The 288,358-nt window shown below is 44.0% G+C and overlaps 3 protein-coding genes, 2 long non-coding RNA genes and 1 pseudogene across 28 annotated transcripts; 3 read left to right on the top strand and 3 right to left on the bottom strand.

Annotated features, from left to right (window-relative positions):
• Positions 1–66,461: 66,461 nt before the first annotated feature.
• On the bottom strand, positions 66,462–81,469 carry Thap12 (THAP domain containing 12). Its single transcript, XM_034506744.2, has 5 exons — positions 81,230–81,469; positions 77,453–77,573; positions 74,358–74,465; positions 71,674–71,710; positions 66,462–69,410 (listed from the first exon to the last, which is right to left on the bottom strand). Exons 1-5 carry the CDS (start codon positions 81,316–81,318, stop codon positions 67,492–67,494), a joined length of 2,274 nt encoding a protein of 757 aa, XP_034362635.1. The 5' UTR covers positions 81,319–81,469; the 3' UTR covers positions 66,462–67,491.
• Positions 81,470–81,713: 244 nt separating this feature from the next.
• Positions 81,714–108,927, top strand: LOC143443110 (uncharacterized). Of its 7 annotated transcripts, XR_013111859.1 has the most exons (10): positions 81,714–81,825; positions 99,200–99,338; positions 99,407–99,488; positions 100,372–100,526; positions 100,753–100,823; positions 102,031–102,156; positions 102,642–102,790; positions 104,496–106,965; positions 107,571–107,787; positions 107,935–108,927. It is a non-coding gene; the product is annotated as an uncharacterized LOC143443110 (long non-coding RNA). The 7 variants fall into 7 exon arrangements; XR_013111856.1 differs by having other exon boundaries at positions 100,756–100,823; positions 104,496–107,787; XR_013111857.1 differs by lacking the exon at positions 102,031–102,156 and having other exon boundaries at positions 104,496–107,787.
• Gvqw3 (GVQW motif containing 3) lies at positions 81,819–89,111 on the top strand. The gene is given in 4 exon segments (XM_034506758.2): positions 81,819–82,498; positions 82,501–82,582; positions 82,745–82,779; positions 82,782–89,111. Coding segments are annotated over 4 exon segments (633 nt in total). The 5' UTR covers positions 81,819–82,260; the 3' UTR covers positions 83,060–89,111.
• Positions 108,928–126,619: 17,692 nt separating the features above from the next.
• Positions 126,620–127,495, bottom strand: LOC117717884 (uncharacterized). Its single transcript, XR_004607979.2, has 2 exons — positions 127,074–127,495; positions 126,620–126,754 (listed from the first exon to the last, which is right to left on the bottom strand). It is a non-coding gene; the product is annotated as an uncharacterized LOC117717884 (long non-coding RNA).
• Positions 127,496–127,772: 277 nt separating this feature from the next.
• Emsy (EMSY transcriptional repressor, BRCA2 interacting) lies at positions 127,773–203,049 on the top strand. 17 transcript variants are annotated; one of them, XM_076938434.1, is made up of 22 exons: positions 127,773–127,898; positions 129,528–129,636; positions 136,342–136,441; positions 137,753–137,827; positions 139,066–139,107; positions 142,530–142,705; positions 144,329–144,478; positions 146,684–146,943; positions 154,251–154,527; positions 158,098–158,376; positions 163,401–163,550; positions 165,443–165,613; positions 172,269–172,405; positions 180,536–180,709; positions 182,912–183,110; positions 190,508–190,672; positions 192,489–192,644; positions 193,570–193,611; positions 196,152–196,303; positions 198,023–198,586; positions 199,544–200,023; positions 202,593–203,049. In XM_076938434.1, the coding sequence occupies exons 2-22, from the start codon at positions 129,567–129,569 to the stop codon at positions 202,785–202,787; spliced, it is 4,014 nt and encodes a 1,337-aa protein (XP_076794549.1). In that variant the 5' UTR covers positions 127,773–127,898; positions 129,528–129,566; the 3' UTR covers positions 202,788–203,049. The 17 variants fall into 17 exon arrangements, with proteins under 17 accessions (XP_076794549.1, XP_034357860.1, XP_076794559.1 ...); XM_034501969.2 differs by having other exon boundaries at positions 144,326–144,478; XM_076938444.1 differs by lacking the exon at positions 139,066–139,107.
• Positions 203,050–250,697: 47,648 nt separating this feature from the next.
• Positions 250,698–269,481, bottom strand: LOC117712095 (tubulin alpha-1C chain-like; annotated as a pseudogene). Its single transcript, XR_013111823.1, has 4 exons — positions 269,334–269,481; positions 258,991–268,812; positions 258,291–258,551; positions 250,698–252,760 (listed from the first exon to the last, which is right to left on the bottom strand). The product of XR_013111823.1 is annotated as a tubulin alpha-1C chain-like (transcript).
• Between the last annotated feature and the right edge of the window lie 18,877 nt (positions 269,482–288,358).

Below are 288,358 nucleotides of genomic sequence, written 5' to 3'. Positions count from 1 at the left end.
CATCCATGTCTGTCCATTGTCCATCCATCTGTCCATCTATCATCTATCTACTCATCCATACAGCCACCATTCATACACTTTCCATTCATCAACTACCTACCTGCCCCTTCATCTACTATCCAAAATCCATCATTCATCTATAAGTCCATTGATCCATTCACCCATTCATCTATCATCTATCTGTCCATCCATTTCCTCTCCATCCACCTATCCATCCATCTATCCACCTGCCTACCTGTCCATCCATCTCCTCTATTCCAGGCCAACTACTGGCACCTCGGGACTCATGATGCTGTCAGTCTGATTCCAGTCCTCAGGAAGCTCTCAGATAAAGAGGACTCATATATCTGAGTATACGTCACAGAGCAGGCCAGTGTGGAGTGCCAAGCGTGACAATGAAGCAGGTGTCTTTGGCCAGTAAAAAAGATGAAGGGTCCCGGTGTTGGTCTTGAACACTTGAATTTGATTACTACCTGAATCAGCACTTGCTGTATAACCTCAGGAGTATGGTGTCAGTCTCTGAGCTTTACTTTTCTCAGTTATAACACAAGGAAGTATAACAGCCTGACCTCACAGAGCTGCTGTACTCAGACATTAAATTAAAACTGATGACCACACGCGCCCAGGCAGGGATCTGAGTCCAGGCAGCCGTCCCTAGCTCCTGGTGGTCTCTGTAGCCAGCTTCTGACCCTGAGGGTGGAGAGGCTTCTGTATTCATGGTAGAAATTTTTCCACAGATAGATTGATTCAGAGACGGCCCAGGGTTTCCTAGACCAAAACTTAAAGTTTTGAACTTTCCCTGACGACCCAGAGCTCTCACTGTGCTCTTGTTAACTGGAGTGACTTGACCTGGCCAGGCTTAGATGGCTTAGTAAAACGGGTCACTAAACATGCTCTGGGCTAGGCTTCCATGTCAGGTGAAGCTAGGCTATCTAAAGATGAGTACAGACCTGACTAGCGTAGCTGCAGTGTGGCAGCGAAGGCAAGCCTGCCCCTGTCCCTCGCCATCCTTGGTTAATCACATCACTCACCATTGGCGTCCACATGACTAGCTAATGGTCCCCTGCGCCCTCTGGTACCTCCCTTCTAGGCCCATGGCAGACCTATCACTCCCTCAGGGGACGCTCCTGAGGCAGGCTTCAGAGCTCTTGGCTGCATTGCGCCCCCTTGGGGAGGAGGAAATCACCCTACTTCCCTGTCTTCCCTCAGTTCCAATATGATCAGAGCCCCATGGCCTACAAAACAGCAAACAGCTGCTGTGACCACGGGCTGCCCAGACCCCAGGGGCCAGAGGGAAGCGAGCCAAGGGGAACTTGGAGAAAGAGCTCTTAATAACATACCTTCCCCGAGCTGCTTCCAAAGAAACTTCTCCTCACAAATCATTCCATAAACACTTAGCAGGCTCTCAGGAAAGCGCGCGCAGCTCTCACCCGGCTATTAGGGGGCTCCTCACAAGTAAATTGAGACCAGGCAGCAGAGGCCCGTGCCAAATCCCCCTTCCTGCCCTCTTCCCATGCGGCCTCTTCCTCCCCCACCCTGAACCCTTCAGCTCCAAGGGCCAGGGTCCAGAGTCTCCCACTGTACCTTGGGCCTCTCCTCAGCCTGTCGAGCAGAGGGCAACCTTCTGTTTCCTTGGAAACCAGTCCAAACCCCTGTATCCCAGCTGTTAGATTTTCAGAGGGTTCTCCTGCTTGTACATAGGCCTAAATTCTACAGACTTCTGAGGACCACAGCACCAAGCCAGTAATCAATAGACTGAGTGACCCACATCGCTGTCCTGTCCCCACTGCCCCTCCGCTAAGGCTGCTGGTGCCTCTCAGGCTGGGGCTGCTCAGTGGGGAAATAGCTCTAGGTTCATCCAAGTCACGCTGGAAAATCCCTCCCATCCAGCAGGCCCCCTCCAGGGAGATCGTTGAGCAACTCGTTGGGCTGGCTGATATCCAACCCTTGGCTAATATCCAGCCAGGACTGGGGAATGACCGGATTGTTCAGAAGTTGACTCGTTTGCTCAGAGGTTCACAGCTTGTTGTGGGGAATGGCCTTTATACAATGTCTGAGAACAATGGAGTGGGCTGGTACCCCCAGGAAGTTCATAATTAGCTTTGGGAGACACTTCAAGAATGACTTCTCCCTTTTCTTCTCTAGGCCAGTATCATTTTGAAAGTCAGAAATCTCTGGTGCAAACAGAGATCCTGGTTGAAGTAAATAAAGCATTTGGATGAAAAGAAACGTGTGGATTCATGGAGCTTGAAATTAGTAGATGGGCCTTGGCTGTGGATCTTGGGTCAAATCCCAGCTTAGCACTTACTGGAAGGTTGGTCCTGAGCAGACCTGAGCTCCTCAGCTGGGCCATGGGGACAGGCCTGCCTGTCTCACAGAGCTACAGAACAGCAGCTCTTTTTGCCCCACCAGCTTGACACACACCCAGGGGAGGCCTCCCAAAGGCCCCCACACATCACGCTATGAGCTGCCATCTGCTCCATGAGAAGTGAGCAGAGGAAGGGGACAGACAGACAAAGAATGACTTACTCTTTTGGTAAGAGTCCCAATGTCCCAGAAGTCAAAGGATGGACTACTTCCTTCAGAGAGACAGAGCTCAGGCTGTAGGCTTGAAGCTGCCAGGAAACAGAAATGTAGGTCCAAAAGGCCTCAGTGAGAACCAGCCTTCTGGTATGTTGGCTCCAGAGGAAGAAAGAATGGATGGGAGGAGGGAGGAGGGAGGAGGGAAGAGGGAGGAGGGAGGAGGCCTCAGTGAGAACCAGCCTTCTGGTATGTTGGCTCCAGAGGAAGAAAGAATGGATGGGAGGAGGGAGGAGGGAGGAGGGAGGAGGGAGGAGGGAGGAGGGAGGAGGCCTCAGTGAGAACCAGCCTTCTGGTATGTTGGCTCCAGAGGAAGAAAGAATGGATGGGAGGAGGGAGGAGGGAGGAGGGAGGAGGGAGGAGGGAGGAGGGAGGAGGGAGGAGGGAGGAGGGAGGAGGGAGGAGGGAGGAGGGAGGAGGGAGGAGGGAGGAGGGAGGAGAAAGCTTTGCTCCTGTCATTGCAACCCAACCTCAGCTCCAGCATCCTGACAGTACTCTAAGGCTCAGACAGGTACTGGACATTGCCCCATGACATACATCATGGGAACTGAAGAGTCCCATGTAAGCCCAGGACCCTAGCCCATCTGTGCATATGTCTGACTTCAAGATAAGATACTAACAGACCTCTTCTCTGGGTCTGAGACAGACAAAGCATCATTCCAGGATGCCAAGCACTGTGTGCACCACTCCTCAGAGTGGCAGGAGTACTCAGGACAGACCAACCTACAGCCTCATTCAAAGATTTTATCTTCTCAGAGTGCAAGGCCTGGAGTGCTCATGGCTACGTAAGGACTTAGCATAGTCCTCTCCAGATACCTCTATGTCATTCGTTCTTGTCAGCCAGGGGACTTTTTTTTTTTCAGTACAAACTATTCAACATGGCACATAATGCCTCTCCAACCATAAATATGTCCACACTTTGCATTGTTGAGTAGGCCAAACCTCCATTCCCACCTCTTGGCTTCTTTTCACACTGTTCCTTCTGCTAACAAGCTCTTCTGCCTTCTTCCACTAGAGCACCCTTCATGCCTGCATCCCATTTCTTCTCAGAGCTGTTTCTGAATACTTATCTTCCCAGAAGGCCACTCAAGAAGAAAGAGAAACCACACTGTTCTGGCCAGAGCACTAGTGAGCATGTGACCAAGAACCAATGGCATCTCCTCTCCCTGGCTCAGTGTGTCTTACCTGTAAACCAGTGCTAAGGTTCCTCATCTCCTGCACTTTGGCTGATGATTAAGTGCAGGGGACAGAGGGGGGCGGGGACTATAAAAGGTCTCTACAGATTTCAGACTCTTTCCAAACATTATTTGTGGCCAGTGATCCCATTGTGATAGATGGTTACATGATAGAAAGAGCCTTTCTCAATAGTCTTTATGGATACTCAAATATTTAATCTCACTGCTTCTGGTGTGTCACATGTTCTTTCCTGAACAAGTCCCCATGGCCAGGAATATATGGTGCTGATAGCCAGGCTCAGGTCTCACTGCTGGCTGGCTGTGGCCCTGAGGTTCAGAGACCACGCTACATGAAATAAGTGAACCAGTGTGTGGGGATGAGCAGAGCAAGATCAGAGTGTAGCCCTTCGCTGGGCTAACAGTCAAACACACAGACTTTCATGTACATGCAAAATAATGCCTTCCTGTCTCTTCTCCTCCCCCAAACAAACAAACAAAACTGGTGATTACCTAGATATGAATATCTGGATAATTTATATTCTCGTCCTTCAAAGTTAGTTGTAGTCTTTAGTTTCTGTCTACAGTGAACCATGATTCCACACTGACAGAAAGAGAATTGAGTCACTGTAACCACTGAAACTTGAAGGAACCAGGAAAGGAAGACAACACCCGCACTATACCAGCACATAATGTTAACCAGCTCCTCTGATGAGCAGGGATCAGACTCTCCCAGCCCTGGTCAAGGAAGGAATTATTTGGATGGCATGACAGGCTTTAAAGATGCCCACATGCAAATCCCTAGACTACATTAGAGTAAAAGACAAATTCAGATCACAGGTGGAGCAAGGCTTCAGTCTCTCTCCATTCTCAGTTACTATCATGAAATACCTGTGGCTGGGTAGCCACGCAAGAGAAGAGATCTCTTTAGCTCACAGTTTTGAAGGGCGATATCCAAACGTCCCTCTGGATGCATCATCTCCTTCTGGTGGATGATGCCATGCTGTGGGACACTTGTGGAAAGGCATGATCACTGGCCAGACAGGAAGCCAGAAAGAAGAAAGCCAGTAATAACTTTGTGATGGCCAGTCTTCACTGTGAGCTAGACTGAATACAAAGCCATTGTGAAAATACACCTTGGGTACATCTGTTATGTGTTTCCAGAAAGGTTTAACTGAGGATGGAAAACACACCTTGAATAGGGGTGGCTCCGTCCAATGGGCTGGAGAGTTGGACTGGGTGTTGGCATTTTGTCTAGGCTCCGCCCCACAGTTACCTGGCAACAGCCAGGTATGCCTGACTCACTATAAAAGAGCCTGCTTGCCCCCTCCTCTCCCTCTTGCTCTCTTGCTCTTGCTCTGTCCCCTTGCTCCTGCTCCCCTCTCTCTCCGTTCTTTTTTCCCCTCTCCCCATTCCCTCCCCAATCTCTCTCCACATGCTCATGGCCAGCCTCTACTTCTCTTCTCTTCTCTCTCTCTCTCTCTCTCTCTCTCTCTCTCTCTCTCTCTCTTCCTTTCTCTGTCTCTCTCTGTCTCTACCCCCTCAACTCCCCTCCCCATGCCCTGAATAAACTCTATTCTATACTATACTGTCCTGTGGCTGGCCCTTCAGGAGGAAGGGATGCCTCAGCATGGGCCCACAGAGGCACCCCCTTCTCCCACAACTGACTGCACCTCCACCAAACATATCCCTTCTCTCTATCTATCTATCTTTTTATAAAACACAACATTGGGTAAAAATGATAAAATGAGCTAAGCACAATCACTCATGGTTCTTTCTCGGCTCCTGAGTGCAGGCACAATGTGTCTCATACTTCTGCTGCTATGCCTTCTCCGTTAGGATGGACTGTACCTCCAAACCATGAGCCAAACAAACCACTTTAGTCAAGTATTTTGTCATAGTATCTAACAGAAACCTCTTATAGGCTCTATATCTTAGAGGTTTCTCTGGAGCAGTAACTACTTTGTGGGTTCTTATTTCTTCTGTACATCCCTACCCTTTCTCTACCCCTTCAATCCCCTAACACTGCATAGGAGAGAGGAAAGGGTAGTGGGAGTGGAGGGGAGGAAGAGGGTGACATTATTATTAGACTACTTCCTGCTGATTAGGGGCATCGAGTTCCTTGGGGCAAGTTTGATCTTTGCTGTCAGGATATCTGATTTCTTCTTTTTCTTTCTTCTTTGAGCATGACTACTTAACAAACTGCAGTCAAAAGCAATCAACCAACGACCCATCACCATCACCACCATCACCACCACCACCACCACCACCACCACCACCCCAATGACCCACCCTCGCAGGGACTTAGCATTTAAATACCCTCTCAAAAGTCCCCAGAATTCCAAACATCACACAATTGCAGAAACAATCTGCAGCTGGCAAAATCATGCACGTGCTAGAGCACAGGGCAAATCATAGTCAGCTGCTGTGGACAGTCTGAAGCAGCCTTACACATGGGATTAAAATGAAAACATAGTCCTGTAATACTTCTGTGTTTTTCAAAGAAACCAAAATTCTCACTACATTTACTTTTTTACTTTATATTTGTTAATTATTTGTAAGTGCACCTGCATATGTGTGCATACAGATGCACATGTCACAATGCATGTGTGGAAGTCGGATGATAGCCTATGGTAGTCTGTTCTCTCTCTCTACAATATGGGACCCACTGAGCCATCTAAACAGCCCTCAAACTCTTTTAACATGGTGAAATCTGGTACCAGGTTCCTATAGATAAACTTTCGGGGGTTCATGTCTAGAAGGTGCTGGAGAAATGGCTCAGATGGCAAAGGCCTCCCACACAAGCAGAGGAACCAAGCTTGAATCCCAGCACCCATATAAAAGCAAAGCATTCTGATTCAGATCTGTAACCTCAGGGCAGACAGAGACAGCTGAATTCTTGGAACTCACTGGCCAGCCCCCCTAGCCTAATCAGTGAGCTCCAATGGTCAATGTCTCAAAATTAAAATTAAAATTAAATAAAGATAAAGAAAGGCATTCTGTGTTATCCAGTAACCTCCACACCCACAAACTCACATACAAAGAATCCAGTAGCTGCCAATTTGCCCAAAGTCAACCAACTAGAGGAAGAGGAGGCCAAGACGCCAACCTTCACCTGCCTGTCTCCAGGCAGTGTTTTATTCTCAGGGCATATACTTGCCCAGCAGGGGGCACTCGTGCCCACACACCAACGAGGCTGCAGGCTTCCTGGTGGGACAGCTCAGAGGACAGCAGCTGGAATGTGGGGCCCTAGATGTGCTGGGCCTTCCCTGGACGAGGTCTTCCTCTTCCTCTCAAGACCTAGACTTCTCTCCTTCCATTTCTAGCTGGCTCAAGGCTGACGGCTCTCAGCTGCATCAGTCTGCACTGGTGGAGGGACCGAGGAACTTGGTCTCAGGATTTATTCTCCTCTCTGTTGTCACCTCTACTCTCATCTGATCTGAGGGTGTCCCCGGAGTGTTCCAGGGCCTCCAATTCCTTCCTGACAGATGTGAAATGGGTCAGGGGCCATCGGAGAGGTAAAGGGAACTTGTGCAGTTTGGGGCGGAGTACGTTCAGTAGACGTGGGGTTCTGAGTGTGCACCCCAGGGGCTATCCCAGCTAGCTGACAGGCAAAAACAGCTGCCTCCCTCTTTCCCAGTGTACGCAGCCCACTCAGAGGTCGAGGCCACACCGCTGGCTGAATGGGAACCCAAGGATCCCAGACCACAACATTTAAACACAGAGCCTAGGATGCCCCCAGGGAAACATCCTGTCTGATCTCTTCATTGGTCCAAAGAAGGGAGTTGGCTTTTCTTGGGCCACAGAGTCAAGCCAGGAATACTGCCTGATTACGCCTTAGTTTTCTGGGGGTAAAATACAGGCTTGTGGAGAAACAAGAATGAGTGGAACTTGCTAAGCAAACTTGAGTGGGAACTAACAGCCCTCGTGGATCAGGCACACTATGTGCAGGACACGGGACCCACTATGTGACAGGCCTCATGAAGAAACTGAATTCCCACAAGGGAACTTTTAGAGAGATGTACGTAGCTGTATATATATTAGTACTTGAGCTGCGCGTGTGAGATTGGCGGACTTTACTCTGCCGGTTTTATACCTTAATTTGTTTAAATACTGGGAAACAGAGGCCCAGAGAAGTTAATGGAGTCGCTCAATAGCACCCAGCTGAGGAATAGCTAAGCTCAGCCTTTAACTATCTGGCTGCAAAGTCCTCGGCCACACCTCTCCACACAAGGCTGTTGCACGGCAGCATCCCAGCGACTTTGCCACATACACCGTTAATTTCCTGCACCCAGGCCCACGGGTGTGAGTGGCTGAGAGGTCTAGGAGGTTCCAAAGGGAGGCTAAAAGGGTCTAGATGCAGGACATTCCGGGCCTTCCAGCCCATTCTTGTGTAGTATACAACCTGAAGACCTATAGGCATTCCCACACTCCAGGGCTGTAGGGCAAATAAAACCCAACCTCTGTTTCCAGAGCTGTGCCTTCTCTACCCTCCCTGCAGCCCCCAGCCTCTCTACCCTGCAGTTTTATAGGCTGGGCAGACAGGGCCTCAGGGGCCACCTGCCTGGGTCTGTCTGAGCTCCCTGTGTGGGATGTGTACAGAGCCAGCTTTCGAGTGGGGGCAATGGTCCTTGAAAAACCCGAAAGCATTCCTTGTCAATGTGACGTGACGGCAAGGATCAGTGGGAAAGGGTGGGAAGGAGGACTGGGTCATGGGAGAGAGCAGAGTCTAGCAGAAGCCCCTCCCATTGCCCAGCACCTAGTTGGGTAAAGCCTATCTGCACAGCACCTGCACAGTAGCCTGGACCTACTGAAGGTCAGGTGAAGCCGGGGAGTATCAGAAAGCCCTAGTAACTTGCCCAGGGCACACAGCCACATCGAAGGTCTGCTGAGCCAGCCTGTGACTCCATCTGAGGCCTCCTTCACCATCCTGCCCAGCCCTTTCTGGCTCATACTGGGGCATGGGAGGTTGGGGGGCGGGGCAGACTCAGAGAAGCAGGCAGCCCATCTGCCAAGTGCACGAGGCATTGGGATGTTGGGGCGGGGGGTGACTGAGATGTCTTCTGCTGGGAGGGGTCATGGTCTGCAGACACTATAGCCTACTGGCTCTGTGAACAGGATGAAGTGAGGAGACTCACCTGGGCCAGACAGGCCTGAGTTGAGGCCCATGCCCTGGATGCAAGGGGATCTCAGCAGAGCTAGAGAGACAGCAAAGGGCTGGATTCTCCTGCCTTCCACTGCTGATGAAATTGGAGTGTTGTAAAATGCAGTTCTCTGAGCAAAACAGCTGACGTCTTCATCTGATCAGCTGTGCCTGCTTGCAATCGGCCACGAGGGGCCAACTTGGTGACTGTTGACATTCCCTAAGAGGGGGGTAGAGAGTCACTGGGTCTTTGCCTGACAATCCAGCCTCTCCTCTCAGCCACTTATATGCCCTTCTGCCCTAATTGCACATAGCCTCAGGGTCTTGAGAGGGGCAAGAATACACAGGCTGGGGTATCTGATGGAGAGCGTGCCATCTGTGGAGCTTTAGAGGACCCATCATCCATGCTGGGTGTGGATGTTCCAGGGTGGCTGCTTTGGGGTCACCAATGCTTTACAAGTAAGCCCAATAAACATTTCGGGTTGGGCGAGCTTTAGTAACATCGTATGGTTGTTCATCTGGTTGTTGGGAACTTATAAGGAAGAAGCAGATATAGCTGCCATCTCCCCAAGGAAGAATTCTTGAGCCAGGGGCACATAGTCTGTCTAAACCTCCTTTGTGGCTGGAGAGGACTGAGAGACTCCCATGTCAAGGAGCACCTTCCCCAGGCCATTTGCAAATCAGAGAGCAATCAAGAGGGGAGATAAACATGGCAACTCTGGAGTCACCTTCCTGGGTTCGAATCTCAGCTACATAAGCACGGCCATGGACACAAGCCCACATTACAGACGTGGACCAAATGATCACTGCAGAGAGTGGGTATGATGCTCCAGTGTGAGCATGTCAGGGCCAGGCTCGGACAACGACTAATTATCTTCCCATAGAGCTTAGTGCTTAGAGAAGGACACCTGCCTGAAACTGCTCCAATAGCCCCGCCCAGCCCTGGCCTCAGTCTTCCATCAGAAGTGAGTGGGTCAGTGCTCGAATTCTCCGAGTCCCTTCGGAGTGCCACACCGTGCCCTATACAGGCCCCTCAGGCAGTCAGAGGACAATGATTCGGTGCCTAGCTTCTTAAAACCTCTTTGACAATCAGAACCAATGTCATTTTTTTCCTCTTTGGTGTGCATTGGTAAGCATTGAGGTGGGGTTTAGGATCAGATACACTTTCCTAACTCACTTTTGCCACTGAATGCCATCTCTATGGTTCCATTTTAGTATGTGTAAAGTGGGGCTCGCTGTCCTCCCTCACAGGGAGACATTCATGGGCAGGCTTCCTCACCAGAGTTGGAGCTCAGAAGTTGGAATGCCTCTGCTTCTTGGTGATTCAGTCAACTACCGTAATGCTAGCCCAGGTAGAATAGGTCCTGATGTGGCCAGGAACCTTCCGAGACCAGCTTCAGTCTTGCTCTCCATGAGCACCAGGGTACCAGAGAAACCAGTGCTGGGGTCAAAACTGTGGCCATAAGTGATGGCTTCATGCTGGCAATGGAAGTGGTGACCTTTTTCTCGGACAGTGCCACTGGGGTAGTACACATAGGGGAATCTCCATGCTGTTCTGTGCAAGTCTGTGTATGCGCTAAATGACCCACAGTTAAAGGTTTGCAGTGCTTTGATGAATCACAGTCATCTCAAATACAACCAGCAGCTTGCAGCCGGTAGCCGGACTTAAAGAACGCTTCAGCTCGTCCAACTCTGCCCACCACAATCTCCAGTTGTTCAAAGGTGCCCAGAGCTGGCCTCACTCCCTGGCACACCCCTCCATGCTCCTGGCCCCCATGCCTCTAGTGATGCAACATCAAGATGATAGGACCCTCCTCTGTGGCCTCCCCTTCTGGCTCCCAGCGCTCTCCTTTCTGTTCGTATCCTGAGTGGCCTGTGGGTGGGCTGAACCACAGGTGGCAAATATTTGCTGACTGAGGGAATGTATTGTCACCGAAGACACTTGGCAGGTGTTTGTGCATGCACCCTCAAGAGGTGAAACAGGGGGCAGGACCGAGGAAGGAATAGCCCGAAGCCCTGCACCTGTGGGGGAGCCTAGGCACTGGGCTCCCATCTCCAGCTCCAAGTGGGGTCATATTCAAAGGCTGAAGAAGTCCAGGGACAGATTAGACACTTGAATATCAGATGTGAGACATGAAGACATCATCAGAGACTAGATGACATCTCCATAGGTATTGGGGAGGCAGGTAGGAATGCGGGCCAGGTATGCCTAGCAGTGTGGGGGACCGTGCTTCTAGGAAAGACTTAGAGGCCAAAGGAAGGCTGAGCATGCCTGGTTGGAGACTGCATAGCAGCACACTAAAATCAAGTTGAGGAGAGGGTAGGTGTGCAGTGCTACCCCTAGAGCGCCCTCTAGAGTCACACTGACACACACCTCCCTTCTGGCTTCTCACCCACTCTATTGTCATTGACATAAATACCAATCACTGGGAGGTACTGGGGGACCTTGACTGCAGGTCTTCATAGGAGGGAGGCACTGTCTCTAAGAATCTAAGGCAAGCATGGAGCTCCCAAATGCTTCTGAGTGAGACTGTTCCCAAACACCACAGGAGCAAACATGTCCCCAATTAAGCTGGCCCATGCCTGTAACTCCGGCACTCAGAAGGCTGAAGTGAGGAAGATTTCCAGGTTAGCCTATGTACATAGACCCTGTCTTGGGGGAGGGGGGAGGAGAAAAAGAATGGTGACCTCATAACCTCAGAGCATCTTATTAAGTGCTTGCTGAAAGTCACACCAGGTACTGCTTTGTGAAGAAAGTCATTCCTTCACATGAAACCATGTTCCCATAGTGCTCCCACAGTGCTCCACAAGAGGTACAGATATAATGCTCCCCCAGAAATGGGGAAGTAGTGCTCTCATGATGCTGCCCCAGAGATGTGGTTACGGTGCTCCACAAGATACACTGATGAGATGTCCCTATGATACTCTGATGCAGACATGGATGTGGTGCTCTCACCGTGCTCCCACAGTGCTCCTCAGGAGACACAGATACTAAGACCTCCTGCTGCGAGGCCAGTGTGTACCACAGGATACCTTGGCCAGCCAGCCCAGCTTCAGGGCATTTTTCTTACTGCAGCTTGTCATCCAGACTGCTTGGTGGCCTCTTGCTCTGTGGCTCTTAGGGCCTGTAGCTGGAGGAATGCCTGTGGGTCCTGGGAACTGAGACTGTGTGTACACTGCCTCTGGATTCCCACTCAGGGCCGAGAGAAGTTGGGGAGAGACATGGGCCAGGATGAGGGTAATGCCAATGCTGGACAGTCATGGTCTCCAGCTTCTCGTCATGCATGCCTGCACAGCCAGAGATGGAAATGGGGAAAGTCCAGGGTGTGCTGGTGGGGGGATACACATTGGTTCACCGCCCTTCATACTGCTCTGGAACTCAGAAAATTTATTGAGAAAACCTGGCCATGGTTGGTCTCAGCTAATTGTGTCCCCAACCTCACCTTGGTTAAAACTCTTGGATGGCAATAGAGGCCCCTGTGAGTTAAAGGGGCTTTGTTGTGCTGGATTGAGAGGGTCTTACTGGCTCCCTTCTGACCTGGAAATCTCTGGGCATTAGGAGTCTCTGATTCTGGTGGCAACCTAGGAAAAGGTGGTCCTTGCTCAGATTGCTTAGCCCAGCCCTACCCCATGCCCACACTGGCCTGTCTCTCATCTGACCTAAGCCTCAACCTTCCAGGCTCCCCTCCTGCATGTCCCCAGCTCCTCAGTTCACCCTCATGAGCAGGAGGGCTCCTTCCCAGCAGCCCTTCAGGGAAGGCTCCATGCAGAGGAGGCATTAGGATATGTCTTGGATACTGAAGAACATGGCCCACTTCCATGCCAGGGTGTACGGATCAAGGGCAGATGGGGCAGGGCTGAGAATCAGAGCTGGGCTGGCACCTGAATGCCAAGTGAGGCTGTGAACTTGAAGGGTTTCCTGTTCTAGAACAGAAGACATAGGAAGTCAGAGACCAATACAAACACTGGGGGTGCCTGGGAGATGGAGTCAGGTATGGAGGGGAGAGTCCCAGAGCCTTAAGAGAAGTGTCAGGGTGATGGTCTGGGGAGTGGGTGCCCACTTTCTGCATGGAGACTTGTTATGTCCAGATTTTCCTACTATGAGATAAAGAGAGAGCAGTGTTGTCAGATGAGGCTTCTGGCATGGATGAGACTTTCCTAAGAGGATCTGGACCCACTGGCAAGCCCAGTCCACCTGGGTGACATCTCAGGTGCCAGCAGTCATGACCATCCAAGATGAGCTTAGCCAGACACCAGCAGGAAGCTCTCCCTCTCACTAACAGCCCTGTCCACCTGGCTAAGGCTAGCACACAGCACCTACCCAGTGTCTTCCTTGTAATATCTGACAAATACTGGCCCCTCTTCTCGGGATTCCCTTACCCGGAACCTTGTCCCTGGGACTCACAAGTATAAGAATCAGATGAAGGTATTTCTTCTGAGAAGCCTTCTCTGGGCCTCTCACACTGGGTTCCTATGGTTCAGGGCTTCTCACTCTGACCACAATGCACTGGTGATGCCTTGTCTGTGCCTTTGGCCTTGTGAGCTGTGGAAACTGAAGTCTGAGACCCCTAAATGTGGCTCTTCATAAATGTGGTAAAGGTGGATAGAAAGAAAGATGAAGGAAAGAAAGAAAGAAAGAAAGAAAGAAAGAAAGAAAGAAAGAAAGAAAGACACGATGGATGGGTGAGCAGATAGACAAATAGATGATAGGTAGGTGGGTGGGTGGGTAGATAGCTGTGTGGATAGATACATGATTGGTGAGTGGATAGATGGGTGTGGTGTATGAGCAGATGGATGGATAGGAGGAGGAGACATGGTGGGTGGGTGAGTAGACTGGATGGATGGATGGATGGATGGATGGATGGATGGATGGATGTGGGGCTGTTGCTTGCGCATGGGCGTGAGTTCTGTTGGGCTGAGTTGTGGGTCCTGCATGTCTGCCACAGCTCAGGGAGGCAGAAGCACGGGAATTTGACTGAGTTCACTTCACACAGCTCCAGGAGCAGAGCCTGGGAGCCACAGAAAAGTTGTGGTTGATCACTGGCTAGAGAGATGGATGGATGGATGGATGGATGGATGGGTGGATGGATGTGGTGAATAAGTAGATGGGTAAACAGATAGATGATGGAGAGGTACATGGATCAGAAGTGGGAAAATAAGGGCATGTGTGTGTGCCTGTGTTGGAGAGCACAGAACATTATAGTAACATAATGTGAGAAAACGAGAGATGAAGTGTGACAATGAGGGCATATGTGTGTTCAGCCGTAAGATCCTCATAAGGCAAGCTGCTTAAGTCTGCACTAAAATAGGCTCTGGGCTTTCCATAACACAGAGAATCTCCTAGGAACACCCATCGTGGCCCCCAGCAAACACCCCCAGAGCATCCATTGGGTCAGAGGCCAGAAGCTGTATTGGGAGTGTGTTTATCTGTCTCAGCTCAGGTCGGGTCTGAACCAGGGACCTGCTAGCCTGGAAATGTGCCCTTGGGTCCAGGACATGGAGAAAGAGCATGAAGATCCAGGAAAGAAGGATATTCCGTCTTTCTATCTGTTCAAATGGCAGGAGAGGTGACTTGGCCAAGGTCACACTGTAGAAACAGTGCTGTACTTGACCCCAAAGCCCAGACCCTTTCCTTCTGTGAGAGCAGATGCTCCCAAAAGAGGGAATAAAAAATGAACCCAGGGAGAGGGAAGGAACCAGGGCGAGCCAAGCAACTGCTGAGGGAATATGGAGAGGGGTCACAGTTAGCAGAGGCTGAGGGAGCTCCTGGGGTGCCCTGCACTTGGACAGGAAACAGGAAACAGGATCCTGGAACCAGGAACCCACTTTCAGGGTGGAAAAGTTCTTTGTCCTGAAGTGACTGGCCTTCCAGGCCCCTGGGGTTGAGGTGGGGATAAGGGAAGAGGGTCAAAGAGAAGGTCTGTGTGACAATGACAAAATGATACAGGGGAAATCAGTATGCCCTGTGAGCTTCTTAGTTTCCTTAATAATTTAAGAAAGGACTCAAAATGGAAGCTCAAGGGCAATTTTCTTAGAGTTTATAGCAAAATCCCCAAGGCGGGCAAGGTGTAACCCTCCATTATTATCCAGAGGACAAGAACGGAGCAGAGAAGAGAAAAGGCCACACAGCTTAAGGTGGCAGGGAGGTCAGACAGGCAGCCCCATGGTGGGAAGTGAGGCCTTAGACAAAGGAAGGAAGGCCTAAAAAGAAACAATGCTTAGGAAAGAGGTAGAAAGGAGAAAAGAAGTTACACTTTTCTGAATAATTCAGAAAACGGGCAGACTTAGATGCTACAAGGCTATTGCTTAGATGGGAAGGCGTCCTGGAACCATACAACTCTGAAAGGAAGCCTCCTCAGCGGGGGCAGTTAAGCTCCTGGGGCAGGGGGTTGGCGGGTGGAGGGGGTGGGTATCTTCAGCTGAGCTCAGGAGCCTCAGCGTGGCTCAGCTTCTTCTCTTCTTTGCTTCATTGCTTCTTATCTTCTTCTGACGTTCGAGTCACACCAGGCAGCAAATCTCAGAAAAGATTTATTGGAGGGTCTAGGGTGTGATTGCCTGTGCTCCTGGGAGAGCAGACAGCAGGGAATTGGACAAAGGCAGGGGTTCTCGGAAGATGGTTGCTTTCCAGGGTGAGGATTGGTGGGATTTCCTGTTCAGGGATTGGTGGGTTTCTGTGGGAAGTTTAGGGTTTGGTGGGTTTTATTATTCAGGGATTGGTGGCTTTTGTTCAGACATTTCACCTAAAGTTAGAATAATCTGGGGAGGGTCCTGTTGAGGTTCTGGAGATACTTTCATGACAGTTACAGAGGCTGGAACTGCCATTTTGACAGGGGGGTCTGGGGGAGGGGCCTGGCCACTTTCCTGCTTTGAGGGCTTGCAACCTTTACAAAGTATACAAAATTTACAAAGTATACTAACGTTTACAAAGGGAGTCCACAGCAGGGAAAGCCTATCCTGCCGCTTAAGTGGAGTGAGTATAGCCCTAGGCTACTACGCTAACGGCTGGGATTCTGGTAGTAAAAGTACAGTATCTCATTAAAGGGCTGGTTATTCTATCTATCTCTAGAGTAACTTAAGGTGAACCCCCCCCCCCCCCCCAGTGGTCCCTTGGCTAAATTGAATGATTTGGCCCAACTGAAATGTTATATGTCTACCTAAGCCAGACATTCTAGTCTTTTGAACAGAAGGATTTCTAAATTCTAAAACAGGGATGTGTGTCCCCAGCATGTGGATTGACTGTGGTACGTCCGTGCCTCTGGGTCTCAGTGTCTCTGTCTGTGAAATAGTGTCACAATTGCTCCTAAGCACATCCCACATGGCTGCTGGGCAAGTTCCAATTATGAGGGAAGAGCTCCAGACATCCTCAGATGTCCCAGCATCCTCCTGGGTTTGGTGCCTGGGTTCTGTGGAGAAAAGAGAGGGGAAAGGGGGGGCTTTCATTTATTCTGTGGTCTCAATGAGTCACCTGTACTCAGGCAGGGCCTTGCCCAGCCTTTCCCCCTCTGCCCTTCCCTGCTCTATCTGTCTGAGAAGCAGGTCCCCTGGGTCCCCATTGTTCTTAGCCCTTCCCCCAGATCACCCTCCTAGTCCAAGTTCTGGGGACAATGCACATTCCATTCCAGAAATTCTGTAGCCCCCACCTCTGGCCAGTCTCCTTCAGAGAGGCAGTGGAGCTGGGAAATGTCCCTGAAGAAGTGCCAAGCTGCATGCCTCTCCCACCTCTCCCAGCTTAGGGCCTCTGAAGCCCTTCCAGCTGGCTGTGAAGAGGGGCCTATGCTGGATGCTGTGGCCAGGCCAGGCCTCAGTAGGGGAATGGGGCTCCACTCACCTGGACTTGGGCCAGGCTCTTCCTCAGACAGCCTGGGCAGTTCCATATAGCCGCTGCCCTCTCAGGACTTCAGTTCCCACTCTGTGAAGGATGGCAGAGACAGCTGAGTGTGGTCATGAACAAACCATAAGCTTTGCAGTCTGAGCCCCTAGGTGCTACTCTTGACCTTGACCCATGTGGGCCACTGGGCTGATTCTATTTCCCTCTGCCATAGAGGATGGTGCCAGCACTTGCCTCTCAGGTGGTGTACAATTACGTGAACTGGATAGACACTCCTCTGTTACTGACTGCAGGACTGTATCTCTCTGAATTCACTTGTTGATCTATGTAATCACCAGTGTGATCAAAGGTGGAGCTTTTGGAAGTGATTATTAATATCATGAGTGGAGCCCTCATGATGGGATTAGTGCCTCTTTAGGAAGAGACTTTTGGGCCTATGAGGGGGCTCATCGGGTAAGGTTGTTTGCTGTCAAGCCTGACAACCTGAGTTCTTTCCATGGAACTCACAGGGTGATGGAAAGAAAGAAGTCCCGAGAGGTGTCCTCTGACCTCCACATGCCTGCCATGGCATGCTGACCCACCATCCCTACACACACACACACACACACACACACACACACACACACACTAATAAATGTAAAACATAAGAAGAAATGGAAATGCCTGTTTCTGTTTTCCATCATGTGGTGTCACTACAAGTAGACAGATGACCATCCATGAGCCAGCGGGTGGCCCTCAGGGTCCACGCATCTGCTTATGCCTTGACCTAGGACTTCTAGTCAGTATTCAGGGAAGTGTCCATTGGTACTAAGTACTGTGACATGCACTTGTACTCTCTACTCTGGAGGCAGAGGCAGGAGGGATATTGCAAAGTTGAGGCCAGCCTGGTCTATGTAGTAAGTTACAGGCCAGTCAGGGTGACATACTGAGACCCTCTCTCAAAACACCCAAACAAAACAAGCATAACTCCTAAACGAAACAACAAAACAAAAGCCACACAACAACAACAAAACCCAACCAAACAACAACAAATACATAGGGTCAACTACTCCTTCTGTGGAATCATGTTAGAGTGGTCCAAATTCAGACCCACAGAGATGTCAGGGCCTGCCACCATGTGTCACTAGCTGTCTGGTAATTACTCGCATACACCAGCTCTGGAGCCCCCCAGAGGCAGGATCTGAGCCTGCTCCAACTTCAGCTCCCTTCACTCAGGACAGACATCTAGCTTCACTGTAAAGCAGAGGGGGTGGGTGATGGAAGAGACAGTGGTAAATGGGAGATTGATGGGGCGCCCCAGCCTCCTCACTGCCTGAGGGCAGCTGTGTTGGGCCTGGGACCACCTGCTCCAGCCTCTCGGGGGGATGCAATGACCTTCCCTCCCCTACCAGCTCTGATCTGTGGGGTCCCTGAGGTGATGAAATCAGTCTGGGCCCCTTCTCCCCTCAGTTTATCCCACCTGGTCCTCTCAGAATCTCTCTGTCAGAAAGCCCTCCTAGGGCAGAGATTTTCAACATTCCAGACGGAGCGACCCTCATGTTGTGGTGACCCTTTCATTGCTACTTCATACTTGTAATTTTGGTACTGTTATGAATCGTAATGTAAACATCTGACATGCAGGATATCTGATATGCAACCCCACAGGGGTCATGACTCACAGGCTGAGAACCACTGTCCCACGGTGGTGGGGAGGGGGGACACCATCTCTCAACAATACCAGAGGAGGGACATAGACACCTCCTTTGTCAGCCCTGCTCAACACCTGCCTGCCTTGCTTCACAGGGAAAGGCTGGGTCTGATCTCCCTCCATGGTGTGTTTCTCTTGGAGTCCTTTCTTGGGGCTGTCTGCTCCCTGTGAACACGACCCATTCATTTCCTTCTGAAAACACCATGACTTCCTGAAGGCTTCTCAGAGAACCACCGGATGAAATAGGCCATGGTCCAAGAGAAGTCTGTGCACCCTAGACCCAGCTGCACCAAGATGGCTCCTCCCTAACACATACCATCCTCTAGCAAGCCACCATCAGGGTCCTAAGGAGGGGCAGGCAGTGTGACATTCAGTCAGCTTCACCTGCTCCTCTCCGTACTGGGGGCTGGGCTGCCAACATTGGCAACAAGGAGCACACCTTTTACTTCAAGGCCTGGAGAGGAGAAGCCAGGGGCTGTCACTCGGGATTGGGTACAAGTCCTGACTGGGCCAGCCCAAGGCTCTGTGGCCTGGTGAGGATCCCCAGACATTGGCATTGGGTGCAGACAGGACAGGGCTGTGAGGGGCTCAAGAGAGAGGTGCTTGTTGATATGAAGCAGACAACCAGGACAGAAACACTCAGGCTAAGCAAGAAGTTCCTGCCAGAGGCACAAGACATTTGCAAACAGGGGTGCACTGAGAAGAGCTACTGAGAACCCACAGTCTGGAGTTTGGAAGTTGGACCCTCACTGCCTCTATTAAGGCCTCAGACCCTTTTTATTTTTATTTTTATTTTATTTTATTTTTTTTGCTGTTGTATAGAAGGAGACATAGAGATCCCTAGAGGACCAGGACTCTGTCTCAAGACTGGGGACCAGGTTGTGGCAGTGGCTGGGATGGGAGTGGGGGGCTGGAAGCCAGGTTCAGTGTGAGCATCACATCACAGAAAGGGAGGTCTCAGAAGCCTCCCATGGACCCACAACCAGACTCTTTGTGTCTCAAACAATTGAACAAAACACAGATAAAGCAGTAGTGAAAGGTGTGGGTTTAATAAAAGCACCAAGTATACCTTCCACAGGGTGGGAGCAGACTCCAGCAAGCCTATGGCTCTAGAGCTCCCCTTTCTGGGTCTGGAGACTCTTAATCACAGAAGGGAAGAATGGCTCCCCAAGGGGGTGAAGCTTTCTTTGACCAACCGATGTCGGTGATTGACATTTCTAAGTTATAAAGTTATGCTTATTGTGCATGGTCTTCTGTTATAATCATAGGCATGAGAGGCAATCAGATGCATTAATCAGTAAGTGGTTTGTGGTATCCTGGGACAGTCTTGTCCTTAGAGTGCATGTGTGTCTCCAGAGGAACTGGTTTTATATTTTCATGTGGCCAGCTGTCTTCCGTTTGCTGTAGGAAGTCTATATAACTTGCAGTTGTGGGCATATGGTCCTTCCTTCTTCCCTCACCATAGACAAAGGGGCATGCAGAGGGTGTGGGGTGGGGAAGACAGATCTAAAGGAAGCAGAGGGCAGTGTGGGTTGTAGGTGAACGGGTGCACATGAATAGATTTGTTTATGTCCATCTACCCTCAGGCAACCTGTCTTAGTTAGGGTTTTACTGCTGTGAACAGACACCATGACCCAGGCATCTCTTATAAGGACAGCATTTAATTGGGGCTGGCTTACAGGTTCAGAGGCTCAGTTGCATTATCATCAAGGCAGGAGCATGGCAGCATCCAGGCAGGCGTGATACTAGAGAAGGTGAGAGTTCTACATCTTCATCCAAAGGAAGCCAGGAGCAAACTGTCCTCAGGCAGCAAGGAGGAGATTCTCAAAGCCCACCCCCACAGTGACACACACTTCCTCTAACAAGGCCACGCCTCCTAATAGTGCCACTCCCTGGGCCAAGCATATTCAAACCACCACACAGCCTGACCTTACTGGATTCCCAGCTATTCCCAAGCTTGAAGACTCAACCCATCCATCTTTCCCCAGACTTGTTCTTCCATTGTTAGAGTGGATGAAAAGGCCAGGATCCATACAGGGCAGTGCTGGCTTCTGGGACCTCTTGGTGGTTACCTGATGACACACTGAGGTAGGTACATTTGACTTCTTTGACTTCTTCTTTGTATGTTATACTTCAGAAAAGATTTTCTCTTCCAGTCTTTCCTTCCTTCCATCCTTCCTTCCACCTCCACCCCCCACCCTTTTCTCTTTTGGAATACTTCCCTGTAATGCAGACTGGCATCAAACTTGCTATATAGCCAAGGATAATCTTGAACTTCTGATCATCCTGCCTTCACTCCCCAAGTGTTGGGATTACAGGCCATTACGCCCGGTTTGCTGGGGCTTTGGGTTTGCTGGGCAAGCGTTCTACCAACTGACCTACATCCTCAGTCCCTCAAAAATAAGTTTCCATTTGAGAAAGCAGCAACTGTAATCTGTCCACTGTCCTTTCTCCCCTTCCCCTAGCCCCTGCCCATTCAGACCATCACAAAGTCCCCTGGACCACACAATTCTGGAGTTATCTTCATCCTTGCTCTTGGATGAGCTGTCAGAATGAGTAATAAAAGTACACACACACACACACACACACACACACACACACACACACACACTGCCCTGAAAACCACTCACTGTTTCCTGAATTACGGACTTAACTGGATGTTTGCATTTGACCCAACACCTCTAACCGGTTTCCTGAGAGCCCTGCCCGAGCCTGCTATACCCTGTCCAGGGGTCCCCAAGCCATAGGATCTGTTCAAGTTTTTGGGAATGGGTTTCTCAACTTTTAGTCCCTTCCTGGATCTTTCATACCTTCACCTCCCACACCCAAACTACAGCAAACTTCTTAATCTTTCTCCAGCTCTCCACTCATTTGAAAGTTATTTACTGAGAGCTTATTATGCATGTATCAGCCTTGTCCCAGCTGTGAGAGTCCCTCCAAAGTACTGTCATTTTGCAGGTGCTGCTCCTCTGCCTGGGAATCCCTGCAGAGTTTAGCTAGCTGATTAATTCATCTTTAACATTCAGGTCAAGTTCCCCCCACCCTCCCAGGGGATTCCCTGACCCTGTTGACCCCAGGCAATGTTGGGGGCTGTCCTCAGGTTTCTCTTTGTCTCAGATGAGCACACTGGTTTGTCATTGTCATTGCCTGTGTCCACACCTGTCTCTTCATCAGACTGTGATTTCATTCTGGATGGTGGCCAGGTCTGACTCATCTCGGGGTCCCCAGGCTTACCTCGGAGCCTGGAGTAAAGCTGGCACCAGGAAAGGTGTGTGGCTCATGGGGAGGGAGGAGGGATAAACAAGCCAGAGATCTCTGCTTCTTTCCAGTTGCTCCCCTAAGAAGTCAGCTATTGTCAGACCATGAGATTTAACTGCAGTTTGAGGACACATGTCCCCGTCCACAGGAAAGGCCCAAAGCCTGGGATATGGCAGTGCATGGTGGCCAGTGGCTCTGTCTCAGTGTGTCACTACCCCCTGCCCTCCCCAGCCACTGTCCTGTGAATGAGGCTGTGGAGACTGGAAGGTGTCTGAGTATCCTTGCCATACGGCCATTTCAGCCCTTGCTTGCCTTCTTCCAGCCACCATGGGGCTCACGCTCCATCGCTTCGGGCTGTGGGAGTTGACACCAATGGCAGCACAGGTGAAAGCCTGGTGCATTAATGGGGCCCCTGTTTACCCAGGCTGGGCCCATAAAATGCTTCAAGTGGAACTGAACTTGACTCGGAGCTGTGAGGCACTGTCCGTTCCGGCTGCTGAACCTTGGAATGGACCACCCGGAGGGCCTCTCCTTCCGTAGACACCCCAGAAAACTTCAGAGGGCAGCCTGGGAATGCCTGGGAGCTAGAGAATGAACATGGGTGGGTCTGGGAGGAGTGGGACATTGAAAGGTCAATTGTCCAGCATCCTTCCCTCTACCAGGGTCTTCTGAAGGTGTCTGACAACCCAAGGGAAGAGCGATAGAGACTTCTGCTTGCTGCCTCTAAGCAGAAGCCTCATCTGGGACCCAGTAGACGAGTCTTGGGAACATGTCGTGTTTGGCTGGTCTCTTTCCCAGCTCCAATCTGCATCCTGGTCCTTTTCTGCCTTTGTCTTCTGTGCCTTGCCTGCCCTGTGCTGAGCTCTCAGGACCAGAAATGTGTTAGATTCAGTATTGCTTTTGAAGAGTTTATCTCTAACCTAGAAAGTAGCTGGATACCCAACAAATTTGAGAATATAGCAAGAATCCAACCATCCAACCATCCATCCATCCATCCATCCATCCATCCCTTGAGAACAGTCCCATCAGCTTCTTGAGTACAAAAATTACTGTTAATGACTGTAGGGTTCCAGAAGCCTGACTTTAAATTTCCCTCTTGGCATACCATCTCTGTCTTCTCAGACCTTAGTTATGGGGTTCTATGGATTTCAGTGGGGGCTGGCAAGGTGGCTAGTGTACCAGGAAGCTGATGAAATATTTATCACAAGGCCCTTTCTTTGCAGTTCTTCTTCTAGAAGAGGAGACCCTGGCAATGTGTTGCCCTGACCACAGTGTTCTGTAAAATCTTATGAGCTATGCTAGCCACAGAAGTTTGGACCATGGCTTCTTTTCACTCCAAGTTCCTTCCACCTTCCTTTCTTGACAGGAGTGCTGAATGGCTGAGGCATTTGGGGGTTTATCCAAGGGGAGCTGAGGTGAGGATTAGTGATGTATATTTATATGGTTTGTGGTCTCTGATGGGCACAGTTGTTACTAAAGGTCCCTGTGTAGGAAGAGCTTCCGGAATGAACATTCTGCTGCCCACTGCACTCTCGTGGCAGCCCTGGAAGCCTGTGTAAAGAAACAAGGTTGGAAATGTTTTTTCAGGCGTCTAAAGTGTCACACTGTAGGCAAAGGAACTGGGACCTAGCAAAACAGATTCTCTTCTTTCAAGAATATTATTGGAGGGCTGAGAAGATGGCTTAGATGGTAGTGCTTGCCATCCAAGTGTGAGTGCCAGAGTTGGATCCTCAGGATCCGTGTAAAAAGCCAGACATGGTGGCGTGCACTTATGACCCTAGCACTGGGAAGACAAATACAGGAGGATTCTTGAGGCTTCCTGGTCAGCCAGTCCAGCCTGGTCCACAAGCCCAAGGTTATAGAGGGAGACCTTCCTTCCCTCAAACATATAACAGCAAAAGAAGTAAGATGAGTGAGTCCTGAGGAACCCCTAAGGTTGACTTCCAACCTCTATGTGCAAGAGTACATACATGCACATGTACATGCAAACACACATACACACACACCTGTACCTATAGACATGCAACAAAATATAACTAATAATGCAGCCTGTATGATTAGAGAGCATGACTGTATCTCTGTCTCTCCCTGATCGGGAGTGTGTAGACTTCCTAAGCTGCCGACCTGTCTGTCAAACACCAAGCCAGAGCAACGCTATGATCAGCACTTGCTGAAGTGCACTTGTGACTGACGCTGCATGCTTTATACTTTAACTGTCAGCAGTAGCAGAGTGCCAGTGAATCACGTGACAGAAAGGACTGGACTGCTTGTCTCTTCATTCTATAACAGACCTTCTAAAGCTATTATAGTGTAAAGTAGAAAACAGAGGATAAGGTCCAAACCTTTTTTTGTTCATTTGGTTTTCAAGACAGGGTTTCTCTATGTAGCCGGGGCTGTCCTGGAACTCACCCTGTAGATCAGACTAGCCTCAAACTCAGAGATCTGCCTGCCTCTTCCTCTCCAGTACTAGGTTTAAAGGCGTGGGCCAACACTGCCCAATTGAGGCCCAGACTTTTAAGAAAATAATATTAAAGAGAAATTTCTGGTGGTTAAAAAAATCTACTGTTTGTCTGGTTTTGGTGATATTTAATTGGGTTTTAAAAAATTCCGTGGGCTAGCTAGACGGCTTGGCGGGGAAAGGAGCTTGCTGCATAAGACAGACAACCGGAGTTCAAGCCCAGGAAGCCACAAAGGCAGAAGAAGAACTACAAAGTTGTCCTCTGACTTCTACATGTGCACACACACACACACACACCCCAATGCCCCCACAATGAGCAAGGACACACACTCACACAATAGTAAAGCTTTAAAGTGTTTTTAATTGTAATTGATTGTGATTTTTCTCACTCTAAATATTCACGTTTGTACTTGATTTTACTTTTCTTATTTCAGCCACTTTCCCTGAAACTGGAGCCAAGGCTGCCTAGCAGAGTAAGACCGTGAGCATTGAAGTTTCCGACTGACTCCTCTTATCCTAACCAGGATTCTAGTCAAGGTCTACCCACTCTGCCATCATGGAACCCAAAGCCTGCTTCCTACACTGCAGCTGCAGAGGCTTCTGGGCTCCCAGTAGAGCTCTGCACCTCTGATCCTAATTGAAAATGTCACCGGAACTCCTCCAGCTCACTGACCTTTGCAACAGGGTAGCGGGCAGTGTTACCGTACACCAAGCTCCATTGTTCAGCCATGAGATCTCGTGGCAGCCGTGCCTGCTCTCATTGCCCAGCTTCTCGAGGGATTGTGACGCTGCTTACCACCAGCCTGGGAGGAGATCCACTTCCAAATTTTGAGGATCTAGAGGCAGTGGCCCATTTTTCTTGTCCCACCTACTTTGGGGGTTGAAACAGGAAGATGACCCCAGGAGTTTAAGACAGACTGAACAACATAGAGAGACCTCCTGTGACCCCGTAAGAACAAACAAGCCTAAAAGGTGAGATACATTTTCTACTGGCTGGATCATTTTGTGCTACCAAAGTAAAATAATAATAATAATAATAATAATAATAATAATAATAATAATAACATCTCAAGTTGGAGACTCACAGGTTGGTATAAACAGATGCATAAGAACATGGGGCTAATACAAGGTCAGTTCTAACTGGCTTCTGAGCTCCACTTGGCCAAACTCTGCCTCTCCCTCCAGAGTGAGTGCCCAGGCTAGGCCTTGTATGACTCAGGTGGGTCCTGGAATGAGATCCTGGCCTGGAGGAGGTTCTGAGACTCAGAGGGGACTCAGGTTCAGCCTAACACCGCTCAGCTTACCCTGTTCTCTTCCCTTTGCATCTCATAGACAAAGGAGAGCAGAGGGTAGAGGGTAGACTGGAGAGACGACTCAGCTGTTAGAGGACAGGATCACAGCCAAAAGAAACAACATGAAAAGCACAGCCTGATGCTCTTAAATGGAGCCTCCATTATCCCCAGCGGGGCCTCCAGGAGCAGCCATGATGCTCAAAAAAACGACTAGGGTTTGAGACTCAGTTTTAGTTACCTTTCTCAGCCCTTTGATCAAGTTCCTGATGGGAGCTATCTAAGGGAAGAGAATTCATTTGGGCTCACTGTTTCAGAGAGTTTCCAGTCATCTCAGTGTGGACGACATGGCGACAGAGTGGCTATTCACACAGAGCAGTAAGAATACAATGTGAAATCCCTCACATGGTGGCTGGACCTGGATGGACACTGAGAGCAGGGTTGTAACCCCAAAGTCAGGCCCCCCGATGACCCATCTCTGCAGCTAGGACCCTCCTCCTCTTCCTCTTCTTTCTTCACTTCTTCTGTGATGTTGCTTTTCATTTTTATCTATTTTATGCATACTGATGTTTTGTCTGCCTGTATATCTGTACATACCTGGCCAGAAGACGGTGTCAGATCTCCTGGGACTGAAGTTATGGACGGTTGTGAATTACGATGTGGCTGCTGGGAATTGAACCCAGGTCCTCTGTGAGAGCAGTCAGTGCTCGTAACTGCTGAGCCATCTCTCCAGCCCGGATTCACTTCTTAAAGACTCTGTAACCTTGAAAACCAATTGGAGACCAGGTGTTCAAACATATGGGGAACATTATGGATTCAAACAGCAACAGCTCCAAGCCCCTTCCACCTTTCTTCCCTTGTAAATGGTCAAGATTGCCGTCATATCTTCACAAGACAGCAGCAACTCCTATTCAAAAAATGAGCACACTCTGTCAACATGGATGCATGATGCTGTCTGGGGCTTACCCTAACTCAGCACTGTTCTCTCTTGTCCTTGGTCTATAGATAACCCTGTTCCAGGGTCTCTACCCACCCTCAGCAGACTCTTGGTCTAGATTTATATCTGATCCATGTAGCCTTGTCATTTCCCCTCAGGTCTTGCAGCCCTGCTAAGCCTGCCTGGCTTCCGTCTTGAACACTGAAAGTAAGGACACAATGACCCAAGCTCATGGAAGGCTCACTCCCCGGATGCAAATATTTCACATCAACCAGGTTACAGGTACTAACTCAACAAGCCTACAGCCACAATTATCCCACTATACAGATAAGAACACTGAGGCACAGAGAGAACTAAGCTGTCCCAGAGTTCCAAGAGTAAGAAGAAGTTAACAGAGCCTGGATGAAGCTGATGAAATCTGGCTCCTGAGCCTCGAGTGACATTCCTGGCATTGGTCATATATTCCTCTGTAAAATAGTTGCAAGTAGGGATTGGAAGATACAGGGTGGTGGAGCCCAAGGCACCTGCACTTGGAACACTCACAAAACACAATGCAGGTGTAGCACTCAAACATCAACAGCACAATCATCCCGGCTCTGGGATGAGTTGGCTGAGCTCAGTGAGAGGAAGTGCAGTGAGTAGCCTGGTCTCACAGAAGGAAAGCAAAGGACCCCAGCAGCTCCATGTCTGAGTGTCCAGTGCCCCTCAGCCTCTGCCCCTGTCACCTACGATGCTATCCTTCCCAGGCGGGCATCACTTCGAGGCTGTGCTACCCAGACAAGGCCCTGGCCCTGGTGAAATGCTGATTCCTTGGCCCCTCCCCAGCTCCCGACTAGACTCTGGGGGTTAGGAGGGAACTTCAGGCCAACAGCTTCTGTCCGGGCAGAGGGTTCACGCGGTGCTGTGGGCAAGTCATGGAATTTCTCCGAGCATCTTATTCCTTCACCTGTAGTTTGATATTGAGGTAAAGGATGGGCTGGTCAGGGCTGGTCAGGAAGCCAAAGCACCATGGCCTGCAGAGCAGACTGGGCTCGGGAGCACGCAAATGCCAACTTTCCTTTTCATCAGCATCTCGCAGTCCTGCCCTCCAAGGCCTCCCTCACCTCACCTGAGAGGGACTCACCACAGACCTCAACCTCCGTCTGTCTGTGGGTTAGAGAGCAATCTCATTCAGGAGGAAGCAGGTGGATCAAGCTGATTCCCAGAGGCTCCATCTGACACTAGTTTGATGGCTCCCCTCCCCAGCCCCGGCCCCCTCCAGACTCTAGCTGGGCCTGGGAGAGGGATGTTGGCTGCCTCAGTTTCCTCTCCTCCTCCTCTCACTCCTCTGCGATGGGAGCAGAGAGCTCGCTGGGACCACTGAGTTCACTATAGGGCTCTTCACAGTGCCCAAGAGTAGACCATGGCTTTTCGCTGACCACCTCCCTGTCACAACCTCCAGCTTCAGTTCACTGACCTGGGTGGTGTTGCTTCCCACCATCCTCTGCGGTCTCCTTACCCCACCGTATTCTTAATCTTCTCTACCGGCACCTTGGCAGCAGCTAATGTCCTAGCTTGGTGCTGGCTAAATATAGCAGAGTGTCCGTGCTGACCCTGTGGCCCCTCTTCTCTCCTTCCAGCCCAAATCTCCAGATGACATAAGCCATAAAGAAGACACACATCCTGATGTGTGTCCCAAGTCCCACAGTCCTTCCCACCAAGGACTTCCAGCTCCAGCCTCCCCCACACTTGGCTGAGAGTGATTGCCTTATAGGACTGGTTTGGAGCCGATACTTTTTCTCTCTGTTCTGTAAAGATGTCTTAAAAATGTGAGTGTGGGACCCCATGGTGATGGTGCATACCTTTAACCTCAGCACTCGAGAGGTAGAGGCAGGCAGACCTCTGTGAGTTCAAGGCCAGCCTAGTCTCCAAATCCAGTTCCAGGACAGCTCAGTTTCACAGAGAAGCCCTGTCTCAAAAAAGGAAAGAAAAGAAAAAAGAAAGAGAGAAAAGAAAAAAAAAAGAGGAAAAAAGGAAAAGGAGTGTGGGACCTAAAGGAGAGAAGGTGTCTTCAAAGATTTCCAGAGCTTTTCTCTTCCAAAAACAGGGGAGGAAAGAATTTATAGGAGTGAAGTGGAGAGCAGAAAGCAGGGCCGCAGGAACCACCAGACAGCGGGACCCCTGCAGGCTCCTGGAGATGGACATAAAACCAGGGATTGGGAGGGATTCGTTTTTAATTAAAAAGCCATCAAGGCTCAGATATAAAGTATCATGACACTAATACTCCAGGAAATCTGGAACTTTAAATCACAACAATTCCTCCCCGGAGGGCAGGCCTGGGACCCTGGGATTGGAAGGGATCTTGCCGTGTGCCAGGGCAGGAAGTGCTGATGGTGAACTCTGACTCCTCCTGCTAAGGTTTCCAGATGAAAAGGGGCAAGCTCGTGGTGCCTCAGAGCCTCCCATGTAGCTGGCGCCATCATTTCGTAAGCGGGGAAACTGAGGAAGGCGTGCGTGCGGGACGCCTTTGATCTCCCAGGGAACAGGAGCAACACGGAAGCCGGAACTGAGCTGAAGGCTCCCATTTTGGGACAGGTTTGTGCTCACTCTCAAGCTGCCAGATGGAGGTGGGTGGGGCTCACATAGAGACTGCAGATAGGCCAAGCCAGATGTCCCCTGGAACAGAAGCTATCAGCATCCAACATGGCTCTCTTCTGCGTGGGCAGCAACTTTCCACAAAAGCTCCTTGAGTGGTTAATCTAGGGACCAGGGCACAGCTCCCTCTGTTCCAGCATCAGCCTAGTCTTCTCTTTGATGAGGAAGTCAGCTATGCTCTCAGTAGAGGCTCTTTCACTCTAACAACTTCTGATTCTATTAGTCAGCGTACCCCACTGTTCCACTCCTCAGAAAGATGGATCATGGAGGCAGAAGGCGACCAGCAGGGAGCGGTGATGAATGGGGAGACAGGAAATATTTTGAGCTCTCAAAGCAAAACTCTAACAACTACCTCCAACCTCGAGGGTCCCCCCTGTGCCACCTGATTCTCCAGAGTTTTCATCTCAGGGCCGGCCTGAGCCAAAAGCCAGACGCTTCATTCATCCTTCTTACAAGGATTTATTGCTTCCCTGGAATGTCCCCTGCTTCCCTAACTCTTCCGTTGTCTGAGAGCATCTAGCTAAAGTGGGAGTTTCCCTGCTGCATCTGAGAGGAGCACAAGTTGCCAAGTAACCGTTGATCTCTTTGGCCACATCCATAGAGAAACTGTACCCTGATTCAGGGAGATGATATCCCCAATCTCTTCTATATCAATTAGATTCCCAGAGATTGAAGCCCATAGATTTCCCATAATCAGCGTAGGAACAGAACTTTGAGTGTAGCCAGAAGTGAACAGGAAACTGGAACCTAGAACATTAAAGATTGCTAAGCCAGGGAAGCTCAAAGAGAGAACTCAGGGGGCCAAGGTCCTAGGCTCAAGTCTCTAGAAGAAGCTGTACAGCAGAAAACACATGTGTTTGGGGGAAATTACAGGCTTGAAATTCTCACTATACAGCTTCCATGGGTATAGTCCAATGTCCCCAGGCATGGCATGGGACATTTATCCCCTGGAAATTTCTTCCTGCTAAGATGGTCTGAAACTGCAAGGTGGCACATGCCTATAATCCCAGCAGAAGTAGGTAGGTCTGTGAGTTCAAGGGCAGCCTGGTCTACACATTGAGTTCTAGGGCTAGGTAGAGAGCCCCTGTTTCAAGACCCCTCCATGAGTAGGAGCTGGAAACCTCCTCTCAAAGGCTATGTCTTTCTCACCTCTGTGACACACATGCTCGACTCCACTCCCCGCTTCCTCCAATAGCTGCTTGGCATTCGAATGCTCAGGATATCCTGTCCTTAACTCAGCTCTTCCTGACCACAGGACTCCACAGTGGGCAAGCTCATCGGGGTTCCCCACTTCACGCCCAGCTCCAATGTCTCGTTTGACCCCAACATTGGCACAGAGACAAGACTGAGAAAGTGGTGGGGACACCAGGCAACACTGGATTACCAGTGAAACTTAATAGCAGCCTTACCTAATGCCCCCTCCCCCGGTTGCAGAAGGAGAGACTGAGGCCCCAGGGGAAAATGATTGGAGGTCAGGAATCTAAGCACAAAGTTTCTGTTCCACTAGATATCCTTACCAAGGAAACAAAGAAAATGAAGAAGAGGCCAGTGATGGCTTGGACTGGCCCCTCAAGCCAGCCACCCTTCAGTGGTCTCAGACCTGCCTCTGGGGCTTTGGAGAGGTGAGCCAGAGGTCAGCGGGAGTTGCTGAGGCTTCTGCCTCCCCACAGAGGCCTCTTGTGTTCCAAACCAAGGGCCTGCTCCTCAGCTGGCAGGCAGAAAGGCCCCTGGTGAGTACTGAGTATCAGCCTGAGATTCAAAGGCTGCCTGAAACAGGCACCAACCCTCAGCTTCCGCAACAAATTTACAACCCCCCAAAAAGTCCTGTACACTGGGAGAGGGAGGTGATTTTCCATGGCCCTGCTGCCCTGCCGAGTCCCCAACTTACTGGAAAGTCTGAGTGAAAGAAAGTGGTTTGTTCATGCTGGGGAAAGGCCGGGTCTGAGAAAACAGACCCTGCTTACATGGGCATCAGATAGGATGTCATGGGTACCCCAATCTGAGGTCATGTCCTGAAGCTCTCCAATTTCTTACAATAGAGCTCAAATCTTGGAATCTTGAGGAACAATCAGGGGTCACTAGGTGGGAAGGAGACTGATTCCTTACCCTCTTGATACACATGGGACTCCCTGGACCCACAGACGGACGAACCTGGTAGAAATTTCCAGCCCTGTAGACAGCAGCCAGGGTCCTAAAAGGAAGGTCTGCAGCCACAGTGTAGGCTGATGGGACACAGCATACAGGTGATTCGAGGCTGCAGGATGAGCCCCTTGAGGAAACATCAAGAAGCAGTCCCTGGGGTGGGGGAAATGCCTTCTGTGGCATGCAGCTGGGGCTGCCTGGGAACTCCCCCACTGTCCTCCACTTCCTAACTCTTGAAAGCCAGTGTTAATGCCACTATTCAAGTTGTATTGACTTCCATCAGAATTTGTGGGATCCCTGAGCACCAGATGCGAGAGAAGTCAAGTGGGTTCCTGACACCAAAGTCAACTTTATGCAGAGTGGGAAATTAGACCAGGAGGAAAGAGAACAATGATCCCAGGCTAGGCACTGAAATGAGTGGTGAATGTGATACCTGGTTCTCTTACAGAAGAACCAGGGCTTTGGAGTGCTCCCCTGGGAGCTACCTAAGAGAGCAGCAGGCAACAATTTTCCTGATCCAGGTTGCTTCAATATGTGGTCCCGAGGCCCCAGAGGTATTCAGATCTGCCACAGGCCTCCTGGTGAGACAGACACTAACGACAGACCCTGTGTTCAGAGGGATAAAGGCAGGGACAGGAACAGAATCATGTTATAAAACAAAGTGGGAGAGAAAGAATTTAGATAGTGGACCAACATGTTCAAAAGTCCACAGGGTATACCCAGCAAGACTCAACCCAGCTATGGGTGTAGGTGGGTTTGGAGCATCCCAGGATACAGGGTGGAGTCAAGATGGATAGGAAGAGAGGGAAGGAGTTGGGGCAGGAGACATGTGGTGTACTGAGACAGGAGAGAAAGGGTTTCATGATTATTGTGCAGCAGACAGGCTTTCCCTTGAATCCAGAAAGGGTTCAAGTACAGCCCTCAAAGTTTTCTGTGACAGAGGTACACCAATGCTCAGGTACCTTGCTTTCTCTTCACCCACTTACTCACCACAAAGGCCGCATGTCTTCTGGCTTGCAATAGGACACGGAGACTGGGCCATGCCCAGGCCAAGATGTCATCAAGGTCTTGCTCTCTGGCCTTGGGAATCCGATTTGTAGCCAGACCTACTAGTCCTGACCTTCTCTAACCAGAAGTTAGCTTCCTGCTAGCTCTAATTGGGGCCATTTTCTTCTGCTCATGACACAAAAACAAAAACAAAACAACAAACCTTGTTCCCTGTTGCCTGGGGACAGATTTTCCTACCCAAGAGCCAGTAGCTTCTACTTACTGGTCTGTGTCATTATCCTCAACTCCCAGTGTGGGCCTGACTAGGGGGCCAAGGTGTGGTGGGTCAGTCTGCCCGCCATGGCCTGCGGGAGGGGCCAAAGCATAGAGTCCATATAAATTAATTTCATTGGTCCTATTATCACTTTGCTCCGAGCCTGCAAGTCTAATCTAGCGTTGAAGTAATTCATTGGGTGTGAAGTGTCCCCAGCCAAGACTTCCCTCTGCTCACGGAACAAACCTCTCCACACTTGGCGGAGACCCTGGGCCACTGCAGCCTGGCTCCAGCAGAGGGGTTGAGCAGGGAGCAGGGCCAGCAGGGGAAGACTTAAAATAGCTCCAGCCTTGGCTGCCTCCCCTGACTTTCCCAGAATGAGGCCCCAGCCCACACCCCACCAACCCCTGAAAGTACACATATGCTGAGCCACACAAATACAAGATGGAGTGACATTTGGGACTTCCACACCCAGAAGATGACTACAGAGGTCCCAGGAAACCCAGGTCAAAGTATAGGATATTTTGGACAAGTGGTCTGTGTCTCTGCTCTGTGCCTCAGTTTACCTTCCTAAGAACATGTCCTGGCTTCTCACTTCAGATCAAGCTATGAGCTAGGCTTCTAAGACTTGACCTCCTCACCTAAGAAACAGACTCTTGTAAAGGCTAATAGAGTCACTGGGAGGATTAGATGAACTAGCAAAAAGTGAGGGCGCAATGTTATGCAGTAGGTGTTCCATAAATGCTCCCCTGTTGTGAGAGTCAGGTTGGACTGTGCAGGGAGTCATCTGCAGCTGTAATTGCTGAGGCCAAGGTACACACTTGTTATAATTTCAGAAGTGTAGAAGGGCGTGGGATGGTGTGGCTCCCACGGGAGCTTTATCCCAGAATTAGGGCACCTGAGAGCTGAGAGAACGCATGCTGCCCAGCTTGATGTGTTATGATTTGATTTGCATAATTTATGGTGCAATTATTCATACCCTGATGTCAAGCTCATTAAGGAATCAGGCACCCTGAACCTGCTAGCGCCAAATCTGAGGTGGGAGAGACACAACTTTGGGGAACCTGGGGACCCTAGCCTGAGGGTAGAAGCTAGACACTCATGCATGAAGTCAAGTATTCATAGCACACCCACACGGGAGCCTGTCCCTGCCCCCTCCCATCCCAGGCACTCCTCAGGAAGGGCTGCCAGCTGGAAAGGCCTAGGGCAGGTAAAGGATTTCCTGATCTGTCTGGTCCTCAACCCCAGATACTGAAATACCACCAAATTAGTACCACCACCATTGTCATCATCATCATTGTCATCATCGTCGTCATCATCATCATCATCATCATCATCACCACTAATGAGACAGGCTCTTACTATGTAGCAGTTACTGTCCTGAAACTCACTATAAGACCAGTCTGGCCTTGAATGTACAAGATCCATCTTCCTCTTCCTCCCCAGTATTGAGATTAAAGATGCATGCCAGGATGCCCAACATTGTCAGCTCTTGTCTGGCTCCTGCACCTAGGTCTGACCTTGGCCACAGTGTACCAATGGATGGGGAAAGTAAGGGATCATGGGTCCAGGCAGAATCTCTCTTAGCAAGCAGCAAGGTGCCCATCTCCTTAATTCAGAAAACTGTAGAGGACTCTGGCTCCAGTTCAGGGAAGGGCCTGGGGAAACTGAGAGGCCTGGGTTGGGACATAGGAGCACAGCCCATGTCCTGCTCAGAGTGGTGAGTGTGGGGCCTTTCTTTGGGCTCACTCAGGTCTCAGTCTCCTCCTCAGTAATGGGCTGCTATGCAAGCTGTATGGACTCCGTGACTCACAAATCCCCATAGAGACTTGGCGCTCGCTAGGTGTTCCCAAGACAAATGGCTTCAGGACTCAGTCTCAGAGACACCAAGCCAGGAAACATGCAAGCAGCTCCTTTCTTCTAAGTCCCTATCTCAGGAAGAGGCCCATAGTGATGGACCCTGACTCTGCTTAAAGCCTATGGGGAAATTCTCCTACAGGCTGGATCCCAGAACCCAGCCTCCCTAACCACAATGCAACCTTCCATGTTCTCTTAGCATGACCCACTGGGTAGTTGGGAACAGGGCAGTTGCTCTGTTTCCCCTGTCTTTTCTCTCCCAGCACCCAGGGCTCAGCAGAGTCCAGCCAAAAAACATTCAGACTACATTCACATTCACGTCTGCCAATGGTGCAAGGGATGGGGGGTGGGGGAGGATGGATAGGGACATAGCGTGACACACTTCCTCTATACTCTCACTCTAAGGGCTGCCAAGGCTCTGGGGAAAGTGGCAGGCCATACTTCAAATTCCTCTTGACTTCCACCTTGGATTCTCTCCCTCTCATCCGGGTTCCCATCCCTTCACTGAAGTGCTTAGAAACTCTGCCTTTGTCTTTCAAATGGGCTGAAGAGTGTCCATGAGTCTGGCCCTCAAAGTGCTGAGAACTCCAGCAACTGCACCAGGCTCTCAGTAAAGCACCTGGGAAACCGTGGGAGTTGGTGTTTTGTTTTGTTTTGTTTTACTGTTTGGCTTGTCTAATCTGTGTCTTGGGAATGGTGGAGCTCAGCTCAGCCCCACCTGTCTTGCCCCTTAAAACACAGTGATGACATCACCTGCTGGCTCTAAGCCAGGACCCAAGCCATGTCTCTGAAGGGCATGAGGCCAGGGATGTCACATGAGCCAAGTGAGGGCAGTTCTGAGGTTGTAGAGCCCAAGTAGGAGGTCCCAGAGCCCCCTCCCTGATGCTGTCTTCTGTGTCCCAGACTGGTCTCAAACTCCCTGGGTAGCTGATGATGCTCTTGTTGAGCCTCCTACATGGGATTATGGGTGTGGCCCACCAGACCCGTTTATGCAGTCCTGGGAATCAGATCCAGGGCTTCATGTATGCTAAGCGAGCACTTTAACAGCTAAACTGCATTTTAGTCTCTGGTTATGGTTTGAATGTGTCCTGCAAAGTTTGAATGCAAAGGACTTGGTATCTACTGCAAAGCATTGTGATGCAGGACCTCTGAGAAGTAACTCAGTCAGAAGGACCCTCCCTCCTGAGTGGATTCATAAGGAGAATGCTCCATATGAGAGAAGTTATCATGTTATAACTCAGCAAGAAGGCCCTCAAGAGGATGTGTTCCCAATCTTGGGCTGCCCTCTAGCTCTGAACCAAATCCCATCCCTGTTTATTACATATTACTCAGGCTGTACGTAGCATTCTGATACAGCAACACACAACACATTAAGAACTAAATGGGGAAGGCTCACCGTGTGTGAGGGGTGACCTATGCCATGCATGAATTCTGCTGGGCTTTCCCTGTCCCTCTTCAGGAGGGAAGCATGGCCACATTGGCTGTCAGCACTTCTGCAGACTGGATGTTGGGAGCACTCTCTGAATGTCTCCTATGACAAGGGAAAGGGAATCAATCCTGGGCCCAGGAAGACACTGAGCTATAGTGGCCAGTGAAGTCTGGGACGTGGGTGAGACACAGAGTTGTCCCAGTTTGAGATGAGGACTGCATCTTCCTTCTCTGGAAGTCAACCAGTCCCCAGATGGAGCCTATCTCACAAAAGGGAATGTCCCAGAGTTCACTGGCCACTATAGCTCAGTGTCTTCCCAGGCCCAGGACTGATTCCCTTTCCCTTATAGGAGAGATTAAGAGAGTGCTTCCAACATCCAGCCTGCATGTCAGCCTCCACCACAGAGGCTGTGCACAGGGGAGCAGCTGTCCCGGGTGGATGCTGACTCACGATCATCATCTAACTGAGGAGGAGATGGTCCTACTGCAATGGGAAACAGGGACGGTTTGGAGGGGTTAGGAGAGGCAGACATGGCAGAAGCTCACTGATCAGCCTCCACAGGCTTTGACTGCTGGTTTGTTTGCTGCAGAGTGGATAAGGGGAGATAGGGATCTGAGAAGACACTTGATTTTAGGCCTAGCTCTGAATGGGTAGTAAGGTCATTTCCTGACCTGAAGAAACATGGAAAAGAAGTAGTCAGATGAGGTAGGGAATGTAGACTAAACTTATGATTTAAGGAGGATGTGAACAGCCAAGGAACGAAGCCCAGGCATATGTGAAATAAATGTCTGAGCTAGGGGCTGGGGGCATCTTAGAGACTGTGAATCTTTGAAGAAGGACCTTGTGGGGATCTCTCTACAAACCTACCTAGCTTAAGCCTGGGACAGAGATCATGCCAGGTAAATATTGGCTAGATGGATAATGGACTGATGGGTGAACGGATGGATAAGTCAGTGGGTGGTAGATGAATATATAATATGGATAATGGATATGTGAATGGGTGTGCAGATATACATACGAGTGGATGGATGGATGGATAGATGGATGGATGGATGGATGGATGGATGGATGGGACAGTGAGTGGGTGTATGGATGGAGGAATGAGAGGATGGTGGACAGATGAATGAGTAGATGGATGAATAGACAGACATATTGACAGATGGATGAACGAACATGAGGGGAGTGGGGTATACAGATGTATCAGAAAGTGGGTGGCTATATGAACAGATTGATACATGGACAGGTGGACAAGTAGACATGTGGATAGGTGGTTAGGTAGACAGACATATGATGTATGGATGCATGGAGACATAAATGAGAAAGGTAAATAAATGGACAGATGGATAAATGATAGGTGGAAAGATGGACATATGGATAGATGAGTGGGTGTCTGGCTAGATAGATAAATGGATGGTTGGGCAGATGGACAGATGGGTAAGTAGACAGACTGACAAACAGACATGTTCCCTGCAGCACCTCAGACTGACTGACAGTGGGGAGTGGGCCCTTTTCTGAGTCCAGGCCTCAGTATCTTGGCTCCTTGCTGTAGCCACCAACCTCACTGACAGATTGGAAAAAGGAGTGGGGAGGACGGCAGTGTTGAGAACCCACCAATCCCAGCCAGCATGGATGGGGACACTGGACAGCGGCTGTATCCAGCATGGATGGGGACACTGGACAGCGGCTGTATCCTGATAAAAGAAAAAAAAAAAAAAACAAAAACCTGAGGCCCAAAGGAACTGGTCACTCACCCAAATGCATCCTTCAGTGGGGGCTCCAGATGGAAATGAACTGGGTTTTGAAGCTACAGCTTGATTTCAGTTCATCATGAAGGGCACTGGGTACTGAGTACTCAGAAGCAGTCAGGCTCCCTCTGTGGGTCCCCCCTCCCCAGCAACCAAATGAAACCAAAGAGACCTGCTCTCTTGGGTATAGGTAAGGTGTGTCACAGACTAAGAAACTATGAGCATGGTCAACTTTCCAACCCTGTGGGTAGCTGGCAGCGGGCACTGTCTCATCCCCCAGCACCCTGGAGGTCTTGCTGATGTCAGTGGGTTGCCAGCCAAGTGAGCTGGCCTGGAGCAAGGTATCAGAGCTGAGATAGAGGTTTCTAAGATGAGGCCATGTGAAGCAATGTGGGCTGAACACAACCCGACAGGCCTTTCCCTTACCCTTCCTGGGACGCTCTGGCTGAAAGGGACAGGACCATTGGTCTGCCTGTGTGCAGATCCCCACCTTCACACCCATTCCACATGATCTCAGAGGGATCCAGTCCCTAGAGTATAGGTGGTGCAGTTGAAACCAAGGTAGGACAGGGTTTTGCCCAGTGTGACTATGTAGCTGGTAACAGGTTCACACACATTCTCCCACCACTCCCACCCTCACCCCCACCCCCACCCGCACCCGCAACCTTTCGGAGAAGGACCTGGCAACTGTCAGGAGGAGCTCTTGGTCTGCTGGGGAAACAACTACATACCTAGTCAATGACAACATGGAACTGTACGACAATAGCCACACAGGGCTGGGGGAGTCCAGAGGCAACCCACTAAAGGCTCTGGGTCTGAGAGGCTCTCTAGAAGAGTCTGCAGAAAAGAGCACAGGCAAGCACAGGACCCACAGAGAGATCCCACCTCACTGTTCACTTAGCCTGTACCTTCAGAGCCTAGTCCCCTTCTTTTCTCAGACTTACACTGTATCTCAGGGGTGGGGGACAAGGGCAGAAATGACAGGCTAGCAAATTGTGAAAAGAAAGCATGAGAGCTGCCAGGTAGTGGTGGCGCACGCCTTTATTCCCAGCACTTGGGAGGCAGAGGCAGGTGGATTTCTGAGTTCGAGGAACTGGTCTACAGAGTGAGTTCCAGGACAGCCCGGCTACACAGAGAAACCCTGTCTCAAAAAAAAAAAAAAAAAAAAAAAAAAAAAAAAAAAAAAAAAAAAAAAACTGAAAGAAAAAACTTAAAAGAAAGAAAGAATGAAAGCAAGTGTGGGAGCCCTCAGGCCTGGCAGTGAGGACACTTCCTTTTCCATTGTAGCAGCTGTCTCTGCTGCACACTGTAATGTCAGGGAAGGCAAGTGCAGAACACAGGGAAGGATGGGCCAGCTCATGCTCTTGCCCCTCAGGACTAATTCACTCCATCATTAAACAACTGTCAATCATCCTGTTCTAAGGGAGTCACTTCCACCATCACAATCATTCTAGGAAGAAAGAATGGCTGAATATTCTTTCCTACAGGCATACAGGGACAATTTGGGGGAAGGGACTGAACACAACTCCAGGGTTCATTCAAAGACTGGTTCTCTGTAAATAACTGGGAGATTTGGGGTCTCTTCATCAATAGATGAAGATCCTCACCAGGTGGTGAGATGCTGGCTGGCAGTGGGTATGCACCATGTTGGGTAGCACCAAACTGACATCTCTTCCCCAGCAATCCTACAATGTCCTTCTCCATATATTTCTCAAAGATGCTCAGCTGGAGGGAGGAGAATACTCTTGAGGAAGGCTCCCAGCACTGGCTGCACACTCGCCTTGGGCAGAGGATAGACAAGATAGATAGATGATAGATAGATAGATAGATAGATAGATAGATAGATAGATAGATGATAGATAGATAGATAGATGATAGATAGATAGATGATAGATAGATAAATAGATAGATAATATATGATAGATAGATAGATAGATAGATAGATAGATAGATAGATAGATAAACAGACAGACCCAGGCTGTAACAAGTACACACTGACCTGACAGGCTTTCTCAATTGGCAGTCATGGAAGAATAGGAAGCAGCAGAGGGGCCTGGCTCACTGTGGACTTGGGCGGGGAAACCCTCTCTGTGCCTCTTTCTCCTTCGGATCACCCAGGGCATCCAGGTGTGTCCAACCTTTTAATGTTGCAACGTGATGCTGTCACCTATGAAGTTCACACACAAGGACTGCACAAAAAGTTACAGAAACAAATTTTTTAAAACTCGATGTTTTAAAGAACTTTATGATTTTGTGTTGGGTTTCATGCAGAGTTGACTTAGAGGTATGCACCCCACAATGAGCTACAGTTTGGACACACCTGTCAGCTTTAGACATTGTGAGCCACCCTACTTCTAGCTTCACGTAGCTCAGGACTACAGGGACACTGAACCTAGAGTCTCCAGGGGAACTCCAGACTAACAGTCTCCTAATTAGTAGCTAAAGGACCAGAGTCACATGGTGAGCTGAGGGTCTTTCTATCACTTATTCCATGACGCAGAAGCCCGAGTCCACTCTGGCAGCCTCTACTCAATTCCTGTGCCTGTTTTGAGATTCTCAGCAGTAAATGGCTCCAGCCTATTGCTGTGTCCTGCCTGCCTTGTGCAGGAGCAGCCACGCCATCAATCCCCTCCTTGCCTTGTGGCACCAGCCAGCTCACTGCAGGGCTTCGTGGAAAGATCTCAGACCAAGAGCATCTCACCCTCCGCACCTTGTCACCTCCCTGGCCTCTAGCTGACTGTGGGCACCACATCAGTGTCACGGATGCCCAGGTCTGCCCAGGTGCATGCCTGCCTCTGAACATTGGGGCTCACAGGAAGGGAGAAAACTTCACTTCTTTTAAATTATTTTTATTTCTAATTATGTGTATGTGCTTATAGGTATGTACATGTGAGTACAGGTGTCCATAGGGCCAGTCATTCCCAAGGTGAAAGCAGTCACAATCTACTTAACGTGGGTGCTGCGAGCAAACTTGGGTCCTCTATGAGAACAATGTAAGTTCTTAGCTGACAGGCCATCTCTTTAGCCCCAGACCTCACTTCTGGAAGGCACTCTGCTGCAAGAACCCCCGGCTAGCCACTTGAGAGCTCCACAGGATCCCTGTAACCCCCAGTACAACCCACTGAGTTCAGGATCCCTTTAGACATGTTCCTAGGCTGTGTGTGGACCCACTTCCATCACACAATGCTTTGTGGTACCAGTGAGATCACGCTATCCTTGGGGCTTTGGTCTCCACTTCAGGAAAACAAGACACTAATTCCATTCTGACCTCACCCGATTGCCAAAGGCTGCATGGCCTACTGAAGGTGGGCGGTGTCAAGCTGTTCCTAGGGTGTTGCTCATCCAAAATGGCTGTGCTGAGCCCTGTGACAGTGGATGGGGGTGGGTTAGGTGTCAGAGCCCCTTCCTGAAGGCTCTGAGTGATCTAGCAGAGGAGATAGGTAGGGCATTGAGGTACACAGTGTGTCACAGGCAGAGGACGACCCAGGACGGCCCCTACCAAGTCACAGACGCTGAGCAGCAGTTTGAACATAGGACAACGCATTGAGCACTTCAGTGACAGGAGGGAGGCCTGAGGACAAGCATGACTAGGCCAGGGGACCTAGGCAGACCTGCATGCTAAGAGGACATGGTGTCTGTCATGGACCCTTCTGCAGGGCTGAAAACCTGTGGGTGACCTGGACAAGAAAAGGTTTTAGCAAAAGAGGTTGATGGCTGAATCAATAGTGAAAAAGTTCCCTGGGGTTGGGGGAAGGACTTTGATGGACAGTTATGAAAAAGACCTATGGTTGGGGGTGGGCAAAATGTAGGAAGGCTGGGGCAGTTCCGTCCTAGCTGGGCAGATGGTGAGGAAAGGAATGGAGGGATGGTGGCAAACCGACTTAGGAGGAAGGGACTGGGTGACAGAAGAGCTCCTTGTCTGGTACACTAGAGTCTTCCTGTTCTACTAACCTATCCAGTGACTCAAGCCAGCCCCTTCCTCTCTGGGCCTTGGCTTCCCCACCTGGGAAGTAGGAACACAGAGGCACACATCCAAGTTCATACCGCTCTACCCGACAGGCTTTAAAGTACCGGCCTTTCATGCTTCGCGAGTCGGGGCATTCACCTCTCCCCTGCCCCCCACAATTCATCCTTTCTTGAAGTATGGGCTCTGGAGTTAGGGAGCCTCACCCACCCTCAGGTGAGGGCAGGTAACCTGGGCTGCATGTACAGAACTTCAGCGCCACCTACTGCCCATCTGGAAAAACCCACCAGGTTCAGGCTTTTGGACTCAAGTCCCTATGGACTGAAGCACTTCTGGCCCCTCCCCAGCCCAGGCCTCTCAGAGGATTCTGACCAGCTCTTTCCTGGAGGCTCTGATCAGCTCTTTCCTGGAGGACACGGGGTATGGTGAGAAGCACCACCTCCCCTTGCTTCCTCCAGGGATGGGCTTCCATTCCCTTCCGTTCATTCTCCCCGGCCCCACAGCCAGGCTACACCAAAAAGCCAGCTCCTTCTCTGCTTTCCTACCGCTGCTACCTTGGCCCAGGTGCCATGTCTTCCTCTTGTCAAGTGAACGCCTCCCACACCAGAGCGAAGACTGGAGGGCCCGGTTTCTCTAGTAGCTTTTCCAAGGCCACAAACTTGTCGGCTCTTTCCAGAGTTCTGCCCTTCAAACTTGGTATTTTGGTGATGCATAGTGACACACATCTGTCAGAAGGCCACCTCTTGGTCTTTTCATATACTACCCCTCGAATTCTTTGTCTTTCAGAACTTTCTTAAGTGTTCTCAAGAAAGCTTACCCACCCAGGGGCCTGCACACTCCACATTATGCAGTGTGGATACCAGGGCTTCTGGTGGTTGGGACAGAAGGTGCACTGAAAAGCCGGTCTCTCTCCCCATCCCCTCCGAATCCGGGAACATTTACAAGCTGCTCCAGGGGCTGGAGGAGAGGGTGTGGAGGCTGCAGACCTCAGGAAGCACCTTGTACCCAGTTACCCCGCTGTCTCCAGTGGGAGATGGAGGCGTCTCAGTTGATTGTGGAGATGACCCTGAGCCTCCATCCACACTGGTCCTCAACCTGGAAGTGAAGAGCCCCCATCCACATGTGGTGCAGTGCTGACCTGTGCTGACTGACCATGAAGGCACTCGGGGGCGGGGGTGGGGGGGGGTGGTGAGCCTTCCAGGCAGGTGAGGCATTCCTCCGTGTAGCTGGCTGGAGCAGAGGTGCTTCCGCTTGAGTCTAGTTACTGGGCTCACTTCCCAGTTGGGAGACTGAAGTATCTCAAGGCTGGAGAGAAGGGCCAGCTCTATTTGCTCTGCCTTTGGCAGCACTGTGGGCCGAGGGTAGCTCACACCTAGGTAAGTACAATGAATAACCAATACACACACGAACACATGTTCAGTATCTGTAGTTGTCAGGAAAATACAAATCAAAACTACAAGGAGAATCCATCTCACCTTAGGACGGCTATCATCAAGAAAGCAGGCACTAAGAGTGCAGGCACAGGGGTGAGAAGCGCTCTCACATCAGAGGGAGGTTCTCAACCTGTGGGTCGAGGAGTCACATGTTGGTATCCTGTATATCATGTACCCATCAGCAAAATTATAGTTATGAAGTAGCAATGAAATCATTTTATGGCTGGGGTCACCACAACATGAGGAACTGTATTAAAGGGTTGCAGCATTAGGAAAGTTGAGAACCACTGTATATACTGCTGATGGGAATATAAATTATTGTAGCCACTATGGAAATCAGTATGGAGGTTCCTGGAAAAACTAAAAAGAACTGTCATGTGATCCAGCTATACATCCTGGGTATACATCACCACTTCTGGGTATACACCCAAAGGAATCAAAGGCTAACACATAATTAAAATTCCTTCACCTCTGTGTTTATGACGGCATAAGTAACAACGGGCAAGTCCTGGGGTCGGCCTCTTACAGATGAATGGATGAAGACACTGTGAACAGATGGGCACAGGGGTGTCCTGTTCAGTCATAACTGAAAATGAAGTGTACCTGCAGGAAAAACGATGGACCAAATCCTTCATGACAAGCAGAATAGCCAGGCGCAAAGACAAGTACTGTGTCTTCTCTTGTATTAGGGATCAGAAAGTGCAGCATGAAAGTAGATGGGGACCATGAGAGGGGAGGAGCATGAGAAAGTAGTGGGAGAGTGAGGTACCTTATGTGCACACAATGAACCCATTGCTTTACAGGCCAAGGCCAGTTGTAGTGGGGGCCTGTGGAAGTAGTTCTCAGTGGATGGAGTGCTTGCTCAGCACGTATGAGGCCCCGGGTTCGATCTCCAGCCTCAGGTGAAACCAGGCATAATGACACATTCCTATGACCCTGGTAATCATGAGGTAGAGACAGGAAGAACTGGAGTTTAAGGTCATCTGCAAGTCAGAGGCCAGTCTGGGCTATATGAGACTCTATATCAAAGCTGAAAGACAAAATGTAATCACGGGGGAACAGCTGCTAACACAGGGATTCCAGGCCGTCTCCTAGAGACTAGGTAAACTTCAGGTAAGACAAGCAGGCAGCCCATGCTCCACATACTGTGACATGCTGAACATGTTAGAAAGTTTCCTGGTCTGATGATCCGATAAAACTAGACCAGACAGGGTGGGGATGCAGAGGGCTGGGCTTGGGAAGAGTTTGAATCCTGAAGCCAGAGCTCTGCAGCTGGGAAGTTAACCTCTGTGTTCTAGTTTCCTCTTGCCTCAAAGAGAGATGCTGTTTAGCTCCTGTAATATCAGAGATCTGGTGAAAGTGCCTTACAAATTTTTTCCCAACCCTCATTATTATTCCAGTCATTGCTGGTTCTCTATGAGAGAAGCCAGCCTGAGGGTGGGTGATAGGCTCGGCAGTCCCTCCTGCAATGCCCCCCCACCCCCCAGCCACAGGAAGTGAAGGTCCTCTTCCTCTGAGCCACAGCCCCCCCTACTCCTCCCCTTCTCCAAATCTACAGGTTTTCCCTGGGTCTAGGCTGACTTAGTACATGTGCCATTTTCTCACCAGAATGTGACTTCTTCCTTTGGGGTGCTTCAAAGTCAGTGATGACAGAGGACCTAGAGGGAGGAGACAGACCTGAGCTCAAATTTCTTTCAGAGCTATGGGATCTTGGTCTGTGAATCAACTTCCTGAGCCCTGTAGCTCAGAAATATGTAAATGAGATGACATTGGCAAGGGACTGTAACATCTGCCACTGGGTTGGCGGGCAATCACAGGCAACGCAGGAGCTTGAGCTTGGGAGACAAGAGGGCATTACAAGAAGTGGCTTTGGACTTGGGCATTCACAGGGGCTAGGTAGAGTGGACAGCTTCCTCTCCTCCCCGAAGGTCTGGCTACACTTTGTTGATGTTTGTAAGTGGGCAGCAAATAACCCTTGCACAGAATGTGTTGTTGCTTTTCTTTTAAAAACTGAAGTGAGGAAAAGATAGCAAGCTGAAACCAATTAAATCAGCACAGAGGGATTTATCAAAACATTGGCAAGCAGACCCACAGGACCAGGAATGCTCAGCCGCTGAGTCCCAGGCAGGCAAGAAAGGGGTGGAGAGCAGCTCAGGGTACACCTGAAACCCTTGGATGCTTCTGGAATTTGCTGTGTCAGGTACTTCTGGAACTGGGTGGGTGCAGAGGCTAACTCCAAGAAGACTGTATGGAAATCTATTTAAGAAGCAGATTCCTGGGCTGCAGGGATGGTTCAGCAGTTAAGAGCACTTTCTGTTCTTGCAGAGGACCAGGGTTCAGTTCTGGGCACCCACATAGTGTTTCATAACTGTCTATAACTTCAACTCCAGGAGATCTCCCAGTTTTTTTCATCCCACCCCTCTGCAGAATAGCAACCAATGGTCCAGGAAGAATCAACACAAGAGCTCAGGCAGGGGAAAGGGGGGGCTTTTCTCTTGATCAGTCTCTGAAGTGCCTCAACCAGATCCTTGTGCGCAGCTCTATTTTGTTCCCAGAGAACAAAGCCCGTGTTGTAAAGTTCCATTCTCAGACATAAGCAGAGAGATGAGCAAGTACTTGCAGACACCCCAGTGGGAGAGTCAGAGATTTTTAAAGGATAAAAGGCAGAATAACAACAAAACCCCAGGGGGTATCTAAAAAGGAATTTAGATAAGTGAGTCTACAGAAAGCAGGCTACAAACAGAAAAGAATAATTAGTACTCTAAAAAGTGAGGTATTATAGCCACGAACAAGAATTGGATGCTACAAAAAAGAACTCTTGGGGATTAAATATAAAATAGTAAAAGGGGGCAGATTAAGAAGAATGGTTGGAAGAAAGTTTGGGGAAAACAGAGCAGAATGATGAAGAGAAAACAGAAAAGAGAAGATAATGAGGACATTGGGGAATTCAGCATCTGGCTGAAGTGATGGAAGGCTAGTATGAAACACTGATGTCAACAAGACAGGGAAGTTATGATGGGGGTCACCACAGGGCAGCACAGATGGCTCGCCAGGTAGGGAGCTTGCTTGAGCCTGATGGATGTCCTGAATTCAGCCCTTTGGAAGGTGCTACCCTTTGACCCAGACTGTGTCCATCTTCGTTAATTAGCTGTGCTTGCTTGTGAGAGAGTCCAGCACAATCTGGCCTGTGGACTATAAAGATTCCCCCCAGAGAAAGAGTTGGTAGGGGCCAGTGGGTCATCCTAGAGTATCCAGTCATTCTTCCCAGCCTTCTAATTGCACGTGGCCTTTTGCTACAGAATATAGGATAAAAACTCTAGGGGAAGAAGACTCCATCTATGTTGCTATGGGGATGCCCTCATCAATCAGTGTGGCTGCCTTGGAGTCATCCACTCCCCTGTAAGCAACCCCTCCTCTGTGCATGCCCTGGAAATAAGCCCCATAAACTCATTGGTTCCCCAGGCTGAACTTCAGTGAAATAGAGCGTTTGTTCATCATTCAAATCTTAGAGGGAGGGAGACATAGCTTATGTCTTCCCCCAGGAAGAATTTTAGCAGCAGGGGCTCACATGGTGGAAGAAGAGAGCAGACTCCTGCAAGCTGTCTTCTTACTCCCACTGGAGTCATGCTTCAGAAGAGATGAGAGTGTGAACCAAGGTAGAGGAAGATGCAGCACCCAAGGAAGGATACGGCCAGGAGAGCAGGTAAAGGATGTGGAGGCCAGTGGACTTGGAATGAAAAGCAACTCCTCCTGATGGTACAGGCTGGGAGGCTGGGAGGCTGGGAGGCTGGGAGGCTGGGAGGCTGGGAGGCTGGGAGGCTGGGAGGCTGGGAGGCTGGGAGGCTGGGAGGCTGGGAGGCTGGGAAAGCCTCCCAATAAACACCGGTGCACACTGAAACATGCTGAGACTGATGCCACTATAACTGCTGTGCAGGGACAGAAAAGTAGTCATAGAACACTACACACCTGTGCTGTCAGCAGCGTTGCCTTGATCAGTTGCTGCAAAGAATTCTTGTAACCAAAGTTGTGATGCAACTATGCCAAGAGGTTGGGGGACACAGACTGTACACATGGCTATAAAAAAATAACAAGGGGAAGGGGTGACAGATCACGAAGCAGCTGGGAAGGCAGGGACAGAGCAGATCTCGGAGACACCCTGATTGGCCAGCCTAGCTTAATTGTTGAACTTCAGGCGCCAGTGAGAGATCCTATCTCAAGATGAACAGCTAGCTGCTGAAGAATAACATCCAGGGTTGATTTCTGGCCTCTAAACACACACACACACACACACACACACACACACACACGTGCACACACATCAGAGAGAGGGGGGAGGAGGAAGAGGGAGGCAGTTTTAACTTAAAGTTAAAAGCAGTTGTCTCCTTAGAAAAAGTGAGTGAAAAAGGATGTTACAAGGTTTCCAGACTTTCTAAAACTTATACTTCCACAACTAAACTTAAAAGGTTGCATGCCTACATGTCTCTAAGCCAAGGGGCCACTAATGGCCAGTCCTTTTCAACTGAAGTCTTACATAACATGGACCAATTCCTCAGTGGTAACAGGGGTTCTGTGGAAGATGCCAGGAGCTAAGCCAACTAAGTAGATGTCTTTCAAGATGCCTTCTGTGGTCCTTGCGACCTGTAATGATGCTTCCTTGTAGCGCACAGCCTCGCCGATAAGGAGAATGCCACACTCAGGATTCTTCTGACAGCATTTATTGAATAGCTCTTCAAGATGGAGAAAAGGGGAAGGACGCCGAGCTCAGAAAGCCCGCTGCTTAAATAGAGCTTTTGGGAGACGTGCAGATCCCTCATTGGCTCAAATCTCTCATCCAATTGTCATACTCGGTTTTCGTGCCATGCGCAGGCGCATTCTCAAGTAAAGCTTCCGTGAAGAACCAGGAAGCAGAAGCCTGCACCATCTTTTTATGGCAAATACGGCTCCTCACACTTCCTTCCCTCACCTACATCAGCTCTTTTTACCATGATGAGTACCCAGTTTCAACAGTCTAGTGGATGTTTATTGGGTCTCATCACTGCCAGCAGACTCCGAAGTCTTCTAAGGACAGTGACTTGGGCACAGACCAGCCACTCCTTTGCCCCATGTGTAAATGATCAGCAGCTACTGAGCAACAGGCTTCTGGAACAATATGACCCTTGCTGCTTAGTCATCAGAAGGATTATCCTTAGTCTTGCTCTGCCTAATGGTTTTGGAACAACGGAAATGCTTGACAAATTGCCTGTTGAGTGGCTGGAGCATCTACATTCCCGATGTGCTGTAGGATTTGAATAACTCTCAGAACCTTCTAGCAAAGTGCCAAGATGTGCCATGTATCAGCAGAGGTGATGCAGAAGAGAGCGGGCTCTGAGTCTCGGAGGTATAACTGGGAACTGAGTGTGCAGTGAGAAGATGTGGTGGTGAGGTCTCAGGGGGTTCATGGTGTCTCGGAGGCCTGCTGTAGGAGAATGGGAGCAGGGGAAATAGGGAAGCAGGGTATCTCAAAGCAGCTGCAGAACAGCCTGGATGGAGAAGTGACTCATCCTGGCCTGTCCCACCCAGAGCTGTCTAACTGCCCCTTGGTCTGGCTTCCAGTGTCCAGCTTGCAGAGTTCCTCATCTGGAAGGATGTTTGAGCCAGATCCCACACCCTGGTATAGGGTGGGTGGGGTCCCAGGCCCAGGCCTCCTCTCCTTTGGCTGGTGCATAGCTGAAGATGCTGGGTCAAGGACTCCAGAAGAATGGGACACTAGCTCACTTACCTCAGAAGTTTCCAGACTTTATGGATTGGCAAGTTTGAACTAAAGAGATAGCTACCAACATCAAATTATCATCTTGGGTTTTTTTTTTTTTTTTTCATTTTGTTAAGAACACTCCAAGTAACACTCCTTTTAAAATGTGTTTGTGCACCACAGGCATGTGGAGGCCAGAAGAGGGTGTCATACCCTCTGGAGATGAAGTTACAGGCAGCTGCTTTGAGCAGCTTGATGTGGTACTGGGAATCTCAGCAGCCTCAAGAACCACCTACTGTCTGGGGAGGTAGCTTAGTAGTCAGTCTTTCCCTAGCTTATATGAGGCCCTGAGTGCCATCCCCAGCATTGGAAATCACCGCGGTGTCCTGTTTCCTGTCCTGAGCGATGCTCACCATGGACTCACGCAGTGGAAGTGCATCAAACTGTCCAGCCTGAGTACACTAGACATGCAAGAACTTCATTCATGAAACCACCATGTACAGTATGGCCCTGGTATTTAAAGATAAATTTAATCTCAAAATGTAAGGGTGCCTGGACTTGACCTGACTTGGGCAACAAGGGAATAAAGAAAGAACAGACACAGCTACAGAAGATCTGGGGTCAAGTGGACTGTGTGTGCTCTGATGGAGTTCCACCTACTGCATGGCAACCCAGACCCTCAGCATTTAATACAGCAGCCGGGGGCTGGGGCTAGCTAGTCTGGGTAGAAGGCTTCTGCTTGCCAGACAGCCAGCCAAGGATGCGCACCTCCAGAAGCCGCAGTTGCTAGGTGTTTGCACACACAGGCCAATCATTTGTAAACAGTCGCACTTGTCAAAATTCACTCTCAGAGCAGAGAAGGCTTTGCTGTTCCTCTGAGCTTCACCCGGATGTGGCAGGGAAGCTGAGCTCCTTCCATGGGTCTGAGTGACCAGGTCCTTGACATGGCCCTGCCTACACCAAACTAACACATTCACTCAAGGCCTCTCTGCTCCCCACATGTAAGGAAGGCATGGGCTAAAGGTCAGTCACTCATCCTAAACGGGTACACTAGTAAAGCTTCCGTTGCTTATTTTATATGTATAATATCAAAACAACTTCCAGGGGAGAGATGACTAAAACCCTGCTTCACAACTCCACTCCACACTGGCTTTCGACTTTCACTGCAGGGGTTTTACATCCAGCCCCAGCTCCCCACTCTGACCCAGGTGAGGAGAATCCAGTTCCTCCTTGGTTATCTCTCGAGGGGGAGTGAAAGTCACACCCAGAATACCTCTGAGGAATGTGCACTGTTCATAGAACACATCGAGAGAGGCTGAGAACCAACTGCCAGCCCTGCTATCTAACCCTCCTGCTTTGAAGGCCAGGCCAGATGGAGAGGACTCAGCCATCAGGTATCTTAATCACACGGCAGAGTGATCAGAGCTTTGTCTGAAAGGGATGCTGTAGACCCAAGAGACCCTGGCCAGTCTTTTCATTGGCAAGCTTTCGGGGGATGCCAGTCTCCCTTGGACAAAAACTGAGACCCAGAGAAAGGTTGCCTCACCCAAAGTCACATAACAGTTCGGGGGAAACCTGGGCTCTGGGGCCATCCCCTTTACCAAAGGCTGAAAGGTCCGGTAGTGCTCATTCCTGGCCCTGAGAGCTGCTCACAGGTCCTGCCATGAGGTTATCATCCTTCAGGCAGACCTTCAGGGCTCATGCTGGGCTTCAGGGAATGGTTTGAGTTACTTGCATGGAGACTCCCCCTCAGAAGCCAGACAGCACTCTCTGGTTGGCAGGAATACAGCTCAGCAGGGCTGGGCTCCTGCAAGAAGCCAGAGCTGCTACAATGGAGGACTTCAGCCACCCAAGCCTGTTCAGGGCTGCTGTCACCAAGTTTAGGCTGACACCCTGGCTCTGGCAGAGAATGGGCGGGGCAGGAGAGGAGGTTAGGAAGGTTCTGCCAGGTGGGTTGGGGAGGGATATTTGGCATCTGCAAAACGGGTCTCTTTCCATCTGGAGAGCTTCGCTCAGCTGGCCTCCTCCTTGTTTCTGTCTCCTCAGCCATGCCCAGTCTCCGTCGACTGCATAAAGCCTCTTTGATTAATGAGGTCATGAAGAAGCTGCTTCAGGTTCTGGCCTTCACCACCCAGTCTGGAAAGTAGCTGATTATACTCGATAATCTTTTGAAAGGATTTATCTTTATTATTTGTTAAGTATGTGTGTGTGTGTGTGTGTGTGTGTGTGTGTGTGTGTATGTGTATGTGTGTGTTCTTGCATGTGTATGCAGTGCCCATGGAGGAAGGGAAGGGGTGTCACATCCCCTGGAGCTGGACTTACAGAGGGTTATGATTACCTGTAGTGGGTGCTCAGAATTGAACTTGGGTTCTCTGGAAAAGCAGCAGTAAATGCTCTTACATGCAGCACGCTCTCTCTAGTCCTATAAGCGAGAGTCTTTAAGGAGTCTATTGGCACCCTTAGTGCTGGGGAGCTTGTCAGCTGCTCCATTTCTACCCTGATTGGGGGGGGGGGGCGGGTAATGACGACATTTCACACACAACAGAGACTCAAGCCAGGAAGACGATCTGACAGCTACAGGCTCCGGGTGCTTGAAGGGGTAGAATTGGTTGAATTATATGAAAGAATAAATAAATTCAGCTTAAGATGACTTTACTTTTGTTTCATAGATGGGAACTATAGGCAAGGCAAGCATGTCTACTACCAGGCACCCTCGGCTGTTTAAGATTACTGTAAACAGGGGATGGAAAGACGCTTCAGCAGTTAAGAACACTTGCTTAGGACCAAGGCTTGGTTCCCAGCACCCATATGGTGACTCACAACCACCCATAACTCCTGTTCCATGGCATCTGACCCCTTCTTCTAGCCTCTGCGGGCACCAGTTATACATATGGTACACATACATACAAAAGGAAAGCTCATATACATAAAATAAAAACAAATCTTTAAAAATTATCTTAAGCAAAGATACCATTGCCTCCACAAATCAGGGTCCTACTCTAACAGCCTGCATCTGACATCTGACAGACAGGACACTCCTTGCTGAGGTCACAGGAACAGCACATGGGGATTGGGCTGGCATCCTGAACCTGGATGTCTAAGAGCTGCTTGTCCAATGGATGAGAATCTGCCCACCCACACATGGCCAGGGCTGGAAACTCTATGGCAAACATTTAGCTTCCCATGACCCTTGAAATTGCTTGAAAACTCCTGTTATTTAGCTGGTGAGACTACTCACCACTGAATCTATAGGTATTCATCACTATGCCTAGTTCACATGGTGCTGGGGCCTGAACCCAGGGCTTTTTATGAATGCTAGGTAAGGGACACTACCCACTGAGCCACAGCCCCCCATAAAATCCTTTTAAAAATGAAAAGCCTCAAAATTTGAGGGCTATACAAAAATGGATCCTGGACTAGACTTGGCCAAAACATACCCCAATGTTCTGTTTGAAATAGATTCAAACCATAAGTGTGCAATTTCCTTAAATTCTGATCTCTTAGTCCCTGTGATAGTTTATATCATCAACTTTACTGGGTCTAGAATTACCTAGAAGCCAAACCTCTAGGTATATCAGTGAGAGATTATCATGATTAGATAACTGAGGTAGGCGGGCCCACTCTAAAAGTGGGAGGTACTGTTCTCTGGGCTTGTGCCCCGGGCTGCATAAAAAGAAGAAAGCTGGCCAGGTGTGGTACAGTGCTTAGTCTCAGCCCTCAGTAGACAGAGGCAGAGGCAGGAGGATATCTGTGAGTTTGAAACTAGCCTGGTCTAGACAGTGAATTCCAAGGCAGCCAAGGTTATATATAGAAACCCTGTTTTTTATACAAACACAAGCACACCACACACACACACACACACACACACACACGAGAGAGAGAGAGAGAGAGAGAGAGAGAGAGAGAGAGAGAGAGAGAGAGAGAACATTAGTGTTTGCCGCCTTCTGCTTTCTTACTGTGGATGCAAAGTGACCAGCTCCCTCAAGCTCTGCCACCAGATTTTCTCACCATGACAGACTGTACCCTCAAACTGTGGGCCAAGGGGAACTCTTTCCCCTTTAAGCTGTCAGGGAATTCTGTCATAGCAACAGGAAAAGAAACTAAAATGTACATAACTTAAATAGTATTGGTAAATTTTCCTGTTTTTTAATCTCATTCTGAAGCCGATTCTGGAAGCAGAGTTGGCCCTTCCCAGTTTCAGGTGCAAGTGTGGCTGTCTCAAAGCACTCCCAAATGCTTAGGGATGTGCTGGCCTCACTAACTGTGATAGGAAATGGAGAGAAAGCCCAAGAGTACAAACATCATGCTCTCCAGGGCAGTGGAAGGTAAGAGGGCCACTGCTGCACGAAAGAGTCTGTTGTGGGAAGTTCAGCCGTGGTGATGTTTTATGTTCTCTTGTTTTTTATATTTTTAACTTAATTTTTATTTTCTACTTTTACTTTAGTAAGTAAAAATATATATATATAGCCAAAACAGAAAACAAAGCCACCTTCTCAAAATAAAAACATTCCTTGAAACGCAGGGATTTGTGGTAAAATAGTTTTGGCAGTGTCTTAGTTAGGTTTTCTATTGTTGTGATGAAACATTATTACCAAGAGTAATTTGGGGAGGAAAGGGTCTATTTGGCTTACACCTCCACATCACTGTTCATCACCAAAGGAAGTCAGGGCAGAAACTCAGAAAGGGCAGGAACCTGAAGGCAGGAGCTGCTGCAGAGGCTACGGAGGGGTACTGCTTACTGGCTTGCTCCCCATGGCTTATTCAACCTGTGTGGTGGTTTGAATATGCTTGGTCAGAGAGTGGCACTATTAGGAGGCATGGCCTTGTTGGAGGAAGTCGTCACTATCAGGGTAGGCTTTGAGATCTTTCTCCTAGCTGCCTAGAAGCTAGTCTTTTGTTGGCCTTTGGAACAAGATGTAGACTCTCTCAGCTCCTCCAGTGCCATGCCTGCCCTGGATGCTACCATGCTTCCTGCCATGATAATAATGGACTGAACCTCAGAACCTATAAGCCAGCCCCAATTAAATGCTGTCCTTTACAAATGAGCTGCCTTGGTCATGTGCCTCTTCACAGCAATGCAACCCTAAGTAAGACAGCCTACTTACAGAACCCAGGACCACAAGCCCAAGGATGGCACCAGCCGCCATGGCCCTGGCCCTACTACGTCATTCACTACTTAAGAAGTCCTACAGCGCTTCTCAACTGAGGCTCCCTCCTCTCTGGCGACTACCCGTGTCAGGTTTTCATAAAAACTAGGCACCACAGGTGTGTACTGGGTGCTTTGCTGTGTGACTGGGGGTGGGACAGCCTTTCCCATGGCATCTCCACCTTGCGAACCCACTGGAAGGTTGGTGCTTCTCAAGTGTATGACTGGGACCATGTTTCCAGGCAGCATCTCTGAGTGCTAGCATTCTGTTGAGTGGGGTGGGGCCACTGCCTCTGGGAAAGCACGACCACCTTCAAGCCTGCACACATACACTCTGTGCTCCATCACTTTCTGAAGCACACACCTCAGATGACTGCTCCCATGAGCTGCTCCCATGAGCTGCTCCATGGCAGGAAGCACTTACGGCTCTGTCACAAGTGGATCGCCACGCACACTCACGCCGCCACCTTTGCCCTTCTGGTCTAGGGCTGCTCAGGATCTCATCTCTCACTCAGTTCAAGCCCTCTCGTACAGCAAGGTATTTGTGTCATGCTTTCTGCACCAAGACTAAGGCTTCTGGAGTTGCTTGACAGGTGCCCTCAGGTAGTCACCAGAAGCAGGAAATTGGTGAGCGAAATTGAGGAATGACCGGAGGCGGAAGGGAGGAATTAGGGAATGGCTGGGTAGAAGAATGTCTGAGATTGGATTCACGATAGGACGTGCAACAGCTCGTTAGGCCGGTCTCCAATTCCATTCATGCAGAAACAAGTCTTGTAGGTCTGAGGGCACTAGCTCTTGGGCAGTCCCCCGGGACAGACAGAAGGTCCTTCTCCCCTCAGTTCTCCCTTGGGCCCTCATTTCTAGCTGGAGCTTGCCTCTGGATATGGATCTGGAGGCACCTGCCTGGTCAGGCCTTTTATTAGTCCCTGGGGCAATGAATGCATGGAAAGAAGCAACAGCTGAGTTGGACTGACCATAGCGCCTGGAGGGCTCTGTGGAAAGTGGCTGTCTACACTTGTGCCACACTCCACACCCAGCAATACCATTTTCCCCAGCTGCGTGAGGATGCGGCAGGCATGTACAATGACAAGAGACCAGTGGACCTCCATGACCTAAAATTTCCTCAGAAGCCTTTTCTGGCCAGCTAATTGCCTCCCTCTTCCTTAACTCTACAATGAGGGCACCGACTGCTCTCATTATTTCTGGGCATGAAAGTAAATAACCCAGGAAGTGCTAGCACGTGCAGGACAGTAGCAAGAGGTCTCTGGCCTCCTCCCCACCCCCATGCTGATTTTCTGAACTGCTAGAGAGAAAACATTTCTTTATTTTCTGTTATGTGGCATCAGGACACTGGATGAAGGATAAATTGGGATGGATCAGGTGGGGGGGGAAGCTGTGGCCCATACAAAACACAGACCTGCCCCCCTCCAGAACAGCCTGACTCCCTCCAGATCTGCCCCTCCATAGAAGCCTGACCCCCTCCAGATCTGCCCTCCCTGAAAAAGCCTTAATGTTCACCCCCACAGACCTGCCCCTCTAGAGAAGGGCACCCCTACAACACACACTTAACCACCCCTACAACACACACTTGCCCCTCCAGAGCAGCCTGACCCCTCCAGACCTGCCCCTCCAGAACAGCCTGACTCCAAATAGTGGCTTTGCTAACCCTTCCTCCTTCGAGGGTGGCTTTGACCTCAATGTCCTGTAACTAGCCAGATTTTTTATCAGTCTGCCCTCCCCCAAGCCTCCCACAGACACTAAGCCCCTCACGTCAGGTGCCAGGACGGCTTTGCTCTTCACCATCAAGCTCTTCAAGGGCTGGGCCCAGAGTAGACTTTCCTGATAGAAATGTAGGCAGTAGTTATCTGGAGTTGTTGATGGAGCACCCATGAAGAGCAGCTTCTCTAACCCCTGAGAGGGTGTCAAGCTTTTGGCAAGAGAGTGGGCACAAGAAGACCAGGCAAGGGGAGGGGAGGAAGGGGTGAGAGGCAGGGATGCGCAGAGCTCAGAGACAAACAAGCTAGTTTGTAATTCCCCTTGACATTCGTTCATCAAATGCCACAAGCATTAAGTACCTTGGCTTGCCAGAATCATGGGGTATTCTGGCTTGGGGTGCTGATGACTGTCCCAGCTAAGAGTGCTATATATACATCTAGGTGCTCCACATTTTTGGGCAAGTCATTTAAAGTGTCTGAGCCCTGGTGACATCAACTCCTAGCCATAATATCCAATGTTTCCCAAGGTTGTTCTGAGGGGTGCAGGAGTTTGTGTAAGTTTCTTGGCACAGTCCTTGCTAGTGCTACTATAACCTATAGACAGCATTCTTTCAGCCCTGCATGGTTAGAGCAGGCACCGGGGCCCAGTCTCCTAATCTGGCATCTTTACCTCACGATTGAGAAAACTGAGGCTGGAGCAGGAACAGATCCATGGCCAAGGCGTTGTTTTTCTGAGTTTACAGAGCAGGCATGCTCACTGACTTCCCAAGGGCTCCCTCAGGGAAAGTGGTATGTACAGAGCAAGGCACAGTTCACACCCCAGCACAGCCCGGGTGACTCCTAGATACACAGCTGAGGGTGTACTTAAGAAACAGTACACCGCGGACCTGTAGTGTGCTGCTGAGAACCCTACCCCGCTCTCTCCCTACTGCTGAGTTATAGCCTGGCCCAGAAGAAAATTGCTTCACTCCAGAACATTCTCTTAGTGCATCGGGTCTGAGGCAATCATAGTGATGCAGTGTATTTGAAAGACTTTCAGTTGTTCCATAGTGTTAGCATACTCTGATTTCACTTGACCCTCACAGAACTTTTAAAAATTACACTTAATGTATGTGTGTGTATGTGTGTGTGTGTGTGCGCGCGCGCGCGCGCGAACTTATGTGTGCCATACCATGCGTGGGGAGGTCAGAGGACAACCCTTGGGAGTTGGTTCTCTCTTTCTACCATATGGGTCCTGGGGTTAAACTTGGGCTCTCAGACTTGGCTGAAAGTGAGTTGACAGCCCCCCCTCCCCATGCCTTTAATTTTTTTTTTATCATAACACAACACAGCAGATACTGTTGTCAGTCCTCTTAACAAAGGCCACTGAGGAACAGAGGTTAAGGAAACAAGATATTCAGCCAGGGTTCCAATCCAGGCACCTAGACTCTGTCTATTCTCCTTGGTTCAACATCTCCCCATGTACTGGAGACTCCCCAGTGTTGTAGGATACGTTGCTGCCCTCCTGGCCCTGCTCCTTTGATGCTGGAAGTCTCCACGGTTGTGGGAGCCAAAAATGTCTGCAAACACTGGCAAGTACAACATGAGAGGCAAAGCAGGCCCTGGGTGAGAATGGCCACTCTCATGCTAACCTGACAAAAAGCACAGGGTTGTTTTGAAAGTACAGCAGCTTCTAATCAGATAGGTACTGTTTCTGCAGATCTCTTTCCAAAAATGAACAGACACTAAGATTCAAATCAGCCTTAACTGCTCTCCCCTGTACCCAGGTACTTTATGAACCATCATGAGAACTCGCTGATCAGAGCATCCAGGTTTCTCGCCTGCAATAACACGGCTGGTCTGTGGGAAGCCGGGAACTGGAACGCTGGTCTTGAGTTCTGTACTTCTAACTCTAAAGTGGCAGATCATTACTCTCTCTAAGATACACATTTGATTTAGTGTCTTGGACTCGAGCTGCAACTTAAAACCAGTGCACGTGTGATAGAAATGCTTTTTAGTTCCCTTGAACACTATTATTCAATCGAACATATGTTTCATAGTTTCTTAGAATCCAGAGTTGGGCCGTGAGCCATGAGGATTGAAGGCACGAATGAAGGAAGATCCAGAGGAAGAGCCCAGTGATCGCTTCCCCTGCTCTAAGCTCTGCTGCAGCTCCATCTTGCTTCCACTTCAGTTAGCATCCTGACCTGCTTCTGACATCCAAGACTTTCAGGTAATGCGAACCTCACCCTTTCTAACTCCTTCTAGAAGTTTCTGTAAGTGCTTCAGCTAAGAACTAGAGTGTTATGAGCATTTGGGCATCTTCTCCTTCATCATAGGAGAGGTGCACCCCTGCTTCACAGATAACGTTCAGAGAGGGGGTAAGCAGTCGGGCTAGCTGCATGCCAAGATGATTCACCCAAGGCTCCGGTTTCTGGTACAGTTGGGCTCTACACTCTCAGCAAAAGCTCAGGCATTAAAGGCTTGATCCCAGGAAAATAAAACAAAAATTTGATTCATAATAGATCAATCCATGACTAGATCATAGTTTACCAGGCAACTGGGATTTGGCAAAAATGTTAGTAGCTAGAAGTTGGTCACTGGGACATGCCCTGACGGGGATATCCTGTTCAGCCCCTTGCACCCTCTCTGATTCAGGCCCCCTCAAGGTGAGTAGCTTTGCTCCTCCACACTCTCTTTGTGTGATGTCTTCCTTGACATCTTTTTCCCCCCTTCAGGTAAAAACCCTAACTGCCCCTAGAGGCAGCTCACAGCGAGACTTCATCTAACTGCCTGCTTTCTCCTGATGTTGTCTGACCCTCACCCTCTTACTCAAGCTCCCAGGCTTGCCTCTGCTCTCATCAGCAGAAAAGGGTCAGCAGCCTCTTCCTCTCCAACGATGAGGAGCCTCACCTCTCCTCCCACAGATGACACAAGCATTGTGAGCTAGCTGTTCCAGCATGTTCCAGCATGCTCTACCAGTTCTTTAAGTCTTCACAGTTAAGCTTAGAACCCCTCCAACCAGCCCAGTGGCACACAAAGGACCCTGGTGAGAAAGCCACAGGAACAGAGGAAAGGAGATATGTGCCAAGGCCCAGTGGCACGGCAATCAGCCTGTTTTTCAACGATGGCAGCTCTAGCTGAGACACTATCATAAGGACTGAGCAGACATAAAGTCTGTGGTGCATTTTCAAGACCCGTGGTGGAACTGAGCCCGGCTACATGGCTCTGCACAGATTTGAGCCTTAGGAAAATGACCTCTTTAAAATTTGGTTGACTTGTAGGGATAAAACATCATCGTCATCAATCTACGGGCCTTAAATGAGATGATGTACCCATGTCATCTCACGTTGCCTGGCATAAAGGAGGCATGTGAGAAACATTCTGTCCCTCCTAAATGTGAGCATCAAGTGTATAAAGGACAAAGTTGATTTAACTGCTGTAGGATATAGCTCAATGGGAGAACACTTGCCCAGCTGCATGTTGATTCAATCCTGGGTTTCTATTATTTAAACACATGGATAATAAGTCCCGTGCTATGCAGGGAAAATTTAGCCTTAAGTAAGCCCACCATTTGCTAGAGATCTTAAATCACCAGCAGCTACCTTTGAATTTAATCATCTCTTCCTGGAAACTCCAAAGCAGGAAAAGCTGTCACCCTGGGGGAAATGCCACCACATGACAGATCATTTAGAGGGACACAGCTTTTTACTCAGTGTTTCAGGTCTGTTACCATTCTCTGATGAGAGACAGAAACTCGGACAGAAGCTGGTTCTGAAGAGGGCTACGGTTTGAGAAGAGAAGAAAAGCGCAAGGCAGGGAGGGATTCCTTGACTAGGAAAGGAAGAGGTAAGATGATGGTAAATGCAAAGGTATCACACAGCAGAGGAGGGTGGTGAGCCCCATGTCGGGGTCATTAGTGTGAAAGGCCTTGGAGACCCAGAGGAATCACATCTCAAGAACATTTTAGCAGAAAGACTACAACAGTCACAGACTTTGTTAATAAGCATGACTAGCAGTGACAAGTATGTTTTAGTTTGACTGTGTCTTTCACTTTCTAAACATGTCCAGAAACTGCAAGGCAGATAGACGCTGCCCCATTCACCTTGTGTACAACATTCACTGATCCTGATGAGTTCAGAGTTTGGGACTCTAACCTCAGCATCTCTTGAAAACTCTAACCAGAGAATAATGGGCTGACCTGAGCAGCACTTCCAAGGCTTTAGATCAGCTTCTAAAACCCTTTCTCTCCTCAACTCTGGTGGCTTTCCTCTCTTCTAATCCCCTAGCCACTTTGAATTCCCCATTGGTTCTAAGCCATCATTTGCTCATTCACTAGAAAGGCATATAGCAGCTGGATCCTTCCAGGCTTGCTCTGAGCTAGGAATACAACTACAGTGAAGAGGACCCGGATCTAAAACTTGTAAAAAGAAGTCATTCCTAGAGAAGGAAGCCTGGTTTGGAGAGCACCTAGAGCAGTGGTTCTCAACCTCCCTAATGCCGTGACCATTTAATACAGTTAGTTCCTCCTGTTGTGGTGACCCTTAATCATAAACTTGTTTCACTGCTACTTCATAACTCTAATCCTGCTGTTATGAATCATAATGTAAATATCTGATATGCAACTCCCAAAGGGGTCACGGCCCGTAGGCTGAGGGCCACTGATGTGGAGAAAGCTCCTCTGTGGAGACAAAAGTCAGATAGCAAAGAGGTGAATGATAGAAAAAGCAAACTAAGAGTAAGTGAGGCTGACGGCCTGCAGAGACTGTTTTGTTTTTGTAATATTGGGCATTGAATTCGGGCCTCTCATATACTAGGAAAGTGCTCTACCAACAGCTTTCAAAGTGCATCTTGAACACACTTCTCTGCATAGGCTGGTGAAAGGGAAAAGCCCAAGAAAATCATTGAATATGAGGCCATTGGTAGGCATGGAGCAGTTCACATTGGGCCCTCACTCATGATCAGTGGCCTCAGGGGGGAGGAACTCTTGTGAGCCGACCACATCAGCAAAGAATCCCAGATGGAAAGGTAATGACAATTTGGGTAGGGTATACAGTAAGGGTGGTAACTCGGGAAAAGTGATATATAATAGACATCTGGGCTTGAAGAGTGGGCAGTCTATCATGTTGTAGGGTGCAGTCTTTGCAGACATTACCCAGAGTAATGACTGGCATGGTGTATACTAACGGTTCTGAAATAAGAAAAATTTTTTTTTGGTTCTTTGAGACAGGGTTTCTCTGTGTAGCCCTGGCTGTCCTGGAACTCACTCTGTAGACCAGGCTGGCCTCGAACTCAGAAATCTGCCTGCCTCTGCCTCCCAAGTGCCGGGATTAAAGGCGTGTGCCACCACTGCCTGGCTAAGAAATATTTTTGAAGAAAAATGTTGTCATAAATAATACTGAAATTTCTCCTTCAGAATGATACTGGAGTCTAAGACAAGAAAAACATAGAACATGTAGCATTATAGAAATATGTAAATGCACTCATGCACACATATGCACTTTTTAAAAAAAGATGTAATCAATATCAGATATTTTTAGAGCAAACTTTTATAGTAACTAAACCCAGCAGTGTGCCAAGCACTAACCCCAGACCCTGGCCTGCTTAATAAATCTCTCCCCTGTAAAGCTGACACCAGTCCAGGATTACTGTTTATGCTAGTAAGAGTTGAAAGGGCAGACACTGCTCACCTGCCAAGACATGATTCAGTCTGTCTTCTGTGTGGTATGACAAAACACAGCATTCACAGGACACTTGTGCTCACCCCTGGCCCCTGCCACCTTCCAGGGGTGTAATTTGGAGAAAGCTGTCCTGTTCAGTTCTCTCGAAATGAATGACTGTCTATGTAGCCGCTCAATCTTTACATAATGGCTAATCTTGGTTGTCAACTTGACTACATTTGGAATCAACCAAAACTCAAACTGCTGGGTTTTCTTAATCAGATTATTTGGAGCAACTAGATCCATGCTAAATCTGGGCAACCTGATACAGCCCAGATAAAGGATGTGGAAGAAGGAAATTATATATTTTGACTGTTTGCCCTCACGCTCACTAGCAAGTTTATCTATCCCACTGCTGCAGCTGGTATTATATTCAACTTCTTCAGAATTCCATTGTAGACTGAAATCCAGCAGCTCTTCAGGAACCCTACAGGTCTCCAGCAAGGAACACACACACACAAGAGAGAGGAGAGAGAGAGAGAGAGAATATCTGTATGTGTGTGTCTCCCAGGTCAATTCTTTTAGAGAACCCCAACTAATATACTCTATACTATGAAGAATTCAGTGGACAATACTGGTGTCAGGAAGCAACATTACATGCTACTCATTGACCTTGCATACAAGATATCATAGTTATTAATGTTATCTGCTTGGGGAACAACTGTCAAAATAACAGCCCTGTTTTCACCATGAAGGGAAGAAGAGAAACTTAAAAATATTTGGGGCCATTCAGTTACTTGGTAAACACTGCTTTCAGAGGTCCATCTCTTAGCAAATGCTGTTTCTCAGTAGCTTCAAACTTGTTCCCCACGTCTTTACTGAAAATGATAGTGGCTGGCTATGTGACATCATAACTCGGTAATTTAAAGAGGTGGTGTTTGGGAAACTAGTGCTGTTAAAGGCTTCTGCAAATGATGTTGTTCATCCTGCTGACTTTCTGTACACAATGATGTCCATGCTCTGAGTTTCAGGATAGAAGCACCCAACCATCACACAGGTCCTCACAGGGTTTCCATCAGCGAATGACCTCAATAAACCCAGGAGCATAGGTAAGAGCTACTTGACCCAGAAAAGCCCCTACAGAAAGTTGAGGTTATAGGTTGAGCTCAAAGGCTGAGCAATGGGACTGGTGATGTGCCACACGGGATATTGCCTACTCTGATTGGCTAGACTTCTCTTCTCATAACCTGAGCTTTCCTTAATGAAGGTGACCTTCACTCTTTGCTCTAAAAAGCCCATTTATGCTATCTTGAGAATGCCCTTATGTTCTGAAATTTGCTCCAGTTAGGATGGTCAATTACACCATTATCTACCTGTAGCCCTGGTTCTGGCAGTCCCCAGCTTACATGTCTGTCTCGTCCACATGACTGAGCTTACTCAAGGCCTGGATTGCATCTTATTCACCTTGTATCCAGGGCATGGGCTCTGTTCCATCTCCTCTGTTCCCATAATACTTAGCCTAGTGCCTGCGGCTAAATAGTTGGAATGCTGCAGCCATCCAATATAACATTTGAAGTTAGTGTAAGAAGCAAGCAAGAGTTAACACATTAGATTTGCAGACCTTCACACCATGCTGGAATCCTGGTTCCATAGCTCATTCGGTGTCTGACTCTCAAGTTTTAGACTCTCATCTGGAAAGGGGGTATATGTGCCCTCTTTATGGGGTAGAGGTTTCATGAGACAGGCCAGGCAAACTGTCTCTGTATAGACCTGGCTTACACCAAGTGGCTAACAGTGGCTGCTACTGTGAACAGTAACTCTCCTGCTGCTGTAGAAAAACCAAATCGGCACCTCACAAGCATCCCATGGGGACTCCGTTAACTACATTAAATGAATGCTTAGTCTAGTGCTAGGTGTTGGCTGCAGACCAGAATCTTGGATTACAAGACCCATTAATCAAAATTACAATTTAGAAGTCAGAAGTTGTGACTTTTCTAAGTCCAGTTTTAATGATTCGACCCCCCCCCCCGCCATCTTTACGTCCTTATGAATAAAGCAGATGAGAGAATAGAAGCACTGCCCACTATATCCCAGAGGTTAATCAGCAGCTTTTAAACTCACCCCTCCTCCAACTGTCCTGCCAAAGCTACTCACGTAAGCAGTCAACTTGGATGTCTGGGTCCAGCTCTTCTTTGCTGTCAGCCTCTTGTGCGAAGTGATTAATGTATGCAGAGGAAATAGAAGGGACTCAGACTGAGTCAACGGTTTTCTTGATCCCTCAATTACAATATCCTCTTTTGCAGTATATCCCTGTTGAACATTTGGAACGAATTAGGACTTTAAACTTCCAGATGTTCAAGCTACTACTGTAAATTTAAACTCATTAAAAGGGGGGCAGATTTACTACCTCTACTTAGTTTTGAAATCTGTTGTTCACTTTGTCCAAGTAATTTATGGAGACAAACACAGTGGCATGTATTCTATTTATATAGCATTTACAGGAAGAAATAAGGGCATAAAAACAAGTCTGGAAATTAACTGCCAATGTACAGATCAGACTTATTGTTTCTAAGTTAGTAATTATTTCCTGAAGCTGATCTAGGAGATATTTTTATGCTAATTTATACTAAAAAATCACTTTGCTTTTCCTGCCCATAGAAAGCTGGCTAGCGCAGCATCTGATGATGGCAGGAGAAAGTTGCACCCACTCTCATGAAATAAATGGACCTGGACCCTTATGGTAGTGTCTTGGCAGCTGAACAAAGGCAGCAACATTTCTACATCCAGTTTGTAAAGCCTCAGAAGTTGCAGGCTCCAACATTTTTTTCGCTTTTCAAGGAACCCATGTCGACTATAATGAGTGCATTTTTGATGTTGCACTGAAAGCTGGCAATGGATGAAGCAAGAATGTAAAAGAAGTCTATATCCAAGGCAAATATTTCCTTTACAAACCTTAAGAATGAAGTAGCCTTCCTAATCAATTTTAAGATCAAATGCCTGGGCTGAAGTACCTGGTTCTGGCACTCATTAGCTATAATTTGGGACAATTAATTTATATCTGAACAGTTGCTTTCTCAACTGAAAAATAGGGCTACTACCTGTCCAAGTTTTCCTGGGAAATAAATGAGATAATGAAGGTGCTTTGTCAGCTCTGAAGTATCATATAAATATTAACAAACACTGCAAGGACGACTTTCCTGTGCCTGAATAACCACCTCAGTGTTAAGAAGTGGCCCGCCACTGCCCCCAAAGAGATGAAATAAAACAAATCCAGCTAAACTACTGCAGAGGGGAGGGTCTCCAGAGGAGGCCACTTCCAGCTCATACTACTACTGACCTCATGGAGCCCATGATGCAACAGAAATTACAGGCAAGTCTGGATAAAGGATCTGTTCCCCTCTATTTTGGAGGGCCACCACCATCCTCCAGTAGGATTCAGCTGTGTAAGTTTCCTCCCAGAAGTGAGAGTAAATGTCAGGAGCAAAAATTCCTACAATTAAATGTTAATTCTTGAATATATTTCTTATGACATTTTGCAAGCTGTCTAGATACACTTTTTTGTTCAAACTCCACAAGGTTTTCGTGGATACTTTTTCCCTGCTTTGCTTTAACTTTAATAAATCTAATATATGGAAGTTGTGCATTTTGTGTGCATGGTTATTTCAAGGTATAGCTGAGGAGGCTGAAGAAATGGCTGGGTGGTTAAGAGAGCTTACTGCTCTTGCAGAAGACCAGGCAGTTCCCAGCACCCACATATAGCAGCTCACAACCATCTGTTAACTCCAGCTTAAGGGCTTCCAACACCTTTTGGACTCCAAAGGCACCTGTATTCACACATACACACACCTCCTCCCCATACATACAATTTTAAACAAAAATATATATTTAAAAAATAAAATACGCTTGTAATCCTATAGGCCAAATCTAGGTTGTTCTTTGGGTAAGTGTACTTGGTTACTGCCAATATTTAAATACTTAGTTGAGAAGATTGGAATATTTGTGACATAACTAGCTATCACAGTTATCGTTTTGTAATTACCTAGTTTTAGGAAATAGAAATTCTCATCTGTGCAACCACCACTAACTCAAACCACTATCAAGGATACATTGTGAAAATCCTTTTCCTGTTTATTGAAACTGGGTTTCACTATTGTAATCTTGGCTGGTCAGAAAGCCAGGCTGGCTTCAAACTCCCAGCCATTCCTCCACTTAAGATCCCCATGCACCACCACACCTGGTATGTAAACATCTTTTAACTGAGGTTTTGCCAGGGTGCAGCTCTGGCAGAATGCTTGCCTGGCAAGCATGAGGCTTTCACACTTTTCCACAGAGCACAAGATTAGAGAACACAAAAGAAGGTACCTTCAAATGCTTCTGGACACATGGCTGTAGTGGACTGAAAACAGGACCCATTTTGCAACTATGGCTGTCAGGGAGACCTTACTTACTGGTTCCTTCCATCTAGGGTAGCCAAGCTATTTGCTTGGACAGCATGTGGTATATAAGTGATACCCCATAAGTTCCTGAGTCCAGATTTTGAAGGTTCCCTTGCCATTTTGGAACACTAGAACCACAATGATGTAAGATAAAGGACCACATGGGGAAACCTGGCCACCCCACCCAGCAAACCTTGGCTTTCAACCAAAGGCAGAAAGCCCACATAACACTTGCAAAGTATCATTTAACCAACCTCAAAACTGTGAAAAGTGAAATTGTTTCTTTAAACTATTAAGTCTGGGCAGCAGCAGGTCACTGACAAATTACCTAATCCCCACAGCACCACCTTACAGTGGAGGAAACAGACCTGGGTTGGGTAGTCTGCTAGTCACACTTGTAAGAGTCCCAAGGACTAGATACATACAACAGGTCAACTCTGGCCTGCTTCACTGACACCCTGAATTGGTCAGTCCTCTGTTAAGGACAGAACTCTAACAACATCAGTAACCTGCACAGGTAATGTGTCCTGATGTGACACAAACCCCAGGCTTGACCCAGTGCCACAGCACATGCATCCAACTCTGCTGTCTGAAGCCCCAATAACATCAACTCACTTCAACACAAAATAGTCCCATGGCCGTCTGTGACTCACCCAGTGACACTCTAACCAGCAACCTATAGCAGGGCCATAATATATACTTAGCAAAACAGTTAAAAAAGCAGACTTCAAGCTTGCTTCTGCAGTACTGAGATGTGAGACTAGGCCTTGCACATGCTAGCAAGAGCTTCACTCCAGTCCTCACTTAGTAACTTCTTGATTTTAATTATTTTCCTACACCTTAAAATACAAACCAAAAAAAAGAAAAACTAAAAAATACTTGATCTTGAATTATAAAAGGCATGAGGCTGATTATGAAATAACCATTTTAAGAAATATACAAGAATGTGTTCTGACCCACCAAAAATACCTCACCTGAAATTTAAACAAAATTCACATTTTATTTAGATTGAAATAAACTATACAAAATTGATTTTATTCACCAAAAATAACAGCAATATTTTCTGTATTATTTTTTAGATTAAACCACAAAACATTTATTTCTGTAGGTTTTGCTTATAAATCAAGACGAGGCAGTAGACATAATCATGTAAAAAGAAGAAGAAAATAGACAAGTCAGTTGCCTATTTGGATGGCCTCTGGGTCTGTCTTCTCCACGAAGCAGAAGTGAATAGCCTGTAACAATGAAAAAGCCTGTAACAATGTGGGCTCAGCAAAGGAATGTAACCAGCAACAATCCTGTGAGGAGCAGCAGTGCCTGGCTCTGCCATTCTTCCTTTAACTTGTTCCTCTGAGGTTCTTCTGCCCTGACAGAATCTACACAGAAGGCTGCTCATTACTTCCTGGGGCTGCCCATTACAAGCTGATCTGTTGTTTTGCTTTTGCAATACTGAGGTGAGAGCCTAGGGCTTGCACATGCTAGGCAAGAGCTCCACACTAAGCTCCAACCCAGTTCTCACTTGTTTTTGAGACAAACTCTCACTATGTAGTCCAGGCTGGCCTAAAACTTGATATCCTCATACCTCTGCCTTCCAAGTGCTGCTACCACAGATTTTAAACACCTGTAACTCCAAGTCCAAAGTCAATGGTGTATTTCATCATGACAAAATATAAAATGTATTTCTCTCACAAAATTCATTTTCTTGATAACTTAATAACTGACAACTGAATCAACAGTGATAATGTCATATCTAAAATGACTTTTAACTAAAACATTTCCAGAGTGCCACTAGCAAAGAGGCATTTTGGCACTCCCAATGCCAACTTCTGGAAGAATGGACAGGTATTCAAAGTATGAGAGTCCAAACAGGGGCCATTTAAGTACGTGGATTACCAATAGCTAATGATATGTTAAACTGGAGGTCTATCAGCAAGTCATTAAGTGGCCTACTACACCTTACAGCTTTTCTTCCAAACAGCAAAATTAGACAACAGCCATTTTTTAAATCTTTTAGTTATTTTCAATGGTTTCTGAATTATTTGTAGGAAGCTCTGATTTATTTGTATAGAGTTTGATGTATGTGTCCACCATTAAATCTAAATCATGTTTTATATCAAAATTTATGTTAAGCAAAGCCAAATTGCTTGACCTCTGGTCTGTCAGAGTATTCCGCAGGTATGCTTTGAGACGCTTCCGTCCATTTTCATAGCGCTCATTCTCAACCTTCATCACAGGGAGAATACACAGGACCTTCAGCAAAGCATATACATTAGGGAAAAACTTGATGTCAGGAAGATGGAGGGCTTCATAAATGGTGGAAGGGAGCTCGATATCTTTTCCTCTGTGTTTCCACTTGATTCTCCAACAGTGAAGCTCAGCAGAGAGTGTGTCAGGATTGGGTAGGTCACTTCTGTACATGTCAGCATGGTGCTCTTCTGATGTGTTAAATTTGAGCTGTCCCATCACTGAGGGTACCAGAGATAGGCATTTCAGAGCTCTGAGGTGCTGTTCAGAGAAAATATCTTTAAGTTCCTGAATAATGTGTTCTACTGTTGGAACACTGAGAGTGTCTTTATAGTAACTCTCGGAGGTTAGCTGAGATTCCAGGTTACCTTGCTGGGCTCTCCGAAACTTCCCTGGGAGTTTCATTTGAATGTCAAGTTTGGTTGCTAAATTTGTGGCTTCCTCAAACCAAAACTCATGATAAACTTCAATGTTTTCCATCACCTCGTTAAGTGAATGCAATACTGCAGTCAAGCTGCTGGCTGCAAAGAAGACATCAGAGGTTTGTCCCTGGAGATTCTTCCCAAAGGCTCTCGTAAAAGATAAGACATTTTTAAGAACAACAATGGTAACAATGAAATCAAAATCTGTCACTGCACTACAGAGTACAAATGCTCGTCCAGCTATATAGTTATTCCACCTAATATTCGTGTCGCTATTTATACCATCTAAACATAAGACAAGAGCTTGTAGGAGATCCACTAAGACTTCAAAAGCATCATGCCTGCCTGTCCACTGGGAATGACAAATCTCCTTCAGTTCTTTAGCCCGTTCTTCACTATTCTGAAAAAGAACAGAAATTACATTGTCAAGTTCTAAAAGCAGCTGTGGTGATCGATGGAAGAACGAACAGACTTCCTCAATGGTTCCTAAAGCCACGGACACCCCGGTCACAGGCACAGACTTGGCCAACCATGCATTTAAGGCACAGGAAGAACAGAGGGTGTAGACAGCCTGGGGATATTTTTCTAAAAGTCTTGAAGCAACAACTTTCATTTTGGAAGAAAATCCACTGGACACAATGTAAGCCTGACCACGACAATACTCCATATTCAATCCCCATTTCTCAGTTATTGTAGTGTGAAATTTCACAGCCAAAATCTCTGCATCGGCTTCATACGGCAGAAATCCCACAAACTCCTCTCTCAGGTTGTGAGCGTCATCAACAAACCTCACCAGCACGGGCAGGTGCTCCTCTCCTGCTATGTCCACCACATCATCTGTAATGATGGAAAAGAAGTGTGAGTCCCGCACTTCCCTGAGTGTCTCCTCCCGGATGCAGCTCTCACAGATCTCTAGCATCTGCCTCTGCTGAGTCTTAGAGCAGAATAAGGTGTTGACCGCCGTGGTCTCAAAGCGCTTCCTTAGGACCTCTTCTCCAGAATTGATGCGGCACTCCAGGAGTGCCTGGAAGTTATCTGGAGCAAAGAGACCCTCTGGGATCTCGTCAGCCTCGTGCCCATCCAAAGGAATGTTCTGCTTCCCCATGAGAATCAGAATCTCGAATAACGATTTGAGGTACTCTTTGTTCTCCTTCTCTTCAAGGGTTAAAGGCAGCACATTTCCATCCTGCTGGTTCCCCACTTCTGCACTGGGGTTCTGAGCAGTGCTATTAGTTTCCTGTTCTTGCTCAGAAGTTTCCTCAACTGGAAAACAAAAAGTTGGTTTCACAAAGAGACTCATGAAGAACCACAAAAGACAAAACAAATTACACTTTTGATTGGCCAAATATTTAAAATTCAAAACCTCATTCCTTCACCATTAACAGACCATCCAGAGTAGGGCACAAATAAAGCTAAGTGAGAGACAAGGCTACAGACAGATCTTAATAGACACGAACACTGCCACAAAATAGGAACAATTTTTAATAAACTCATAAGGCATTTCACAAACTATTAACATTAATGACAGAAAGTCTATGCCATGAGAAAAAGGAAGATGAGGAGAACAAATATTCCTACAGGCACCGTGGCCAGCATTTTACGGTATCACATTCCTTTCTACAGGAAGATGGTTTCAATCCCACTTGACAAATAAGGACAGTAAACAATTTGCCCAAGGCTACGAATATAGTTACAAGGATAGAAATGAAATGAAATCCACGAATCAGAAAGATACCACTTTTATCTAACTGCTATATCACATTTCTATATGGAAGACAGTTTTATAAAACCTAACGTGGTGGGGCTGATGTTAGAATATTAGCCCATTTAGCCTAATCTCTTCATATATGGATAGGGAAAGTTTCCTGTCCATAGTCATACCGGTCAATAATAGCTCCAGGAAAAAGAATTAAAATCTGAAGAACCCTTAAAAACCAAGTTCTTAATATCTAGGTCTTTGAGAAGGCCACCAAAATTTATATAGCATCACTGAGAAAATATCTGTGGTGGTTTAAATAGGAATGGCTCCCAGAGATTCATGTTTGAATTCCTGGCCTTAGGGAGTGCCACTATCAGAGGTGTAGCCTTATTGCAGTGGGTGTGGCCTTGTTGGAGGAAATGTGTCACTGTGGGGGTAGAGATATAGAGGTAGTATGAACTCAAGCCATGCCCAGTATAGCTTGACAGTTCCCTCCTGCTGTCTGTGGATCAACATATAGAACTCTTGGCTCCTTCAGCACCATGTCTGTGTGTACACTGCCATGCTTCCAACCATGATGATAATGAACTGAATCTCTGAAACTGTAAGCCAGGCCCAATGAAATGTTGTCCTTTATAAGAGTTGTGATCATGGTGTCTCTTCCTAGACATAAGACCGTAACTAAGACCAACAGCTGAACAGGAGGTTGCATTTGACAATGACATGAGTATGAAGGACACAGGCAGGGAAGGCACAGCAGGTGGCTGGTGTACATACTCCAGTCTAAGCACTAAGGTGGCAGAGACAAACAGGCTCCCTGATACAAAGCAAAGTCTAGAGTGACTGGGACTGTGCAAGCTGTGCTTCTAGGTATTCCAGGCTCTGAGAGCTCATCAGGGCTCAGGGAGGATTCCTCCTCTAGCCCTCCTCTATCATAACCACCCAGAAAGCGGTTAACCTGGATGCCTGCCTTCCTTGCCATCCTCCCCTCACCCACCGCTCTTATTTACTCCTTCACTTCCAATCAACTGAGCTCAGAGTTCAGCAAGTTCTGAACGCTGTGCTCTCTCCTCTGGTTCACCTGCTAAATACCTTAGGCTATCAGAAACCCTAACGACATCTAAATAAATGTGGTTACTTCAATCTAGCAGCTTGTTTTACACTACACTATGTTTGTATAAAATATCTTTTCTGTCTTTCTTTGCTGAGCTTGTTTCCTCATCTATAAAGGAAAACAAGATTACTTATCATGGAGCTACTGTAAAAATTAAATAAAGTACCAGAAGGATAGAATGGCATCAATCAAAACTCATGTCTGCAGTAGCAAGAGAAGATAAAGGAAAAATGGGGTCAACTGGTAGTAAGAACAGAACCAACTTCCAGCCTCACCTTTTAATGGCACAGCTTACACAGCAGCACATACAAAGCCTCTGTAACCATGACACCCAATGCAACAACTACCTGCACAGCATTTATTCCTTAAGCCAAGAAATAATTATGGACCATAAGGTACATGGGTGTAATTGGACTGGCTGGCTTTACTGGAGCCTTTCCTTTCCTACTGGTACACTCTGGTTTGCCACTACTACCATAGCAAGGTGCTCTCCCTCTGTGCTCTGTAACAGCAATTTACATAGTACAGCAATCCCAGGCAAAGACAGAATGAACTAAGTCTCTAATAATTCCAGGCTGTGGGATAGAGCCAGTCACTCTTGTACATTCACTCTCAAGGGAAGCTGTGGAAATAAAACACATTTAGTTGTTCTTACCAGGTCAAGGCCTTCTAAAAAGGCCTTGAGAAGCTGAGTCATTAACACTATCACTTACTTTTTTTTTGTTTCAGAGTCCTGATTTCATCTTCACTCTAAAAGAAGAAAAAAAAATATTTTAAGAAAATCACTTCTCATAAATCATCTTAAAGTTTAAAAAGGCTGTTGAGCAAAAAAAATTTCTCATTCAAGAATTTGAGGGATTCTGTTACTGTTGTTTAAGGAAAGTGTCTCATGTATTCCAGGCAGGTCTTGAACTCACTAAGTAACTGAGGATGATATTAAACTTCTGATCCTCTTGCCTTCATCTCTCAGGTGCTGGCTTCTGTGGTGCTAGGAATCAAACCCAGGACCTCATGTTTGTTATACAAGCACTTTAATCAACTAATCATCATCCTTAGCTCCAAAGAGCATCAATTCTTCATATGGAATACATTCTTCAAAAACTATGTAATGTGCTCATGATTCCAAGCTAAAGCAAAGTACTAGAAGAGAAAGCACGTGCTCTTTAACCTACTTTCTCCCTGAGTATCCTAACTAGAGGAATGTGTATTAAGTACTAAATGGGATGAAGGTACACCACACATAGCACTTAGCATCAAATTCAACAGGACACGGTAACTCCTCTTCCAAATCTAGCCTTAAAGATGTCACAAAAGAAGACGCCTGCTGCATCACAGAACCTACAAAAAATAATGAGAAGTGCCTAGGAAACAGAAAGTGACAGCATCAACTCAGAAGGGAAATAAATACATAGAGTATACTCAAGGTTCTCTAATGTTTATACCATAATACTATCTGTGGCAGGAAAACAACAGTATCCACAAGAGCCTCAGACAGCACGGTACCTGACAGCAGCTCTGGACACTGCTACTAACAATAAGCATTAGTAGGTTGGTTAGCGGGAACAGTCCCTCCTAATCCAGAGGGCAGCAGCACGCCAAATGGAAGTTGCCTGCCATGAAAAGCAAAGTTAGGGATGCAACAGCTGCAAACACAAAGTGGCTGAGCTCTTCACTGTGGGACAGAGTACTCAGAAGAAAGCTGGTGCAGAGGACTGTTATGCAAGGGTCAGCAATATTCTGCAACAAACGCTAGAGAAAAAGATGGGAAAACCAGGAAGCAAAACTAAGTGTGATGAAGTCACAGATATAAATGGTCAACAGATTGGATAACAAAGAAAAGGAAACTACACCATGGCACTTGTTATTAAAGGGGGGCGGGGCGTGTTAGTGGTGCTTGAAATTGAAGCCAGTGCCTTGCATATGCCAGGCAAGCACTGTATTAGACTATATCTCTGGCCCTGTTCAATAAAATGTAAATGTCCACAATAAGAAACTTTAGGAAGCCTTCGGGAAGAGGAGAATCAGACAGAACAAGGACAATGGAGACATACATGATTCTCTATGCATCACTTAATGTTTGGAAAAAAAATGAGGTTTAAAAAAAACCAGTAGTTGTAGTTAAAGAACTAAGAGATTATTACAAAATACTGCCAGCTAAGCAGGAGAGCCTCACACCTTCAAACTGGTTTGGGGTATATACATGTGAGCAAAAACATTCAGGAAGCCAAAAAAAAAAAAAAAAAAAAACTTAAAAAAAATGCTCCCCAAATCAAGAGGACACTAGAAAAATAAACAAGTATAGTAGGTGCTGATTAACTACCAACTCCAAAAAAAACACTGCTGTAGTTTCAGGAACAGAGAAAGCAAAGCACTAACAAATTCTAGATGAAGATCAAAAACTTTTGTAAACAAAATTAAACCACAAGAAGAGAGAGAAAAAGGAGAAACTGGGCAAGCAAAGAAAACTGCCCCACACCCATTCCAAGCTCTGAGGACTTCAATGAGTCTCATCTAACTTTCAGGAACATTGTCTACAACACGATATTTTTTCTTGAAACAAACCAACCAAACCAACCAACAAACAAACAAAACAACAAACCAACAAAAACCATATCCCTCAAAAAATCCAAACCAAACTAAAACCAACCCAACCCAACCTACCCTCTGAAGAGCTAACAGGACCTTGTCTTCAAAACCATATAAGGGGAGCTGAGCCAGTAAGCTGGCTTATCAGGTAATGGCTTGTGTCTTACAAACACATCCTGGGGGTTCCCAAGGTAGGAGAGACCAATTCCTAAAATGTGTCCTCTGGTTTCCATACACATAGCATGGCATATGCGTGTGCACACTAATAATTACATAAATTGAACCAACCCAAACAAAAAAGGTCTTGATAGTGGCAATGTGTAAGTAATTGTGTTTACCCAAGGTCAACAAAAAATAGGTCTATTTTGGTTATCAGGTCTAAAAGGTAGCAGAAGATTATAAAAGCACATATGAGTAAAGCATACAACATGGAACACTTTTTAAACTTTTTCTAGAACCTGTCAAAAGGAGCAGTGAAATCCTCATCTCTAAATCAACCCAGATCTCCAGTTCTAATACTTCATTTTCATTATTTCTTTGTGCTAAGTTCTGGAAACATGGCAGTTTTATTCTCCTTGCCTCCAAGCTCAGGAAAGCTATGAGCTAGTGGTCCATAATCAACAGCACTCGTCCCTCCCAACTCAACAACAATCAACCGGCTATATTTAGAGAAGGTTTTTCAGTTTAACCAATAGTAAGACAGACTCTCTCTTAATAAGCACAGCACTCATTTCCTAGCCTGCTACCTGTGAGACACAGATAACAAATAGCCCCACACTTGTTTAACAGGATTATGGAGAGGCAGACATACCAACTCTTTTATTCGCTTTCTGTGTCTGCTATGTGGATTGTTCAAATGACTGGTAAGATCAAATATTGTTGGTATTGCATTATCTCGAAGAACTGTCCGATAAGGACTCTGAAAAAGAAAATACATCAATTCAGAGATGGTCTTTCAAAAAAAAAAAGTAAATAAAATTTTACACTAATGACATTCCTAGTACTTCTTTACCTGTTTCTAAAGTACAGACTTGAAAAATTCACTGCCCTTCTGGAGATCATAGCTGTTCTGCCCTTCCATGAGTTACCAAATCTACAGGGATCACGTCTCCCAAATTATCTATGCCCTTCTGTAGTCAATCATAATGCTCCCTCCTTACCTGCTGTTCACTCCACTGCCGTTGTTAGGAAATATCAAAACACAGTAAAAATAACATTATCTTGACCAATGACTCACTAAAAGGCTCTAGTTAAATTAACTCACTTTTTAGACCCCAGTTTATTTTTCCGAAATACGAGTCAGGCTAAGTTTAACATTTTCCAAAATGAAACTATTAACAAACTAAGTATAACAAAATACATAATCACAATTCTACCACCATTCAATCAGGCATTTCTAAACTCCCTTCTTGTTCTAATGATCTTATCACTGAAGAAGAGATTTTTTTTCTGCCCTGTTACTTGTGCCTTGCTGGAAGCTGGACTCAAACCTACACAGTGACAGTCTTCCACAGTGAGCCAAGAGGAAGCTGGGACAACAAGAAATTAATTAAGAAGAGTAACTGATAAATAACTACTATTCCTGCTCTCTAGTCCAAAGGGACAGTGGCTTTTATTTCTCCCTCCAGTTACAATAAAAAACACAAAGCACATAAAGTTTATTTGAAAGAACTTTTAGTACTAGTGACTTCAAAGCTGTCTTCTGAAAAAAATGATCTCTCTAAATTTTTTCACCTTGGTAAGGGCGACTGGGAAGATAACACAGAAAAATATATCTATGTGGGACATACTCCCTGGGTTCCACTCAAAGAGTTGCTGAAAACACTTAGGGAGGACTGCTACTCAGTCAGTGTTTTCTAACCCAGCCCCACACATCACAGAAGACAAAACAAAGTCTTAATGCATTATTATCACTATATTGAATTTTTGGTAAGTTGAGACATGGTCTCACTGTGTTTGCTCAGATGGACCTCAACTCGTAATCCCGTCTACCTCTGCCTCCTGACTGCTGGAATTACAGAAACGAGCCCCCATGCCAAGCTGAAATGTAATTTCTTATGGATTCTCTACTTCTATGCTGGACTAGGAACTCTGATTCACCAGAGTTTGAGTTGAGATTGGTTATGGACAAAGCTACAGAGGAAAGCAAACTATGATTTCCCAAGTTTTTCCACTTTCTCACTAAGCCAAAGTCTCAAAATAAACACAGTCAACATCAAATAGCTGGGTGATTAGGGGAGGGAGAAGACATTCTAAATAATTTAAAAACTTTAAATCTAGCAGACAAAGCAAAGATCAGAAAAACTAGAATGTGAATGAAAAATGGGACATTCTATATTTATTTATAAATATAAATACATGTGTCAAAAGATTATATTATATCTAACTCATATGAACAATTTTAACTCCCTATCAAGGTTTACTCTTTGGCAATTTAAAGGAACTACACTGATCTTACTCTAGCATCAAAGATAATAAAAATTGTGGTTTTGGCAGAACTACTCATGTATGTTAACAAGATCTTAAATGCCAAACTAATGAAGCCAAAGGGCTTACATATTTTAACACAATTATCGTACAAGCTGGCTTTCAACAGCTGCTTGTTCTACACATAGAGAAAAAAACATTTCTCACATTTGGGTTAATTTATTTAAGATGAAAGAATCTTTTGGGAATTAAAAAAGCAAAACTAGCTAATCTTTCTGATATATACTCTGAATAAAGTCAGCTACAATAGTAAGCTATATTTTAAAAATTTCAAATTAATCTCACTGAAATTACACATTAAGAGGTAATATTTACTATACTAAAATAAAAAGGCAAGGCTTGTATATTTTAAAATAATTTGTGGTATTTTTACTGAATGTCAAGAACACAGAAGTAGTTTGTCTTTTACACGTGAGACTTTTTGGCTGATGAGTATTACACTTGTAATAAAACAAGGCAAAAGAAAAAATCCCTCAAGTATTTGTGATTAAATTGTTGAACCAGAATTGGCTCACCTCCCAATGACTTCACAAGTATCTGCTTCAATTAATACTGAGAAATAAAATAACCCAATCATTCTTTAGTTTTCTGATGCCTCTGCAAAATGCATCTGAAAAAAAATATCAAAATAAATTGCTGCACAGTAATATATAGTGTACCTTTAAGTCAAGTTTATTTCTACACCAAACCTAATATAAAATGTTAGTTATACCAAGTAAGAACACTATGTATTACAAGCTCTTCCTCATTAGTTTCTATAGTGGTTCATACATGTCAATCAAATCTGCCTGGTTCTGGCTTGTATGAATCATAGCAATAACAGAATCTTAGAACATTAGAAACCTTAAGATTTCAAAAAGGTTAACTGATCTGGTATCTTTAGAATCAGGGCCAAAAAGGGAAAAGTCATGGTAGGAGAGTATTTTTCTTGTTACTTGTGTGATATTGACTCTTGTTTTGGCTAGCCTTTCAAAATTAAATAGTGGAAACAAAATAAGTGTTGCTTCTTAAGAGGACATTCAAATCATAAACACAAAGACAATGGTCTAGATGATACTGTCATTCACAAGAATGCAGAGCTGACTCAGTGGCAGAGCACTTGCTAGTATACAGAAGACTCCAGGTTCTAACTCCAGAACCACATTAAAGAAACAAAACTCTAGAACATACTCATAGTATTATACATTTATATTTTCTATACACTTAAAAGTTGTTACCTCTAGTGAAGGGGGATGGGACATCAGAAACTGAGGGTTTTAAAAAAAATCATGTTTTTGAGAACAAGATACTATTAAACTCCAAACTATCTTCAACTTAAAAGAGTAGGGTATAGGTAGACATTCCAATAATAGATAAAAATTTACACTGCAAACCAGACACTGTAGGAGAGAAAGAGAAGCCAAGCCGGCTATTACTTACAGTTCTACAGATCATAGAGGTCTCAAAGTGTTTGGCACATAGTCGATAATGTTTATTTAGTTGATCAGGTGTTTTATCTTCTAAGTCTGCTCTTCTACAATTCTCAACCCACTTCTGGCATCTATAAAAAAAAACAAAATATAACTATAAAATATAAACTCAAACTTTAAATGTTAGCATCTGGGCTAGACATAGTGTCAGGCACCTATACTCTTAGTGCTTTGGAGGTTGAGGCGGGAAGACTCTGGATTTGAGACAAGTCTAAGCTATATAGAAGAATCTGTTTCAAAATATAATTAATTCATGTCAGGCATAGTGGTACATAACTTTAATCCTAGTATCTGAAAAGCAGAAGGGAGATCCCAATGAGTTCCAAGCCAGGCAAGGCCACATAGTGAGACCTCAAAAATCCAAATTTAGTTTTAAGGCAAATATGTATTATTAAGAATGGATTCCTGCTGGGCAGTGGTGGCACACGCCTTTAATCCCAGCACTTGGGAGGCAGAGGCAGGTGGATTTCTGAGTTCGAGGCCAGCCTGGTCTACAGAATAAGTTCCAGGACAGCCAGGACTATACAGAAAAACCCTGTCTCGGCGGAAAAAAAAAAAACCCAAAAACAAAACAAAACAAAAAAATTCCTGAGCCAAGTGTAGTGGCACATGCCTTTAATCCCAGCACTTGGAAGGCAGAGACAGGCGGATTTCTAAGTTTGAGGCCAGCCTGGTCTACAGAGTGAGTTACAGGATAGCCAGGGATATACAAAGAAACCCTGCCCTGAAAAACAAACAAACAAACAGAAATAAAGAATTAAGATGTTTAAGTAACTCCCTGACTGTTAAAACTAGATCTTTCCCTTATTCCAAGAAAAACAAAAATTCTGCCACTGAAAAAGTATCACCAGTTTGAAAGCAAACTCATGTTCTACTTATATTATAAAATGGATATAATATTGTTACAAGTATAATATCTATTAACATACTCATATATATCCTCTTAGGTCTTTTATTTTTGAGACAGGGTCTCATTAAGTATCCCTGGCTGGCCTTGAACTCGGAGATTAACTACCTCTGCTTCCAGGGGTGCCAGAATTAAAGATGTGCACTACTGCACCCAGCTCCTCTTAGGTCTTACTATTTTAACCCTGGCACATACCCTGACACTTAATTCCACTCTTAAATATGTGAAACCACAGTAACTGTCATGATATTCATACCTTAAACTAAAATCATGTACCTAAATTTTTTTTTTTTTTTCCAAGACAGGGTTTCTCGTGTAGCCCTGGCTGTCCTGGAACTCACTCTGTAGACCAGGCTGGCCTCGAACTCAGAAATCTTGCCTCTGCCTCCCAAGTGCTGGGATTAAAGGTGTGCGCCACCACTGCCCAGCTATATACCTAAATTATATATCATTTCATTTAGCTAAGTACTACACTACTCAGTAACAATGACTAAGGTATCCATACTTTAATATTTTATAGTTATAAATTATGATTATAAACATTCTGATTCAAAAAACAAATATTAGCCGTAAAAATAAACAGTTTGCCAAAGTACTACAGTTACATTTTTAGATTATTAATCTCTGGAGATGCTACACACAGACACTGCTGTCCACAGTATCTCTAGGGTAAAAGTGTTCTGACACTAACAGCAAGAACTGAGTAAGCACAAGACAGAAAAGGCCAAGTGACTGATCCCATGCATTTCCTATCAAATACCTAGGAATAAATACTGGGAAAGATGTGTGATGTCTCTCTTTACTGATTCAACTGAATCCCTATAACAAAAAACTTAAAAAAAAAAAAAAAATAAGCCAGGCAGTGGTGGCACACGCCTTTAATCCCAGCACTTGGGAGGCAGAGGCAGGTGGATTTCTGACTTTGAGGCCAGCCTGGTCTAAAGAGTGAGTTCCAGGACAGCCAAGGCTATACAGAGAAACCCTGTCTCAAAAAATAATTAATAATAATAATAAACCCAAGATAGCTTTGAACAGCAGTGAAGATAAGATTTTTTTCCTTTAAACAATCAGTGTTGAGTAAGATATCTTTATGAAGAAACTAAATCTTGACTAGTAATTTCACAATATAAACAAAAACAAATTCCAAGTGACTGTAAATCTAAATATTAAAGACAAAACAAGCTAGGCATGGTGGCTCATGCCTATAATTCCAGCACTAAGGAGACTGAAGCAGGAAGACTGCAGCTAATTCAAGGCCAGCCTGGTCTACAGAGTTGAGTTCCAGGACAGCTAGGGCTACATTAAGAAACCATCTTGGGAAACAAAAACAAAACAGAACTAAACAAAAGATAAATATTGATGACAAGGTAGAAAAAGAGAAAGCAGCCATTTGAAATTTGTTTCCATATGTGGTATGAAGACATGCATATTTCCCCGAAGTACAGGGGATAGAACCTAGAACCTCATGCATGCTAATCAAGTTCTTTAGTGCTGAACTCCATCCTCTGGCAGAATGCCTGCCCAAGCCTATCAGATATCACATTATAAATCAAACCTATAATATCTTCCGAACAAACTAATACTCAACCTTTCTTCTGTCTGTAACTGTTTTATGTTGAAAAACCGCAGGAGTCTAGGAGAGATGGCTCAGCCGGAGAAAGCACTTACTGTGCTGGTGCCTGTAACCCCAGCACTTTGGGGAATGGAGACAGGAGGACTACTGGGGTTGGCTGAACCTGACTACAGGTTCAGTCAGACCCTTCCTTAAAGGAGTAATAGAGCAAGACACCAGATGCCCTCTGGCCTCCACAAGTCCACATACACAGGTTCGTACCTGGTACACCGGAAGGCCAGAAGAGGTTGTGTATAATCCCCTGGAACTGAAGTTACAGGTGGTTAAGTCACCTGATGTGGGTTCAGAACCCAGTCCTTCTGCTAGTGCGAGTGCTCTTCAGCACTGAACTATCCTTCCTACTGCTCCCTGGCTAAAAGCCCTCCAACCTCTGCTGTATTTTTCTTCAGTATATTTTTCATTATTGAACACGCTATTATAAATATTTTACTTGCCAATTTCCAGAGACTTGAATGTAACCTCTGAGAGGAGGGATTTTCATTGGTTCATGTTACCTACTCTAGTACTCAGACCAATTTCTACCAATTGTCGGCTTTCAATAAATATTTGTTCAACTAATTAATATCATGCAATATTAAATGTCCGTTGATAGATCAGCTCTCTCCGTTGATTAGGTGCTTTTTGCGGTCTGTGACAAAATTCACTCGAGTCACCAGCACCTGACATCAGTACTCCAAACATGGTTAAGCACTGATTTTTAAATGAATGAACCAACATGAGAGCCCTGAGAACCACCTGCAGCCTATCCTATCACACTAAGTCCCTAAGATTCGCAAAGTACGACCCAGATTATAAGCTACCCCAAAGAAAGTGAAGTTGCAATATCTATTCCCATGCCCTCACACGCATCCTCTGCGGTCCCCACAATAACCAAAGGAGACAATGAGTAACGGTCAGCATTTGACCACTGTGATGACAAGTCCGAAGGAGGCAGCAGTTGTGATCTGCTCGACTCCAAACAGAAACACTGTCCTAGAAGAGACGGGAGACGCGGGGGAAGGTAGGAACCCCGGAACACAGCCCTGGAGTCTAACCCTCCTTTGACAGCTAAGGAACCCCGTCGGACGACCGAAGGCGCTAAGCGCCCATTTCATCCGCCTTCGCGTCCTCGGGTGGCACCCACCGGGCCGGGTGCCCGCGAACGCACGTGTGCGCCGAAGTCCCTGCCTCCTCCGCGCCCCACTCACCTGGCCGGGTCCCTCGGGAACCTGAAGAAGGCCAGGTCAGACTGTGTGCTCTTCCGTGTGCAGTTGGGGGCAGCGCAGAAGTTCGGCATGGTCGTCCGGCCGCCGGCCGGTCCAGCCCTCCCCTCCCCGCCTCGTCAGGGCAGCGCGGCCGCCCCGCGGGGCCGGGGAGGGGAGCTGGGCCGGCCGGCCGGCTCCGCAAGGCCGCGCGCGGAGGAGGGGCTGGCGCGCGAAGCCGCGAGGGGCAGGAGGGGCGCGCGGGCCGAGGCTGGGCTGGGGCCGCGGCTCCACAGTGCTGTGTGCGGCCGGGAGGATTTACCGCCGCCGCCGCCGCTGCTGCACCTCCAGCCCGCCCGGGACGCTGCCGCCTCCTTCCCACAATGCACCCCGGCGCTGGAGGGTGCCCTCTCTTCCCTCAGCCCTCCTCCCCCCACCCTCCTCTCAGGCGACCTTCCCCGCGGGTCGGCATGCGCACTCAAGAGCGTCTGGCTGGCTGCTGTGTCTCAATGCACATGCGCACAACCCAACCCGCGCAAGGAAGGAATTGCGCATGCGGTGTAGTCTCTCGGGACTCCAGAGCACAGCCCCAGGTTACTCTGGTAGGTTTGTCTTGAGCGGATTTCTTCAGGTCCCGGTCGAGCTCGAAAGGTTACTTCACGGCTGCGTCTTCCCTGCTTGTTTAAAAGTTGTCACAATTCATGCGTCCATTGCATGAGCCGCCGCAGACTCTTAAAGGCAACAGATTCGGGACGACCCTAGCGACTGCTTTGAAACTCCACGCACGGGTTGGACACAAACCTGGGTCTAGAAGATTTTTGCCGGTTTTGCCTTTCAGTTACTCTATGACCCGGTTAGTGCTAGCTTGCCAGCCGCACACCTCGACTAGACGCTAAGGGCAAAAGCTCAGAAAAGCAATAACTTCCCTGGTGGCTTCCAGAGGGGCAGGAATAGTGACGTGATTAGGCCAGCGGCACCCTAGAGATTTTTACAGACGTGGCCTGATAACTAACGTTCCTGTATGATTTTGTGCCAAAATGAATGACCGCTATTTAGAACAAAGAATTAATATCAAATTTTGTGTGAAATTGAACAAGTCTGCAAGTAAGACGCACTATCTTTGTAAAGAAGCTTGTGGGGATGAAGAGATGTCGAGGGCTTGAGTTTTTGACTGGCACAAAAGGTTTAAAGAAGGGTGGGAAGATGTCAAAGATGAGGCATGAAGTAGCTGTCCAGTCACCCACAGGACGGATGCAAATATCCAGAAGGTCAAGGACTTTGTTCGAACAGGCAGTTAATGGTGAGAAGGACGGCTGAAGAATTACGTTTAGATAAAGAAATCATTAGACTTGCCAGGCAGTGGTGGCGCACGCCTTTAATTCCAGCACTTGGGAGGCAGAGGCGGATTTGAGTTCGAGGCCAGCCTGGTCTACAGAGTGAGTTCCAGGACAGCCAGGACTACATTGAGAAACCCTGTCTCGAAAAACAAAAAAAAAAACAAAAAAAAAAAAAAATCATTAGACTCATTCTGAAAGAAAACCTAAACACGAGAAAAATGTCAAAGTTAGAGCGAGTATTTTGAAGGATCAACTTAAATTTGGGAAGTTTGAATGCCTGTCTGGTCATATAAAGGAAATTAGGAACGCTAGCTTAAATGTGAGGGAAGAGATACCAAGTTCTGAGATGTGGAGTTATCTGTAGGAGAAAGCTGATGGGGAAATGTTTCTGCCTGTGTAGAATCCTAGAAGCTACTCCCCTGCCAGCCAGCCTCTGCAGGGACCATCCTTAGCAAGCATCCCCACCAAGGTTGCTCAGGATTGGTTCACATCCTGGTGAAAGGAGCCTGAGGTCGTAGGAACCTGTCCAGGAAGCTGTCTTGAGCTGCTTTTCGTTTGTCTTATGGTAGTGTGAAGTACTAAACTATGGGGTCCTCTTCTTGCTGTTCTCCACCATTTTGGAGAGCTGTGACTGTTGACTTCTGGTTCTAGCTTGTTCTTGGTTTGGCTTAACAAGTTTGGCTCTCTTCAGTGTCTGCACCTGTGCTTGTGCTGCCCCAGAGGATCATGACAGAGAGAAGCAGGCTAGGAGTGTTATTTCTGTGTTCAGGGAGTCATACTCTTCTAAGAGGACCCCACAAGAAGCCTGACAGTTTCAGCCTGCTTCACAGTCAGGGCCTGAAAGTTCTGATAGAGAAGGCATAGACATGCTGATTTGTTGTGTGCTGTGTTCTAGCCCAAATGATTCAGGCTTTGAATCTAATACTTACCTCACAGAGTTCCCCCCGACAGGGAAACTAGGTTTGTTTCATTCTCCTGTGCTTCAGACCACCATTCTTTTGGGTATTTCTTCTTCCACAAGAGAAAGATTTGACCCTAGAACATTTTAGCCATGAGACTAGGGCCAAGACCATGAAGTCACATGAAGAGATCAAATATTTTGCTGCTTCTCCTCTGCCCTTAATTTTATGCTAGTTGTTTATGAATTGCTACCCCTATGTCTACAGATAGGTTTATAATAACTCACTTGTTTGAGTAGTTAATTTGCCATTGCAAATATTGTCTCCCAATATTATTTATTATATATATTATTTATATTATTTATATTATTTAGCAAGACTTTTAAAAGGGGACTGGAGAGATGGCTCATCAGTTGCAAGCACTAGCTGTTCTTCCAGCAGACCCACGTTCAATTCCTAGCACCCACATGGCAGCTTACAACTGTAACTCCAGTTCAAGAGGATCCAGCATCCTCACACAGGCACACATTCAGGCAAAACACCAATGTATATGAGATAAAAGTAAATAAATTGAATACACACACACACACACTTCAAAACAAACAAACAAAAAACCCTCTTAAAACAAGTAGCAACTTACAAACTTCTTCTGCTTAGTTCCAAGATGCTTTACAAGACCATTAAATCTTCCTGTGTGATGAAGTCCTGGATCCCCCACAAATGCTTGCTGCCAAGGAAACCATATTTTTAGAATGAAGTTAGTACTATTGCAGTATTATTGATACATTTATTAATCTTTGCTCTGGTCTTTGTTGTAATCATTGCAGAACTATGTTCTTGGGCCCAGGCCAGGATCCCACAACCACCACTTCAGGTCTTATATCTGCCTTATTTTGTTTTACTTTTTTTTTTTTTTTTTTTTTTTTTTTTAGACACTCTATGTAGCACCAGCTGGCCTGGAACTCCCTGAGATTCACTTATCCTGGCTTCCCAACTGCTGGGATTAAAGGCATGTGCCCCGACTCAAGTTCTCACTTATTATAAAACAGGTCCTGAGAGAAGTTATTTCTGTGTTTATTTCATCCTGTAAATAGGGCTAGAGTGAACCTGGCACCAGTGTTGAAATACAAGGTGCCAGAAGTAAAATGGTCCCCGTTAGAGTTTAGACACAGAAAACCCAGAAGCAGGTAATTAAGGAGTGTAAATTCAGATTGTTCTAAATGCTTTCAAGAAAAGGGACACACTTTATCACCTGAAGTCATGTCCCATGAAGTCAGATGACGTTTTAGCCCATTACTGCTTTAAAAGGCTTTTCCAGAAATAGTAGCAGCAGGATGGCTCAGGTTTTGGGGAAGTGGAATTATTGCCCTAACTTAGTCCAAAGCACTTTGAAGTGGCTGTACACTGTCACTGAACCCAACAAAGCATAGATAGTGATCTGAGTGACAAAAGAACTCCTGCCTAAAAGTGCTCCTGAAATGCCTGCCTGCTGTCCTGTCCTGCACCTTACTTTGCAGCTGTCTTGGTTTCATAATCCGGTAGACTCAGACCCAGACATGATCCTATATCTCTGTTTTCTCTGTGTCCCTGCAGACACTTGTTTTATTCTCGTCTAGTTTGCCCTTGGTTCTCAGATTCCCTGTTGTTTATTTCCTGATTCTGGGCCACCCTTCCAGGTGTGTCTGTTCTGGGCCTTTGGTGTGAAGATCCTTGAGGTCTTGGTATGCATTTCCACTCACACAAGTCTCCTTACTGATTTTTTGAGCCCTTCTTTCCTGCCCGTGACTTAAGCTGTGGTCCAATTGGAGCAGAGTTCTTCAACCCTGGCTCTAAATTGTCTTCCTATATTTAAGAAATGGGATAGGGAGGGATGGGATAGAGGCTAGTGGCCAAGCCCTGCCACCATTAGCAAGCCCAATATAACAAGTATTACCAGTTTCTCATAGCTTGATTACCTGAGTCAGTTTAGGATGAATAGGTCCTGTCCAGGAAAGACCACCCCATCTCTGATCTTGTCTGTTTTCTCCATCTCCCATTGTCTAATCTTGGTTCTTATGCTCCCCAAAGTAAAGACCAAAGAATCACCTGTTTACCAAATCTGTGACTTGGAAAAAAAAAAAAAAAAAAAACACAAAGATGGTAGTCTCCTGAATTTTGTCCCTGGCTGAGTGATTGAAATGGCAACATCAAGATGAATGTGGTGGTACACGCCTGCAGTCCCAGCAGTAGGAGACTGAGGCAGAAGTGTGGGTTCAAATCCATCCTGGGTAACATAGTAAAGACCCTGTTTCAAAAAAGAAGAGAAAAAAGGAAACTCTCTCATTTAGAAAGAAAGGTTGTAGACCTGTGTCCTGCTTTCTAGAGTGTTCCTTTCAGATCCCTTTCCTGTTCTTAGTCCACATTTGCTGTGGAGATGCCTGGAAGAATCTGGATGGAAAATGACTTGAAGACAGTAAAGAAGCAGAGTGCTGTTGGGGAGCTGCCACTGTGCTGCACACACTGCTTAATCTGCCTGCTGTTTCCAGATGTGTCGCCAGCATGTCTCACTAGGCTCTTGGGACAGTGTCTCACCAGGTCCCAGGTTACTCAATGAGCAAGAGCCTGTCTTAGCTTTTGAACTGTGTACCTGTTCACACTGCAGTCTCCAGATGAAGCTTCAGTTTGATCAGCTCTCCTCGATTTTCTAGGCTTTTGCATCTTATCCCAGGCATCCATGCATTGTTCTGTGGTTTCTGCCTTGTCCAATCCTAGTAATGTGGTGCAGCTTGTATCACACTTCACCCCATATTAATATCTACAAACAAATGTGGTGGGGGCCTTCCAGGGATCCACGTGGGCTTAGTGCAGTTGTCAGCAGACTGTGTATAGGAAACACTATATTTTGTGAGCCATCCAGTCTCTTAGTACAAAAGCAGACAGAGCTCATATGGAAACAGATGAGTGTGGCTGCGTTCCAGTGAAACTATAAATGGATCTTGGAATTGGAATTTCATAGTTTTCATTAAATATTTTGATTTCCTACCCCAGCGATTTTTAAATGCAAAAAAAAATTTAAATGGGGACCAGAGACAAAGAGTGGTAAACCACATTAGCTGTGGGCCATAGTTTGCACGGCCCTGTCTAGTGTGCATAAAGTATGTATATAAGAGTACAGTACTTTATGACAGGTGAGTGATTGTTTTCCACTGATAATACTGTCCATGCCAAGTCAGTCTGGCATCATCTCACAACTTACTCCCCAGAAAATATGGCACATTAGAAAGAGTATGAGACCAGGAGAACCCGGGCTTGGCCACATTCAGAGTCACAAAATGAATTTTATTGTTTTTCACTAAAAATTGTATTAAACAAACTACCATCTACATTATTCCTGAGGTTTATCTCAAAACCTATTTGGCAATGCTGAAAGTGATGTCATGTTGCAACGAGCAGTAAGAAAGAGAACTTTAGTCATTCCAGAAGTGCCTTGACCATGGGCAGTATTTGAATACATTGATGTCATCACCTGTTAAAGCATGTGCTGTAGAGGTGACAGATTTCACCACAGTATATTTTTTGCATGCATATTAAAAAAAAACTGTCTAAATACTTGTGAGCAGTGCTAGGGTGTGTCCTTTTAGATGCGTCTGTTTGTATTTATCCTAAGTAGAGCTTTCCTGTGTTGCCTTCATTGGAACTGGTTTTCCATTGCTGTGGTACTTTCAGGATTAAGGAGACCTTCACAAGACTGCTTGATCAGAAAGTCAGTGTTTCCCAGGAAGCAAAAGTGACCAAACCCTATGGCAGCCACCTGAAAGAAGATCTTGTGTTAATTCACTCAACAGATGTGTACCGAATGCTGCATATGCCAGGCACTGTCCCACACTCGGAATACAGCAGTGCTCCCAGCCTTGGATTTGGCCGTATGACATCTAATTGTCTTACTGTTGAAATCTGCTGTCTCGAGTGCTCACACTAACTCACTGCTAAGTGCATACCTGGAAATAGAGATGACCCTTGCCATAGTCCTCTGTGCCAGAAGTCACTATGCCTCTCCAACTTCATTAATAACCCAAGGACTGTATGTTCCACTTAAATTTTATTATCCTTTACACAGATCCATATTGGTAGAAAAAACATGCTGGCAGTGTTGGAAGTGTAAATTGGCAACAGTTTTCTGAAAGGCAATTTGGCAATATCTATGGGGAGCTTTAGAAGTGTTTGTGTCCCCTGATCCTCTAAGTCCACTTCTGGGAATCTGTCCTAAGGAAACAGTCTAAAATACAGGCAAAATTTATGCTTAATATTCTGAAAGTCTAACAGTGAAAATTGGTTAAATAAATTACAGTCTGACTATAATAGGCTAGTATGCAGTCATGCTGATGAAGAGTATTCAACAGCATTGTGGAAATGCTTGTGATGTTTAAAAAGAGATAAAATTATACGCATAATTTTTAAAAAGTTGGGGTGTTTATTTTTAAAGATTTATGCATTTAGCGTGTGTGAGTGCTTTGTCTGCCTGTATACCTGCATGCCAGAAGAGGGCATCAGATCCCCTTATAGATGGTTGTGAGCCACCATGTGATTGCTGGGAATTAGACTCCAGATCTCTGGAAGAGCAGCCAGTGCTCTTAAAACCTAACCTATCTCTCCAGCCACCCTTTCTCCTCCCCCCAAGTTTTTAAATGCCTAGAAAGGAATTGTTAACTCTTGAGTTGTTGAAGCTTATTTATTTTTGTTCATATACTTTAAAAAGATATTTCTCTAAAACTAGTACAGTTCTAAAACTAGTACAGTTAAAATAGCATCAAAACTTGGTGGCTGAGAGATTGAGGCTCCACCACTAGTTAGATTCATGAATAATTAACTGGCTTGGTCACATGGAGGCTGCATGGTATTGTGTTGGCAGCCAGAGTGGGACAGAGAGGAAAAGGACACACACCCACACCCTGACTGGGACCTCTCAAAAAGCCAGCAGGGTTATGAAGACACAAGCAGCAACTGCTAGTATGTGGTCCTAAGGAAGAGAAAAAGAAACTGTCTGAAAAGTCTTTGAGCCTCCGCAGAACTTCAGTGCTAAGAATAGCTTTCAGTGTGCTATTAAGTCTGCTGTCCTTCTTAGGACATGCAGGTAACATGGCTTCAAGCTGTGATATTTGTTTTACATTGAAAAGACTACATGCAAATCATAAGACATTTAACATTGTAACTTAACTCTTGAGGTTCAAAAGTGTCACTTCATTGCTGTGTGGAATTCCTGTACATGATTATGTTGTGGTATATTTTTAAGGCTTATTTGTAATTATCTGGGGGTGGATGGGTATGTGCATATGAATATGGGTGCCTGTTGTCACACAGGCAGGGTGTAGGGTAGAAAGGGTGGTCAGATCCCTGGAGCTGGAGTTGTGAACAGGTGGTTTGTGAACTGCATGTACTGGGTGCTGAAAACTGAACTCAGGCTCTCTGCAAGAGCTGCAAGCTCTCTTCACCAGTGAACCATCTCTTCAGCCTGTATGCTGAAGAATTTTAAGTGACAAACTATGTAGCTGATGTCTCCCCAGAGATGCAATTAAAATGTGCACTTTGTCATTGCTTCAGTAAAATGAAAATATTTGATGTATCACCTTAGTAAACTTCCAAGCCCTTAAATGAATACACAACATAAAACATTAATTTAGAGTTGTGCAGGTTATTTATTCCGCGAACTGTATGAGTACCTCAGTGCTTAAGTGTTAATCCTGCTGTGTCTAGGAAGAGTAGGGGTGGGACTCAGGCTTTGCTTCTGGCTCCTCAGCTGGCCCTGGACTGAATGGTTTATCTGTACCCAGAGTACCTCAGTCACTCATTTGTAAGGGAAAGAATACCATAGATCTTATGGTATTGCCCATTTCCCCCATTCAACAAATACTCCATGCTTATATGAGCCTGACAGTGTTCTAGGCAGAGCACATGGTAATGCACACACAAAAAAATATTTGTGCACATACATTTAAGTGAGGGAACTGAGTCAAAAATAGAGCATCTTTGTGGTTATAAGCTGCAACTCTGAGACTGAATAACAAATGAGGTGCAGGGCAGAAGACCTAGCACGTAGCTAAGTGCCCCGTTGCCTTACAGCTCCTAGGTACTCTACACCATGGTAGAAAGCAGCAAAAAGTATAACCCATTCATTACCACATTCAGTCTCTGGCTAGTTAGTACCTAAGCCAGTTTTGCTCAAGACAAATTCTTACATGCCCTGTGATTTGGACTGTACTTCTAGAGTGACAGATGAATGCAGGTGGGACCCAATTCCCTAAAGGTGACCTTTTCTGGAGCTAGTTGAATCTTTGCATGGAACTAGATAGCGGGTGTTAGGCCCACAAACACAGTGTTGTTGCCCTCTAAGCACAACCTATACAATCATTTTAATGGTTGCTCTCTTTAAGAAAAACCACACTCTAAAACACAAGAGAAGCAAGCAGTACTTACAATGCTAGAAGAATTGACTACTATGTTATTTATGGGAGACAAAGATGTTGACAAAAAGCCAGAGAAAAGATTTTAACATGTGCTTTGTTTTTTTGCTTGTTGAAAATTTAGAAAGTTGAGAAATACTTGCAGAAACAGACAGAAGTTTGTCCTTGGCACTGGAGGCCTTCATCAGCCTCATATTGCCCCCCCACCCCCCAAATTATCTAGCAAAGAGCCACTTACTAGATCTCTTTGGGCATGGCCTGTAGACACAGACACTATAGCCTTGCCGTTTGTGGGATGAAGAAAAACGACAAACTCTGGCAAGATGCACCCACCGTGGGCTCCTTAGAAGACTAATCTTTCCTAGAATACAATTATAAGAACCCAACTTTTATAATACAAAAAACAGAAAGTAGGAATTGCCACATTTAAAGTAATTGTATAAATAAGAAAATGGATGTGAAGAGGCAAAATACACAGTAATGATTATTAAGCTCATGCCATTACTAGTTCCTCAAGTAGAACAGCCCCCAAGCACTGGCCACAGGAACTGGTTTGAAATCTTACCTCCTGAAAGAAACGGGACATAGGCCTCACTTTAAGAACCTAGTAAGTGATGAGATGGGTCATTAGGTAAAGGGGCCTGTTGCCAAGCCTGATGACCTGAGTGCAATCCCTGAATCCCTGGTACTCCCATGATGGAAATAAAGATCCAACTCCCACAACTTACCCTCTGACTCTATATGTGGGCCATAGCACAAACATGTCTCTACACACATACACACACACACACACACACACACACAGAGAGAGAGAGAGAGAGAGAGAATAAACAAAAGAACCTAATAGGCAACTTCAGAATGAAAGCCCAGACTAGATGAGAAATAGGCCCAGGGAGATTGGACAACTTGTTGAATCACACACCTCCTTGTTGGCAGAGCTAGGCTAAAAACAGAGGACCCTGAACTTACTCAGCTCAAGCCAAGCCAGTGAAGTGATTTTTGTTTGGTTCTGTTTTGTTTTTCCTATTGTGGCCATGGTAATAATTCTTTTACTAAAATGTTTGTTCTTAAGGTACCTTGCATTTGAATGTCTAATAAGAATGATTCATAGACAGTTTTAAGGAATATGGTCACCACCACAGTACAGATGTTTCCCACATTCCTCTGGGTGTCTAGGTCCCCAGTCCTTTCACAGATGTGTATTTATGAGGACATGCTGGCATTCTGTCATCTGCCTTTTCCATAGGTCTTCCCAAGTTGTGTGTTGCATTTTTGTGGTTTTAATATTTCTCGTGGACATGCCCATGAAAAATTTAAAACCCGGGCACATAAATCTTTTAAAGTGCCCACTTATCTCTTCAGTGCTGGCTCATATTTCCATGTTAGTATTTATGACACAGTATGTGAGGTCATGAATACTGTCACATAATTTGGGCTTTTATCCCCTAAACGCCAACATTGCATTTCTGCAGGTTCTAAAAATTCTTAACACTTCACTTATAAACCCCACTACATCGTGCCACAATGTTTCCATAGTAACATGTTTCAAACAGAAAAACAGGAAGCTGAGAGAGAGAGAGAGAGAGAGAGAGAGAGAGAGAGAGAGAGAGAGAGAGAGAGAGAGAGAGAATATTAGAATGCATGAGATGGTGTTGGGGCCACAGTCTGCTCTGGTTAGAAGGCTCCTGAGTAGAGTGACCTGCCTGCTTACCACAGGGAGTTGGAGTGCAGAGGTCAATGTCTTCCTCAGTCACTACCTTGATTTTTGAGACAGGGAGGTCACTGATTGGCTCCTAGAGATTGGCATTTGACTGTCCTGGAGCTTATAATGTAGACCAGGCTAGCCTCAAATTCAGAGATCTGCCTACCTCTGCCCCTCTGAATTCTAGGATTAAAGGCATGTGTCTCCATACCTAGCTTACATACTATTTTAAAATTACATTTACTGTGTGTGTGTATGTGTGTGTGTGTGTGCACGCACATTCTATAGTATGCATTTGAAGTTCAGAAAACAGCTTGTAAAAGTAGCTTCTCTTCCTTCAGCATGTGATTCCTGGAGACCAAACACATGTTGTCAGGTTTGACAAGCACCTCTGTACCAGAGCCATCTAGCTGACCCTATAAACACTATTTCTATTGTAACTATAAATATTACTTTTATAATTGTACATTTATGCATAATAAACACTAAAATTACTTTTTTAGAAAAAAATACACATTTTATGACAGGAAAAGTGATCTGTCTCCAAGGAGCTGATGACTTAATGGGAGGCATGAGATACATACACAAATAAATTTCTTACACGGCAATAAGGATGATAATGGAAATTTTACCAAGTGTGGGTGGAAGGATCAACTCTGCCTGGGAGAGCTGTCCTTTGGTAAAAAGAGGTGACATTCGCACAGGCTCATAAAGATGACTAGAGTTCTCTGGAGCTTTGTAAATGGTTAAGCACAGTATAAATGTGAGTTGGTCCTTGGCCTTCATTATTGCTGTCAAGGCTTACCTCATATAAAGCTCTCTTTCTTGTCTTTTTCCCATGCTCCCCAAAGCCCAGGATCCCTGGGCCAGGAAACAGCCACAGTTAAGCAGTCACACATCAGTGCTGTAGCAAGTGAACTGAGGCGCATCCAGAAGATGCAGATTCAGAACCAGAGGCTATAAAATCACCTGGGAGCTGAGCCAGGAAGCTTTGAGTGGGAAGCAGTCGCCCCACCCCCTCCCCTCCCATTGCCACCCTGTGGAAAGGCCTCCACCCTGATTGATGTGGACATCTATACCTGGGGGGTGGTAAAATCTAAAAAACGAGTATCACACATCAGTCTGTGGTTTACCCTGGCAGGAAATGACCTGTTAGATGTCTTAGGGCCTCCAGACAGGGCGGAGTGGAGAGCAGAGTATGAGCCAGGGGACAGGATGGGTGGCAACAGATGATATGTTCTAATCAAGTCCTCTTGGTACCCTCCCTGAGGTCCCCATCATGTTGTCACACTTCTCTGCCTTCAGGGAGGAGATTAGAGGCCTCTAATAACCCTCACTTCACTTCTGTGGAAAAATGGTCAGAGCATCCTCTGTGTTAATCACAGGACATATTAGCCCCTTGGTTATAGCGTGTCTTCCTGTGCCTGCTCTCAGTTATTTACTCACTTAAGCATACACCGAACACTCAAAATATGTTCTAGGTGATATGTTCTAGATGTAAAAATGAAGGAAAAGATGGCCATGACCTCAGACTCCCATGGACTGAACTGGGCATTTATTTTATTTAGTGTTTGGTTTGGTTTTGTTTCAAGACAGGATTTCTCTATATAGTTCCAGGCTGTCCTGAAACTCACTCTGTAGACCAGGCTGGCCTTGAACACACAGAGATTCACCTGCCTCGTCCACCTATGCTGAGATTAAAGGTGTCTGCATTATTCTCAGCTTTATTTGGTTTTTGAGACATAGTCTCATGTTGCTCAGATTGGCCTCAAACTTTCCAAATAGCTGAGGCTGATTCTTAATTCTTTTTTTCCCCCAATTTTTTAAAAATTTACTTTTTTAATGTATATATTTACCCTCATGTATATATGCGCACCATGCTTGTCTGGCACCAGCAGAAGCCAGAAGGTGGCATCAGATCCCCTCGAGCTGGAGTTATAGATGCCCATGAGCTGTCATACAGGTGCTGGGAACTGGCCTGAGAGCCTCTGCAAGAGCAGCACTTGCTCGTAACTGCTCAGCATCTCTTCAGCCCCCTGAGCTACTGATCACTTGATACTCTTACCTCTGCCGCCCAAGTTCTGGAATTACAGACATAGTCCACTAAGCCTAGCTGGATCAATAATTTTTGTTATGAGAAATATAGAATTAAATTTAAAAATAAACTATCAGCTGGTAAATACCAAGAAGGAGACAATGGGCTACTATTTTTACTTATTATTTATTTATTTATTTATTTATTTATTTATTGTTTTTGTTTTTTGAGACAGGGTTTCTCTGTGTAACCCTGACTGTCCTGGAACTCACTCTGTAGACCAGGCTGGCCTCGAACTCAGAAATCCGCCTGCCTCTGCCTCCCAAGTGCTGGGATTAAAGGCATGCACCACCACTGCCTGGCCTAATTTTATTTCTGTGTTAGGGTTCAAACCCAGGACCTTAGGGAATTCTAAACAAATGCTACTGGTATTTGAACTGCTAGTCTCATCTCTTAAAGGTGTACCATCTCTAAATACAACCACTAAAGGTTAAGTTTTTAGCATGGAAACCTTTGGGGACCCAAAAATCCAGCCACACCAGAAAGGTACCATGCGTCATGCATTGGGTACCTTTCTTTCTTTGAAATTACAATATTCTCATATGTCAACTTTGGCTCAAGTATCAACTCTTCAGGAAAGTCCATCCTGCTTTCCCAGGTGAAATACCCTTGTTTTTTCCTCCTTGTTAACCCTGTATAGACTTGTGTCTGTAGGCCTGTAATAATTTGCCATTACTTTTACTAACTGGCTGATTTTGAGACTGTCCCAGTGTGTAGCCTAGGGTGGTCTCACACCTACCTCATGTTGGCCTTGAACTTGAATCTTTCCGTCTTGGTGCTGGAATTACAGGCACCACCACCATGCTCACCTTGCTTTACTATGCTAGGTCACCGCTACTCTCCAGGCAGCAGTCTTATTCAAGGCTTGCCTGAGGGTCCTATGTGTCTTAGGTATGATTTCCATTGCTGTAAAGAGACACCATGACCAAAGCATAAGGAGAACATTTACTTGGGTCTGGCTCACAGTTTCAGAGGTTTATTCCATCATTAGCATGGCAGGAAACATGGCAGCATGTGAGCAGACATGGTGCTTGAGTAGGCGCTGAGAGTTAATATCTTAATCCACAGGCAGCAACAAGGAGGAACTGTCTCACACTGGGTGGAGCTTGAGCATAGGAAACCTCAAAGCCCACAGTGACACACTTCCTCCAACAAGGCCATATCTCATAATATGGCTAGTCCCTATGGGCCAAGCTTTCTAACACATGTATGTATGGGAGCCAACCCTATTCAAAGCACCGCATTCCACTCTCTGCTCCCCATAGGCTTATAGTCTTAACATAAGGCAAAATGCATTTAGTCTAACTTCAAAAGTCCCCACCATAGTCTGTCACAGTCTCAACAAACGTTTAAGTCCAAAGTTCTGAGTCTCCTCTGAGATTCATGGAATCTCTTAACTGTAATCCCCTGTAAAATCAAAAAAGCAGATAACATGCTTCCAACAGATCATGGCACAGGATACACATTACTGTTCCAAAATGAAGAAAAGGGAGCATAGGGAAGAAATACTGGACCAAAGCAAGACTGGAAACCAGCTGGGCAAACTCCAAACTCTGCATCTCCATGTTTTGTAGCGCACAGCCTTGCCGATAAGGAGAACGCCACACTCAGGATTCTTCTGACAGCATTTATTGAACAGCTCCCAGGATGGTGAAAAGGGGAAGGACGCCGAGCTCAGAAAGCCCGCTGCTTAAATAGAGCTTTGGGAGACGTGCAGATCCCTCATTGGCTCAAATCTTTCATCCAATTGTCATACTCGGTTTTCGCGCCATGCGCAGGCGCATTCTCAAGTAAAGCTTCTGTGAAGAACCAGGAAGCAGAAGCCTGCGCCATCTTTTAATGGCAAATGCGGCTCCTCACAATGTTTGATGTCCTAATGCTCTGCAGATCTCCAACTCCTTTCAGCTTTGTTGACTGCAGCACCCTTCTTTTCCTTGGGTTGGTTCTACTCCCTGTCAGCAGCTTTCCTCGGCAGGTACCCCACAGCTCCGGCATCTCTAACATCTTGGGGTCTCCAAGGCACTCCAGGTTTCACCTTCACAACTTCATGCAGTGACCTCTCTAGGCCTTCATGCCCAGCCTTAGCTGCTTTCCTTAGTCTCCAAGGGAAATTCCATAACTCTTTTCACTCAATGGCTTCTCTAGACCTCTAAGCAAGGACACCCCTGACACATTTCTGGCCTCAGCAGCTTTCCTAAGTCACAGAGGGAAATTCCATCCTTGATTCTAAAGCCAGTACCACATGGCCAAAACTGCCACGTTCTGCTGCTTGCTGGGGCCCTCACATAGTCCACTTGTTCAATTACATCTTCCACAGCTTTCTGGTTTCCATGGTTTCCTTCACTGCTTAAGGTTGACGGTCATGGAACTTGCCCTGTAGACTGACCTTGCACTCAGAGATCTGCATGCCTCTGTCTCCTGAATGCTGGGATTAAAGGTGTATGCCACCATGCCTGAACATAAGCTTTTCATTAATTCTTTTTCATTACTGGTCTCTATAAGCATGGCCACTATGCCTCAAGATCTGTGTGTATGGATCCAGATCAAAAGCCTGTGTCTTCCAGCCTCAAGATTTGGATCAAAGGCATGTTGCTTTCCAGCCTCAAGATCCTAATCAGGTGTGCACTCCATTTCTGATTTGTAGTTCATTCCAGATGTAGTCAAATTGACAATGGAGAATAACCATCACAATTACTCATTCATTGTCAACACAATTGCAACAGTCATATATCCTTATGTCTAAATGAAAACAAGAACCAGGTCATAATAATGCATAGCATGATAGAACTATCCCTCTTATAAACACAGACACGTTGTAAATTTAGAATAGGTGGCAATGTCTCTTGGGGAATAAACTTTTCACAAGATGGAAGCTTAGCTGCGTGAGATCGTGCCCTGATGTCACCACTGCCTTAATTCCATTTAATATCTGTACTCTGTTTATCTCCTTGAACACAGGATTTAGGTCCATTCTACTCCCTAGTATCCTTTTGATCCTTGAGCCATACATTTTGTGTTTTTCCTTTCTCAGCTTGGCACATTTGATCAAAATACTCTTTTAAAGAGTGAACCACAGGACAGAGCCAATGCTTGGCTGTTTTGAGTTTTCCTTTGTCAATGCAATTAATCCAAATCTCTTCATCTTAGCTTTAAGCAGACTCTTGGCTTCAGAGGAGAAGTTTAATATGTTGCCTAGAGATCATTCTTGTAAAGAACGTGGTTGCTTTTTGTTCTTGTACAAAGAGCCTCATACTGGGCAGAGCTTGAGAACAGGAGACAACAAAGCCCCCTCACCCACAGTGACATACTTCCTTCACACGGACTTCAACAAGGCCACACCTACTCTAACAAGGCCATACTTCCTAATAGTGCCACTCCCTATGGGCTAAGCATTCGAACACATAAATCTATGGGGGTCAAACGTATTCAATGCACCACACCATGTGCAGTGTCCAGAACAGAGGCTAGCATAGGGCCTCTGATTGGTGCTTATTTGTTTAAGGGATAAACATAGCACTCTTATCAGAACTTTACTGGTGGTAATTTTATTTTAGATTTATTTATTTAATTTTACATGAGTGAGTGTTCTACCTCTTGCATGTATGTGCATGGTATGTGTGCCTGGGAATCACAGAGGTCAGAAGAGAACACCAGATCCACTGGAATTGGGGTTATGGGTAGTTGTAAGACATGTGGATGCTGGAAACTGAGCCCAGGTCTTGTGAAAAGCAGCAAGTAAGTGCTCTTAACTAGTGAGCCATCTCTCTAACTCCCTGGTGGTGTTTATTTAATTTAGACCTGATCAGTGCTGAGCCTTATGCTATAGACTTTCCAGCCTGCTAACTCTCACAGCCTTCACAATTGTCATGTGCAGAACCATATAATATACTATCATTAAAACACAGTCAAAGGAAAGTCACAAATACAAATGAGATTTTAAAAATTCTTTTGTATTTATTTATTTTTTTTATGTCTATGGATTATGGGTGTGTACCTGCATGCACATCTACAGCACATATGTGATGTGCCTGCAGAGGGAGTCGGATTCCTTAGAACTGGAGTTACAGATGCGTGTGAGCTACCATGTGGGTTCTTAGAATCAAACCCAAGTCTTCTGGAAGAACAGCAGTGCTCTGAGCTGTTATGCCATCTCTCCAGGCATCTGAGATTTGTTTTGAACAAGTAAAATGTTTTAAGATGTGTTTTTCTTTTTTAGTTATGTGTATGCATATTTGTCTGTGTGTTATACATGCATAGGTGCAGGCATCCAAGGAGGCCAGGAGACTGCACCAGATCCCCTGGAACTAGAGTTACAGGTGGCATGAGCTTTGCAGTGTGGGTTCTGGGAATAGAATTCTTGTCTTGTGGAGACAAGAGCAGCAAGTGTTCTTATCTGCTAAACTATCTCTCCTGCCTCTGAAAGCCGAGATTTTAACCCAAATCCTCCTGATACCGAATTCTGATGCTTTGACTTCTATGTGATGTGATGCTACCAGCCACATATCAGTTCCTTTTGTGGATCCACCTTCTTTTCTCCCTCCACTCCCCAAGGCCCCAAGGCTCTCTATTTGACTCCATACCCTATTTTCGATGGTACCAGAGAAGTGCTTGCTATGTGGGATGTGTCTTTTTTTCTTTTTCTTTTTTCCCTGAGACAGGGTCTCACTATGTAGCTATGGCTGGTCTGGAACTAACTTTGTAGACTGGCCTAGCCTTAAAATTTAGAGACTACTTGCTTCTGCTTCTGGAGTGCTGGGATTAAAGTTGTGCACCGTAATACCAGACAGCATCTCTCTGGATGCTGAGGTTAAAGGCATGTAGCCCCGTGCTTGGCTTACTCCATGTATCTTACTTAAATCTCTAAAGAATTGAATCGAGTTAACATCTGTCCATAAGATTGCGATGAGCTGGAGGCAGGGAGCTTTTGAGAGTGGGTACCTTCCCAGTTATCTCCAGGCATCTTCTTTATGATGAGGAAACCCAAGGATGCTCTCAGTGCTAAATAACTTTTAGGACTTACATCTTTTGCTCAGCTGTCTGCTTCAATAGACAGGCATGCAAGGAAGTTGGGCAAAGGGGAACATGCCTGCTTTCCAGTGAGTTTCCTTTTCCAGGGAAAAGGAGGTTAGGTTTTGATTCAGATAATTATTTGCGTTTTCTGCGTCTGCATGGTCGATAAATGTCCAATGAGCAGTGATTCTGTCCCTCATCTTTCATTGCTTTATGGGACTTCAGGGAACGAAAGCATAACATCCTGCCTTCCCATAAGTTCCCTGGCCACTACCCTGGCACCGATTAAAGACATGTCTATGTGATTAATCAAAACCTGATGTGGAAGCACTCTGGCGCTGCTCTTCTCATGTGCTGCTGCTCCATATACAGTAGTTCCTCAGCTTCAGTGGTGGAGCCAGCACATAGGGGCTTTTGATGAACTGGCTATGCCTGCCCCAAGTGTTAACTATGTCATCTGACATGACTAATGAGGCTCTGGATTTGATCTGTGCAGAGAGGTCCTGCCGTCTAGAGGAGGCTCGGGTTCCACAGCCAGCCTGGGAAGAGGCTGCAGTGTCGGCTACACACCTCATCATGTCAGCTGGAGTCTGGGAGGCCTCTAGTGTTGGAGCCGGGAGTTGTCCACCAGGAGGGTGAGAGAAATTCTGTGCTATGCGTGCCCTGGAGTGATTGTGACTTCTAATTCAGCCTCTATTTACAGAAATGAAAACCAAGACCCAGTTAAAGTGAGGGGCTTGCCAGCGGCCTGAGCTTTGGACAGAGAAATGAAGGAGCAGACACAGGTAAATATGTATGGTGTTAATGACTGGGGCCCAGTACAAACACACTTATGAAGGGTTCTAGTCTAGCCCACTGTTCTCCCTTAGCAAAGTGTTATGGGGGGATAGGTAGAGCCTCTGTGACCCCCGGAGTTCCAGGGAAGGGTGTGTGAAGTCAACAGAGCTGGACTTGAGACAATTTCATATTCAGCAGATTGCTTCATTTTTTCTGAGGTTTGGTTTCCTCCGCTGGAACAGCCATATAGTGCTTCCCAGGATACTTCCTAGAGCCTTGTGAGGCTTGGCAATGTTAATGGGGGTGAAAGAGTAAGCGCCTTCGGGTATCAATTACTACTCCTGTTATTGCCCCCTCTCAGGAGCACTGGCAGAACTCTCCAGAATATGGATCCACAGATACCTTTAACTCTCTTCCTTTTCCTGCTTCTCCCAGAATGTACAGGAAAGCAAGGGACATAAAACCAACTGGTCACTTGCCTAAAATTTCAATAGCTTTCCCAGAAAGCCCATGACATGGAAAGAGGAAGAACATGCCCATCGTCATTTAGTGTAATTTCACACAGTGATTGAGCACATACCACATGCCAGACATTGGCCACGCTGTGTAGGGAATCAGAGTTGGATCAAACATGTTCCTTGACCATCTTGAGATGCCCGCCACTCAGTGAAAGAGCCAGACATGGACATAAATAACTATAATATATGGCAGGAAAAATACGGTCACCACAGGAAAAATACAAATCAAGAGCTTTTGGAGAAGGAGGAGGGAGAGGTGATTTATTCCTCAGAAGGAAGCTGGGGAAAGGAGCGTGGACTGTGTGGGAGGAGGCAAGGGGTTAGCCCTGTTGGTGATGCTCACCTAACGTGGACCCCTGCTTTCTACCCACAGTCCCACATAAACCGCCCATGGCAGTGTGTACCGGGAGCCCAACCACTCTTGGATGGAAGCAGGAAAATTGGGAGCTGAAGGCCAGCCTGAGTTCCATAAAACCCTGCATCAAAACAAAGAAAGCAACAGGATGAGGCATGGTTGTACAGGCAGAGGTTAGTGGTGTCAGGAACCACAGGAAAGAATATTCCAGGTAGAGGGAAGGGTGTGAGGATAGACAGCATTTGGAAGCTGTTGGTAGCCGAACAGACGCAATTAAAATCAAGTGACCCATGACACTCAGATAAATGTCAGGTGGTTGGTGTTATTTCGGTGTCTGCTGGCTGAGGTCACCTTCGCCTCTGTCCTTCAGTCAGAATCTCACACGGGCCTTTCCTCTAGCAGGGCCACACTGGAGCCCCGGCCAGGAAGAACCAGCAACAAAAGACCAGGGAGCAGCAGTCACAATCAAGGTAAACCCCAGGGAGGTGCTAGGTCACAGCTGAACTTCCCAGCCGTTAGAGCCAAATCCTCCCAGCGCAGACCACTCAGTAACCTTTTCTCCTCTCTTTGTCAAGAAGCGGCTTCTTTTACAAGTGCTGCTGTCAGGAAGGCTCTGGAAGACCCAAGGCTAATGCTTGACTCCAGACATGCCACATAGGAACTCATGTGTCCCCAGTCTTTCCATGAATTGTTCTTATTGTACAGATAACACAGTGGTAAGAAGGAAAACTCGCCAGGCAGTGGTGGTGCACGCTGTTAATCCCAGCACTTGGGAGGCAGAGGCAGGTGGATTTCTGAGTTCAAGGCCAGCCTGGTCTACAGAGTGAGTTCCAGGACAGCCAGGGCTACACACAGAAACCCTGTGTTGAAAAACCAAAAAAACAAAACAAAACAAAAAAAAAAAAAAAAAAAAAAAAAAAAAAAGAAGAAGAAGAAGAAGAAGAAGGAAGCTCAAACCATGAATGAAAGAAGAGCAGCCAGTCACTCGTGTGTGTGTGTGTGTGTGTGTGTGTGTGTGTGTGTGTGTGTGTGTGTGTGTGTTGTCTGGGAATAGCCTCTGCTTTCATTTGTGGTACTCTCTACTATATGTTCTCTTTTTACTGCTCAGCATCATATTTGTGTGGCTTCTAGTTTTCTATCCACTGCTATCCACACAAATTTCTTCCCTGAGACAGAACTTACATAGCAGGACCACACCAGGCATGGTGGTAGTACATTTTTATAATTCTACCACTTAGGAAGCTGAAGCAGGAGGATGGCTAGGTTGACGCCAGCCTAGGTTACGTATTGAGGTGACTGTCTCAATAAAATAAAATAAAATAAAATAAAATAAAACATAATATGAAGCTAGAAGAGGGTTATGAAAGGGTGGCCTGGAAGGAATTAGGGTAGTCATAAAACATATTACGTGTATGATGAAATCCTCCAAAAATAAACAGATGTATTAAAGAGACTTCTCATAGATGTATGTTATGGTTTGGGTGTGACATGCCTTCTCCCCCCAAAACACTAATTTATTGAATGATGGTCTAGCTGATAGTCTTATTTTGACAGATGCTAGAAACTTTAGGAAGTGGACCTAGATAAAAAAAACAAAAAACCCTCAATATACTAGGGTCCTTAGGGGGTTGGGGGATCTTGTCCATGGCCTCTTATCTCTTTGCTTCTTGTCCATAGGGAGGTGAATGGTTTCCTCCTTCACGTGTTCCCATGGTCATGATGTTCAGCCTCATCTCAGCTCCTAAGGGAGCCAGCTGACCACAGACTGAAAATAACCTGTTTCTCTCTTGACACTGTTTTCAGGTATTTTAGTAACAACCATGGAAAGTTCACAGACATACACAATCTTTAGTGATGACAACATTATGTCACAGAGGCAAAACACTGCTCTGCCTTCACACTAACTTGAATTGTGATCTCAGCTTCTCTTTTCTGAGGCCAGCTGTTTCTATGCAGATCATGCCCTCTCTTTGAGCCTCTAGTCCTTATTTGTAAGATGAGAATGGTATTGGTAACCCTGTCATGGAATTGCTGTGTCAATCGTGACATCAGAAGGGGAATACTAGGGCTGGAGTGATGGCTCAGTGCTTAAGAGCAGTCACTGCTCTCAGAGAGGACCGCAGTTCAGTTCCCTCCACCCACATCTGGCAGCTCACAACTCAATTCCACAGGATCCCACACCCTCTTCTGGCTTGCATCAGCGTTGCACTCATGTTCCCACATATACACAATTAAAAATAAAAAGTAAGTCTCCTAGGTGCTTCTTGCTCAAAGTGTCTTCTCTCCAGCCTCAGCCAGTGCCCTGCCTGAAGCCCTGCCTGGTCATGCTGGCTGTTGGCCTCTCCTACTCACCGTTTCCTACATGTCACTTCTACCTCAAGCTCTGCCTCTGCTGTCCAATCAACTTGCAGCTATTCTCATGGGTCATGTGAGACAGGTAAGTTCGATGTTAGCTGGGGGATACCTAAACAAGTCAGACAGATGCCTGGGAACTGAATAAAGGACTGAACCTACTTGTTGTCTATGATCTGGTTCTCAAGCCCCAAATCACTGATGATACTTTGCAGGCATTCTGGAAGCATAATGATTTTGCTAGTCCTGCTTGCATCCTGGAGTTTGTTATGGACAAATAAGACCTCATAAGGAAATCTACCTCTCTGGAACTGTGCCTAGGAACAGTCAAATTCCTCTTGGTGGGCTTTTAAAGCCTTTATTGCCATTGGTATTAGATGGAAGCAATCACCTGGAAATGTTTTATTTGAGCAAAATTACCTTTGAGAATCAGACCATGTAATAGTAAGTTGGACTTTAATAAAAGGAAAATGAGTTTGAATGGAAAAATACCTTTTAATTGGAAGTGCTCAGTAAATGGGAACTCCCTTGGTGGGACTAAGAGTCCCCTGGGGTTTTTTCCTGCTTGCCTGACTTGGACATTTCTTCTCACCACTAAGCTCAGCAGGTCTCCTGCATGAGTCTGCCTAAATTCTGACCGGCTTACTGCTCAGACTCATTGGTGAATGTCCTGTCTATCACTGACGTATTCCCTGATAGAAATTGTGCTGTTTCTTAGTTTTTCGGTGTTTCTAATAATGGTGCAGGACATGCCTTAATGAGCTGGCCCAGCAGTTAAGTGTTTGCTGTTCTTGCACAGGATACTGTGCCCTGTTCCCAGCACCCATGCTGAGTAGCTCACAACTGCCTGGAACCAGCTCCAGGAGATCTGACATTCTCTTCCACACTTAACCGGCACCCACGTGCACATACCACCTGCCAACACATATATACAGAACTTTAATATACTTCCTTTAGAAAGCAAGTCTTAAGCCCAGTCATTGCCAGGGGCTCCAGAACTCTGTCCATGAGGCCAGCATCTGTTTAGCTGTCAGCCTTTGCCAATCCCCAGCCTCTATAGTTTCTTTGGGGCTCTTGCCTTTGGCTCCTGCAGAAGGCTTTATATTAGCTTTGCTTGCGACATCCACCTATCCAGGGAATCCTGTTTGGACACCATCCAGGGCTCTTTTAAGCCCAGGAGCTGATAGGCAGCCCATCTTGCCTCTCAAATTTCAGGCTCTGACCCTATGTGTCCCTCCTGCCCAGCAGGCCCAAGTTCAAGACCTCCTCCGGAGACAGCTCTGGGAAGGATGATGGCATCTTAGGGGCAAATACTTTCAATGGTTATCCTTATTATAACATATAACTGTTTAATGACTTAACACAAAATGTAATATAAGTATAGATCTAATTATATTGGAAGATGGAGGAGATGGGAGTATCAGAAGAATCATTGTTCAAAGTCAGTAAATAATGTTTGAACTTAAAATTAAGGAATAGTGTGTATATTTCATTTGGAAAATAAAATTATATACCAAAAGACAGCTGAAGGAATCAAAAAGTGATTCATTGTCTCTGAGGAGCAAAGCTGAGCATGGAGAGGGATGGTGGGAGCCTATTTATTATTATTATTATTATTATTATTATTATTATTATTATTATTATTATTTTGCTATTTATTTTAGGAGACTGCTGTAGGAATCCTGGTGAGAGGTGGAGCTAAAGGAGATTGTATTAGTTATCTTTTTCATGGCTGTGACTATATTCTCTGACAAAATGGAGGGGGAAAGAGTAGTTAATTTATTTTATAGTTCTACAGAATGTAGTCCATCATTGAGGGGAAGGCATGCCAACAGGAGCAGGAGGCTGCTGGTCACACAGGCAGTGGGAAGCAGCGAATGGCTGTGCACTTCTGATTAGGACCAGACCCAAGCTCATGAGATGGTGCTACCCACACATTTAAGGTTGGTCTTCCTATTTCAATCAACCCAATTGAAATAATCTCCACACCACCCATCCCAAGACATGCCCAAACACTCATTTCTGTGTCAATTCCAAATCTCACCAAATTGACGATCAAGATTAACCTTCACAGAGATTAACTGATAAACCAGGTGGGGCAAAGGGGTAATGGAAGATGAAGAGAATTAAAATCATAGAGACTGGTGCACATAGCTGGGGTTAGGGGTGGCTGCCCCTTAGTGAGGATTTGGACACCAAGAGTCCCTCTAGGCACCACACACAGCAAGAATGACTAACCCTCCTTGGGAGGACTGGAAGGAGTTCATGGAGAGAGAGGGTGTCTGAACTGACTTTTGGAGAAAGCACAAACGTTCCCAGTTCCGTAGAGCTGAACTATATATAAGGTGAGAGGGGAGCTTACCAGAGGGAATTTATGGAAAAGGTCTGCAGAAAAGGATAGGAAGTATACAGGCGCAGAATACGTGAGCAGGATGCTGTGGAAGGAGGGGAGGCAGTTTTTCTGAGTAGTCTGGGAGCTTGGGAGGCATGAGAGGAGAGGATGGCAGTGGGAAACGAAGCAGAGACAAGAGTGTGTAAATAGATCCCAGAGGCAAGTAGTTAATGCAGCCCAGCTGCTCCTCTCTCTTGAACTGTTGCAAGCCTTCTGAAGGAGCCATGAAGAGGATTCTAACAACCCGTCTAAAGGGTCCTTTTCCAGAGATCGTTTCTGATAGGTAAGTTTTTAGAAGGTAAGCTCAGCAATATACAGCAAGATATCCTTTGTGTGTTTAGAGACAGTGTTATTATGTGACCTTGGCTGCCATGGAACTTGCTATGTAGACAGGCTGGCCTCAGATTCTTAAAGATCCATCTGCCTTTGTATCCTGAGTGTTGGAATTAAAAGTGTCTAGGGTTCTTTAGTTGCTGAATCCTGGCAGTTCTAAGACATGGAATTAGGGACACTCAGGGAGCTTTGGGTAGCTACTAACTAGACAGAACTAGTCCAGCTGTTTAGTAGTCTGATGTAACTAGCAGTCCCATGGGCATGGACTGTGTCTATATAAATGCAGTTCTTAGTTAAGCTGTGTGGGGCTGTATGATTTCAGTTCCATTCTTGTTTGAATTTTCATTTTTCCCGAAGGTGATTATGTCTTGTTTTCTTTTGCTTGGTTTCTATGTACCCATCACTAAATCTTTTTTTTTTTTTTTTTGACCCTTTGATGGGACAATGTGCTGACTAAATCTGTCAGGTAATTTATTATGTCCAGTTATATTGCAAGTACTGTGCTGTGCTGGCTCTGGGGGATTCATCTAGGAACAAGAGAGACATGATCCCTACTTTCACTGAGTTTCTGGTGTAGCCAGGGGTAAAGTACAAAGTGTAGCATTCCTTTGGTATCCATGAGGGATTGGTTCTATAACACCCTCCTCTCTCAGCAGACACCCAGACCCACAGATGCTAAGATCACTTACTTAATATGGAATAATATTTACACATAGCTCATACACATCCTTCCACACACTGCAGATTCTATCTAGGGTGCTTACGTTGCCTACCACTATAGAAGTGCAGTGTAAACAGTTATACTGCACTGCTTAGGGACTAATGGCATGAAGACCATGTCTGTACATTTTCAGTGCAGACTTAGCTTTGTTCCCTGTCTATTTTCAGTCCTTGATTGGCTGAACCTATAGGAGTGGAAATTATAAACCTATAATGTGAGTGAAAACAGAGACCATGTCTGTCTTGCTTGTAGCTGAATTCCCAGTATCAGGCTTGCATATGACTGGAGATGATAAATTGCCCAACAGCTTCGGTCACCCTGTTGTTCTGTCAAAGGGCCAACTGTAATTGTAATTAAGTGTTATAATGAGAGAATGTGTGGATCCTCTGGGGACACAGCAGAAACCCCTCACCTAGGGAGACAGGAAAGAGTACATAATTGAGGAGTAGATGGAAACAATTTATTCAGGCCCAGTTATCAAGTACCACTCTGAATGCTGAGAACACAGCACTTAGCAACACAAAGCAAGCTGCCTGCCTTTCTGGAGCTTGCATTCTAGCGAGGGGAGGGGGAAAATAAACATAGAACATGATTTCCAATAGAAACAAAACCAGTCAAATTAACAGTGGTGTCATGGGGACCGGTAAGCAGGAAGTGTGGCCTAGGGCTATTTTAGGCATATTGGCAAGGTCAGGTCATGGAATGTCTTTCTGAGAATGCTGGATGTGCGACCTGAAACATGGAAGCAGCTAGCCCCATCAAGAGAAAGGAACCAGGAATGCAAGGTCCTCCGGAGGCAGAGCACAGTGAAAAGGTAAGAACATTAAAGGCCGAGGTAAGTGGCTAGCTAGCACTGAGGACATGGACATAAATAAGCTCCAGGTTGCCTGGCCCAGCAGAGTCACCGATGAACCCCTCCGCTGTAGGCTGTTTGTCCACTTATTGTAAAGTTCATTCCCGAAAGCTCATGAGGCCCCATCCATCCCAGAGGAGCTATTGGCAGTTAATGATTATGGGGTGGAGGGTACAGAGGGGTCATTTCTTTAGTGGTATAGCCACTGGAAAGTTGCTTATGTTCATGCAAGTAACCCTATGTGAACCCATGGGCCAGAAAGAGAGGGTTAGAGGGAAAGGTTGGGAAGAAAAGGCTCATTGGAAGTGGGAGGGGAATGAGGAAGGGTAATGGGGTGAATACAATAAAATACACTACATGCTTGAAGTTATCAAGGAATAAATAAAAATACTGAAAACAAAAGAAAAATTCCTTTCCAGTCTCTATCCTCCTCCGTATTACAGGCAATGTAGAAAACTTGCAAATAAGAATGTTTTTCCACATCCTCCTGCTAGACCATGGTTGGCAGGATACAAGAAGGTATATGAACAGAAAAGGATCCTGTCTTGATTAACCTTCCCTTAAAGATAGGACTTGGAGAGAGTACCTGGCTGGCCTGGTCCTCAGTGATGACTACTCTGCCAGTGTAAAGTGAGATGCTGTGTTGGGGAGGAGCCTCGTGAAGAGACATGGACACCCAGGACACCTACAGTTTGATGGAGAAACTTTTCTCTGCAGCACAGTGGCTAGCAGTACTGTGGGAGTGCTGAGGTGCCCCTGGCCAAGAGAGTGGAAGCTTTTATGGTAAGCAATCAATTAGCCTGTATCCTACCTCTGTGGGAGTGAACTGTTGACAGAGAAGCCATGCTCTAGTCCCTTTGGCCTGCCTAATTCCTTTATGACTAATTAAAGAAATGACTCAAGCATAGTGATTAGTTAAGTTCTACCCAGGACATACCTGACAAGGAAACAGCAAACTTGGGACTCTGTTGGATGGGATCTCTCAGCAGCTAATGCTCTATGGCATGCAACAGGAAAGACTTGCTTAAACTACCACCCATACCTGGATCCAACATACCTGGATGCTCACCTGGAGACAAGTCTTTGGGGCTGAACCCAGGACCCTAGTGGATAGTGGATAAGCTCTCTACCACTGAGCCACAAGCCTAACCCCAATCAACATCTTTTTAAAACCTTTAAACTCTCTAGGACCTAGTACTGTGGAAACTCACACTAAACTTTGATCCTGCTGGCACAGAGTTATTAAGGCCAGCTGAGTCACAGATGCCCCAGGCTTCTCATGTGAAAGGACATGGGATGGAGAAGAATGGAACCCAACATTTTAAAATGAAGGCATTTAGTTCGACTCAGCCAAACAAGCATCTGGAAAGCCTAAATCCTGAAGAAGAAAAAGGCATAATATATTAATTCATTTTTGAGGGTCAGGGAACATGAAGTATGATCTTTTAAAAACATATGTGGTATACAGACATCCACGACATGGGGTATGCATGTATATAAAGGACGAGTGCAAGTCAGAGAACGATGTCAGGTGTTGGTGCTCAGGTACCTTCTACTTCTGGTTTGAGACAGTCTCTCAATGGCCTGGGATTTCACTGCAAAGTCACTGTTTCCACCCAGCTTCAGCTCCCATCTCACCTTTGCTAGGATTATAGGCACACACCACTATGCCGGGCTTTAGACATGGGTTCCAGGATGTAAGTCAAGTCCTCTCACTTGCAAAGCAAGCCCTTTATCCACTGATCATCAAATGATGAATCCCTGCATGTTTGGATGGGGCATAGATGGGGGATGGGCATGTATACATTCTAGTAACTGCAACTCCACCAGACCATTGGAATGTACCAACTCAGGATTCTTTCCAAGTAAAAATGAATATACGTGTCCTGCTTCCTCCAAATCATTCTGGCACTGTGTCCTGTCCTGTCCTCTAACTACTCTGGAGCAGGCAGGTCCATGTGGAAACAAAATTCCTGGTCATAAATCTCTGGCTTTGAATGTCTTTCTTCTCAGCTTCTTGCCAAGTCAGATTCCACACTCCTCCTGGGACCCCACATTTCTCCTTTCCCATTTGTTGTACATTTTTATTATTTGTTTATTGAAATGCTCCACTGGCTGGGATAGTCTCTCCAGGAAGTAAGTCATTTTGCTATGGTTGGGATTCCAGAGGTGACTCTTGGGGGCTCCACAAGCATACATGGCAGCTTCATTAGCAACTGCAGCGCCTCGACTTACTGATAAATCAGTGACAGCAGCACTTGGTCACACCTGACCCATATGAGAGTGAAGTGGTGTCCATGTGTCGGAGGATGACCTTGTTCTCAGCTCAAGGTCTCATTATCTACTGGTGAAGACGAGAGTTAAAGAGAGGCACAGTCCTGGGAGATCCTTCCAAAGTTAGAAACAAGTGCATAGTCTTTTAGGGTCCTTGTGCTGTGAGAAGGAGGTAACAGAAGAGGAGCTTAACCCAGGAGAGAATGGGATGGGGTTGACACTGATCTTTCAGAAGGAGGATGGAGAGTTGTGTAGGAATAACATATCATTCCAAGTCACCACAAGCTGGAGTATGAGGGAAAGCAAAGAAAGACGAGGCTTCTTCCCATCTTGCAGGTGTGGCAAAAGCTATTTATAGACAAATAAAATACTTTGCTTAACATCACCCAGATCATAAGCAGTGGAGATGGAATGGCCATAGGATTTTAACCCTGACATAGTGGTAGCTGCTGCAGAGGAACAAAGGAGACAAAAGATGCTTTCTGCCTTCCAAGAAATGAGATCTCCTCTCAGGATGGTTGGAGTTACTGGCCATGTGCTATCAAATGCTTCTGTAGGGGAAGCAGGATTGCTTTTCATGCTGTCTAGGGGCAAGGGCATCGTGACAGTTGACCATTTTACAGAGATCACTGTCTCACTGAGCTTCCTCACACAAAGGGAAAACTATTGGGTATACAGGGCTGTACTTACAGGATTACAGGCTGACAAATTAACATGTAGAATTGCAATCAGAGAATGCTAAATATAAACTGTTTCTAGTGATCATTGAGTTTTGCAGGCAGGAGCCAACTCCAGGAACCTTTATAAATCCCTGTAGCCCAAGTACCTAGGCAATAATTAGACACAACTATATTAAGTAGGTCTTTATTAAGCTCTGATGACTTTATATGGTATCAATTTAATCTTTTTTATTAATTTTTTGCTTATTTGTTGTTTTCTTTCTATGACAGGGTTCTTTTGTGTAGTCTTGGCTGTCCTTTGTAAGCCAGGTTGGCCTTGAATTCACAGACACCTACCTGCCTCTGCCTCCCTCGTGCTGGGATTAAAGGCATGTGCCACCATTGTCCAGCCCTGGCTTTTGTTTTTATTTTTGTATTTTGAGACAGGGTCTCATGTAGTCCAGGCTGACCTTGAACTCAGTCTGTAGCTGGGGATGACTTTGAACTCCTGCTCCTCCTGTTTGCATGTTTTAAGTGCTGGGATTACAGGTGTGCCCCACTACTGTCAAACCAGATAATCTTATCCCCATCTTTCAGGAGAAGAAGCTGGGGCCTTAGATTTATCACCAATGAGTTCACATAGTAAGAGTTTATAATACACAGTGAACAAATCATGTTTACCACACAACTACACATGTAACAGACACCGTTGGAGTCTTTCCCAACATCCACCCTTACCCCTCTCTGCTAACTGAATCCTGTTGTTCAGAGATCGATCTCTTGGGCAATGAACTTGATCTCCACTATGACCAATCATGGTGATCCTAATCTCCCTTGTCAGTTGTTGGGTTAAAGCATGAGTTGTTACTCAGGTCTGGTCAAAGATATGAGGGCAAGAATCAGCGAGGGGCTTCTAGGAAAGATTTTCTCACTCTTATGAGACAGGGTGACCTCTTCTGCTGCTGTGTAGTGGAGGGTGTGGGTGTGATTCCTTGAACGGTGGGAATCCAGTCTAGCCAAACTTCATGCTGAGGGTAGCAGAGAATGAAGGTAACCTGGGTCCTTTAGGAACTCACCAATCCTGAAACTCCCCTACTTCTGGACTTCTTGTTATGTAAGATTATAAGATTTCCTTTATGATGATAGCCATTTTGGGTCGTTGTTTATCACTAGAAGCTGAGAATATCCTAATCTGATGCCCATGCATTTTTTTATTTGTCATAAACCAGTGAGAACAATGGCATTCCCTCTTTTACATACTATAAAATGAAGCCTCAGAGAAGTTGGGTGCTTTAGCCAAAGTAACAGAGATAGGAAATTACAGAATACCATTCAGAGTCCGTTCTTAGCCAGACAATGAAAATTGCACACTCCCACCAGGCTGGCTCCAAAGACCATGACCTTTTATTTAAATCTCATTGTCTCCCAGTATCTGGGGTACAATGTCCAGATTCCTGGATCGTTGATGTGTGGTACTTAGGATGCCTCACTCCTATGAGAATGAAAAGGGGCAGCCACATTACGCAGTGTGGAATGGTGGGAAGTGACACACTAGTGGCTTGGTCTTGTCCTTTTTTACCAGCAAGTTGAGCTTTTATCATTTGGGCTTGAGAACACTGGGCAGAAAGGAAAAGTCTGCACTATAAAGAGACTACCTGTGGTGTTTTGGGATAGGAAATTCGTCTCTTGGTACAGGCATTTACTTCCACCTAGATGGGCCTAGCCACTTTTCCAATTGTCCTTGTGGGAAATGACTTGGCACCATGTCCTCACTAGAGACATTCTAAAGAGATTCGTGTCATCAAATGCAAGAATGGACAAAATGAAACTTAAAAACCATTCCTATGCTGAAGAGGATAAGACTGCATGAGATATCAGAAAGGCCTTGTTCTAAATCTACCAAATATGGCAGGATGGAGGGCACAATCATTCTTATAAATATTTCTGAACATCTTTACAAGGCTCTGGAGTTACAGATAAATGTTACTTGACCTCTGTGGTTTAGGTTCTAAAGCACATGATCAAAATAATTAAATAGATACACAGGTGTGTCTATCTCTCTGACTCTGTCTCTCTGTCTCCCTTCCTTCCCCCGCCTGTGTGTGTGTGTTTATTTGTGCAGGTGGGAGCCACAGTTCAACATTAAGTATCTGTCTCTATCAATCTCCACATTATTTATTGGGGCAGAGTCTCTCATGAAATCTGGAGCCATGGATTCAGCTAGACTGGCTGGCCAGCTAGCCCCAGAAATACACCTGTCTTTTCCTCTCTAGCCTTGGAATTATAGACTCATAGGGCTATACCTGGGAAGAGAGAAGGAAGGAGAGGCAGGATAAGCAAGCTCCTTGCCTGAAAACCATAGAGTGCACCATTGCAGATGCAGCATTTGTTGTTGATATGGTGGGAGTGAGGGAAGCCAATAAAAAGCATTTTGGGATCTTCTTGGGGAAGGTACCCCATGCTAACACACATAGCTTGCTTTGAACTTTGTAGAAAAGGGGAAGCCACTGAAGGAGTTTGAAACAGCACTGTGCTGTTATATATATTAATTCTGCAGGCATAAGCAGAATGGTTGTGGGAGACGACATAGAGCAGGGATGTCAATCTGAAGGCTTAGGGGATCTCTTCTCCACGATCCCCCAGTGAAAGCACGGTTTTTAAGACTAGTGGGTCCCAGGCGTCTGGCTTTCTGCTGAAAGGCAGTCTGTGTGAGCTGGGAGGAAACTCACACTTCATTGAGGGTTGCCGCCCAGCTGGGGGCTCACACATGTCATAGTATACACAGAAGAGGTGCTGACAGAACTAGAGGACTGGGATCAGTTACACGGGGAGAGGAGGCCAGACTGCCAGAGCTGAGCTTCGGAGAATCATCGCTGAAGACAGGAGGTCCCCGTGGGGCTGAGGCAGCCTCCTCTGAACAGCTGTTCAGAGCTCAAAAGCTGAGTCCAAGACTCTAGGAGACCTGGAGGGTTCAGGTACTTAGATGGGAAGGGCAGTGCTGGGATGTGAGGAGAGATGGCTAGCAGGCGAGTGGCTGGATCTGGTGACCTTGCTAAACAGCTAGGCCAGCTCTCAAGCCCCTGCACTTCAGTCTTTTGGCCCTAGATAGGGGTGTGGGCGGATCTGCTCTTACATCTCCCCTGTGGCATTACTGGCTGCAGAGAACTCTGGCCATTAGCAGCTTTTGGGGCCCGGACAAACCCTTTCTCTGTGTCCTTTCTTTCTATTTGATTCATCACTTATTTGAGGCTCTGAGAGTCAGTGTTGGCCTCTCTTCCACAGGCTCTGGCCAGACATGTCTTCTACACCTTTAAGACTAGCCCACCCTGCACATTCCTTCTTGATGCTCTGTGAGCACTGTGAGATTTAATGAAAGTGAGGTGGCTCCATGAAGTCATTGCATTTTACACAGCAAACCCTGCAGATGACAAACAAGCGAAGGGAACAGGCTTAGGAGAAATCGACTGTCTCCCTGAGGACAGACTTCATTTCTTCCTCAGAGGCCTGTTGTTCCCCATTTCCTGAAATGCCCATGGTGGTGGTTTGACCTCTGTGTCAACCACAGTGAGACACTGATACTAGGAAATATATTTCTTCTTAACAACCAAGAACACAAGCACATGACAGAAGGGTGTGGTGAGTCTGTGGAGTCACAAAACACTTGTGCGTAGCACATAGGACAAACAGCCCTCAGGACAACCCAAATGAGAGCCTAGGGTGGCCAGACCCAGATCTGAAACATCAGCAAAACAAACTATTTAAAACCTGTTTGGGGGTCAAGCAAAGCACATACACCAAAGCATGAGGATAATTTACAGCCTCTGTCCTACTGGGTCAATCTAAGCTCTTAGCTTGGAGCTGAAGGCTTTCAAATTCTGACCTTAGGCCTTCCCCCTTGCTTACATCCCTGTCTTGGCTGGCTCTTCCCACTGCCTTTCAACCTGCCTGCACTTCCTCTCCCCCCCTCCCCCAGCCCCTCCTCCCAACCCGAGACTCTGCTCCTATCTTTCCCCTCAGCATTGCTGGTCTGTCTGTAGTAGAGCCTCTCTGCTCAGGATCCCCCTGCAATCTCATTGACTCAGGTCACGCACTCCCTTCTGGTATGCACCATGCCCCCTGTAAGGTCAGGTGCTCTTTATGCGTTCTCGGTTCATACAGTACTCTGGATCTCCTTCAGCCAGACCCTGGGCTCAGCCTTAGCTTCTGTCATGAATCATTCAGAATACGCTATTTGAACCCACTTGAATCATCCTGGCTCTGGACCGTCCAATGGTAACTCACTAGTTGCCCTCAATCCTACAGCTTCAAATACCCAAGGTCCAACTTTGTCTTATTGCCTGGCCATCTTGACCTGCCAGCTTTAGAAAAATGATGTGGAGACCTTTTATTATTTATGAATGCTTAGGCCTTATAGCTTAGGCTTATTCCCAACTGGCTTGTATAGCGTAATATCCCATTTATACTATTCATCTTTGCCATGTGGCCCGTTACCTCTACTTTAGTCCCCATTCTTCCAACATCTAACTTCCCCCATACCTGGCTGGCGAATCCCCTGTGCCTGATTCTCTCCCAGAGTTCCTATCTCTGCCTGGAAGTCCCGCTTACTCTCTCCTACCTAGCTGTAGGCTATCAGCTCTTTATTAAGCCAAGCCAAGGTGCCTTAGGCAGGTGAGGCCTTTACAGGGACACACCTTCATACAGTGTACAACACTGTCTTGTTTGCATTCCCATATTTCCCACCAATCAAACTATTTTTTACTTTACTGGCATATTCCCTACCTATGTTTTCAGGACAGAGACTATGAAAGTCACTCCTCTCTGGGAATCTCAGGTTAGTGAATGAGTTCACAAATTTCAGACCTGTGAACAACGTGGTAAGTGCAATAGAGAGAGGTGTGTGAAGCCTGTGGAAGGAAGGGCTCCTCCTGATATACCAAGGCCCACAAATGACACTTACAAGCGGTCACACATCTGGATAAGAACAGAACCTGAGGTAGAATGTAGCCCTTGCTCTGTTTAGGGGTGTCCTATCCCTGTAATCCCAGCTCTCAGGAAGCTGGGATAGGATCATCCTGAGTCTGAGGCCAGCCTGGGCAACATAGTGAGACCCAATCTTAACAAACAAAAAATAGCAGGGCTATTTGAGGGCTCCTGGTTATTAGTTATTAGATTATTATTATTCAGCCAGATGCCAGACATTTAAGTGTCAATCTACAGTTTGTTTTAAGTCATCTCCACCAGTTGGTCTGTTGAAACCCCTTTTGTGTAGTCTGGGTAGCCCTGAATTGCACTGGTACGTCTGTCTGGGGGCTCCGTTGATCCATGCTTCCTTCTACCTCCGGAGCAGCATTTCCTTAGCTACGACCACAACTGTGGATGCGGGATTCTTTGTTGTTGCTAAAATTTTACTCATTTTAAAATTAATGTGTGTATTCGTGTATAGGTTTGTTCATGTGAGTGCAGGTGCCCTTGGAGGCCAGAAGAGGATCTAGAGTTAAGCAGTGTGAGTCATCCGACTTGGGTGCTGGGGACAAAACGTGGCTATCTGTAAGAGCACGGCACAGTCTTAACTGCTGAGCCTTCTCTCTAGCTTCAGAGTCTGAACTCTTAAAGTGAGTCCCTACATCTTAATTCACAGTTGTGTGTCCGTAGCTGAACATTTTTTTCCCAGTAACAGAGAACAGAACGATAGACGAAGATGAAAAGTATGCCTTCACCAGGATCTCTGTAACCTCGGTGCCCTGAGTTTGGATTTCACAAAATGTTGGATGAATTGGATTGAGGTATTACTTCCAGTTCTAAATTGTTACAAAGAGCACGGGGTTTAGGGGCTTCTTAGATTTCCTTATTGATTTTATATTTATATTGTTTTATTTTTAGTGTGTATGCATGTGCACTTGAGTGTGTGTGTGTAAACTGGAGTACAATCTCTGGTGCCAGTCCATCTTCCACCTTGTTGGAGGCAGGGTCTCCTTGTTGCTTGCTGCTGTGTATGGCTAGCCCACCATCTTTAAAAGATTTTCCTGTCTCTACCTCTGATCTTGCCATAGGGTTGTTGGGATTGCAGATATGAATGCAGCTCCATCCTGCTTTTATGTGGATTCTGGGAATTTGAACTCAGGTCCTCATGCTTGCACAGTAAGTTTACCCACTGAGCCATCTATTTCCTCAGTCCTTTATCTATTTTCTTAGTTCTGTTTCTTTTCCTAAGATACAGAGTCTTTTATGGCTCTGAGGTTTTAAACCCAGGACATCTGTTATGTCGACTACATGTGTTCTTCATTGCCTGCAGTACAACAGAATTTTTTTCCTCTGGCTTCAGTTTTTCTCACTTTCTAGAGTCTTCTATACTTTTTTTGTGGGGAGGGGGACAGGGAAAAAGAGAGAAAACTTCACTCTTGTGCATTTTTTCCAAGGAATGTATTTCACTCTGTAATCAGATCAGCAGAAAAAGATATATCAGGTTACCCTTTTGGGAATAAGAATGTCCTCGTGGGAATTATAAGAATGTTCTCTGGTCTGGCTAGGCTGGAAGCAGAAGAAACAAAGACATCTGGAAATAGAGGCTCTGAGCATTTGGGCTGGATGGACAGCGATCAACTGTGAACCACTTAATTCTAGGGAAATGTCTTCCTTGCTGTTTACACGATTCAGCATTATGCTGGGAGAAGGCAGACATGTTCGTTTGTCTCCTGGAAAGCAGGATTAAATGTTATTTCAGTGAGACAATCATTCAGGAGATGCCTTTCCTAAAACAATCCCTATGCTGTTTGTTTGAGACATGTTTGGCTTACATAAGAGTACGAGTTAAGGGAGCAGTCCTAGGAGCAGTCGGCAGAGGAGAAGTCCTAGGAGTGTCTGGGAATGACTCAGTGTTTGCTGCACAAACATGAGGACTTGAGATCTGTCTCCAACATACACATTCAAAAGTGAGTCGTGGTGGCACATTTGTGTAATCCTGGCAGTGGGGAGAGAGAGAAAGGGCAATCTTTGGGGCTTGCTGACCAGTCAGTCTATCTGAATTGGCGGGCTCCAGGATCAGTAAGAAAGCCTGTTTCAATTAAGATGGGGAGTGGTACAGAAAGACAAGTGGTATCAACTCTGGCCTTCACCTGCTGGGGCACACACCCACCTAACGACCTAGGGAAAAGGCACAAGGCAGTATGGGATTAAAGTAAAGTTATGGAATGAAGGAAAAATAAACAGGGAAGAATGGACAGGTAGGGAGACTGACACTTATCAAACACTAAGCTGGACTTCATAGATCAGTGAATAAAATCAACACTTACCCACTAACAGTCTACCCTGTACCAAACACCGAGCTAGGAACTTTACATGGTTTATTACAAGATATTGCTTTTTCCTTCTTAATCCCATATAGAGGTGTTATGTGACACTATTGCTGGGGAAGACATGAACAAATGTTTACTTACCTCAGATAAAGAGCTGATGGCAGACCAAAGTAAGGGTGACACCAAAGTTCAACTTCATGAAGCACTGTGTTTTATTGGTTACTTACAAGAATATGGCTGAGAGGTTACTTACAGGAACAGAAGTGACTCTAAGACAACTGTATCACCCATGCCCACTCCAGCATGGGTAACAGTTTTAAAAGCTGGAGACCTGGAGTATACTACACAACCTATAGGCACTGTGAGCCTCTTCTAGGCAGCTTGGCTGGATTTTGTTTCTTTTGTCAATACTGCTGGTCTCTACTCTTTCAGGGTGCTAGTTTGGTCTCTGCTTCTTCTAGGTGATTGGACTTGGCTGAGAGTCCATTTGGAGCTTGGTCTATCTGAGAGTTCTTGGCAGTCTTTACTGCTTATATACCTACCTTCTAAACCCTAGGTTTAATCCCCAGCACAGAAAATTTCATACAAAAGAGGTGATATAACTTGCTTTAAAAAAAAACCCTTTAAAGTTGGGGAATTTGGATTCAAATTCAGATCTCTTCTAATTTCCACCAACATTTCCTTCTTCCCATTTGTGCTTAGAAAACCGTGTTCCACGGCTGGAGAGATGGCTCAGTGGTTAAGAGCACTTGCTGTTCTTGCAGAGGGCCTGAGTTTGGTTCTCAGCACCCACACTAGGTGGCTCACAACTCTCTGGAACTCCAGTTTCAGGGAGATCTGATGTCCTCTTCTGAACCATTGGTACTGCATGTACATGGTACAAAAAGAATTACAAAATAAGTAGACCAGAACATATCCAGACTAGCAAGCACGCTTGGACAGGAAGGTCACTTGGCTTTTAGTTGGATGTTAATGGTGACTCTGTCTTTTCCCCCATTGGCTAGGATCCAACCTTCAATCTTTCTCTATTGGTTCATTTTAAAAGAACCAGTGCAAAGAAAATGAGAGAAAGTGGGTATATCACTTACTTATTTCATATAAACAAAAGTTTTATTGTGTGTATGGCAGAAACATTTCCATGAAAGTCTTACAAGGTGGGAGAGATAAGATGATTTGAACACCTTGTCAATAAGTTTTACTCTGTAAGACAGAAAAGACTAATATAATGGAGGGTGCAGCCACAGGAGAGCGGGAAGAGACAAGACCTATTACAGAAAGCTTAGGCAGGGTGCTGTGACGAAATGCCCAGATTCAACTCACCATTCATTAATGCCTGCCATGATTCATTGTTCTGAACAGATTCCGAGCTCCCAAGGTTGTAGGCTCCATTGTCAATCTAATTGTGATCTGCTAGAATAACTGCTATTACCACTGATTGCCTCATGATGTGTCAGAGCAGGCATGTGCGCGCACACATGTGTGTTTGTACATACTCAATTGAACATTATTTGGATTATTTCTTTCCCACAACCGAGTCTCAATACACACTCCCTGGGCTCACCATCACAAGCCTGTGTTCCTTTATTACCGTAACCTTCAGTGAGCCATGGATTTGTACCACTGACCTTAAAGTGACAAGTTTAAGCCCACAGCATCACAACAAAGCCCTTTCAACCCAAGAGGGGCCTGACCTGATCTTCACTAGCACACTCAGGAAACAATGCTGTACTCTGGGGTTCACCATCGAAAGACCTTAATTGGAACTGACAAGAAAAAGAACACCTTCTACCATTTCTCTGAAGACTTCAGGAGTTCTCAGCACTTCTTGAAAGAGAATATGCCTCCAAGCTTTTCCTCCAGCTGGCTCGACTGGAGCCTTTTCTTTTCTTTTTTTTTTTTTTTTTTTTTTTATTTCATCTCTGGCAAGTCACAGCAGAACGGCACAAGCAGCTGGAAACCCTCTGAGGTGAAGACAAGATGGATATTATATTTGGATTTATCATCCCCTCCCCCATGGTAGCTGATTTCCACATCTGACACGGTTATTATTTCCATCTTTAGGAACCAGCTTGGGCCTTGCCTTGGATAATTGCAGAATATCATCAGTCCCTCACCTGAGGCATTTTAATTTTAGCACTTGGGAGAACCTCACACCCGCCCCCCCCCTTTTTTTCCCTAGAATGAAGCAGGGTGAAAAAAATCAATGTGTAAGACTACATCTTTGTTTCTATTTTCACTTGCAATCCTCCTTGGCTGTCAGATAATCGAGCCATTAATCAGTGTCAAGTCATGGTCTAGAGTACAGACAGTGCTCTGCCATTTGGAGTCCACTGTGGCTTAAATGGCAAAGACTTGTGTTATTAAGTCTGGTACTATGTCATGAGGTATAGTGGAAGTCACAGACCTAGAAACTGTTAGGGCAGAGACACCACCTGGTGACCATCTAAGGCTTTCTTTCCTCCATGGCTGTACCTCTGTCTTCTGACATTCCAGAGTGCTCCCCACATTATTCTGACCAGCACTCCCAGCCGAGGACTACTAAGACTTAACATTCCCCATTTTGCTTTTTGAGGTTGCTAATGTTTATGTCCTTTGCCTCCAGATCTTGGATATCTGGGGGTTGGTGTACAGAATGCTTGCCTAGTACCTAGTATGCATGAAGTCCTAAGTTGGCTCTCCAGCATTACATGAAGCTGAGCATGGTAGCACAAATGTAATGTCATCACTCAGGAAGTGAGACAGGAAGACCAGTGGTTCAAGGTCATTCTCACCTTTGTCGCAAGATCAAAGCTAGATGGGCTAAATGAGACCCTATCTTAAAACCAAACCAATGGAACTATGTAGACCAGGCTGTCCTGGAACTCAGAGATCCACATACTCTGCCTCCCGAGTACAAGGTATAAACTGCTATGCATGGCCTCTGCAGATTTTTTTTTTTTTTGGTTTTTCGAGACAGGGTTTCTCTGTGTAGTCCTGGCTGTCCTGGAACTCACTCTGTAGACCAGGCTGGCCTCAAAGTCAGAAATCTGCCTGCCTCTGCCTCCCAAGTGCTGGGATTAAAGGCATGTGCCACCACTGCCCAGCGTGACTTGCTTTCATATTAGTCCCTTCTCTTTTAACTCTTCTTCTGCACATGGATCATTATGGGTTTTAAACTTAATATTTATCCATCTAGGACAACGGTATCATACTGATATAGTAAGAAAAGCATTTGTTTTAAGAGTTGGAACTGAGTTTAAATTTGGGTGTGATTGTTAACAATTTGTACTTTCCCACTATGGCTGATACTCCTGCCAAGTCCTACTCACATTGCAAATTCATGAGTGAAAATAAATCTTACTGTTTTTGCCAGGAATTTTTGTGGTGATGTTATGTAGTAGTTAATCAGCAGGTCAAATTTTGGGATTCAGAGTAGGATGTTATACAAAAACTTTAAGTATGGTTTTGGGACTGGTGTTAGTGCTGACCTAACAGGTTTCAAAAAGGGCTGTCAGCAGAAGCCTGAGGTTTCTACAGCAAGGCATCTGAGAGAGCACAAAGAAAACGAGGAAAACCTTACTGGAAGTGGGATGAATGTGAATCTTAAATATATAGTAGAAGAAATTTTAGTGGTTACCAGGGATGGCAGGGAAACTGAAAAGGTACCTAATATGCTGGATAATCTAATTGATGTTTTCCAAGCAGTGTTACAAGCACCACACAGCTTCTCGAGAAAATAAAGAACAACCTATCAAGACCAAGAGACCTAGACTGGGTAATTTTTAAAATAAAGAGGTTTTGTTTTTCATTCCTAGTTTTTCCAGATGCCAAATGTTTAAATTAAACAGCTAGCAGGTAGAGATGAAACTTGGGCTCTATTGAGTAACAAAGTCTAGAGACAAAGTTAAGGGTGTGACTATAAAACCCTCCATAAAGAGCTCAGATTCACCACGGCGCTTCACTGACAACAGTCCCTTAAACATCTTAACGGTATACTTCAACATCTTTAAAAATAATAGAAGCTTAGGGTGGTGGAGCATACCTGTAATCCCAGGAATAGGGAGAAGCAGGATGATCAGGAGTTCAAGGTCACACCTGGCCACATCAGCCAGCTGTAGGCTAGCCTGAATTAGATGGGACCCTTGTTCTTAAATAAATAAATAAATAAATAAATAATCTGGGAGTATTAAGTTAATTATCCCACAGCAAGTTTACAGGAAGACTACAACAGGGAAGGATTTCTTTGGTTAAAGCTTGTTGGTGTGGCTTTTAATTAATCAAATCAAAAAAAAGGGAGAATATAACTCCTTAGAGTTTTTTAAACATTTTTAAAAAATCATGGAGCTGGAGAGATGGCTCTTAAAGTTCAATTCCCAGCATGCACATGGCAGCTCACAACTGTCTGTAACTCCAGTTCCAGGGGATCTGACACCCTTACACAGACATACATGCAGGCAAAATACCAACACATATGAAATAGAAATAAATTAAGAATCATATGTTACAAATTTAGATGAAAAGAAACAGAGAATGCTTAAAATGAAAATAAGCTTTTGAACTCCTGAGCTTTGATGAGCAGGAAGCAGGTGAAAAACTACTTGGCCTCAGAACAGTTTTGGTTTTTTTTAAACTGGAAAAGAATGGGTAGGAAAGCAGAATTCAGAAAGTTCTGAAGGTGGGATTAGGAGCTGTAGAGACTCAAGCCGAGACCAAAAAATGAGCCTCAGACAGGGAAATAATTTGAGAGCTGGTGCATGACAATCCTAATTTTGTCTTTCCTCCGATTGTATTAGCACCTGTGCCACTGGTCCTGGCTCTTCCGTTTTTTTCCTGTTTGGAACGGAAGTTTGTGGTTGCCATTCTATGCCCATTTCTGTCATTAGACACACAGGGAGAATAGTTGGCTACCCTGATAGTAAATGTACCTGAGGGAATGTACCTAGATCAGATTAGATGACAAAAATGTCCTCAAGAGTAAGGTTGGGGTAACAACATGTGTTACACATGGCTGAGGACCTTTGTTTGACCCCCAGGGTGATCACTCAGGGTGAAGAGGTTACTCCCAAAAGTTGTCCTCTGACCTGCATATCTCCATGTGTAGCATGCCACTACATGTGGATATGGTGCTCATGTGTGCACACACAAGCAAACACACACATATATGAGGTTCATTTATTTATTTAATTGAAAAGAGAAAAAAAGGAAACCAGACACAGAAACCTGTTTCTATAATGAAGAGAGACTAGAAATTTTGAGCGGAGTGTGGAAAGGATGTGAGTTGTTTTGGCTAGTAACCAGGATAGTTTTGGACCATGGAAGTTGCCAGTATTATGCCTGTAATCGAACCTCTTAAGGCTGAAGTAGGAAGATAATCAAGAGATTTAGGCCAGCCTGGCTATGTAGTGGGTTCCAAGCAAGACTGAAGTATGAAAATAAGACCCTTTCTCAACCTTGCCTTCCCCTCTCCACCCAAAATCACCCAGCTAAGTAACTTGTGACTTTTTCAGAAACTAAAAACTGAATTAAAACAAAATATTTATTGTTTCAAGACACTGGGGTTTGTGATAATTTATTAAGGACTAATGGTTAACAAATTGGTGAAAATTATGTAAGGTTGAAGACTATCTTAGGTGGACAGGACAGAAATAAATGGAAACTGGTGAGAAGACTGAGTTTGAAATAAATGATGTGGGGTTCAGGGTAGAAAGTCAAAACAGGAAAAGGAAGCAGAATTGAACCGGAAACCTGCAAATGTCACTGAAGTTGAACAGGTTCGGTGAGGATGAAGGAATAAGAAAACTGGGTTAAAAAGTGTTGCTTAGGATGTGGAATAACTTGGTCTCTGATTTCTGTGGAACAGCTTGGTAGAATGAAGTAGAAGATGCTGTCACAGAAGTGAGGAGCTGGCCAGCAGCAACGATGATGACAGGCTTTTATAATGGTGCATGAGAAGAGAGGACAATGGGGCAGATGAAGCTGGTGACAGTAGACTGACCAAAGATCTTTCTCAGAGTGACAGACTGGAAAGGGCAGCTTTGCTTGATAGTGAAAGTTACGGCGTGAGGGAGCTGTCTGGACGTGTGGATGAATACTGGCTTTTATTCTTAGTTCCAGAGAAGGAAGAAGGGACATCAAGGGAGGCAGTACACTTGAGCTAAGTGCTAGACAGACACGAAGACAGGGCCAAGAGGTGGTAGTGGTCTAGAAGAGTTTACAATTGGAACTATGTTGGGTCTGCTTGAAAACAACTGGAGCTTTATTTTGTTGGTAACTAGGAGAGCTGCTTCTGGCAGGACAGTGGCATACTGGGCAAAGTGTTTTGGAGTCCTCTCAGCAAGAAGAGGATTTGCAAAATGGCTGAATTCACAGAGTGTTAAGACCCTGTCTGTTGAGACCAGGAAGCCAGCTATTTAGGAAGCAGAAGATACTGAGGGTGAATGGATATAGTTTATGAAGCAGTGGCCAGATGTCTCGCTGTCCTTTCTGAGGCCATTCTAGATGGTTCGACGATGTTGGATACTATTTGATCCCAGGAATGTTAATTATCAATTATCTTGTTTCCTTTCTTTTCAGTCCCCAAAGCCACTTATCTTGATCTATTATTCCATAGTTTACTTATTTTGTTTTGGTCTCAGTAGTCCAATTTTCAGTATATCCCTTGACTGCATTACAGTGGCAAACTTCAAAGTATGAATCTAAGGACAGTGTGGCACAGTGGAAAGTACAGTAACCAGAAGGCCCAGTCCTGCTGTTACTTCTTTGGACTCTTTTCTCCTTAAATGTAGAAGTAAGCCATGTTGGGGGTGGAGAGATGACTCAACATTTAAGTGTTTGCTTTTGCAGAGGACCAGAATTCAGTTCCCATGCTCTATATCTGGTAGTTTGCAACTGCCTGTAACTCCAGCTCCAAGGGGCTCCACGCTCTCTGCTGGGTCCACTGGTACTGCACTCATGTAAACAATCCCACACAGAATCACATACACATAATTAAAAAGAAAATCTCTTCCCATTTTAGATTAATTTATTTTGTGTTTGAGTGTTTTGACTGCATGCATGTATGTGAATCACATGTGTGTCTGGTACCTGAGGTCAGAAAACGGTATCACATTCCCCAGATCTGGAGTTACAGATAACATGGATGTTGGGAATCAAACTGTGGTCCTCTACAAGAGTAGCAAGTACACTAAACCTCTGAGCTACATCTCTAGCCCCATGGCAGGCCTCTTATCTTGATGAGGTCAGCTTTAATACTTAGCTTCTTGTTAAGGGAGGAATAGTTATGTCTACCCCTAAGCATTCTCCCAGACTAGGCAATTGTGATCACTAAGGTCTAGCAGATCTTACTTCTCCCTTGGAAGCTAATTCATCTGAAATCATAGCTTTGCTGCTTTACTAATCTGTTAATGCATGGGATTTAACTTGTGCCTTGTTTTTTTTTTTTTTTTTTTTTTTTTTTCCATCCACAAATATGGCTACTTGATGGCTATTCTTGGTTGTCAACTTCAATACATCTGGAATTAACTAAAACCCAGGTGGCTTGGTAGACCTGTGATGGATTTTTTTCTTAACCAAATCATTAGACGTGGGAAGACCCACTTTTAATCAGGATCCTTTGAGGTGGGAAGAGCTACCTTTAACCTGGGCCACACCTTCTGCTTGCAGCTTATGTAAAGGACAGGAAGAAGGAAGCTTGCTCTCTTTGTCTGCTTGCTCTTCTAGCAAGTCTATTCCTTCACTGGCATTACAGCCTACTTCCTCAGGATTGTAGAGTATACTGAAGACCAGCTGAGACATCCATGATGAACAATGACTGGATTCCTGGATCTTCTATTGGAAGATAGCCATTGCTGGATTACAGCCTGTAAGCCATTCTGATAAATCCCGTCTCTATAAATATATACATTTATTTATTCATTCTATCAGTTCTGTTCCTCTAGAGAACCTTGGGTAATACAGTTACTATCAGGTTATTATATGGATTAAGGAAGCTAATACATGGAAAAACAATTAGAATAGAAAAAGTCACGAGTATGTTTTAGTTATTATTTTTAATATAGTTATTATTTTGTGCACCAGACACAAAAAAATGAATATATATGGTTGGTCCCTCTCCATAAAGAGCTTGCTTTCTAGCCAGGGAATTTTTAAATGACCTTAACACATACACACACATACTCACTCTCTCTCTCTCTCTCTCTCTCTCTCTCTATCTCTCTCTCTATCTCTCCCTCTCTCTCTCTTTTGCTGTGTATCACGGTAAGTGTGGGGACAGGAGACTGGTAGGGCCAGGATGTGATGTAAGGGAGAACTGTAGTTTTGAGTCTGATCCTTAAGAGAGAGGACATTAGGGACTTTGGTTCATACCTGTAATTCTCAAGAGTCTGAGGCAGGAGGATCTCAAGTTTGAGGCTAGCCTAGGGTACATGGTAAGATCTTGACTCCAAACAACAACAAACAAAAGCCAACTAATGAAAATGGCTAGAAGAAAGGGGAAGGTGTAACACGATATGTAGTGTCAGCAGCATTGAGACTTGGGAGCTCCTTAGAAACAGGATCTGGCGCTATCCCCAAACTATTCAACTAAAAATCTGCACTTACCAGGGCCTACCTTCATGTGTTCCTGCTAGTATTAAAGCTTGAGAGGTACTATTGGCTGAAGGTACAGACTCTAGGACCAAGCTGCCTACATTTATAACAAGTGAAGAGTTTTCTCATTGTGTGCGTATACATGCTGGAGGTCAGAGGACAATTTTGTGAAGCCAGTTCTCTCACTATCACGAGAGGATTGAATTCAGGTCACTAGGCTTGCAAGACATGTGTCTTTACTTGTTAAACCTCTCGCCAACCCCGGGCTGCCAAAACATAAAGATTTTCTGTTTCTGCGTGTTTTGCCTGTATGTACATCTGTGTACTACATGTGTTCAGTGCCTAAGGTACCTGTAACTGAATTTACGGTTGTGAGTCACCATGTGGGTGCTGGGAATAGAACCCAGCTTCTCTGAAAGAGGGGCCAGTGCTCTTAACCACAGCTATTTCTCCAGCTCTCTTTTGAAACAGGGTTCTACTATGTGAACCCTCAGTTCACCCGTTCCTGAACAACTGTGCCTTTCCATTCATAGAGTGGTAAAGCTTAACTATACCTGTCTCATGGAGATGCTGCAAGAGTCAAATCTAAGATTGTCTGTTAAATTACAAAATCTCCTAGTAAGACTTAATTTACTGGTCAGGTGGTGGTGGTTTGCATCTTTGATCCTTGTCTCTAGAAGACTTAATTTACCACCTTATAAAGTATTCTTAAGATATTGACCTCAAAATAGGGTGCACAAGAAGGCCAGGAGAGATGTGTAGGAAATAGTTCTTTTTATTTCTGACTAACCTACAGCTCTGTTCAGGAGCATGAATAGACTCACATTTATGCAGTGGTTCACAATTTATTTAATTTTATTTTGGTCACGGGGCCTCTTGCAGTCCAATCTGACCTTGCATTCCTCATCTTCCTTCTTCCACTTCCTCAGTGCTGGGATTATAGATGTAATTCATAATGAACTAGGAAAAAAAAAACCTTTCATCCACGTTGTGTATCTTAATATTCTCACAGGGCAGTTTTTCTCGTGTGTCTATCCCACACCCCCTTAGTGCTAGGAATCAAATTCAGAGCTCCAGGTCTTGCACATACTCTACAAGCAATTTACCACTGAGCTACATGTCCTTCCAGTGGTTACCCTAGTTTTCAAGGGAATTTGCTAACAGCAGGATGCATACAAACAATTCCTTTAGATTTTCACACTTTCATTGCATCCAATGGTACCAGAGTTCTTTATTTAGAGGTGTCTTAAATAATAACAAAGGCTGAGGGTGAACCTACCATGTCGTAGTGCCTCAAGTAAATCTCTTCTTCCCTTTGATAGATATTGCACGAGATATCACTACTTTTCCTACTTCGTACATGGCGTAACCTCAAGCTGAGATCGCTCGGATTCCTTTCCTCGACTTGCAACTCTTAACACCGAGAAGGGTGTACGGGCCACTGTGAGGTCTTCTCTCTCCGAAGCCGATAAGCTCTCTTGAGTTGTCGTTTGGGTGGCTGGAAGACGCTGATGACTATTCCCAAGCGTCTAAGGAACCAGATCTTAATCCTCAACCGGGCATCATGGACCATGCTGTGTCTTTTTCATCCCTAACCTCGCTAGCGTAAAAGGTCGAAGCTCAGATCCAATTGCCGACGCCATCTTGATCGCTACGTGTGACGCCACACGTATAGTTGAAAGAGCAGCTGATTGGCTGGGAAAGGCTGAAGGATAGGCGCGCGAAGCTGGAGACTGGAGGGTAATGTAGAAGCCTAAAGGAACTACACTCCCAGACTTCCTTGCGCGTGTAACCAGCAAGCAGCGAGAGAAAAAGGAGCGAGGTAGAACTAGGACTACAACTCCCACTAGACCCCGCGTTGTCCGCCCTTTCCTTTCAAAACGCAGAGGAAAAGGGACAGGACGAATGGAGGCTTTTGAGTGCTCGTTTCTCAAAAGGCGGGAAAGGCGAACTACACCTCCCGGCGAGCCGCGCGCGCTTGCGCCTGCGCTCTGGTATCTGTCGCCATCTTGCCCCTTCTGAGGCACCGCAAACAAACCTAATTCCTGGTGTCCCCTAGTCTTGGCGGAGGAGCCTTTTAGATGAGCCCCGAAAGGCCGGGCAGGTGGGTGTCTCTCAGGCAGGGTCCTGGGAAGAGCTGGCAGGCTCTCCAGGGTAGGGGAGTGCTTGGCCAGGCATGGGGAGCCCGGCTTGCGGCGGTCAGCCCCATCCTCCGTTGTTTCCTAACGGGATCGCGGGGCTCCCTCAAGTGGACTGAGGGGGACTCCAGCATGCCTGGTGATGGGACACCGGAGGTCGAGGTCTAGCAACCTCGAGGCGACTCCGGACTGTCTGGCTGGCTGTCCGCGCCCCTGCTTTTTCTCCGTTGTCCTCTCCGCTGAGGAGTGCGCAAGGCGCGGACGCTGGCCAGGGTTCCCAAGACCGGCTGCTGGCCGCGGGGGCGCGGGCTTGACATTGGAACCGGCTCTGAGCCGCGCGGGCGAGGAGCCGGGCGGGCTGCTCTTGTTGTGGTGCCGTGAAGGAGTGCGAGTTTAGAGAGGGGGCGGGGCGGGCTGCCTGCTGACACTTGAGCGGGGACGGAGTCGGTGCGACCCCTGAGCACGCTCAGGCTGCTGCTGCCCGACTTTCCTTTGCTGTGCGGCCCGGCCGTGGGTTTCCCTGGAAGGGATGCTTTGGGATGCCGTGACGTGGTGCCTGATTCGGGCGGTCGCCGGCCGCCTCCGAGATTCTACGGGGAGGCGGGGACTGGCTTGGGGAGCGAGCGGATTCCTTTGGCTCTGCCCCTTCCTCCTCTCCACCCCCTTTCTTTATGTCATCCTGCCAGCTGGGGCGCGCCGTCCAGTTCGGCACGCACAGGGTTGGTTCTGAGCTCAGAGGACTATGGGAAGTAGGGGGAAGGGGGCTCCACTTGAGGCCAAGAGTTGGAGTTAGCAACCCAGAGCCCGGAACACAATAGAAGAGTTATATCGGTTTAGTGTTTGACTCTTAGGCTGGCTCATTCATTCATTCTACTCTCCCGCTGACCATCCATTTATCAGTTTAACAGATGCTAAGGAAGATCTACTGAGTTCTCAACCTGTAGTGTGACAACTACCGGTTCTGTGTGACCAAGGAATTCACAGTGTGAAATTCCAGGCTTTTAAACTTTTGGTAACTTGTGGAAATGACTCTTACTGCCAAAACTTGAGAAAAAGAGTTTTTTGAGTTCTATTTATCCAAATAATCTGCTTTACCCTTTGCTTATTTTATCTCGTAACTTATTATTAAGGAAACTGGCAGAGGTCAAGTCACTTGTCCAAGGTTGCACAGGTGGTAGAATCAAATTCGGCAAGTCATATGTCAAATTTGATTTGCCACTATGAAAGAACTTGGCATGCCCTGTTTTCTAATACTTATAACAAACTGGGTGGGATTACTTTTTTTTTTTTCTAAAAAAAAATAAAGGTATACAAATTGGGTTCAGACAGACCAATTCACTAGGATGAAACAACTAATTATGTTGTAAAGCTGGATCTGGAACCAAGAAGTGTTTGACTTTAAAACCCGTTGTTCTTTCCCCTGTTAGTATGAGCTGGATCAGTGTCTTCTCAAATGATGGTTTATTTCATTTGTCAGGATCTGGAAGTGTGGAGATGAAAATGGAAAATCTTTTCAATCTTACTTTGTAGCCAGTCGAAGGAACTCCATCTCCCTGCGTATACATTGGTAATTTGATTTGTTTTTCTTCTGATAGGGAGGACAAGCTCTTTGGGGCTACCAAACAGAAGCAGCAATGCCTGTTGTGTGGCCAACCCTTCTGGATCTCAGCAGGGATGAATGCAAACGGATTCTTCGAAAATTGGGTATGATTTTTGTTGTTTTTGTTCTGAGACAGGCTCTCACTGTGTAGCTCAGGCTGTCTTCAAAATCATGATGGTTCTTCTTCCTCGGCTTCCCAAGTGCTGGGATCACAGGTGTGCTTTGCCATGCCTTCCTGTTTTATTTTTGATATTTTATATTTCTCTGTGATCCTTTGCTTTTTCTGTGTGGATCATGGCTGTTGGTGGCATAGTCCTCATCTTTCTTACTGTTTCCCCAGGACCTAGAATGATTTGTACATGAGATGGAGGAATTATGACACAAGGAACCATGACGAATGGGAAGCCTTCTCATTGTACATCTCACATAACACTCAAGCCCCAAAGTGGATTGCTTTGCTTTGGTTTGGTCCCCTTTTTCCATATGAAGTTTAAACCTAAGGCAATAGTCACAGTAAGTCATGTAGTCAGTATTTGACTTCTAGGATAGTACTTCTCAACCTTCCTAATGCTGTGACCCTTTAATTCAGTTCCTCAAATTGTGGTGACCCCAACCATAAAATTATTTTGTTGCTACTTCATAACTGTAATTTTGCTACCGTTATGAATCTTAATGTAAAATCTGTGTCTTAGTCAACTTCTGTAAAAGGTCATTTGACCTCCAAAGGGGTTGTGATCACAGGTTAAAAGCTGCTGCTCTAGGCAATGGTTTTCTTTTTTTTTTTTTTTTTTGTTTATTTTTGCTTATGTTGGGATATTACTAACTGAATGTGTGTGAAACATATGCCTTTTCTGGATCCTAAGTTAAGGCAAGCTGCCTAGTTTCCCAGTTATTTGTTACTGCAATTGATAAGATACCCATTATATTTAAGTTTGACTAATGTTTCTTTTTCCCTCCAAAGTAGCTATTTTCAACAAGCATTTAGGGAGAAAAAGCAAGCCCTAATGCTAAGGCATATGTTTTGTGTAATGAACTAATGTTATCCCCATGTGTGTAGAGTGGTATTAGCCTCATGCCATTCTTGGAAATATTGGGAAAAAGAGTTACTCTATTCATTTAAATCTTTGGTTTCAAATGAATAGTCATGAATATGCTGTTTTAGATTATAAGGGCCCTGGATTATTTATTACTGTAGCCTGAAGCACTGCACTAAATGAAAGAACTGACAGATAATTTGGAAGGGATCATCAGTGTCTTGGTAATGAATATTAATTAAATAAAAAGCCTCTCATTGTGCCTGATGTCTGATAATATAGTGTTTAAAGCAGTTACTTTCAGACATATTTGTAGGAACTAATGTTTTCCTTCAGAGGAAATCTTTGCAAATTCTTATATGTAGATCATATAAAATTGTAGCTACTGTGGATCTGCTGCTAATAACCCATTCAGGATTTCAACCTGCTTGACCTTGTTTTAGCTACCTGAAGAGGGTTCTTTGAGAGGGACAATCTTTTACCTTACATGTAAACTTTTATCACTAATTTGAAGGTATTTGGCTATACACATGCACTAATATAACTCGATATTGGTTATAAAGTTGAACTCCATTTCTCTGAGAGTTAAAAATACTAGATAAATTGATCACAAAGAGTAAATTGGACTAAGGTTTCTGGGTTTTGGGATCCTTGAATCGAGAGTTTATGTTTCTATATAAAGTTCATAACTGTTCAGTCTAACTTAATCCCTAGTTTTTTCCATAAGTGATTTGAGGTGATGTATGAAAATGTCTTGACCATAAGAACCTATAAAATTATGCACATCAAGAGGTTAAAGTTTTGGTGTTCAAGAATGAATGCCCATGAAACTGCTCAGGCTATCTATCAAGGTTATATCTGAAAAGCTACCAGCTACCCAGAAGATGCCACTTTATAAAAGCAATGTGTGCCATTGTGTTGTTACTATGATGGGCTAATATGTATGCCCAGGCCAAGCAGTGGGTCCAGTTGCAGCCTCTGCAGCTCAAAGAGAGTGCTAACTTTCTTTTGTTTTCTGTACATCATTTAAAATGTAGAGAGTAATTCTTGGATTTATATGTAGATTCTCGGTTACTGACTGTATTCACATAAACAAGTGAACTACTTAAGATGTGCCAGTGGATTTACAGAACTCAGGGTCAGATTGAGTTCTATATTGAGGTTCTCCTTGCCTTAAACATCTGATTGACCATCACTGGAGAGGGTTAAATTGTTCTTAACTTAGAAGAGGAGGTTTCACAGAAAAAAGAACCCTAGAAGAAACTGAAGAAATAAAGGCTTAGGGTGCAGAAAAAAAATTGAACATAAAACATTTTTAAAGTAATAAATAACTAGCAATAAATGTCTGTAGTTTTAGGTAGGCTGTGTGGGAGATGCTAGGTGCTGCTTCTGTACTAAAGAAAATAGCCACTGCCCATGCATTGCCATCTCCAGTGACACTTAGGAAGGTGGACCTTGGCAGCAATTTGACAAAAGACTTCTTTCACTTATTGGGTTACTATTATGACTTTGAGGTTCAAAGTCTAGAGAAGATACTGTCTTTAAAAATTGTTAGTTTAGAGCAGTGGTTCTCAACCTTCCCAATGCTGTTACCCTTTAATACATAGATCCTCATGTTGTGGTGACCCCTGGAATCATAAAAATTTCATTACTACTTTATAACTATAAGTTTGCTTCTGTTACAAATCATAATGTGAAATTGATATGTAGGATATCTGCTATCCTACCCTGAAGGGGTCTTGACCCACTAGTGTAAGGGCTCCCCAGAACTCTGCAGTCAGGTCAGGCAGGTCACAACTACTTGTAACTCCAGTGCCAAGTATCTCATGCTCTCTTCTGGCCTCTTTGGGCGCCTGCACTCACATGGCATTGGTCTCTCTCTCTCTCTCTCTCTCTCGGTCTCTCTCTCTCTTTCTTTCTCTCTTTCTCTCTCTTTCTCTCTCTCTCTTTCTCTGTTTTACACACACAGTTTTTAAAAAGTGTCTTTAGCTTAAAACTTTGTCTTTTTAGAAACAACTATAAACTGTTTCAATCTGAGATGTCAGATGTTTAAATTATCAGGAAATTAGGGGACTAGAGAGATGGTTGATCTTTTAGAGGACCCAGGTTCAGTTTCCAGCACCCACATGGCAGATTTGGGGATCCGTGCTCTCTTCTTGCACCAGGCACACACATTGTGTATAGGCATACGTTCAAGCAAAATATTCATATACATAAAAAAATGAAATTGGGCTAGACAATTTATGATATACTTATGGTACCAGTAGCCGGCAAATGCTTGCTACTTTTTAGCTGCCACCCCCTTGCCTTATTTTTTATAACTCTTGAGCTGTAACTTCTCTGACTTGTGTGGGCTTTATGACTAAAGTATAACTGAGTAGCTGATTTGTTTAAATGGACCTAGTTTAGAGTTTTATAAAAGTAGTGTGATACATCTTTTGTTTTCTGCAGCATTCATGTGTGTTTATCATTGTATTATACTTTTTTTTCTTTGTTGTTTTTGAGACATAGTTTCTCTATGTAGCCTTGGCTGTCTTGGAACTTGCACTGTAGACCAGGCTAGCACCACCGCTGCCCAGATTCATTATACATTTTGTCACTGGAATTAACTCTATAGTAGAATATCACCAAAAAATAGCACTAGAAACGAAGCTGAGTTTAAGATATCTCAGGATACTTATAAACATATTTGTCAACAAGTATGAAAGGAAGGTTGGAAGCTACTAAAGGTTCTAACGGTGACTGGACTTCTTGTGGGAATGCTGGGAATTGTGTAGCTGAGGTAATGCTTTCAGAGCCACACTTTTGTGTGTTAGATGTTGCCACCTCTTAATTTTGTGCATGGCTTTTTAGTTCAGCTTCAGATAAAACTTGAAATGTCAGAAATATTTGTCATATTAAAATTTTTTACTGCATTTTAACCAGGTGTGGTGACACCTGCCTTTAATCTCAGCACTCAAGAGGCAGAGGCAGGTGGTTCTCTGAGTTCAAGCCCATCCTACTCTACATAGAAAGTTCCAGGTCAGCCAGGGCTACATGGTAAGACCCTGTCTAAAGAGAAAAAAAAGATACTACATTTTAAATAAATTTGTTTTTCTTTTATTTGTTTGTGTGCCTATGCACACAAAATCTTGCACATATGCTATGGGGCATGCGTGGAAATCGGGTTTCTCTTTCTTCTATGTGGATCCTAGGGATTGAACTCAGACTACAATGCTTGGTAGCAAGTTCCTTTACCTGCTAAGACATCTTGTCCAGCTCTGTTTGTCATATTTCCTCAGTTGATTATGTTTTCTTTGTAATTGTGTGTTTTTAGGTCAGGCATGGTAGCACAGGTCTGTCTTCTCAGCACTAAGGATGTGGAGGCAAAAGGGTCAGGACTTAAAGCTAGTCTCAAATCTAGTTTTATGTCTCAGAAACATACAGTAAAACCTGAAATGCAAATAGTTTGTCTTTTTCTCAAGCTGTCTTTTCCCCCTGGTCTTTTCTTTTTATGGCATTGCCATTCTCTTAAGCATTTTGCAGACTCTTTCTATAACCAATTACTGGGTTTTAGCAAATAACTCTTTAGGTTAGGGTTAAAGGATTTTCTTAGTCTGACCACAGATTACTTCTGTTTTTCTGTTACTCTATTTTCTTACATGTATGAAGTCAAACCTTCATAATATATCTGTCTACTTATCAGTCATCATGTACATACCCTTTTTAGACTTTGGTTTTAATGTTTTTGAGAATAGGGACTGTTGTTTTTTACCTACAAATATTTAAATAGTTTCTCGGGCACTCTGTATTCTATTCTGTTAGTAGTTTGGTTTGAATTAGTGACTTGACTATTCAACTACAGATAATCTTACTACCTTTAATATAAAACTCTTAAAAGTAGTTACTGTTACTGAAAATTACTGTAGTAATGCGAAACATTTTCAGTTCTTTTGCTCTCAATTCCTTTTGCAGGAGATCATCCCTCCACTGTCTACAGAGACACTTCTTTTCCTGATTAAAGCTTGTTTTTCCAAACCAGATGATGTGTTTTTTCCTGTTCTTCTATCTCTATATGCAAACCAGCATAATTGCCTGAAGACATTTGCAGTTAAATACTTGAGAGCAGAACTTAACACTCTTCAGTGTATATATATTAGGACTCAATGTTGATTTGCTGAATAGAATATTTCATAAATATTTTATTGGGGCATAAACATTTAATATAGTGAATTCTAAGATGGTTATTCCTAGTACCATTTTTGTAATCTTGTCTGGCTCTGATCATAGCTGAAATGTATTTCTTGGAACTGAGTTTTTGCCTTTGGAGAATCGGAGCTTTGTCTTTTGAAATACACTCCATGTGATGTCTGCATAGTGTTCAGTACCCACTCAGGATGTTCACACTCAGGCTGTCTCAGTAAAATTAGGCATTGCTGCTTCCTTTACTCAGCCCTTTCTTCTATATAAGGCTTCCTTAAAAAAATAAGATTTTCTTATTTTATATGTATGGATGTTTTACCTGTGTGTATGTTTGTGCACCATGTGTGCATACTGATCAGGGAAGCCAGAAGAGTGTTGGTTTTCAGGGAACTGGAGTTACAGATGCTTCTGAACCACTATGTATGTATTGGTATTTGAATCTAGGTCCTTGGAAGAGCAGTAAGTACTCTTAACTGTTGAGCCATCTCTTTATCCCTTAATGCCCCTTTTTGACAGAATTGTGGACACTGTGAACCAAGTGAGACTACTGTTTATGTATCATGTAGTTTGAAGTCTGCAGACTTAACATCTCGTTAGCTCACATTTACTGAGTTTCTGTTTGTATCTTTATGCACGCATGTGTATGTGTGTATTTGTATACTCCTTCATGTGCGTGCATAAAACAGAATAGCCTCAAATGTTGTTCCTCAGGCACCATCTATCTAATTAAAAAAAAAAAAAACTCCGTTTTTTTAGATAAGTCTTTTATTAAGGTAAGGTCTATCACCTAGAGCTTGTTCTGTTTAGTAGGCTGGGCTGGCTTAAGGGCTGGCAAGCCTAGGAGGGTCCTCCTTCAACACTGGGGTGACAACTATATACTACCATATCTGCTTTTTTTTTTTTTTCCTTTTTCGCTTTTGGTTTTTCAAGACAGGGTTTCACTGTATAGCCCTGGCTGTCCCAGAACTCACTCTGTAGACCAGGCTGGCCTCAAACTCAGAGATCTGAGACTACCTCTGCCTCCTGAGTGCTGGGATTAATGAATGTGCCACCACCTCCCAGCTTTCTCTTTTAGTTTAAGTAGATTTTGGGGCTCAAACTCAAGTGCTAAGTCATCTCTCCTACCTGTATTTTGTTGAGTCAGTTTCTTGCTCTGTATCTCAGGCTGTCCTCTAACTCTCCATCTTTCTGTCTCAGCCTTGTGAGTGCTGGAGTTATAGGCACATACCACTAGACTAATTAGTTATTTTGATGGCAGATTTTTGTGTTTTATTTGCTTGGATGGTAGTTTTTGTAGATGTAAAGAGCTACCATGCCTGGCTAGATAACATGTTCTTCAGTAGTATGTTAGAGATTTCCTTTCCTAAGCATTTTACACCCTTGACTTCCATGAGGCGTTGTATAACAAAGCAATAAAAATGATGAACTTGACACTTAAATCTTTTTTTTAGTTGATAACATTTTTGAAAGGAATTTTAAATTTTGCATTTGGTTGATTTGGGATTTCTTGCCCTAAAGCTTAATAGTGCATAGTTACATTATTCAAAAATTAAAGGTTTATCTTGATAAAATAATTTTTTTTTTTTTTTATAGAATTGGAGGCATATGCTGGAGTTATCAGTGCACTTCGGGCACAAGGGGATCTCACCAAGGAAAAGAAAGATCTTCTTGGAGAACTCTCAAAAGTCCTTAGGTAATTCGTCATGAAATTTTGGTGATGTGACTTGAAATCTCAATTTGTAGGGTTTACTTCTTTTCACTCTCAAATTGAAGAACAGTTTGTTGGGTACTTAGAGGCCTTACCTATTCCAGTTGTGTGATTGCTGCTATAGAAAATAGGGAAACTTAGTCTCTGTTGTATAAGCCAATCAAAGGGTTTAAGGCAGATAGTTACCTGTGGGAGGTCCTTTGACATAGGTGAAAGAAAGAAGAGCTGTGCAGCTGAGTATCAGGATGTAGAGTGGCATTTATTGGAAGAAAAAGAGGGGTGTAAGCAAGATGCCTCAACATGTAAGTGGGCGCTAGTGATACAACCGCTGCCTTAAATCTACTGACTCCTTTATCTGAGCTAGAGTGGAGCTTGAATCCATCCGACAACACAATTTTAGTGAAAGGGATTCCTTGGTGCTTTGTCTTGATCCATTTTTATATCTTGTGATTTCTCAGAAAGTGTTCTGCTTAACTCAGGTTTGCTTTCTACATTTAAAGTAATTTTGTTTTATTTTTAGAAGTTAAGATATGGAAGAGGCTCTTATTACTTAATTACCATTAATACAGGAGTGTAATTAAGTAGATTCTCAGTCTTATTTTTTGTTATTTATGTTTCCTCATAAATTCTGCTTTTAGTTCTTAAGTGTTGTGATCCATGCTATAAATTTAGTGTTAAGTACTAAAGAATATAAGAAGAGTGGTATTTACTTTATTGGGTATTTATGAATATAATGGATTTCTTTAAAAATTGTTTCATTTATCAGTGTTTAATATATGGCATTTTTACCATTGGTAACATAATGTAGAAGGCACGTAGTTAAAGTTGAGTCACGTTTCATTGCATGTACTCACAAGAAACAGTATCTGGCCACTCTTACTGCTTTTATTATATTCATTGGACATAAAATTATTAGACTCTTCAGCCTTAGGAAAAGACATTAGAAGACTTTCTTCTAAGTGCTCAGTCCTTCTGCCAGCAGTCCTGAGATAAGGAGGTCCTTGAGCACCTGTTTCCGTGCTAGCTAACAGGAAGGACTGCTAGTCTTGCCTGCTCTTTGACAGATGGGAAAATCTGCATATCGGGCTGAGTTTGTCTTTCTGGGCTTTGCAGATACATAATCCTCAATTACACAGAATCAATATGAAATCTTTCCTATGACTTTGAAACATTTGAAGATACACATCAGGCAAAGTACTCCTCAGCCCCCAAAAGATGTTGACTTAAACATTAATAAAAGTGTAGAGAAGAGCTGCCTGCTTGGCAGAGTTCTATAATGGCTATTTTTTTTCATAGCATCTCAACAGAGCGCCACCGTGCTGAAGTTCGGAGAGCAGTAAACGATGAACGGTTAACAACAATTGCACATAAGTAAGCCATTAGTCTACCACCCCTGATTTTTTAAATGATGTAGTATAAAGTAGTTTTGAGACAGTCTTCCTTTTGTGTGGCAGGTCCCTGAGCCTTTTATCTTAACAATATATCTGTACTCAGAGACCCTGCCCATAGCAATTACTGTTTATTCCATTGATTACTTTTTGTTTTTGTTTTGCATTTTGTTAGGGAAGCTTAAAGTACTTAGGTCAAATCCTATTACAAGGTAATCTCTGTATAACAAAGACCACAGGAAGCACAACTCAATAACAAAGAAGTGTACCTCCTAAAATTGAAAGGTGCTTAGAGGTTTCTTGTAATGGTATTTGATATAGATGTTGCTTTATAAATAGGCATAATTTTTATATGTCTCTAATTATTTCAGATAGGTATTTCAAGACAGAAAAAATTATAAAACATATGTTATTTCTAAGAAATAGAAATATAACTTAATGTACCTTAAAAAGCGAACACAATAAAATGATAAGGGCTTCTTATGAGATTGTTTTCAGATCATCATAACTGACAGATTTGGTACAGGGTGGTAGAGGGCTGAGAGCAGAATCAGGCATTAGTTATAGAGAGGTAGTGCCTCCTGAAGAACAGAAAAGACCAGGAAGGAATCCTTTCAATGGTAATAGAAATATTTCATAAAATATTAAAGTATCCTCCATTTGTTTTAATTTTTATGTTTTAATTGACATAAAACTAAAGGAAAAAGAACTCAGGGCATTACCATATGTGATGATATAAGGCATTTGGCAGCATTTGAATTGATTACACAGTCTGTCGGCTTCTTGTACTTCACTGTCCCTCATTTTACTTAACACATAGAATGGGGTACTCACCTCCTTAACAGTGTAGTTTGAATGTTTTGCTGTTTGTTTTATAAATTTGAGATTCTTCACTTGTAGACTTTTATGATAGAAACTTAGAAGTTCTTTGTAGAGACAGCAAGTATTTCATTGTCAGGCTAACATAGTCAAAACATTCAAATTTAATGTGTCCCTTTTTGAATTTGCTTCAGACTTTTGAATCGGAATACTTTAAACTGGGTCTGGAGTCTAACTTGGGGACTGGTCATAGGAAACTGTGCTAGATAATAAAGTAGACAATGAGTACCTTAGATGCATTCAGATGGTATTATGGGGCAATGAGTTGTAAGTTGATGCATCAGTGTCATTCTTAAAGGATAACATTTATTTAGTCTCCTTTTCCTTTTTTCCCCTTTTAAGAATGAATTTATCCTTATATTTGGGTGAAAGACCAAGTTACAGGTATGCAAATAGGTTATTATTATTTCAGGCTTTTTCTTGTATTTATTTCCAAATTGACGCTCTCAATTATTCAGGGGCACATACTCCATTTATGAATTAACCATGCCCCTTGCTTCTTCTCTTCCCCCTCACCTTCCTAATACTGCCCGCCCGACCTTTAGCCATTTTTGCTGCTTGGGAATATCTCTAGTCAGAGGGTGGGAAGGGAGAGGAGGTGAAAGTCTTTATAACTCATTTCACTACCTGTTAGTTGGCCTGAAAAAAAAATGGGTACAAGAATTTACTAGTATTTGCTAAAATAATTTTTGGATAATATGTGGATTTCTTTAGTTTGTGTGACCTCTCCCTTTCCTTCCTCTCTCCATTAGCATGGATAATTGAGAGCTGGCTTCTATCCACCTGTTACTCCGCCCTCCCCTTTCTTTCTGATTTCTTTAATATATGAATTGCCTTTTTCGAAAAGAATTTACTTCAGTATATAATTTTTAAAAAAAGCTTCTTAGGTCTTTTTCTACTCTGATTTTAATATTTCATACTGTGGTTTTAGTTTGACTAGCTACTGTATTTATTTGTTGAGCCCAAGAGTTAGGGACTGAGGACTGGTGATACTTCCTTGCCCTCAAATAGAGCAGTGGAGCCTAGACCTAAAGATAACCTATGAGGGTTTTAGTCAGTGAAAATAGCTGAGAAGAATGTATTCCCTCCTCCACCCCCCCACCCCCCCACTGGGCATTGTGGCTCTGAAGGAATGTACTTGAAAGGTGGTGGGAAAGCTGAGAGAGCATCAAAGTAGGAAAGAAGGGGAACAAAAGGAGTAAGGGACCGGGACCCAAGAGAACTTTGCTAAAGCTTTCTGCTCCAAGGCTTGACTGGGAGGGTGCTTGTCCTTTGTTACTGTAACTTGAGTTCTTAGTTATGACAATATTAATGCTTCACATGTTTTGCTTAGCCCAGTCCTCAGTGTCTGTACAATTAGACTGAAATGATAGTCTAGAATATCAGATCTTTGCACTTCGGCTTACTGTCAGACATTCCCAGAATGCTGTGCTGCTGTGTGAGGATGCAGCTTTTCTTAACTGCTGCCCATTGTAGCTTATTAGTATGTGGCTTTCTCAGAGCAGGGAATGGAGCAGGGTCTGCACCTTCCTTGTGGTCCTTGGATGACTAGAGAGGCAGCCAAATGTGCAAACTGAGGGGACCTGTGAAACCCTTAGGTACAATACTGAATTTCTACATTCACTTAGATGACTGTTCAGCTAACAGATATTTACAATCTTACCACTAAAGCAAATAGGAACTTTTGACCTAATTCTAACATGATACTTCATTTCTCATTCACTTAATATTTGAGCATGCTTGCATGAGTGGACATTTGGAAGACATAGTTCTTCCTAAAAGTTGCAGTTGTGTCTTTTTGCACTGCAAGCTTCATCTTTTCAGTAGCATATATATATGTCCATGTGCTTCATATTTTTAACTTTATAATATCTGCCACCATTTAAACAATGTACCAGGTAAGTGTAGAAGTCACTTTATTTGTGTGATAAACTCATACCCAGCAGGTTTATCAGTGATAGTCTAATAAGATGGTATCAGGATAAGAGTATAACAAGAAAATGGTGGCTTTGGGAAAGTTCTCATTTAACAGTTAGTAATAATGCTTTTCTGTCTTCATCTTGTTTGTACTATTCTTTGTTTCTGAACTAGTATTAAGATGGAGCTTATGTAACATATTTGTGAGGTTACTGGTGCCTCAGGAAGTCCACCTTTCCTTGTCTTATGTAGGACTTGCTTTAAATTACAAAAGAATTTGTACATATTTTTATAGTAACTCAACTGGATTCTTCAACTTGAATTCTTTTTCTTCTTCCTTCTTTCTTTCTTTTTTGAGACAATGTTTTATATTGGTGTTTTGAGACAGGGTTTCACTATATAGCCTTGGCTGGCCTGGTAAACCAGGCTGACCTTGAACTCACCGAGATTTACAAGATTGCTTGCTTCTGCCAAGGGGTGCTGGGATTAAAGGCTAAAGGCCTGTGCTATCATGCCTGTTTTAAATCCCTTTTAAGTTGTAATTCTCTTCAGCAAAAATTGGCAGTAATTAGGCAATAATTCTCAATTGGTATAAAGTAAACCTGCCCATAAAACCCACAACTAAACTTTTATTTTGTATGTTTATGATATGACAAATAATTGCAGAAGCATGATACATACTTGTTGAAGGAAACATTTATTAGTTATTTGGCCTTAGGCAAGTTACTTCTATGCGATTTGGTTTCTCATTCTAGAATATGGAGATGCTAATGCAATCAACATTATAGGATTGTTGAGAGAACTGAGTTAACGCAGTAAGAGATGTAGAGCAGAGCCTGACATGTAACATGCCCACAGTTGATTTTAACACCATCACTGTCAACATCACCACCATCATGGAAGTACTTCCCTGCCCACTGACAAAGGATTTGGGGTCTGAATCTGCAGAGCCACTGGATATAAAGTCTAAAGCTCTAGGCTGGACTATAGAATCTGTGGTTTCACAAACTTTTATTTCTAATTTAGTGAAGAAAATCAGTTATTTTTAGATTAATTTTAAATCATGACACTAAACACTAGGATATTTCATGAAGTCAAGTGAGAGATATGGCAGCTGTCTTTTGGTATTTTAACCTCTCGTCTGATTTTCTGAAACAAAACGTTCTCAAGAAGTTTAAGAAAGAGAACTAGTTAATAATGGTTTAGAGAGGGGTTCAGTTGCCACAAGTGCCTTTTAGAGTGCAGGGTACACCAGACAAATAAAGTAATATAATGGTAGACTTCTCTTAGCATCCTCAGATCTGCTCTTTAAAAAAAGAACCAGGAAGGGTAATAATATAAAAATATGGTGAATATTATCAGTGACACCTGCTGTTGTATACAGCTGTTTTCCATCTTACTAACTCCTCTCGTTTACTGCCTCAGTTTTCCATGTTTGAAAGCCTTTAGAATCTCTGGCCATGCGGGCAGTTAGGAAATATTCCGAAGATTCATTGAACTCCATCTTTAATTGTAAAGGAAAATCTGATTCTTAACACTCTCAATGCTTTTAGTTTATTGAAATAATTACAAAATTAAGTTTTAAAAGTTAGTAGAAATATTTATTTTCATTCATGAAACCCAATTTCATAAGTCAGTATCAGTTTTTATTTTCAAAGCATAGAAAAAAAGTATCTTCATTAGAGGATTCAGATTATAGAATAAAGTGTATAAGAACCTCAGTGTGCGGCATTCCTTGATTTTAAATGTTCCTAAGTTTGATCTTGCTTGCTTAAAAAAGAAGCCTCTCCAGAATTCAGGGTACTTTTGATCATTTAAAAAGTTGTGTTTGTCTGACTCATTTCTTAGTAACTGTGAACCCTTGTAGCAGCATTTTTTCTTTTGTTTAGTATGTCTGGACCTAATAGTTCTTCAGAGTGGTCCATCGAAGGACGTAGATTGGTACCACTGATGCCCAGGCTGGTTCCCCAGACGGCCTTCACTGTAACAGCTAATGCTGTGGCCAATGCAGCTGTCCAGCACAATGCATCCCTTCCCGTGCCTGCAGAGACAGCAAGCAAAGAAGGTGAGTAGGAACACTGTTGTTAGAGATGATTCCTCTCAGGACTTTTCATCTATTTAGAGTAAGTGCTTAAAAATTATGAGATTGGTATGTCTTTGATTCTCAAACTAGAAACTGCCAGGCTTTCAGTATCCAACTAAATCTTTACTTCATAGGGAAATTATGTTAATTACAGAATTGCAAAAAGCTTTGTCAGGCTGAATTTCTCACATCAGTGTATCTTTTGTTTTATTTTGTTTGTTTTGCTTTGTTTTGGGGACCAAACCAAATACTGTATCCCAGGCTAGACTTAAAGTTGAGGTGGTCCTTCAATCTCAGCCTCCCTTCTGCTGAGATTACAGTCATGCCTCTTGTCTCTTGTTAGAGGTGACTGGAAGGACTTAGTGAGTAGCATTAGACAATAAACAAGATAAAAGATGTTGAACTGATAGCTCCAGAAAATAAACCTTTTTTTTTTTTTTTTTTTTTTTTTAAATCAATGGTGCACTTAGCCTCTCTGGCCCAGTCAATCAACACTTTCTTACTGTTACTTAATCTAGTAATTAACCTGCTTTAAAAGTCTTTGAGTTGTCTTACCAAGGGTGATACTAAATTCAAGAGTATGCTTGGATCAAAAGTAGGTCTAAAAACAATACATTTGCCAGATTATTTTTGAAAATTTGCTTTGTCTTGTCTAGTAATGGGCTTTGAGTAGAGTGAGACACTTTTCACTCTTGTTTAGGCTTGGCTTTATGCCACAGGAAGCTGTATCTTTCAGGGAAGCAGTTATCTGTATATACTTAGCCTCTACTGGATTCCTGTTTTCTTCGTTGTTGGCAGTTGTATTTCTTCTCTCCCTGCTTTTACCTTTTCTTCTTGCTAGCTGGTAGAATGGGAAGAAAAGTTGGGTTTCTAATAGTGAAGTCAATGTTTGGATCTAAGTTTGTCATTTCCTAGCCTTGTGACCTTCAGCATGTCTGAGCATCTGTAAACTGTGGATTCCTTATCTTTAAAACAGGATATAGTATGGGAATTGGTGACAGTGGAACAATTTAGTGTGGTACCTGGCGTAACTAACTCCAGGCTATTCGTGGTGTTCCTAAGTTGTGTTCTTTCACTGAATGATAAGGAGTTTGAAATTTGATGTCATTGTTTTAGTTACTGTTGTACCACTTGACTGGCAAATAACAGATTTTGAATTAGTTTATTTAAATAAACTAGCTTGGTTCTCCTTCTGTAAGCATTTTGGAAATTTCTATGATTAGGGAGATATTAGATTCCCCCATCATTGGTGCTGCTGTTGGTATTAAAAAATACTGCAAGTTCGTGCCTGGTGTTCAGTTCTTGCCATTATGAGAAATTATTTTCCTTTTTCTCAATAACGTTTTAAACTTGACTGCTTTGTACCCCCATTCTTCTCCATTTGCCATTACCTGTTTATAAGCCTGTAAATACTTGGGAAAGACCATTAAGTGATGATTTTTCAAAATAGCCTTTAACTTTGAGTATAGTACTTTGTACTAGCATTTAGCCTCTGATCATATGAAAATGATAAAAGTTGGCCTGCAATAAAAGTAATTTTTTTGTATGTCTGGACAGTTGTGGTGAAAGTTAACAGCAGACTTTTTTTTATCATTCCTTCAGTAGTGGTTTGCTATTCCTACACAAGTACCACGTCTACCCCAACCTCTACCCCTGTTCCAAGTGGCAGCATAGCAACGGTTAAGTCTCCAAGACCTGCCAGTCCTGCCTCCAGTGTAGTTGTCTTGCCAAGTGGAAGTACTGTGTATGTCAAAAGTAAGTGATGTCTCAGTGTTACCAGGACCCTCTTGACCAAATGCTGCAGTCCAAGCTCTGAGTAGATCTGCTTTTCTGGAATAAATCATCGGGCTACAAGCTGTTTTCAGTGGTTAGTTTTTAAAGGTTCTAATCTAAAGACTTCTCATCTGTATATATGACTGGGTATTTGCTTTTTCATCAGCTTTGGGATTTGAGAAATATCATCATTTTTGCTCTGTGTGGGAAATCTGCCTTTGAACAGTGCTGTCCTTTAGTCATTCACACCTTTGATTCCTGCGGAACACAGACATGAATAGGTACTGAAGGCTTGTGCTTATTTGTTTTCCCAGAATTCCAATCTTTGCAGTCTTTTCTTGAATTACACATTTCACCCACCTCTTATTAGTTCCAGTGACTCGTTCTAGAGGCTACCTTTTATATTTCTACTTGATATAATCTTCAAAAGTTTTTTATTTACAGTTTTAAACTTCTGATTCTGTTCTGCTCTATACAATAGTCTTCAGTTTCTTTGTGTTTGTTTGTTTGCTTGCTTGCTTGCTGGTTTTTGAGACAGAATTTGTTTGTTTGTTTGTTTGCTTGTTTTTGAGACAGAATCTGTGTAAGCCAATGCTGGCCTCAGATTTGTGATTCTTCTGCTTCAGCCTCCCAAGTGCTAGGCTTACTGGTGTTGCTATCATACTTGACTCTATAAAACAGTATGTCCAGTTTTTCTTATGTTAAAGTCTCTTAATTTTATTTTAAAAATTGTTTTATATTTTATTTTCATTTGTTATGCTTTTAATCATTAGTATTTGATTTTAATTGGTCTTAATATAGTAATAAGAGATTTTCATGTAGATTTTTAAAGGTGGCATTTGCCTTTTTTAGACAGGTTTCTAGGTCATTACCAGTTCATAGAGTCTAACAATTGAAGCTGTAAAGACTTTACCAATTCCATGAGTCATACTATGTATTTTTTTTAATATATGCTCTATAGAAATTTCCTATCTACATTGCTATGTATATTTGTCATGTGAATTTTGTAAAATCTATAAACGAAATGAGGTTTTAGGCTACAAAAATGTTAAGAGTCATATTGACTGTTAAGTTTATCTCAGGTTTCTGTAGATTTAACCAAAGTGGTCTTTGAAATGCCACTTAAGACCTGTTTTTTACAATCATTTTTAAAACTGCTCTTAGTGAATCTCAGATATGAAGAACTATTTCACAAACTAAAGTACTTTCAAATAACAAGAACTATTTCAGTTTATAATCAAAGACAATATTAGTTTTATTATTCATTCACCAACTTTGTTCAAGTTACCATACCCACTGCTCTTAGTGAATCTCAGATATGAAGAACTATTTCACAAACTAAAGTACTTTCAAATAACAAGAACTACTTCAGTTTATACTCAAAGACAATATTAGTTTTATTATTCATTCACCAACTTTGTTCAAGTTATCATACCCGGGAGACAAAACAGTTAAGAGTTAGTCTTTTTTGTGTAAAAAGCATGTTAATATAATATGGTAGATGTAGACAGTTACATTGTTATGTGGTAAGTGGTACAGAAGAGGATGTACAACGTGCTTTATGTGCAGTTCTGAGAGGAGAGGTGGATTAGCTTTGCAGCAAGGAAGGGAAGGGTTCACTGAGACATGGCTTACAGGATGAAGACCTTTGAGGATGCTGGTGTTCTTCAAAGAAAATTAGGATATATAGACTCAGATAAGAGGGTGCTGAAGTATCTTTGGACAATGGTGAGAAATTTAGCTTGTCAAGGTTTTAGAGGGGCACAGGGTTAGGGTGATGGAATTGTGTGACTGGAAAGATAGGGGTCCTTGAGTTTTGGTGTGGTAAGGATTTTGGGAGGGTAGGAAAATACAGACTTAGGAAATTTTTGGCGGTGCATCTCAGTTATAAAACTTCTGGGCTTGCTGTAGTAGGAGTGTAGAATAGATACAGAGAGATGCAGGACTATCTTCTAAGAGGGCATTGATAAAATACAGGCAGGAGACAAGGAGCCCCAAATAGTGTAGTGGGTTAAGAAAAGGGTGGGTATTCAGAGAGACAACTTTGAGGGAAAATTGTCAGGACTCAGTGGCAGATTGGGCATAAAAGAAAGGGAGAAGCCAAGGATGACACAGGCATTTAAAAAAAGAAAGTAGAAGAGGCAATGCTAGTTTTGTGTAAGTAGGAATACTGCTGCTGTCTTTCAGGTGTTAGCTGCTCAGATGAAGATGAAAAACCCAGAAAGCGCAGGCGAACAAACTCTTCTAGCTCCTCCCCTGTTGTCCTGAAGGAAGTTCCAAAGGCTGTTGTTCCAGTCTCAAAGACGATCACTGTGCCCGTGAGTGGAAGTCCCAAGATGAGCAACATTATGCAGAGCATTGCCAACTCCTTACCACCCCACATGTCACCTGTGAAAATCACTTTCACCAAACCATCGACACAGACAACAAACACGACAACACAGAAGGTAGGTGGTGGAGGGAGTCCGTGTCATAGCATGATGTAGAATTGACAGGTGTATACTGAGTGCTTATTGTGTACTTGGTGTTATGCTGGGACTGCTCACATCTCTTGTATAATTTTGCATCTAAAATATTGAGATAGATATTATTATTTACTTTTCAAAATGAGGCTAAGGTGCCAAATGTTTTGCTCAAGATGACAGCTAGCAGATCTGCTTCTGGACTTAGGTTGTATTTGATAATTGTAATGTCATTTTGAAACAACTGGAAAACTTTTAAAGTCTTCCTTTACGTGGTCTTATGTTTAGGACGTCACTTTTTTGCTTTGCCAGTAGAATTGAGTGTGTTTTAGGAGAAAAAAAGGGGTATGGGTAAATGAATAATTATTAAAATCTTCCTTTTTATTTTTTTGTATGGTCTCATGCATTCATTTTGACCTCAAGTTACTGGTATTCTGTCAATTTCATGTTCTTGCAGCCCTCAGTCTTTGCATTAGTCTGGATTCTGATGATGTGAGGCTAATTTTACACCTCTGTTTCTGGGATTTCTTTTTTAGCATCTTTGTGCTCTTTCCTTTTTATTAGTTTATTTTGCTAGAGAGTGTCATTTAGTAGCCCCCATGTAAGGGTGGCTGTATTGGTTTTTGAGACCCTATGTGGACAAAGGAAATTTTTTCCTGTGAGTTTTGAAGATATTCTTTACTTGGTTTCCAGCTTTTAGGATTATTTTTGAGATACTCCAGGGATTCTCATTTTAGCTTCTGGTTTTGTCTTTGGAAACTTTTTAGAGAACTGAAACAGCAAAGGCATCATGACCTTCAGGTTCTGTCTTTAGAGCTTTTTAATCCTGCACTGCAGTTCTCAGAAGTTCTTGCTTACCTCTCTGACCTTCTGCATTTTCTTTGTGGATTATTTGAGAATTTGAAACTTGCTAAATTGATCCTTTAATTTTCCTGTACTTTTTCATTTCTATTTTCTGTTTTCCCTCCTCTTTCTGTACCATAAAGGATTGGGATGTGGATTTTGGAACTAAATTTTTTTTTATTTGAATTCTAGCTTGCTGCCAGCTTTTTGACTGTGAGGAAACTAAACTCTATACCCAGTTTTTCTCTGTGAAATAGAAGTGGGTAGGGGGAGCAACCCAGTGTTTCTCTAATCTTTGAGTATTATAAATAATGTATGTAAGGCTGTTAGCAGAGAGCTGAACATGGTTAAATGTGTATCATCGTTTTTTGTATCCTTGATCAGTATCTTTTTTTTTTTTTTTTTTTTAAAGATTCATTTATTTTATGTGTATGAGTACACTGTTGCTGTCTCCAGACACAACAGAAGAGGGCATCAGACCCCATTACAGATGGTTGTGAGCCACCATGTGGTTGCTGGGATTGAACTCAGGACTTCTGGAAGAGCAGTCAGTGCTCTTAACCACTGAGCCGTCTCTCCAGACCGATCAGTATCTTTTATTACTTGTGTGGGATTGTTCATTTTTGCTGTCATACTTTATTTTCTTGAGGGAAGGATTGCAGTATTAGTTCAGTCTGGCCTGGAACTTACTATGTAGTCTTGACTGACCTTGAATGCCTGAGTGCTAAGGATCACAGGCATATATTAGAATACTTGGCGACCATCATATTTTACATTTCTAATAATTCATTCTTCTTATGTAATGATCCTTACTTTTCTTTTTAAAAAAAATCCTGGTTTTTGATAGAATGATTGTATTGTTTTATATGATTGTATTTATGTGTCTTTTGGCCTGGCTTTCTTTTCTCATGCTCTTTATCTTACCTGTTAGTTTTTCTTTTCAGACTTTCCTTAAGTGTCTGTCAGTCAGCTTACATATGAAACTGGCACATTCACTGCCCTGTCCCTCTGCCACTTGTCCTTAGGGTTTTCCTGAACTGGTCAGATTCATCAGGCAAGAATTTTTCTGTTTTCTGCTTTGAGTATTATAAACCCGCTTGCCAGTGTTTTGCTATCAACTGTGGAAGGGTGCTTTTAAGTCTTCACATCTCAGAGACAGGAACAGTGTCTGCATCAAGAGTTAAGTGCTGCAGTTGAGTATATAAGATGTGACATGGAGCATCCACTTAGAAAATGCCAGCTCTTTTACTTTGCTGAGTATCTTTGGAAGTCAGCATTTTACTAATTTACTGATAATAATGAACTGTTCCAAATATATGAATCCACTCAAAATTAACTACTTTTGTTGATTTAAGAGTTTATTAAGCATTGTGTTTTCATTTTTACTTAATTTTAAGTAAGCACTTTTGAATTATTCCCTTTTTTTGGTAGAAAGTTTTTATGTTTGGTTTTGGTGTGTGAATGATGGTGCAGATTGAACTCAGGACTTTGTATATACTGGAAAAGTGCTGTACTACTGAGCTGTATCATCCTTAACTCTTAGGTTTGCTTTCTGAGCTAGCCTTGACACCAATTTATTATTCTATAACTATGCTTCAAGTTGTTAAATCTTACTATAATAGTTTTAACTGCCTTCATTGCTGGATCTTATGACTATTTCTTTTTTCTTCTCTTTCATTTACTTAAAAATGATTTTAGTATTCAAGAAATAGCATAGGAAAGCTATAACTAAAATGTTAACATTGACATCTATATTCTTTTGTTTCTATTATATGTTTTGTTTTTATTCATTATAAGTAGTTGATGTTATAAATTGCAAGTTTATTTTCTATTTCTCACATAGATGCCTGAGGGTAGCTTTCTTTGGTCTCTGTTTTAGCATTGTTCCCTCATACTTAGAACAAGCCCTTGGCATGTACTAGATGCTAATGAATATTTGTTGAATGAATGAATGAATGAATAATTGAACAAATCAACACACACATAAGTAGATCCAGCTCCAGTAACTATCTGGTCATGTTAAACAAACACTTTCCCATAGAACTGTGTCACTGGCCCTCTGATAATTGTCTGCTAATCATCTATTTCCTTTTAAGACAAAAGTAATAATAGTACTTTTTAAGAGTTACCAGAATTAGATGAAATTATTCATTGAAAATGATTATAGTCTGTATAATGTTTAATAAGTATCACCTAACATCATTAACTTTCTAGTTCTCTTTGGTAGACTTCCATAAAACTGTTTGTAATATATAGAGTTCCCTGTAAGTGAAATCTGAATACTTTGGGTTTTTTTTTTTTTCTTGCCTTTCTTTCTTTGTTTCTTTCTTTGTTCTTTCTTTCTTTCTTTCTTTCTTTCTTTCTTTCTTTCTTTCTTTCTTTCTTTATTTTCCTTACTGACTCTTGTTTTTACCTTCAGGATTTTGAGGTGAGAATAAATATTTGAAGCTGTCAGATTCATGCTTTTAAGAGGGCACATTTGTTTCCAAAGTCACATGTAGTGCTTACCATAAGTTTTCAGATTGAGAAATTTAGGTTTACTTGTGTTTTAAAAAATAAATATCTAAGAGAAAAAAAAGAGGACTCATTATTCCACAAATAATTACTGGACATCTACTGTGTTCCAGTGGTAAAACTGTCTTTTCTTTCTTCATTTTTTTCTTTGCCATCTATTTTTAAAAGATTTTTGGACAACTTGGTTATGGTTAGGACTAGTTTTTTCGAGACAGGGTTTCTCTGTGTAGTCCTGGAACTCACTCTGTAGACCAGGCTGGCCTCGAACTCAGAAATCCACCTGCCTCTGCCTCCCGAGTGCTGGGATTAAAGGCGTGCGCCACCACCACCCGTCATGGTTAGGACTAATAAATACATTTTTCATGTTTTGTTGTTTGTTTGCTAGGTAAAAAATATTAAAAAATATTTTTATCCAAGGCCATTGTCATAATTGTATTAACCTTGGATTTCTCACAATTTGTATTTAAGTCAACTTAGTAATTAATTATTGTAGGTAAAGTGACTTTACATTAAGTGTAATTGTTTCTGATTTTGTAAGCAATATTCACTTGTAAGTAGGTTGTGGATTTTTAGTGTAGATACATTTCCCACTTATGTCAATATGCCTCATTTAAAACAACACTGGTACGGCACTCATTCAAGCAGAACAACAGAATATAGCTTTATGCTTTCATGTGCTTGATTGATATTTTTCATTTTGTCCTTAGGGTGCAAGTCCCAGCACTCTTAAGGAGTTTTTGTGAATGCTAGAAGGTCAGTAATTTGAATTATGGCCTGAATAAACACTGTGGTTCACTTGGATTCAAAATCTTTTTATCTTCTCTCTTGTTTTGTTTTAAAACAACTTTAAAGTATAAGCAATCTCTCCAGGATGGATCTCTAGTTGGGAAACCCCCTTTACAGATCAGAAAATCATTTGTGTATTGAAGTTTCAAACTGGGTTTTATCATTTGTATCTGTAATCTAGAATGTGGTCCTAAAGACCCTAGATTTATTCTCTTCTTAATGTTAGACCCCTGCCTCCATACTCTCATTCTGGAATTTCAAATATTTGAGCTGTTCACACTTCTCTTTCCCTTCCATGCCCAACACTGCTTATTTACTATGGCTTACTTTCCTGCCAAGCCCAGTGAATCCTCTTGTACTGCAGTCATCAGCATTGGGCCTCTGGAAAGCTGTGACTATTGATTCAGGATTGACAAAAGTCAAACGCAGTTGCCTTTAGTACACTAATTAGTTTGGGTGTGGTAGCCACAAATTCTTTGTACACTCAGTGATAACAGAGTTAGGAAGGAAAGAAAATGTTTCTAATGAAACAGACATAGTTTATTGAATATCTTTTCTGTATAGACGTGATCTGTAATGCTTCACTCTTTTCTATCTAACAGTAAATAGGAATAGTAGGCTTCTAGTAAGTACCATTTGTTAACTGTCAGGTATTGACCACCTGCTATGTGCCTAGTAGATACTTCACATGATTATGCCATCTAATCCTTGTAATGATTTTGTAAGGTCAGAATTATTATCCCTATTTTATAGAAAAAATAAATTGGAGCCTCAAGATTTTAACATGTCCAGGGGCCTGACATTTGAAAATGGTGGAGGCAAGATGGTCTAAGTGCAAGCTCGTTTGACTCTGAAACTTATGACCCTATTATTATATTGGTTCACTTCTCAGTTTGTATAATAGTTTCTTATTGTTTTCAATAATATTGCATATTGTTGGCTAATCCAGCCTGGTTGTGATTATACTGACCAACCCTATACAGATGTCTGCTGGTCAAGGCATGTGTTGATTGTTAAAACAACAGACTTCTTAAAGTAATGGGCAAGTAGTAATGTCTTCAATTCTTTCTTACACTGAGAATATGTAAGAATAATATAGTTAAAGTTTTCTTGATGTAGATACAGAGTATAAATTCACTCAGAAAATTTTTGACTTATTTAACTTCATACTTTCTTTAGGGCCAGTATAAAACGAAAAAGAATGTCTTCCTTAACTTCTTTGAAATTTTTTTTTCAAACCAATTTGTTCTGTCCTAGGTAGGCACAAATAATTTTAGTGAAAGAACTGGGTATCACTACAGCACTACTTACTTACCCCTAAACAAAACTGCGATGCATACTCCCAAAGTATACGTGATGTTTGTGTTCTCTACTGTGACATGGGGCTAATTATTCTTTCTTGTGTCTTGGGATTTAGGACAATTAAATAACCACTTACATATCAGCTCCAGGAGCTCCTCTTGTTCCGTTCTAGGAACCCTACAGTTATCATTCATCAAGTTTTAGATTCTCTGCTTGTCAGAATGATTAGAATCTGATTACTTCTCTAGTTTTGTTAACATGCCAGCTCAAGAAACCGCTATCACTTCTTTTCTGGCCTGCTATAATAGCTTCCACTCTTGACTGTCACTTCACGGCAACTAGAATGATCTTTTAAAATAAATATCACATCTTGTTTCTGTGCTAAAGTCTAACCATGGCTTCTTCTTATTTTTAATAAGGGATTCGTTTCCTTTCACTTGGCTTTCGTATTTGATCCAGCTCCAGCTTTTAACCCTCTTTACTATGGGCTTTCTGTACTTCCTTATGTTTTTCAGGACATTGGGTGATGCTGGCCAGGGATCTTTTATTTAGTGCTATTTTCTGTGAAATGCACAAAGCTAACTACAGTTTCTCAGCCTTACTGCCTAAACTTTGACTTCTCTTCTATTCTCTGTACCAGGCCAGGAGCACATCCTCCCAGTTCACCTATAATGTATAACTAACAGCTCCTATAAACACAGCCATTACATTTCTGCTGGCTTCTGAGAATTTATCTGTATCTGCTGTCTTTGCCCTACTGTAGCTTCAGTCTAGCAGATAGATACTTTAAATTTAAAGAAAATTTATAAAAGTTGCTTTGTTTACACCTCTTTCTCTGGATTCCCTTGGCGTTTACTTACTGTCTTTTCAGTTCCAGGATTTGCACCTAGGACTCCACATTCTAGTTTCCTGTCCTATCTCCTTAAACATTTTTCAGTGTGAAAGTTTCTCAGAGTTTCCTGGTTTTTGATAACTTTGACAGGTCAGGTGTTTTAGTAAGATACCCCATTCCTAGAATTTGCTCAGTGTTTTAGATTAGGGTTAATGAGTTTTATGAAGGAAGGTCACAGAGAAGTGGTGTCACATATATCATATCATATCATATCATATCATATCATATGAAAGGACACAAAGTATCAGGACTTTACATCTAGTCCTGGATTACTTCTCAGTCATTGGGTTTAGATGTTTAAAGCTTCTTGAGTTGCTTTTGCCTTGGGACTTTTGTTTCCTATTCTCCATGCCACTGAGTGGCCTTCTAGGTGTTAATAGCACATGGTTTGTACCCTGACTTCATTCTGCTTTCTACTCAGATATCTTCACTGGAGTACTTTATCTTAAAAAGCAAAAGACAACACTATCATCATCCTTTTTATCTTTACTCTGGTTTATTGTCTCTTCAATTTGTTTCTGCATGCTGTGTATTTTTATTGCTTTATCCGCACTAAAATGCAAACTCTGTGCATGTAAGTTTTGTTAATTCTTCTATCTTCAGCATCTAGAACCATGCCTGGCACATAATAGATGCTCAGTAAGTATTTACAAGTGAACAGAGATGTCCAGATTACTTTATCATGTGAGGTGGATTATCCCCCAAATGGTGTATGGTGTGTGGGGATGCTTGCAGAGCTACGTCATACACAACATTGAACGCCACCTCTTAAAATACTTGCTGGAAATTGGTGGTTTTAGATACTTGCTTGTAAAGGAAAGAGTTCATAAACTTTTAGTTAATTGTATATTTTCTCTGTTGAATTGTTTTCATATTGCAGAGCTTAGTTTTGAATTGTATATGAGCTTAAATGTATTGGTAGGCATATGAAAATAACTTATTTTTCTTTCCTTAGGTTATTATAGTGACCACATCACCAAGTTCAACCTTTGTGCCCAACATTCTCTCCAAATCCCATAACTATGCAGCAGTCACTAAGCTTGTACCAACATCAGTCATTGCCTCCACAACTCAGAAGCCACCTGTAGTTATAACTGCATCCCAGGCCTCTCTGGTCACCAGTAGCAGCAATGGCAACAGCAGTTCTACATCATCACCAATTTCTAGTACAGTTGCAGTAACAGCGGTGGTATCTTCCACACCGTCTGTGGTCATGTCTACAGTAGCACAAGGTAAGTGGTAAGCTACCAGCTAATTCTGTCCCAGTGTGGGTGAATTTTGAAGAAAACTGAAAGAGAGAGTATGGGGGTGGGGGAAGAGAGAGAGAGAGAGAGAGAGAGAGAGAGAGAGAGAGAGAGAGAGAGAGAGTGTCTGTGTGTGTGTATGTGTCTGTCTGTCTGTCTGTCTGTCTGTCTTGGGGTTGAGGATCTCTGCTGTTTGGTCAGTGATGACGTCTCTTAGCTTGAGGATGTGAAGTGTTAGCGATTTTTTTCGCCTGTAACCTTGTCCTGTCCTCCTCTTCCCCAACCCCCATTACTTTCTAAGTTTTTCCATTGGTAAACGTGGAAGCAAATACTTGCATATTTAAGCTTTTCCTTCGATAAAAGTTAGCAGCATATTGTACGTGTTGCTGTGCACTTTAATGTTTGGAAAGGAGAATTTGTAATTTGATATTAAGTCTGGTGCTGGTATCAGAGGCGTGACTTGGTTGTGTATATGAAATTAGTTTCTTTTTAGGTGACAGTTTCTTATTTGGTTCTTTCGAGTCTTTGCTCAAAATTGGAAGCTGTAACTAACTTTTTGGATGTCTCTAATGTCTGTCCTTTTTGCCTTTCATTAACCAAAGAATGGGACCCTGCAAATTACTTAGATTGTGTTTTTATTTTGCTGCTGCTATTTATTTAGTAAGAAAATTTTTTCTTTCACTTTATTCTTTTTTCATATTTTCCATGGACTTTATGTATTCCTTTCACGATAGTGTGACAGTCTTGTGCTGACTGTAGTTCTCCTTGACCAGCTTTGAAGAAATCTCTGTGTTCTCCACTCTTACTCCACGAGATTCTGTCCTTGTCAGTTTTCCCTCTTCTATGAGTTTGATGATTGTCCACATTTGACATCTAAGCAGGGTTTTTGGGGGGTTTTCTTTTTTTTTTTTTCTTTTTCTTTTCTTTCTTTCTTTCTTTTTTTTTTTTTTTTTTTTTTCTCTTTTGGTTTTTAAAACCAGAAAACAGTGGATTTAGGAGTTTTAGAAAACAGTAAAGAAATAAAACAAGTCCACCAGTTGCCCACAGCCGTATTATAATGCCCTTTCTTTTAACATATTGAGCCTTTTACCCACACCAGTAGTCTGCAATAAAAAGTTCCTGCTCCATTTAATACAGTTTTTTTACAGTTTTATATCATTGACTTTCTCCTACTTTCTATACCCTTCTTAGCAATTTTCATTGTGAAATTCTGTTTATTACTCATATATTATTATGTAGATTATTTCCTAGTTTTAATATTCTAGATTAATATCTGTTTGACTTTTACTAGGCCTCACAAGCACTGGAGCAAGTTTTCAGTAGGAAAGGGGAGCTTCTGGGAGTTGTCTGTTTGCACACTTTATCTTACTTCACTAATGCCTGGCTAATATTAAGTCCTTGTTATTTTTGTTTATAAAACAATATAAAATAAAACAACATTATGGGGAAATAATTTCTTTCCTTTTTAAAAAGATTATTCATATTGTGTGTAAATGTGGCTTTGTGTTTATTTGTATGGGCATGCACATTCATCGCACATTCATCGCACACGTGAGCTTCAGAGGATAACATGTGGGAGATGGTTCTCTCCTATCATGTGGGTCCTAGGAATTGAACTCAGGTCCTTAGGCATGGCAGCAGTCCTTTATATCTACTCACCTATCGCACTAGCCAGGAATAGCGACGATCTTTTAAACCTTTGAAACTGTTTAATTAGTATGTTGTATTATTCTTGATCCCGCCCCCCTTTGTTACCTTCTTCCGCTCCCCGCTCCCCTCCCTCCCCCCCACGAGACATGGGAAGAGAGCAGGAGCCAGCGGGATTCGAACCTGTGGGTCAGAGAGAGCGCGCAGAGGGCCCGGCGCCCTCTGCAGGCTTACGCCTTACAGGCTGCGCCACCGCCGGTTCACTCTTTGTTACCTTCTTAAGCATACAAAATATGACCAGTACTCTTACTTTTATGTATTATCTTTCTTTACTTACACTTTATTTTTCCTATTGTGTATGCACAGGTGTACAAGTATCATGAGGTGTGCGGTGGTCAGAAGAAGACTTTGTAGGGTTAGTCCTCATTTCCCACCTCTGTATGTGGGTTTTGAGGATCACACTCAGATTGTCAAGTTTATACAGCAAATGTTTTACCATCTCTTTGCCCAAATTTATTCTTTTTTACATAAAAAGGTATTTTGGGTTTCCTTCTTTCTCTAAGGTTCGTGTTATAACTTTTAGCATTTTATATTGTAATCAGTCCATTTTTTATTTGGTTATTTCATCATGGGTAAGTTTATAATGGAAAATGATTTATTTTGGTTTATGGTTTGAAAATCTAACATCAAAAACTTGTATCTGGTGAGACTTTCTCATTTTCAGATCTTCAAGACAGTGCATAGCTGTCACATGGCAAGAGACAAGGAGCATATACATATGCTTTCTCTGAGTTCTTTTCTGCTTCAAAAGCCACTGATACTCGGTCATGGAGCGCCTCCCTGATTATCTTGCTTAGTTTTAATGATCGCCTAAAGACTCTACTTTAAACTATAATCATTAAGTCAGATAAAGTGTCTAGCTTTTTAAGACATTACATTGGGGATTGAATTTCAACACATGGGCTCTGATATGAACCATAGCACATATTTTGTCAAAATTATCAGTGTAGCTTCATCCCTAATTTTTTCAAAGGTGGACTTTGGAAAATATGTTTTATTTAGTGGTATTGCCTGTATTCTTTTGGCCATCCAAATGTACAGTAAATTAATTGTTCTAGAATCTGACTTGATCCTCTAAATTTATTTGAAAATTGTGATGAGCAATTAAATAAGTGACTTCACATAAATAAATATTGAATGACTGGTTTTTAACTGTAAGAAAAGTTTATTTTTTCAGAAATCCATATGACAGAAGGCTTCAGTTAAGTTAGGCAAATCATTGGACCACCAAGGGATTTTTTTCCCTTCTTGGGTAACTTTATTGTTGGTTAAATGAGTACATTGTAGATATCATAGCCAGCTATGAAAGTATCCAGAGGAAGAAGAGAACACCACTAAATAAGAGAAAAGCTTATCTAGGTGTTCTCTAGGAAAAGATTCCTCTCATAGCATGTTGGCTATAATTAGCTTTACTTTATTCCCAGAAAAAGTAGTGACATGCCATGACAAGCTTAGATCAATTAAGAATTGCCTCTAAAGCTGGCTTAGGGACCAGCCTCCACAGAAGTATATACCAGTGCCCAGGAATGTGGATTCTCAAGGGAAAAAACCCTGGGTTTTGTTAGAAAAGAAGAATGAGATTGGACTAGCAACCAACAATCGTAATATAATTAAACAGCAATGAAAATAGCATGATGGTTAAAGAAAAATTGAAACTTGTTAATGAAGCAAGACTGTAACAAGAGTAAGCACTGTAATTAGTCTACTTTGTAGAATTTTTTTTTTATAACAGTTGACTTTTCATTTGATCTTTTGTATTTCTAAGACAGTATGCTGATGGAATGGTTCAAATCCTCTTTTCTTTGAGCTGCCTACCCTCCCCTTTCCTAAATCCTCTTTACTTTTCTGTAGGTGTATCCACATCAGCAATCAAAGTGGCATCCACAAGACTTCCTTCTCCTAAAAGCTTAGTGAGTGGCCCTACCCAGATTCTTGCACAGTTTCCCAAACAGCATCAGCAGTCTCCTAAGCAGCAGTTACAGCAAGTGCAACAGCAGACTCAGCAGCCAGGGGCCCAGCCTTCTTCAGTGTCGCAGCAGCAGCCTCCGCAGCCTCAGCAGCCTCAGCAGCCTCAGCAGTCACCATTGCCACCTGGCATCAAACCTACCATCCAGATCAAACAGGAGTCAGGTAACGAGCAAGTGTGTGTGAGCTCTGCTGGGGCGCCTCAGTCCTGGTCCAGCAGGTCGTGAGCAGAGTGTGTCTTCCTGTTTATTTATATCTTTTTACTTCTTTCTTCAGTTTCTTATGGTTTCCAGTAGGAAATGTCTGTCAGTGGTTTTTAAGCTATAACCCTAAGTGATTTTCTTAAAGTGACTCCTAGTAGTGTTGTGGTCTTAATTTTCATTTCACATATTTATTGTTGGCAACATGTGTAAACATGTTGCTAAACTCGTATTCTTTTAGCTTGCTGAACTTTATTATTTCTGGGAGTATCTACATAGATTTCTGGGGATTCCTATGTATATAGGATGTGTTTCATTATGTCATCTGTAAATAAGGACATGATTTTTCTTCCTTTCCAATTAGTATTCCTCCCCAACTGCCTTCTTCTCCCCACCTCCACCCCAACCCCGTCTGTTTTATTTCACTAGCTAGAATTTATACTAAGTAAGAAGCACATTCTTGCTTCGATCCTGGTTTGAGGTAGAAGGCATTGGGTTTTTCAGTGTTTAATGTTAAGACTGTTATAGGATTTTTCTATGTGCATTTTGAGTTGAAATGGAACATTTCTATTTTCCTGGGGCTTTTCATTATAACTTTGTATTAGGTTCTGTCAGATGTTCTTTTATGTTCAAGTGATGTGACCTAATACTTTTCTCATATTTAGCTGCTGATACACTGAATCACATGGGTTGATTTTCTGTTGAACCAATTACATCTATGAAATAAGCCCTACGTGGTCATGGTATATAATTCTCTTTTATACAACAATGGTTTCAGTTTTTAATCTTTGTATAAGAGAGTTTTTTAGTGTATGTATATGTATGTTCACATGTGAGTATGTGTAGATGTGTGAAGATTTCTGTGCACATGTGTACAAGTGCACATGGAGGCCAGAGGTTGCTGCTGGTGTCCATAATCACTCTTCACCTTATAGACTGAGGCAGGGATTTTCACTCGAACTCACTGCTTGCCAGTTTGCTTAGTTCAGTTACTCCACTTTCTCAGGGATCCTTTGTCTTCACCTCTCACCTCTAGAACACTGGGATCCAGGCAGGACACCATACTGCCTGGCATTTATGTGGATCTGGGACTCTGAACTCAGTTCCTCAGTTTATCTGATGAGTTGATGTATATTTTTCTTATTTTGTAGTGTCTTTGTCTAGTTTGGTTAGATCAAGATACTAGTGGCCTCAGAATGAGTTTGACGTGTTCTGCTATCTAGAATAGATGAGAGAAGATTAGTATTAACTCCTTAAAATCTTAGCTAACTTCTCCAGTGAATCAACTGGGCCTGGGGATCTCTATTTTGTGAGCATGCAAATTATAAACTCACTCTTTTTTTTTTTTTTTTTTTTTTTTTTGGTTCTTTGAGACAGGGTTTCTCTGTGTAGTCCTGGCTGTCCTGGAACTCATTCTGTAGACCAGGCTGGCCTTGAACTCAGAAATCTGCCTGCCTCTGCCTCCCAAGTGCTGGGATTAAAGGCGTGCGCCACCACCGCCCAGTGAACTCACTTTTTTTAATGATTGGAAAACTGGATTAGCTATTTCATCTTTGTTGAGCTTTGGTAGTTTATAGTTTTTAAGTTATTCATTTCTAAGTTGTCAGAATGATTAGTTATCATATCAGTTCCTTAATATCCTTTAAATGCCTACAAAGTCTATACTAATGAGCTCTTTCTTTGTCAGGCTTTCTATTTTACCGAGTTTTTAAATCGTTGTTGTTGTTATCATCATCATTATTTTTATTATTAGAGTTTTGCTTTATTGACCCAGGCCCAGCTGATTTATTAGAGAAGTAAACTAAATATTTAAGGAATTAATACCAACTATTCCTAATCTCTTCTAGAAAACAGAACACTTCAAACTCACTTTGAGGCCACAAGCACCTTGATAACCAAACTAGACAAAGACACTACAAAATAAAACAAGTATATTTCAACCCAGCAGGTAATCTGAGGAACTGAGTTCAGAGTCCCAGATCATTTTCCAGTTTTAGTCTCATTTTTTTTTTCTGTTTTCTTTGTTTACTTTTCTAGCTTCTTGAGAACTGGAATGTTGATTAAAGACCTTTTCTCTTTTCTATGCATTTAACATTTAGTGCTACACCTACAACTATGCTTTGATAATCCCGTAGTTCTACTATTTTGTCAGCATCATATATACTTTGATATGTTGTCATTTTCCCTATAGTTTTTGTTCTGGGACTTCCCTCGTTGACAATATATTTAGGATTCTGCTATTTTATTTCCATTATGTTATGTTTGGAGATTTTTTTTTTTTTTTTTTTTTTTTTTTTGGTCCTTTTGGTATTGTTTTCTAGTTGGGTTCTGTGGATTCTGTGTATTTCAGATGCACTAAGTAACTGTGAGGAGAATAAGCTGAAATCCCATTTTCCTGAAAAGAATGTGCTCTGGCTAGATGCTGTGCAGAAGAGTCCTTCAACTCCATGACTAGCAGTCTGGAGTGGAATCACCATTTTACTGAACTGAAGGAGGGAAAGAAATGGTTTTGGTTCAGATATCACAGAACTTGATTTTAGCTTTTAGAGGTTCAGTTGGGTATATATTTCTTTGTTCACTATTTACTATAAAACCCCTTTCCAAAGGGTTCTCTTTTATTGCATTTTATTTGTATTTTGTGTGGACATGTATGTGTGTATGTGGGCGTATACTGTGTGAGAGTATGCTTGTGCATGTGTGTGTTCCGTAGTGTGCATGTGGAAGTCAGAGTGCACCTTACAGGAATGAGTTGGGTTTTTTTTGTTTTTTTTTGTTTTTTTTTTTCCCACTATGTGAGTCCCTGGGATGGAACTCAGGTAACCAGGCATGATGTCAGTGCCTTTCTTTACCTGTGGAGCCGTCCTGTAGTGCCCAGAGCCTTTTAATGATGCTTGCTTATAAAACTTTGATTAGTTCCACTGTGTGGTTTTGGAGGTTTCCTCATGCCATCACACCGGTGAGTTGTGGCTCTCCAGGATGTTTTAGGAACATTGAGATGATGGTCCTTTTCAGGACAACACTCTGGGCCTGCCACCTGCTGAGAGGGTTTTTTTGAAGTTTGTTTATTTGATTTGCTCTCCTTTTCATGGTCAGTTTTGAGAAATAATGTTTTCTCTTAATGTTATTTATTTGATCTAGATTATCACTTGATTTGCCTAGGACTGAGTAGAATTGTCTCTTGTCATTTTTTTTTTTTTTTTTTTTTTTTGTGTGTGTGTGTGTGTGTGTGATTGTTATTTCTTGAAGCTTTTTTCTGCATGGGAATTATGCAGGATATGGTTCATTAGTAAAAAATACTAGAAGTGATTTTTCTTTGTATAACCTCACTGTTTATGGTTTATTGTATTCAGAACTATTTCTGCAATACTTATGGAATTCTTGACACGTATTAGATACTCTAAATTTTTATTTAATCCTTAATAGCCCTATGAGGTATATACTAATTAATTTTTATTTTGTAGATAAAAAATAGTCATAAAAGTTATTTAAGTAATTATGCCCAAATACTATGCTTTTAATTTCTTTCTTAGTTTATAGAAGTTTAGAATTATTTGAGCTACTAAATATGTAGATGTGTCTATTTTTTTCCTTTATGTCTCAGCTTAAATCACCACCTGTATTAGTTACTTTCTTGTTGCTGTAACGAAAACCATTGGGAAAGGAAGGGCTTACTTTAACTTGAAGTTAGAACATCATGTAGGGAAGTAATAGTGGCTGGAGCTTGAGGCAGCTGGTTGTGTTGAGTCTTCAGTGAGGGAACAGAGTAGGCAATGCTTCTACTCAATTCCTGTTTCCTTTCATTCAGTCCAGGATCAGAGCCCATGGAGCATGTAGACCTTCCCTTCTTAACCTAATCTAGAAAATCCCTCCAGACATGCCCAGAGGTTTGTTTCCATGGTGATTCTAAATTCTGTCAAATTGATAGTTGAGGTAAACCATCATGCCACATCGAAAAATATGAGTCTTAATTTTCTCTATGAAAATGTTTTCTCTTATGTATTTTCTTTAAAGATTAGAGTGGGGAAATGGCGCTAAATTTTTCTGCTTTAGTTACCACTGTTTAAAAAGTATAGTTAATTTAAGATATTTGCAAGGTCAATATAAACATTACAACATTGTAATAAAATAGTTTTTAAAGTCCTAACATAACTTCCTTAACAATTTTTACTGTATTTCTTGTGTATTGCCTTGGTGTTCTCTTCACATGAATGTTTTATATAGGTGCAATAGTCATGTGGCCTTTTGGCATTCTGTATTTGATAAAGTGAGTCATTAAAATACTTTGATACAGAAAGCTACTTAAGGACTTCGGGATATAGCTTAGTGGTAGAGCACTTGCCTAGCATGAATGAATCCCTGGGTTCAACTATACCAACAACAGACAAAAACTAGAAAGGTTTTTTTAAGCTGGGCATGGTGGCACACATCTGTAATCCCAGCGCTCGGGAGGCAGAGGCAGTAGAATCTGTAGTTCCAGGCCAGCCTTGGCTACATAATGAGACCCTATCTCAATACAAAACGATGAAAAATGAGACAGCCATTTAAAAAAATCAAATAAAAACTGTTCTTGGCCTATTAAATTTTCACAGTGTATGTCAGCTCACAGAGTCATGAAAAGTCTGTGTTGCTGAGAATCTGGAAGGACTGTGTGACTGCTTTTGACGTCTTACGTCCTTTCTTTTCAAGTACTTATATGGAACAGATTACTTGCTTTTCCTAACTGGTTTGAAAGCTCGTATGCACACCACCATAGATAAAAGTTTAGATTTAGTTTTCTTTAAGAAATCTGTTAATGAAATATAGCTGCATTCTTAAATTGGTACAATTTAGAAAGGAGGAATTTGAATAATGAAAACTTAGAGTTTCATCAGTATTAAAAAGGCATTTCTAGGTTAAGACTCAGTAAATGTGTGTGACTGTTGCCCTATTGGGCTAAGTGACATTTCTTAAAAACTATTTGTACTGAGATTTATCTTTTTTCTTTCAAAGGTGTTAAAATCATCACACAGCAGGTTCAACCAAGTAAAATCTTACCCAAACCAGTGACTGCAACTCTACCCACCAGTAGCAATTCCCCAATTATGGTGGTTAGCAGTAATGGTGCAATTATGACAACTAAACTGGTAACCACTCCTACCGGTAAGTTCCACAAGCATCAGTCCATTCATTCATGCCATCAGTAGCTTCCCACACTAGTGTGGGTGTCATGTTGCACATATAGTGATGGAAACAGTTCTACAAAGAAGTCCTTTTAAAAATTTTGTTTAGAGACAGGGTCTGTGGCCTAGAACTCTATGTAGCTGAGGATGACCTTGAATTCATTCTTGATCCTCCTGCCCCTACCTCCTGAGAGCTGGGATTACAGGTGTGCTCCACCACACAGGTTTATAAGGTGCTGGGAGGTCAAACCAAGGGCCTAGTGCATGCGAGGCAAGCACTCTACCGAACAGTTTTCAAAAGATTGTTCTTGATTCCTTCTGCTCTGTCCTGACCCTGAAGTTAGCTCTTTTTTGATATAGTTTTTCATAATCCTCTCCAGTTTCTACTTACCTAGTTATTTGTTGTTTTATTCATATTAGACAATAAACTTTATGGGATTAAGAGAACAAATCTGTTTAGCCACCAAATGTATGTGCTTGGTCAGAGTTTGTTGAGTAGCTGAAAACATGCCTAACGCACAGGGGTATTACTTATGAGGTTAAGAGTTCAGCTCATGTTACATTACAGTGTAGTAAGGGTTGCCTAGACTGATAGAAGCCTGTTATTGTTCCCAGATAGAAGAGCAATTAGCCTGAGCTTGAGGTGGTAACAATGTAGAACATTTTAAATTACCACTGATTGTGGATTTTATAAGTATTAAATGATTTGAAGTCAGGAGCTAAGGCTCAGTGGGGAAAAACTCTTGTTAAGTTAGTGTAAGGACGTGAGTTCAAATCCCCTACGTAAAAGCCAGACTCATAGCAATACTGGCTTATGTTTCTGAGTTTATAGTGTAGCAAGTGTTTCTTTTAAATAGTTATAATTCAACGTATTCAAACTTTATACCCCTGTAGCATGTTTACTTTGCCAAGGACTTTTTTTTCCTGGTTCAAATGTATGCTGTGATTAGTCTAACTCTTTTTAATGTTCTTCTCATGGTTGTGTTGGTTATAAGTTTTTAAAGTAAGTAACTTCCTAAAAGCATCTTTTTCTGAGGTGGGTATTTTAGAAATGTCTGTCACACAGTCTCTGAATCTCAATTTAAGCAAATGCCATCTTCATCATTTTCATGTTTTCTCTTCATTTCCCTGAGGCTATTCCTTCCTTTAGGGATAGAATAGTCTTTCTGAGGTTTTGGGTTTATAAGAAACTGTAAAAGACTCATCTGATTAATTTTTAATCTTTCTTTGGGAAAGAGAAAAGTTGTTGAAATAGTGGGAAAGGGTATAAAATCCTTTGAGAGAGACATAGAAATAGATTTTCTATCGGGTTAGTTAAAGTTGAAGAAATATGCAAATAGAGATAATTTTAGGCTAAAAACTGTTCCTGATAATTCTTGGCAGTTTCAGTTATATCACTAGTAAAACAATGGACTGATCCTTAAAAGATGGAAATCTCTTTAGGGAATAGCAGGGTACAGAGAAGAAATGTTATAACATTTTAGGCAAATGCCTTATTTGCTGAATGGTAACCTTGGTTTTGGCTCTGGGACAGCATCAGACAGGGGCCTTAATGTTTGTAAGAGAGCTTTGGCATAAAATTAGTGGAAGAAAGTTAGTGGGAGCAGGGGCGGGCTCTCCCTTTCCGTGGGCTGATAATTTGATGCTGCAACACATCACAAAGTTTTATATGTAAATTCAATTTGAATTGACTTGGCATTGGCATTGACATTGAAAACTGGTTATAAAATTGTAAATGAATGCCTTGGCACCTTGCAGTTTCATTTTCAAGTGATATAGGTGATGTTAAACTATAGTGAAATTGTATGATTATCATTTTTTTTTTTTTGTAAGTACTGACAATTTTTTCTTTTTACTACTTTCTTCCTATAGGTACTCAGGCAACCTATACTCGGCCAACGGTGAGCCCATCCTTAGGTCGTGTAGCTACAACCCCTGGAGCTGCAACCTATGTGAAAACTACCAGTGGTAGCATCATAACTGTAGTACCCAAATCATTAGCTACCTTGGGAGGCAAGATAATTAGCAGTAATATTGTTTCTGGTAGGTATATCTAGAGTATGTTAAAAGCACAGAGCTATTTGATTAGAAGAAAAGCCATGTTTCTCTACAGCAGGACTCTATTGATATCAGCTTTTTTGCTTCAAAATGTGACACTGATTTCAGTTCTTATATGAAGTGATTAAATACAGTTTTTAGTTTTAATATTAAATATTCATATATAAAGCTTTTGATAAGTCTAAAGTTGAAAGAACATTTAGCTTTAAGTCACAATGCAAAGATTATAGTTTTATGTTTCTTAGTGATTTTTTATTTAATAAAGAGTCTCACATTGTCAACTTTTTGACTTGAGGTGTTGTATCAGCTTTAGAGCTGTGGATTCAGAGGTCAGATAAAGCTGCAGAGGATAATGGGATTGAACTTGCATCTGAATATATTTCAGGAAAATAATTCAGATCTTCAGTTGCTAATGTCACTTTAGTTTATTAAACATAAGATATTTGAATATCTTTGTTTGCCTTTCACCATTTATGCTGTTTGCTTTTTAAAAATATTTTACTGAGATAGTAAAACTGCATATTTATTAGTATGTTGGAACAGTACCTGGTTTTTATTGCCTCGTTAATCTTTACAGTATTTGGGTTATAAATTCTAAAGTGGAATGTTAATGAGGCATTTGTTTTCACTGATCATTATTTTTAATTAAAATTATGTAAATGATCTGATTAAGCAAGCTTTGTGGATTTTAGCTGCCTACTATTTTTGTAGACCAATTATGTTTTGTCTGTCCCAGGTGAGTTGCTCTAACATTTTTAAAGTGAAAGGATAAAGTTCCTGGCAGTAATTTGATGTCGCTGATAACTCAGAGAATGGAAAAAAGCAAGGCAGAGCATGGTGTTGGCATAAAGCTCTGTATTCAAAGCTGTTAATTTTGGCTCCACTCTTACATATAAGTGAGAAAACCCAGTGTTTGCCAGCCTGAGGAGGAAAGGGATCATTGTGCCATAGCTTTTAAGTGGATATTTAAATAACACTGTTAAAATCTAATTTATTATTTGATAGTATCTTTAAATAGTACAAAGCTCTTGTTCAAACATATTTCAGAAAGTTGACCTTCATTAGAAGGTAGCTTTTTTTATGACCTTGAACAGATTTCTTACATGTATCTGAGTTCATAGTACTATATAGCTTGGAGGTGTGTCTAGATGTCAGGAAGACTTTTATGGGACCTTATTCGTGGTGTAGCTGCTCTGTACTGCAGTAGGATAATGTAAGTATGCACATCCTAGAAGCAGAGATTTGATTTGATACCAATTAATGTGCATACATGCACACACACACGCACTCTTCATCTTTATATTAAAGATGAAAATGCTCATGGTTAGTTGCTATCTCACATGAGTGGGTGGTTCCAGCACTGTAGGATATATTGACATAGAGTTAAAACAGTTTAACTTGGTGGCAAATACTTTGAGCTACTTCCTGCTCCATGCTTCTCTACCATCTTTCTAGCTCCCATTTCACAACCTTTACTTTAAAAAAAAAAACAAAAAAAAAACAAAAAAAAAAAAAAATTTTTATTTTATGTTTTTGTTGGCCTATGACACTGAGGTTATGGTATAATAATTTAAAAAGTTTATTCATCATCAGCTTGTAGCAAATTTAAATAATTTTCTTCCTTTGTCTATGAGCAGACAGTGGGTTCTGATTTCTCCCGCACAAAAAAGTATTTTTGCTAAAATCTTCTAAGACTGTAAAGGCTGTAAGAATAGAAGACTTTAAAACAAAAGAAAAAAAACCCAAAACAAAACAAAAAAAAAAAACAATCCTCTCATTGTGGGCACTTTAAAAAAGTGCAAGCAAAATTAAGGATCTATAATGTATTGTGTAAATGTTTACATGTATATTATAAATTTTAATTTTTTATAATAACTAATATATTTTTCCATATCGGTAAGTGCATTTTGACCATCATCCCATGGTTATGTAACATTCTCTTTTGTACAGTAATTTTATCATATTCTTACTGTTGGATGATTTAGATTGTTATGATAGGTATGGAGGTTTTGACTGTCAGATTTTTCTTGTTTGGCTATTATAAATAATACTGTGGTGAACATACAGATTATTTGTAATGCTCTTGCATCCTTTGTATAACACCTTAGAAGGCAGGTTAAATTTTCTATATTTCTAGAAAAGTTGAATTTTTATGTTTTTAGAAGAAACTGATAGAAACTATGTTATTTATATGCGCATATATATATATCAGATAACTTTCAGATTTATATATTTTTTGTGAATGTTGTTGAGAGTCAATTGTAGAAATATACTCATTTTATGCAGAAGTTTGGTCCCTTCAGAGATGAATTCATTGTCTTAACCCTAAAGGCATTTTGGGGATCTGGGACAAAACTTGATTGTAACTCCTTTAATCTTTCCAGTGTCTAAGCAAGGAGCTGTTGTTTGTATACTTTTTCACTTATTTATTGAATCATCCTTTGAACAAAATAGCATAATACCTTACATAGAAAGCAAGATAGAGTGATTTACGAATCTGTGTTTAGTAGGACCTAAGCCATTGAATTTGTTAAGTCAACATACCACAATGTTCAAACTTTATCCACACCATTTAATGTATTATTTTGAAGCAGGTTCTTGCTGAGTTGCTTAGGTTGACCTAGAACTTGTGATCCTCCTACCTTGGTCACTAGAGCAGTATAAGCTTATACCACCAAGCCTGGTATAACCATTTCAATTTTTTTTCATAGTTTGTTGTTACTGTTTGAGACAGGATCTCACTCTGTATTCTAGGCTGGCCTCACACCAGCTATATAGCCCGGGCTGTCTTTGAACTTGTAGTTCTTTTGCCTCTGTAGTTTATAAGCATCCTAAAAAAGAAAGAAAAAAATCTATGAGATGCATCATCATTATCCGAACCCATTGTGATCCACATGTGATTGTTATTTGATCCCATTGTGGTTTTACCTGTTTAAAGCATGGTCTTTGTAGGTAGGTTCTCTGAATGCAGATTCTGTGTGTGGTGCTATGATATATATGCATTCATGATTCAGTGTGTACCTTAAAGAATGCTAAATGGACTACAGATGAAGCTCAGAGGTAGAACACTCGCCACGTATGAGCAAGGCCCTGGGCTTCATTCCCAGAACTGCTAAAGGAAACAAAACAAAAGAAAAGAAAAAACAGGAAAACATGGATGCTAACCAGCTTTGCATGTTTTCTTGTATTATGCAAAATGTAGACCAACTACAGTGAAAGCTTAGCCATGACCTTTTCTTTTGAATATGCAATATTTCTGTGCGTACATTTCTCCTTAGGTGAAACAGGTACACTAGAATTTCAGGCAATTAGTATTGATTGTTCTAGAAAAGCATTTTTTTCTATTTTACTATAATGTTCTACTTATTTCCTGTTAGTCCTTTTTCTTCTATTTTGTATTATTGACCCCCCTTACCTCCATGTCCCCATGTGCTCTCCCTTTTGTTAACTAGTAAACTTGATATATGACTGTCTCCTAAATTGACAGTCCTTTATAGTGGAAGGGATAGATATTTTAGTACATATAAATAAAACCAGTTGTTAGGTTTTATCTAAGAAAAATGACCCTTATATTTTGGTGTTAAAGTTAGTTTTTATAGAACTATTTTCTCATTATCAAATATTTGATAACCTTCTAGTATCTAAAAAGGCCTATATAATCATATATGAGGGATTAGAATTAATCAAGAGTTAAAGATGGCTTAAGCAAATAATCAGTATCTTGGTTCTTATGGTTTATCATAGCTCACTTATTCACAGTGTACTTGAAGGAAAAAGCAGTTGTAAAGCTAGTTGGCAGGGGCAGGTGCTTTCTTATGCACCTGCTGAGTGGCACCTTAGACTGATGAGACATTGGGAAATATTAACTGTATTGTGAAGATTTATAACAGGATTGCCCCAATTTAACAAATTTCTTATTAATTCTTTTAAAATATTGTCAGATTTATTTTTCTTTATGTGTATGAGTGTTTTGCCTGAATATACATACATACATGCATACATACATACATTTATGCATACATACATACATACATGTGTCTGGTGCCTACAGAGGTCAGAAGATCCCTTAGAACTGGAATTATGGATGGTTATGAGTTACCATGTGGGTGCAGGGAAATAGCCTCAGGTCCTCTGCAAGAGCAATAAGCCCGTGACCTCTGAGCCATCTTCCTGGCCTTTTCTGAATGATTCTTAGAGCTAGACTTCTTATTTTTGATGTAAGATTATTTTATATAATATGTTATTCTCAAATTCTAATAAGGAATGTTACTATTTTTCCAGTGGAAAATAATACACCGTATGCACTGTTTTTGAGACTATATTAGGCATATTTTTATTGAGTGCTCATTCTGTACTTAATCATTGACTGCACAGGCCTGTAGAAAAATAGGATCTGCCTGCTTTTTTAGGCACAGAAAATTGTAGGAGCAAAAAATAGATTCAGGCCTAATATGCTCAATATGAAATCTTCACACTGATAGAAAGGTGTATGTTGACTAATCTTAATCTGCCAGCACTTTGAAAGTTCCATTCAGGAGTTTGGGCTTTGTGGGGTAGGTAGTGGGAAGCCTTATAGATTGCCTGCAGTTTTATGCTGTTTCCTGTGAACAGGAGGAACTAATGGTAAATTGGTAGATTAAGGGCCTGAACCAGTTTAAGCCACTATAAGAAAGAAGATCTTAATGGCTGAAAATAATTTTACCTTATAAGTAAGTTTGTTTGATGGTTTTAATATTTTGGGAGGAGGGTGGGAGGTTCGGGTGCTGAAGTCAGAGACAGCTTGTAGGAGTTGGCAACTTGTAGGAGTTGGTTCTCTCCTTCTACCATGTGGGGGCCTATGGATTGAATTGAGTCCTCAGGCATGATGAGCAAGTGTCTTTCCCTGCTGTGCCATCCTGAATGTACATTCAAGAGGGAAAGTTGAACGTAGATACAGTGGGGTTTAGGAAGACCCTTTAAAACCAGTTTAGCCTGTTTCAGATTCTTGGTGTAGAAGGTTTCATTTAGGGTGTTGGTTTTGGTATGAAATATCAAAACTGTGAGATACTCTTGAAATGGAGGGATAATAGGGAAACAGTAGAGTGGTGTTGACTGCACTCGCACCGACACATTACTGAGGAACTGAGAGCACTGACATAAACAGTTACAAAAGAATTGCCACCCTCTGTGCTAAACACTGAGCAGTCAGGGATATGAAAAGGTCATATTCTGTTGGCAGGAACCAAGGTTTGTACCAGGACTTCTAACTTGGATGATTAGAATATGGAGCATGAATTTGATAGTAAGTAGATTGGATAGATGGGAGAGATGCAGGTTGTAGGGGAAAGGCCACAACTTGTTTCTGTCAGTGGATATATACATTTAGAAAGTAGATCTTTTGACTAGCATACAATAAATTAGGCTTTATTAGGCCATTTTTCAAACAAAAATTATTTTTGTGTTTTCTTTACTTGTTTCCCATCCTGTCTCTCCCTTTCCCCTTCTACTCCCAGTAGCCCCCTTTCCAGTTATGTCCCACGTGACCTTTTGCTCTTCCCCCTTCCTTTCTTACATCTGTCCTGCTCTTACAGCCCTTCGTTTTCATGCATACGGACATTAAATGTTAAGATCCAGGTATGAAGGATAGATAATAGCACGAGATGCTTGTTTTTCTGAAGCTGAATTATCTCATTTAATATAAGAAAGTAGATCTTAATGGCTGAAAATAATTTTACCTTGTAAGTAAGTTTGTTTCATTTTTGGAATCTAGTCTAGAGTTCTACTCATTCAGAAGCATAAGTTGATAGTTCCTTGGTCTACAAATCTGTGTTCACTTTGCTCCTTTAAAAAAAAAAAAAAGAAAAAAAATCTTAAAATTTCTTTTGTTTTTTTTTAAAGATAGGGTGTCATTCTGTAGCACAAGCTAGTCTAGAACTCATAGTCTTCCTGCCTTTACCTCTCAAGTGCTGGGATTACATACACTCACAACTACGCATGGCTATGTGTAACTCATATCTTTTCATATATTTATTTTCTACAGTTTAGTGAATTTTGATATTTGCCTTTAATGTTCCTTTTTGAAGAGTTTTTTCTATCAGGATGGACATAAATTTAATATTAGACTTCAGGGAAACACATGTCATCAAACTAAGATTTTTATTTAATTTTAAACTAATCAGGGAAGACTGTCACTGGGGAAATGGATAATGATATTTTTAGATTTGGAATTTGGTGTGTCCTTAGATTCTCAAAGATTGCTTTAAGATTCAATTCTTGCTGGATGTGGTAGTGCATGCCTTTAATCCTAGCACTCAGGAGGCAGAGACTGGCAGGCAGATATCTGGGTTCTAGGTCAGCCTGGCATACATGGTGAATTCCAGGCCAGGTAGAGCTATTTAGTGAGATCCTGTCTCAAAAATGTTAAAAAAAAAAAAACAAAAAACAACCAACCAACAAAAAACCAGTCAGTTCTTAAAATTTATCATTCTGGGATGATCTAGAAGCTACTATTCCAAGTCTTCATTTTTGTCCTTGGGACCATATTTATGTCACCTAAAGTTGGCATTGTTTAGACTTGTTTTACTTGTATACATCATAAACAGAAACAACCAAGTATTACCAGTCCTTAACTCAGGCCTCCTTTTCTTCCCCCTTCTCTAAGGAACGACTACCAAAATCACTACAATCCCAATGACTTCCAAGCCCAACGTGATTGTTGTACAAAAGACTACAGGAAAAGGAACGACCATTCAAGGCCTCCCTGGCAAAAACGTTGTCACAACATTGCTAAATGCTGGAGTAAGTAAGACCTAAACACACTCAGTAATCCACTAAGCATTTTAAAGGACATGTATACAAACATTTCCCTGCGGACATCAGAACCCTATAGTGAATGGAATGGCTTGATTCTGTCTGTGATAGAATAACCTTTATCAACAATTGATTCCATTTTACATAGTAATCTGAAAGCATGTTGCTTATAGCTGCTCATGGCAAGGTGGCATGTTACCATGTTTCAAGTGTTTAGTTTCCTTCGAATGGAGAATTGTGTTGGCTTAGCTGCAGGAAGACTTGGAGGAATTTTATTCCTGCTTCTGGTCAGTAGATTAGCATTTGATTTAGGCTGGACGAGGAGAAATATTTGAGTTTAAAATAAAATTCATAGATAGGGATTTATTACTTAAGGTTTGTTGTTTGTTTTTTATTTTTCCATTTTAGGTTATGATGGCAATTGTTAAGAGGTTAGAGGTAGACACATTTAGGCTTTGTGTCCCACTTTGTAGTTTAACCTTGGGTGACTTATTTAACCAGTGCAGTATTTTACTTCTTCATGTCTACATTGGGTGATGATAGGTGCTTTGAAAGTCCTTAGAGCAATGTCTAACACATGGGAAGTTCTCAGTCATTGGGTTCCTATTGTTCTTGGTATTTAAGTACTCAGAGACTCAGGAGCATCCTCACCTTTCCTGACTTTACTAGATGTATCACAGTCTTTTATTTTTATTTTTTTTTAATTTTAATTTTTTACTGGATATTTTATTTACACTTCAGATATGTTATCTATCCCCTTACCCCATTTCTCCCACCCCCAGGAACCCCCTATCCCATCCCCCTCCTCCTGCTTCTATGAAAATGTACCCCCACCTACCCCCGAATTCCCACCTCCCCACCCTCAAATTCCCCCACACTGGGTATCCAGCCTTCATGGGACCAAGGATCTCCTCTCCCATGCCTGACAAGGCCATCCTCCACTACATATACAGCTGGAGTCATGGGTCTCTCCCTATGTGCTCCCAGGCTGGTGGTTTAGACTCTGGGAGCTCTGGTTGGTTGGTATTGTTGCTCTCCTCATGGGGCCATAAACTCTTTCAGCTCCTTCAGTCTTCTCTCTAACTCCTCCATTGGGAACCCCTTGATCAGTTCAACGGTTAGCTGTGAGCATCCGCCTCTGAATATGTCAGACTCTTGCAGACCTCTAAGGAGACAGCTATATCAGGCTCCTGTTAGCATGCTCTTCCTGTCATCCACATCAGCATCTATCTTTGGTGACTGCACATGGGATGGATCCATAGGTGGAATGGTCTCTAGACAGCCCCTCCTTCAATTTCTGTCCCACACTTTGTTTTCATATTTGCTCCCTTGAGTATTTTGTTACTCCTTCTAAGTAGGACCAAGGCATCCACACTTGGTCTTCCTTCTTCGTGAGCTTCATGTGGTTTATGAGTTGAATCTTGGCTATTTCAAGTTTCTGGACTAATATCCAATTATCAGTGAATAAATACCATGTGTGTTCTTTTGTGATTGGGTTACCTCACTCAGGGTGATAATTTCTAGTTCCATCCATTTACCTAAGAATTTCTCCAATTCATTGTTTTTAATAGCCCAGTAATACTCCATTGTGTAAATGTACCACAGTTTTTGTATCCATTCCTGTTGAAGGACATCTGGGTTCTTTCTAACTTTGGCTGTTATAAATAAGGCTGCTATGAACATATTGGAGCATATGTTCTTGTTATATGTTGGAGCATCTTCTGGGTATATGCCCAGGAGTGGTATAGCTGGGTCCTCAGGTAATACTATGTCCAATTTTCTGAGGACCTGCCAGACTGATTTCCAGAGTGGTTGCACCATCTTGCAATCCCACCAACAATGGAGGAGTGTTCCTCTTTCTCCACATCGTCACCAGCATCTACTGAGTTTTTGATCTTAGCCATTCTGACTGGTGTGAGGTGGAAATCTCATGGTTTTTTTAATTTGCATTTCACTGATGACTAAAGATGTTGAACATTTCTTGAGGTGCTTCTCGGCCATTCGATATTCCTCAGTTGAAAATTCTTTGTTTAGCTCTGTACTCCATTTTTTAATAGGTTATTTGGTTGTCTGGAGTCCAATTTCTTGAGTTCTTTGTATATATTGGACATTAGCCGTGTATTGGATGTAGGATTGGTAAAGATCTTTTTCCGATCTGTTGGTTGCTCGTTTTGTCCTATTGACAGTGGCCTTTGCCTTACAGAAGCTTTGCAATTTTGTGAGGTACCATTTGTCAATTCTTGATCTTAGAGCATAAGCCATTGGTGTTCTTCTGTTCAGGAACTTTTCCCCTTTGCCTAGGTATTCAAGAGTCTTCCCCACCTGCTCTTCTATTAGTTTCAGTGTATCTGGTTTATATGAAGGTCCTTGACATCCACTTGGACTTGTGCTTTGTACAAGGAGATAAGAATGGATCGACTTGCATTCTTCTACATGCTGACCTCCAGTTGAACCAGCACCATTTGTTGAAAATGCTGTTCTTTTACCACTGACCGGTTTTAGCTCCTTTGTCAAAGATCAAGTGACCATAGGTGTGTGGGTTCATTTCTGAATCTTCAATTCTATTCCATTGATCTTCTTGCCTGTCTCTGTACCAATACCATGCTGTTTTTATCACTATTGCTCTGTAGTACAGTTTGAGGTCAGAGATGGAGATTCCCCCAGAAGTTCTTTTATTGTTGAGAATAGTTCTCGCTATCCTGGGTTTTTTGTTATTCCAAATGAATTTGCAAATTGCTCTTTCTATCTCTATGAAGAATTGAGTCAGAATTTTGATGGGGATTGCATTGAATCTGTAGACTGCTTTTGGCAAGATAGCTATTTTTACTATATCTTGCCAATTCATGAGCATGGGCAATCTTTCCATCTTCTGAGATCTTCGATTTCTTTCTTCAGAGACTTGAAGTTCTTGTCATACCGATCCTTCACTTGCTTAGTTAGATTCACATCAAGGTATTTTATATTATTTGTGACTATTGTGATGGTTGTCATTTCCCTAATTTCTTTCTGAGCCTGTTTATCCTTTGAGTAGAGGAAGGCTACTGATTTGTTTGAGTTGATTTTATATCCAGCCACTTGGCTGAAGTTGCTGATCAGGTTTAGGAGTTCTCTGGTGGAAGTTTTAGGGTTACTTAAGTATACTATCATATCATCTGCAAATAGTGAAATTTTGACTTCTTCCTTTCCTATTTGTATCCCTTTGACTTTCTTTTGTTGTCTAATTGCTCTGGCTAGGACTTTCAGTACTATATTGAATAGGTAGGGTGAGAGTGGGCAGCCTTGTCTAGTCCCTGATCTTAGTGGGATTGCTTCAAGTTTTTCTCCATTTAGTTTGATGTTGGCTACTGGTTTGCTGTATATTGCTTTTATTATGTTTAGATATGGCCTTGAATTCCTGATCTTTCTAAGACTTTTAACATGAAGGGATGTTGAGTTTTGTCAAATCCTTTCTCAGCATCTAGTGAGATGATCATGTGGTTTTTTTTCTTTGAGTTTGTTTATATAGTGGATTACATTGATTGATTTCTGAATATTGAACCATCCCTGCATTCCTGGGATAAAGCCTACTTGATCATGATGGATGATTGTTTTGATGTGTTCCTGGATTTGGTTTTCAAGAATTTTATTGAGTATTTTTGAATCTATATTCTATAAGGGAGATTGGTCTGAAGTTCTCTTTCTTTGTTAGGTCTTTGTGAGGTTTAGGTATGAGCGTGATTTTAGCTTCATAGAATGAATTGGGTAGTATTCCTTCTGTTTCTATTTTGTGGAATAGTTTGAAGAGAATTGGAATTAGGTCTTCCTTGATGGTCTGATAGAATTAAGCACTAAAACCATCTGGTCCTGGGCATTTTTTGGTGGGGAGACTTTTAATGACTGCTGCTATTTCTTTAGGGATTATGGGATCATTTAGGTGGTTTATTTGCTCCTAATTTAACTTTGGTACCTGGCATCTGTCTAGAAAATTATCCATTTCATCCAGATTTTCTAGTTTTGTTGAGTATAGGCCTTTGTAGTAGGATCTGATGATTTTTTAAATTTCCTCAGTTTCCGTTGTTATGTCTTCCTTTGTAGTTCTGATTTTGTTAATTTGGATACTATCTCTGTGCCCTCTGCTTAGTCTGGCTAAATCTTGTTAATTTTCTCAAAGAACCAACTCCAGGTTTTGTTGATATTTTGTATAGTTATTTCTGGTTTTACGTGGTTGATTTCAGCCCTGAGTTTGATTATTTCCTGCCATCTACTACTCTTGAGTGTATTTGCTTCTTTTTGTTTTAGAGCTTTCAGGTGTGCTGTCAAGTAGTTAGTATATGCTCTCTCCAGTTTTTTTTTTTTTGTAGGCACTTAGAGCTATGAGTTTTCCTCTTAGTACTGCTTTCATGGAGTTGCACAAGTTTTGGTATGATGTGTCCTCATTTTCATTAAATTCTAAAAAGTCTTTAATTTCTTTCTTTATTTCTTCCTTGACCAAGTCATCATTGGGTAGAGCATTGTTCAGTTTCCACATGTATGTGGGCTTTCCATTGTTTCTGTCATTATTAAAGACCAGCCTTAGTCTGTGGTGATCTGATAGGATGCAAGGGATTATTTCAATCTTTTTGTATCTGTTGAGGACTGTTTTGTGACCAACTATATGGTCTATTTTAGAGAAGGTACCATGAGGTGCCGAGAAAAAGGTATATTGTTTAGTTTCTGTTTCCATGATCTGTCCATTGCTGAGAGTGGGGTGTTGAAATCCCCCACTATTGTTGTGTGAGGTGCAATGTATGCTTTTAGTAAAGTTTCTTTTATGTATGTAGGTGCCCTGTTGGAGCATAGATGTTCAGAATTGAGAGTTTATCTTGGTACATTTTTCCTTTGATGAGTATGAAGTGTCCTTCCTTATCTTTTTTAATTACTTTAGGTTGAAAGTCGATTTTATTTGATATTAGAATGGCTACTCCAGCTTGTTTCTTGCGACCATTTGCTTGGAAAATTGTTTTCCACCCTTTTACTCTGAGGTAGTATCTGTCTTTGTCACTGAGGTGCGTTTCCTGCATGCAGCAAAATTCTGGGTCCTGTTTATGTATCCAGTCTGCTAGTCTACGTCTTTTTATTGGAGAATTGAGTCCATTGATATTAAGAGATAGTAAGAAAAAATGATTGTTGCTTCCTGTTATTTTTGTTATTAGAGGTGGAATTATGTTTGTGTAGCTATCTTCTTTTGGGGTTGTTGGAAGATTACTTTCTTGCTTTTTCTAGGTTGTAGTTTCCGTCTTTGTATTGGAGTTTTCTATCAGTTATCCTTTGAAGTGCTGGATTTGTGGGAAGATATTGTGTACATTTGGTTTTGTCATGGAATATCTTGGTTTCTCCATCTATAGTGATTGAGAGGTTTGCTGGGCATAGTAGTCTGGACTGGCATTTGTGTTCTCTTAAGTTTAGTATGATTTCAGTCCAGGATCTTCTGGCTTTTATAGTCTTTGGTGAGAAGTCTTGTGTAATTCTTATAGGTCTGCCTTTATATGTTACTTTACCTTTTTCCCTTACTGCTTTTAGAAGTTTTTCTTTGTTTTGTCCATTTGATAATTTTGATTGTTATGTGACAGGAGATATTTCTTTTTTAGTCTAGTCTATTTGGAGTTCTGTAGGCTTCTTGTATGTTCATGGACATCTCTTTCTTTAGGTTAGGGAAGTTTTACTCTAATTTTGTTGAAGATATTTACTGGCCCTTTAAGTTGGGAGTCTTCACCCTCATCTATACCTATTATCCTTAGGTTTGGTCTTCTCGTTGTGTCCTGGATTTCCTGGATGTTTTAGGTGAGGAGCTTTTTGCATTTTGCATTTTCTTTGACAGTTGTGTCAATGTTTTCCATGGTATCTTCTGCACATGAGATTCTCTCTTCTATTTCTTGTATTCTGTTGGTGATGCTTGCATCTGTGACTCCTGACCTCTTTCCTAGGTTTTCTATCTCCAGGGTAGTCACCCTTTGCGATTTCTTTATTGTTTCTACTTCCATTTTTATGTCCTGGATGGTTTTATTCAATTTTTTCACCTGTTTGCTTGTGTTCTCTTGTAATTCTTTAAGGGATTTTTGTGTTTCTTCTTTAAGGGCTTCTACCTGTTTACCTGTGTTCTCCTGTACTTCTTTAAGAGAGTTATTTATGTCCCTCTTAAAGTCCTCTATCATCATCATGAGAAGTGATTTTAATTCTGAATCCTGCTTTTCCCGTGTGATGGGGTGTTCACGGCTTGTTATGGTAGGAGAACTGGCTTCTGATGATGCCAAGTAACTTTGGTTTCTGTTGCCTATATTCTTGCGCTTGCCTTTCACCATCTGGTTAACTCTAGTGCTACCTGTACTCACTGTCTCTGACTGGAGCCTGTCTTTCCAGTTATCTTGCTTGTGTCAGAACTCCTCAGAGTTCTATAATCCTGAGCTCCTGGGTGGAAGAACTGGGACTCAGGCCGACTCTGGGATCCTGAAATTTCATTGCTCTGAGTGCAGTGGCTCCTCTAGGATGTCTTGGGATATTGTGTCTTCATGGGAGCAGACCAGCTAGGTGTCTGCCCCAGCCAAAAGATCACAGTCTTATATAATGCTGAAAATGGTCCAGATCAGACCTTTTCTGAATTTACATTAGTAAATCAACAGTAAAGCTAGGATTCTATAGTATTTGGATTTATAAAAGGTTGTTATCTGCTATGGGAGCACCTATGGAACCATCATCCTCAGCACACAGAGCATGTGTTTATACCCTAACTATGTCCTGTGCAGGCCTACTACACATGAGCTTTCTCAGATGACACTCTGCAAGCTGGCTTTGTTTGGGCCACAGTGTTTAGATAGGCTGTTAAGCCATTTATGGATCAGCAGGATCAATCAGAGCTCTTTCGAGAATGCTACTACAAGTAGTATGTGAGACTTGAAATAACTCCTTGATTGGAGACACTTTGTTTCTTTTAGATAGTTGTAGTTGATAGGTAGGTTTGTAATCTTTGGACTTGGGTTTAGATCTGAATTCTCAATGGTTGCTTTGTAGACAGCTCATCTGATTGCTCTCAGTTTACCAACTGCTAAGTTAAAAGCCCACACATCTGTGATAATGATATCTAGAAATTAAGAAAATGACAATGTAAAAATTGCCAACTCTTTAAATTTTATTAATTTTAATTTAAAATTTGATAATAAAATTACTATATTTGAATTTAATTCAGTTAAATTCAAATAAAACTGCTGAGATTAAAAATATGACCTGAAAATGGTACTTCAGAAGAAAACAATGGTGGTAGAGGATTTATTAGTGGTAGAGGATTTGCTTAGCATTTGTGAGGCCCTGGGTTCAATCTTAAACACCACATACACACACATATACACACACACAGTCTCCAACAACACACTCACATACACACATAGAGGTAGAGAAAAAGACAGATAGACAATAAAGCAGATAAAAATTCAGAAAATGGTGAAAGGTTAATGGGCTTGAATTTATAATAAACTAAAGTGGTATTGGTAACATACTAGGAAAATATGAGGAATGCTTTACGTTTTTTCCCCCTTTCTTCCATATAACCTTAGAAAGAATATTAATATCTCTACCCTTTTCATCTCTCTCATACCTTTATAATGTATGCTAGACTTATTTTATATGTCTATGTTTATCTGCTGATAAACTGCATAGTTTTTTTTTATTATATAAATATTCACTTCAGGTATATTAAAAGGTAAAAATGAGTGTGGGAGATGACCTACAATCTCAGATATAACAATTGTTAACATTTTATTGTATGTTCTTCCAGAAATTTCTGTTTAATATAGTTATTCTGTAAATGGGATGGTATCAATTCTTAGGTGTTCTTAGATATAGTGATTTTTAAAAACATATTCATGAGGAATAATTTCTCTTTCGGCTAGAAAGTTGATTATATGACTTGTAATATTATTTCAACAAAGCTCAGGATTTTTTAATCACTTAGAAATCTTATACTTTGTTGCATATTCTACAGTCTTTTTCCTTTTCTGGCAAAATTTTTCTTTGCTTTTTCAGTGAAAGAACAGTTGTGGTTTTGTTGATTTGTTTGTTTTTAATCATTTAAATGCATATATATCTCTTTAATAATTGACTTCAATTTAGGGAGAAAAGACTCTTCAGACAGTGCCAACCGGAGCAAAGCCAGCTATAATTACTGCTACAAGACCCATCACCAAAATGATTGTAACACAGCCCAAAGGAATAGGTTCCACAGTCCAGCCAGCAGCTAAAATCATTCCAACAAAAATTGTATATGGACAACAAGGGAAAACACAGGTAAGCTGTAAGATGTGTTGACTTTTGACTAATTCCCATGTAGAATTTTTTTTTCCTTTCCTTTCCTTTCCTTTCCTTTCCTTTCCTTTCCTTTCCTTTCCTTTCCTTTCCTTTCCTTTCCTCCCTCCTTCCCTCCCTCCCTCCCTTCCTCCCTCCCTCCCTCCCTCCCTCCTATTCTCCCTCCCCCCTCCCCCTTCCTGTCTGTCTGTCTGTCTGTCTATCTATCTATCTATCTATCTATCTATCTATCTATCTATCTATCTAGTGGCAGAGTCTTTCTATGCAGTCTTGGCTGTCCTGGAGTTTTGCTATGTAAAACCAGGTTGGCCTTGAACTCGCAGAGGTCAGCTTGCCTCTAAGGCTTCCACTACTGTGCCTAGCCTGGTAGAAATATCAGGGAAGAGATCAATAGGCTGATAAGAAAAGAAACAGATTTTTAAAAAACCGAATGCATATTATTAATCTGTTCTCAAAACCTGTCTTTTCTTCAGTACTTTTAAAGATATCTGCATTTATCTGTCACATTATGAGCAAAGGTAGGGAAGAGAATTCCTTTGGGATAAAGTTTCCTGAAGATGTTTATGACTGTGAGAACTGGATAGCTGAGGAAGGACAGAGTACTGGAAACTAGTTTCTTTCTATGAGTTGACAGGACTACATAGGAGCTTTACTTAATGAAAGTTTGTTTTATTCCAGCCCTACATAACAGATGTTGGTGATGTGTTCATTTTCAGACAGTAGAAGTCTGAGGATAAGGGTATAATCTCACCTTAGTACGCTGTTGACTTTGTAGGTGCTTTGACTACTCTTCTGAGACTATCAAAGGGATCAGTATCAGCTTTGCTTGAGAAATAGAATCCTAGAGTTTTTTAAAGGGTATTAATTTAAACTTATATTTGGCTTTTGGAATCTGTTCCTTCAAAACCGTAGTTTATATATTTTAGTTTAAAATTGTTTATATATTTTAAAAATTAGTTTTGTTATAAGCCCAAGTTATTTATTGAATTCAGCAGTAATGATTTCACTTGTTTCACCATGTAAAATATTAACAGAAACCAATTTTTTTAAACTCATGGACATCAGTGACTTAGTAGAGCCTCATACGTGAGTCAATATTATTTTTGTTGGTGATGGTGGTGTTATTAGGTATGAGTCGATATTTTTATTCCATGAATCCAATTAAATTTCTAGAATCCAGATTCTGAAGGGTAATGTTTCAGTATGGATTTTTTTTTGTGGTTTACTTGTTTTAGTGTATAAGCTTTTAACTTTTCAGGAGTTGACCTCTTGCTGTTGCAGATAGCACTTTATATCAGTTTTCCTCTGGTTCCTAGAGACATGACTTAGATCTGCTGCAGTTTGCTTTGTGCAGGTGTGTCGGGAATTTCATTTGGTTTCTTATTAAAAGAGACTTGGAAAATGGTGGCTTGAACAAATTATGGTCTTGGTTTTATTCTGTTAATACAAGTTGAGAGAGGAAGCTCAGACAGATACTTTGGTTAAAAAAAACTTCTAATGAGTCTAGTTTACATGTATTTTTCATTTTCTTTAAATTTTTCTACCACTTAGGTTGTGGTTGTTACTGTGATAGATAATACTGAAAAGTGATTTCTGAAGTTAGATATGAAAATACTTGTCAGAGTCATAGCTTTGGGAGACTCAAGATAGCTCTGTGGTTGTGAGTGCTTGCTGTTTTTGCAGAAGACCAGAATATCATTCCATGCATACACATTGGGAGGCTCTCAACTCCAGCTCCAGAAGATTCAAGACTCTCTTCTGGACCCTGAGGGTACACATGTGCATGTATACATAAACAGACACATACATTAAAGAAAACAGAAAGAATTAAAGCTGTTGTGATCTGGCATATACCACTCAAAATACTGTACATAGCTTAGCTTTAGTTCATCTGTGGATTTTAGTGTTTGGTAAGAAATACCAAATGATAACCTAATGGTAAATATGCATAATGGTAATTTGTGTATCTGGAAAATGACCTTTAAATTTAGCATTTCTTGTTTGTTTGTTTGTTTTTGAGACAGGATTTTATTCTAGCCAAAGTTGGCTTTGAATTAATGATAGTCTTATACCCTGTGTATCACAAGTGCTGGGGTTATAGGTATAAACCACCATGCATGGCTAGTTTAGCATTTAAATGGGGCTATGACATTTCATCTAGGCATGCTTCTGCTTTTCTTCTAGGTTCTCATTAAACCCAAACCAGTAACATTTCAAGCTACAGTTGTTAGTGAACAAACAAGGCAGCTGGTAACAGAAACATTACAGCAAGCATCCAGAGTAGCAGAGGCCGGTAATTCATCTGCTCAGGAAGGAAAAGAAGAACCACAGGGTTATACAGACAGTAGTTCCTCTTCCACAGAGTCCTCCCAGAGTTCTCAAGGTAAGACTAACTGTACTTCTGCTTATGCAAGCACTGATGATGTCATGCCTCAGTTTCTAAATGGCTCTTCCTTGTAGAGATTCCAAGTCAAATTTGTTTACTGGTAGTTCTTTTGATTGGATTGGATTTTTTTTTTTTTTTTTTTTTTTTTTTTGGCTGTTTAGTGAGTGAGATGAAATCTTATTTTTGGCGTACCTTGTGTCATATGTTCATCAAGTCATCGATAGAATTTTTTAAATGATTCTTTTTTATTATGTAGGCAATATCAAACAACTATAATTTCTAGATGGTAACTTTTATGTTTTTCCTGTTTGGTGTGGGTAAGAGGAAGAAGAAGTATACAAGAAAAAGGAATGTATTTTTTAGAAAATGGTTATTGCTAAACCTTGAGGAAGAGTCAAGGTGGCCAGAAGTGAGCTATAAATCCCGGTTTGTGTGGATTTTAGTTTACATCTGTTGTTCTGGCATAATTATCAATAAGATTTCCTTAAACTCTCAAAAATATTCCAGATGGTAATCAGTGGTTATCCCAATTATTCGAAGCTAAACTCCACACAGCAGGAGTATTAGTACTGAAGCTCTGAGACATTGTCTTCTGTTCATATTACTAATTATTCCAACTGCCCTGTTGTTGGGTGCCACAAGCGGAGGATCCTATGTCTGAACACTTGAGATGAGAACTGTCTTAGATTTTAGATTTTGTATTTGTGTGTGAATGTTCGTGGGGTGTGTGTGTGAAAGAGAAGGAAAGGGGGTATCACATAGGATCTGAGTCTAAATATGATATTTATGTATGTTTCATATAACCTTTCTACAGTTAGTCTGAGGGTGAGGTCACAGGTCTTGTTTCCCCCTGCACTTGTGTTTTGACTGTGACCGTCATGTGAGGTTAGGGATGGGGTTCTCTGCTAGTAGTGTCACCTTGCTCAGAAAGGTTCAGATATGAAACATTTTGGATTAGAGCTGTTCAGCCTGTGTGTATGTCTATGCTTTGCGATCTGATGCACATAAGCAAAGGTGTTCCTCTTTCCTCTGCTCCTTGTTCCTCTCTTCCTTCTCTCTGCCTCCGTGCTAACCTTGCTGGTATGCCTGCTGATTTTTTTAAAAAGCACTGCTAGAAAGCACACTTTTTCCATATTATACAAACACTTTATTGTTTTAATTTTTCAATGATGCCTTCATATTAATTTTATATGGGTTACATAGCTATATGTTGTTTATTAACAATTATTTGTTGGTTTGTAACACATACTAAGAACTATGTTAGCTCTTTAAGTTGAGTAAAATACAGTTCTTGCCCGCCCACCGCCACCCCAGACAGGGTTTTATATAGCCCAGTCTGGCTTCCAGCTCTGTAGCTGAGAATGGTCTTGAACTTCTGATCCTCCTTCCTTCATCTCCCAGGTCCTGGGATTGCCGGTGTAAACTACCACACCTGGCTAATTCTTGTGTGTAGGAGCTTAAAATCTAGACTAGTATATTAGAAAAGCTCACATACAATTGCAGCATATAGTTTTTTTTTCTAGTGAACAAAATAATGCTAAAGGCTAAAAGTCCACACTCCAAGAAAAAGAAACGTCCATTCACAGAACAAGTAGAAAATAGTCTTGGAAAGCTTGTTAATTAAAAAGAAATAAGCTGTTGATTTCAACAAACAATATAGCACTTATTTTAGAAAGTGAATAGTTTTTCTCACCCTGCTATCAGGGGTAGTAATCATTGGCAAGTCATTTTGCTAATACTCATTTATCTTTCTGCTGATTGTAAACCAGTGTGTAAACTAGTTATATGTGTGACTCTTACTACCAGTCATTCCTACTGGTTTATATTTTGTTCTACCCAGTTGGTAGTTTCATTTTTAGAATTTTTATTTCTTTTTTATGTGTATGCATATTTTGCCTACATGTGCACCAACATACATGCCTGGTTTTGGAATAGGCCAGAAGGGGGCATCAAATCTTAGAGAACAGAGTTATAGACAGTTGTGGGTTGTCATGTGGCTTCTTGGAATCAAACTTGGGTCCCCTGAAAAAGCAGCCAGTGTTCATAACCATTGAGCTCTCTCTCCGGTCCTAGTTTTATTTTTATATTTTAATTTTTGGTTCTGAGAATAAAACCTATGTATATATAGCCTTATACGTGGCTAAACATACCACCACTGATACTGATAGCCTTGCTTTATTACTTTTGTCTCTAGTCTCTTTTCTGTTGTATCTGTTGTATGTGTATACAATTTTTAAGTCTTTTAGCCAGTTAAGAGTAGTTATAGGTATTATGTGATTTTTACCTCTAAACAGATATATTTTTTTGGTCTCTAATTTCTTATGAGTTATCCTTTTAATAACTAAATTACCATTATTAAAGTCAAGAAATTTAATGTAATAATACTGTTATCTAATTTGTAATTCATCTACATATACTACCAATTGATAAGTGATGGTCTTTATTGCTTTGTCTCCTAGTCCCTTTCCAACTCAGGATCACACATTACACTCAACTGTATTATGCTGAGTTACACACTCACATTATTATCATCACTTCCTTCTCTTTTCCCCTTCCTCCTTCCTCCTCCTCTTTCACTGTGTAATCCTAACTAGCCTGGAACTTGATATGTAGACTATAATTTAAATTTATATTATAAATATAATGAAACCATAAATTTAAAAAATATCTGCCTATGTTTTCCTCATGAGTTAAGTGTATGAGCCATCAGTTCTGATACCATTAGCATTCTTTATTTTCTTTTGCCTTAAATAGCTTCTTAATCCCCACTTTTCCCTTTGATTATGATATTTTGGAGAGTTTAGGTTGGTTACTTTGTAGAATCTTCTTTATGATTTAATTCAGTAGGAATTGTACAGGTAGATGGTGACTATCAATTTCCTCAGGGTACACATGATGCCTTTTTGCCGCATTGATGAGATGAATGGTGGTCACTTGGTTAGGATGATTGCTTCTAGTTTTCTCTACCGTGAAGTTAACATATTCCTCTTTGAAATTAATACCAGTTTTGGAGGAGGTACTCTGAGACTGTAAATATAGTGTTCCTCATCAATCACTTATCCATAAATTTTAGCATCTATAGATGGTTTTCTAAAGTCCATTATTCTTTATTCTGTTATAAGGAAGAACTGATCTTTTTTTTTTTTTTTTTTTTTTTTTGACCTAAGAGTTCTTTTCAAGGGTTTTCCCTGCACATGCTGAATGCTTTAGTGATTTCTAAGTATCCCTACCACAAGGAGGCATCTCATCTAAGCCCCTTGTTTAGTTCCTGAACAGGTAGAGTAGAAAGCTTGGCATCTTCCTGATGTGAATCTTGATCACTCTGGCAGGATTCATCACAGCATATTATGTTTCTGATACTGTTTTTTAATCTTAACTATTTTGTTTTATACTTTTTGTTATTTTCTTCTTTGTTGGCATCTCAAGGATAACAGTAACAGAGGAATGATTAAGCTTCATGCTTATAAACTCATTTTTATTGCTTTATTCTAAAACATTGTTTCCCCTCTTACTTTCTCCTAACATTTTTAGACTTTTGTTTGGATATTGATAGATAGTAAGTTAGACAAGACTATTAGATCAAGAACATTTTTGCCTATATTACTCACTGAAAATCAGATGATATGTTTTCTGAAGCTACTGTGCTTTTTATCTTCTCAAATTGCCCGTCTGGTTTTTCTTTCCCACTTGCAAAGTGAGATAAGTATCCTTATTGGTGTTAAGATTTTTTTTCATTATTATTACTTTTTCATTTATATCCAGCTTTATTTCTAAAAGATTGTGGGGATTTTTTTGTTTGTTTGTTTGCTTGTTTTGTTTTGTTTTGTTTTTAAGACAGGACTTCTTTAGCCCTGGCTATCCTGGAACTAGTTTTGTAGACCAGACTGGCCTCAGTCTCAGAGATCCTCCTGCCTCTGCCTTCCAAGTGGTGGGATCAAAGGTATGTGCCACTACCGCCCATCTAAAAGGTTTAAGGTAGATTGAATATAAGATGTTGTTAAGCAAACCAGAAGAGAACAAGGAAATGAATTCCAAGTAGAGATTTAAAGGAGCAGAACATGAGTCAAATCTGAAAATAAATGTCATAAAGATACAATTTTAATTTCAGAACTCAGTTTCTGGCATTATTTTTCCTGAAGAATCATGATCTTGGGAGGCCAGAGTGGAGGTTGGTTTGTTTGTTTTTTTTAAGCAAGCATAGGTCATGCAAAACAACTTTTTATTAGAATTTTATTAGCTAATTTATTTCATAATTTATATCATTAAAGGTGAAAACTAGGATATCTAATACATAATATAAAATGTTCCTCAGTGTTTTTGACTACAGAACCCTTTTTTGCAGAAAATTTTGCAGAATTGATGTTCTCTAGAACACTGGGATAAATGCTTCAGAGGAAAGGTTTACATTGTAACACAGAAGGAATATAGATAGCTTGGGTTTAGCTTGGAAGAGATGACTTAGGGAGGTTAGACATCTGGGAATTATTTTTTGTGAGGAAGGAGTGGGGATGGATTAGGTGGGGATTCTGAGACTGTTAGTCATGTTTCTTTCTGTGATATAGATGAAGTCAGTTGGTCTTTGTAGGTAAGTAGATAGACAGTAGTACTGTTGCACAGATGACAGAAAGATCTATTTCTACTTTATGTAAAAAAACTTTTTATATCACAGCCGTGCAGGCAGAAATGAAAAGGAAGTATTAGAAAGCAGTGGCTCTCTGATGAAGACCCTGCATGTGGGAGTGCTGAAGGGTGGAGGATAACATTGACCTTTAAGATCCTGCTAATTGAAAAGTCTTATGGCTATGCAAGGATGGCACAGATGGTTTGTGATAAAGGCATATCATACATGCCTGGGCTTGCCTTTGAATATAATACTAAAGTATGCATTCCTGGTACCTAACATGTAGTAGACATCTAATACATAATTGTTAAAGAACCTGTAAGGAAAGTCTGCAGCAGGCCCACATTGTTGTGTTAAAACATAAAGCATGTTAGCTGGACACCTGAATGCATACTGCAGAAACAGATCAGATTCCTGGTGTCCTGTGATCGAAGCATCCCCAGGTGTGAGCGTAAGCCCAGAGAGTAGAAGCGAGGGAGACTGTGTTTTCACTTAGTTCACACTCATTTTGTATCACAGATCTTTGGGTTGCTACCTGATACTTGGTGATCATCATCTGCTCTCTATGGACAGAAAGAGGTGGCATTCTCCCAGTCCCCAAGGAATGGCTTTATTTGGAGAGATGTTGTTTGGTTAGCACTCCTGTAGAGACATTTACACATCCCTGCTCTGAATATTTAGTGTATCTCATAGTTAGGTTGCAGAGACTCACTCTCTTTGCCTATATCAGCAATGAGAATTTGTTTGTTTTTGAGACAGAGGCTCAGACTATATGGCATCCAATTTAATGATCCTCTCATGTGCTCAGATTATAGGTTTGTGTTCATCATGAAAATTTATTTTTAAGTTACATAAAATAGTGCTTCTCACGTTAAAATTTTGCATATTAGGACATTAGGGGTATATCTCAGTTGGAAAAGCACTTGCTACATGAAGAGCTGGTTTCAATCCCCAGCACTGAATAAATCAGAAACAGTGGTGTATGCCTGTAATCTCAGCACTTGGGAGGTGGAAGCAGGAGGTTAAGGTCATTTTGGCTGTATAGCAGATTTCAAGCTAGCCTGAGTTACATGAGATTCTGTTCCTAAGCAAACAAAATTTTCTACATATCTTATTAGAATATGTAAAGAAGAACTGCAGTATTCTTCCCATGGCACTTGGCATTACAGGCAAATAGCCAGTCTCTTACATGTGGTTGAAAGCTTAGTGGAAATTGTATGTCTCTGGTGTGATGGTTTTTACTCAGGGTTTTAGTTTATTTATCTTTGCTTTGATGGTAGTGTGCTTTGTTTTGCTTTTTAAAGACAGGACCTCATGTAGTCCAATCTGGGCTTATAGACCTGGGCCACCACACATGACTTGTTAGTTTATGATTATTAAATATTATGAACTTATTGCATATTGATTTTTTTTCTTCAGAAAGATTGTTTCATTAGAAGAATTGTTCCCTTTTGCTTCAATATTTTTGGACACCCTCCTACCTTTAAAAATTGTGATGTTCTTAGAGAGTGAACTTGATGTTTTTTCTTGTATTTTTGAGCCACCAGATAATCCTTGTTTGGATGCTTCAACTAAGCAGCACAACTAAAAGCAGTCTCTTTTCTTGTTTTAGCCATTTGTTATTTACCCCCAAGTATCATGCTATCTATCAGTTTTTGTTTCCCGTTACAATCTAGATCTGAACCTTAGGGATCATGTCTTTGTATCTTCTCCATTTTCTTATACAGTATCTTAGACAAAGTGGTCCAGCCTGCTTGCTTTATAGAGAACTGTTAAGTATGTGCTGCTTCATCTGATGCACATTTTGTATTTACATGTGCTGACAATATTTTCAAATCAACCAAAGATCTTAGAATTGAATTTTCAGCCAACCCCCCAACAACCTCATTTCTACTGATTTTTATAGTCTATAAAGCTTAGTTACATATGATCATGTAGGTTATACTGATGTTTCAATCAGTAATGGACTGTATGTGTGCATATATACACATACATGTACATGTGATAACAGTAATAGGGTGTGCCATATGGCCTACCAGTAGCAAGACACTTCTTCTGAGTGTGTAAGGTTGCTCTCACAATGACAGCATTGCCTACGGTACCTCTCAGAATGTATTACTGTTGTTAAGCAGCCAAGACTATCATTGCATTATGCTCACCTCTTGTTCCTATTAAAGAGCAGAGTTAAGACCCAAAGAATCAACTTGCTAATAAATGACAGGCCTCCACTTGGCTCTGACCTCTATTGCACTTGTCACATTACATCATTTTGTTTCTAGACTGTCTCTCTTTTCTTACTGTCAATAATTCAGCAAAATATTCCCCAGGCATGATATAGACATCTTTTTCATATACATTGGGAAAACCCAGTCTCCTATCTCTAACATTTTGTTTTTAGTGAACACAAACAAGCACTCACCTATATATAGATGCTCACCCATGTAGACAGCAGTTAGCATAGTGAATTGTACTTTGTCTTTTTATATGTTCGTCTTTTCAAACAGACTGTGTGCTTCTTGAACCTTTTTGTACTATTCTGTGAGTTCCTTTAAGTCCTTTAAATATGGATCCTGATGCACAGGTGTCTAGTGTAAAATAAATGAGTGAGTGAATAAATGAATTCAGAAGTGAGATGCCTTCTGGGACCTTACAGTCTTCTTAGAGAAGTCAAGGTTGACATTTACATTAAATACAAAGATAAACAAAAATATTGCTTTATTTTGAGAGAAACTTTGTTTATAGGGTTTGTTTTTTTTTAACTAATATAAAACAGATTCCCAGCCTGTAGTTCATGTAATTGCTTCCCGGCGTCAGGATTGGTCAGAACATGAGATTGCAATGGAGACTAGCCCCACCATAATATATCAGGATGTATCCAGTGAATCACAATCAGCTACTTCAACAATCAAAGCTCTATTAGAACTCCAACAGACAACAGGTATGAATTCACATGCTCACCTGAATGAAGCATGTTTTCTCTAGAGACGGGTTGCTAAAATACACCGCTGTTACATAGTTTTTGTAAATTTCTCCCCCTCTGGACTTACCTATAATTGTTGGTACAGTTTATTGTTCTTTAAGATGTACATAGGAGTATGAAGCATAGATGAAGTGTTATTAGAACAGAGATAGAGTAGACAGAGTAGCTTCTACTTCAAATGGAGAATCCTCTTGCCAGCAGAGAGGAGTGGGTTGTCACCTGTAAGCATGAATGCAGAACAAAGATGGGTGCAGTTCAGTTGCTGGATCTATTTAGGAATGTTAGGACAGATTGAAGGACCCCTGCTTTGCTCATAGATACTGTCAGGCCAGTTCTCTACCACAGAACACTATTAGACTTGCTTGTAAACATTTTCACTTACTCTTACCTTATCTTCAGATTTATTTATTTTTGTTTAAGTTCTTTGCTAGAACATCTGTGTGTAATAGGATCCTATCAGTGTTTCTAGTTACTAAATATCTTTGATAGATTCTAAGACAACTCTATGTACGTTATACTGAGTTTTTTGTTATAATAACAATTATTTTACAGGTTGTAGTGATGATCTCATCTAACCAGTTCATGTTTTGGAGAAGTTAGCTAAGACTGAGAAAGGTTGACTAGTGGTCAGTGGCAGGACAGGGGCAGGGCCGTGTCTGCTTGTGGGATCCTAGCAGGATTCTTTAGGTTTGGTTTCTGTGTTTAAAAAGATTGAGTTGCTTTTGTCATAGTTTGTGCTTGGTGGGAACAATCTTTAGTGGACTTAGTTATTAATATTGTTTATTGTAAATCCCATGCTATACCCTATACTTCTATTTGATATAAATGTAGATGATTCCTTCTACTAATATTTTTAGCCTTTGGCACTTTTTTCAGCTGCTCGTCTTTAAAATTTTCAACCATTTTTATCAATCATTCATGTAGATAGAAATGTTGAGTGAAGAGATTTTGTTGAAGAAGTGGTAAGAAGATTAAAAAAAAAATACATCTTAACATATGCCATTATTAATTACAGGCTATTTTATCAGACATTTTAGACATACAGAAGCAAAGCACCTATTTTTTCCCAACAATGAAAAGCTTTATGTTTTATTCTTTAAGAGTCATTAAAGACTTGTAACATTTTTTTTGGCCATATCTTAAATTGCCAAATTTGTGTACACACACACACACACACACACACACACACACACACACACACTCACACACTAACAGGGTCTCATTTTGGCCTGGATATAGCCCAGGTCAGCACTGAACTCAGCAATCCTCCTCCCTCAGTAAAGGTTATATGGATTTCCCTCTTTATTCTGGGGATCAAACTCAAGACCATGTGTATGCTGGACAAGCACCCAATGTCTGGGTAACATTCCCAGGCCCTTGAATTTTTAGTAAGTCATATGAACTAATCAGTGGGAAGTGCTATTCTGGGATATGCTCTACAGCAGATCAAGCTGTTGTGAACTGAGTATGCTAGGGATTTCTTTGAATACAAAGGAAATAACATCTTAGGAGGAGTATATAAAGAAAAATAGCTGGCTGGCCTGGAATAATAGGGGGGGACTTGAATGTGATTGCATATGAATTATTGTAGGCTGCTGTTACACAGGTTGTAGTCTATACAACCATACAGAGCAGTCTGCAGTTTTCAATTCATTGTCTTCTTAGCCACTGATGATATGGCACCCCAGAGGTCTGGTTCATTATTCCCATAGACAGCTCTGGTTTTAGTACTTGTTTATAATAAAAGTAACTTTTCCCCGACTTTTTTATGCAGTAAAGGAAAAATTGGAATCTAAACCAAGACAACCCACTATTGACTTGAGTCAAATGGCAGTACCTATTCAGATGACCCAAGAAAAGAGACATTCTCCTGAGAGTCCATCCATTGCTGTGGTAGAGTCAGAACTAGTTGCTGAATACATCACCACGGGTAGGTGTCCTCTTAAAACATAGTATTAAGGTAGTGAGTGCTACCTTTGTGGAGTTGGGGGAGAACATATCTTTATATTTCTAGCTCTTTTCCTGTTTGTTTTCAGAGCAGATTGACATCATCTTGGGGTTTTCCTAACTTTAATAATCCCCCTATTATTTCCCAGACTTAATCAACCCCTCTCTCTGTTCTCCCTCCTTCCCTCCATCTTCCTCTTCTCTCCTTCTCTCCCTCCCTCCTTCTCTCCCTCCCTCTCTCCTTCCTTTCCTCCTTCCTTCCCTTCTCTCTCTCTCTCTCTCTCTCTCTCTCTCTCTCTCTCTCTCTCTCTCTGTCTCTCTCTCTCTCTCTCACACACACACACACACATACACACACTTAAAAAAAAAGCAAATTAGATATTTAAGTGTGGTCCAGCAACAAAACGTTAATGAGATTTTGGGGATGGTACCTATGGAGGTGTGCAATTCTTTTGTCTTACATTAAGGTGAGATCATACCTGGAATACTGCTTTCTGTTTTGGATACTTTATTAGTTTGAGATCTTAAGGAGTTCAGGGGTAGTGGTGTGACTGATCCAGGGGTGAGAGAGATGGCATATAAAGCAAGCCCTGTCGTGTGTTTCTATAAGCAGTCACTAAAGGATACTGTAAAGTTTCAGGTGTTTGAAAGTTCCAGATGCCATGGAGAAAAAGATTTCTTTAGCATTATTTGAGGAGATACTAGGGCTGGTGAATTAAAACTTTCCAGAAAGAAAACCTAATGAAGATAGTAGAAAACTATCAACTTCACAGATATTAGCAGAAAAGCAGCTGATGTAGAGGCCAATCTGCTGAGGAAATGAATGTTAGTCTCTCCAGTAGTCTAGACTAGCACATAGTAAATAGATGAAAAGACCTGTGATTTCTTCCCTTACTTATCCTTTTCAGAACGCACTGATGAGGGGACAGAGGTTGCTTTTCCCCTTCTAGGTAAGTGGTGTGCATCCATCGGTAGTGTAATGAAAGGTTGATGCTGACTAATTGTGGGGGAAGCACTTAAATGGATGTGCTCTGCTCTGCTCTGGTAGAGGGAAGGTAAGCGCCCCTAGTGAAGGGAAAGAAAGGTTATTTTGTAAATAACAATGAAACAAACACTTTGCTAGAAAAGAAAAAGAATTGTCTACTGAAAGAAATTACTGGTTTGGGGGCTTATGTGGGCCAGCTAAGGTCACATCTATTTCACGGATATTCTTTCTGTGATCTCCTTTCATAGTTGCTACCTTTTACATAGCCAGCCATATTGAGCATTCAAAACTAGCTGCTCTGAGCCCTGCTTTGTTCTCTAGTGGATGGTAGTTTTCTTAGGTTTCACTGAACTTCAGTCTCCTATACTCTGGACATTTAATATGAAGAAATATATAGGATCATGAAGGAGAATTATTTTTAGATACTGTTATTTGATCTTTTATTAACTCCAATTTGGTTTTTTGTTTGTTTGTTTGTTTTTGTTTTTAATGTAAAAAGCCGTACTTGTTGGGGCAGGTAAGAGTGGGTGCTGCTTTTCCAGAGGTTCTGAGTTTGGTTCCCGGTACTCATATTGAGTAATTCACAATCACCTGTAACTTAAACTCCAGGTTATCAAATACATTTCTTGGGCCTCTATAGGCACCCAGATATATGTGGGGCACATTTGCACACACACACACATAACACACACACACACACACACACACACACACACACACACACACACACACACTGATGCTCTTCCAAAGGTCTTGAGTTCAATTCTCAGCAACCACATGATGACTCACAATCATTTGTAATGGGATCTGATGCCCTCTTTCTTCTGTGGGTCTGATGACAGCAACAGTGTCCTTATATAAATACAATAAATAAAACTTCTTTTAAAAAGTAAATGTTTTTAAAAAACTTACTGTAATAACTATAAAAACTAGTATGGGTATCAAAATGGTCTATATAATCTGATAATTTCATCAGAAATTTATTATTTATATTTTAGATGTCATTTTTTTTGATGATACTTTTATTTAAAAATTTCATTAATTTACTTGCTTGAGTTTATTGTCATAATTAATTTTTCTCCTATTTAGTCCTTTTGTAAATTATTTCAGTAGATGTTAAAATGTAAATCCTGGCTCTTTATTTTCAGTTTAGCTGAGAATGTATGGAAGATTTTATTAACTCACAATTTAAAATGCACATAGTAAAGGCGTACTGTGAAATGCAGTGAAGGTAGTATAGTGTAGAATCAAAGGATTCTACCAGTCCAGGGGATACTCTCTGATCTTATGACACATGTAGCTCTATTTGTAGTCAGAAGTGCTGCATCTTTGAGTGTAAAGAAAAGCAAATTGTAATTGCAGTTAAAGCTGTAGTTTAGTCCTTAGATCACCACACAGGTACTTTGACCTGTAGGTACAGCTCACTCCTGGACATTCAGTGTTTCTAAGCATGAAACAGTGCCACTTGAAATAAGTTAACCTTACAGTTACGGGACTTTGGAGGAATTTTCATAATCTCAAAACCCTTAGCTTATTCACACATTTGGTTTTTTTTACCTATTTTTGATTCAAAGCTTTTCTTCCCAGTAGCTAATGGCATTTGAATGTTTTGTAGGTTTGGATGTGGCAAGTGTTTATACTTGTAAGTTGAAATTGGGGCTGGTAAGAGAGGACAGACTGGCACCTACGTGAATGGGTAGTTTGAGTGAGACCTGTGGCAGGAGAGAAGGAAATGGAGTTGATTTCTAGAACTTCACTCTTGCTGCTCTATTTGAGCTAAAACTGAGGTGACAGAACAACCTTTTTTCTGTTGACCCTTTATTTAAAGACCACTTCAACCCATTTCTTCATTTGCCTCTTGTAAGAACAAACAAGTTTTTATCATCCCATCTAAACACAGGCACAGAGTGAGGCTGAGCTTTAGTGTTTTTATAGAAAACAAGTAGCTTCAAACTCACAGGAGTAAGGAGTTGAATCAGAGTAGGAGAGAACTCCTGCAGCATCATTTGGTCCTCTCTCTGGAACCGTGAGGCTTTCTCTGGAAGCAGTGTCTCTTCATGGAAAGGAGCACTGCTAGTGTCGGACTGCATGGTTTTCCCACTTTCCTTAATGATGTGTCTGGGGTTTATGGAAATGCATTGTTTCCCTGTGACCTCAGAGATCTAAAAATTAAGGGAGAAAAGCCAACAGTTCACTAAAGGGTGTCACTTTAAAGGTGTCCCTTCTGGATGATAACTGTTTTCACAGTGCTGCTCCACCACTCATCATTACAATAGCTCTGTGGCTCCAGTTTTGCGGGTGAGGAAGCAGTTTCATTAGAGACTTTATATTAGAGTCCCACAGTTCCTAGATGGGTAGATAGATGCTTGTGTTCTGCCTCTTAGTGTATAGTACCACCCTCTGGGATACAAGCTCATATTCATATTCATGCTTAAGATGACCCGTAACTGGTTACAGTTGCTGTGGTGATTTCTGGAGAAACATCACCACCTCCTCTATTTTCAGTCAGCCATCGTTCCCAGCCCCAACAGCCTTCCCAGCCCCAGCGGACCCTGCTCCAACATGTGGCTCAGTCACAGACTGCGACACAGACTTCGGTGGTAGTAAAGTCCATCCCAGCATCTTCCCCTGGAGCAATCACCCACATCATGCAGCAGGTTGTACCTCTTCTTTTTCTTGTTATATTTGGTAACTACTTTATTCCCAAAATAAGGTTCAGTTTTATCTTCTATTTGAAAAAAAAAAAAAGACTTATCTGAATTGTAGAGTGTATGTGTAACTCATCCATATATGAGGAATGAATAGAGACTGAGTTGGAGGTCTGAACACCAGGAAATGATTAGAAAGCGGTTATCTTTTTTGTTTGTTTGTTTGTTTGTTTTTAAACATTCTAGAAACAGCATTTTAGAAGAGTTGGGTTGTCTGGGTGAATCTCATCAGAATTGGTCACTGTTTCTGTGGCTCTTACTATTAATACAGGTTTACTAAGAGAGTAAATAAGATTTTCTAAATGAAATCATATTTGGCTTGTTTAGTTGTTTGCTGATGAGTTTGTTTTTGTCTTTGTTATACTTTATAATAAATCCTTATTATTATGAGAGCATTATGAACAAGAATGGAAATAAATATTTTATACCTTTAGTTATATGTGATCAATAAAAGAAGGTGCAACAGGAAGGGAATGAACTAATATCAGATAGAAATGCCTGGTATTAAGGCTAATGAAGAAGAAAGCCTCGTTGAGTTGATTTGTATAAGACTCCATGCTCTGAGCTGTGAGTATATTCATTTGATTCTGAAGAGTGGGTGCATCATCCCTCTTACTCGCCAGTCGTGTAACGTGTTACAGGTGGCAGAGCCATGATTTAAACCCAGTAACAGTTTGCCACACAGCTGCTTCCTAGGAGTCAGATTCAGCCATGACTCTCCTTGGTAGTCCCTAAATTTCTTTCACTCTGCTGCCAGCTGTATACAACCTACCTGAAAGACAGTGAAGAGGTGTTAAATCAAAACTGTGTGTACCAGGCGCTATGAATCAAGGGCATGTTCCAGTTTTGAAGGTAGAGTAGTAGTGTAGTGTATGAGAGGGCAGCAGGAGGGTTAGGAGTAAGGTGGATTTTGTTGTGTCCCAAAGGAAAGCTATCTGTCTAAAGATTTTGCTGAGTGACAGATCTTAGTCTGTCCTTTACTGGTAGGTCCTGACATTGATATTTCTCAAGACACACAGAGGTCAAGACATGCTGGCCCTTTAACAGTGTCACTCAGAATGATTTCTCCTTCCAGTGGTATCTCAGTTGACCCAGGCAGTCAGTCTCCTTTCCCACAAAGAGGAATGACTTGTCCCCTGGCTCACTCCCTTCCAGGAACCAGGTCTTTGGGAAGCTGTAGCCTAGTGAGCCTGAGACTCACATACCTTGGTGATACAACCTCTCCTCAGGGAGGCCTGCTGTGGGCATTGGGGTGGACATGTCTCCATCTGGTCTTTGGGACTGAGGGCATGCATGTGGCCAAAGTTCTTGGTTCTGCTCTGGATTCCTTACTTCTCAGTGGTTGCCTTCTGTCTTTAGACAGGTGAGCATCCCTCAAGTACAGGCTATAGAGTGTTCCTGAGCTAGAGAGCCTTTCTGTTCTCTATGAGCTCTGAGGTCACCTTATTCCTCTAATCTATAGGTTCTGGGTTCCCTACAATAACAAATGGACTGGACTTTGAAGTACTTATTGTCTGAAAGTCCAAATTAGGAGTTTTGATTAAAAGCCTGTGAGGTTTTTTAGAGTCCTCTCAAAATATTGGAATGAATCTCACATATTTTTCAGTTCAAGAAAGATGTGACACTATCACTGTTTTTTCATTCTTACTCTGTATTTCTCTTACCTAGGCATTAAGCAGTCACACTGCTTTTACCAAACACAGTGAGGAACTTGGAACTGAGGAGGGTGAGGTTGAAGAGATGGACACATTGGATCCTCAGACAGGTCTGTTTTACCGCTCTGCCCTGACACAATCGCAGTCAACTAAACAGCAGAAACTTAGCCAGCCCCAGCTGGAACAGACTCAGCTGCAAGTGAAAACTCTGCAGTGCTTCCAGACCAAACAGAAGCAGACCATCCATCTGCAGACAGACCAACTCCAGCACAAGCTCACACAGATGCCCCAGCTCTCCATCAGGCATCAGAAACTGACTCCTCTCCAACAGGAACAAGCACAGCCCAAGTCAGATACACAGCACACACAGCATACCGTGGTGGCCAAAGACAGGCAGCTTCCTACCTTAATGGCACAGCCCCCACAAACTGTAGTACAGGTGCTTGCCGTGAAAACCACACAGCAGCTTCCTAAACTGCAGCAAGCTCCGAACCAACCAAAAATCTACGTGCAACCCCAAACTCCCCAGAGCCAAATGGCGCTCCCCACCTCATCAGAGAAACAGCCTGCAAGCCAGGTAACAGAATTTTGATAGCATGCAAAGTTAATGTCTGTGTTCTTGGATTGGGGTTAGGTGAGGTCTTTTTTTTTTAAGGTTGTCACCACAGCTGTAACATGCCAGCAGTGCTTTCTCTAGGCAAGAGGAGCCCAAAGCCTGATTGTGCTGGTATTGGTATCAGAAGAGAGGTGCACTGCTGATGGAGAGGAAAGCACAGCTCTCAGCCTGCTTTCTAGACAGTTTCTAAAGGAATCACTTTCAGCAGTGACCAGCAGTGCATGAAAATGACAGTTCCATACCTCCATGCTTATAAACTTACTTCCGTGGCAGTGATGCTCAGTAAACTGCAGCCTTTGAAGGAACATCATTGGCCATCTATCCCCCTTTCTAGTAACCGTCTTTAGTCTAGTTGACGATTTTACCCTCTACACTTACCATCTAGATAACAGAGGAAATATATGGGTAATCATAAGAAATTTTACTAACAAAAATTTATTATTCTGGATTGATTATATATGTGTGTGTATACTGCAATTCATATAGAATATGTTTATACAGTTGAGTTGTACTTTGAAGCAAAAGATTGAAAAAAATCCAACTTACTTTAATTTAAAAAGATATGAAGTCATTTGAGTGGGTTGAAGGTGTCTAGGGATGTAAATCACAAAGGAAAACTAGGCTGCTGTGATTTTTTTTTTGTTTTTGTTTTTATTTTTATTTTTGTTTTTGTTTTTCCTTTACTGCCTCATAGCTTGGCTGGCTGAACAAAGGTTCTTTCAACCCCTCCTCTTTCCCTAGGTTCCTTAAAAGAAAACAGAACCTTCCCATCCAGCCCTCTTACTAAAACATGGAGCTTCAAAATGTCTTCCTAATATACCGCACGAATGTTTCTTTTACCATATTTTCTGGAGTGTTTGATTAGTTTTTCCTCAAAGAGATGTAGCTATAATACACACAACCCCAATTTGTTTTCAGGTGGAGCAGCCAATTATAACCCAAGGATCCTCTGTTACAAAGATAACATTTGAGGGGCGCCAGCCTCCCACAGTTACAAAGATAACTGGTGGCAGGTCTGTTCCTAAGCTGACATCACCAGTTACAAGCATATCTCCCATTCAGGCCTCTGAGAAGACAGCAGTGTCAGACATTTTGCAAATGTCTTTGATGGAAGCTCAGATTGATACAAATGTAGAACATATGGTAGTGGATCCCCCAAAGAAGGCTCTAGCCGCCAATGTGCTCACTGGTGAGGCAGGAGCTCTACCCTCCACCCATGTGGTGCTGGCAGGGATGACGAAATGTAGAGAGTCCTGTTCAAGTCCATCTGCTGTTGGCCCTCCCGTAACGACCAGAAAAATGGAAGCAGCAGGAGTGCCTACGGCAGGCCAGTTCATGCGTATTCAGAATGTAGGCCAAAAGAAAGCTGAAGAGAGCCCAACAGAAATTATCATCCAGGTAAGAACTGGAAGGAAATGAGACATCTCGGGTAGATGGGAGGCTGTGGGCTTGATCCATTTTGGGATGTTACAGGACTAGTCACTTCAAGGTAGTAACAGGACAGAGATGTAAAAACTATTATAATACACAAGCTTATATTTACTTTTTGTTTTGTTTTTAAAATAATCATAGAAACTTGATGGACGTGGTCAGACAGAATAGTGTGTGACCATAAGGGCCATGCCTGTGTATGTCAGCTTTGTTTGATGTCCGTACCATGCTTGCAGTGTGTTGACTTAGTACCATGCTTGCAGTGTGTTGACTTAGTACCATGCTTGCAGTGTGTTGACTTAGTACCATGCTTGCAGTGTGTTGACTTAGTACCATGCTTGCAGTGTGTTGACTTAGTACCATGCTTGCAGTGTGTTGACTTAGCAAGTTCACTCAAAACATCAGTGATTTCCTAGGCTCATGTTTTGGACTCCTTCGTCTGACATACTGGAATATAACTGCTTGCCCCTTCTGTTTAGCTGAATTTCAGGGACACTTTGTAAACAGTTCTTGTTCCTCATCTGAATCTGTGCTTCCTAGAGCAATGACACTTCAGTTGACTGGAATGTCTGCAGAAACACATTCTTCATGTGTGTTTCTAAATTATCTTTACATTTAAGTTGTCATTAACTATAAACTCTGCTTCCTGTGTCAGTTAGTATTTGATCATCTTGTTATGGTGTTGTCACCACAGGGGACAGTTCGTCGGCAGCCCATCTTCTTGATTTTTAGCGTCTTCATTCTAAAAGCCACCAGCCATTCTGTGTTACAGATTAAGAGTGAAGACTAAAACTGAGTACAGACCAGCCCTTACAACTTGTATTTTATTTCTACCTCTTAATGCAAGATATTAAGATATTTTTTCTTGATAGTAGCAGTTTTATTTTCCCCAAACTGGTACATAGTTTGGAAAATATCAGAGCAGCCCATTTTAGTTCATTAAGAATTCCCACTTCTGGACTGGTGGATGATTTAGAATTGGCATAGAGCCACTGTTGTGTGCTTCAAAGGTCATAGAATAAGCTTTCATTTGCAGTGATTCCAAGCTATGAGAGAATACAAATTGACTATTGTTAAACCAACTGAGACATAATTAAAGTCAAAGGTGATAATTAAGGCTAGTCGAAGTGGCCATTGAATTATTCAAGTATTTTGTTTCCATCTATAAAAGTGAATTTAGTGATTTATATAATTCTTAACAAAAGGTTTTGCTGTGATTGCTGGTTTTTTTTTTTTTTTTTTTTTTTTCCCCTGAAGGCTAGGCTGTTTTGGATTTGCCATTCAGTACTTTGAGCCAGACAGCTAATTTCATTCATCTCAGTTTCCTCATCAGTAGTGGGAATAAGTAATGCCTAATTGCCTAATTTATAGACTCAATGTAATAGTTAATAAACTTAAGAATTAATAAAGATAAATGACTGCTTTGATGTTTGCCCAACATATGGTAACCGTTACTGATTTCACTAAAATGGATTGTACCAACTAGACATTAGATTGCCATACTTTATTTGGCTTATTTGAAAATTATCTTTCTGTGTTATATTAGCAGGAATGAAAAAGTAGTTCATTCATGTCAAGGATTAGAGCAGAGGTGTGATATAACTGAGATTCCTTCTTCAAAGGTGTCTATAGCCAGACATGGCAGCGCATGCTTGTAACCCCACACCTGGGAGGTAGAGGAGGGAGAGTCTGAAGTTTAAGGTCATCTCAGCTACATAGTCTGTTCATGAGGGCCAGCTTGGGATACATGAGACACAGTCTCTGCTACACCCCTCCACAAACAATGTTATGATGAAAAAAGGAATCTGGTAGGACCATAAGTCTTAGCAAGAGGCCCTAAGAGTCACCTAGGAATATTTTTTAGTTGCTTAAATGGCAGACTTTTGGCATTTTCTTATATTGAAAACCTTCACCATTGCTATAAAGGTGATTGTACTATGACTAAACAAATCGTTTCCTCTTTGAACTACCAAAGAGGCTTAAAATACATTGTCACTAACCAATCATTTATCTTAAAGATGAAGAACAAAAATATAGTACAATTCACGCTGGGTGTGAAGGTGCATACTTTTATTTCTAGCAGTAGCAGGTGGATCTCTGAGTTCAAGGCCAGCCTGTTCTACAGATGGAGTACCAGACATCCAAGGTTGTCTCAAACCAAACCAAACCAAAGGGAAAAAAAGCCTGCCTTCTGAATTTGGCCTTCTTTGTTAGAAGAGGCCTCCTAAGGGAATAGAAAGACACAGTTTGAGTTGTGTGGGACTAGAGGTTGGATCCAGCATTAGCCCTGACAGCTGTGTGACCTTGAGGATGTCTTGTACCTCTTATTTCCTCACTTGTTACATGGAAGTGATAGTTTCCACCCAACATTATCGTGGATGCAGTAGAATGTCGTGGGAGATGTAGCAGAGTGCTTGTCATGGAGGTTGTCCAGTACATGCCAGTTTTTCTGTTTCCTGTGCTTTGGGTGGGAAGGGATAGATTCTCCTGTTAACTTTTCCACTATAAACATTCTCTTGTGCATTTTCTCTTGCAGGCCATTCCCCAATATGCTATTCCTTGTCACTCCAGCTCCAATGTGGTGGTGGAGCCCAGTGGGCTTCTTGAGTTGAACAACTTCACCAGTCAGCAGCTAGATGACGACGAGACAGCCATGGAGCAGGATGTAGACAGCAGCACGGAGGATGGGACTGAGCCCAGCCCCTCTCAGAGCGCTGTAGAGCGGTCCTAGTGTGCAGACCCCGCCCGGAGTGCACTTTAGAGCCTGCTTGGTTACCAAGTGTGCAGGGAAACTTACAATTTGTTATAGTAAAAAAAAAAAAAAAAAAAAAAAAAAAAGCACTTTGCTCATACTTAGGCTGGGGACCTAGAAACACAGTGTTTCGATGAGATGTTGCTGCAGGAGCAGCATTTTAACAAGATTAAACTCACAGAGGAATGTACTTTAAAAAAAATAGAGAGGGAAAAAAAAAAAAAAAAAAAAGCAAAGGAAACCACGCACCCCGTGGAGCCTGGCACCTTGTTGGTGCTGGGCAGTGGGAAGAGACTTTCCTATGAGTGGTGCTTGGCTGCTTTCCACTGAGCAGATGCCATTGAAAAAGGAAAAGAAAGGAGAATATGAAGAGTTTGTATTTTTGAAATGATGTACCTGAACAGTTTTTTAAAAATCGTGTTTGTTTTTGCAAATCCCTGGAAATGTTGATTTGGCTAACATTTTACATTTGCTCAGTTCATGCTTAGTTTATGAATACCTAGGAAAGTTCTGGCATTAAAGAGTCCTTGCTGGAGGGTAAATATCAGCTTGCTGACCGGAAGTGTTTGGGGTGGCTTGCACATGTGCTCCTTGGTTGTACACTAATTTATTGTGGTGTTCCACACTTGCCTATTTATTTAATGTAAATGTTTTCAAGCAGGCCAAATCCCTTCTCCTACATGTCCTGGGAAGCTGGGTAGCCTTCCCTCCCCCGCCCCTTAAGAAGACGGATGAGAGAAGATTGGTCAGGAAGCAGGAAAAGACATTTCTAAGCCCAAAGGAAATGTTCAGTCCTGTTAATGAAAATGAACTCTTCGCTTATTTGATGCTTTCTCAATACGAATACCGAAGTTGCACATCCACGTTGGACTGAGACTTTGAAAACGACTTTTACTTACTTTGGTTTAAATCCTTTGAAATGTATGAAAATGTTCACTTACAGTTCTAAATGTAATGTTTTTAAGTTTTTACTTTTTTAGGGTGCAGTTTGTCTACTTACTGGTTTGGTCTTTTGATTGCTGTCTATCACAAATAGAGTGAAGGGTAAGGGATGGGAGGGTAAGAATTTTGACAAGCTGTGGCAAAGGAAACTATAATTTTCATTTTTAAAAAGTGTAAATAGAAAAGTTTTTAACGGTTTTATATGAATTTCACTATAAATAAGCATTTTAAGACTGACAAATGTTGAACTGTATATACATTTATCAGCATAACTGCCCAATTTTTGGTGCTGAAGTACTGTAAGTAGAATTTATTAATAGCGCCCTAATTCTGCGTCTACACCTGGGGAGAAGAAGCTGTGAGGCTGGAGTTGATAAACTCACACTGGAGACACTGAGAGCCTGTCTCATTGGGAGGGGAGCATCCCTGAAAACTCGAAAACTCGGTGAAAGTTACTTACCCATAGATGGAGCTGTTGGATAGCATTTGATTGTACAAATGTGTTTCAACCACTTTGTGACTGTTCCTAGCTAACGGGAAATTTAAATTCTCTTGGGTCATAGATATCTTTAAGAATCTAATTAAACTATGAACCCTCTCACCAAAAAAATACACATGCCAGTACACATGTTAGGATTTTGCATACAATTTTAGGGATTTATGAGCTCCCAAGACTACCCGTGTATCCAGGTTAAGCTTCTGTTATAGTCAGTCCCTTACTTACAGGTGTAAGTTTTTATTAAATAAAATCTCTTTTGAATACACATGGATCAGGAAATAAGAACAAACTTGAAGAAGTTATGTTCTTTCTTTACTATCAGCACACCATGCCTGTGTCTCTCTGGGAATTTAGCTCTACTATGCTCCAGCAGCTTAAATGACAAAAGAGTCTACATTAGTCTGCATTTAAACAATCTTAAGTGCATATAGATACACACACATACATGAATCATCAAGTAAGATTTATTTTTTTCCTTTGAATGATTTTAATGCTGATTAGAGCATGATTTTATGAGCAAATAATATTTATTCCTCTTTTATGTGCCAGGTAAGGCTCTAGCCACCAAGGATGTGAGGACACGGAAAAATCCTACCCATCTGGAGCTTCCTGCTGGTGAAGGAAGGGGGAATAACAGTTCTGGGGTTCTTCCTCTTTTTATAATCAGCACATATTCAGTGTATGTAGTGGTTTTGTCTGTGTGGAGGACAGAGATCAACCCTGGGGTTGTTGCCTAGAAGCCATCTTCCTGATTCCTGGGTTGTTTTTTTTTTAATTATATTTTAATGTATTTTTTATCTATATATGTGTATTCATTATGTCTGTATACATTTGGAGGCTGGAGGACAACTTACAGGAGTTGGCTCTTTTACCATCTGGGTCATGGGAATTTGACTCAGATATCAGGGCTGGCAGCAGGTGGCTTTACTCACTGAGACATCTTTCTGGTCCCCACCTTGTTTTTTGCAACAGGGATCTGGAGCTTGCTGACTAGTATAGACTTGCTGCCTGGATAGATTTGCTGCCTAGCAAGTTCCAGGAGCTGCCTGTGTCCACTTCCCCAGTGCTGGGGTTATGAGCACAGTCATGGCCTCGCTTTTCATGTGTGTGCTGGATTTTGTGTTTGTGTGGCAAGCACTGTACTGACCTATTTCCCCAGTCCCAGCACTGGGTTTCTTAGACATTTTTGTGTAAGCTTGTAATTTTTTTTTTTTTTTTTGACCACATTCTCCAGGTTCCCCTTCAACCCTTATTTTACATGTGTGAGTGTTTGGCCTATACATGTCTGCTGCATTGTACACATTCAGTGCCCATGGATTCCCTGGGACTGGAGTTACAGACAAATGTGAGATACCATGTGATTGAGTTCTGGGAATTGAAGCCAGGCCCTGTTAGGACAGATGCCATGGCTCTAGATAACTCTTAACTACTGAGCCATCTCTCTAGTCCCTTTCTTAAGTGGATTGACACTGACAGTGAGAACATGTCTGGATCCATCCCTTGACATGCTTTTGTTGAAGTTGATAGCGTTATTTCTTTATGTTTAAGTCCATAAATTAAAAGTAATTGTAAGCTATCTCTGAAGAATATTTAGAGATAATGATGCACTTTTACAAAGCCATTAGAATTCTGGTAATCATTGAAGGTTTGGTTTTGAGTTGTCGACGTAGCTCAGTAAAATGCTTGTCTAGAATGCACAGAGCTCTTGAGTTTGATCCTTAGCACCACAGAAAAACTAGGCAAGGTGCTGGATACTTTTTATTCCAGTTCTTGGGAGGTAGAGGCAAAAGAATGAGAAGTCACAGTCATTCTCTACCACATAATACATTTGCCCTCAAATGTATTATCTCAAAAGAGATTTGGTTTAAAGTAAACTAATAAATACCTACTATTGCAGGTGTACCTTATGGTGAATTTTAAAGACTCCTTTTATTTTTTATTTACTGTTTTTGAGACGTGTCACAACATAGCTTTGGCTGACCTGAAAAATCACTGTGTAGACCAGGCTGTCCTTGAACTCACAGATACCCAGTTTTACTGAGTACTCAGGCCATGTACTTACACTCGTAATGTGTGTGGCTCCATGGTTTCTAAGATTTTTATCAGATAGGGCACCCATTACCAAAATCAATTTTAGAACATTTTCATCAGTCAATAAAAAAAAGTCCCTCAGACAGCATCACCACAGACGCTTCTCTAGCCCTAGGGCACCATTTATCTGTCCCTACAGACTTCCTGCTTTGGGTACCTCCTATGAATGGAATACAGTAAATGGTCTTTTGTGATGGCTTTCACTTGGTGTCATATCTCAAGACTCATCCATGTTGGAGCAAGTATCAGTGCTTCCTTCCTTATGGCTGTTCCTACACATGACTGCATCACTTTAAAAATCATCAGCTGATGCACGTGTGCTGTTTTACTTCTTGGCTACTATGAGCCTATGTTGCTGCAAACTCTTGTGCACAAATTATGCTTAGGTTTCAATTCTGAGTAACTACCTACCTTTGACCTTTTAAGGAACTGCCAAGATTGTTTACCTCAGAGACCAGGTGCTTTGCATTCAGTCTAGCTATGCATGAGGGCTTCTTGCCAACACTTGGTATTGGCTCTTCTAGTGTTGCCTCCCTAGTATCTGTAGTGGTACCTCATTGTGGTTATGACACATTTCCGATAGCTAGTGATGAACATTTTTTTATGAGCATCCTGGTCATTGGTTTGTCTTTGGAGAAGTATCTCTTAGGTCCCTTCAGTGGTTTTATAACTTTAATTGGGAATGTGTGAAGTGTTACAAGTATTTCTACCATTAGAAGAAACTTATTCTTCATGTCATCGTTAAAATTTTTTTTGACTCGGTTCTAGTTCTTCCTCTCTGATGCAGCATTGCTCGATGTTCTTAAACTGCATAGGCTTAGAATTGAAAGGTTGCTCTTTAAATGCATTGCTTTCTATGGTTCCCACAGTAGGCTGCTTGGGTGGAGGGGAGCAAGAAACAGAGTAAGTACAAAGGAAACAGGGCTGCATTTAAATGTTGGCTTTTCTGGTTATTGCTTATGTGAACTTGGGTCAGTCACATTCTCTCTCCATTTCCGTAACAGAAAATCTAACCTCGGGACTCTTAAAGGCTGGGCCAACAGTAATATAAAATGCCAGGCAAGGAGTTGGGTGTTGGATGTGTTTTGAGTAGTCATGCCATTCCATTAGTCAACAAGGGCTTGAGAAGTTAAAGTTAAGAAGGCTCACATTGAATGCAAATGGAATTGCCCTGACTCTCCAGAAAGGCACATTTGTAGCACCTAAGAGGACCAGCCTTTAGGAGGCAGAGGAACTTGGCCATGTAACATTCAGCATTAGGCAGCTTCCCACAGAGGTGCTTCATTCACTGCTTTTTTTTTTTTTTTTTTAAGATTATATATTTCATGTATTTGAGTACACTGTGCTGTCTTCAGACACACCAGAGGAGGGTGTCAAGTCGCTATTACAGCCACCATGTGGTTGCTGGGAATTGAACTCAGGACCTCTGGAAGAGCAGTCAGTGCTCTTAACCACTGAGCCACCTCTCTAGCCCACGTTTTACAAATCTGTAAGAGGAGATATATGCAAGCCTTTCCCAGAAAAGCTAGTGAGAAGTTGGCTGCCTTTGCTTTGTTGGTTTGCAAGTTTCTGTGTTGAGCTGTACATTGAAAGGGGGGGGAGGGGGAGGCACAGATTTGGACTCATGGGAAAGCTCACTCTGTCGTCTATGCTCACAGGTGTATGGTTTTTCTTTCAGGCAGGCGAGCCAGGGCTTGAGCCCTAATATGCCATTCTAACTTAAGCTCCAAAAGAAAGAACACTGTAGAGGTTGGAGTTCTTGCCCTGTATTACCTGAATCATTCAGGAAGACTTTGTTATATACACAAGTGGCCACCCAGTTGCCATGGTTCTTTGTAGGGTCCTCCATTCTTCTCTTCCATGCATCCTTGGAGATGTCAAGCTTGGAAGTATCAGTTGAGGCTGGGGGTGCCGCAGACTTCAGGAGTTTCAAGCTAGTAAAGGATACATGAGAATCAAAGAGCTGCAGCTTAGTGTAGTAAGTGGTAATAAGACTGATAATGGAGCTACTGAGTTCCTGTAAGTGGGGCTGCTGCAGAAGCTGTCCTGCAGAAACTAAAGGAAAAGTAAGGAGTTAAGCAAAGAGGAGGAGCTGTCTAGGGACCACCAAACCCAAAGACAGTGTGGTGAGAAGAGAAAGTGGAGGTAGGATTGTGTTGATGGCAGTGTGTGTGTGTGTGTGTGTGTGTGTGTGTGTGTGTGTGTGTGTGTGTGAGAGAGAGAGAGAGAGAGAGAGAGAGAGAGAGAGAGAGAGAGAGAGAAAAGAGAGAGAGTGTGTGTGTGCTGAAGACTCCTAAAGTACCAGAGCTGGCAGTGAACTAATTTGGATACAATGTGGCATTTCTTGATGTCACTTTCAGTTCCTTACATCATTTTAAAAGCCTCTTCAGTGGTTCCTAAAATAGTCATATAAACCTGACCTTTGGGGCTCTTAGCCAAAGGCACCACCAGTGCTCTAGATGTGTATCTGGTTTTGCTACTTCTGTGCAGCTGAAGTCTCTCCTGCCTCCAGTGGAGTTCAGCTGGATTCCTCTCCATTCTTTTTGTCTTGTGTCAGTAGCTTTTGTTTGATGTCTTTATCTGGCTTTGATAGTGTAATTGAGCTTCATCAAATGAGTTAGGAAGTAAGTTTTTGGAACAGTTTGAGAAGAATTAGTGTGGATTCTACCAATGATGACATCTGGTCTTAATTTTTTTTTGAGGGATTTGATTAGTGAGTCAAACTCTTTATAGCTCCCTTAGCCCCTCCCTCCCCCCATCAATTTCAGTTATTTGTGTGTTTGTAGAATTTTCCCCTTTGATCTGTAAGAGGTCTGTTGATGTGCAATTGTTCCTAGTATTGTTTTGATCTTTTCAGCTTTTGTAGGATTACAGTGATGTCTACTTTCATTCTTTAAGATTGGCTTTTTCTATATTACATAAAATTTGGTATTTTGTGATCTCATTGTCTGTAGGTGTTTTCTAGTATCCTTTGTGATGAATTTGGCCTGTTGGTTAGGAGTGTACTGCTTCATTTCCTCATTTGTGGATTTCCCAGTTTTCCTGATAGTGACACTAACTCTGCTTGTAAGACTTGGAAGAAAGTACCTTTACCCATTGACACATTTTTCTAGAACATTTAAATATTTCCTTTTGTATTGCTATGGGGATGTTCTAAATATGTAGCAGTCCATTTTAAATTAATACCAACTGGACTTTAGAAGCCTATAAAACCTCTGTTCCTATATAGCCTTCCCTCTCTTGATGTTGTCACAAAGTATATTTTTATGTACATAATAACAGATTTATAATTGTTTTTATACATTCATATAAATTTTTTAACTCATGTAAATCATTGTCTTTTAAACCTCAGGTTTCTCTGGATGTTGGTGTTTGTTCATTTTGGAGACTGGGTCTTACTATGTAGAGCAGGCTAATCTTGAGCACACCCAACTCAGGTTTTTGGGTTTTTGCTGGCTAGCTGCTGAAAGCTGGAGCAATCCGTTTGTCTAGTGCCTTTTTCTGTGCTTCTTTATGTTTATTTTCTTTCTTGTGTTGTGGTTACTGAAGTTTTTGTTTCTAGCTGGTGTTCAACTGATATTTGACAGATCTTGCATTTCAGGAGCTAAACAGACAATGTATCTTTATAGATTGCTTCTTTCTTCTGGCCCTTCAGCCTTACTCAGACTTCCACAGACCCTAGGGACCCCTCAAGGAGACTATTTCAGGTCTTCTAGAATGAGTGCTTTCGAGTTCCCTCTTCTGGGATGTGCTTTTGAATATCTGCCTCCCCAGGAAACTCCCCTGCCTTTTTCTCCTGAGCTCAGATTGATCTGTGTTAAACCTAAACCAACCTTACCATTGGCATCTGTGGGCTGTCCAGTATGGTAGGACAGTCTCCTGATGGTAGGGAAAAGTGTGCCTGGCATCTCTGTTCTGCTGCTTCTAGAGCTGGGACCAAGGTCCCACAGTGAGGACATGAGCTAGGCAGTGTCACAAAGTGCCATCATCCCTGTGTGTCCTCTCTCTCTCTCTCTCTGTCTCTCTCTCTCTCTCTGTCTCTCTCCCCATATATATATATGTATATGTGTGTATATATATGGGTGTATATATACATATATATGTATGTATATATACATATATATATATATATATGCTGAACTTACCACTTTTAACTGTTTTAAGAATATAACTCAGTGGCATTTAGTGCATTCACAGTGTTCAGCTACCACCACTGTCCATCACTAGAATCTTTCCAGCAACCCTGTTTCTGTAATTCTCACTGTTTTCCTGAACTCTTAATAAGGCTGCTTCTCACATTATTTGTTTGGTTTCCGATGCTTCTCTTGGGAGATGGGAGCATAGAACATTTAATGATGTCACTCAACACCAAGGTATTTGGGACAGCACCTTGGAAGAGTAGAATGACCACTAAAACAGGAAAGGCTGGCGAGTTCTCATCTTGGAGAATGAGGGCAGGGCAGAGTTTAACATCCATTAAACTTAAGATGCTTACTGGTCATCAAATAGAAAAGTAGACAGAAGGGCAGAGGCTGAATGAATCAACTCTGGGCTAGTGCAGCACACAAGGTCTGGATAAGGCAGACCCAGAAAGAAGATGGAAGGCATGGCCAGAGGGTGGGAGATGAAACTGGGCACTAGCATCCTAGACATAGATAAAGAAGCAATTCATTTCAAATTATTTTTACATTTAAAGAGAACAACTTTCAGAAGATGGTTCTTTTCCTTTACTTTATGGGTTCTGTGGATCAAACAGGCTATCGAGCTTGGTGACCTTTAAACAGCAGCTAAGCCACCTCACCAGCCCTAGAGGAATTTCTACAGCCACATCAAATGCAATGATCCTTGGAATTGGTCCTGAGGAAGTCACTAGTGACCTTGAGAAAATTAGTTCTGATGAAATTGGGGGCAAAGTCTCTACAAGAATGGAGAGCATAGGGTAATACAGACAATCCATGGTGCTGTAAACAAAATAGGGTGTGTCTGTGAGGGTAAGTGCAGTTGAGAGGTTTTAGAAAGCGAACTTAGTGACAGTTTCACTATATAGCCCAAGCTAGTCACAAACACATAATGCCATAAACCCTCTTGAGGTTTGGAGGTGTGTGTCATACTGTACATAGCTGCTTTGTGGGGTGATTGCTTATTTTGAGAGATCTCACTCTGTTGCCCAACCTGGTTTTGAACTCCTGGGCTTAAAACTCAGGATTCTCCTGCCTCAGCCTCCCAGACAGCTGGGACCATGCCTGGTTCTATTGTTGGCTCAGACTTGTTTTGGTGTGAGGAATTGTTTCTGGTGGTCTCTGTCCAAGGACCATTTCTGAAGTGAGAGAGAACTGAATTGTTGGCTCTGGATGACCAGAGAGGATCTAGCTGGTACTGGATTCTCAAAGAGGATGCTGTACAGGGTTAGAAAATTGCTGAATAGATGCATTGGATTCAATTTTCTGGGGGTTCAAGTACAGATCAACACAACACTAGATGTCTTCTGGGAGCAAACCCATTGCCTTGGGGTATTCACAGCTGATGTCCTAAAAGTATTTCTGCCTTAAGCTGTCTCAATTCGATCCTTTTCTTCTAACTCCTGCTTGTTAGTTCCTGACTATAGCATCCCATCTGTGCTGAGGAGAAGGGTTAGTATTTGGCGGGGGCCGGGGGGTGGGGGGGAGAAAAAGTCCCTCCCCCCAAGCTAAGGCAACAGATGTTGTTTCCTATGTGAGCAGAGGTTTGGCATGTGCTACAGCATAAAATGTGAAGCTGGGCTTAGATGGGTGCTAGGAACAGTGGCTTAGAGCTGTCACACTCCCACCTGCCCATGCTTGTCCAGGGTTCTAATTTTATCGTGCTGCTGGTATATCTTGCTTGAAGAATCTAACAGGACCTTTTTCTTTCTTTTCTTCCTTATCTGATGCATCCTTGTTTTTTTGAGGCAAGATCTCTAACTGGGAGCTGGCTGGGTGCTCTTGACTAAGCTAGGCTGGTAGGCTGGTGAACTCCAAGGGTCCTCCTTTCTCTGTACCCCATCACTGGGATTACAAATGCATGCTACCATACTTGGCTTTTTCACGTGGGTGCTGGGAATCCAGCAGGTTCTCAGCTTACATGACAAGCACTTGACACCATCTCCCTAACTCTTGACCCCTACTTGCTAATGCAATCCTCTTTAATCTTTTATTGCAAGTCGCCCCCCAAGACACTCCCTACTCTTACCCAATAGTCTCCTCATCCACATCTCCTTTCTGGCTGCTTTTATCCAGGACCACAACTTTCACTTTGAGAATGAAATTTACTTTCCTGTCATCTGGAGAGTAGGGTCTACATAAAGGAAGTACCAACAAGTCTATTGATTGACTATACAAAGGCCCACAAATCATCTTGGATTTTGGTCTTTTCACAGGTGTACGGTGCTTCCTAACTGAAGGGCAGAAGCAAATGGCAGAAATAACATCCTTATTTCAGGTTGTTTTTAGAGGAGGATGTTATTGTGAGATGTTATTGTTGAGATGATGTTTATGTAGCATCCACTCTGGACGGGGGGACAGTGCCCATCTCTGCTGTCATTTGTTCTGTCACTTCAAAGGACAGGAAGAACATGGGTGGTGATTTTAGGATCATATTCAGAACCTCAGGGAATGAGTCATTTGGGGCTTGACGACTTTTCCGGTGACTACAGCACAAATAAACGAAGCAACAGGACGTTGTTGATGTTGTTATTATTCATTTTAACCATGGCACACAACCTTCAGAAATGCATTCTCATGCTCTCTTGACCATGAGTCCATCATCTGGTATTTCTTCAGAACTGTTGTGCTGAGCACAGTTCTAGTAACTTCCCAACTCAGCAACGAGAGGACAGCCTTGTGGGAGGAGGAGGAGGGATGAAAGGGAGGCAGAATTCAAAGCGTCCCCAGGAAAAAAAACCTGGACTATAGTGAAACCTAAAGGTAGAGGCAGCTGACTGCCTAGGGATTGGAGGCTTGGAACTCTCCAGTTAGGCTGGTTAAACTGGCCAATGAATCCCAGAGATCCTGCCTTCTCCCCAGTGCTGGCACTCCAGGTTATGCCACTTCATTCGGCCTTTTTATGCCGGTTCTGAGGATTGAACTCAGCTCCTCAGACTTGAGAGGCAGACACTACTGACTGAGCTATCTCCCCTTGCCTTTTGAGGCAACATTTCCTAATGGGAATTGGGGCTTGCCAAGAATTGACTGGCTGATCAGTGAGCCCTGGGGGATCTACCAGCCTTTTATTTCCTTAGTGTGGGGATGCCAAGAGACTAGCATGGCCTTCATTTAACCAAAAGCTATTGGAAGCTGGTTAAAAGTGCACTTGGTACTCATGCTAGGTCATGCTGAGGGGTTCTCAAGCACATCAGGCTTCAGGTATGTGTCAGTAACTCCTGGAAAGGTTTCCTTTGCTTGTGCTTTCTTTCTGCTGCACTTCCCTTCTGTTTCCTGAGGACTCTTCCTAAATGAATAACTCACACTCACTAGCTTGTCTGGACTTGTCTGGAGATCTGCTGGGTAAAACAGCTTAAGCCACTTCCATCATTCTATCATTTCTCTGAACTCCTTACAGCTGAACCTATGAAGAATATCCTGTGAAGGCTACACTCTCCACCATGCATTCCTCCAGCCTGCTCAAGGATTTTTCCAAAATTGTTTCTTTTCTTTTAAGACATATCGCTTTTACATGTATCAGCATTTTCCCTGCACATAGGCCTGTGTACTATGTGCATACAGTGGCTACACAAGCCAGAAGAGGACATCAAATCACCAGGAACTGCAGCTAAGGATGGTTGTAAGTTGCTTTTTGGATGCTGGAAACTGAACTGAGATCTTCTGCAGGTGCTTGAAACCACTGAGCCATCTCTCCGCCACCAAATGGTCTCTTTTCAATTTAGCATTGATCACTCTTTCCCCTCTTCCCTCTCACTGTTGATATCTGCACCACTCCTTTTCCCTCTCTTATCTTCTTTCAAGACCATCCTACCTTATAAGCATGTCTCAGTATAATCCTCTGGACCTTTGTCCTTTAATTCTGATTAACATGGAGCAATAATGTGTGGATTTTCTCTTCTGCTAAGCCAACCATGAGTGGCACAGTGGTTTCCAAGATATTGGACATCAAACAACAAAGGGCGGAATTCTTGACACCTATAATTGCACCAGCATAGGAGAAAGCTTCACTCCACTGTACAAGAAACAGAACCTGGGCAAAGCCTAATAGACTCCATAATGAAACAGAGAACTGAGTGCAGAGACCCAAGGGAGCAAGAATATTCAAGGACTTAGAGCTCCTGAGATCTGCAGACTACTTAAAAGCTTAGCAGGTCCTGTTTGTCCATACAAGGAGGTGTCCCAAAGCTAGGAAAAGAAACACCACAAAGGGTTAGAGAAAATCATAACTGGCCAGGACAGTGCCTGTTCCTGCTAGTCACCTGGAAAGCTTCCTGTTTCATAAGACATGGGGCTAAAGTCCTCAGCTCTGCTGCTTTGGGTTAGCAAAACAGATCTCAAAAAAAATACAAGATTTTTTTTTCAACTGTTTCCAAGTAACCATCCCAGACCAAAATTCTAGAATATACATATATATGTACATGTGTATCACATAGTAAGAGGCTATTTACAATTGTTAGCATTAAATTTTAGAAATGTCGATAGTTGGAAAGATGGCTTGGTGGGTAAGGGCATAGGCTGCTCTTCCAGGGTATCTTGGTTTGATTCCTAGCACCCACAGTACACTCATAATCGTGTATTTCTCCAGGTGCAAGGGATCTGGTGCCCTTTTCTGGATCTGCAGGCACTGCCTGCCAGGTAGAACATGCAGGCACAACAGTTATATACATAAATTTTTAATGTCAGTCTTGCAAGGAAGCAAGAAAACACACCCCACAATGAGAAAAACATATCAGAGCTGACTCTGGATTGACACGTGAAAGCTGCAGGCAGCCAACGGGAACTGTCACCACAAGTGCACTAGCTATGTCCAAAGTTAATTAGAGGTATGGTCAGACTAAAAGGAAGATCCAGATCACACATCAGTGAAGACTACAACATACAAGCTACAGAGACATTTGTGTATAAAAATAACAGTAGCTGAAGTGTTTCAGACTAGTAGACAATAGCATAACATGAACTATGCAAAATGAGATAATATCTTTTTTATTTAAATAAAGTGTTTGTTAACTAGGAGACAATATCAAGCAATCTGACGTGTAGCACTGGGTATGTTAGGTAAATAAAAGATTTGATAAATTATACCAAGATACTTCATAGTCGGCTCGAGGCCAACGATAAAGAGAAAATCTTAAAAGCACCTGAGTTTTCTCTTGGTTAATGTTTTATGAGATATAGTTTCTATTTCCTTTGTTAGAGACGGCCTCCTGTTGCTCAGGCTGGCCTTGAACTTGATATAGCCAAGGATGACCCTGAATTCCTTATCCTTCTGCCTCCACCTCCTAGCTGCTAGAATTTAGGATGTATGCACCACCACCACATCCAGTCTATGGGGTGCTGGGAATGGAATCCAGGGCTTTGTGCATGCTGGGCAAGCACTCTCTCAAATGAGCTATATCCCCAGCCTTCTATTCTTTCCCTTTTAACTTATCTATATTGCTATGTCTAAAGTGTGTTTCTTGTACACAATACATGGTTGAATCTTGCTTTTTCATCCAAAATTACTATCTCTGTTTTGATTATATGTTTAGACTACCCATATTTAATGTCGTTATTGATAAGGTTGGATTTAAGTCTACCCTTCTTGATTTTGTTTTCATTTGTCAGTTCAAAGTCCATGGCTGGCTAGATCACAGGTTCTAAGAGAGAATCTATAGTATTATTCTGCTAAATGGACTCAGTATTGAACTGCCACTTAAGATCTTTATACATATAGATCACTGCATCTTTTGACGTTCATCAGAGAAGCTTCTCTTTGCTGTAGATGGTCATTAATACTGAGACTCTCTGCTGGCCATAAGAGACTTCAGAGTGCTCAGTTCCAAGTGGGACATCTATGTCACACCCCTTCCTCACCAGGCTCAAGCCCCACTAAGGAAGAGGGGTACAGAAGGACACAGTGACTGAAGCAAAACAGTGTTTACCAGAAGTGACCAAGCTGTTGCATACATTGATTCACAGTGGCTGTGACTGTTGGCGCAAAATCTTCACCAGGTCAAGCCAACCCAAATCCAAGAAGGAATTAGGCAGGGGCTTGTGAAGTTCCACTTCTATCTGGGGAGCTATTGGCAATGGTCTTTTTGGAAAATATTAGTTGGTGATGGTGGCACACACCTTTAATCCTAGCACTTGGGAAGCAGAAGCAGGTGGATCTTAGTTCTAGGCCAGCCTAGCCTACAGACTGAGTTCTAGGACAGCCAGAGCTACACAGAGAAACCCTGTCTCAACACACACACACACACACACACACACACACCACCACCACCACCACCACCATGTGTATGAGTATTTTGCCTGCATGTATATGTGTGCCTGCAGTGTTCGTGGAGGTCACAAGGGTGTAGGACTTCCTGGAACTGGGGTGGCAGGGGTTACAGGTAGTTGTGGACCCAACATCCAATGGCCTACTTCCTCTAGCTTGACTCCATTTCCTTTGTCTCAATTGCCTCTCAGTGGCACCGTTAGCCAGGAGGCCAACCTTTCACTCCATGAGCTCTGGGGAGACATTTCAGGTTCAAACAGTAGCACTTAGTGTAGCGCTGGCTCTTTCTTGTTAGAAGGGCAGCTGTCTACTTCCTGAGCGGTAGCTAACCCCTTCCTGTGTTCTTAGAAAACCATCTACCCTCTTCTGCCAGGTCCTTCCTTCCCCTCCTGCCTCACTGTGTTCTGTCTGCTCTCTGCCCTCTCTCCCATTCAGTTCTTCATCCTCAAAGTGAAAGATGCCTTGACCCCGGCATTGCAATACCTGCCACAAGGGAACAGATGAAGAAGAAAGAGTTGTGTGAGGCCAAGACGCCTCCTATTTGAGTAATCTTGTTGGGTCAAATTTTGTCCCTTAGGAGGATGGAGGGATGGCTCAGTGGTTAAGAGCACTTACTGCTCTTCCAGAGGGTCCAGGTTCGGCTCCCAGCACCCACACTGGATGTCTCACAGCCACGTACTTCCAGGAGCTCTGACACTACTCTCTTTTAGCTTCCTTGGACACGCATGTGCACATACTCACATAAAATCTTAAATAACAGAAGCAACTGGGATAAGACACGGCTGCTAATGTGGGGCTGTCTGCTCATGCTGTAGCTTTCTCTCCACTCTCCTTACTGCTAGAGGAAAGGCCATGCTGTCCGCAGCATAAAGCACTGCGGGAGAGAGGAACTGGGAGCGGATGACAAGGGGCTGGATAGTGTGGGGCTAGAATTTTCCAGGGGGTTGAGAAAGAAACCAAACCAAGCAAAGAGGAAAAGTGGGAGGGAGGAGTGGGTTTCTGGAGTGTTGCGTGGGCCGTGTGCTTAAATGCACTTTGCTTCTTCAAAAGAATGGACTGTTTTAATGGTTTCGTTTGGGAGTACTTTTAAGTTCATCACCGTTATGAGGCCTATGCGTGTCATCGTGGTCTCAGGAGGGTTACATCACTAGTTTCCTATGGAGTCCTGAGGCCAGACAGGGCAGCAACTTGTCCCCACACCACATAACTAATACGTGACAAAGCTTGTATTAAAACCCCAGCCAAGTCTGACTTTAGCTCAAGAATTCTTAGTATTTCTGCTCAACAACTATGCCCTGGTCAGCCAGTGAACCCAAGCTCACCCTGACCACTCTCTTCCACCCTGTCCCGATAGGAGGCAGGAGGCCCTTGTCTCAGGGTCTGGCTGGGTCTCCGCTCTGCTGAACTCTGCCACATTAGCCTCTTCTCACATCTCCTGGCCCAGTCAATGATGTGATAGAGCTCTTAGCTTTCTGACAGTCCTCAGACATCCAGGCCTCAGGGCTCATAGCCAAGCACATTGCTCTGGGTAGCCCCAGCCTGGTCCCCCAGTGTACACTCCATCACAGCCCAGGAATGTGGGCATCCAAGTGCCAGCAGTCAACCAAGCTGGGGCTCCTGATAGCTAACAGAAGCTAACAAACTATCAAAGAAGAAGGCTGGGCTTAGTGACAGATCACACAACCTGGGTTTTTAATTTTTGTCACTACCCTACAGGTCTTGCCATCTCCATCCATGGGACAGGGATATCCAATCTGCTGGCCTCACCAGGCATCTGTGAGAAAGCCAACATTGCACTTCCTGATTGTATTGCCTACCTCATCCCACCTCAGGGGGAATCTGGGGCTCCAGGAACTCACACTGTACCTCAAGTTGGTAAGAGCACCACCAGCAGGCTCCAGACCTTTTCTGGAGTGAACACCTCCATGGAGGGAGAATGGCTTCCTGTATGGGGCATGCCAGAACGTAGCTATGCTAGTTCAATACCCCTGGAGGGGGTTGCCAGGCTCAGGGCTGTCACTTACACAGTGGCAAAGAGGACAGAGGATTCTCTTTTCTCTGCCTTGGGTCCCAAGATAAAGCAATCACAGAGAGTGAAGCTTTTCTAACTGCAAAGCACTGTGAGCTCAGACCCTGCCAATATGAAGATTCGCCCTCGCAGGCTGGGGTAAAGCTTGAGCCTATATTTCTAACAAGCTCCAAGACTGCTGAGGCTGCCAGCCCTGATACCTTGCTGTAGAAACCAGCTGCTAGATCAGACATCTGGTGGCTTATGTGTCTCTGAGATCCCTCCTTTCCCCATCCCAGTCTCCTCTGTTGTTCTGAGGGTCTCAAAACTCACTGGGAGCAAGGCCTTCATTCTCTGGGACTCTCTCTCTCCCCCCTGCCTCACTCTCAGGACTGGGAAGGCTATCTAAACTCCTTGCCTCAAGAAGGCCACCCTTCTGCTTAGATTATTTTTATTGTTGGTGTTAAAATTGTGTGTACGTGTGAGTGCACATATGTAAGTGTGTATGTGGAGACTAGAGATAACCCTTGGGTATTTTTCCTCAGGAGCCATCCTCCACTGGTTTGTTTTGTTTTGTTTGAGACAGAATCTCTCATTGGCTGATTGGCCATGATGTCTCAAAAACCCACCTGTCCCTTTCTCCTGACATTGGAATCATAAACACTCTCCTCCATGCCTGGATTTTAAACATGGATCTTGGGTATTGAACTCAGGTCCTCAAACTTGCAGTTTGCTGACTGAGCAATCCTCCCTCTCCCCTGCTGCTCCCTTCCCAAACTGCTTCTAGTAGGAGCCAGCCCCATCTGTTGAGCATATGGAAGCCCAGCATACAGCTTCCTGCTTCACGTGCCGATAGGCCGATGAGAGAGTGACGCTGGCTCCCTTTGGTGTCTCCATCTCAGAGTCCAGCTCTCTCTGCTTCCTGCTCCTCCCACCGTGCCTGTCCACATCAGCAGCTGCTGGAGTGAGATTTATGTGTGTGCCATTGGAGTATTGTAAAGAAAAGAGGGTGTGTGTTCATAAGGAAGGAAGAAACTAGCATTAAGGGTCCATTGTGTGACAGGCGCATTGGAAAACATCACTTCCGGCCAGCCCTGGGCCCTGGGAGGTGCTCTTGAAGCACCCCCATGCAGTGGGGGCGGGGCAGATGGAGCATGTGATGCTCCAAGGTGACCTGACTCAGCAGCAGTATGAGGAGTGGACAGAAACCAGACCGGCTTCAGAGCACAGAGAAGGAAGCCGGGGCGAGGATCCGGCTCAAGAAGAGCACAGACTGGCTTGAGCCTGGAGTGTAGGGGGTGGGGTTGGTGGGTGGGTGTGGGGCGTGTACAGACTGGCTCAAGCAGGGGGATTGTTGAGGGGGGAGCTTGACTTCTTTCTGAGAGCAGTGGGAGGCAGGCAAAGGATCAAGTGAGATTGGAATCAGGTCAGGCAGGGTAGCTGTGGCCAGAAGTGCATGTGACCATTATGTGGAGAAGAGGCACACACTGGTGGGAGACAGAGGGACCCCCAGTGAGCTTCCTTCCACCTCCGGGTCTTAGGCTGCGGCAGGCTATGTGGCAGGACTCTTGTTTGTCTTCACACAGAGTTGACAAGGACTTCTCTTGTCAAGACCCCCAGGAGGGGTAAGCAGAAGCCCCTGTCTCCCCTTTGGAAGATCAAGTCTAGGGAGCATCAGAGGCATCCCCAAGATTACCCCCAGAATGAGCTACTAGTTTGGTCAGGAACCTAGACTGTGTAGCTGTTAGAACTCTGGGTCCTTAAGGCAAGGGCCCAGCCTGGGTCAGCCAGGGTTCATCGCCAGGAGCACCGCCCAGCTGGCCTGGCTCAAAATAGCTTTCCAGATGCAAGGACATATTTTATCTTGTTCTGTTTTCCCACATGCACGCACACACACACAAATAAACATCCCTGCATCTCAACGGGGCCAGGCTGTAGAGAGGGGGAGAGGGACGGGGCCCCCGCAGACCGCCTACTGAGAAGCCCAGGTTTTATCCTTTAGTTCCTTTCTTGGGGGTCAAGACTTTGCTTCCTGACATGAGTATGGAAACTCATGCTGGTTTCCCAGAGGCCACTCGCTTGTTCTTGGGGTCAGGCTGCCCTTTCCCTCAGAGTCACATACTCCTCAGACATCATGACGCTGACAGGACAATACATGGGGGACTGAAGGGACTATGCATGGGAGACTTAGGAAAAATACAACACAGGTCTGCCTTGGGGTGGGGGTGGGAACTTCCCTGACACAGGGAGACCCCACTGGGCTTCGTCTCTCCCCAAGAAGGTCCTGGAACCCTGAGGAGTGAGAGGTCTGTCTTCACTGAGAGCCTTCACAGATACCATCCCCTTGGCCTTCATTCAAAGCCATTGAGGTCTCTGTTCAGGGTTTTGCCATCAGGACCAATTTCTCATCCTTAGCTCAAAGACCATAATATATGGCCATGCTGGCTTACTAATGCCCTCTTGGAGACTGGTAGGAAGAGCCACTGAAGTCCAGGGCTACATGTGTACAGCAAGTCAGTGTTGCTAAGGTAAAAATAGGCTAGAGGTGTAGGTTAAAGTGAGTCTCCCCAAAAGCACTGGCACCCAGGCATGGGATCTTACCTGGAAACAAGATCTTTACAGAAGGAAGCAGGTTAAGCTAACGAGGGTGGCCCTAGCTCAGTACAACTCGTGCTGTTTTGTGTGTGCACATGTACGTGCACGTGGAGGCTACAGTCAGTTGTTCCTTCTGTCACTTTAACTTGGGTTTTTTGAGACAAGGCCTGGAGCTCGTTAAGTAGGCTAGACTAGTAGGCGAATGACTTCCAGGCATCTCTCTGCCTGTCTCTGCCTCCCCTGCTCTGACATTATGAGCATAGCTCACCGTGCCCTTGGCACTTCTATGTAGGTTCTGGGGGATTGGATTCAGATCCTTACAGCTTAAGGCAAGAGTTTTACTAATTCAGATCCTTGCAGTCAAGATAAATACTTTTGCAACTGAGTCATTCCCACCCCTCACCCCAACCCATCCCACCCAACCCAATCTCTCCCCTCCCCTCTCCAGGCCCAGTAAGGAGAGGGAAGGCCTGGTGCAAGCCTCAGAGGCCTGGGATTCCAGCACTCAGGCAGGCTGCAGTGAATGGAGCTATGTAAGTCTGAGGACAGCCTGGGCTGTTACAGGGAAAGCCAATCTCTAAATCACAGGGAGTAAAGAAGAGATACCAAGCATTTTGTTGTTTTGAGCTTCCCAATGTGCAGCACTTTGTTACTGCAACTAGGAAACCCACGGGGCAGAGTGCCACATGTCCCTGGCCTCGCTGGACCCACAGAGGCACAGGCTGTAGAGTCAGCTCAGCTCAGTCTGTCTGCTCCTCCTCTGGGTGAGTGCAGGAAACTTCCAGAGGTGTGTGCATGCTGTGGGTTCCTGGGGTGTGTGCATGCTGGGCTCCTGGTTTTGTTTTGAAAATCTTTTTTTTTTTTTTTAAAGCCCAGCACAGAAAGAAAGAGCTCTATCTTTTTGTTAAAAAAAAATCAAATACTACTTTTTGCAAATGTTTTTTCTTCTTCTGGAATGGATTTTTGTGTAGGCTTGAGTCTGTTTGTTTACTGATGTAAGGTGTCTCACGCTGGCCTGGAATTTTCCATCCTCCTGCCTCATCCCAAGAGCTGGGATCACAAATAACTAAGTTTCACTTTAATATCTGGAAGAATAAACCTAAAGCCTTCCCACTTCATTTTGCTATTTGGGATGATACACACACACACACACACACACACACACACACACACACACACCCAGGACCACCAGCCCAGGGATGGAATCACTCACAAAGGGCTGGGCACTCCACCATCAATCACTAAGAAAGTACAGGCTTACATACATGATGTTATGGAGGCATCTTCTGAATTTAGGTTCCCTTCTCTCAGGTGACTTTAATTTATGTTAAGTTGAATATAGATATAGATATAGATATAGATATAGATATAGATATAGATATAGATATAGATATAGATATAGATGTAGTATATCTATGTATATTATATATATATATATATATATATATATATATATATATATATATATATATATGTATATATAGATGACCATACATGTGGTCGTTTTCTCCCTCCCTCTTTTCTTCATTTTGAGGATCACACCCAGGGTCTTCCACAGACTAAGCAAGTGCTCTAACACTGAGAATTACATCCCCAACCCTAAAAAAATTCTTAAGTTTTCTTACATAAAAATTCTCTCAAAATAATATTAATAACACTTTTTTTTTTTTTGACTTTTTAGAACATGATTTCTCTGTGTTGCCCTGGCTATCCTGAAACTCACACTGCAGACCAGATTGGCCCCAGACTCAGATCCACCTGCCTCTGCCTCCCAAGTGCTGAATTAAAGGCATGCGCCAACCACTGCCAGGCTCTTATATCACTATTAATTTGAATAATTTACTTTAAAATGTATAAGCTGTAACAAAGAGATTGGGAGTTCAGTAGGTATTTTTGTGAAAAGCTTCCATTTACTGTAGACAGCAATGTATACACAGTGTATTTATAATTAACTCTGATGTTGTCTTGCTTCACATACTGTTTTACCTTTTTCCATTTGTGTAACATTGTAGATTATGCATACCCATGCACCCAGCACTCAGGAGGTAGAGGCAAGAGGATCTGGAGTTCAAGACTTTAGCAAGTTCAAGGCCAGCTTGGTCTACTTGGCACACAGAAAAATATCTATTTTAATAACCACCTTACTTTTAAAAAATAATATTTGCAAAGATTCATACTTTAGAAACATACTCTCATGCACTCAACCATTTCCTGATGAGATACTTTGGTGTGTTTCTAATGGCTCATTTAAAAAATAAATTTTGTTTCCAATGCCCTCTATGGTATTGAATAAAAATGGCTCTCGTAGACCATAGTGGGAGTGGCACTATTAGGAGGTGTGGCCTTGTGGAGGAGGTGTGGCCTTGTTGGAGGAACTGTGTCACTGGGAGTGGGCTTTGAGTGTTCAGAAGGTCAAGCCAGGCCTAGTGGCTTTAAGTCTCTTCCTGCTGTGGATCCAAATGTATACCTCCTAGCTACTTCTTTAGAATCATGTCTGCCTTTGTGCCACCATGCTTCCCTTCCCGCCATGATGACAATTGACTAAACCGCTTTACTAGGAGCCCCAATTAAGTGCTTTCCTTTATAAGAGTTGCTGTGCTCACTGAGTCTCTTCACAGCAAGAGAACACTAAGATGCCCTCCAAAAAGATTGTGCTTATTAGTACAACCGCTGGCATCATATCACACTGACCACACTAACATAGATGCCAACTTTTGACTTACAAACAATTCCACTAGGCTTCTCCCAGGGACCTAGCAACAGTGACCTAGCAACAGCTTGCATCAACATCTGCTGCCATTTCCTGCTAGGTCGAAGCCAGGTGCCACAGTGTATAAAGAGGACTACTCATTATCCCAACACATGCTCGCTCTGTCTGTCTGTCTGTCTGTCTGTCTGTCTGTCTGTCTCTCTCTCTCTCTCTCCTCTTCTCCTCTCCTCTCTTCTCTTTCCTTCTCTCCCTTTCCTTCTCTCTCTCCCCCTTTCTCTCTTTCTCCCCCTTTCTCTCTCTCTCTGTTCCCATGTGTTCCTAGCTGGACTTTATTTCTGTCCTCCTCTGCCCTATGTCTGTCCTGCCTCTACCCCTTCTCCAGTTCCTCACGACCCTCCCTTTCTAATAAACCCCCCTTATCCCAGGTCTGTCATATGGCATGATTTCTCAGGGGGACACCTTGGCACGGGCCTGCCAGGTACCCCCTTATCCCTGCATTATATTTCATGACACCAACCACCATGCATTTAATGAATTAACTGAACAGTTCAGTTCAAGGCATAGCAGAGTGTGAGACAAGCACGTTTTCCCACAGCCTTGCTGTGTTAGCTCTCTTTCTTCGCTAAGCCCCTAATCTGTTGGTAAAAACAATTCATTTTCAGCTTCTGATTGCTGTTGGTTTCTTGTGTCAGAGATGATGGCATATGTGACACTATGTCACTGGAGTTTGTTCATTATCACATGCTAAGTGCATAACAATGTGGGTCTGTGTGCTTTGGAGACCCAGTGGTATGAACAACATAGGAAACGGTGGTGCACTGGCCATTTAACCTCAGCAACTGCTGACCCTCGTTCTCAGGCTGCAGCTCCAGCCCTGAATTATTTTAAAACAAATGATATTAACCATTTCTCTCACACATAAATACTTCACTAAGTCTCTCCAAAAGACAAAGGCTCTTACCTAACCCCAAGCAAGTAAATAATGGTCATGTGATAGGACCACGGATCCAATATATCAGATTTTTTTGGCTGCCTTTTCAAAATATTGTTGATAAGATTGGGGAGATGTCAGGAAAAGTTCAAATACTCAAATTAGGCAAGAATAGCTCTTTCTCCTCAGCTCTTCAAAGCATTCACTTGTTCTTTTGTTTTGTTGGGTTTTTTTGTTTGTTTGTTTTTTTCCAGTATGGACTTACTGTTTTCTGCCTTACTCAGGGGGTTGTAATCTTTCTCTATTGTTTATTGTGCTGCATTGAGCAACCCCCCCCCCCATTGGCTGGGGGTGGGAGGGGCTCCAAACTGGCTTCTACATCCCTTTAAGAAAGTCTGCTGTTCTCTGAGAATGGCCTTACATTGCTGTTCTAAGCTGGCTTTGTACTTTCCCTGTCTGCATCCTGTAACCAGACATTGTAAAGATGGTGACATTCTGATTCTATTAGTCTTTATTTATTGGATACAGTTTCTTTGTTAAAGAAAACAACAATTTCCTTTCAACAACTACAAGTTCGTTTCCTCCAGGTTTACTTTAAATAGCAAGTCAGGATGAATGCGCCTTCGTCCTGACTCAGCAGTTTGTCAGGAGGAGTGTCTGGCCTTCTCTAAAGATGGTCGGTAAAGGTTTTCTTCTTCATAGTATGATGCACGAGTTGTAAGCCAATCTGTTAGCCTATTCCTACTGCTGGTCCTTGGCTGGGGAAGCCTGCTTTGGACTTTTGCTCTTCTACATAAATCCCAAAGGAACAAACACACATTCAGTTTTCTCCCAATGTGAGATTTATGGGGAATCTCATGTGGCTTGCATAGACTCCTCGGGTCTCTGTGGGAGAAAGGCTGTCTTTGGTAGTATAAGGCAAACTATTCATGAATATGGCATACATCCAAACTTATTTAGGATAACTTCTGTGTCTCCCTCCAATGAGGCTTTGCTCAGAGTCTGAGACTTTTCATTAGATTTATTCCAACAAGTGTATTTTTATTGATAGTGAGAATCATATATCCTTCTTAAAGTACCTTTTGTAGTAAAACAAAACAAACAAACAAAAAACCCCTGGTATTGTATAAGAACACAATTGACTTCTGTATACTGATTTTACATCAGGCAAAATGTTAAACTCTCTTAAGTCTGATAATTGACTTCAAATTAGTTTTCTTTTCTGTGTAGAAAATCATATAATCTGGAAAATGGCTGCTAGCTTCCTTCTGTATTTCAGCGTGCACATTTTTTTCCCTCTCAATTATTCTCTGGAGCGTCTGATAAGATGCTGCTAGACATAGCAATATTAGGCATACTTACTTCTCTCACTACTAAAGTTAATTACACTTATTTATTATCTATCTGTGTGTATGTATGTGGATGTGCCTATCACCATACATGGGGAAGCCAGAGAAAAGCAGGCACTGGTTCTTTCCCCCACCTGTGGGTCCTGGGGAGCAAGTACCTCTAGCCCCAGATGTATCTTGCCAGCTCTTGTGTTTTACAAAAACAATACTGTTAACCAGGCATTGAGATTCACACCTGTAGTCTCATTACAGGGCAGACTAAACCAGGAGGGTCCCTTGTTCAAGGCCTGGCTGGGCTACATTGGGAGAGACGCTGACTCAGAATTGAGTGAAATGTTTGCTACAGGTTTTGGGGTATGTGTGGAGATATCAAAGTTTAAGTTTCTAAAGTTGTTTACTTGCTGGGAATTATAACTCCTCTTGAACAGATATTAATTTTTAATCAAGTTTTAAAATATATGTTTTGACGTAAGTCATAGTTTATTCCCTTACTTCCCTAATTTTAAAAAGAAATCATTTTTCAGATTTTCCTACTCTGTTCTTTTATCAGCAAGCATGATTCACAGGACCCTGGGTCTTTGGAGTTTCTTAGATTTGCAGAACAGTTTAGTTCATTATCAGTGTGCGGAGGAGATCTCTGCGTGTTTAAGTTTGGCTACATGGGCTGGAGCCACTGCTCAAGTGTTAAAAGCATGTATTGTTCACGCTTTCAACTCAAGTTAGGATCAGGAGCCTTCCAGAAGGTCTGACATCCTGACATCCTTTTCTGGATTCTGTGGGCACCTGCACTCTTGTAAACACACACACACACACACACACACACACACACACACAAATAATAATTTTAAAATCCCCAAAAGTGGCTCCATTTCCCAGGCATTGCAGTCTGTTTCTGTCTCCATGCATTTGGCTCTTTCTTTCTGCAGCTGCTAAAATCTTACAGAGGCTACTTTGTTTACTTGGTCCCTCAAACCTTGTTACCACTGTCTGACAGAAATTCAACAGTTTTGTTTCTTCATGGTTGGCTGAATCTTTAATGGGGCCACTTTATGTAAACATTCTAGCAATGGCTCCTCCTATTCTACCTAATAATAACCTTCCAATTAGTTTCTATCTGGAGAGCTTTGCTTTATTCTTTTGATTCTGAGCTGTCCTAAGTTCTCAAAGTTGATTTTTTTAGCCTACTTTGACAGTCTTACTCTTGTTGGATGGTGAGTAATGGACCCAGTTTGTTTCTGCCATATAGCATATAGTAGGGGCTCAGACAAAGAGCCATTGTCACCCTGGGCCTAGAAGTCTGTCTGGGGTGTGCTGTGACGGAGAGTAAGTTCTCTGTTGGGGTGGGGGCGTGTGTCACTGTTACCCTACTGTCTGGAGGACCTACAGGACATGTTTTTTTTTTTTTTTTTTTTTTTCCCAAGAAAAGGCTGGTGTTTCCAGAAAGATTTGGCTGAGAAAAACCAACCTTGTCTGAGGCCACATGTCTGTTTCCTAGAAACTAGATGTGAGTGAGGCCCGGCCGGTGCCCGAGTCACAGCGTACATTTCCTGTTTTTCACCCACTAACTAATAAAGTTATTTCCTTCGTGTGCTGTGTGACTGAGCAGGAAGGCCCCATGGCCTCAAGGCCCGAGGCCAGCTGTTATCTACCACCTAGCTCCAAGTGGAGGGCGGAAGTGGCCTGGGCTCCCCTGGGAAGGAACTTCCTCTCCATCAACAGTGTCAGCCCTGTACTGTCCTATCTGTTCTGTCCCCCCACTTCCCAGCAGTCACAGTAGCCCTGGGACATCACCACACTCCACTCTGACACCTCTCAGGCTCTATCCCTGGCCTGGAGTCTCCTGGATGTCTGACCAGCAGGTCTTAGATGGACTTTCTTTTCCTTAATCGAAATGATATCATATTGATTGATTGGTTAGAGACAGAGTCTTAAGTAGCTCAGGCCCTTCTCAAACTAGCTATGTAGCCAAGGATGATTTTTGATGCCCCTGCCTCCTATGGGTAAGAACTACAGCTGTGTGATGTCGTGCCCAATTTATGGGGTGCTGAGGATGGGACCCAAGCCTCATTTATGCTAGGTGGGCACTCTAGCTGCTGAGCTATTCTCCCAGGCCCGCAGATGAATCCTAATGTCTCCTTGCCTGTGTTCCTCACTGTACTCCTGTGGACCACAGTCCTCTGTGTGGCTCTGGGTGCCCAGCAGCTCTGCCATACTCAAGGAAGACATGTCTATGCAACTGCTCCCAGACTCCGTGCTCTGCCCACCCAGCCCCACCTCAGACTCTGCTCACAGACAGCAGTATGGCCTGGCAACAGTCCTGCCCTCTATTTCTGGGAGCTTCTCTGAGGCAGGTTCAGGCAGGTCAGACTCAGCACTGCGCCCCTGGAGCCTCAGGTGTGACCTGGGAAGACTCTTCAGAGAGTTTGTCATAAGAATGAATTTTGAATGAACGAAAGGGAAGAATAAATGAATTGTGAATGAATGAATGAGTAAAAGAAGGAAGACATACATAGAGCCTCTGTGTCTTCTCCAGATGTTGATCTGTATCCCCACTTCCCAACCGGTCTTCGGTCTTCCTGGTTATGGTTTCCGGGCTCAGCTTGCTTCCCCAGTAGCCAGAATAAGCCGGCCTTGAGGGCAGGACCCCTGGTGGTCAGAGAGCAAGACACTTGAGCACTAGGCTGCTCTGCCACTAAGTGGCTGTGTGGCCTTGGTCAGTCCCTTCCCAGCCACTCCTGTTCCACTTCTTGCGGGTGAATAGAAAGTATCTGAAGCAGACTTTCTTCCAGTGTCTCCAGGAGGTCCTGAACTCACCCAGGCAGAGACGCTGGGTATAGATGAAGGATCCTGCTGATTCTGGGACTGCTGGCCCATGAAATATATTGTATACTTACCTACCAGCTTCTCTGTCTTGAGGGCTGGGGTTCTGGCTTGTTTTACACACTTGTGAGTTCTCTCAGCACGGCCTCACTCACTCATACACTTAACCAAAGCATTGTCTATGCCAGACTTTGTAGGGGGCCAGGTGGGATGAGGGGGTCACAGGAATGCATGGGACTTGGTGCCTCCCTGCTAAGGTTGCCCTGTCTGAGGGAGATCAAAACCGGACACAGATGTGAGCACTTCCTAGCACCTGTTGGAACAAAGCATGCTTAAGCTGCTCGGGTGTGCGAGGGACTTCTTGAGAACCCCTGAGATGCTTATCTTTGCCCAGCAGTGCTTCTCAGAAGGGGCCTACAGCTGTAGACTGTACAAACCCTGGAGTCTGGGCCCCAGGCCCCTCCCTCCAGCTCCTCTGTCTAGAGGACAGAAGACAGGTGCAAAGCTACAGGTGGTCTAATCTGGGTCAAGAGTGTGTTGTGTGCAGCCCCAGGAGGGATGAAGGAGATGTGGAACAGACTGACCTCACCTAATGATGGATGGATGGATGGATGGATGGATGGATGGATGGATGGAAACTGAAGGATGGCGCTATGCTGGCCAGCTTTGATATTGCTTCTCACAGGTCGGTCACCCACCACACCACATAAATACGCACAGGCACCTAGATGACTTTGGTATTAGGTCTACAGTTCCCATTTCACAGATGTGGAAAGTGAGGTTTAGAGAAATTACATCACTTGCCAATGAACACATTGCTGACAGGTGACAGGATGGGAGGTGTTTTTCCTCCCACGCTCCTGTTCCCAGAAATAATGACCCTGAGACTCAAATTTATTTACAAATACCTAAGCCATAGCTTTGGCTTGACCCCCGATAAGATCATAACTAAATATTCCATTTATTCTAATCTAAGTTCTACCATGTGGCAGGTTACCTCCCCTCGGGTTCCACACGTGTCCTTTCTGTCCCTGTGAGCCCAATCTTCCCACACACCGCTCTAACCCAGAACTCTCTCTGCCTATCAGATGTCCCACCTTCTATTTCCTGCCTCAGCTACAGGCCAATCAGCTTTAATTGACAGGCATGACATTCATACAGTAAGCAAGAGATTTTTCTCTACCGACAGGGGCTGCTCTTCCTTGCTTCCTTCTGACTACCTATCCTGTCCTTCTTCCATCAGACACTTTATTCTTTGACCTCTTTCAGATTTACCATCACGGGGCTGGGACCGAGATGGCTCGGCAGTTAAAAGAACTTACTGTCCTTGTCGATGACTGGGGTTCAGTTCCCAGTACCCACACCACAGCTAACTCCAGCTCTCCAGTTTTTATGCTCTCTTCTGACTCTTGGGCTCCCGCAAGCACATGGTGCACATAAAACTCACACAGGCTCACACACATGCACATAAGTCAAAAGGCAATAGATCTTTTTAAAAATTGCAATAAAAGAATCCAAAGGCCCAAACTCTCATCTCTTCCCTGTGACAGACTGACCTGTGAGGACTTCCTGATACAACCCTGGGAAAGGTGACTGGGAAATTCCCACAGCCCTTCCCTGTGCAGGACCAGCCCAGGCCCACAGGCTCCACCCCTGAATGGAGGATCAGGGACAAAGACTCTTTGTTACCTTGTCTGCCTTCACCTGGCTCCACCGGAGCAACCTGGATCTGGGCAGATGCTGGCAGCTCTGCTAGCCAGGCTAGGACTTGCAGATGAGGCAACAAAATGAAGTACCCACAGACAGGGAACACAGACGGCTGTCCCTGCCTGCAGGACAGATTCACCAGAGTTTACCAAAACCCCCAATGCCCGTGCCAGCCCAGCCCTGTTAAACCAGAATACGGAGGTGGGAACATTACACAGTATCTTAGAATAAATAGTTCACTACAGGACTGGTGTGCAGCCAGGCCCAACCCAGTGGAGTCTAAGGTTCCTCTTGGGTCACCAGAGTAGGACTGAGCATGGACTATGAGCTCACACAGACCCTCAGTGGTCCTGACACTCCAAGTTCATGCTCAAGTCCTGGTTCCCTGTATCTCAGAACATGGGATTAATGGCTTTTTGTTTGGTGATATGTTTTGGGGGTTGTTTTTTTTTTTTTTTAAGGGAGAGTTGTTTTGTTTTTGTTTTTTTTTGAGAAGACAGGGTCTCATGCTGTAGCTCAGACTGGACTGGAATGTGCCACCCTCCTGTCTAATCAAGTTAAAGTGGGGTCATTAGCAAGGACCTAACTCTGTAAGACTAGTGTCCTTATTAAAAGAAGAAATTTGTGAAAAGACAGGTCTCTGGCCCTCTGTAGAACTTCTACCAAAGGTGCCGGTGAGCCATCAGGAGCCCTGGGGAAGATGATCCTTGAAGTCTCATGTCATAACTGGTTCTGGCTGTGCCCCCTTCCCCTCCACCCCAAGGTAAAACAGCAGTCACCTCCTGTCTATGAAAGAGGTGCACCAAGGCTGGGGTACCACTTCCCTGAGGGGACAGATGACCTCAGAGGCTGTTGCCTTCTCCTCATGGCTGTGGCCCACACCAGCACACACTCCAGGTCAACTCTCAGCTCTCATACCTACATCAGTGTGTGTACTCTCGGGGTAAGCCATGTTCTTAGCTACAAGGCCTAGAGGAAAGCCACGTAAACAACAGGCACAATCCCAAGTCAGGGAGCTGCCTGTGGGTGAGTGAGCCAGAGGCTAAGGATGCATTTAAAGTAGACGTTCTGTGGAAGAAGGCGGGTGACGGGTTAAACTCTTCTCAGGGACAGTGACCTGGTGGCCACTGCTTTTCCCAGGCTTTCTCTAGCTCCAACTTCTTGGACCGTTCTCAGCCTGGGTTCACCCTGCCCGGCCACACTCAGCCTTTTCTGATCCCCTCCTGGCACTGTCCACACTCCAGCTAGTGGCACCACCACCCTGCCACTCAAGCCAGTGACCCCAGAACAAGCCAAATGTTCACGAGTCCTCATGTTACCTCACCCATACCCCCATCCTCCCTGCACCAGCCCCAAAGGCTCTGGCTCATTCCTTCTCATGTCTGGAAGATGCCCAGACCTGTCTGGCAACTGTGGATCCAGGGGCATTTCTAACCAATTGTGTAGACCCTGCCCTTGCCATTTGTGACTCCAGGTCGCTTCAGGGACATGGCTGGGCTGTAAGCTTTGTGGCTAACAAACGCTGTGGCCCTCCAGGGGCCTTGCCCTGACTTGCCCTGAGAGCAAGAAGGAAGCTAGACACATTTCCATGGCCAATGCCCAGACAGTGACCTGCGTATCAAGTCTCATCCTCTCCTGGACTCCACTGCCCCATTTGAGCCACAGACATAAGGGTCTGCCGTGAGAACCTCTCGGGTTTACTTGACTGAACCCACGAGCAGATGGAACAGGACCACAGGTGAAGGGCTGGGCAGGAGTTGATGAAGTGGACCAGTAGGAGAGTATCTTTGGCCCTGGGAGGAGGAACAGAACACACAGATCTCCTGGTGCCCTCTTGCCCAGGGTCCTATCCAGGCCTTCCTCCTGCAGTCAGGGGCAGGTTCTAGCCAACACCTTGGCCTCTCAGGGAGTCACACTTTCATGTAGTCCTTCCATTCTACCAGCTGAACGTGGACTTCTGCTATGCCAGAGTCATCCTGGTGGCTTTGGGATGCTAGAGTCTTGGTGGGGGTGATACGGAGGAGAGTCTAAATGGACCATTCCCTAGTCTCACTGTTTTAACTATCCTAGTGCCTGGAAAAGGTGAGAAAAGCCCCATAGAGCAGCACCCAGGGCAAGGCAGGGCAGCACCAGACACTGCCTGTAGAAACCTTTGACAGGGAAGGGGGGGGGTCTGAGCACGACCAGCCCACCTCCTCTCTGCCTTCCATTTTTCTGTGAAGGAAAGGTGGATGAAGGTCCCTCCTGGTGTGCCATGCCTGGCTTGGCAAGCCTGGACATCCATCCATGAGATAGTAAGTTCAGCCATGCTGGGTAGAATGGGCTGGAACATCTCTGCGCTGGGGGCAGGCAACAAACCCCACCATGTTCCATGATTTTTGAAGTTATTCAACTTCTCAGAGCTGACTTACTTGTCTTCCCCCAAAGAGTTGCCTCCAGAGCTTGTTGGGAGACTGGTCGCCTCTGGCTCTCCAGCTCAGGAAGCACGTGGCACCTGGTGTATCTTTCAGAATCTTCCTGCGAAGCCAGAATCCTGGTCAACTTGGGGGTCGTTATAGTCATGCCGTCCAGTGCAGTGGCCACAAGTGGTTGGTGTGTCTTTGAAAAATGGCCAGTCTGACGGGCAAGTCCTGAAACTATGAGATGTACACTGCATGACCACTCAATACAAAAGAAGAATGGAATTTGTCACACTTTGCTTTTAATGTTGACTACATGCTGAAGTGATTTCTTTATGTATTAAGCTAAATAAATTTAAATTAATTAAGTTTTTTTTCTTTTTCTTTTCTTTCTTTCTTTCTTTTTTTTTTTGGACTGTGGCTACTGGAGAAATGGGTGTGACGGTGAGCCTCGACTGAGTGACGGGGATGGGGGGGTCATCTTCAGGGCATTGGCTGTCCCAGGAACAGCTTTGGGACTTGCTACAGCTGGGGTATCTACTCCCTGTGGCTTCCTTCCATCCCTAACCCCCAGTCTTCCTCTCCCAGAGCCTCAGACTCAGCCTGGGGTGGGGGGGACTGCCCTCCCCCCAAGATGAGTATAGAGGCAGCTCCCAGCTGGTGAGGATCTCAAAGCTGTGTGGGAATTTCCCTGGATTCACTTTCTCCCTCCCAGTCATCCCAAGGGATGTGGCTTCGCAGCCCCAGGGTCTGAGTCAGATGCAAGGAATTCTGTCTCCTCTCAGGAGGGTCTGGGTGACAGGCAGTCTCTGGACAGTGAACATCAGAACTGTAGGGTGAATCTAGACTCAGCAGTGGAGATGAAGGCTCAGCTTCACACTAGCAGAAAGGCTGGGGAAGCCTCACCTGGTTGCACCACAATTCTTGGACTTGTGAATCTGGCAGATCTTCATTTAGCTTGTGTCAGAGTCCAGGGGACAAGGTGAGGCCATGGAGGTGTGGCCCTCTGCTCAGCTCTTGTGCAGTGATTGAGACCCCAGTAGGGCTGTGGCTGAGGTTGTCAGCCAGTTTTGTAAGATGAGCAGATTTAGGGTGCACAAGCCAGGCTGGCTTGCAGTTCTCCTTCAGGCCTGATGGCTCTTTTCATATGGGGACACTGAGATGGCATCAGGTGAAGTGGCTTATCGGAGGCCAGAGCCAGGGCTTGCTTTCCATCCTGAGCCCGTGCTCTTTCTATCAATAAATGGGCTTCAGGGAAAAAAAAAATGGAGCCAACATGGCTACTCAAAACCGTGTCGTCCTGAGCCTTCAAAAACAGAGTGTGTCCAGCCAAGTGTGGTGGCTCATGTCTATAATCCCAGCATTTAGAAGGCAGAGGCAAAGGAATTGCCAAGAGTTCAAAGCCAACCTCAGCTTTATAGTGAGACTATCTCAAGAAGAAAGAAGGAAGGAAATCCTGTATCTCTTGGCTTCAGCCTGTTCTCCCTAAGAAGACCCTGAGCCAGGGACATGGCTACAGTTAGAAAGAGATGCCAGGAAACTGTTAGGAGCAGACAGGTGAGCTTGGGAGAGAGAGATCCCTTGGGTAGGGGATGGGATTTTCTGAGTGGGTTTCTGCTGTGGCGCCTGGGCCCCATCCTGCTGGGTATCCTATGAGTTGTATGTAGACACATTTCCCCATTGCACCCTGAGGTTCTATGAGTGTGTAGTGACCGATTGCTGTCCCTCTTGCTTGAGGACTTCCAGAGGCATTGAAAGTTCTGGCTCTTCCTTGCATAAGACAGGCCAGGTCTCTTGATGCTGGGAGAGCCCTTGGGTGGAGCATGTGGATCCTGGGGCTGCTGCGGCAGGGGTTCTATGGTGGCAACCTCAGCCTGACTCCTGGAGAGTACTTTGAGCAAAACCAAACTACACAGGGGTGTGTGCCCATTACGGCCTTTATTGTGTCTAAATTTAGAAATAACCTAAAGGTACAGTGAGAGGGAATTAGCTTAGTAAATTATGGTGCATCAAGACACAGAGCATTCTACAGATCCCAGCAACCACCCCTTGACACCAGAGTAGAGCTGAAGGAGGACTGTGAGGCGTGGCCTGGGCACACAAGCTCCACCATGACCATTGGCCTCCTCCAGAGCAGAGCATGTGTTAAGAGATGTGCTGACACACAGGCCAAGGCCTGGTGGGAACAGGTATGTGCCACGAGGACTGCAGGCAGAACCCTCAGGAGTATGGAAACTGTCTGTGGGCGGTGACAGGATGTCTTCTCTGAAAAGGCTTTAGGTCTGCTCTTATTGTTATTTGGGTGTGCATGTGTATGTGTATGAATGTTGGAAGAATGCATGAATGTGTGTGCACATGCATATGCACTGTAGCATACAGTACATGTGTGTGTGTGTGTGTGTGTGTGTGTGTGTGTACATACACGTGTACATGCCCATGTGTGTACATGGGCATGCCTCTCTGTGTGTATGCATATGCATGTACTGTGGGATATATGCCTGTACATGGGATGTCTATGTGTGTGTGTGTGGGGGGGGGTGGCGCCTGCACTGCCACACAGGTGTGGGGGCAGGAAATGGCGTGGTGAATGCAGGGTGCATATGAACGAAGAAGTCCACACTGGGTGTGTTCTTTAGTCACTCTCCATTTTTTTGTTTGTTCATTTTTGGTTTTGTTTGTTTTGGATTCTTTTTGAGACAGGGTTTCTCTGTGTAGCCTTGGCTGTCCTGGAACTTGCTCTGTAGACCAGGCTGGCCTCTACCTCAAACCCACCTTCGTCTGCCTCACCAGTGCTAGGATTAAAGGTGTATGCCACTGGTGCCCTTTTTTTTTTTTTTTTTTTTTTTTTTTTTTTTTTTTTGGTTTTTTAGTTTTGTTTGTTGTTGTTGTTTTGTTTTTCAGTTTTTGTTTTTTTTTTAAACGATAGATGAGACAGTGTCTTTCATTGACCCAAAGCTCATAGATTTAACAAGCCTGGCTGACCAGCAAGGTCCAGAGATCTACCTGTGTCTGCCCCACACCCTACCTGGCAGTGTCTGGACCACAAGTACATGCCACAGTACCCAATCTTTTAACATGGGTATATGGGATCTGAACTCAGGTTTCCATGTTTGCACAGCAAGCACTTTATTAGCTGAGCCTGCCTCCCAGTCCCTCAGCTACGCTCCTAAGTCAGCCTTCTCTGTAGTAACCAAGCCCACCTAGAGTGTCAGGAAGTCTTTGATTTTTGTCGGCCAAATGCTGCCACAGCAGCACCTGACCAGTGTTTGATTGATAGCTGAGGGCTGTGGCTGAAGGGAGCTGACATAGAGCTGACCATTCTACATTGTCTGTGAGGATGCTGTCTGGATGCTGGAAGCTCCTTCTGGTACAGAGTTTGTGCTTTTCTTGGGCCACAGAGCTGAGCTTACATATCTGGCAGCTGCTAGCTGATACCTCATACTCTGAGGCCCACATTATCTGGAGCTTCCCTGCAGCTGGCAGAGGTAAATGACCTGGGAAAAGGCCACTTCTCCCCTACAATCTCTTCATCCCTGGGCATGGAGCATGCTTAGACACAGCACAGCCCTACCATTCTCTCCTCCTGAGTCTCCTGGGTCTGGGACAAGGTGGGGCACATGGACTCCATCAGTGGCCAAATTTGGACTGGCCATCTACCAGACCTTCTCTGGCTTTTCAGGAGCATCTCATTGTGAGTGTGGGATTTACACAGCTTCAATCCACCCCAGTACCAACAGAGCTGTGGTACCCTAGGCAAGACCCTGCTCCTCTCTGAGCCTCTGGCTTCTACTAGCCCTGACATGGCACATATGTGACCATGTTATAACACAGTACCAGAATCTGGATAGCTTATAAACAACAGTTTTCCTCCCATAGTCCTGGGGTTAGCAGTCTCAGATCAAGGTGCTGCCAGGTATCTGGGCAAAGTTTGCCTTCTCACAGATAATGGCGGGGATACTATGGTGGTGATGGCAAGGCTACTAGCTCTGGGATTTTTTTAAAAATAAGAACACACACACACTAGAATCTAATCACCTTCTAAAGGTCACACCACCCACAATTACTCATCTCGTTGAGGGCTGGGGTTTCAGCATGGGAAACAGATACAGGCAATATTCTTAACTGAGTATTCTCTGACTGGTGAGGCCAAGGGATGTAACCCAGAGGTTGAGTAGACAGGGGCTGAGTGGATAGTGGGCAGCCAGTCTCCTGTGAGGCCTGCTTCTGTCGTTGACTCGGGACATGCTGAACAGGCCTCGGTGATCTCCAGTCCAGCTCTGTTGCAGATGTAGGACCTGCTGCTTTGGGGAAGTCAGAGAGTACAAGGCTATAGGGAGAACAGAGGCAGACAGGACCAGGGCTGGTTCTCCTAGCTCATGGTTCAGTGAAGTTTCCCTCAAAGCCACCCTCAAGAACCTGGTTTCCTGGAACCAGGTTGTATGGTGGCTGGGACCTACACAATGCCAAGGAAGAGGCCAGAAACCCCAGAGGAGGAGGGACGTCAGACTGTTGTGCTCTTTAAGATGGCATCTGAATCTGGGCTGGGCCAGTGGACAAAGCCACTTCTTGTGTTATAGCCGTACCTGCCCAGGACTGCTAGCTCTGATGGGGACATCTGAACCAAGGCTTGGGTGGCCCCGGTCTGCACATGCTGCTTCGGTGTCTCAGTAGCCAGTCTCCCTCTCCTGGCCGACACTTTTCAGTTCATGTTTCTTCTTCCTCTCACTTTCTTCTTGATGCTTCTCTATTCTGGGATGACCTTGAACTTGTTATGTTCAAGAATAACCCTGAGGCTTTGGCCCACTTGCCCCCACCTCCCTGTTGGGATTACAGTGCACAATCCGACCCCGTTTCTGTCCTCATCTTGCTCTTATGGACACCGCTCAGTCTGACAGGGCCTCCTGGCCCGGGGCCTCCTGGGCTGGCTGCAGTCCTTGCTTTATAGGCGTCTCCTCACTTGTTCTATTATTGGGTCTCCCAGTCTTTGCTGTTTACTTGGCTACTGTGTCACTCCATCCTACCCACTTCTATCTCTCTAGTGCCACAGGGCCAGTTGGTTCCTCTCTTCCATTCCCCTCACAGCTCCATGTCTGCCTCTGGCAGCAATTACTCTGGGTTAGAATGGAATCCTTCAGGGCCCAAACAGCCCATGAGCAGCACACAGGGGCCAATGGGCAACAGAGTCCTCAAGAAATTAGTCACCTTTGATGATGGGAGTGTGTGTGTGTGTGTGTGTGTGTATAGGAGGGGTGGACACCTAGAGAGGGCACAGCCTGCTCAAGAGCACAGACCCAAATCCTGTGGCTGCTGCAGTGCTCTGGCCCACCAGAGCTCAATCAACAGAGCCAAGGCTCAGCTTGGATTCAGATGCCTACGGCCAGCTGAGGATGGTTAGAGACAGAGAAGGCTCACTGGAAATCAAGACTTCAGGCCTAGTTCCCAGGGTTCGGGCATCACCATGCTCCACTCATGACCTTCTCAAGGTCATTGATGACTGGAAAATCACCCAGAAGGCTTGAGTCTGCATCCAGGCTCTGATCTTATGAGTGGGAGGCAGTGGCATGGGGTCCAGACCAGCTCTGCTTCTGACTATGTGACCTATGTGACCTTGGGTTAGTCACTGGACTTGGAAATCAGAAATAACAATAGCACCTCCCTTGGGGATGGTGGGGAAGATTCACTTATTATCATCTGTGAAACTGGCATAGGGCCTGGCAGAGAGTGTTCACGCAATGATAAAGAAATAATAAGCAATTTTTAAGGACTCCTTTTAAAGTGCTGCTTACCTCAAGATAGTCCTTCCCGGGAGCGTTCATGGCTCTCCACTGCCTGATGAGGAAAGTCGATGTCCAGGTGAATACTTTTCCATCCTTATCCAGCTCAACTTAGCAGAGCAGTGTTCCCTCTGAGTCACAGGATTTAGAAAAACCATGTTCCCTCTGTGAGGACTGGTCCCCGTGTCTCCACCCACTCCGCCCACCAGGGTCTTGCTCTCCTGCTCACCCTTCCAAGCTCACACCTTTGTGTGCTTATGTATTAAATTTCCGAAGTACTGGGAATTGGATTCAGACCCTTGTGCGCCTTAGGAAGGCTCTTGAGCACTGAGATGCACCCCCAACCTTTAAGAAATGTTTGTTTTTAATTGAGAGAGGGTCTCACTGAGCAGGTCAGGGTGGCCTTGAACTGTGTACATCCTCCTGCCTCAGCCTCCTGAACAACTTGAATTGCAGAGCTGTGGTACCTAGGCTGGCTCTCACCCACCTTTTAATAAGTCTGTGTCCTTGGGTACTCGCTCTGGGACTCCCTCCGGTAGGTTCTCAGCCCTGAACCTCACAGATATCCTGAGGCCATGTTTGAATCTCTGATTTAGCCTCTCCCTGGCTTCTCCTCATGCCTAGCCAGCTCTTGAGTGTCAGAGCTGACTGGTCCAAACTAGAACTTGTGATTTTTCAGGTCCCTCTAGCCTCCCACTGTTCAGATCAAGAACTTGGCAGCCACTCTGGAGTTGTCTCGCTCACACTCACATCCAAAAAAAGTCAGCGAATCTTGTCAGCTCCACCTTCAGAAACACACCCAAGGCCTCTCTGGGCAATGCCTGCTGAAATCTGGCCAGTGTAGCAGCTTCGGCCAGTCCCTGCTCACCCTCTTGCCTCTGCAGACACCTTTAAAAAAATGTGCACTGTGGATGCTGCCCGCTTGGGTAGAGTGATGGTCTAGCACACGCAAGGCCCTGGGATTGACCCCAGAACAGCATCAGCCAGGTGTGATGGTGCAGGCCTGTTACCTAGAACCCAGAAGGCAGAGGCAGGAGGATCAGAAGTTCAAGGTCTTACTTGATACATAGTAAGATTGAGGCTAGTCTGGGCTGCAGAAAATTCTGTCTCAAAAACAAACAAGCAAGACCCTCAACACCAAAGCAAAGTATAATATTTACAGGACTAAATACACTTGTCAAAATACACTAGATAAATCTGCATAAATTATAGGTTATTATAAACATATACACATACACATACATATACATATGCCGCCACTTCTCCTCACAAACCTGCATCTCCATCTGTACTCTTTAAATTGCGACCCTTTAGCAGGTCAGGAAAGAAATTGGAAATCGGAGCAAACATCATTTTGTTTTATTTTATTAGTTAGACAAGAGTCTTGCTGTAAAGGCAGGCTTTACAACAATCCTCTTGCTTCAGTATTATGATTTCATGGGTTCTACCATGCCCGGCTTTTAGGTCATTGCCAGCATTATCATTGTTTTGCTTTGTAACAGGGTCTTACTCTGTAGCCTAGGGTGGCCCTAAAGTCAAAACAATCCCACTGCCTTAGCCTTTGACTGCTGAGATCATATGCATGAGCAGCCACACTGGACGCCACAAACACCACCACCATCATTGTCACCGAGCCAGGGTAAGTAGAGACTGGGATTTACTATGTAGCTCTGGCTGGCCTGGAATTGTAGGGCTTTGCCTGTTTCTACCTCTTGGGTAGGATTACAGACACGCCAAACCATGCCTGGTGGCGCCTGCATTATTTTTAATTAATACAAAATACACAGTGCATATTTTTTTCTGTTTGCTTCACTTATTTTATACATGTATGCTAGCCCTGGATTGCAAAATAAAACATTATCTATAGTAAGTTGAAATGAATAAGAACGTAAGGCTAGTTGTGCATGGTAGTCTATGTCTTTAATCTCAGCACTTAGAAAGCAGAGGCAGGCAAATCTTTGAGTTTGAAGCCAGTCTGGTCTAAAGAGAGAGAGAGTTCCAGAACAGCCAGGGTCACACAGAGAAACCCTGTCTTGAAACAATACAAACAAACAAACAAACAAAAATGCAAGACCTCTGCTGGGCGTGGGCTGTCCCTGCCTCTGTTACACTGTGACTGACTTTGTCCCTCATCTCTACCCTGATGCAGCCTTCCTTAGTGCAGTGCTTACAACTGCTTTGCCATTCTCCTGCCCCAGGGCCTTTGCACTGCTACCTTTCTCACCTACTTTCCTTCTTGTCTCAAATGTGGTTTCCGAGGGAGAGGCTTTCCAGAGGGCGTCTTAAAATAGCTACGTTCCCAGCTTCGCTCAGTCTCTGCTGCACTTTCTGTTTTCTGTGCACAGCTTGTGACTCTCCGTTAAGTGTTTGTTTATCTGTTCACTTCCCTCCACTGGAATGCAAACTCCAAGTAGTGACGATTGTGTTGGCTTTATTTGCTGTTGCTACAACATTTCCATGCAGTTGGACGTATGCTGTCTGTCTTCGAAGACCATGGTTGAGACTGTCTCTTGGGCAGCTCTGTAAATGGTAGAGTCCTGGCAGCTCTGCCCAGCACTTGCTGAGGGGAAATGACACAGTGGGGGCTCATGAGGCCTCATGGAGCCCTGGAGTCCTTCCCCTAGAGCCTGCTGCTCTCGGAATCCCTTCCCAACTGGCTTTTCCACACTCCAGACGACTACCCCCAGGGAGCCCCCATTTCCTCTGGGGACTCTGATAACCTCCACAGAGCCGCTGTTGGCTCACACCCTGCACCCATTGCCAGGCTGAAATACTTTGTAGTCCAGTTGTGGCAAAACGGTCAAGGTGGCCACACAGTTAGTGGATGGCTTCCTACAGCAAAAGATGGAGCTTGCTGCATGGGAGGCTGCCCTGGTTGGAAAGTCAGCCTTACCAGGACCTCTTTCTTACTGTGTAGACAGGCATCCCACTTACCCGGTGACATTTGAGTGCATAAGGACCAGGAAGAGAAGATGGACTCTCTGCAGATGTGGCTGTTCCAGTCCTAATTTCCCAGGCTCAGATCACCAGGAGAATTCATGAAGACTGTGAATGACAACTCCATTGCCTAGACAGGAGCACCAAGGACCAGACAAGAATAATAGCCTTGATGTCACACAGCATGATGGGGCCTCAGCTCACAACCTCCACCCAGCAGCTTGGAGTGTTTGAGAGCCAGCGAAGGCCACCTGCTCAGGCCTAAGCCAGGCCAGAGAACTGGGTCCTGGCATGTACTTGGTACAAGGCAAGGGGTGGGGTTGGTGCCTTTGAGGCCAAGGTTGGGTTTGAGGAACACTGCAAGTTCACACTGGGTGGACATTTGTAGGTACAAAGAGACTTGAAGGTTAAGAGGAAAGGATGGCTTGTTTCTAAGGGGGAGGGGGGACAGTTTGTTGTGGGAAATAGCTGATATGCCTTGGGAAATGGAAAAGAAGAGGCATTTTTTTGGGCAGCTCCAGTGCAACTTGGGAAATTTATGTTTGGCATTCCCTTCATCCTAGACACACAGTATATAGGCAATCCTGTCCCTACATGGATTATGTGTGTGTGTGTGTGTGTGTGTTATACATACATAGATACAGATATAGATATGGATGATACAGATACAGATATGATTTAGAGTTCAGGCTTGGAGATGTGTCCTGTGATGTTGAAGTTTGGTTGTTTTTCTCTCAGCCCCATGCTCCCAGAAGTAAGACTCAGAGTCAAAAAATATTTACAAATACCTTGCCACATAGCTAGGCTCTTCTCTGACCAGATCATAACTTAAAGTAGCCCATTTATTCTAACGTGGCTGGTTACCTGTGCGTAGGTGCCATTCATCTGTCTTGTCACATCTTCCCAGAGTAAACTCCCATGCCTTGTACTATCCTGGAATCCTTTTTACCTAACATGTCTCACCTCCTATCTCCTGCCCAAGCTATAGGCCATCAGATGTATAGTTGACAGGTGCTGCATCCATACAGATGCAAGATATTTTGTCTACACTCTGAGGACTAAATGCTTTCTCTGGGAGACAAATGTGTAAGTGTCCAACCACTTCACCTAGAACATACATACATATGTCACACACACGCACACGCACATGCACGCACACACAAACACAATGCTATTTTAGGATTCAAAAGCTTTCAGTTGAGCCCCTGTGGGGATGCTGGGGAATGGGAAGCAGGCACAGGGCCTGGGAAAACAGGCCATTGCAGCTGCCTGGCCATTCTGCTAGCCAAGGAGAAAGGAGAAGAGGGCAGCAGGGTCACAGCGGATGGCTAAATATAGGGACACTAGGAGGTGGAAGTGGTTCCTGCCAGCAGCAGGGGACCATCCAGTCCTTCTCCTACGGGAGGGGCCAGGCTGCTGGGGACCAGGCTGAGATGGGTCTCCAAGTGCCACATTGTCTTGGGCTAGACCAGACGCCTTGAGGAGCTGACTAGAGTGAGCATGATCAGTGTGTGTGGTTCTCACTCTTTGTTCTGTCCAACCTATATTTAGAGTTCAGGCATGAGCTGTATCCTCTGAGGATCAAATGGCTTCTCTGGGAGACATGTGTATCAGTGTTGGACTACCTGTGGGTGAAAGAAATACAGCTTCACACAGAAGGGCAACAATATCTTCCCCACTGGCCTCCAAGTCCCTGGGGGAAGATGAGTTAGCTGTTGGTTCCCTGCAGTATCCCCAGAAGTCCTTGGGTCAGAGTCTTTCCTAGAGTATGCATTCACTACAGGTCGGAATGCATCACTCAGAAAATCCCATCAGGCTTTGTGGAGGGGGATCCTGGGCTGGCTAAGAAAGGATGGAACTCTAAGCAAGTTCACTGGAGGATGACAGGTCAGGCAGACACAACAGTATGTGATGGTTCCGAGATCTCAAATCTAAATGACAGGGGAGCCGAGTGTGAGACAGACTGGCAGAGATCCAGTCTGGAATCATGACCAAGGACCCCACTGTCCAGCCTGAAAGCATCTAATAAGGTGTGAGAGCAATCTATTTTTTTTCTTGGGGATAGGGTTTCACTGTGTGTACTCCTGGTTGGGTTGGAACTTGCTATGTAGAACAGGCCTTAAACTCAGAGAACTGCCGGCATCTACCTCCTGAGTCCTGAGATTAAAGGTGTGTGCCACCAAGCCTAGCCACAACTCTTATAGAAAAAAGTTCTCAAACTTGTATTTAACTTCTTAAAAAGAAACTATTTAAGCTCTGTTAATACTTAAGATATCCATGAACGCTGGTACCCTCATTCAAGTTGTAGCTGACCATATGTCTCCTCTCACAAGCATCTTAACTTTGATTTTTCTGTGACACCTCTACTTGATAAGTCTCATATAAGATGTCACTGAATGGTAGCCCACACCTTTAATCCCAGCACTCAGGAGGCAGAGGCAGGTGGATCTCTGTGAGTTCCAGAACTGCCAGGGATACAGAGGGAAACCATGTCAAAAAAACCAAAACCCAAACAAACCAACCAACCCAAAAACAAAAAAAAAAAAAAAAAAAAACAACAACAACAAAAACCCCCAAAACAAAACACAACCCCCCCCAACACAAACAAATAAAAAACAACAGAAACACAAAACAAAACAAAAAGAACCTCAAAAGAAACAGCTACAAAACCACGTTTCACTGATGTCTCATAGCAAACAGCTGTGAAGGTGAGGATGCCTTTTCCATTTGTGGAAAGACCAATGATACTGTTGCACTGGCTCCTTCATGGTGACCAAAGCCACTATCTTGCAGACATCAAGACAAATACTAACTCAGTATCCTTTGGTAAGGGCACAGGTGGCTACCTGAGAAATCCACAGGACTTCAGGAGCACATTGTCAGCCTGAGCTCTGCAGAGCCACACTCTGTCACAGAGGTGTATGAACAGCCAAAGGTCTGCTTCGAAGATCTATTTGTTGTTCAGTGTGCATGAGTGTCTGCTTGAATGATGTCAGTGAACACAGAGGCCAGAAGAGGGCATGGGATCCCCTGGGACTAGAATTATGAAGATAGTTGTGAACTGCTTTGTGGGTGCTGGGAATTGAACTCAGATCTTCTGGAAAATCAACCCGTGCTCTAAGCCCCTGAGCCAATTCTGCAGCCCAGAAGATTTATTGAGACAGGGTCTGTCAATGTAGTCCTGGAGAGTCTCAAACTCACAAAGATTCTCCTGCCCCTGCCTCTTGGGTGCTGGGATTAAAAGCATCTGCCACCACACCCTGCATGCTATTTTTAATTTTGTGTATGTATGTGTGTGGCCATGTGAGTTCAGAAGAGGACAGCAGATCCCCTGGAGCTGGAGTTACGGCAGACAGCTATGAGCGATCTACCATGACTGTTAGGATTCCTGATCGGAAGCTCAGCTCTCAACAGCTGAGCCAGCACTCTAGTTCCCTATAGACTGTTTTGAAATCTGAGTTTTAGTGTGTTTTGAATGAATTTGTCAGAACTATTTAAAATGCTATACCTTCTGATAAGTGTCCAGTATCAATTGCTTGACATCAACTAAATAAAAAGAAAAAAAATTTAAGCCTGTGCCCAGAATTGAAATTTGTGCCCATGAGTGCATGTCTTCTAACATTATGGCTCTTGGGAATGTATCTTTTTTTCCAAGCATAATAGCATTAAACTGGGCATTAAGATATTTGTGGTAGGGCACATTGGTCATCCTAGCACACAGCAATAACAGGAGGATGGAAAATTCAAGGCCAACCTGGACTTCCTTTACCCAACAAAGAAGAAAATGAAGGTGCGTGTGGTAGCTGAGCCCCTGGTTCTGCCGCAGATATGAGGCAGGACTCTTGTTCCTTGTCTTTAAAGGAATGCCTGCAAGGACCAGAGGAAGACCTAGTGAGTCAGCTAGGAACATTCTTGGAGGCAGAAGCTGAGCCCAGAACAGAGGTGAAAGATAGCCCAGGTAGAGGGGCTGGCTTGGGCTGAGTCTTAGGACCACAGAAGACAGTTTGGGATTTAGGAAATCGAAATTCCTGAAGGACCTGGGAGGTCACTGGATGGAGACTGGACTCAGGAGGCTCAGGACCTGCTCCAGTCAGGTAACTCAGGACCTGAGAGCCACACTGTGGCCCTTGGAAGAGAGAAAACCCTGAGGGAGGCTCCTAGGCAAGTCTTTGGGCCAGAAAGCCACTGCTCCCCAGGCTGAAGAGAGGGGCCTGATTGGGGAGATAGGAGGACATTTTCTGGGCAACCTATACCCATACAACGGGGAGACTAGGGCCCACAGAAGAGGCGGAGCAAACTAGAATATGGCAGCCGGGTGGGAAGGGTGTGGCCCTTCCTCCAGGGTTTGAGACAATCCCACAAAGAGGCCTGGGTAAAGGACCCTTGTCTCTCTCACTGGTGTAAGTATGGGAGCCTCCCAAGGGGGCCTGCTTCAAGGGGAAGGTTGTTGGCAGGGCTGAGTACAGGCTATGCTGGTGCATCCTCTCACTGATGGCCTGGGAAGGGTGAGGTGTGATCTCCTGGTGGGCTATTCAGAACAACTCCTGAAGTTCTGAACCTAATTCTGAGGGCTTGGGGAGAACGTGGGAGGTGCCCATACTGTTCCTGGCATTGCCCCAACTTGATGGGCATGTCCTATCTGTAATGAGGATGCCCTAGATAAGGGGGAACAGGTGGTTTAGGACATTTCACTTTAAATCTGTGTCCTTAGGACCAAAGCTATTGGTGGATCAGGAGAGGGAGGGAGGGGAAGGGAGGTACATAGAGAGCAGGGGGAAAAGGGAGAGGGAGGGAGAAAGAGAGATAGAGATAGAGAGATAGAGAGAGAGAGAGAGAGAGAGAGAGAGAGAGAGAGAGAGAGAGAGAGAGAGAGAACAATGGTTTGTCTGCTCTTTCCTTAGCATTAAAATGTACATAACTGCCTCCTTCTGATTAACTTTTCCCTCAACCCAGCTGAGCCAGGGAAAACTGCCCCAGAGTGCTCCCTGTGAGCAATTGGTGAGGGGTATCAGAAACCTCAGGTCCGTTAGGTCTGCAGGTTGCTCTAGCAACGGGCAGTGTTGTGATGCTTCAAAGACCCAAGGGTCTGTTAGTCAGAGGTATGCAGGAAGGGGGTCATCATGTCTCCTCTGGCCCTGGAAGGCTTGGCAGGCTGGCCATGTCTGGGAGTGGTCCAAAGACAGTCATTGTCTGGCTGCACAAGAATGAGCTTGGCCTGGAAGTAGTCCCTGCAGGCTCTTTGGCCGGCTAATAAATGTGACGAGGACATCAGGAAACCCATACCTTACCTTTCACGGGGGCAAAGGGTCTCTACCTCCCAGTAAGAGAAGACCTAAGGGGCATGTAGCACAATCTGGACACAGCCCTGCCACCAAGCTTCCACCGCGAAGCAGACCCCCTGGGAAGCTCCCATAGTTACACCAGACTAGGAGCCTTCTGCCCAGGGCTCCTTGTGGGAGACAATTCAAAGACTGGAGGAAAGGCCATACCCTTCCCATCTGGCTGCCATATCTAGTGTACTCTGAGCCAGACACAGATAGTCCTTTTTGGGCCCCATTTTATGTCCATAGGTCTCCCAGGAGATGCACTTCTACCTTCCCAGTCAGAGCCTCTCTTGTTCCCATAAACCTCCACTCGATCTAGTCACACCAAGCCTTGTGATTCCCTGTCATGTCACTGTTCCCTCTTAGCATTCATGGTCCTTCCTGCTGTGAATGGTCTATCCCATTGGCTGGCTTGTCACCTGCTACTAACCTGGCTTCAGTGTCCCCTATTACTGCTGCTGCAGGACCTGGGAATGAAGGCAGTAGAGGCCCTGCTCGACCCAGCCCTTTTGAACAGGCCTGTTTCAACTGTCAAGATGGGGAATCTAGGACCATCAGGCTCAGGAGGGAAAGGAAGGCACCTGGCTCCAAGTCTCACAGTCTCAGTTTGATCCTGGGATCCAAGTTGAGGGATGAAAAAACTGATTCCAAGTTGTTCTCTGACCTACACACACACACACACACACACACACACACCCCTCCCAACATACAAATACATAAATATTATATAAATAAATGTAACTTTAAAAAAAGAATGGGGAGCCGGGCGGTGGTGGCGCACGCCTTTAATCCCAGTACTTGGGAGGCAGAGGCAGGTGGATTTCTGAGTTCGAGGCCAGCCTGGTCTACAGAGTGAGTTCCAGGACAGCCAGGGCTACACAGAGAAACCCTGTCTCAAAAAAACCAAAAAAAAAAAAAAAAAAAAAAAAAAAAAAGAATGGGGAGACTCACAGATTTAATGCCTCCAGGTAGTGGTCCCCTCCATAAGTGTCCCCTTAACACATTCAACTGCTGCCCCCCCTCCCCCAGTTGAAGATGCTGTCTCAGAATGACCAGCCCACATTGCCTCAGAGGAGCCACTTCCCTGCCTGTGTTTCGGTTTCCTCCACGTAGAGGAAGAGTGATTAGTGACCTCACAGGGAGATGGATTACGCAGAACTGGCTCCCAATGTTTCTGAACACATTTAAGGAATTGTTATTTTTATTACTATTGTGGGCGTCTCTTGGGGCTTTTTTTGGCTGTTTGATGAATAATCCCAGACATGGGTCACACCCACTCGGATCACCCCTCCTGTGGGGTAGAGACTGGGGCTAGGGGGAACTACGCCCTCGGAGAACCTGCATCTCATATGAATGTCAGGAAGCACAGGTCAAGAGCAGAGCTGACAGTCTCTTGGCCCACCCCGTCCCACAGGAGGACCCAGAATAGATCCAGAATCCCTTCCAGGAAAGGCAGACTGATGGATCAGAGCCTCACTTCTAGTTACTTTGCCTCTTGAAGCACAGGGCAGGTTCCCAAGTTGTGACATCATCCTGTAGTTGGCCTGGTCTTCCAGGAATCATACTGTCTGTCCCAGGTCACAGCTGTCATGTGTGGCCCTCTGGTTCTCTTCAAGCTGTTCCCTCTATCTGGGTCATCGTCCCCGTTCTTTCTGACTCAGTCCCTGCCTCTGGGAGTGTTCCCAGCGGCCCTGCTGGAAGGGTCGCCTCAGCACCTTGCAGACATTCTAAAGACCTAGCATGGTGGAGAGATGACTCATCAGGTAAACGTTCTTGCCATGTAAGCCAATGACCTGAGTTAGATCCTCCACATCCCCAGGTTGTGAAGAGACCCTCATTTTCTTCTGGTTGTCAGGTGAGGAAACTCAGGCTCAGGAAGGGTTAGTGACTTGCCCTGATAAGTTGCAGATCCTAGGACTGAGAACAAGACAACAGGAAGCCTTTGCCCTTCCCTGCACTCATCAAACATCATTCCACCTCTGTGCATTCCTTTAGACAAATCTAGTTTATGTGCTGAAGCAGAGGCCAACTCAGCAAAGTCGTATGTCTACCAGCTGTCCCCAGTGTGCCATGGCCCAGGCCGGCTCTGCCCTGCCCACTGTCTATGTTATTAATTGGCCTCCTCTTTGGTAGGTCCGTGTTTTGTAATACTGATGAAATTAGCGAACTCTAAGACCTGGGGGATGTGGCAGGCTCAACTGTCAGCACCGCAGTACCAAGGACAGTCAGGGGAAGTGTTTGTGTGGTTACACCATGCTGACAGAGAGTTAAAGGTTTTGCCTCCCTTCCTCCTCACATAGCTCAGTGGTGTGGACACTATTGTTTTATGTCACTGGTGGAAGAAACTGAGGCCAATACAGGTTGTTGGTGACCTGGGAAGATCTGCATCACTCCAAAGTTCACATTCCTGAGACTGCTGCTCGAACACTTGGACACTTTGTCCCCAGGCTGTCCCTGCCTGTGACCCAGCACCTCTGACCCAAGGACTTGCCTGAGACACCTTTCTGGCCTTTCTCTCTTTAGGGGCTACAGGACATGGCTGACTGTCAGTACTTCTCGGCCTGGTCTCCCCTGGTCTCTTGGGTTTTAGTGCTGCACTGATATATTCTGCTGCTGGAGTTAGGTTCAGCAGGTGAGAGGCTGGGGGTGAGGTCTAGTCTTTTCTCTGCCATCATTTTCTATGCTATGACCGTGGGTCACCCATACACCCATTGGCCTCCCACAGATCATCTGCCCGGTAGAATGAGGTTGTCATAGTGACATAGGCAGATACTTGGCTGATGGGTGGGCAGAAGGAACTCTGAGCCTAGTGGTCAGGGTGTTTTAGTGTGGGTGTGTGTGGGGGGGTGCTGAAGATGAAGAGGATGAGAACAGAGAGACTCTTCCACTTGTGGGGAGCAGAGGTTTTAGGGCACTTTACCTCCTTCCTTTTCTGTGGGAAGATGTTTTCCCTCCTAGAATGTACCACTCTACCTCCCACGAGCCTCAGGACACAGACCTCCAGCATTTGGCCTGAATTAAGTGCCTCAGATGTCAGCTGCCTCTGAATCATGGGCTGCTGAGAGCTGGGGAGCATTGGTGGTTTGCACGCTGTCCAGCAGGCTCTGGGAAAGGGGTAGTCATGGAGGAAAGGATACTAGGCATGCCGTGGCATCTCCCACAGCAAAGTCCTTTATCTGGTCTTCAAAGTGAATTCTTAACCTAAGAGTTCTGCATCCAAACACAGAAAAATCACTATGACTCCAACACCCTCACTTTATAGAGGTCCAGAGACTTCACAAGCCAGACAGTGGGATGGCGGGATTAGAACCATCTGTGGCTCATTCCTGCATGTTTGCCTTTATTTCCTTATTAATCCAAGGAGCACGCATCCAGTGTCCTCCCTGTGACAGGCAGAGCATGGGCTAGGGAGACACACTGGAACCCAAAACATACAGGGTCCCTGTTCTTACCTTTTGTTTTTGTTTTTTTTTTTTAAAACAGAAACACTCTATTGATAGTTTAGGACAGTTAAAACACACACAAAGACAAATGAGACCACAGAAGTGTAAAATTGCAGCACATGAATTAATATTCTTCACCTCATTATTTCCTTCAACATTATCTGCCCCAACCTCCTCATAACCCTTCTCTAGAGCAGCCATGTCCTCACAGGCCTCAGAGAACTCCCCTTCCTCTATGCCATCACCCACATACCAGTGCACAAAGGCACGGTTGGCATACATCAGATCAAACTTGTGGCGAGCCCAGGCCTCAGCAATGGCTGTGGTGTTGCTCAGCATGCACACAGCTCTCTGGACCCTGGCCAGGTGACCACCAGGTACCACAGTGGGAAGCTGGTAATCAGTACTAACCTTGAAACCATAGGGGCACCAGTCCACAAACTGAATGGTACGCTTGGTCTTGATGGTGGCAATGGCAGCATTGACATCTTTGGGAACCACGTCACCATGGTACAGCAGGCAGCAAGCCATGTGTTTACCATGGCAAGGATCACATTTCACCATCTGGTTGGCTGGCTCAAAGCAAGCATTGGTGATCTCTGCTACTGTAAGTTGCTCATGGTAGGCTTTCTCAGAAGAAATGACAGGAGCATAAGTGGCCAGAGGGAAGTAGATTTGAGGGTAAGGCGTGAGGTTGCTCTGGAATTCTGTCAGATCAACATTCAGTGTCCCATCAAATCTGAGGGAAGCAGTGATGGAAGACACAATCTGGCTAATAAGGCAGTTAAGGTTAGTGTAGGCTGGGTGCTCAGTGTCGAGGTTTCTATGACAGATGTCATAGATGGCCTTATTGTCTACCATGAAGGCACAATCAGAGTGCCCCAGGGTGGTGTGGGTGGTGAGGATGGAACTGTAGGCCTCAACCACAGCAGTAGAAACCTGGGTGGGGGCTGAGTCAATGGAGAACTCCAGCTTGGACTTTTCCTTCATAATCAACAGAGAACAGCTCCATCAGCAGGGAGGGAGATCCAGAGCCAGTGCCCCCACCAAAGCTGTGGAAAACCACGAAGCCCTGAAGACCTGTGCACCAGTCAGCCAGCTTGTGAATTCTGTCCAAGACGAGGTCAATGATCTCCTCGCCAATGGTGTAGTGGCCATGGGCGTAGTTATTGGCAGCATCTTCCCTGCCTGTGACGAGATGCTCAGGGTGGACGAGCTGTGGGTTCCAGGTCATGAACACTGCCCGGGGCTCAGGCTTGCCAGCTCCTGTCTCACTGAAGAAGGTGTTAAATGAGTCATCTCCTCCCCCAATGGTCTTGTCACTTAGCATCTGGCCATCAGGCTGGATGCTGTGTTCCAGGCAGTAGAGCTCCCCAGCAGGCATTGCTGATCTAAACACCAGCCTGGCCAACGTGGATGGAGATGCACTCATGCATATTTAGTCCTTGAAGTGGTCCACAAAAACTGAGCAAGTAAAGAGGGGGGTGACGAAGATCTCCCACTAGCAGACTACCAAGGAGGCCGGGGGAGAAGCTGTGTGTTTGTCCTTACTTCTTAAAGCTTATGGGATATCATGCTTAGTAATAGAGCCTTCGTTAGCACTTCATGTGCCATGTCCTTTACATGTTACCGTGGCAACTCCACGAGGTAAGTAAATCTCCAATTTGTAGATGAGGAAACTGAGGCACAGATAGGCTAAACAATTTGCACAGGGGTCAGGCAGTTAATAAATTGGCAGAACTGGATTAGAACCTCCAATACCTCGCTCAGGCCTGTATCCTTGTTTGCACTTAGTATATAAATGTATCTTTTAACTATGGTATTATCTAAGAGTGATCTACAAACTGTAAGTATATTGTATAGCCCACCATCTGTGTTAGTTTGTCTGCCATTATATAGACACGCCCATTCTACTTTCTATATGGTATAAGTACCAGGAATCCAAACATGATGAGGTCAGGGTGAAGAGGGTGTCAGCCATGGTTCCTACGGAAACAATGCTTGGGTTAAAATTGGAAGGACATTTGTGGGCAATTAATTTTCAGCAATGTCACCAATCTCATCCCATCGACTTTCCAACATGGGAGCCGCTGCAGCTGGATAGATGTTAAGAATTAAGTCAATCTCCCACATCACACCAATCCAAAAATTAACTCCAAATGTATCAAAGTCTGTAAGAATTGATACTGTAAGACTCTTAGAAGAACACATTGTCTCAAGCCCTTGTGGCCTTTGCATGATTTCTTAAATGTGATAGCAACAGTGCAAGCAACAAAAGTTAAGTTAGATTCATTGGAGATCATCCGATGAAAAGCTTTTGCTCTTCAAATTAAACCATCAAAAGAGGAAAACCAGAACACACAGAATGAAAACAATTTTTGTAAGTCATGTATCCAATAGGAGATTTGTATCTGTAATATATAAAGAACTCTTGCAGAACCCACTTAAGGTCTGAGAAGCTATGTCTCTAAAGATTGCATGACTGGCCAGGAAGGCCCTGGAAAGATGACACTACTAGCCAGCAGACAAACACAACTCAAACCACAGCCTCCCTAGTCACACACACCAGTCATAATTTTAAAACAGTCAAAGTGTTGATACAGAAGTGAAGCTGTTGGAGCTCTGATTTGCTACTGGGCAATGTGGTGCAGCCTCTGTGGCAGGGTCTGGTAATTCCTCAAAGGATTATTATACATGAAAATCATATGACCCTGCAATTTCATTCCTAGGAATTTTCCCAGGAGAAATGAAAACATATGCCCACACAAAAACTTGCCAACGTGAGTGTTCATTAGCATTTTCCTAATACCTAGGATGTGGAAACTACTTAGAAGCCTGCCCACTGGTGACTGGATTGCTAGTGTGGTATCACCCATGTAATAGAGTGTTATGTGGCCAGGAATAGAGTGAAGTATTGAAGTACAATGTGGATGAGCCTTGAGGACACAAAGGAAAAGGAGCACTAAGTGACAGGAGCCAGTCACATAAGGCCACATGCTGAGATTCCATTCATATGAACTGTCAAGGATAGACAAAGCCGGAAAGATGGAGATAGTGGCTGCCCTACTCACACACACATACACACACACACACACACACACACACACACACTCACACACACACACTCACACACACACACTCACACACACACACACTCACACACACACACACACTCACACACACACACTCACACACACACACTCACACACACACACACTCACACACACTCACAGTCACACACACTCACAGTCACACACACACTCACACACATACTCACACACACACACACACACTCACACTCACACACACACTCACACTCACACATACACTCACACACATACTCACACTCACACACACACTCACACACACACACTCACACACACACACTCACACATACACTCACACACACACACACACACACGAGTTACACAAAAAATTGGTTATTTTAAAGATCTAAATGGGGGCAGGGCTCAGAGGTTAAGAGCACACTGACTGCTCTTCCAGGGGTCCTGAGTTCAATTCCCAGCAACCACATGGTGGTTCACAACCATCTGTAATGGGATCTGATGCCCTCTTCTGGTGTGTCTGAAGAGAATGACAGTGCACTCACATACATAAAATAAATAAATACATCTTAAGAAAAGACAAAGAGTATAGAAATGTTAACTATGGGCCTAGGAGAGGTTGGGGTTTGGCGAATGCCCTGTAAATGGAGGGTTCTATTATATAAAAGCCCTGGGATGAGAAGCCTGGTGTGTTTAAGAAAGCAGAGGAGACCACATGACAGGAGCTTGTAGAATAAAAGAGAGAAGGGAGAGAAGAGGCCCTGGTCTGGCAGTGGTCCAAAAATGTCAGCAAAGGGACATGGCCCCCATGCTTGCTTGAGCTGTCCAGTTACTCTCCTCTTCATTTCACCCTGGGACAGGATGCAGGGTACAGAAGGAGTCCAGGTAGCTTGTAATCAATGCCTGTAAGCACCGGGCCTGACCCCTGGTGTGTGGTATGGGCACGTGAGCCTCTCTCCCTGAGCTCTAGTTTGCATTATCACATGGCTTTCCCCTCCTCCCTTCATCACTGAGCTCCTGTGAGAAGGGGCCATAGGATGGCGCCTAGTGTTCTCTAAAGAAGGTTAAAAGGTCACGATGCATCTGCCCAGCTGCCTTCCTCCCTTCCTACATTCCAGTTCAGCTGGAGCAGGGGGGCTTTGATGTACCAAGATCTGCTCCTGAAACTGGAGGGACTTTAAGATCTCGAATCCTAACATTCAGGCAACTGTCAGAGATATCAAGGAGTGGGAGATCTGGGAGCCCCAGAACTGGTCTGTATCCCCAGGGCCTTACTAATTGGATGAGAGTGCAGAGGCTCGGTCTTGGCAACTGGAGTCTGTTCATTTGTTCAAAGAACAAACACAGAGGCCTCTGTGCAAGCTGAGAGTTCATTCGGCTCAGTACCAGCTCTGGATTAGCAGAGGCTGCTGACTCTGGGGGAAGGCCTGAGGTCCATTAGGACCAGAGGAAGCTAAGTCAGCAAGTCAGACAGAGAAAGGAAGGGGGCCTTCTGATCTGGCTTCCACACTGTGCACACATAACAGAACACAAAGCACAGGCCTGCGAAGCTCAGACCCTTGGCCATTCCAGGAACAGAGCAGCCTACAGTTACAGTGCCGTGGCTGTGAGGCATTTGTCCTTCTGTGGTCAACACTGGGCATCTTTTCAAAGTCCTACTCTGTCCAAGTCACCCCAGCCAACAATCTGCTGAAAGGGGCCACTTACCTTCTGTCCACTCCAACCATTCCTGTCAGGACCTGTACGTACATCATCCCAAGTCGGGGCTGAGCTCAGAAGCAGATTCCCATATATCAGCCGAGCCTGGATCTACTCTCCACCTTCTGGTGTTGTCCCTGATATGCCCAAGCTGCTTTGATACCCCCTACCTTCCCCTTCCCGATAATCACTCCCTTCCGTATCTTCTGTGGACTTTACTGTTCATCTACTCTCCTCCTAACTGTATCCCTTACAGTATTTCCCCCACCCCCACCTCATCCTCCATTCTCCCTCTTCACAGTGGATACATAGATCCACATTGGATACATGACTCACCACGATCCTCCAAAACCTCCATATCTCCCTACCCTTGGGACAAAACCCATTCCTCTATGTGGTCATGGTGGCCCTTGTTTTGCTGGCTCCTGAGAGCTGCTGTGCTCCAACCTCTTCAGTTGACACCATTCCTCACAGTAGCCAGACCTCTGGGTCTCCGCCTTCCGTTTGAGTCTCTGCCCTCAAACTCCCTCTGCCCAGGACTTATTCTTCTCTCTATGTAACCTGCCTAGCAAACCCTCTTAATACCTCAAGGGTCACATCTTCCCAAATCTTCTCAGATGGTGGCATTGAGCCCCCTCCTGTGCCCTCAACTTCTCGATCCTCCATATGTTTGCGTGCAAACGGGATGGCAATTAGGAAGCCCCTGGAGGCTCAGGGTGTGTCCAGTTCCTTGAGCTCTCAGCCCTGCTTCTCTGTTTCTCACTAGAGCACAACACGACAGCATTTTGGGATTTGAACCCTCATCCAAATCTTTAGCTGTGTGCTGTACCCGAAGCTCTGTTACTTGGGCCAGCACCCTGGACCCTGGTTTCTTTCTCTGCAAGGTACTAATGATACTAATGCTACTAACTGTGGGGGTGCTGTGGGAATTACATGAGGTGACACGTGAAGACTACTCAGAGTGGCACCTGGCATGCTGCAAGCGGTATGGAAGGCTTTACAGATTCCTAGGCTTGACAGCCTATGTACCACGCTTTTCTCCTCTAGGCAGGGAATCGTCATGGGGTATGTTAGCCAGGGCCATACTGACAAACTTCAAAGCTCCTCTAAGGCCCAGTGTAGCTCCAAGAAGCAGCACACATTTTGGATAGATGAAGAGGACCCTGGGGTACTGGCTGACATGCCTGCAGGAGTAAGACACGTCACGTATCTGCTTTGTGTTCTCTGAGCTGGGCTGCAGTCAAGGAGGGTTCATATTCCCAAGTACCCCAGACACGGCCGATAAGGATGCCTCCAACTCTGCTCTGGAAAGCTCTCTGACTTAATCTCTGTAGATAGGGCCAGAAGGGGGAGGGAAGGTGAGCCTTCTGCTTTCTGAGAAGTCTAAGAGGCAGACTTTAGTTGCTGGACACCATCTGGTGTGCTCCACTGTCCCAGCTCCTGCAAGACATTCCCTCCTCTGCCTCTCCCCCTTTTAGCACTGACCAGAGCCTGTCAGGGCCTGACCAGGCCTCCTGGGCTTTCTCTCATATTGTGGTCAGTCCGTGAGCAGCCTGTGGAGAGATCCTTACTGGATGGAGCTCACAGAGTGTGGGCCCTCAGAACTCCTCTCTGCCCAGGCCCCTTAAAACTCACCCCTCCTTGCTCCCAGCTGCTCAGTTCAAACCCCCGTTCCTTTGAGAGACTCTCATATGGCAAATGTATTTTTCATAAAAGTTGGTGACCTGTCCAAGAGCCCCAACCTGAGGCCTGCAGCTCAGCCCGTGGCACAAAAGCAGGAGGGGTGACTGCAAAGTCTCCATCATGAGTTGCAAGGGTGTCCCTGTAACCCAGTGTCTTGTCACCAGACACCTGAGACAGTGGCTTGGAACAATGACATTGTTTTGCTCTCAAACCTGCCTTCTGGCAGAGCTCAGGGGAGAGGTGGCTTCTGCTCTAGGTGACCTTCCATAACCTGGGGGGAAGGGATGTCTGGGGGATGAAGTCACTTGAAGAGTCCTTCACAAGCATGCCACTCCGCTGAGGGTGGCTGTTGACTGTGACATTAGCTGGGACAGGGGCTTTCTCATGAAGGATGTCATCATCGTTGCCATCACTAGCCCTCAGCTAAGGTTACGCTTAGGAAGTGATGTGATGTCACTTCTGCCATTTCCTCTTCATTGAGGAAATTCCAACGGTGACAGTTTCCAGAGGAAAGGTGATGGACTCCATCTTCCCATGGGAAATGATAAGGTTTAAATAACTGCAAATACTCCAGAGGCCAGTTGTAGACGGCCATCATCTGTCACAGGGGCCTTCCTGGCTCTTGTGGGTGTCTTACTTCTTTGATGGGAGTGGGACACACTGCCTGCCCTTCTCCTACGTTGGAAGCATGGTCCCTGTTTATCTACCGAGTTTTAGCAGCAATGCTGGCCCCGCTGTGGTGCCAAGGGCCTTATTTCCTTGGATACCAACCACATCCTCCTACAAGTGGGCAATGCACCCTACTGTGCAGGTAAGGCAGCCGAGGCCACCAGAAATCACCAGGGAAGCTGCAGTATAAAGCAAGGTCTGAGGAGCTATGAGGGCCTGCTCTTTGACTTGTGTCCCCAGTTCAAGATAAAGAAGACACAGTAGGGGTGAGATTTGCATTCTTTAGCTTCAGACACATGGCCTCCAGTACATTCTCCCAGACACGTAGCTCTCTCTAGACAGTACAAGCTTATGGGGGAGGCAGGTCAGCAGACACCTGGGGAATGGCCGTCTCCACTCACCGGTGGGGATTCCCCGGTTCCTGTTGGCTATTTTTAGGCTTTGTGGGCAACCACAGAACCACATGTGGGGGTTAGCACGGCCAGCCAAGTCCGGAAGCTACCGTTCTGATGACGGAAGAAGGCATCTTAGGTCAGGGTGCACCTCACTTTCTTCCTCGTTCCTTTGGCTTGACTTGGTTTCCTCATTTGGAAGACCGTGGGCCATAGCAAGCACGGTAGTATGGTAGTGTGTGTTTTCACCAGCTCGAGGTGTCCTCTCTCCTGCGCAAAAGTAAGTCTTACCAGAAAAGAAGCTGGATGGAGGAGAAGGCATAGAATAGGCTGGCTTTTACTCACTGGGCCTCAGCCTCCCCAAGTAAAGGAAGCTCATAGGAATTAGCTAGGGATATGGATGTGGGTGTGTAGTTTAACCATAGGGAACACTGCAGCCTAGGTCTTAGAACTATGATCCTGCTTGCCATGTAGGTGACTTTACAGGATTATTTCATGTCATAACCAGAATAAAAAGGGCTTTGAAAGCCCCAAGGACTGTGCTTAAGATCAGCAACCCTCCTAGTACACACTTGGGGACAACTATGGTGGGGGGTGAAACCCAAGGCATTGCCATCCCTGTCACTACTGTGGTGCTCTGAAGGCTTTCTGCCCTGGTCTCTGAGGAGCCCAAGCTTCACCCCTACCCTGCTGTACCCCTCAGTCTTACCTTTTGGGTCTCAGGAAATCATGTTCCCGGAAGTGCCATTGACTGTGGTTAGGACTCAGAAGTTCTGTGATTTCCTAGGATGAACAGAAAGAAAAGGCAGCCAGAGGCTACCACTGCCACAGGCACTCACACACAACTGCTACATGGACAGGCACACCTGCTGCACAAATGTTCCTCTCCACTGGCTCAAAGAACTCAGCACACACTCATTCAACCAAGCACAAGCACAGGCAGAACATCTACCCATATTTCTACATTAGGATGCCTCACAAATCGCATAAGCCTTACATAAACATATCTGTGCCCCCACTTATGTACATGAACATACTTAAATGCATACTTATGAAAAAAAGCACAAACATGCACACACACACACATATTGATTTATATCCCAGTGTTATACACTTCTGTGTATATGCATCTGCTCAGAAGATACCTGTTTGAGTTGTGAAATCGCGCATACCCATAGATGCTCACACAAACAATGGTTTACCTGGGTAAACACAAGCATATGTCTATGCTTCTGTTGCATATATTTATACCCAATAGCAACCAGCAAAGATAATAGACATCTGCACATGTGGACAACTACCACACACCTGAGACATCTGCACACACATCCACACACCTGCATACCCACACTAAGACCTTACACACGGAAACATGTACAAACTCAGTGCTCCTGTGCGACACGTACATATCTGCCTCTTCCGAGCCCTGAAAGCCCCAGCCCGTGGGTGCGTAGGAAGTCAAGCTAGCCGCCCTCCATGTGGGGGCCAAGATGGAAAGTATGATCTGAGCCACCTTTGTAAGAAGAGAGAAGGCAGGATAAGGGTAAGGGGTATTTCCAGGTTGTCGCAGCATCAGTGTGCCTGGGTGTCCATACCTGATCACCTTTTATGGGTCTATCCAGCTGTTTGAGACACTCATGGTCAACATGAGAACCAGTTTCTTCTTCAGTGAGGGACCAAACCCTGGGCAGTAGTGCATGTGGGCTGCTCAAAGGGTTAGGGATGGAGAAAGGAATGGGCCTGGGGTTGAGCTATATAGTATGCAGTTGCAAGGAGGGATGCTGAGCAGAACCTCTGGGAACATTAGGCAAAGTTTCTAAAGGTGTAGCAACTTGATGATCAACTCCCGATCAATGTTTCAAGTGGTCAGTTTGCTAGATAATACTAATGTATTACACTCACCACTCGTTTTCTTCCATTCAAAAGCATGCAGGGCTGGTAAAATGGCTAAGCAAGTTAAAGGTGCTGCCGCCAAGCCTGATGACCATAGTTTAATCCCCATGTCCGTATGATGGAAAGAGAGAACCAACTCCTTCAAGTTGTCCTCTGACCTCTGATGGGTTCATGGCATGTAAATACACACACAAATGTAATAAACAATTTAAAAGCATATAGCAATTAATATTTAATATTCAGACAGATTAATATTTGTTTTCATTTTGTATGCAAAACAGTACGTTAAGGACTGCTCCAGAGCTCAAAAGCTAAAGATCAGAGAATGGCTTAGCTTTATCTTGTTTCTAAGACAGAATTTCTTGGTGTAGCCCTGGCTGCCCTAAAACTAAAACTAAAACTAAATTCAGTAAACCAGGCTGGCCTTGAACTCAAGAGATCTGCCTGCCTCTGCCTCCCAAAAGCTGAGATTAAAGGTGGGTGCTACCACTGTATTAAGGCCACCTGGTGGGATATTGGCTTAGTTTAATAAAGGTACTTAATACTTGTACCTGGAGAGGGACTTTCTGGAGACATCTGCCAGGAACAGCCTTCTGGAGCCTTATAGGGACTTTCTGGGAACACCTGTCTTCAGGTGCCACATGTGACCTGGACTTTCATTCTCCTGTTTTGCCCTGTGAGTTTGGCCAAGTCTTTGTTTATCCATGTTCAAAGGATTCACGTTGGGACATTTCATGAATTCCTCCAGCTTTGATCCCCGAGTATGGCTGGGGACCCAGCCACTGGTCCCAGAGGACGTGCTGATTCTGTAGAGGCAAATCAAGCTTGCTGCAAAGTCAAGCGCTGGGTTGGGGCCTCTGAATGGTGACAGTCTAGGTCCTGTCCCTGACCCCAGGTGGGCGGGGCTGGCTAGCTATGCTGCTTGAGGGAAGCACAGGGCTGCAGGGTGGAGCCAGGCTAACTTTCCTTTCCTGGTAATGTGCCTCGCTAACCTCATTTCCTTTTTCTGAAGGGAAATGCCATTGACATCACACAACTGGATTTTTAGCAAGGAGGAGGCGGTAGGAGAACTCGTGATCCTCTTGTAGGCAAGAAGCATGGAAGATAAAGTGAGATGCAAGCCTCACACCTCACCCCCTTCCCCTGGGGTAGATTTGCAGAGCTCTCATCTGAGGCTCCCAGACCTTGCTTTAGAGATGAGGCCCCATAGGTTGGAGAAGACCAAAGACTTGTAGACTCCTCAGCCAGTGCAGGTCCACAGATGGAGGGTACCAGTTAGCTCATCCATCTTCACAACAGCCCCTACACTTACCAACTTACCCAGACCAGAACCCAACCTCCACCTGGGAAAACTGCCTCCCAGCACCTTCCTGCTTGCAACAACACTTACTCATACCTGTCCTTGCTAGGCAATCCTGAATATGAGCCTCCTTGTTCCTCTCCAGGGCTGGTCCAGCCTAGGCTTAGTCTCCCCACACACATCCTGACCTTTTTTTCCATCTTCCATTCAGCTATCCGGTAACATCAACAATGCACAGAATCCATGAAGTGACTCTTTGGCTGCAGCCTTCCTAGAGTCCCTTAAGTGGGCATTGGGGTACCTCCATGGTACCTTACCCTCCTCTCTGCAGCTGCCTCTCAAAGGACCCATTGTTTCCTTAGCATAGAGAACATAGGAATGTTTACCTTTCCCAGCAATGCTTCCAGTGACTGAGACACCAACCCAGCCACAAAACCTTCAACCTACCGTTTGTCCTGCCTGCAAGATGTGCTGTGGTGAAGGTGGTGAAGAGCTTGAGGGATTGGCTAACCAATGACTGGCCCAGTTTGAGACCCGTGCCTCGAGAGAGAGCTCACACCTGACACTGCCTGGAGGGACAGGAACCAGAGGCTGGACAACCCAGAGACCCAGGATAGAACCAAGCACTACAGGCAGCAGCAGCAGCAGCAACAACAACAACAACAACAATAACAACAACAATAATAACAACAGCAACAAAACAACAACAACAACAATAATAACAACAGCAACAAAACAACAACAGAAGTCAATGAAATGATTAGTGGTGAAACTGTGCTATACTGTAGACCAGAGCCTAGCATCATCGTCATCAGAGAGGCTTCATCCAGCAACTGATGGGAGCAGATACAGAGACCCACAGCTAAATATTAGGAGGAGCTTCGGAATCCCAAAAAAAGAGGAGGAGAAACGATTGTAAGAGTCAGAGGAGTCAAGGACACCAAAGAAAATTTATAGAGTCAGTTAACTAGGACTCATAAAGGCTCAGAGACTGAGCTGACAATCAGGGAACCTGCACAGGACTGACCTAGGTCCTCTGCATATATGTTATGGTTGTGAACCTTGGTCTGTCTTCCACTCTTTTGCCTCCTTTGGGGACCCTTTCTTCCTACTTGGTTGCCTAGTACAGTCTTAATATGAGGGGATGTGCCTAGTTTTATCCCTGGAAAGTCTGCCTTCTACTGAAGGGAAACAAAGGAGTGGACCTGGGGGAGAGGGGTGTGGGGAGCTGACAGAAGGCGGCTATCATCCTTACAGCCATCTTGAGCCATATACCCTGACAAGAGACTTGTTTACAACAGCCTGCAACAGCTAAGCACACTCTGATAACATGTTTTATATACCCAGGATCTTCCCTTGGGTGTGTGAGACTTAAAGGTATGTGACTTAAAGGTGTGACTTAGAAGTGAGACATATAAAAGGCGAGAGGCAGACAGAAGAGGAACTCGAGACTTAGAAACTTGGAAGAAAACTTGAAACTTGGAACTTGGAACTGGGGAAGAGACTAGCAACTTAGAACAGGAATTAGGACTTGAGACTTATTACAGCTGGAACTTAGAATTAGGACTTGGAACTTGGGACTGGGAACTAGGGATTTGGAGAGAGGAAGAGAGACTGAAGAATAAATGGGATTGAATCACACTCTGTCTGGTCTCCACTCTTCAAGTCCGTCCTCACTCTCTCTCTTGCTGAACCCCAACCCTCGGATCAGAGCAGCTTGGGGCAGTGCCAGCTCTAACAATTTAGCCCCCAAGGCTTTTGGCAGTGCAGGTTCCAACACTGATGGAGTCATTTTGGCCCCCAAATGTGGGGCAGAGCGGTTTTCAACAGAGGGGGTCAGAGGTGGCAGAGAGGGACTGGAAGGAGCAGAGGGAAGGGAAACTGGTCAGGAAATAATATGAGAGAATAAAAAAACTATATTGTATCAAAACAGAATTTTAAAAAAGAAAGAAGGAAATGGTTACTCTGTCACTCATGCTCTCTCCTCTGCTGGTACCCCTGGGAAACTCAGCTGCCTTCTCCCTCCCGAGGGGGGAAGCTCATCTCTTGGCCTGTGAGTCTGAGTCTTCTAGCTTCTTGAGGGCAGCAAAGGTGCTTACTGTGGAAAATTTTAAGCACACAACGAAAATAAAAAGAGACAATCCATTTGCCTAAGAATTTCATGAATTTATTGTTTTTAGTAGCTGAGTAATACTCCATTGTGTACATGTACCACATTTTGTGTATCCTTTCCTCTGTTGAAGAGCATCTGGGTTCTTTCCAGCTTCTGGCTATTATAAATAAGGCTGCTATGAACATAGTGGAGCATGTGTCCTTGTTATATGTTGGAGCATCTTTTAGGTACATGCCCAGGAGTGGTATAGCTGGGTCCTCAGGTAATACTATGTCCAATTTTCTGAGAAACCACTAGACTGATTTCCAGAGTGGTTGTACCAGCTTACAATCCCACCAACAATGGAGGAGTGTTCCTCTTTCTCCACATCCTCCCCAGCATCTGCTGTCATCTGAGTTTTTAATCTTAGACATTCTGACTGTTGTGAGGTGGAATCTCAGGGTTGTTTTGATTTGCATTTCCCTGATGACTAAAGATGTTGAACATTTCTTTAGGTGCTTCTTGACCATTCGATATTCCTCAGTTGAAAATTCTTTGTTGAGCTCTGTACCCCATTTTTAATAGGGTCATTTGATTGTCTGGAGTCTCATTTCTTGAGTTCTTTGTATGTTTTGGGTATTAGCCCTCTATCAGATGTAGGACTGGTAAAGATCTTTTCCCAATCTGTTGGTTGCCATTTTGTCCTATTGACAGTGTCCTTTGCCTTACAGAAGCTTTGCAATTTTGTGAGGTACCATTTGTCAATTCTTGCTCTTAGAGCATAAGCCATTGGTGTTCTGTTCAGGAACTTTTCCCCTGTGCCCATGTGTTCAAGGCTCTTCCCCACTCTCTCTCCTACTAGTTTCAGTGTGTCTGGTTTTATGTGGAGGTCCTTGGTCCACTTGGACTTGAGTTTTGTACAAGGAGATAAGAATGGATCAATTTGCATTTTTCTACATGCTGACCTCCAGTTCAATCAGCATCATTTGTTGAAAATGCTGTCCTTTTTCTACTGGACAGTTTACGCTCCTTTGTCAAAGATCAAGAGACCACAGGTGTGCAGGTTCATTTCTGGGAGGATGGGTAAGATTCTGCACAGAGCCTTACCAACTAAGACAGAAGTGCACTGCTTTTGATAATGCATATTCCACGATGGGTAAGGAAGACATTCTTGTCAGAATGACCTAAGATAGGCTCAGTCTTGTTTATAAAATGAAAAAGGGGAAGAAGCAGAGAGCTTTTGGGGCTGCTTGACAAGAATCTGACATGGGCCAAGGACAAGGAAATGGACATCAGGCAGGAATCTGATATTAGGCTAGAACAAAAAAGTAATTTCAGGCAGGAATCTAAATTTTAGGCTAGAACAAGGATGTAGGCTTCAGACATGAAAAGGACTTTGGGCTAGGACAGGGAAATAGGCTCAAACATTTTGGTCATCTTGATAAGCCCTTAGAAACAGTGACCATGGGAGAGATTGTGGAACTTTGTTTTTTGTCTTGCTTGTTCCTTGATTATTTGCATCTATTGTATTGCTAGTTTCTCAACCTAAAACTGACCTTAATACTTGCATGTAATTAAAATGGTATAAAATGGTATAAAAGCAAAGGAATAAAAGTATAAAAGGTATAAAAGGAGGAAGGGGGGATGGGATAGGGGTTTCCTAGGGAGGGGAAATGGAGAAAGGGGATGGCATCTGAAATGTAAATAAATAAAATATCCAATTAAAAAAAAAGAGCTGAGTCCCATGCAATATTTGTCCCCTTTTTAGTAAGCAGAGCTGTTCACCTGTTGTTTAAAGGACACTTACTTAACCAGGCAGGTAGTGCTCACCTTTAAATCCAGCACTGGGGAGGCAGAGGCAGGAGGATCTGTAAGTTTGAGGCCAGCCTGGTCTACAGAGTGAGTTACAGGACTCCCTATGGCTACACAGAGAAACCCTGGGAATGTAGCTCAGTTGTTAGAATGCTTGCCCAGCATGCACGAAGCTCTGGGTTGGATGCCCAGGACAACATAAATTAGGTGTGGTGGTACATGCCTGCAAACCCTGGATGTGGAAGGATGAGGCAGGACAATCATAATCTCAAGGTCAGCCTTGGCTACATAGTAAGTTAACCTGAGCTGTCAGACTGGAAAAAGCATTCAAGCATGGCCCAGTGCAATGATTCAGTACGTAAGGGCACTTGCTACCAGGACTGATGACCTAAATATGAGCTCTAGGAGCACATGGTGGAACGAGAGAACCAACTCCTAAAAGTTGTCATCTGACCACTCACATGCCAGGCATAAATAAATAAATGTAATGAAAAGTCATTATAAAGACCCAAACTGAAGAGTTTGGGTTGTTATTTTAAGGAATGCTTAGGCTTAGAAGGCTTTTGCTCAGATCCTTTGGTGTCTATATTTGGATGTCTAGTCCCTAATGCTGGAAACCTCAATATGGACATGATGCCTGACCACTCTGGGGCATCGGTTCTCTCCTGCCACCACTCGGGTTCCTGGCTGGCTAGCTGGCTGGGTGCCAGGTGAGCCATCACACCAGCCCTATTTTTTTTATTCTTATGAAGTATATGTTCTTGTTTCTAAAAATATTCTGCAAATGATGTATTTTCAGTGAGGATATTTTTGCCTCTATTCCTTTGACCCCATTTCTTCTCTCTTCTACAGATAAAAATTTCTTATGTTTGTTTATTTTAAATATTTTCTTAATTAAGGAAAATGTGCACATGGTTATGTATCCTCTCCCCTTTTTTGATAAAAAATAGGGTGCCATACTATTTTCTCCAGCTTTATTCTCACTTGATGGTGTGCCCTGGAGACTATTGGTCAGGACAGAGAGCCCCCTCCTTCCCTCCTGTGGTGAACCCAGCCCTACTAATGGTCCTTCATGTTTTCACACTGCAGAGGACCCAGCCATGAATAGCTTTATGTGTGTGTGTGTCTTGCTTCTGTTAGCATATCTCTGGAATCAATTCATAGAAGCAAGATTGCTTGGCCGAAGGATATAGATATGTAACTTTTCTAGAAATTTTAAAATTCTCCTCCATATAAGGCTCCTACCATTTCATATTCCCAGCAGACTGGGTATGAGAAGGCCCATTTTCCCACGGTACTGCCAATGGGGGTCTGGTCTCCAGCCTTTGGCTTATGGCCAGTCTCAAAGATGAAAAGGAGCATCTTGGCCAAGTTTTTATCTAACTGTGAAGAAGGTTCTCCAGTGCCCTGAAGGGAGCCCTGAGAGAGAGTTCTGGAACAAAGGAATAGGCATACACACACACACACACACACACACACACACACACACGCGCGCGCGCACACACACACATGTGCACACACACGCGCGCGCACCACTGATACTCGAGGTATTACCAAAATCTATATTCCATCTGTTGGTATCAGGCTCTGAACCCAGTGACATCACATCTAGGCAACCCTACATCATTGCCAAGGCAACCACCATACTACATTCCAGAATCCACCTGGCTACCTCCCACCCTTACCTGCAAGAGGCTATGTCACCACCCATATAAATAAGCAGAATCCCCTGACCTCTCTCTCTCTTCTTCTTCTTCTTCTTCTTCCCCACTTCCACCTTTGCCCTATCTCCTGAATAAACCCCACTTGAAACCTTTTGGTCTGGTGTGGTCTGTTCCAAGCTGTGAGCAAACAAACATCATTGGTTCCTTGGCTGGGAATCGAACCTGGGTCAACTGCTTGGAAGGCAGCTATGCTCACCACTATACCACCATCTTTGTTAGCCTAGACCTAAATGGGGGGGGGGGCCCTGGGGCCACTCTTTCCAGCTCTTATGTAATTGGTATGCTCTCTCTTCTGCAGCTCTCAAACCTGGGTCTTATTCCTTCTCAGGCATGGCAGTTCTCCTTCTTCTTTCAGGACTCTTGCCCGTGAATCTTAAATTCTAGGGTCCGTCTTCCTACCCAGTCATTGGCTGCCGGCAACTTTATTTACCAGTCAGAACCAACTGGGGGCAGGGACCCTCAGCATCTTACATATGGATTCTTGTGTGATTTGGGGAACCCAAATAACATGATGCAAGCTTCAGGCCAAATCCACAACAAAAAATGAGATGTCTATTACCTCTAAGTTTTGGAGGCTGTAAGTCTAAGCAGTGAGGGCCAGACTGTGGCAAGGGTTTCACCCAGAAGGTGAAGGCTGGATGTGGTGTGGAAGGAAGACATCTGGACAGGAAGCTCGGGAGTTGGTGTGATGGGTGGTTTCTTTCAACTTGACAGGAACCTACCCATATCTGGAAAGAGGGATTCTTGACTAACAAAATGCCTTTATCAGATTGGCCTGAAGGTGAGTCTGTAGGGCATTTTCTTCATTAATGATTGATGTGGGAGGACCAGCACATCCTGAATGACATCAAAGCAGGCTGAGCAGGCCACGGGGACAAGCAAGTGAATCATGTGCTCCCATGGTTTCTGCTTGAGTCCCTGCCTCCAGGTTTTTACCTTGAGTGTCTGGCCTAATTTGATGATGTAGTGCAACCTGAGAGGGGAAATAAACGCTCTCCTCCTTAAGTTGCATTGGTTGTGGTCTTTATCACAGCAACAGAAACCTAACTAGCACATAGGGGTGGGCCAGGCTCAGAAGTACTACATCATAACCTCTCAGAAGGGCTCCATCAGTTAATTCCTTTTGAGGACACAGCCCCAACAACCTAAGACACTCGGCTCCACCTCTTAAACATTCCATCATCTCTCACGTCACCATTTAAAGACCAAGCTTCCAAAACATGAACCACTGGGAGGGACGTTCAACATCTAAACCACAGACCCCATTCACGGCAACTCTGCAAATGTTGTTTGAGTGGCCATATGTTGCTTCTCTGTTCCAATATATGTTCGTGTATTTCCTTTCTGTTGCTGCTAGACTTCTAGATCATTTCCAGATTTTTGCCGTTATGAAAACATTCTTCCACGTTGATCTTAGTTTACATTGTGGACTTTCACCCCTCAGAGCTGATTCCTGGAATCCCAGCGCTGTGATCCGAGTTCATGGTTTTTCTTGGCCACACTCAGAGGGGCGAGTCAGTTAAGCTTTGCTCCGTGACTCTGTAGAGTCTCTGCCTTGGCCTGCTTCTCAGAGCCTGAGATCTAGTCCAGACTCACTCACACCTAAGGCTGCTAAGAAGATGCATGAGCTGTGGCCCGCCTGGGACAAGAAGTGGGCCTCTCGTAGCATCCATTCATCCTCTGCCTTTCCTGGGCTATAAACAGATGGACCTGGAGCCAACAGGAGGAAACCACACACAGGCAGTGAGGAAACAGAGAGGTGAGGGGCAGTATTGATAGCACTCACAGGGCAGTGGAGCAAATGCTGGGGTCAGACCTTCCCACTCTGGGAAGAATTGCACAAGTCAAAGATGCGGGGACTTGGGAGGCTGACTGAAAGAAGCAGCAAGTGCGTGTAGTGATAGGAGCATAGCTCTACCTTGACAGATGAGGTGGGGCAGGGGGCCTCTCCAAGTCAAGTCCAGAGACACTGAATCTTATCCCACAGACAGTAAAGCAGGAAATAGCAGTAATGTCCAAACTGAGAATAATCTTTAGGCTTTTAGGGATGGGGGCAAGATTGAAAGTGGAAACTGGGCAAATGTAGGGAGACACCACCCAGCCTGGAGATGGTATCAACACTGTGACAATAGAATCCGATCACGGATATGAGTGACACTGGGGACACAGAATGGAAAAAGTGACACCAACTGTTAGGGACAACAGTTTACAGACAATAGAACCGGGGATACCTGGATTCCAGTATTTCCTAAATATGACCTGGGGTAGATCTCTGGTCTACATCTAGGCTTCCATTTCCTCTACCCCAAGAAGGTTGAGCTGGCTCATCTCTGAAGACTTTTATGCCTTCAAAATTATGCGCTCCACAGGCTGCCAGGGTTCCTGCAGGGAAGAGAAGAGAGGGACCTGATGTTGAGCAAAGGGACTGCCAGGAGAGGGAGCAGGATGGGTCAGGGTTCCAGCTTGGTCTCTCCACCTCATCCATCTTGCTAATAACAGCAGGGTGGCCCCGGCCTAGGCCAGAGACCAGATGCAGGAGAGAGGAACTGTTTCAGCAAGCAGAACAGAGTTAGAATGGAGAGCTTCCAAAAAGCTGTGAACAAGTTGTGGGCTCTGGCTGGGTGCCATCAGCCTTTAGTGAGCCAGATTCAGGGAGGCAGGTCCATTTCCCCTCCTGCATCAGAGCAGCAAGATGAGAAAGAGCCTTAAGTAACTGACGGCATTTGAAAGCAAACCTTGCCTCCCCTGAGCTAAATAGGTGTCATATGGCTGCAAGGCTAAGCATCCTTGTTCTGTGTCACCTGGCTGCAGGGCTAAGCCTGCATCCTCCCACCCCACCACAACATACACAGCTGCCATCAACAGGCAGCTCTGTCTCTCCTGGCCTCAGCCAGTTTCCAGGATGGCTGTCGACCCCCACCCCCACCCCCTTGGCTTTAGTGTAAGATGGCTGCCAGTGACAGTGGAGGGGCCATGCTTGCCTGTAGCTATCTGGCTACAGAGAGGCAGTGAGGATGGATACTCTCTACTGGGGTTGGGATTCCTTTCCTTGACTCTGAATGGGACAACTTGGGTCCGGTTTCCATCTCATTACAGCCTCTCTAGGAATGCCCTATACTGACTGGCTTGAAGCAATTGGGATCTAGTGTGAACACTGGGAGTGGGGAGAATGGCCAAACAGATTTGGGGTTCTCTGAGGTGGTAACACTGTGCTTATGGGCACCTCAGTCTCAGCAGTGACTGAACTAGGAGGGCAGGCACCCAGGTCACTTGGGCATTGAGAAGACGAGTGTGAGGAACTTGGGCCACCCAAAGGGTAAGTGGCAGGAACTGAACTGAGAAGAATAAATATACAGAAACCCAGAGGGCTGTGAGCTGCACCTCAAGCCGGTGAGTGGTTTCTCCAGGTTCAGCCAGTCTGAACCCTAGGGCTGGCTCTGCTCCAGCCTGAGGGTGCACACACCCATCACTGCCGCTGCTTTAGAGCTGACTTTGGACTAGATCCACAGTTGGGGATGTGGGTTTGAACTCTGGCTCTAAGCTTCTGTGTTCTCTGGCAGATGGGGTTTGGGGCCCCACCTTCAGTACCGCTTGGTTTCATTGCCCGAGGGCTGGGTGAAGTGAAATGGTGCTTTGCTAACTGTGAAGTGCTGTGGGACCCCTAGGCTTCCCTTCTGCTGAATACATTAAGCGCTGGAAAGCTGTGGGGGAACAGACAGGCTTTGAATCTACTTGGCAATAGAAGAGATGTGTCCCAAGAATGTTGGTGACCTGCCCAAAGTCACACAGGACTAGAACATAGCTCTAGGCCTTGAGATGGGTCTAGTCCTAACCTGGGGTGCGGGGGCGGGTGGGGGGGGAACAGCTGACACTTGTCAGTGCCTGCTTGCACGTCCTCCAGTTTTTCGGGGGCCATTCTTCAGGGGTTCACTAAGGTGAGGTCACACTTCCTCTCCGGTGGCTTCCTGTTTTTGCCAAACAATGACCCTTTTGGGACCTGGTGCCAGCAGGCTGTAGCTGTTGCCAAAGGCCTTGCCTTCTTGCATAAGAGGAAGAAAGGTCCTGGTTCCCAGGGATGTGGCTGGCCTCATATTTAGGCATGGCTTTGAATTCAGTCATCCTTTCTGTCCTGGTCACACATGTGAGTATCCAGAAGGCCCAGCTCTAGCAGGTTCAGCAGCTCTCCACCAACATTTATTCTGTATCCAGAGGACAGAGTGTGGTGTGTCTGCAGGGACAGAGGCACGAAGGATAGCCTCCCCTTAGAGTGACTAGCTAAGTCCTCTGGCTGTCTACCTCTCGTTGCCTTAAGAGCTCAGAGCTTGTCTCCATCCTTTAGTGCAAGCAGCTTTGTCTGAAGTCCTAGGATGCACAGGGAAGCAACCCTGAGAAGCGGAGAACAGTAGAGATGGCTTTTTGGTAGGTGAGAAGTGATCAAGGTTTAGATATGAAAAGCCTGGCGCTGGGATTTGACTTTGCATATCCCACTTCCTCCACAATGCTTTTTTAAAAATCACAAACAAGGCTTGCTATGGGATGTCTTTCATCCCAGTGCTTGGGAGGCAGAGGCAAGTGGAGCTCTGAGTTGGAGGCTAGCCTGGTCTACACAGTGTGTTCCAGGATGCCAGAGCTACATAGTGAGACCCTGTCTCAGGCAAACAAATGAAAACCATTTCAAACATTGAATTTATTCATGTATTTTATGGAATGGACCTCAGCGGCATGTGTACATAGTTCAGAAGACCCCTTCCCTCCACTAGGTGGGTTCTGGGGAGCATAATCATTACTCCTGACTGTTAGCTTTTTAGCCATCTCTGCCATCTGCAGAAGGCTTTAAAAAGCAGCCAGTCTAACTGCAAACCTCCTAAGACTGGAGCTGCTGGGAGGGGTGTCTATGAGTCCATGGGGTGGGGGCTCTGATGTGAATAAAATACATGGAAGAATGGAAGAAGGGGATGATGGGAGGGAAGTAATGAGGTCCACGGTATGTTAGGCACACAGGTATCCTCATCCCCAATCCACAGGTGAGCAAGTACCACGCCATAGAAGAGTTTGGGCTGAGAGCAGAGCCAACAGGACTCCCAACTGGGCTCTGTACTGTGCCTGCTGTGCCTGCTGTGCCTGCTGTGCCTGCTGTGCCTGCTGTGCCTGAGGTGCCTGCTGTGCCTGCTGTGCCTGAGGTGCCTGCTGTGCCTGCTGTGCCTGCGGTGCCTGCGGTGCCTGCGGTGCCTGCGGTGCCTGCGGTGCCTGGCTACAAACTACTACAGGCAGAATCTATGCTCCGTGTCAGAACTGCCCATCTCCCTGCCTGGTTTGCTGTTTCTTGCATCACCTGGCCACATGCCTGAGACAGGGGAGTGACTTGGCAAGACCTGGTTCCCCAGAACCTCTAGGATTGTTTTGGCACCTGTACTGCTGTAGAGATAATTAGGAGGTTCTCACAGGCTGTCATCAGGTCCTCTTGTAACCTCTTCTCCTAGGACAGGTTATTCCTCTGGGCCTGGGGGCCTGAAAGAATCACAGCATTCCTACTAAGAGTCTTGGGGAGCTGTGACCTGGCCTCAGGTTTGTCTACCCACCCTCATCTGGGCCTAGAAATGTGACATAGAGCGTGGAATAGAAGATGTTTAAGAAGCAGAGGCTGTCCTGCTGGGCCTTAGGGCTTCTGGCAGTCCCCTGGGGGAATCCCATTTGATTCAGCAGCAAGAACCAGCTAGGAGGAAGGACTCTCATCCAATATTGTTATTGTTTGTCTTCCCACAAAAGCAGAATGTGAGTCTGGTGTGGCTCAGTGTGAATCTGCTCACCTAAATAGGTTCTCTCTCCAGCACCTCATAAACTGGATGTGGTGGCTCCGGCCTGTAATCCCAGTATTGAGAAGGTGGAGACAGGAGGATCAGTAGTTCAAGGTCACCGTTGGCTACACAGAAAATTCAAGAAAGTCTGGGCTGTATTTGTTCCTGTGTCAATATCAAACAAACCAACAATGTCCCCATCCACCTCTATAAAACAAGAGCTTCATGCAACTGAGCTGTGAGGTAGGAGTAAGAAAGTCAGGAGAGGTTTCCTCTGCGCTGCCTGTGAGGTGGCATCACGACTGCCATCTGGCCTCGGGTGAAGCCCAAGATCATAAAAAAGAGGACCAAGAAGTTCTTCAGGCACCAGTCAGACTGATGTGTGAAAATTAAGGAAACCTAGGGGCATCAACAACAGGGTGCGGAGAAGATTCAAGGGCCAGAGCCTGATGCCCAACATTGGTTACAGGAGCAACAAGAAAACCAAGCACACACTCACTGCCAGCGGCTTCCAGAAGTTTCTGGTCCACAATGTCAAGGAGCTGGAGGTGCTGCTGATGTGCAACAAATCTTACTGTGCTGAGATTGCCCACGACGTGTCCTCTAGGAAACAAAAAGCCATCGTAGAAAGAGCAGCACACATAGCTGGCCATCAGAATCACCAATCCCAACACCAGGCTATGCAGTGAAGAGAATGAATAAATGGTTTGGATGCATGTTTTGTGTTTAAATAAAACCACAAAAACTTCCAAAAAAAAAGGAAGAAAGAAAGAAAAAGAAATTCAGAAGAGGGGACAGAGAAGGAAGAAGCCAATACCACGGTGTGTTTAACCAGTCTCTACTGTGGACAAGGGAGCTGTGTTCCTCCACCACCCCAGAAAGCCCCAGAATGCCTTCCAGAATCATCACCACACAATAGAAGCTGGAAATAGACCTGCTGACTCCAGCCTCCTCTGGATGAGGGTCTATAGACATCGGGGCTATGTTACCTACCTCAATTCCACAATATCAAAGAAGCCCGCAGCAGGTTTGAAAACCTTCAACACGCGGTAAGGGTAGAACTTTGTGGGTGAGCCTGAGGCGGTGATGAATTGTTCACTTCTGCTGCAGCTTAGATCCAACGCACGCTGAGGAAGCGCTACAGAAGCGTCCTCAATGAGTTGGCCTGAGAGGATCGCTGGAGCTCTGCTGAGCGTGAGTGCGGGCGGGGGGGTGCTAAGAAAGAGGCTATGCTGTCAGACTTCATGAGTTCAAACCTTGCTCCATACGCTGCTGACTGCGGGGTCTTGATCAGCCCACAGTCCTCTGGAACTATGGTGTCCTCAACTAGAACAACGGGATGGTAATCTCTACCATACAGAAATGCTTATGAGGGGCTGGGGAGATATCTCAGTTAGTAAAGTGCTTGCTTGCAGTGCAACATGAAAGTCTTTAGACTCCATGTCAAAAAGCCAGGTGTGGTGGCATGTGCTTCTAGCCCCAGAGCTGCAGAGGCAGAGACAGGCAGATCCCTGAGGCTTAATGGCCAGCCAGCCTAGATTGAATGAGTCTCAGGCCCACAAGAGACTCTCTCTAACACAACTTGAGAAATATACTCAAGTATGACTTCTGGACGGCTCGACCAGCACATACACCCACATGTACAACATGAAGTTCCACATACATCCTCCCAAATAAAGGTTTAGGAGAATCAAGTATATCCTGAAAAATTAATGTATCGGGCAGAGTCTGATGTTGGATGTCATTACAGCCGACTCCCTTCCTCTCGTGTGAGGCTGACTCCCTTGACTCTCATTTCCCATTTCAACTGGGCCCACTCCCACCTCCTCGGAGCTCAGTACCTGTATCACCTGTGTGACCCAGCGGCCCTGGCTACCTGCCTGTGGTACAGCTTTCACCTGGCCCCAGGTTGACCAGGATATCAGTAGAAGTCAAGTGCCATTGCTCCCCCTCCTACCTGTCCTCAGGGTCTGGGCCTGTCTGTCAGAGGGTGGGTCCCACTCGTCCCCTCAATTTCATTTGTTGCAGGCCTAACCCCAGAAACAGTCATTGCTGATAGGGACTGGATAAGGTGCCTCATGCATTTAAAAAATGTGGGCAGAAGACACATATATCAGGAGATCATGTGTAGATTGGGGTTATTTCACCACAAGTTAGACTATCAGATCCTGGAAGACGGGTCTGGAATAAATCCCTTCTAACACTCAAAGGGTGCAAAGCCTGGCAATCTCAAACTTTCAGCTTTCAGTGTTAGGAGCTGAGCAGTTTCTGTTATTTTGTTACAGTAGCCAGGGAAGAAAGATAGTTTCTTTTTCTGTTGCAAATATGTTGCTTTCTCCTCATTTGCATTCAGCCTTTGTGGCTCTGTTCCTGTATTCAACCATCTCCTTGATGTAGTGGAGAGCCTGGCCACTGAGACCAGGAGATCTGCCTGTCGCCGTCTGGCTCCCCCATGCCAATGTGCTTGGCTTTTCTGTGAGTGTGGAGGATCTGAGCTCAGGTCCTAACACTTGCACAGCAGGCACTTCATCTACTGAGCCATCGCCCTGGCCCCAGCTGCTTCTTTATTCTTTTTTTTCTAGACCTGGAACTCACTATGTAGCTAATGATAACCTCCAACTTCAAATCTTCCTGCCTCAGTGCCCAAGTGCTGGAATCACTGGTTATATACCATGCATGCATAATCTCAAAGCTTTTCAAAAGGACTGTCTTAGGGTTTTACTCCTGTGAACAGACACCATGACCAAGGCAACTCTTACAAGGACAACATTTAATTGGGGCTGGCTTACAGGTTCAGAGGTTCAGTTCATTATCATCAAGGCAGGAGCATGGCAGCATCCAGGCAGGCATAGTGCTGGAGAAGGAGCTGAGAGTTCTACATGTTCATCTGAAGGCTGCTAGTGGAAGACTGACTTCTAGGCATCTAGGATGAGGGTCTTAAGCCTACACCCAAAACGACACACCTACTCCAATAGGACCATAGCTTCTAATAGTGTCACTCCTTGGGCCAAGCACATACAAACCATCACAGGGACTATGTTAGAAATCAATCAATGGTCTCATTTTTTTTTTTTTTTTTTTTTTTTTTTTTTGTTATAAGGAGGAAAATCTTCCAGGTACAAAAGGAGCTGGTGGGAAGAGCTTTCATGTAGTTTCCTGAAGAAAACATGCATTACTCTTGTGTCATGCTGAGATAAAACTAGATATTTTATATATATATAAAATATCTCTGTCCTTAGATTTTTGGTGTGATAATAGTGTCCTTTGGGTGCTAAAAACAGGGTGGCTGAGGCTTTTACTACCCCTCACTGATAGCCAATCACTGGAAAGTCTCTGGATTCTGGCCCCCTCCCTTGACATCAAGGATGGGGACAGACACTAAAGGTTAAATTGATCTCCAATGACCAAAATTATCAGCAAATAACCATTATTCCATAAAGACCAGGAAGTAATGCCATCAGAGAGATTCTGGACAGTTGACTAGTGGGGACTCTGGGAGGGTGTTGTGACCAAAGAGGGTATGGAGGCTCCATGCCCCCGATAGGCCTTCTCCAAGAATCTTTGAAATAATCTTTACAAGAAACTAGCAAGCATAGATGAATGTTTCCAGGTTCTGGTAGCCTCTCTGGAAAGTAAACCAGCCTGAGCAGAGGTCTGTCAGAGCCACGGGTGGTGGAGGGCCAGTCACGGGGACTGAGCACTCCATCTGTGAGCTGGTACTCTTTCTGGGCAGATCTCAGAATGGCACTAAACTCAACAGCTGATGTCTACTGGAGGAAGGACTGGCTATTGTTAGGTGAGTTTCCATGTGTTCTGGAGCTCCGAGTAATCTATGTGAGTCTTGGAGCAGGAAGAACAATTTAGTTTTTCTTTTATAAAGTGGTTTCCAATCAAATAAGGCAGAATGGACAGAGAAGACCCAGGCAAGATGGAAATTAAAGTCTTATCTACAAGGTAATCAATCCACACCCATCTAAACGCTTAATGTGATAAATGACTTTGAAAGAGTGGAAGACTGTCCTGTGTTAAAGGAAACCTTAGACTTTGCCAGGGATGCAAAGGTCCTATAAAGGCGGGTTAGTGGGGTCACTTAGTGAAATTTGGCTCTTGCCTGAGGGTTAGTGTCTTAACTATTGCTCTATTGTGTGAAAAGACACTATGGCCAAGATATTTCTTCTAAGACAAAGCACTTAATTCGGGGCTTGCGTACAGTTTCAAAGGGTTAGTTTATGGTCATCATGACTGGAAACAAACAGGCATGGTGCTGGAGTAGCAGCTGAGAGCTTTATATCCGGATCCACAGGCAGCAAAGGGAGAGATCCTGGGCCTGGCATGAGCTTCTAAAACTATAAAACACACCCTAGCAAGACACCACCCCCAACAAGGCCACACCTTCTAATCCTTCCCAAACATTTCCACTAACTGGGGACCAAGTATTCAAACATAGGAGCCTACAGGTCCATTCGCATCCAAACCACCACCTTTAGTTTACATTACATCAATGTTAAATTTCTCTAGTTTATAAAAGATTATCATTTCCCCCCCTTGGAAAACACACACTAAAATTTTAGGGACATTATGTGTGACGCTTTCAAATGGGTCAGGAAAATATGTACACATAGGGAGAGAGTTGGTGACAGAATGTTAACAACCACTAAGAACCGGTGAATACAGAGGAAGCTGCATGGGGGTTTGTTATATTATTCTTGCATTTCCTCCAGAAGCTTGAAATTCTTTCAAAAGTCAAGGGAGAAGTTTGTTTGATGACTCAAGTTTGTTGAAATTCCTAAGGCACTACTGAACTACTTGTGATAACCTTTAAAAAACTGGCTCATAAGAACAAAATGTATGTCTAATCAAGATGATCACTTGTGCTTTAAAACTAAACATATGTACAAAAAAATTAAAAGGAGTTTAAAAAATTCCAGGACAACCCAAGCCAGATCTCTAGGAGAAAATGGTTACAGGAGACTTATTTAACAAAGGACTATGATCCAAAAAAATATACAGACAGCTCTTAAAAGTTTATAAGTAAACAATTCACTGGTTATAGTGGTGTGTGTCTGTAACCCTAGCACCCAGGAGTCCAGGTCACAGACACAGGAACTGAAGTAGTATTAGGAGTAAAGTTTACCATCTGTAACCAGATGAGGATGCAACCATTCCTCAGCCGAACAAATGAACTGGCATTTATCACTCTTTCTGAGTTTTTTTTCTCCCATTGTGGTACTCAGCCAGGCCATCACTGAGACATTCAGAGAGGACAAGACTCACCCTGCTGTCTTTCTCTTATCTGCTCTACATCCTTGCTCCAGTCTCAGGGTTGGGTAGGGATCTGGGATGTAAGGATGTGGGGGTTCCTGTTAACTGCAGTGAGACCCCTCTGGGTGGCCCTCTCAAGAGCCCTGGTCTACTCTCAAGAGACAGACATCTCCCTTTTTGGACCTGCTACAGTTGGTCCCTGGCCTGTGTCACATAGCACCTAGCTGACACTTGTACCTGCCCTGCACTCCTGCTGAGAAGCCCTCAGTAGAAGGCCCCTTTCTAACAGGGCAGGGATCCTCCAGTGCCCTATCACACACAGGAAACACTCCAGCTGCTAAGGTCTAAAGATGAGGAGGCCACACCCACACCTACTGCAGCCTCCACAGCGCATGTTGCCTCCAATGGAAGCTCCCACCTGCCTTTCATCTGTAGACTTTCCCAGGGAGGAGTCAGGTTGAACTCTGAATCTGAGCTCTGGACCCAGTTCTTAACTGGAGCTTGTGGGGATGAACTGTGGCCCAGATGTGACTCTCTTCCAGAAGGCTGACTCTTGCCTAGCTTCCTCTCTGGCCAGGGCCTGCTTGGGGCTGGAGGGGATATCCTGAGCAAGTCACAGGCGGCTGTGTCCTGCTGGACTTTGGAATTGCTTTTGAGGCTCTGCACAGCCATGACTCCAAGACACAGTCTAAGTTCCTTTTGCAAAGCTGTGAGTGACTGCCTGACAGAAGCAGCTGATGGGCAGAAGGGACTTATTTTGGTCATGGTTGCAGCCCATCATGGCAAGGAAGGCCTGGAATCAGCTCGTGGTGGTTAGTGTGTGGTGGAAACTGTTCCCACAACAGTGGACCAGAAACTGGAGAGAAACTGGAAATGGGCCGAGATAATATATTCCCAAGGACCAACCTCCAGCAACCACCAGCAGGTCCCTACCTCCCAAAGCTGTTGGAGCCTCTCAAAACAGTGCTGCCAACTGGAGACCCAGCATTCAAAACAGGAGTCTGTGGAGGGCACTTTACATTCAAACTATAACATATGCAAAAAGCATGATTTAATATTCTGTAACTCATAACTGTGTCACATAGTACCTGGCTTGTGTCACATAGCACCAAAGTGATTTGACCAAAACTGGGATCTTTGTTCACACCATGTTTGGCTTACTGTTCTATTGCTTTGATAAACCAGCATGACCAGAGCAATTTATGAAAGAAAGTGTTTAATTTAGGGCTTACAGTTTGGAGGGCCACAGTCTATGACCTCGCCTCGGGGAGCATAATGACTGGCAGGCAGGCAGGGAGGCAGGCAGACATACATACAGGCAGACAGACAGGCAGGCAGGCAGGCAGACAGACAGGCAGGCAGGCAGGCAGGCAGACAGACAGACAGACAGACAGACAGGCAGACAGATAGGCAGACAGACAGACAGACAGGCAGGCAGACAGACAGACAGACAGACAGGCATACAGACAGACAGGCAGGCAGGCAGGCAGACAGGCAGGCAGACAGACAGACAGACAGGCAGGTGGGCATGATGTTGGAGCAGTAGCTGAGAGCTTATGTGTTGAGACACAACCTCAAGGCAAAGAGAGAGATACATGCTAGATTATTATACCTTCAATGTGTGAAATCTTTTCTTCTGTAAGTGACTGGGCCAGGGCTGTCCCAGCAATGAGGAAACAAAGACTTTGTGTTTTGGTCATTTTCCCATGTCAACAAATAGACTCTATATTCATATCATGTTGAGAAGCTGGCAGATTTTTCTCCCATCCACACAGCTATTTATTGTATAGCTCATTATATCAATTCCCAACTGTTGGTTCTTTAAGGCTCTTTCTACTTTTAAATGACTACTGATCATGTAATGTTTGCAGTGAACTTATGGGAAGCCGATCAATGCCCACTCAGTTGCACAGGGTGTTCCAATGGCCCAGAGAAGAATCTAACAGTTTCATACTCTTCTTTTGCATTCTTTGTGTTAAAGGGGCCCTCCTAAATTATATAAATATCAGGCTCCAAAAAACCTGGCTATTATGAACATTCTCACACTTTTTTTTTTGGACTAGTTTTTTTATTTCCTCAGGACCGATTCCTAGAGATGAAATTGTTAGGGCAAAGCAGACACACATTTTTGAAATTCTTGAACATATCACCAAAGGGGCCTCCAGACAGGCTGACCCATATAAGTCCCAGCCCAAATGAGGATGATTCTGACAGGCTTGTGTTTCTACCATTGCTGTTATTCACACTTCTGAAGGAAGGGTCGTGATCTGAGAGGTCCATGGTTGTCCAGGATAGAACTTGGCTGAGAGGGAAACAAACCCCAAACCAAGCCCTCGGCCTTCCCTCCCATGAGCCGCTCCTTGATGTGCAACTTCTCCCTCCTCGGATGCGGGCCACAATCCCATAGTGTCACTGGCTCCTGTCACAGGCAGAAATCAGGCTTTTCTGAACTGTGTCAGAGCTGCTGTTGGCCTCTGAAAACATCTTTCATTCATCGGGGCCTCGAAAGCACATGTCAGAACACCTGCCATATTTTGTAATATGCTAATGAGAACTTGTGAAATCTCAGTGTGGTTTAAGGAAAAAAAAAAACATTTTGACAACCTCATTCAGCAGAACTGGTTCCCTATAGAATCTTATGTCTCTTTTATGAGTCAAAAATCTTATTTTGGAAGGAGGTCTGTCTGTCTACATGCTTTACTGACTGTCCAGGGGACAGGGCACAATCAGGATCAGGGTGCTTATTGACTGGTGGGCTTACGTTTTTTTCAATACATGTGCATGGCATGGAAGGAAAGGAAGGAACTCTTCTGAACCCACAGCAGAACCAGGCTCTGTGTCAGGTGCTGGGGATGGGAGGAGACAGACTGCCCTGCTCTTGAGAAAGTCACAGTCCAGGTGGGACGTGCAATCTCATAGCTCCTGCCACACATGACTCTATGATCCACATTACACAGTGTCTTGAGAAAAACCAGAACTTGGGAGACAGCCGTAAAGTGCTTGCTAAACTTGCAGTGAGTTTAGAGTTTAGAGTTTAGAGAGTTTAGAGGCCCAGGGAGTTTAGAGAACGGAGTTTATGTCTCCAGACCACATTAAAACAACAGCAACAACAACAGGCCAGGTATGATAGTGTATGCTTATAGTATCCCTGGGAGACAGAGTCAGGAGGATCTCAGGGGCTCACTGGCAGGTCAGCATGGCTGAATCAGCAAGCTCCAGGTTCAGCGAGAGAGCCTGTCTCAGAAAACATGGTGTGGCGGGCTGGTTCGATGGCTCAGAGGGTAAAGGCACGAGCTGCGAGTACCCCTGGGGACCTGAGTTTGCTCTCTGGAACCCACTAAAAGTTGAAAGGAGAGAAACAGTTCTACAAAGGTTGTCTTCTGACCTCCACAAGTGCCATACATATCCACCCCAGACAGACAGACAGACAGACAGACAGACACACACACACACACACACACACACACTAAATATATTAATAAATTAATTAAAGCAACAGCAAAAGGTAATTGTTTTTCTTTGTATTCTTTAACAAAAGATAACTCAAACAAAATAAGAATAAACATGGTTGTGGTGGTTTGAATGAAAATGGTCCCCATAGAGGTCTCAAGGCCTGACACTATTACTGAGGCTATGGAGCGCTCACAAAAAGGGACCTATCATGACAGCCCTCCGAAAGACACAACAAACAGATGCAGATATTTGCACCCAACCAATGAACAGAAGCTGCTGACCCCTGTGGTTGAATTAGGAAAAAGCTAGAAGAAGCTGAGGAGGAGGGTAACCCTGTAAGAGGACCAGCATTCTCAATTAACCTGGACCCCTGAAATCTCTCAAACACTGGACCACCAACCAGGCAGCATACACCAGCTGATATGAGGTGCCCAACACATATACAGCAGAGGACTGCCGAGTCTGGGTTTAGTCAGAGAAGATGCACCTAACCCTCAAGAGTCTGGAGGCCCCAGGGAGTTTAGAGGTCTGGTTGGGTGGGGGTTGGTCAGTGGGGACATCCTCGTGGAGACAGGGGTGTGGGGAGGAGGTATGGGATGTGAAACAGTGGGGGAATGGACTGGGGTGGGGAATAAAATCTGGAGTGTAAAATACATAAATACATAAATAAAAGATTTTTTTTTTTTAAAAAAGGAAGTGGCCCCCATAAGCTCACAGGCAGTGGCACTATTAGGAGATGTGGCCTTGTTGGAGTAGGTGTGGCTTGTTGGAGGAAGTGTGTCACTGAGGGGTGGGCTTTGAGATCTCAGAAACTCAAGTCAGGCCCAGTGGCTCACCTGCTTTTCCTGCTGCCTGCCTATCCAGATGTAGAACTCTCAGCTACCTGTCCACTAGCATGTCTGCCTGTATGTCGCCATGCTTTCTGCTATGAGGACAATGACTTAAACCTCTGAACTGAAGCCGTCTCTATTTTCTTCTCCTTTATAAGAAAACCATGGTCATGGTGTTTCTTTCTAACCGTAAAACTCTAGGACAATGGTAGAGAATGACAGAGGAAGACACTTGTCAGCCGTTATTTCTCACATTGTCCATGCACACACACGCACCACACAGAGACAAGCCCAGATTTCCATATGCTCCCATGTGTAACAACTGCTCCAGCTTTTAAATATTGTAAGCTAATCAAAACTGCATCAATGTTTGTGTGGGCCAAATCGAGCATGACTGAAGGCTAAGTTTGGCCCAAAGACCATCGGCATTCAATCTTTAGCCAAGAGAGTATTCTCCAGGTCCTGTTCCTACTAAGCAGGGAGACTGGGGCCTGGGAAGAAGAGCTTGAGAAGGAAATCTGTGGTGCTAGCTGGGGAAGAGAGGAACTGATGGAAGTGGGTGCCACCTGGGGAGGGTGTCAGTCAAACAGGCAACTAAATGGCTGTGAACAGGAAATCTCAGGGGCTTCTAGCAAAAACATAAATGACAAAAATAAATATAAAATCAAAAAATCAAATGTCAAAACTCTTGAATTTATATATAAGATATATTTTCATATATTAATATATAAGATAAATATAAAAATCAATGGTTTTCTGATTTTTGACAATAAACATAGACATGGACAATTATAATATTTGTAAATTTATAAGTATTTATAAACTCACTTACAACACTGAGTAATGAAATATTAAGAAGTAAATTGAACAAGGGAGCACCTATTCAAAGAAAGTCGTATGTGATCCAGGTGTGGTAGCAATGTCTGAATTCTAGAGCATGGGAAGTTGGAGGCAGATAGACTGGGATTTTAATAACACCCTCAGCTGTAAAGAGTGTTTAAAGCTAGCCTAGGATACAAGAGACCCTGCCTCAAAACAAACAACAAACCAACAATAAAAGAAAGATAGGAGAAAGATCAGACCTCACCATATTTCCATGCCAAAGAAGTTTCTACGAGAAATGTATATGAAGAGCCATGACCTCCAGACTTCTGTGGACAAAGAGATGCCCACGGATATCCCAGAGAGGGTGGAGAGAACACCAGCAAGAGGACTTGCAGGTATCAAACCAATTAAAACCAATCATCAGGGAGCCGGTATAGGAACAAGCCAGTGAGATAGACCAGAATTCAGATACATCCCGAATACATATTAGAACATAATTATTTGACAGAGTGACCTGTAAATTTCAATAAATTCATCTGAAAGCAAATAGAATTTGATATCTGTCCAGCTCATAAGTAGAGGGTGGTCTATGTCAGGTGACTTAGAACTTTAAATGTGGGCCAAGGCAGCTCAGTGGGTAAAATGCTTGTTATACATGCCAGGCCACCTGAGTTCCAGCTCCAGAACCTTTAGTGGAAGGAGAGAACCAACCAAACTCCTGATGTGGAGTCTGGACTCCACATGTGTACCACAGCATACCTGTACCAATACATATATACATACATACATACACACATACACACACATACACACACATACATACATACACATACACACATAGATATACACATACATACACACATACATACACACATACACACACATACATACATACACATACACACATAGATATACACATACATACACACATACATACACACATATATACACACACATACATACACACATACACACACATACATACATACACATACACACATAGATATACACATACATACACACATACATACACACATATATACACACACATACATACACACATACACACACATACATACACACATACATACACACATACATACATACACACATACATACATACACACATACACACACATGCACAAACACATACATACACACATACATACATACACACATACACACACATGCACAAACACATACATACATACACACACACATAGATATACACATACATACACACATACATACATACACATACACACACATACATACACACATACACACACATACATACATACACACATACACACACATGCACACACATACATACACACACATACACACATACATACACACACATACATACACACATGCACACACACATACATACACACATACACACACATACATACATACACACCACACACATACACAGTGATACATCTTTAAAAAATTACATGTAAAGAAGCACAGAAGAGCCCGGTGTGGTGGCACATGCCTTAGTCCCATCACTTGGGAGGCAGCAGCAGGTGGCTCTCTTGAGTTTGGACCTAACCTGGCTGTCTTGTCTCGCCTCAGTGGGGGAGGATGTGCCTAGTCCTGCCATGACTTGAGGTGCCAGGGGAGGTGAAGGGGAAGAGGTGGGGGAGGGGACACATGAAGGGGGAAACTGGGAGGAGAGGAGGTGATTTGATCAGGATGTAAAGTGAATAAATAAATAACCGAATAGAAAACCTCTAAATCAGGAGCTGGAGCGCCGGCTCGGCAGTTATGAGCACAGGCTGCTTTTCCAGAGGCCCTGGGTTCAGTTCCCAGCACACCATGATGGCTCACTACTAACTGTAACCTGTTCCAGAGCATCTGACACTTCAGACCTCCTTTGGCACCAGGCACACACATGATACACAGACATACGTGCAGGCAAAACTATCATATATATAACATTCTGTAAAATTCTAAATCAGGGATTTAGAATACATTATTTATTTTTTACCTATCACCTGATGCCCATTATCTGTTTATCTGTATCGATGGCTATTTTTAATTGTTAAATTGGTTGAATTAAGAAGTACACATTGGGTTGTGTCTGTGAAAGCTTCCAGAGACATAGAGCCTGAGGGCTTTGGCCCACCCTGGTTGATAACATCTATAGCACAACTCCGACACCTGAGGCTTAGGAACACTGAGGAATCACCATCACCAATCACCAATCACCACTACCACCACCACCACCACCACCACCATCACCATCATCACCACCACCACCACCACCACCACCACCACCACCACCACCACCATCACCACCACCACCATCACCACCATCACCATCATCATCATCACCATCATCACCATCACCACCACCATCATCATCATCTCCATCATCAGGGAGAGAGAGGACCATGAGAGGGAGAACCAGCCTTCTCCAGGGAGGAGGCTCCAGATGGGTTATCCAGTCCCAAGTGGTCAGCCATAAGTGAATACACAGATGAGCAACATGAAACGGACTCAGTAGGTATGTTTGTATGTGTATGTGTATGTGTATGTGTAATGTGTAATGTGTATGTATATGTGTATATGATGTATATGTATATATCTATACACATATACAGCAATAATAATCATAGAAGAGGTCATGAATTTGAGGGCAAGCTGAGGGGATGGGAGAAGCTGGAGGCAGGGAAAGAGGGGAGACATCATGTAGACATCATATCCATGTATGACATTCTCCAAAACAATGTATAAAGGGAAAGCAATGCCCATCCATAACAAATGGCTAAACACATCAAACCATCAACACCGGAATAGCATGAACTCCAAACAACGAACAGAGGTACATCTGTTTATCTGAGGGGATTTCTTTGAAATATGACTGTTATTTAAGGTACAGGAGAGTATACAGTCTATAGTCCTATGATTTTGATAAAGCAATGAGAGAAAATCTCTAATTTACACATATTTGTGTTTGTAATGACTGAATCCCAGGGAAAGCATACAGCGGGCCCGACAGAAGCTGGTGTCAGGCTCCCATGAACGATGTGGAGAGACCAGAAGCTGAAACCATTCATTCTCTGGCAAACTAACAAGAATAAGTAGTTTTTCTGAAAACTAGGGGCCTTTGGTGTTGAGGACCGCACTGCCCCACGCTTTGGGGCTAAGTGCTTTGGTCAAGAGAGAGAGAGCGGGGATGGGGGGGCAAGAGAAGTGAAGAATGGAGACAAGACAGGGTGTGTGGTCAAGTCTCGTTTACTGTCTCCCATAGACTATATTCTCCTCTTATTGACTACTCATTGACCTCTCCTATTGACCCTATTACAAGGAAATCCTGGGTATTTATAAGCACAAGCAGGAGAACACAGGTGAAGACATTTTACCATGTGCACCATGCAGCTGGGGTCACTAAACAGCAAAACAAGCTATGTGGGATAAACAAGATATTTATCAGCGTGTGCTCAGCTGTTGTAGGCTGTTGAAAACCAAGTCTCTATCAGGGCATATGGTTCGAGATGCCTGCAAAGTTGACAGCTGCTTTCTAGCCGCTTTCTGCTTAAAGTCGGCTCCCAACACTTTGGAATTGGGCTTGTTACGCCCATGGCAGTGCTTGAGTCCCAGAACACACCCTGGGCCCCTCCCACCACCTCTGGTTTTCTTCATGCTTCCAGAACCAGAATCAAAGAACCTTGGGGGAGTGGGGAGCATCTGAGAGGCCACTGCCTTCAGTGCAGAGCCAGCAGCTGGGCCCACAGCTCAGTCTCTGCTCTCTGAAAGTGTTTAGGTAAATGTGAGGGGATATCAGCCAGAGTCTCTCAGAGAGTCCTCCTTCATCCGTCAGACCCCAGCAGGTCCTCAGCAGAGAAGACTCCCCTGGGTCCCACTTCCTGTCTCCCTGACTCTCCTGTCATACCTCAGCACAATTTGTCATTGTTCTTATTGTGTATATGGGAGAGGGGGAGGGGAGGAGGAAGGGGAGGAGGGATGGAGAAGGGAGAGGGAGGGGAGGGGAAGAGGAAGGAAGAGGGAGAGGAAGAGGGAGAGGAAGAGGAAGTGAGAGGGAGGGAGGGAGAGAGAGAGAGAGAGAGAGAGAGAGAGAGAGAGAGAGAGAGAGAGAGAGAGAGAGATTATTTTTTCTTAAAGAGAAGGCCCAGGAGTCCTCATGGCTCCAGCCATCGGGATCTGCTTAGCTGTCTTCTTTTCTTTGATCCACACTTTAACCCCTCCCCCCACATCTATTCGCTACCTCATTCCAAAGCAGGCGCTGCTGCTGGTCAGTAGGTTTCACCGAATCGGCTACTTTGTATCATGTTTTAAGGAAGTTAGGGTGGACACATGACCAAATCCTGGGACAGCATCCACAACTTGGAAAGGTGGAGCTGGGCGAGTTGGAAGCTCTCCTCCTGAGAGAAGATTCCAGAATGCTGAGTGATGCTGAAAAACCAGAGAGCTTAGGGATGAAACCCCACTGTGCTCTAGCTCTCCTGCAGCCAGATGGGGCTCTCCCTTGGACATCTCTGCTTCAAGCTGACACCCTGCTGTCCCTATAAGCAGCTCAGAGGCCTTCCAAGCCCCTCACTGCTCCAGCTGTGAGGCCTGTGCCTAGCTGCAAACAAACTCTCAGAGCATAAAACCTCGCTCACCACAGCTTCCTGACTTGTGCCTGAGTCTGCTCTCACAGCACAGGCTTTATTTAACTGTGCCCAGGTTTCCCACAGACCCAGCACCCAGGACCTCGAGCATGTTCAAGCACTCACGTATTACAGATAAGCATGTTTATATGAGAGAGCCCATTTTACAGATGGAGAAGTAAAGACACACAACAAGGCAGTTTGCCCTCACTTCCAGAGCAAAGGTGGCCCCAAGAGCAAGGGTGGCCCTGGATCTGAGTTTGATTTCACAGACAGAGTTCCCTCCAGGCCATCTTGATGGGAGCTTGGAGGTGGGAGTTGTGTGGAGCGGGAGCTGGGTTCTGAGAACCAGCTGTAGAGAGAGGCTTAAAGTCGAAGGCTGAGTTCAGGGAAAGCGCAGCTGGGAAGGAACCACACTGTTTATTATCCTTGGTCTGTGTTCCAAACAGAGCTGATGGATGGAGCCACT

This window comes from Arvicanthis niloticus, chromosome 1, assembly GCF_011762505.2.
Source record: "Arvicanthis niloticus isolate mArvNil1 chromosome 1, mArvNil1.pat.X, whole genome shotgun sequence".
Lineage (NCBI taxonomy): Eukaryota > Metazoa > Chordata > Mammalia > Rodentia > Muridae > Arvicanthis > Arvicanthis niloticus.
The sequence above is the reverse complement of the archived record's forward strand: the minus strand, read 5'-3'. Positions and strand labels throughout refer to the sequence as shown.

Excerpts from the sequence above, each read along its gene's own strand:
- Emsy (XM_034501969.2), top strand. The coding sequence starts at position 129,567 with ATGCCTGTTGTGTGGCCAACCCTTCTGGATCTCAGCAGGGATGAATGC. Across the intron at positions 193,612-196,151 it reads GGTTGCTTTTCCCCTTCTAG|TCAGCCATCGTTCCCAGCCC; the intron begins GTAAGTGGTGTG and ends CTCTATTTTCAG. Across the intron at positions 196,304-198,022 it reads TCACCCACATCATGCAGCAG|GCATTAAGCAGTCACACTGC; the intron begins GTTGTACCTCTT and ends TCTCTTACCTAG.
- Thap12 (XM_034506744.2), bottom strand. The coding sequence starts at position 81,318 with ATGCCGAACTTCTGCGCTGCCCCCAACTGCACACGGAAGAGCACACAG. Across the intron at positions 71,711-74,357 it reads GAAAGCGAATAAAAGAGTTG|AGTGAAGATGAAATCAGGAC; the intron begins GTATGTCTGCCT and ends TTCTTCTTTTAG. Across the intron at positions 69,411-71,673 it reads GACTCTGAAACAAAAAAAAA|TTGAGGAAACTTCTGAGCAA; the intron begins GTAAGTGATAGT and ends TTTGTTTTCCAG.